Here is a 257,133-nt window from a genome sequence, read left to right on the forward strand (position 1 = left end):
ATATCCTAAAGCTATACTAGCAGGCCCAATGGATTACATCAGGGACCAGCAGAGAGATCTGTACAGTCTATAGAGATGAATGGGGCAGTCGTAGAAACTTCTGCAAGTGATGTCCTGGAAAGAGGATGAGTGGAAATGCCGCCATGATGATGATAGACTGAAACCTGAGCCGCTTCCCATCATTATCCGCCATCTTCCCTTTCAGCAGGTGTCATGTTCCACAATTACAGCATCTGCTGCTTTATGTGAATTGGTAAGCTTTCTCTCCTCCAGAAATAAGGAGAACGTTCTAGATCTCAGAACTATGGAAGTATAAAATCTTACACCGAGTGCGTTGATTCCAGCAGCAGGAGCCGCCTCCTGGACTATAAGCCGTAGTAAGGTTATAAAGAGTCGGGAGGTGACCCCCTCCTGACATCATAGAGTCTCAGTATAATGATGTGTAGTGTGCTGTGGTTTCTGGCATTGATCAGAGTGATGAGGGCATAGGGGCTTAAAGGGGAACACCAAGGACTAAGGAAACCACGTGTAGTTTGGGCCCTACGGATTTCATTAAAGGGACATTAAAAGGGTTCTCCAACCTTCGAAACACTTGGCTCCTGTCTTTCAGAAACAGCGTCACCCTTGTCCTCAGTTTGGGTGGGGTTTTGTAGCTCAGTTCCATTTAAGTGAATGGAACTGCATTGCAGTACCACACACAACCTGAGGACTGAGGTGGCGCTATTTTTGCACGAAAGTAGCTTTTTTTTTTTTTTTTTTCAACTCCTGGATAACCCCTTTAATACTAAGTGGGGGCAGTTTTAAGGATTGGTTCAATGGGCATTAATAATGCGTGAAGGTACTATAGGGGATCCATGACTGAGCGTGGGGCACTAAGTTGTCATCAATACTGGGAGTATTCTATTTTTTGTATAGGGGAATTAAGGTGGGCACAATTACTGTGAGGAGGCACTAGTCCCATGTAGGGCGCAGAGGTGGACACTACTATAGGACACTAATGAGTCACCGTGGAGGACACTATTACCATGTGGTGCATTGAGGTGGCTGCCAAATTCAGTAGAGACTTTTTGGGGCAGAAGCCATCATGGTGGACCGGACCACGTAGAGAAGGTGCCCCCGTAGTGGCTGGATATAACTGCACTGTAATCACATATCAGGTCTATAGCTAGCCAAATTGTTGCTATGTGATCACGGTATGAAAGCTGTATGGTGGTGTTATTAGTTTTATTTAGAGTATGTGATCAGTATAGAGCAGTATACTATGGGGAGGAGTAACTATAATAAGGTAAGTGTATTTTTTTCAGGGTAATCGATCAGTATGGAGCAGTATACTATGAGGACAGGGATAACTATATGAGGGGCTTATGAGAAGATGGTTTTATTGAGGGTATATGGTCAATATAGGGCAGTATACTATAGAGGGAGTAACTATGGGGACTCATAATAAGGTGAGTGTATTTTATTCAGCTATATGATCAGTATAGGGCTGTATACTATGAGGGGGGATAACTATGTGATCAGTACAGGGCAGTATACTATGGGGGATAACTATGTTGGGGCTTATAATAAGGTGAGTGTATTTTATTCAGCTATATGATCAGTATAGGGCTGTACACTATGAGGGGGGTTAACTATATGGGGGCTTACGAGAAGGTGAGTGTGTTTTATTGATGGTATATGGTGAGTATATGAGAGCTTATGAGGTGAGTGTATTTTACTCACAGTATATATGATCTGTATTGGGCGGTATACTATGGGGGGTTACCTATATGGCTTATAATTCTATTCAGAGTATATATGATCAGTATGGGGCAGTATACTATGAGGGGATAGCTATATGGCTTATTATTATATTCACAGTATATATGATCAGTATGGGGCTGTATATACTATGAGGGAATAGCTATATGGCTTATAATTCTATTCACAGTATATATGATCAGTATGGAGCTGTATATACTATGAGAGGAGTGGTAAATATATGGGGAGCTTATGAGAAGGTGATGGGGGGATAATTCTATTCAGAGTATATATGATCAGTATGGGGCAGTATACTATGAGGGGATATCTATATGGCTTATTATTATATTCACAGTATATATGATCAGTATGGGGCGGTATACTATGAGGATATAGCTATATGACTTATAATTCTATTCACAGTATATATGATCAGTATGGGGCTGTATATATTATGAGGATATAGCTATTTGGCTTATTATTCTATTCACAGTATATATGATCAGTATGGGGCAGTATACACTATGAGGGGATAGCTATATGGCTTATTATTCTATTCACTGTATATATGATCAGTATAGGGCAGTATATATTATGAGGGGATAGCTATATGGCTTATAATTCTATTCACAGTATATATGATCAGTATGGGGCAGTATATACTATGAGGGGATAGCTATATGGCTTATTATTATATTCACAGTATATATGATCAGTATGGGACAGTATATATATTATGAGAGGATAGCTATATGGCTTATAATTCTATTCACAGTATATATGATCAGTATGGGGAGGTATACTATGAGGATATAGCTATATGGGTTATTATTCTATTCACAGTATATATGATCAGTATGGGGCAGTATATACTATGAGGGGATAGCTATATGGCTTATTATTATATTCACAGTATATATGATCAGTATGGGACAGTATATATTATGAGAGGATAGCTATATGGCTTATAATTCTATTCACAGTATATATGATCAGTATGGAGCTGTATATACTATGAGAGGAGTGGTAAATATATGGGGAGCTTATGAGAAGGTGATGGGGGGATAATTCTATTCAGAGTATATATGATCAGTATGGGGCAGTATACTATGAGGGGATATCTATATGGCTTATTATTATATTCACAGTATATATGATCAGTATGGGGCGGTATACTATGAGGATATAGCTATATGACTTATAATTCTATTCACAGTATATATGATCAGTATGGGGCTGTATATATTATGAGGATATAGCTATTTGGCTTATTATTCTATTCACAGTATATATGATCAGTATGGGGCAGTATACACTATGAGGGGATAGCTATATGGCTTATTATTCTATTCACTGTATATATGATCAGTATAGGGCAGTATATACTATGAGGGGATAGCTATATGGCTTATTATTATATTCACAGTATATATGATCAGTATGGGACAGTATATATATTATGAGAGGATAGCTATATGGCTTATAATTCTATTCACAGTATATATGATCAGTATGGGGAGGTATACTATGAGGATATAGCTATATGGGTTATTATTCTATTCACAGTATATATGATCAGTATGGGGCAGTATATACTATGAGGGGATAGCTATATGGCTTATTATTATATTCACAGTATATATGATCAGTATGGGACAGTATATATTATGAGAGGATAGCTATATGGCTTATTATTCTATTCACAGTATATATGATCAGTATGGGGCGGTACACTATGAGGATATAGCTATATGACTTATAATTCTATTCACAGTATATATGATCAGTATGGGACAGTATATATTATGAGAGGATAGCTATATGGCTTATAATTCTATTCACAGTATATATGATCAGTATGGGGCAGTATATACTATGAGGATATAGCTATATGGCTTATTATTCTATTCACAGTATATATGATCAGTATGGGGAGGTATACTATGAGGATATAGCTATATGGGTTATTATTCTATTCACAGTATATATGATCAGTATGGGACAGTATATATTATGAGGGGATAGCTATATGGCTTATTATTCTATTCACAGTATATATGATCATTATATACTATGAGAGGCGTGGACAATATGGGGGGCTTATGAGGAGTTGGGTGTATTTTATCCAGGGTATATATACTCCATTATGGAGCTGTATACTCCTCTCTCTGAGGTATTAGGCCACATTATATAAGATTAGAGCAGGACGGCAACATGACACACAGCATCCATCCCCACAGCAGATGATGCAGGCGCGCACTGATCTGGAGCCGCATCACCAAGGTCATCCACCCTGTCCATCCTCACATGACAGGCTCCACTCCCCCTCAAATAATATCCCCGAAACAGACCCCCGAGCTGCCTTAGGTGCCCACGCCACTCTCCATCCCCTCACTCGTCCCTCCTCTCCCCGCCACGCCTGATAGTCCTGGCTCCGGCGCTGCGCGCAGGGACTACTTTGCCGTCGCGGAGGCGCACAGGGCGGTGCTGCCTTGCAGCCATCTTTGGTCCATCTCATTTCGGAGCTGCAGCTTTGCTGAGTTGTGTTGGGCGGAGAGGAGGCTGCGGACCCCGGGCACCTGCACCATGGATGAGGAATACGATGTCATCGTCCTGGGCACCGGCCTGACAGTGAGTATGCCCGGGGGTGCCCGCTGATGTGGCAGCCTCTTCTCATTGTCATTCTCTGCCATAGCGGCTTGTACCATGTAGTGCGACCCCCGGGCACTGCCCCCTGCACTGTAGCATGCTTTGCATTAGCTATGCCCATGACTATGCCATGCATTAGAGATGATGGAGCCTTGCCAGGCAGCCATTGCAGTCTATGGAGGGCTTCTGCATCATTGTACCTGTGTTGCATCCATTGTCATTGAGCCCTGTGGCCTGTAGTGATGCTGGTGCTGAGCTCTCTCCTTGGTGCTGAACAGGTTAAATGCCACCTAAGCAGCACCCACCCTGATATGGTGGCACCCTGAGAGGTGTGATGGCAGGGGCTGGCACATGGAGGGGGTGAGGAGCAGGTGGCAGCAGGGGTGATGGTGCGGGGGGCCGGTGCCGGCTGTGGTGGTTGGGTGGCGCTGCCCGGGTGGGTGACGGCAGAGACGAGGGCTCACGTTTGGGGCGACCCTGCCCCTCGCCCAGCACTCTCACTGATGGCTTCAGGTTTCTCTGTCAGGGAGGATTTCACATCCTGGAATTCCAGCTGTACATCAATCCATGCAAATCTGCCTGACACATTGTTACTCAGCAACCTGACCGAGGCACGACTGCCTGGAATCACACAGACATGGCCATTGTCACTATGGAGAATCACACAGACATGGCCATGGTCACTATGGAGAATCACACAGACATGGCCATGGTCACTATGGAGAATCACACAGACATGGCCATGGTCACTATGGAGAATCACACAGACATGGCCATGGTCACTATGGAGAATCACACAGACATGGCCATGGTCACTATGGAGAATCACACAGACATGGCCATGGTCACTATGGAGAATCACACAGACATGGCCATGGTCACTATGGAGAATCACACAGACATGGCCATGGTCACTATGGAGAATCACACAGACATGGCCATGGTCACTATGGAGAATCACACAGACATGGCCATGGTCACTATGGAGAATCACACAGACATGGCCATGGTCACTATGGAGAATCACACAGACATGGCCATGGTCACTATGGAGAATCACACAGACATGGCCATGGTCACTATGGAGAATCACACAGACATGGCCATGGTCACTATGGAGAATCACACAGACATGGCGATCACTATGGAGAATCACACAGACATGGCAATTACTATGGAAAATCACACAGACATGGTGATCACTATGGAGAATGACACAGACATGGCGATCACTATAGAGAATCACACAGACATGGCCTTCACTATGGAGAATCACACAGACATGTCGATCACTATGGAGAATCACACAGACATGGCGATCACTATGGAGAATCACACAGACATGGCCTTCACTATGGAGAATCACACAGACATGGCGATCACTATAGAGAATCACACAGACATGGCCATGGTCACTATGGAGAATCACACAGACATGGCCATGGTCACTATGGAGAATCACACAGACATGGCCATGGTCACTATGGAGAATCACACAGACATGGCGATCACTATAGAGAATCACACAGACATGGCCATGGTCACTATGGAGAATCACACAGACATGGTCACTATGGAGAATCACACAGACATGGCGATTACTATGGAAAATCACACAGACATGGCGATCACTATGGAGAATCACACAGACATTGCGATCACTATGGAGAATCACACAGACATGGCCTTCACTATGGAGAATCACACAGACATGGCCTTCACTATAGAAAATCACACAGACATGGCGATCACTATAGAGAATCACACAGACATGGCCATGGTCACTATGGAGAATCACACAGACATGGCCATGGTCACTATGGAGAATCACACAGACATGGCGATTACTATGGAAAATCACACAGACATGGCGATCACTATGGAGAATCACACAGACATGGCGATCACTATGGAGAATCACACAGACATGGCCTTCACTATGGAGAATCACACAGACATGGCCATGGTCACTATGGAGAGTCACACAGACAATGGCGATCACTATGGAGAATCACACAGACATGGCGATTACTATGGAAAATCACACAGACATGGCGATCACTATGGAGAATCACACAGACATGGCCTTCACTATGGAGAATCACACAGACATGGCCATGGTCACTATGGAGAATCACACAGACTTGGCGATCACTATGGAGAATCACACAGACATGGCCTTCACTATGGAGAATCACACAGACATGGCCATGGTCACTATGGAGAATCACACAGACATGGCCATGGTCACTATGGAGAATCACACAGACATGGCCATGGTCACTATGGAGAATCACACAGACATGGCCATGGTCACTATGGAGAATCACACAGACATGGCGATCACTATGGAGAATCACACAGACATGGCCTTCACTATGGAGAATCACACAGACATGGCCATGGTCACTATGGAGAGTCACACAGACATGGCGATCACTATGGAGAATCACACAGACATGGCGATTACTATGGAAAATCACACAGACATGGCGATCACTATGGAGAATCACACAGACATGGCGATCACTATGGAGAATCACACAGACATGGCCTTCACTATGGAGAATCACACAGACATGGCCATGGTCACTATGGAGAATCACACAGACATGGCGATCACTATGGAGAATCACACAGACATGGCGATCACTATAGAGAATCACACAGACATGGCCATGGTCACTATGGAGAATCACACAGACATGGCCATGGTCACTATGGAGAATCACACAGACATGGCCATGGTCACTATGGAGAATCACACAGACATGGCCATGGTCACTATGGAGAATCACACAGACATGGCGATCACTATGGAGAATCACACAGACATGGCCATGGTCACTATGGAGAATCACACAGACATGGCCATGGTCACTATGGAGAATCACACAGACATGGCCATGGTCACTATGGAGAATGACACAGACATGGCGATCACTATAGAGAATCACACAGACATGGCGATCACTATGGAGAATCACACAGACATGGCCTTCACTATAGAGAATCACACAGACATGGCGATCACTATGGAGAATCACACAGACATGGCGATCACTATGGAGAATCACACAGACATGGCCTTCACTATGGAGAATCACACAGACATGGCGATCACTATAGAGAATCACACAGACATGGCCATGGTCACTATGGAGAATCACACAGACATGGCCATGGTCACTATGGAGAGTCACACAGACATGGCCATGGTCACTATGGAGAGTCACACAGACATGGCGATCACTATGGAGAATCACACAGACATGGCCATGGTCACGATGGAGAATCACACAGACATGGTGATCACTATGGAGAATCACACAGACATGGCCATGGTCACTATGGAGAATCACACAGACATGGTGATCACTATGGAGAATCACACAGACATGGCGATCACTATGGAGAATCACACAGACATGGTCACTATGGAGAATCACATAGACATGGCCTTCACTATGGAGAATCACACAGACATGGTGTTCACTATGGAGAATCACACAGACATGGTGATCACTATGTAGAATCACACAGACATGGCCATGGTCACTATGGAGAATCACATAGACATGGCCTTCACTATGGAGAATCACACAGACATGGCCATGGTCACTATGGAGAATCACATAGACATGGTGTTCACTATGGAGAATTACACAGACATGGTGATCACTATGGAGAATCACACAGACATGACATTCACTATGGAGAATCACACAGACATGGCCATGGTCACTATGGAGAATCACACAGACATGGCCTTCACTATAGAGAATCACACAGACATGGCGTTCACTATAGAGAATCACACAGACATGGCGTTCACTATAGAGAATCAGACATGGAGTTTACTGTGTAGAATCACACAGACATGGAGTTTACTGTGTAGAATCACACAGACATGGAGTTTACTGTGTAGAATCACACAGACATGGCGTTCACTATAGAGAATTACACAGACATGACGTTAACAGTGGAGAATCACACAGACGTGGTGGATTATGATTATCACGATGGAGAATCACAGACATGGTGTTCACTATGGAGAATCACACAGACATGACATTCACTATAGAAAATGACATAGACATAGCATTCAACTATAGAGAATCACATAGACATGGCGTTCACTATAGAGAATCACACAGACATGACGTTCACTATAGAGAATCACACAGGGACATATCTCTATGAAGAATCACACAGACATGGCGTTCACTATAGAGAATCACACAGACATGGCGTTCACTATAGAGAATCACACAGACATGGCATTCACTATAGAGAATCACACAGACATGGCATTCACTATAGAGAATCACACAGGGACATATCTCTCTCTATGAAGAATCACACTATAGAGAATTACCACCAAACAGACATAGACACAGGCTTCGTAAATGTCCCCCTATCGGTGCGTTCACACGTACAGGATCCGCAGCAGATTTGATATCAATGTAACTAAATAACTGAACACAGAATTAAATCTGCGCCATCAAATCTGCTGCAGATCCTGTACGTGTGAACGCACCGATAGGGGGACATTTACGAAGCCTGTGTCTTTGGCATATGTGAGGCAGAAGGTGCAGATTTGCCCCTTCTCACTGACGTACGCCTGCCGCATCCCCCGTTCACCAGATTGGCTCGCAGACGTAAATCATGGCAGAAATCAGGTGTATCTTTTTCGGTTGCGGCAAGGTGGGCATGGAAAATCCCACCTAATTTACCATGATTTACACCTGCATGGAGACCTAAATCATGGCAGAAGTCTACAACTGCTCTGGAACAACCAATCACGGCTAACGTTACATTTCACCAGAGCTCAGTAAAATGTGAAAGCTGAGCTGTGATTGGCTGAAACAGAAAAACAGAGAGGGTTCGTCCTGAGAATGATAACTCTTAGGGTCCATTAAGGGCCCTATTCCACGGGCCGTGCAACAATTAAAACAGCGCTCGTTTACTGGGCCTATGCCACGGCCCCGATGATCGTGAAACAAGGGCTGCAGGGACATCGTTACCGATGTCCTTACAGCCCTTCTTTCATACACTACCTGTCCGCACTGCAGGTCTTCTTCTCCCGTTCCTGCGCGGCAGCATCGGCTTCGGAGTGGGGCTGTCTGAACTGACAGACCGCTCAGCCAATCACTGGCGGCGGAGTTTCCGGCCGGTGATTGGCTGAGCGGTCTGTAAGTTCAGACAGCCCCGCTCCGAAGCCGATGCTGCCGCACGGGTCCGGGAGAAAACCTGTAGGCCCGGACTGGTAATGTATGGTTCTGCTGAAATCGTCGCCGCCGGGCACCGCTATTGAACCGTAGTGATGCGCTGGTGGCGAATGACGATTTTAGGTCTGAACCTAAATGAACGATCAGCCGATGACACGATCATCGGCTGATCGTTCTCTCTATTCCACCGAGCGAAAATTGGACGAATGGGGCCGATTCGGCCGATTATCGCTCCTGTGGAATAGGGCCCTTACACAGAAAGATTATCTGCCAAAGATTTGAAGCCAAAGCCAGAAACAGACTACAAACAGAGATCAGGTCATAAAGGAAAGCCTTGGATTTCTCCTCTTTTCAAAGGATTTCCTGGCTTTGGCTTCAAATCTATGGCAGATAATCTTTTCTGTGTAAATGGACCCTTAGCCATTGTGTTCACCTTCGAGAATCACTCAGTGACATAATGTTCACTATAAAGAATCACAAAGTAAGATGATGTTCTGTATTAGTGATGAACGAACATCAGGAAAATGTCTGTTTTTGGCTGCGTGGCGCCTTAGAAATCGGCATCCATTTTCTCCAGACACCGGGACTTGAATAGTAAGCGTTTGTGTTCGGCCACGTGGCCAAACACGGACATTTTTCCGATGTTTTTTCATCAGTATTCACTATAGAGAATCGCACAGTTACATGTTGTGCGCTAGAGAATGCTTCTTTACTACGTGATTCTCTATAGTGAACACATTGTTGCGTGATTCTCTATAGTGAACATAATGTAACTGTGTGATTATGCTTCAGAAATGGTGCCCTGCCCCAAGTTAAGGGCTTGTCCTATAGGAGTGTCGCAGGTTCACTTATCGAAGGGGGGGGGGCAACTTCTTATGTCTTCTCCTGAAACAAAGGGTGGCTGTCACTGATGAGGATGACTATGATGATGCACATAGGTTATTATCGGTACGGCTATATCCTAACTGTACACATCTGGTAGGGTACTTAGTTGGCCAAGACCCATAGTACACATCACATCTAGTCAGTGTGTCAGGTCTCCTTACATCCCCTCTATATCACTCAGCCGTGTTGCTCTGTGTATTCAGGTCGGTTCTTATTCATTCAATCCTTTTTTAATCTATTGCTTGTCTTCCGTTTTCCAGGAGTGCATTTTGTCCGGGATCATGTCTGTGAATGGAAAGAAAGTTCTACACATGGACAGGAACCCCTACTATGGCGGAGAGAGTTCCTCTATCACTCCACTGGAAGAGGTACGTTCCTGGTACCATGTCTTGGGGTACAGTAGTGTCCACACCTCATTGTATTTTGTATGATTCAGCTCCTTACTCCTCTGTTGTACGGAGTGATAGGTAACCTGTACATGTGTCAGGGTGCATCTTAACCCATTCTCTGTTATATCTTCAGCTCTACAAAAGGTTTGAGATCCCGGATGGTCCTCCTGAGAGCATGGGGAGGGGACGTGACTGGAACGTGGATCTGATCCCCAAATTTCTTATGGCTAATGGTGAGTGTTCACTGGTGTCATAGTGTTATAAGGGGTCCTACTTCTGCACACTCTGCTTTTCTCATGGTCAGTGCCAGCTGTGTAGTCATCATGTACAAACATGGGTTGTATAGAGGAGCTTCAACAGGGGAGACATTCTCAGAGGTAAGGAGCCCTGCTTCCTCTAGAGAAAGTGCTGAACCTCCAATACAGTACACTGCAATATCAATGTATTGCAGTGTATTGTACTAGATGGGACTGTATGTAGTGTTAGCGTGGCAGATCTGGGGGCCATTAGGAGACCCATTGCTGCCATGTTAATCAATCGACAGTCCTGATCATGTTATCACTGGTGGTTAAATGACAAAGGTTCGCCTCCTAGCTCAGTTCTAGATGCCACAGTTGCTATTGACCACAGCATCCAAGTAGTCAAAGGCCCTGGTTTGGTCTCCAAGCCAGTGAAAATGGGTGTCAGCTGTAATATCTGGCTTCTGGTGTGGGTTCTTCTTCACACTTCTCCCCCCGACATGTATTTCAGGTGTCATACAGGCATTAAAGGGATATTCTGAAATTGGGAAAAAAAAATTGGCTGCAACAGCGCCATATCTGTCCACAGGTTGTATGTGGTATTGCAGCTCAACCCTATTGACTTGATGGGATTCACCTGCAATACCAGACATGGTCTGTGAACAGCAAAGGAAGCAGTTATAGCTTTATAATTGTGAGACCTCAAATCTATTCACACCTTTAGGACTGGGCTTTTTTATACACAAGGCAGCACAGTCACCATAGTGTGCAAATGGTTACATGTTTATTGTGGTGGTGCTGACCTCGAGTTGTGAAACAAGGTGGAGAAATCCTGTAGATTGTATGATTTCCCCATTGAAAAACAGGAAGCGAATGGTAGAGCAAGAAGAGGAAATCCCGAGAGTGCAGCCTTGTGTTTCCGCTCTGCCGAGCTGTACACAGGGATCTCCTCACATGTGTGCAGTCAGGGTGGAGAGCACTTATAAAGATCAGGTGTCTTGTACTGGTTAACCCATGGCGGGGGAGGGGTCTGGGACACTTAGGGTCCATTTACACATAAAGATTATCTGACAGATTATCTGCCAAAGATTTGAAGCCAAAGCCAGGAATGGATTTTAAAGGGGAGAAATCTCAGGTTTTCCTTTATGACCTGATCTCTGTTTATAGTCTGTTCCTGGTTTTGGCTTCAAATCTTTGACAGATAATCTGTCAGATAATCTTTCTGTGTAAATGGACCCTAAGGTCCATTTACACAGAAAGATTATCTGACAGATTATCTGCCAAAGATTTGAAGCTAAAGCCAGGAATGGATTTGAAAAGAGTAGAAATCTCAGGCTTTCCTTTATGACCTGTTCCCTGTTTATAGTCTGTTTCTGGCTTTGGCTTCAAATCTTTGGCAGATAATCTGTCAGATAATCTTTCTGTGTAAATGGACCCATACACGAGGCAATTATTGGCCCGATCGTACAATTAACGATTTCGAAGTAACAATTTTTTTTAATAACGATCAGCGTTTAGATGGAACGATATATTGTACAGAAAATTCGTTTTGCGATCGTGTAAGCCTATCTCACACATAGGTAAAAAAAAAGTGAACGACTGTTTACACGGAACGATCGGCGAATTTTTTTGCGAACAACGATTTAAGAACATGTTAAAAGATCAAAATGAACGGATTTATCGATCGTTCGCCGTGTTTACATGCACAATTATCGTTCGAATTTGATTGTTATTGCGAAAATTCGCCCGATAATCGCTCCGTGTAAACTTAGCATTACCTGTCTATATACCTTCAATACCTTTACATGGTGCCCAGACTCACATCACTGCTGGCTGCAGAATGAACTCTGTCTTCTTTATACGCCCAGATCTGATGAATAAGCTTGTGCCTCTTAGATTTTTTTATAAGGTTCTTGTATGTAGATTCATAGAAGCAAAGAGTTTTCTGTGCATGGTCCAGCTGCTTCCTCCTTATAATTGAGTCTGAGAGAGTGGCATCCTCTCCCTGTCCTGGAATTAGTATGGAAAGGAAATGAATGAGAAAACAGCATAGTTTTGTAGTAGAGAGAGAGAAAAAATATCATTTCAATAAACATATTTAGGAGAAGTCCGGGGTCAGTCTTTTTTTCTTAAAAAAAGGAAGAGCTGGGAAGGAGGTGGTTGAACATAACAACATGTACCTACCTATTTAGCTCCGGCGCAGGGGTCGGCTGTCCTCTGCTCTGGCTGAACGGGCCTGACACATCATAGACTGGGTCCCCGCTCAGACCAAACGAGGGACCGGGAACAGAGGACAGCGGAATGGCCGGTCTTTGAAAACATCATCCCGGACAATACTGCAGTACCGGCCAGATGATCTTTCGGGCTGCAGAGTTCTGATGCCGGCGCATCCGTCCGTGTCCACATCAGAACTCCCCACTGCACACAATGGAGCGTGCGGTCGGAGCTGCTCGCTCTTTTGTGTGAATTGACAGGGTTTTTTCTGTGGCCGCTATTCAGTGAATGTCAGTTTTCTACCACGCCGCTAGGGATCCCGGCTGGAGTGTATACTAAGGGCCACATTAATCATCCGGCGGACGGATGATTTTTGGCGGAAAGTGCCGATTTGCGTATTATTTTATACGCAAATGGCCGATTTGCGAATAAAATAATCGCAAATCGGCACTTTCCGCCGAGTACGCCAGGGGGCGGAAAGTAGGCGGGAAGTGGGCGGAACGGAGGGCGCGGACTCAGAGTCCGCGCGATTTATCATCCGTTCCGCCCAAATGTACGCCGAAAACCTACTCCAGTCCTCAGCTGGCGTAGGTTTTCGGCGGTGCGCACCGGCGCGCACAGGATTTATGTACAGGCAGTCCGCCTCTACATAAATCCCTGTACCGCCGGAGCTGCGGGGGCATTTTTAAGTCCGGCGTAAAAAACGCCGGACTTAATAAATGCCTCCCTAAGTGTATAGACTCCGTCCGGGATTCCCTGAGGCTGCGGCACTACGTAAGTGCCGCAGGAATCACAACCGTTGTAACAACGGCCGTGATTTCCGCAGCAGTTACGTAGTGTGAACATAGCCTAAACCATAAAAATAATAACATTTCCAATGTAGAAGCTAAAAGAATCATCATCTACTCTCCCCACACAGTGATACAACCAATACCTAGTGCGTGCAAACCCATCATCATCCACTCCTCCTCGCAGCCCTAGTCATCACACAGCCCGTTTGTTTGCTCACACTAGTATGTCAACACTACAGAACTGGTGTAACATGTACAGAGCAGGTGGAGCAGCTGTCTGTTCGGTACATAATATGAGGCATAGAACATCTGTGTTACAGCAAAGACCCCCCCACACACACCTGGATTCATGGGGGGAGAAGATGGAGTTTGATCTCTCCGCAGCAGGGTACTGCAGCAGTACTAACCCTGTTCTTTCTGGGTTTTTGCAGGCCAGCTGGTGAAGATGCTGCTGTACACCGAGGTCACTCGCTACCTGGACTTCAAAGTTGTTGAAGGAAGTTTTGTGTACAAAGGAGGGAAGATATACAAAGTCCCATCAACCGAGACTGAGGCCCTGGCCTCCAGTAAGTGACAGTCAGCGCACACAACTAGGGCGGGGGATAGGATGCATTACGCAGCACTTTGGATGGTATAGTCACATGAGCTCTGTCTCTTATAAGTATCTGTCCTGTATGTCACTGTCCTATCCTGTAAGGAGCCTTGCAGAATCATTAGCGATTATTAGCTCAGTCATGCTTTAAGGCTCTTTAAAGGGGTATTCCACTCAAACATAACTTTGGTGAGATTAACTATTGCTTCCATACTTGTTATTATCTATTCAGTCTCCTTCCCCAGTTCTCAGCTGCAGCTTTCTGCTGAAGACACAAAAATCTGTGTGTGAACTTTTCTCTCTGTCTCTCCCTTTTCCCCACTCCCTTCTGAGACAGCTGATGTAAACAAGTTCCTGGTTGGCTTTATCTGCAACATTGTAGCTTCTTTGTAATGCTGGGAGGATTAGTCACAGTGAGTTCATCAGCAACTTGACCTCAGATTAACCCTCCCAGCATTACAAGAAAGCTGCAATGTTGCAGGGACTTGTTTACATCAGCTCAAAAGGGAGGGGGGAGAAGGGGGAGACAGGGAGAAAAGTTAACACAAAGATGTTTGTGTCTTCAGCAGAAAGCAGCAGCTCGGAACTGGGGGAAGGAGACTGAATGGATAATAAGTATGGAAGGAATTGTTAGTCTCACCATGTACAGCAACATATGAAAAGTTGTGTTTGTGTGAAATACCCTTTTAATGGATCAGACATTAACTTATAGCAGCATTGTCCAACCTATGGATACCCAGCTGTTCTAAAATTACAACTGTGGCTGTCAGGGCATGATGGGAGTTGCAGCTGGCAAACCATGGGTATAGGTACACCCGTAGTGGGAAACCTGCAACCCTCTAGTTGTTGCTAAACTACAGTTCCCATCATGCCCCAGACACCTAAAGTTTGGGCTGTTCAGGCATGATGGGAATCATAGCTGGAGGGCTACAAATTCCCCACCACTGAGGTACACCAACTTACAGGATAGCTACCTATTGGTGGCATTAGACAGGCAGAGCTAATTTGCATACTTATTTCCCATGGAGCATTGCCTCCATACCACAGCTGGATCTCCTCAAGGAAAAACCCAATTTATCCTACTTTCAAAAGAAGGTCTCCTTACTCTATGACATACTACGTACAGCCTTAGGGTACAAACACACACACCGTATACGCAGCAAATCTGCAGCAGATTTGTTGGTACAGATTTGATGCTGGGTTCAGTTATTTAGATCTAATCTGCTGCGTATTTGTTGCGTATCGCAGCAGTAAATACGCTACGTATACGGTGTGTGTGTTTATACCCTTACAGTGTCACAGTATTGCCGATTCGGTGTACATTCTACCTTCAGTCTCTCTCTTTTTTTTAGATCTTATGGGGATGTTTGAGAAACGCCGATTTCGCAAGTTTTTGGTCTTTGTAGCCAACTTTGATGAGAACGACTCAAAGACATTCGAAGGGGTGGACCCAAAAAACACCACCATGCGAGATGTGTACAAGAAATTTGACTTAGGGCAGGACGTCATCGATTTCACAGGGCACGCCCTGGCGCTATATAGAACTGATGAGTATGTATACAAGATGGTGTTTATTCTTGAATGCATTACAGAGATGAGTGACAGCGGGGAAGTGAAGCGCAACACTGCACTCATCTCCCTGCTGATCAGCTGCTGAGGCCCTGACTTATCAAAACTTTAGACATGTACCATGTTTGTTTATTAGGACGGGTTCCCTTTAAAGCGACTCTGTATCCACAATCTGACCCCCCAAACCACTTGTACCTTCGGATAGCTGCCTTTAATCCAAGATCTGTCCTGCGGTCCGTTTGGCAGGTGATGCAGTTATTGTCCTAAAAACAACTTTTAAACCTACAACCCCATGCCCTACGGGAGTATCTGTGCCCTAACTTTGCACCACCCCTCTGTCCCTCCTCCCCACCCTCTTCATCATTAGGAATGCCACTGGAACATTCTCTCCATGCTGAACATTGCACAGGTCCTTAACGATCCAGCCCGTGTGCCCGGCTGCCACAGGTGGGGAATAGTAGGCAATCTGCCTGGAGCATTCCTAATGATGAGGAGGGCGGGGAGGAGAGGTTGTGCCAGCCTAATGCATACACAATGTAGGCCACTCCCGTAGGGCACGGGGCTGCCAGTTTAAAAGTTAATTTTTAGCACAATAACTGCATCACCCGCCAAATGGACCGCAGGACAGATCTTGGATTCAAAGCAGCTATCTGAAGGTACAAGTGGTTTGGGGGGGTCAGATTGTGGGTACAGAGTCGCTTTAAGCTTTATTAAGGCATCCTACAGATGTCTGTTGTGTGATCCATGTAACTATAAGGAGCATTGTACTGCCTATCATAGTATGGGTTCAGAGCTCACCTAGAGACATTTCAGAAATGAAGTGTATTATTTGTTGTCTTTCTATGGCCATGATTTCCTTTGAATAATCTATTTTCTGCTTTACTTCCTTTTAGTTATTTAGATCAACCATGTCTGGAAACCATCAATCGTATCAAGCTGTACAGTGAGTCCCTGGCAAGATACGGAAAGAGCCCATATCTGTACCCACTCTATGGCCTGGGGGAGCTGCCTCAAGGATTTGCCAGGTTAGAGAATCCAATTTTCTTATTATTCCTTTAAAGGAGAAGTCCCACGAAAATAAAAGTAAAAGAATCACAGGCAGTGGGCTGCGGGAACATAGTAAAAGAATACTTACCTGTCTCTGTGCCCCCGCAGCGCCACTCACTGCTCTTGGACAGCCACAGGATGTTACTTTTAACCGCCTTCCTAATATGTTATTGCACCTGCTGCTGCAACGTCACTGTCCTGCTGATGGATTGCCCGCTCAGCCAGTCAGTGATTGCAGCAGTGTCCTATCCCAGTCACTGATTGGCTGAGTGGGCAGTCCATCAGCAGGGTCCATGACGTTATAGCAGCAGGGGGCTGACAGCTGTAAGAGATTGGTAAGGTAGCACTACAGGGGGCACAAGGATGGGTAAGCATACTTTCCTTATTATGTTCCCCCCTGTCATGGGAATTCTCTTTTAAAGGGGTACTCCAGCAAAAAAATGTTTTCTTTAAAATCAGCTGGTGTCAGAAGGTTTTATAGATTTATAATGTACTTGTATTTAAAAAATCTCAAGTCATACAGTATCTATCAGCTGCTGTATAGGTGGCAGAAGAGAGCACTGTTTAAGACTGAAAGAAATAAAAGTTTAAAAGTATTAGTGTTTTGATTGGTTGGATTCTGGGTTTTTTCTTCCAAACTCACTACCAGAGGAAGGCTCCATAGACTATAGAATCCATCTTCTGCAGTCTGCAGAAAGAAAGGGAGAGAAGCACACAGCTCGGTGCATTTTTCAGCTTGTTCAGAGGGATTTGAACACTCAGACCCCGAATGATCAGAACTTTCGATTTATCACTGTGTTTTTTCAAATGATTGTAGCACTTTACGTCCATGTTCCCACATAGTAAGACACCGGCCGTTCCATGACCCGACCAGGATTACCTTTACTTCCGCTGAATTAGGATGCAGGCGCACCTGCATCTGAATTCCCCGCTGCACACAATGGAGCATAGAGACAGAGCCGCACGCTCCATTGTGTGCACTGACAGATTTTCTGCGGCCACTCTTCAATGAATAGCGGCCGCAGAAAACTGACATGTCAGTTTCTTGTGGCACCGCTAGGAATCCCGGACGGAGTGTGTATACACTCCAACCGGGATTCCATAGAGGGCAGAACTACGTAAGTTACGAAGTTATCGTGGCCGTTGTTGCTGATTAAGAGGGTACTCGGGGCTACGTCTATTTTCCGTGTATGGCCGGGGAGGGGGTGGATATAGAGGCCGCCGGTCACTTACATACCCAGTTGTAGCGCCTGGTCCCGGATCGCGCTGCCCCATTCTTCCGTCCTGCACCCGCTTCCTGGTCTGAGCTGCGGCTTGAGATGTGACATCTTAAGGCAGCTCAGCCATTCAGCGGTCGTAGCGGAGTCCCGCCTCGGCCACTGAATCACTGAGCCGCCTTCAGACGTCACGTCTCAAGCCGCAGCTCAGACCAGGAAGCGGTTGCAGGACTGGAGAACAGTGCAGGGCGAACCGGGACCAGGCGCTACAACTGGGGAGGTAAGTGACTGGCGGCCTCTATATCCTCTATATCTAGACATAGCCCGGAGTACCCCTTTAATACGTAATCTACGTAGTGTGAACATAGCCTAACAATGCAATGATGAGGAAGAATGGAGGATTAGACGTCTTTGGAGGACATCACATTAGAGAAGCTCTGTACTAGTTAGACATCTCTGTAAAAACTTTGTCTACAGTCGGAGATGTAGATTCTAGTAAAGGAAGGATTGCAGGCAGGTGGGCTGTTTTGAGTATCATTTAGTGCAGTGGTATAACATAGGCATAAAGGGGTCAAAGGCTGGATCACACAAGGGGGAGGAGAGGTGCAGCAATAAGGGCATAGCATGGGGGTCTTGTATCTGCACACCCCATGGATAAGTGAAGCATCTACGTAGAGTTGGTGAGTGCAGAATACATTTCTTATGTACCATGGACTGGCTCTGTATCAGAATTCATTCATCCTTATTATCATTGTGAATTCTGTATGTGAATAAAGCTAATGTAACTCTCTTCCTCCATACAGGCTCAGTGCTATCTATGGCGGGACGTACATGTTAAACAAGAGCGTGGATGAAATTGTGATGGAAAAAGGAAAAGTTGTTGGAGTCAAGTCAGAGGGAGAGGTGAGTTCTTAAGTAGTGAACTGTGAGTAACCAGACATATATAAGATGTGTCCTCATATCCTCTTGTCTAAATAACTGCTCAAATTCAAAGAGGTAAGGGTAGCAATGTAAGGGTAGCATGGTAGGTCACTCAAGTTCCTGGGTTTGATAGTAACTAGGGGAACATCTACATGGAGTTTGTCCCTTATTTTCCCTCTGATAACCCCAGAATTCACTCATATCCGTGCTCTGTGTCTGGGACTGCAGCTTGTTTTGAATCAGGATGCCAATGCACGCGTGCACTTATACACTTTATGTGCTTTATGTTTGCTTTTTAGGTGGCACGCTGCAAACAGCTGATTTGTGACCCTAGCTATGTTTCCGACCGAGTGCGTAAGGCCGGTCAGGTGATCCGCGTCATCTGCATCCTGAGCCATCCCATCAAGAACACCAATGATGCCAACTCTTGCCAAATTATCATTCCACAGAACCAGGTCAACAGGAAATCAGGTAAGCTGGAATAAGAATGTGGATGTTATGTAACGTGCCATCTGTTCTGTGCATGGAAGAGTCTGGGGATGTCAGAGGGTATTACATTGTTGTCATTGATCTTAATCCTGTACAGATATCTACGTCTGCATGATTTCATATGCACACAACGTGGCCGCACAAGGAAAGTACATCGCTATTGTCAGCACCACAGTGGAGACGAATGAGCCCGAGAAGGAGATTGATCCGGCATTGGAGCTCTTGGAGCCCATAGATCAGAAGTAAGGAACACACTATGCTCTCATTTATAGGGATACTAAATGAACACAGGAGCGGATTGTATATTAGATGTAATGGAGTCCTGTGTGTATCCCAAGTAATGTCAACTATATGATAGGCGGTAATTGTGATTTCAGTCAATGGGCGGCATAGGAAAAGCTGTAGAGGAACAGCTAGCCAAAATAATGTGTCTGCCCTCATGCGGAAGGAAATGTGACCGACCTCGGTGTGCTGTGTAGGTTCTAATGATGCATTTGTTGTTGTCATTTGATCACACTGACATCTTCTCATTTCAGGTTTGTCGCTATCAGCGATTTGTATGAACCAACCGAAGATGGTGCAGAAAGTCAAGTAAGTGCCTCCGCCTGCAAAAACATGTTGAATCATCCCTCCTCCTGTAGACTAACAATTCTGCCCAATATTTACTTATTATTTTCTCAGTCTTCTTCCCCTAGTTCCTGGCCTGCTGCTTTTTGCTGACACAGATAACACACAGAAAACTTTGAAAACTGTGTGATCTTTTCTCTCTGTCTCCCCACCCCCGGCCATTTGTTTCTGCACTCTGCAATTCTGGTAGGGTTAATCACAGTGCAGTCACCTGCAACTTGGCCTCAGATTAACCCTCCCAGCATCATAGAGTGCAGAGACAGCTGGCCAGAGACATCTCAGAAGGAAGGTGGGGGTGGGGAGACAGAGAGAACAGCTAACACACAGGTTTCTGTGTCTTCAGCAGAAAACAGCAGCTCAAAACTGTGGGAAGGAGACTGAAAAGATATTAAGTATGGAACAAATTGTCCTGGAGTGTGGGTGATTCAGCATGTATTTTACCCGAAGGGAATACCCCTTGACCCTTGTTTCACACGTAGTAATAGTGCGGCCGTATGTACGGATGTAATAGTGCGCCCGTATATTTGAGGGTTCGTGTGTATGCTGTGAAGTATAGGATATGCGGCTGCACAGTGCACACTATGTATGAATCTACGGCCCTATCGTAAACGGACCCGTAAAAAATGAACAAGACCATTATTTGCGGCTGAATATGCGGCCGAGGATTGACAGGCGGCCCGTACGGAGTACTTCAAAAATAGCCGGGAATGATGCCGAATGCCGATGCCTCTAATAGTTACTATATTAAATTAATCAAAGACATTTTATTTGTAATCAAGACACTTTCGTTGATCAATAATTTATTTCTAACGAATCCATCATTTTGCAATTAAATATACTGTTAAAAAAAATAGATATATAAATAAATGTATATTTATCTATATATTTATTTTTTGACATTATATTTAATTGCACAATGATGGATTCGTTAGAATTAAATTATTGACAAACGAAACTGAATTTATTTCCAAGAAAATGTGTTTTATTCATTAAATATTAATTAGTACAGGAAGCACTATAAGCCGGTAATTCATATTCCCGGTAATAGAGCTTTCTGTACTAATCATCACTTTACTTTAATGAAAACATCAAATGTTTCTTCTAATTATGTTATCACAATAACATTATTAGAAGAAACATTTAGAATTATATGTGCGCTCAGCTGATTGGCTGTTCGGCTGAGCGCACATATAATGAGCCGGTCCGCAGTACAGTCACTTCATTGTGCTGCGGACCAGCGAAGAGGACACATCGGGGTGAGTATAGAGCTCTCCGCACCCCCTCCCCAGCACTGCACCCCTCCCAGCAAGGAAGGGGGGGTCAGTTAACCCCTTCCTTGCTGGGATGGGTGCAGTCTGACATCAGTCTGGCCCCCCGGGGGTTAAGGGGGATGCAGTACATCCTCCCTTAACCCCTTGGGGGTCAGACTGTAAGCAGCGATCTGTAAAGATGCTGCATACTGTAAGGAGCACAACACCGCTCACAATGATGGGTGTTGTGCTCCTGTTTGTGTGTTTTGTGTGTTTCTCCCTTTTTGTTTTTCAGATATCGGTATCCTGGGGATTACGTCGGATTCCATGGACTACGTCGATGACCAGCGGTTGTTCTTTGAATTTTTTTTTAATAAAATGGTCAATGAGGGTTGTGGGGGTGTTTTTATTTGAATAAAAAAATTTGTAAACTTGTGTCTTGTCTTTATTTCTTTACTTTATAGACTTAGTAGTGGAAGCCGTCTAATAGACGGAATCCATTACTAAGTTGGGGCCTAGTGTTAGCCGGTATAAAATGGCTAACACTAACCCCCCATTATTACCCCAGTACCCAATGCCACCAGGGGTACTGGGAAGAGCCGGGTGCCAGTGGTCCCGGAGCGTCAATATTGGCGCTCCTGGACCGGGCGGCAGCAGGCTGGTAAGATTTAGGCTGGGGAGGGCCTAAACCAATGGCTCTTCCCACCCTGGTGTTACCAGGCTGCTGTCGTTTGGTTTTTAACCCGGCTGGTTATAAAAATAGGGGGGACCCTATGCGTTTTTTTTTAAATAAATAAATAATTAAAAAAAAACGCATAGGGTCCCCCCTATTTTTATAACCAGCCGGGTTAAAAACCAAACGACAGCAGCCTGGTAACACCAGGGTGGGAAGAGCCATTGGTTTAGGCCCTCCCCAGCCTAAATCTTACCAGCCTGCTGCCGCCCGGTCCAGGAGCGCCAATATTGACGCTCCGGGACCACTGGCACCCGGCTCTTCCCAGTACCCCTGGTGGCATTGGGTACTGGGGTAATAATGGGGGGTTAGTGTTAGCCATTTTATACCGGCTAACACTAGGCCCCAACTTAGTAATGGATTCCGTCTATTAGACGGCTTCCACTACTAAGTCTATAAAGTAAAGAAATAAAGACAAGACACAAGTTTACAAATTTTTTTATTCAAATAAAAACACCCCCACAACCCTCATTGACCATTTTATTAAAAAAAATTCAAAGAACAACCGCTGGTCATCGACGTAGTCCATGGAATCCGACGTAATCCCCAGGATACCGATATCTGAAAAACAAAAAGGGAGAAACACACAAAACACACAAACAGGAGCACAACACCCATCATTGTGAGCGGTGTTGTGCTCCTTACAGTATGCAGCATCTTTACAGATCGCTGCTTACAGTCTGACCCCCAAGGGGTTAAGGGAGGATGTACTGCATCCCCCTTAACCCCCGGGGGGCCAGACTGATGTCAGACTGCACCCATCCCAGCAAGGAAGGGGTTAAGTGACCCCCCTTCCTTGCTGGGAGGGGTGCAGTGCTGGGGAGGGGGTGGGGAGAGCTCTATACTCACCCCGATGTTGTCTCTTCACTGGTCCGCAGCACAATGAAGTCACTGTACTGCGGACCGGCTCATTATATGTGCGCTGAGCCTATCAGCCAATCAGCTGAGCGCACATATAATTCTAAATGTTTCTTCTAATAATGTTATTGTCATAACATAATTAGAAGAAACATTTGATGTTTTCATTAATGTAAAGTGATGATTAGTACAGAATGCTCTATTGCCGGCATATGAATTACCGGCTTATAGTGCTTCCTGTACTAATTAATATTTAATTAATAAAACACATTTTCGTTTAAATAAATACAGTTTCTTTGTTCAATAATTTAATTCTAACGAATCCATCATTGTGCAATTAAATATACTGTCAAAAAATAAATATATATATAAATATACATTTATTTATATATATATTTATTTTGACAGTATATTTAATTGCAAAATGATGGAATCGTTTACATTTAATTATTGAACAATAAAAGGGACTTTATTAGACAGAAAATGTGTTTTATTAATTCAATATATTAACCATGAGAGACATCGGCTATAGTGCAGAGGATCGCAAACCCCGGTAATAGCGAGTCATGTAAACTGTGTTCCCTGCTTTCCCAGATGCATCCAGAGGTGTTTCCATCACTTTCTTAACATTTTATTTGTTATTTTTAGTTGAACCAGATTTCCAAGTAAATGACCGTATGTTTTGAGCCGCATGTCTATTTTTTCCCACGGCCGTAGTTTCACCCGCACATTTACAGCCGCATAAAAAATACAGCCGCACAGTTACAGCGTGTGAAACCAGCCTTAAGAGGTAATATTTTTGCAGCCTTTTTATATGCCCGGGAATCGGTTTAAAAATAATAGGTGCCTGTGGCGCTGCTGGTATCTTACCAATCCTATTGGTGCAGCAGTGTCACTGATTGCCTGGGCAAGCCTGCAACGTCAAGGACCCAGAAACAGTCAAACAGCGGGATAGGTCGGTAAGATACCGGCAGTGGCACAGGAGCCAGGGAGGTAAGTGCACTTTGCAATTGTCAAACGACCCATTCACAGGCATATATTAAAAAGGCTTCCGTCCGCAGTTCCCCTTTGCTCACATCACATGACCTAGTTGTGTCATGTAGCCTGCGAGGCGTCCTTACTCTATGCCACATATCATCAGCGTCCTCTTCTCTCCACTACAGGTTTTCTGCTCACGTTCTTATGACGCCACCACGCACTTTGAGACAACGTGCAACGACATCAAAGACATCTACAAGAGAATGACTGGAACAGACTTTGATTTCGAGAACATGAAGCGCAAGCAGAATGACGTTTACGGGGAAGAAGACCAGTGAATGGGGGAGACGTCGGATCGGGGGTGGGTGGGGTTAGCAGTAAGGTACAACTGATAAACAACTAGGGTTTTATGTAAAGGAGGGGCAGTCAGAAGGTATAGACAAGCATGTTGGGGGAGTCATGTCTTGATAAAGCTGGAAATGGAGGAGGCATGGTGAGGGGTAGGCTGCGGGAACAAATAGCTAAAGCTTCCATTTTCCCTTTTTTTGTCCTCATGATTCCAGGTTAACTTTTTAAGTCTTGGGATAACACTGTGGTGGAGCTTCAACCTACAAAGTGCCGTGGGGTCCAATATCAGCTACAAATACGGCCATATAGTCCTTGTCGAAACGTTTACATTGCTAGTGCATTTCTGCCTGAACATTCCCTCGCAGTCTCACATCCCGAGCAAAAGAGTATGGTGCCTGACCATTTACTGGTCCCGTATGTCAATTACTCTGACCACTTTGACTGCAAAACCCACCACGAGTATCACAGTGGTGGACATGAGCTTACAGTCTTCTAGCTAGGATCGGGTGCACTATTTCACCTTAAATATATCTTAGGTTGATTGTAGGATATATACAGAATTCTCGGGGATATAAAGTAGTATTTTTGAGCTCCTCCCAGTCACCCTCAGCCCTACTGCCAGGATGCAATTCCTAACAAAAATACTGCAAAGGTGGACTAACACATCTTGTAGCGTGCCTTCAGGAGAGACTCCTACAGAACATTTGGTAGCGTAGTACGTACATAGAGCTCCTTGGTCCATCCTTGGGATGGACCATTTACTAGGCGGAGTCCTGTAGCAAAATTAGTCATTGGTTTTTTGCAATTGTACATTCCAGAGCCCATGTTTGAGCATTCCTCTATAAAATAAGCTTCAGAGCATCATCTAGCCGCCCGTATGGGTGGACCAGATCCAGTGACGCAGGTACAAAGGTTTTCATATCAAGCTAATCCACATGCACAAGTTGTAGATGTCGGAATCCGTCACCGCTCCTTCGTAGCTTCGTTGTCCTCCATCTCGAGTGTTTCTCTAACAAGTGGCTTAAAAAGTTACACTAAATTTATTATCTTTCTAATTCCTAATTTATTTAACTTATTAGCGAAGGGGTCACGAGCCACGTGGATTTAGCAGAGAGCAAAGGAGTTTTGTGGGGATATACACTAAAATAGAAAAAAAAATAGTAAAAGAGAGAGCAGACGGCGTGATTGCTTATAGCAGCCACAGAATGGGTTGCTATGGACACCTTGTTGCTTTTTTTGTTCATAGCAACCAAATGGAAATTTCAGGCTGGTTGCCATGGACACAAAGGCCCTGGTGTAAATAAAAGGTGCACTAATGTTTCTGTCATTTTGGGAAAGAAGAATTCAGCCCCCAGTCGTGATATTGCTTCCCGTGTACTAGAGGCAACTAAAACCCTACACTACACAATACTACACTAAAATATCCGAGGAGACCGTGATTGTGACTTTTTTTTTGTTTCATATGTATTTCCTGTCGCTACTAAGGGCAATTCAGAGAATCGGTCCATTCAAACCGTGGGCCATTTGCTGGTAGGTGAACATCAGCAAGATGGGATCGATCTTTCTGGAGACTGTAGCAACCAGTCAGATGTCCACTTGAGACAAAAAATTTGGTTGCTATTGACAACCACAGTCAGATATCACCTTAAAGTGTAGACTGGTTGCTGTGGAGTGTTCTCGGCATAGCTTCCAAGCATCCCCGACGATCGTCCATGTTTGCAATCCTCTGAATTTTACATAATCGAATACTTGATAATCAGTTATGGAAACATATGGGGTAGATGGTAAGAATAAGTCTAAGAAGAGCCTTCAGTATGGATCTCCTGTCTCATGGTGGTCATCGTAGACTACGGACCTTGTCCCACCGGGGTTTTCAGTATAAACTGTGTCACTTATATTGTGTTCACTGTAGAGTTTGGATCATGTCCCTTGTGGCGGTCGACATAGATTTTGGATCTTGTCCCTTTTTGGTGTAGAGTACGCACCTTGTCTCCTGTGGTGGTCACAGTAGAATATGGTTCTCGTCGCTGGTGGTGGTCACAATACAATATGGATCCTGTGTCTGGTGGTGGCCACTATATCATAGCTCCTCTTGTGTGTGGTGTGGTGGCCGCCATGTAGACTACGGTTCCTTCTCGTGTGGTGGGCTTCTTCCGGATACAGCTTACTCCACTCTGCTGTCTGTACTATTTCATTTGAACCATTGGTTCACTTTTTAATCTCTATTTATCGGCTTCTTTGCATTGTCCGCCCTCCCCCCAACCTATAAAATACAGATCTTCTTACTAGTAGATATTATTAATTTACTGTGTTTGACATAAACAATATCAATTAAAAATGTTGTGGAAATTCTGCATTTTGTGTTTTGCTTTTTGGTTTCGTAACCGTGTATATAAAAAAAACCTGGTGGACATAGACATAGCCTTCAGTTATTGGCCAAAATAATGGATTGCCACTGTAAGGAAGGATTCACCATTGCAGAACCGTATGAATGTGAATTTCAGCATCTCATAGATGGCAGCAGTCCTGAGATGTGGCGTGGGGAAATGTGCAGCTTTGTGTTTCACTCCTCAACTGGGCACCTGATCCGACCCAGTTCAATCTTAACATATGACAAGTCTGAACGAAATGTCAATTGTTACATTCTAAGGCAAAGAGAACTCCCTGCCATGTTCCTAGAAACAGTCCATGACTATAGGACTCTTGTGGATGGTGCATTGTCATGCAGGCAGTCTCCTTCTGACTTAGAGGAAACAGCTGCCCGGAGGAATGAGCTTGGTCACCGCAATGCTTAGATAATCCCTACTGTCCAAACTTCCATCCACAGGTATCAGAGGGGCCAGGGCCCACCAAGAAAACATTCCCCACAACATTACACCTCCTCCACCAGCCTGAGCTGGCAGTAAGACCTCATGGATGCTTGTGTTAAATTCTGGCATGTCCCACCTCTCCCATCAGCATGGGGCCATAGAGATCTAACATAGTAACAAGGTTAATAAGTTTGAAAGAAGACAAGAGTCCATCAGGTTCAACCTAGAGAAACCCTACTGTGTTAATGCAGGGGAAGTCAAAACCCCCTATGAGGCAGATGACAATTGCCCCATCACAGGGAGAAAATTCCTTCCCGACTCCAATGGCCATCAGAATAATCCCTGGATCAACGTATCACCAGAAATCTAATCCCATAACTTGTTATATATATATATATATATATATATATAAATAGTCGAATGAGGCGGCACTCCAGTATAAGTGATAAAATAGTGGTTTTTATTCACCCATTGGTAAGCAACGTTTCAATCTCTCTTTGAGATCTTTTTCAAGCAACAATATCAGAGTGGCAATGCTCAGTATTTAACATAGAAGCCCCTCCCATTACACTTCCCCTTGTTAGTGACATCATCCTCATTAACATATGTAAACAATATAAATAACAGTATAAATACCGTACTCAAACAGTGTAAAACATCAACACGTATAATTACAGTGTGTGCACAGTGTCAAGTGGGTGACCGATACTCCCGATCTATATGCATAAGTCCATAAAGTAAATATAACTAGTCCATGGTATGGTCCAATCATCATTCGGTTATTGGAGAAGGCCGTCACTCACCCCATCACTTAACAATCAGCTGATCGCTCCACAGCAGGTTCATGGCGTCTGTGTTTGGTAAACTTTGAACCACGCATGCGTGGAGTGAGCGCAATGTCCTTCGGGAGGTCCGGATCACGTCATCAGATTCTATCGGCAACAGATGTCCGCGCATGCGCATACTCAAACCAAGCCCCGCGGACGCCATCTTGGGAAAGGGTACAGTTTGCCCTCAATGTGGAAGCAGAATAGAAGCCGCACAAGTGACACTCCGATCCCGCAAGTGTCACGAACATGTTCCACCTGTTACAAAACCGTCACAGGTCTGGATAAAGGAGTGTAACAGTATGTCCTGCTGTATCGCCCAGCACCTACCCGGTGTCTCTCAGGGCACAGCTGGACTGGTTGACCCCTGGTCTGGTAAAATGTCCAAGGACCTTCACCCACTTCACGGGGTCTCCCACAACTGTATTAGACTCCACCATAGCGTGCCAGCCTCAAATTTCGCGACCACTAGTACCAATTCCATAGGATTGTCCGGACATGGGGTTATGCGGTTCCGATGCGATAGTTTTTCTGACGTTCACAGGACCATCCCATTAAAACAAGATCTCCAAAATATATATATTAAGAGGTGAGTACATTCAGCCCCCTTCCATAACCGAAATCTGAAAAGAAAGAAAAATAAATTAATAAACCAGCATATCATAGAAGACAGTCTCCATAGTGTGAGTGACCTATAGTGAACAAACTCTATTTATATATAAATAATATAGGGAATCTAAAGCCTAAACTACAAGAACAAAAGAAGAGCAGAAATCAAAAGTGGCATAAGGCATGGTCTCACATAAATGCTCTCAATGAAAAGTCCATGTTTAATCCATTCGGATGTAGTGAATTTAGTTTAGCTATCCATTGAGCTTCTCTTTTTCTCAACATTTTTTGTCTATCCCCCTATATATATAAAAAGCATCCAGGCCTCCCTTGTACTTATTTAATTAATCAGCCATGACAACCTCATGTGTTCCATAGTCTCACTGCTCGTACAGTAAAGATTCTGCACCTAGCAGTAAAAAGACTACTACAAGGATCTCTGTACTGTCCATTCATATATTTGTACTTTGTAATCAATCGCCCCTAAGACGTCTTTTTTCTAGCGTAAATAACCCCAAGCGTGATAACCTGTCCTGGTACTGTAACCCACCCATTCCCTTAATGAGCTTTGTTGCCCTCCTCTGTACCCGCTCCAGTTCAGCTGTGTCCTTCTTATATACCGGTGACCATGTGTGGTCTGACCAGTGATTTATAAAGAGGCAAAACTATGTTCTCATCTTTAGCATCTCGGCCTCTTTTGATGCATCCCATTATTTTATTAGCCTTGGCAGCTGCTGCCTGGCACTGATCACTAAAGTTGAGTTTACTGTCCACCAATACCCCCAGGTCCTTTTCGGAAGTAGTTTTAACCAATGTTTTATTATTTAGCACATAACTGTACTTATTATTTCTACAGCCCAAATGCATAACCTTACACTTATCCCCGTCTTTGTGACAGATTGCCCTGTCTGTCCCCCTAATAATTGAGTCCCCCACTACCAGTACCTGCCTGGCCTGCCCTGAACTCCTCTTTCCCACCTTACTGGAGCAGACACCCCCCCTGGCTTTCAGAGGCAGTATCCTGCGGCAGCAATGCCACCCCTGAATCAACATCCCCCTCATCCGCCAATTTGGTAAACTTGTTGGGGTGTGCCAGATCAGGACTCGCCTTCCTCACACTCTTCCCTCTACCCCGTTTTCTAACTGTGACCCAACTAACTGCCTCCTGCACCTCCATGCGATCACCCTCTCCCCTATCTACCCCTTTGAGTGCTTGCTCAGTAAGCAGCAGACCCCTTTCCAGTTTGCCAATGCGTCTCAATCTTTGCAGCTGCTCATTTAGATCTAGGATCTGGGCTTCCAAACCAGCAACATGCCTTAGCTGCAGAGTTTGCTTGTTTTTGTCTCCTCTACTGGACCCTTCATGTTTCTCTATAAACATCTAGATCCCTCTGAACCGCCATGTTTCTCCATAGAGCTCTAGACCAATATGACTGTCCTTGAGTGTCCACAGAAATCTGCATCCATCTGACCAGCGATATTTCTCTATAGAGATCTAAATCCACCTGACTGACCATGTTTCTCCATAGAGATCTGGATCCATCTGACTGGGCATGTTTCTTCAAAGAGATCTGGATCCACCACGGTCTGGGCCATGTTTCTCTATAGAGCTCTAGTTCCACCTGACCAGCCTGGTTTCTCGACAGAGATCCTAAACCACCTGACCGGCCATGTTTCCTGGATTCATCTGACCGGCCATGTTTCTTTATAGAGATCTAGATCCACATGACTGGGCATGTTTCTCCATAGAGATTCTGATCCACGTGACTATCCATGTTTCTCCATAGAAATCTGGATCCATCTGACCAGCCATGTTGCTCAACAGAGATCCTAATCCATCTGACCAGCCATGTTTCTCAACAGAGATCCTGATCCACCTGACCGGCCATGTTTTTTTCATAGAAATCTGGATCCATCTGACTGGCCATGTTGCTCAACAGAGATCCTGATCCATCTGACCGGCCATGTTTCTCAACAGAGATCCTGATCCACATGACCGGCCATGTTTCTCAACAGGGATCCTGATCCACCTGACCGGCCATGTTTCTCCATAGAAATCTGGATCCATCTGACCGGCCATGTTACTGAACAGAGATCCTAATCCATCTCACTGGTCATGTTTCTCCACAAAGATATAGATCCATCTGACCGGCCATGTTTCTCCATAGAGATCTGGATTCATCTGACCGGCCATGTTTCTCCATAGAGATCCTGATCCACCTGACCAGCCATGTTTCTCCATTGAAATCTGGATCCATCTGACCAGCCATGTTTCTCAACAGAGATCCTGATCCACCTGACCAGCCATGTTTCTCCATAGAAATCTGGATCCATCTGACTGGCCATGTTTCTCTTTAGAGATCTAGATCCACCTGACCGGCCATGTTTCTCTACAGAGATCCTGATCCACCTGACCAGCCATGTTTTTTCATAGAAATCTGGATCCATCTTTCCGGCAATGTTTCTCTATGGACATCTAGATCCACCTGACTGGCCATGTTTCTCAACAGAGATACTGATCCACCTGACCAGCAATGTTTTTTCATAGAAATCTGAATCCATCTGACCGGCCATGTTGCTCAACAGAGATCCTGATCCATCTGACCGGCCATGTTTCTTAACAGAGATCCTGATCCAAATGACCGGCCATGTTTCTCCATAGAAATCTGGATCCATCTGACCGGCCATGTTGCTGAACAGAGATCCTAATCCATCTGACTGGTCATGTTTCTCCACAAAGATATGGATCCATCTGACCGGCCATGTTTCTCCATAGAGATCTAGATCCACATGACTGGCCATGTTTCTCCATAGAGATCCTGATCCACCTGACCGGCCATGTTTCTCAATAGAGATCCTGATCCACCTGACCAGCCATGCTTCTCCATAGAAATCTGGATCCATCTGACCAGCCATGTTGCTCAACAGAGATCCTAATCCATCTGACCAGCCATGTTGCTCAACAGAGATCCTAATCCATCTGACCAGCCATGTTTCTCAACAGAGATCCTGATCCACCTGACCGACCATGTTTTTTCATAGAAATCTGGATCCATCTGACTGGCCATGTTTCTCCACAGAGATCCTGATCCACCTGACCAGCCATGTTTTTTCATAGAAATCTGGATCCATCTTTCATGCAATGTTTCTCTATAGAGATCTAGATCCACCTGACTGGCCATGTTTCTCAACAGAGATCCTGATCCACCTGACCAGCCATGTTTTTCATAGAAATCTGAATCCATCTGACCGGCCATGTTGCTCAACAGAGATCCTGATCCATCTGACCGGCCATGTTTCTCGACAGGGATCCTGATCCACCTGACCCGCCATGTTTCTCCATAGAAATCTGAATCCATCTGACTGGCCATGTTGCTGAACAGAGATCCTGATCCACCTGACCGCCCATGATTCTCAGAGATCCTGATCCACCTGACCGGCCATGTTTCTCCATAGAAATCTGGATCCATCTGACTGGCCATGTTGCTGAACAGAGATCCTAATCCATCTGACTGGTCATGTTTCTCCACAAAGATATAAATCCACCTGACCGGCCATATTTCTCCATAGAGATCTGGATCCACCTGACCGGCCATGTTTCTCCATAGAGATCTGGATCCATCTGACCGGCAATGTTTCTTCGCAGAGATCTGGATGCATCTGACCGGCCATGTTTCTCCGTAGAGATCTGGATCCATCTGACCAGGCCATGTTTCTCTGTAGAGATCTGGATCCATCTGACCGACCATGTTTCTCCGTAGAGATCTGGATCCATCTGACCGACCATGTTTCTCCGTAGAGATCTGGATCCATCTGACCGGCCATGTTTCTCCATAGAGATCTGGATCCATCTGACCGGCCATGTTTCTCCATAGAGATCTGGATCCATCTGACCGGCCATGTTTCTCCGTAGAGATCTGGATCCATCTGACCGGCCATGTTTCTCCATAGAGATCTGGATCCATCTGACCGGCCATGTTTCTCCATAGAGATCTGGATCCATCTGACCGGCCATGTTTCTCCGTAGAGATCTGGATCCATCTGACCGGCCATGTTTCTCCATAGAGATCTGGATCCATCTGACCGGCCATGTTTCTCCGTAGAGATCTGGATCCATCTGACCGGCCATGTTTCTTCGTAGAGATCTTGATCCATCTAACAGGTCATTTTTGATCTGCCATACTGTGCCCTATGCTGTTAGATGGCATGCATTAGATCGCTACAATCAGACAGAACTATGTTATTGATGTGAGCAACAACATTTTTCCCATTTGCTGGGGAACTACAAGTCCCATCATGCCCATCCAGAAGGGAATGCCATTCGTCTCAATATAGCAATGTTCCAGAACCTGTACCTCTCAAGGTATTGCAAAATTACATCAAAGCGTCTAAAACATTCACCCATAGCAACCAATCACAGCTTAGTTTTCAGTTTACCAACTAGTTGCCTCGCTGTGATTGGTTGCTATGATAATGACCGTAGCGATAGAGGCAGCAGTTGGTCTACAACAAGATGGCGCCGGTGCCGCAGACTTATCAGTAAAGCGTGTCTTTCCTCTTAGTGCTCGCGAGATCGTCGCGGCCTGGTGACGTCAGCAGTCTCTACAAGCTCCGGCTGCGGTTGTTTTTCTCCGGTGGTCGGTGGAGTTCGGTGCTCGGACATGGCGCAGTACAAGGGGGCAGCCAGCGAGGCCGGGAGAGCCATGCAGCTCATGAAAAAGCGGGAGAAACAGCGGGAACAGCTGGAGCAGATGAAACAGAAGATAGCGGAGGTGCTGGATGCTGAGACTTGTAGTGCCGCATATAATCTATAATGCTCTGACGTGTCCATCGGCCGCACTACAGATCCCAGCAGTGTCTGAGGGACCCAATTACATTACAGCAGGGGCTACAGCTGAGGGGTTGTTACAGTAGCAGAAACTTTCCTTATATCGGTGGTCCCTAATGTGACCCTCTCCAGCTGCTGCAGAACTACAACTCCCAGCATGTCCTGACAGCCTATCCAGCTTTAAAAGAGGGACATAGTTTGTCTAACTGCTGGAGAACTACAAGTCCCATCATTACCAGTCAGACTGTATCTATATAGAACTGTTCCCCAACCTGTGGCCCTCCAGCTGTTGCAAAACTACAACTCCCAGCATGCCTGGACAGCCAACGACTGTCCAGGTATGCTGGGAGTTGTAGTTCTGCTATAGCTGTAGAGCCATAGGTCGGGGAACAGTTCTATATAGATACAGTCTGACTGGTAATGATGGGACTTGTAGTTCTCCAGCAGTTAGACAAACTATGTCCCTCTTATAAAGCTGGATAGGCTGTCAGGACATGCTGGGAGTTGTAGTTCTGCAGCAGCTGGAGAGGGTCACATTAGGGACCACCACAGTGTTAATGGAAAAGCTTCATGACCCCTGCCAGGAGCTGAGCTGTGTGGTATAGCAGAGCTGTGTATGTCTTTGTGATGCTGTGCGGTATAGCAGAGCTGTGTATGTCTTTGTGATGCTGTGTGGTATAGCAGAGCTGTGTATGTCTTTGTGATACAGTGTGGTATAGCAGAGCTGTGTATGTCTTTGTGATACAGTGTGGTATAGCAGAGCTGTGTATGTCTTTGTGGTATAGCAGAGCTGTGTATGTCTTTGTGATGCTGTGTGGTATAGCAGAGCTGTGTATGTCTTTGTGGTATAGCAGAGCTGTGTATGTCTTTGTGATGCTGTTGCACAGTGGGGTATAGCAGAGCTGTGTATGTCTTTGTGATGCTGTGTTGTACAGTAGGGTATAGCAGAGCTGTGTATGTCTTTGTGATGCTGTGTTGTACAGTGGGGTATAGCAGAGCTGTGTATGTCTTTGTGATGCTGTGTTGTACAGTGCGGTATAGCAGAGCTGTGTATGTCTTTGTGATGCTGTGTTGTACAGTGGGGTATAGCAGAGCTGTTTATGTCTTTGTGACGCTGTGCGGTATAGCAGAGCTGTCTATGTCTGTGATGCTGTGTGGTATAGCAGGGCTGTGTATGTCACGGTGATACAGTAGCTATAACTCCATTTAATTCTCATTTATTGTTTTCTATTACAGGAGAATGTGGTTAAAGCAAATATTAACAAGAAATTCTCTGCACATTATGACGCGGTGGAGGCCGAGCTGAAGTCCAGCACCGTGGGTGAGTACAGTCAGGTCCCTAGCTGGCGGCTGCAAACAAGTCACAAAGAGCTGGGGGTCCCTGGCATGTGATCCCCATCTATTCGGCATATATGATGCTTTTTGTATATAGAGGTTTCTGTCTTCAGAAAGTCACACATGGGGCAATGTTACACCACAGACATCCATAGCTTGGCACTTATCAGGTCCTATAGATGCCGGATTATAGGGGTTTGGGTGTGGTAGAGCGCCATAAATTTAGTAGTGGCTGTGCCTGGTACTGCAGGTTACTGTTTATTGTATCCTGAAGACAAAGCATCAGCTCTTAGAACACCCCTTTAAATCAGTTTTACTGTAGTTTAAAGAGGTAGCATAGAGATCCTCACGTCTTATACTTGTTCTGTGTTCTTGTTCCGCAGGGTTGGTCACCCTAAATGATATGAAAGCCAAACAGGAGGCGCTGGTGAAGGAGCGGGAGAAGCAGCTGGCCAAGAAGGAGCAGTTTAAGGATCTTCAGCTGTGAGTACAGGGAGAACAGTAACTCAATGTGACCTCGTAGATAGAGGAGAATTCCTTTAATCTGGCGTCTGACAGTCCAGCACTTGCCTGTCCTATCCTCGCCTCACTAGAAGCCTGACTAAAGAGAACCGGTTATAAAATATCTGGAATGCTTCCCGTAATTGTCTGATAATCGGGACCCAATGATACCGGTAATGATATTTATTCTGATGCTTCAGGCGTCACTGCACATTGTTGGTCACTTATATTGACGGAAGTATCCATATAGCGCCAACCTAATCCACAGCGCTGTACATCAGTCTGTAGAATAATCGGTCATCATCCCTGCCATATAGGAAGTTGGAGAAACAAAGGGAACGGGAGAGGAAGAAAGAACAGAAGAGGAAAATAGCCAGCTTGTCATTCAATATTGATGATGATGAGGAAGACGATGAGGAGGAAGAGGAGGAAGAAGAAGAGGAGGAGGAAGAAGAAGATATGGAGGACATGGAGCCTGAAAAGGAAGGTAGGAGCTGTACAATAGGGCGGAGGGGAAGCCATATTCCTTTACTCCAGCATCCTGTTACATTTCTAGCATAATAAATCTGTATAGTTTATTATGTCCGATAATCTGGAGTGTCTGATGATTCTGCATTTATTGGCTCCCATTGAGGCCGGATTAATGGAATGTTCCTGTTTATACTCTCTGTAGAGTTTAGACCTTCATGTAATGATTGTTTCCATTGGTTCCAGAGCTACCCAAGAAGAAGAAGAAGCTGGGCAAGAACCCCGATGTGGACACAAGCTTCCTGCCTGACCGAGATCGAGAGGTAAAGCAGCTTCAGGTCACCACCTCCTTATGGGTGACGAATGACTCTCTCGGCTGCTGTATCCATACAATGTGTTGCAGGGGAGGTTTATAGAGAAACGTTACTATTAGTAACAGGGCAAGGATGAATAGTGCATCTACATGACTTCCAACCTGCCACCATATTACTGTGTCCGGAGGGACATAGAGAAGTGACTGCTATTGTATTATGTTTGTATGTGAGAGAAACATGGCTGCCAGAAACAGCGCTTGTCTTGTCTATGGGCTCAGTTAAGCCAGTAGGACAGGTGTGGAGCTTTTCTGGCAATATCCCTTGTTTTTCTCATCTATAAAACTTTTAAAGCAGTCTGGTTGTATACATGAGCAGTACATGACTGTAACACATTGCAGCCGCATCACCATCCTCATCCGCCTTCCCATATCAGGAAGAAGAGAACCGCCTCAGAGAAGAGCTACGACAGGAGTGGGAGCGCAAGCAAGAAAAGATCAAGAGTAAGTGAGGTCGGAGGTGACGTGGGGGGAGCAGTTTCCATTAGGAGCGTGTATATGGACTGTTCTCATCTCCCTACAGGTGAGGAAATCGAGATCACATTCAGCTACTGGGATGGCTCTGGACACCGCAGAACAGTCAAGGTAAGAGTCGGTCGCCCCTATAAGGGACATTGGTTCAGAGGTTAGAGGTATTCTCCTCTGGGACAGTTATTGCATGTCCACAGGATATGCCATACATGTCCCATAGATGCGGGGCACATCTGTCTCTAGTACAAGGATGGGGTACCTTCAGCTGTTGCAAAACTACAATTTGTCCAGGCATGATGGGAATTGTAGTTTTGTACCAGCTGGGGGGCCAAAGGTTCCCCATCCCTGCTAGAGAACAAGGGCCCCTTAGTCTGCATTGGCTTTGTCTGCTTAGTCTGCATTGGCTTTGTCTGCTTAGTCTGCATTGGCTTTGAAGGGGGTTGTGTAAGTTGCAGAGCCCGGTGATGCTTTATTAACTCTTTACATCTTTTTTAGATGAAGAAAGGAAACACCATCCAGCAGTTCTTACAGAAGGCTCTGGAGATCCTGCGTAAGGACTTCAGCGAGCTCAGGTGAGCTAGTATTCTGTCTATGGAGAAGCAGACATATAAGATTCACTTAGAATAGATTCTAGACCTGAGGCTTTCAGCTGTTGGGGAACCACAACTCTCAGCATGCTCTGCCTTGGAAGCCATTGCTGTAAACCATTGAGTAACATTTTATTTCTGATTGGTAACTCCCACAGATCGGCTGGGGTGGAGCAGCTCATGTACATTAAAGAAGATCTGATCATCCCACATGTGAGTATATCATGTGCATTAAAGGGGTTATCCAGGATTAGAAAAACATGTCCGCCTCGTTCCATAATATGCCACACCTGTCCTTGGTTTGTGTGAAGGATTGCAGCTCGGTTCCATAGACGTAAATGGAGCAAAGTTGTGATGCCACACACAACCTGTTGGGTGTGCTGTTACCAACACATCATTATGCCTATTATTCCTGATGTAACTACAATGACTGTGTGCTATATTCTGGGGACATTCCTATCCCATTTTTCTGTACAGTGTCTTAGCGGTGTTAGTTAACCCTTTCACGTCAGATATACAGAAGCAAAGGAGTTTCTCCCCCAGCCCTTAGAGCTACCTCCTGTTCACCGCTCTCTCTCTCTTCTTTCTCCTCCAGCATCACAGCTTTTATGATTTTATTGTGACGAAGGCAAGAGGGAAAAGTGGTAAGTAACCAATCATCTATTATCAGGGGAACCGACTAACCTCTTCCCTGATGATGAGTGGGGCCACCAGCACCCGGACCACAGTGCCCCTGCACAGCAGTAACTACCACCCCTCGACCAGGCTCTAATCCACAGAGCCACCCCTGCTGTTCTCCTCTTCATCACACCCATATGTAATGCATTTTTATTTGGTCACAGGGCCCCTGTTTAACTTTGACGTTCACGAAGATGTCCGCCTGCTGAGCGACGCCACCGTGGAGAAGGATGAGGTAAGAGTCGGGAGGGCTGGGGAAAATACAATAGTGTACAGATACATTGATGTGACAGACGTAGAATTTTCTAGGCACGGGTAGAGACCTGCGATCTGGGACCACCACAGATTCCTCAAATACAGACTTCATTATCTTAACTGGACTTGTACTTTAACCCTTTGGTGCCATGTGTTTGACGTCAGTGTGCGGCATTACTACCCATCATCCTACTTACATTCACGGGGGTTGATGAGTTTCCATGACAGCCAGGAGCCTGATGGGGGTCTCTAGGTCTGACGTAGGGGGCATGTCTGGCTGGCCCAGAGTAACTAGGTATTCCGTGATCAGAGGATTGCAGGAATCTAAAATAAAAAAAAAATTTGAGTAAAAATTTTAATGGTTAAAAAGCTTAAAAATGTTTGTGCAGTATAATAACTATGGGGTCACATGACCATCAGAACCGATATAACCTAGATATATCTTACCTTTCAGTCTCACGCCGGGAAAGTCGTCCTTCGCAGCTGGTATGAGAAAAACAAGCACATCTTTCCTGCGAGCCGTTGGGAGCCCTATGACCCAGAGAAGAAGTGGGACAAGTACACGGTCAGTGTGGGAACTGTTATAGCGGGGCCCTGCCAGCAGCACCAGCAGGCTCCAGTAACATTGTATTGTTATGATCAACGCTCACATTCTTCTCTCTCCCACAGATCCGATGATCACTCTGGGGACGGCCTGTCCTGTTACTCAGCCCTGCATATACGAAGCATTGTGATTGGACAGAAGTTATTTTATGTTCTTATGGGATCTTGTATATATTGTTGTAATTACTGTGGTGTTTTTTTTTTTTTTTACTATGTGTCTTGGGCACAGAATAAATACATTGCTGTGTTCTCTACCTGACTCCTGTTTTTTGTATTTTTTTCCTACTTGTTTGTCTGCGAAGAGCTTGTGGTGCATTCTAGGTAGTGTAAACTTTTCATCAGGCAACTGTATATTAAAATCACAGGATAAGTACTCCCACCAGCAGAATAGTGAGTGCAGCTCTGGAGTATAATGCAGGATGTCAGTATTAGCACAGGATCAGTAATGTATGTACACAGTGACTCCACCAGCAGAATAGTGAGTGCAGCTCTGGAGTATAATGGGGCTACCTCAGTAATTTCTCCTGAGGAATCTTGCAGTCCTTAGTTAGATTTACTCATATCTCCTATCATTTTACATCCTGCTGCCTCAGAGAGGGAGCGATTGTGTAGTCAAATAGGATAAATGGACATTAAAGTGTCGCTGTCGTTATAACCTTTTAAATCTAAATCAACACTAGATGTGATATAAAGCAAGTTTGCAATATACATTCATTATTATTTTTTTTGTTGTTATCATGCTGTAAAACAAAGCTGAACTTACCAGAAATCCAGGTCCAGTCTCCTGGAGGCAGGTTTTCTGACTTGTGCTGGTTGAAAAAAAACAGACACAGTAATTCCGGCCAGAACAGAGAGTCACGGCTCAATGTGTCTATCAGTCACATGACTGCCTTCTCTCTGTGAGCGCTCAGATGGCCTGGGATACACAAGACTTCCTGTTTCTAAGAAAAAAAAAAGTCAGATAACAGGAAGTGCCGTGTTTTCCATGATAACTTAAAAAACAAAACAAAAATAAGAATGTAAATTGCAAACTTGCTTTATATCACATCTGCTGTTGATTTAGATTTTGAAAGCTATTACGACAGTGACACTTTAAAGTGACAGAGGTGAAGTTTACAGCAACAGTGGCTGCTGCACATTGTACAGTTACCTCTGTTTGGGATGTCTTGTAGAAAACAAGTTTTAAATGTGGTGTCACCAAGGCAAAGCTTCTCTGCTGTCAAGCCACCTCTGCCCACCGCGGTCTGATGCTGTAAGCCATGCCCCCCCCCCCCCCCCCCCTTGTGACATTGGGCAGGGAACGCGGACCCCATTAACAAATCCCCATAGAAAACCTCTTCTACTCCTGTCTTGGATAGATGTGGCAGTAGAGAGCACTGTGTCAGACTGCAAAAAATAAACCACTTATGTGGGACATACAGCAGCTGATAAGTACTGGAAGACTTTAGATTTTTAAATATAACTTTTAAAAATAACTTTCTGAAACCACTTAATTTAAAAGAAAGATTTTCACAGGAGTACCCCTTTAACAGCTAAGTGGAAATAATGCTTTCTGGTAATTGTAGTACTGATACCCAGAAAGCACAGTGACTATCAGATATGCAAACATATGGATTTTGGGTGCAATGCTTTGTGCTACTGCAGAACTCTACTTTTTTTTACTTTATGTCAGAGTCCCCCCTTTAATCTCCCCCCCCCCCCCCCACACACACACACAGCCATGTGTATTCTGAATAGAGAGGGCACCTCTTCACTGACATCGTGGGTTCAGAATTAACATAGTACTAGTAATCATATTGTAGCCCCAATGAATAGCACTGAGGTGCCATATTGCATCTGAAAATAAGACCTTTCTCATGTATATTGGGATCACCTCCAGTCCCTGCTATGTAAGAATAAGCTTTCATCCTCCATCTAACCATTTGCATGTAAATTCTGTGCGTAAAAAATGTTCTCACAAGAATGTGGCAATGGTTCCCGCTACTTCCTCCTTAATATGTTCCAGTCAACGCTGGTAGAAAAGAATGTGGCTTGTAAACGCTGAATCCAACAACGAGCGCCCAAATCCACCGAGGCCAAAGAGAGAGCTGGCAAAGAGCTGGAACATCCCAGTGCCATGCCCAACCTGACCACCAGATGGCGAGCACGCTCCTTGCCGTCGGCTCTGGGGTCCTCAGCGCTCGGTGTTATTGCATTTGTACATCATATATTCATGCTGGGATTATCCTGGGATTTTTTGATGAGTAATAAAGCGATTGTTTTGGCTCAATATGTCTCTATTTTTCCATTTCTCCAGATGCCTGTCTTTACTCCCCGGCAGTTCCTTACACACCCATTTCCCTTCTGCTCTGATTAAACACAGAAAAAAATGCTAATAATAACAGCGAGAGATGGATCCGTCTATGGCGGCCGCTTATCAGGGGCTGAAGAGATCTCCTAGATGGATGTGATTACATGGAAGGGCTTCCCCCTGCACCTCCTGTGCCGCAGCCCATCCCACAGAGTGGCTGATACCAGAGAAGAACCGCTCCCATCCAAGGTATGGATTAGCATCCCTATATAGGAGATTAAGCTTTAGCCATTCACACTAGGGCTGGATGTAACACCAGATCACAACCTACAGCACCCTAGATCTCTGCTGTTACCATGGCAATGCACTCCTTCTATCCATCCATGCTGAGTAGCCTGCCCTGAGCCTATGGTGGCCCATCAGCAGATATTTTCTTAGCACACATTGCTCTTGCCCTTTCCCTATCCACCCCTGCAGGGCGGCGCTCTCAGGCTCCCAGCTTCATATAATGACAGGTATTGAAACCTGCGGCCCTCCAGCTGTTGCAAAACTACATTTCCCATCATGCCCGGACAGCCAAAGCTTTTATGAATGGGGCCACATGGCATTCTCTGCACAGCTGGGTGTCTGGGAGCGCTGCTCTGCAGGAATAAACGGTGAATGTGCCCCCCAGTAGAGGTCCCAGAGATCATACCCCCACCATTTGTACAGTCTCCCCATAACCATGGACACCGCATTGTCAGTGGACCTAACCTAACAAACCTGCCGCCCTCCAGCTGTTGCAGAACTACAACTTCCATCATGCCCAGACAGCCAAAGGCACAGAATGATAGTTTTGCAGGAGCTGGATAGGCACAAGCCCCCCTCCCCCCAACCATGAAGTCTCCATATACCGTGCTCCGCAATCCTCGGCTGAGGAGTCACTTATGGAGGTCAGTGACAGCCGCCCGTGTCCCCTTCCTCACAGTCTTTCAGGTCAGCACCCTTAACCAGTGACCTACTTCTATTCTTCACAAGGGGCCGGTGTTATTGTTTTCTGAACTTAAGCCCCCCCCCCCCCCCCAATTCCATGCCGTAACTCATCTGGGACCAGGTTGGGTCAGAAATCATGGGGCCCCCTATTATATATGAGATATATCCGTGCCGAGACCACACAATGAGCTCACACATGTTAGGTGGGAGCGGAGACGCTGCAAACATCATATTCTTTATCATCATGGCGCCAACATGATCGGTGGGGTGGTACAAATTGCAAACCGCATACACGTCATCTACACACAAGCAGCATTCAGGGTTTACACATTTGCTGTAATTGTCCTCCTTATCCTATTGATACTTATTTAAAAGGATCGTCCACTCATTGTCAAAAACCTTATTGGTGTTATTCAGGACCCTCATATTAGCTGAAGCTCTGACTCCGGAGGAGCCGGAACTACTGTGCATTACATTACTGTGACAACTTATTAATTTCAATAGGAACTGTGTAATACCTATTTTGCCCTGTGGCGGTGCTGCTTTGCAATTATTGTAATCTTTTTTTTGCTTGGGTCCCTCCCGGATAGTACACAGACCCTCCCCTCATACCCATATACACCCATCATCCACATCATCCACATCCATAGGTCTTGCTAATAAATGCGAAAATCTTTCTCTTTCAAATCAACTGGTTTCAGAAAGTTTTATAGATTTGTCATTTACTTCTATTTTAAAATCTCCAGTCTTCCAGTACTTATCAGCTGCTGTATGTCCTGCAGGAAGTGGTGTATTCTTTCCAGTCTGAAACAGTGCTCTCTGTTGCCAGCTCTGTCCATGTCAGGAACTGTCCAGAGCAGCAGCAAATTCCCATAGAAAACCTTTCCTGCTCTGGACAGTTCCTGACATGGACAGAGGTGGCAGCAGAGAGCACTGTGTCAGACTGGAGAGAATACACCACTTCCGGCAGGACATACAGCAGCTGATAAGTACTTGAAGACTGGAGATTTTAAAATAGAAGTAAATTACAGATCTATATAACTTATTGAAACCAGTTGATTTAAAAAAAAGAAAAAGATTTTCATCGGAGCACCCCTTTAATATGGATGTGGATGATGGGTGTGCTCCTACTAAACACCATAGTCGGCTGATAACAGGGAGCAATAGATCACACTCCAGGTTTTTTTTTTTTACTGAAATGATTGTACTTGGAGCTAAAAATCCTACCCGTAATTGGATATTAATAGACCTTGTTAACCCTTTGGGTGCTGCAGCTTCCCCGTCGTCTGGGATGGCAGCAGATGTCGTGAACAGCTTTGTATACCCATAAGGCTGTGTATAATGATCACAGTCCCGGTGCTGGGCCCTCCGGCTCAGCCTGGGCGGCCGCGGCATCCTGAGCACATGACCCGGCACAATGTAGCAGGGAGGGGCCCGGCCTATATGTTTGAACTCTCCATTGTCCAGAATTTCTTCTTTTGCCTGGGGCAGAATATGTGACCCTCCAGTGCTACAGGGCAGCTGTGGCGGAGACAGAGACTCCATTCTCCTGCCGCTCTGGAGAGAATATCCCCCATTTAGCCGGGGTCGCTGATACCTACACACAGTCTGCTGACATGCTACATGGATTACTAGCAGAATCACAAAGCAAGAGGGCTCATAGCAAACACCACAAGATCATGGTCTAAGACTACAACTCCCAGCATGCCTGGACAGCCATGCTGGGCGTTATGGCCTCAAAATATCTGGAAAGCATAAGCTTGTAATGAATTGCACTGAATTCTCCATTACATGATACAGATGGAGATACGCAGCTATCAGATACAGTCGGCGCCGCTTATCTCTCTGGTATTGATCCTGATCAATATGAGATTGCAGCAAATATAATGAAAACTAAAAGCAGGTGCCAATAAATGTGGATGGCAATCAATGGCAACAATCTGGAAGGGAAGCTTATATTCACATAAGAAACACATGCACACTCAGCTCAAGTGAGCATGCACGAGTATGGTGAATGGGAGGGATGTCTGTTGGCACGGGAGGGGAGGTATAGCTGATGATTAAAGGGGTATTCCACTCATAACATAACTTTATTATTATCTATTCTATTCAAACAAATGGAGCATATGCACGGGCTGTCCAAGGGAGTGAGGGGGGAGCTGTATGCATGTGTGTGGGGTAACTGAAGTAAGCGTGCATGCGTATAAGAGGATAGGAGGAAGAGCTGTCAGCTAACCTGAGCGTGCATGTGTATGGGGAGGATAGGAGAAAGAGCTGTCAGCTAACCTGAGCGTGCATGTGTATGGGGAGGATAGGAGGAAGAGCTGTCAGCTAACCTGAGCGTGCATGTGTATGGGGAGGATAGGAGGAAGAGCTGTCAGCTAACCTGAGCGTGCATGTGTATGGGGAGGATAGGAGGAAGAGCTGTCAGCTGACCTGAGCGTGCATGTGTATGAGGAGGATAGGAGGAAGAGCTGTCAGCTGACCTGAGCGTGCATGTGTATGGGGAGGATAGGAGGAAGAGCTGTCAGCTAACCTGAGCGTGCATGTGTATGAGGAGGATAGGAGGAAGAGCTGTCAGCTAACCTGAGCGTGCATGTGTATGGGGAGGATAGGAGGAAGAGCTGTCAGCTAACCTGAGCGTGCATGTGTATGGGGAGGATAGGAGGAAGAGCTGTCAGCTTATCTGAGCGTGCATGTGTATGAGGAGGATAGGAGGAAGAGCTGTCAGCTAACCTGAGCATGCATGTGTATGGGGAGGATAGGAGAAAGAGCTGTCAGCTAACCTGAGCGTGCATGTGTATGAGGAGGATAGGAGGAAGAGCTGTCAGCTAACCTGAGCGTGCATGTGTATAGGGAGGATAGGAGGAAGAGCTGTCAGCTAACCTGAGCGTGCATGTGTATGGGGAGGATAGGAGGAAGAGCTGTCAGCTAACCTGAGCGTGCATGTGTATGGGGAGGATAGGAGGAAGAGCTGTCAGCTGACCTGAGCGTGCATGTGTATGAGGAGGATAGGAGGAAGAGCTGTCAGCTGACCTGAGCGTGCATGTGTATGAGGAGGATAGGAGGAAGAGCTGTCAGCTAACCTGAGCATGCATGTGTATGGGGAGGATAGGAGGAAGAGCTGTCAGCTAACCTGAGCGTGCATGTGTATGGGGAGGATAGGAGGAAGAGCTGTCAGCTAACCTGAGCGTGCATGTGTATGGGGAGGATAGGAGGAAGAGCTGTCAGCTGACCTGAGCGTGCATGTGTATGGGGAGGATAGGAGGAAGAGCTGTCAGCTAACCTAAGCGTGCATGTGTATGGGGAGGATAGGAAGAAGAGCTGTCAGCTAACCTGAGCGTGCATGTGTATGAGGAGGATAGGAGGAAGAGCTGTCAGCTGACCTGAGCGTGCATGTGTATGGGGAGGATAGGAGGAAGAGCTGTCAGCTAACCTGAGCGTGCATGTGTATGGGGAGGATAGGAGGAAGAGCTGTCAGCTAACCTGAGCGTGCATGTGTATGGGGAGGATAGGAGGAAGAGCTGTCAGCTAACCTGAGCGTGCATGTGTATGGGGAGGATAGGAGGAAGAGCTGTCAGCTGACCTGAGCGTGCATGTGTATGGGGAGGATAGGAGGAAGAGCTGTCAGCTAACCTGAGCGTGCATGTGTATGGGGAGGATAGGAGGAAGAGCTGTCAGCTAACCTGAGCATGTATGTGTATGAGGAGGATAGGAGGAAGAGCTGTCAGCTGACCTGAGCGTGCATGTGTATGAGGAGGATAGGAGGAAGAGCTGTCAGCTGACCTGAGCGTGCATGTTTATGGGGAGGATAGAAGGAAGAGCTGTCAGCTGACCTGAGCGTGCATGTGTATGGGGAGGATGGGAGGAAGAGCTGTCAGCTAACCTGAGCGTGCATGTGTATGAGGAGGATAGGAGGAAGAGCTGTCAGCTATCCTGAGTGTGCATGTGTATGGGGAGGATAGGAGAAAGAGCTGTCAGCTATCCTGGGTGTGCATGTGTATGGGGAGGATAGGAGGAAGAGCTGTCAGCTAACCTGAGCATGCATGTGTATGAGGAGGATAGGAGGAAGAGCTGTCAGCTAACCTGAGCATGCATGTATATGAGGAGGATAGGAGGAAGAGCTGTCAGCTGACCTGAGCGTGCATGTGTATGGGGAGGATAGGAGAAAGAGCTGTCAGCTAACCTGAGCGTGCATGTGTATGAGGAGGATAGGAGGAAGAGCTGTCAGCTAACCTGAGCGTGCATGTGTATAGGGAGGATAGGAGGAAGAGCTGTCAGCTAACCTGAGCGTGCATGTGTATGGGTAGGATAGGAGGAAGAGCTGTCAGCTAACCTGAGCGTGCATGTGTATGGGGAGGATAGGAGGAAGAGCTGTCAGCTGACCTGAGCGTGCATGTGTATGGGGAGGATAGGAGGAAGAGCTGTCAGCTGACCTGAGCGTGCATGTGTATGGGGAGGATAGGAGGAAGAGCTGTCAGCTGACCTGAGCGTGCATGTGTATGGGGAGGATAGGAGGAAGAGCTGTCAGCTGACCTGAGCGTGCATGTGTATGGGGAGGATGGGAGGAAGAGCTGTCAGCTAACCTGAGCGTGCATGTGTATGGGTAGGATAGGAGGAAGAGCTGTCAGCTAACCTGAGCGTGTATGTGTATGGGGAGGATAGGAGAAAGAGCTGTCAGCTATCCTGAGTGTGCATGTGTATGGGGATGATAGGAAGAAGAGCTGTCAGCTAACCTGAGCGTGCATGTGTATGGGGAGGATAGAAAGAAGAGCTGTCAGCTAACCTGAGCGTGCATGTGTATGGGGAGGATAGAAAGAAGAGCTGTCAGCTAACCTGAGCGTGCATGTGCATGTGTATGGGGAGGATAGAAAGAAGAGCTGTCAGCTAACCTGAGCGTGCATGTGTATGAGGAGGATAGGAGGAAGAGCTGTCAGCTGACCTGAGCGTGCATGTGTATGGGGAGGATAGGAGGAAGAGCTGTCAGCTGACCTGAGCGTGCATGTGTATGGGGAGGATAGGAGGAAGAGCTGTCAGCTGACCTGAGCGTGCATGTGTATGGGGAGGATAGGAGAAAGAGCTGTCAGCTATCCTGAGTGTGCATGTGTATGGGGAGGATAGGAGGAAGAGCTGTCAGCTAACCTGAGCGTGCATGTGTATGAGGAGGATAGGAGGAAGAGCTGTCAGCTAACCTGAGCGTGCATGTGTATGGGGAGGATAGGAGAAAGAGCTGTCAGCTAACCTGAGCGTGCATGTGTATGAGGAGGATAGGAGGAAGAGCTGTCAGCTAACCTGAGCGTGCATGTGTATAGGGAGGATAGGAGGAAGAGCTGTCAGCTAACCTGAGCGTGCATGTGTATGGGGAGGATAGGAGGAAGAGCTGTCAGCTGACCTGAGCGTGCATGTGTATAGGGAGGATAGGAGGAAGAGCTGTCAGCTGACCTGAGCGTGCATGTGTATAGGGAGGATAGGAGGAAGAGCTGTCAGCTAACCTGAGCGTGCATGTGTATGGGGAGGATAGGAGGAAGAGCTGTCAGCTGACCTAAGCGTGCATGTGTATGGGGAGGATAGGAGGAAGAGCTGTCAGCTGACCTGAGCGTGCATGTGTATGGGAAGGATGGGAGGAAGAGCTGTCAGCTAACCTGAGCGTGCATGTGTATGGGGAGGATAGGAGGAAGAGCTGTCAGCTGACCTGAGCGTGCATGTGTATGGGGAGGATAGGAGGAAGAGCTGTCAGCTGACCTGAGCGTGCATGTGTATGGGGAGGATGGGAGGAAGAGCTGTCAGCTAACCTGAGCGTGCATGTGTATGGGGAGGATAGGAGGAAGAGCTGTCAGCTAACCTGAGCGTGTATGTGTATGGGGAGAATAGGAGAAAGAGCTGTCAGCTATCCTGAGTGTGCATGTGTATGGGGATGATAGGAAGAAGAGCTGTCAGCTAACCTGAGCGTGCATGTGTATGGGGAGGATAGAAAGAAGAGCTGTCAGCTAACCTGAGCGTGCATGTGTATGGGGAGGATAGAAAGAAGAGCTGTCAGCTAACCTGAGCGTACATGTGCATGTGTATGGGGAGGATAGAAAGAAGAGCTGTCAGCTAACCTGAGCGTGCATGTGCATGTGTATGGGGAGGATAGGAGAAAGAGCTGTCAGCTAACCTGAGCGTGCATGTGTATGAGGAGGATAGGAGGAAGAGCTGTCAGCTAACCTGAGCGTGCATGTGTATGGGGAGGATAGGAGGAAGAGCTGTCAGCTAACCTGAGCGTACATGTGTATGAGGAGGATAGGAGGAAGAGCTGTCCGCTAACCTGAGCGTGCATGTGTATAGGGAGGATAGGAGGAAGAGCTGTCAGCTAACCTGAGCGTGCATGTGTATAGGGAGGATAGGAGGAAGAGCTGTCAGCTAACCTGAGCGTGCATGTGTATGGGGAGGATAGGAGGAAGAGCTGTCAGCTAACCTGAGCGTGCATGTGTATGAGGAGGATAGGAGGAAGAGCTGTCAGCTAACCTGAGCGTGCATGTGTATGGGGAGGATAGGAGGAAGAGCTGTCAGCTTATCTGAGCGTGCTGAGAAATAGATATCAGATGAAGTGAGCGTGCATGTGGGGGTATGGTAGTAGCACGCTCTCATATAGTGTCATACATCATGTAAGTGAAAAGTGTTGCATCAAGACACGATAGTCTCAATAAATCCATCTTTGATATTTAGTTATAGGTCACAAGACACACAGGGCTTTACGTGACCCCCACTATATAGGATTACTGTACAGTATAAAGCTATGGCACTATAGGGGATGTAGCACACACACACACACATGGGCCCCTTTGTCCTGAGGGCCTGTTATACCGTATCAGTAGTATCACGAGTATACAGAACTCCACCATCGCTTTTCTATTATGGATCACCGGGGGCCCTTTAACAGTCGAGTTCTGGTTGTCACTTCCAATAGTTTTGCAGTTCCTTTAGTTAACCAGTTGTATGCTGAGTTCCCTGTGAATGCCATGCCACAAGCTGTTATCCCTATACAGCAGCAATAGGGAACCTTCGGCCCTCCGGCTGTTGCAAAACTACAGTTCCCATCATGCCTGGACAGCCAAAGCTTTGCTTGCTATACAGTGTATTCTGCTGCCATGTGCAGTACACCTCCGTCCCACCACGCTGACAGCCATAAACACTTGTGTCATTTATATACTCGGACAATCAACAGGGACAATGGCGGGGGAAGTGGCCGTGTAAATAGAGATGCATTGATATGAAGGGGCCATTGATTCCCGGCGCAGCGTCCGTGATAATCTTGCATTGTTTCATTGACTCCAGCACTGGGAAAGGATATCGAGATTACGTTAGTTTTATACAGCGCAGTATTTTTAGCCATTGCCATTTCCTTTCAATGTGTTTGTGTGTGAAATGAGAAGTAGACGTTGGCTTGTAGCGGGCGGGCGGGCGGCTGGCAGGCAGAGAGCTCCATGTAGTCACAATTCATTCCCGGCTTGTGTCACAATGACAGCGCCACTGTAAATTCAGTAATGTAATTACCTCTCCTCCTCCCCCGGCTCTTATGTCACCTTCCCCCATCCCTCCACCATCCTGACTCCTCTCATCTCTTACACATCACAGGTCGCTCAGACACGATAAAAAGGACGCCCCGTGGTCATCACCCAGCTCCCCACAATCCGCCATGGCAAGTCCCTAGCTCCTGTGTTCATGTATGACTATTAAAGGGATGTTTCACCAAAATCAACTAGTGCCAGAAAGTGCCAGAGATTTGTAATTTAATTCTATTAAAAAAAAATCTTAAGTCTTCAAGTACTTATCAGCTGCTGGATGTCCTACAGGAAGAGGTGTATTCCTTCTAGTCTGACACTGTGCTCTCTGCATCCACCTCTGTCCATGTCAGGAACTGTCCAGAGCAGCAGCAAATCCCCACAGAAAAACTGTCCTCCTCTACAAACTGGAAAGAATACACTACTTCCTGCAGGACATACAGCAGCTGATAAGTACTGGACGACTTGGGATTTTTAATAGAAGTAAATTAAAAATCTATATAACTTTCTGGCACCGGCTGATTTGAAAGAAAAAAGAAATTGTGAACTACCCCTTTAAGGAAAATGGCTGGAAACTGATGAGGACAATATGGTACAGGACAGGGTATGTCTGACAGAAAATCCTTGTGACTTCCCCCATATATTGTCTGCTCAGCTTGGTTCATCATGCATATGAAACAGAGCTATGTTGTTGGAAAAATAGCGCCACCCTTGTCCTCAGGTTGTGTGTGGTAATGCAATTAAGTTCCATTCACTCTAATGGAACTATGCTGCAAAACCCACTCCCAAACTGAGGACAGAGGAGACGCTCTTTCTGGAAGGAAATTGTCATGTTTTTCTAATCATGGACAACCCCCTTTAAATTGATCAAACCCACCAATTTTGAAGGGATTAGCCCATTTTGTAATTTATCTCCTGATTCCCCTGATGGCAGATGCGTGGCTCGTTGGTTTCCAGCATAGATGATCCTTTTGTTCTTGGGGAAATAAGCCTCTCCGGCAGCAACCTTATCCCTTCTTCCTACTGAGAATTGTAGTTTTGCGACAGCTGGAGGGCCGAAGCTTCCCCGTGCCTGCCTTACACATAATGAACAGGGTTGCTTGTCATGTCTACATTTGGAGGGGCCCAAGTAGTCAGCAAGCCTGGTCAGGATGCCCAACAGATTCCTGGCCTGCCATCTTCATTAGCTATATCCTATAGGGGCACAGCCAAGGCAGTAGAAGAGGAGGTGGCGTCTATGGTGCCAGGATCAGGACCCCCAGTTACACAATATTATGGAGTAAAGCGACCCTGTAGCATTGTTATGAGTATTGTTGTTGCCTGAGAGCCGTCAGTTTCCATAGGATCTATCCGGCACGTGCGGTGCTGTAGGCCACGTCTCCTAGCGACAGTCACGTCTCATCCTATGTGGCCCTTGTAGCTCGCCCTAATGTACATAATGCGATGCAATGACATGCGTCTGACAGAAGTCCTAATAAGATTCCTCCTGTCCAGGAACGTGCATGACACAATGTTAAGTGATTGATGCTCCTCTTATAGGATTAGGGCGCTGTAAGGATGCCAGTCACCTTCTGACGCCTCCCTGTCTATCGATTGGCCAATTGTGGTCCCTACTACTAAATTTGCTCCCATTCAGACAGCCGGGAGGATTTATGGGTCGGCGCAGATCTCAAAACTCCATCTAGGTTTATCAAATCTGGGATGATGAAGATCACGAGTCTGGATTACAGAATTTAGGGATATAGCCAGGGGCTTCGTATGTCATCCCACCACTGTGGGGGGCAAAGGCGGCAGAAGGTCCTTGTGCCCGAACATTGTATGGGCACAGAATTTAACCATTTCTTGCCCCCACCTCCACTACACTCCTTCAGTCTGTATGATTTTCCATTTCCTATGTGAATCCTGTTATATTTTCCCCATCAGTTGATTGAATACATTACCCCCCTATACCCAGTATAGGCAATTTGGACAGTAAGCACTTTTCTGTAGGACAAGGGAGCCCCTCCAAGGACAAGGATAGCTCCTCTTAGGCTAATAAAGTCTGGCCATTTTTGAGTTCTGGCAGCCAGCAGGGGGGAATTTGATTAGGAGTAGGAACTTACCTCCCCCCATGCCTGCGGTGAGCCGGGCTCTCACACACCATCACGCATCACGACTTGGCTGATGGACTGGCCCCTCAGCCAGTCAGTGGCTGGGGAGAAACACTGCTTTAGTCACTGACTGCCTGAGCGGCCAGTCCATCAGCTGGGACAGGCATTTTGCCGCAAGTTGTGATGAAAATACCTTCCGGCGGGGGTCCCAAGGCCAGTCCCACTGCTCACCGCAGGCACAGGGAAAGGTAAGTTCCTACTCCTAATCAAATTTTTTAAAATGGTCGAACTTCTCCTTTAATGAACATGAAGACAAGGAAGGGATTAACACAGTAGGGTTATAGGTTGGAATTGATGGACTATGATGGAACTATGTAGCTATGTAGGGAAGTACTACAGAGGACAAGGAAGCCCCTTTGAGGGCAAGTAAACTCCCCAGAGTATAAGGAAGCCTCCTTCAAGACACAGAATCCCCACTGAGGACACCTAAGCCCCTCTGAGGACAAGGAAGCACATATGAGAACATGGAGAAGGAAGCCCTTTTGAGTTCAAGAAATTTATCCCTGAAGGCAAGGAAACCCCTCTAAGACTGGGAATTTCCCATAAAAATAATTGAGCCATCCTGAGGACAAGGAAGACTCGTTCTGGACAAGGAAGAACCCCTGAGTACAGTGAAGCCCCTCAGAAGACAAGGCACCTCCCCTGAGGACAGGGAAGACCAATAAGGGCAAAAAACCTCCCCTGAGGACAGGGAAGACCAATGAGGGCAAAAAACCTCCCCTGAGGAAAAGGAAGACTCATAGAATAAGGAAGCCCCCTAAGGACAAAGAAGACCCCCTGAATACAATGAAGCCCCTCTGAAGACAAGGAACCTTCCCTGAGGATACGGAAGACCAATGAGGGCAAGGAAACCCCCCTGAGGACAATGAAGACTCATAGAATAAGGAAGCCCCTTGAGGACAAGGAAGACCCCCTAAGTACAATGAAACCCTTCTGAAGGCAAGGAACCTTCCCCATAGACAGGAAAGACCAATGAGGGCAAGAAAACCCCTGAGGACATTAAAGACTGAGAGAATATTGAAGCCCCCTGAAAACAAGGTACAATGAAGCCCCTCTGAAGACAAGGGACCTACCCTGAGGACAGGAAAGACCAATGAGGGCAAGGAACCTCCCCTGAGGACAGGGAGGACCAGTGAGGGCAAGGAACCTACCCTGATAACAATGAAGCCTCAGAGAATCTGAAGCCCCCTGAAGACAAGGAAGCCCCTCTACGGACCAGGTCAATCTGGCTGCACAGAGGAACCAATGACAGATAAGCCAAGCAGTAGGCACATTGGAGCACGTTTGGCACTCACACTCCATAGACTGGAGCTGACCTCCGGATCCCAGCACACTGTGAGCTGCGTAATAAAGAGAGTTTTTGTTAAAAGTATAAAGATGCTGCGGAGAAGCAAATTATGAGCCAATAAACATGTTTTTATGAAGGGATTGTGCATAAACGTGTCAGCACATCATATATCTGGGAACAAATGAGCTTCCAGAGTTTTTGTAGTAATTATATAAAATTCAGCATGTCCATAAAAAAGCCTTATATTAATGGACCCGCACAGCACTATGTATCATGGGGGAGAAGTACTGTGCTGGGTCTATACATCTATTAGTAAACAATAAGACGCATTACCAGACACCACCAATGGGCAGGGGTGGCGCTGTTTCATAAAAAAAAAAAATCATTTTACGGATCTCTTCTTATATGATATAGAAGTATTTGGGCACCATGGCCTGGGTAGGATTGCCATGCATGCCCCCCATAGCTACATCCCTATGTCTATTGAAGTGCATTGCACACCGTGTAATGTCTTACATGCTTCCCTGTAACCCCCCTGTGACCCCCTCCCCTGGCCACACATAGGTGAATGTTTTCTTAAAAGGACCATCCATCTCTTGTGTTTGCTGACTGTACGGGCCGGAGGATAAATCAGTGATGCTGGGGGCAGCTATACATTATACAGGGCGATGGCTCAGGCTCCTGTATGTAAACAGCCCGAGCAGCGATGACTTCTCTCCTCTATGATTTTTCTTTTGGTTGTTTCTGGTTTTGGGTTTTTAGAGAAAAAAAATCTGGAATGTAAAGAAAAATCCCTTGTCCATTAATCTCTGACTTATTTTACATATCCCAGGACCCCGTGTGTATCCGTCAGTGTTATAAATAACTTCATTGCAGAAGAGTCATGGAGTCCATCATCCTGTATACTGTAAAAACTGAGAAGACTGTGTCCAAAATGTACATATCCATCCATCTATCTGTCTTACTATATTACATTACTGATCCTGTACTGATCCTGAGTTACATCCTGTATTATACTCCAGAGCTGCACTCACTATTCTGCTGGTGAGGTCACTGTGTACATACATTATGTTACTTATTCTGTACTGATCCTGAGGGCCAAGGGGGGGGGGGGGAGGCAAACAGGGCAATTGCCCAGGGCCCCTGTCTTTACATGTGTTCGTTTTCTTCAGTAACAGTGTGGCGGTAATATTGGTCTGTATATAGTGTGTATAAAGAGTCATTAGGTGATGGTCACTCTATGGCAGTAATAATGGTCTCTATATAGTGTGTATATAGAATCATTAGGTGATGGTCACTCTATGGCAGTAATATTGGTCTCTATATAGTGTGTATATAGAGTCATTAGGTGATGGTCACTCTATGGCAGTAATATTGGTCTCTATATAGTGTGTATATAGAGTCATTAGGTGATGGTCACTCTATAGCAGTAATATTGGTCTCTATATAGTGTGTATATAGAGTCATTAGGTGATGGTCACTCTATGGCAGTAATATTGGTCTCTATATAGTGTGTATATAGAGTCGTTATGTGGTGGTCACTCTATTGGTCTCTATATATAGTGTGTATATAGAGTCGTGGTGGTCATGCAGTGGTGATTTTATTAGTCTTTATATGTCTGTTTTCTTCAGAAACAGTATGGAGATTATATCTGGTCCTGATATAACAATATTTTTTTTCTAAAACAATGCAAATAACATTTTTGTGTGAATCTTTTACAACAGTAGCAAAGTAGTAAGGCCACGGCACTCTTAGATCATGCAAATGTGAACGTTTATTTTACAGTGTAAAGATACGGGTTTTTACTCCGACCGATAACAAGTATATAAGGATATGAGACCATGTAACATAGCAACGTTTTGTCCTGCCAGGACCTTCCTCAGGCTGTGCGGTCTCTGAACGTGGTGAAAAGAAGGAGTCCGGACCCAAATGCTACAATATTTCAGCATTTGGGGCCCCACCTTCAACTTTGCCCAGGGCCACATTTAGTCTAAAACCGGCCCTGCCTGAGTTACATCCTGTATTATACTCCAGAGCTGCACTCACTATTCTGCTCATTGTTATTAGAAGCAGTCAGCAAGCTTTTTGACAGACACGCCCATAGCAGTGTATATATGTGTCTGTGCATATACAACACCTCCAAGAATATAAATCACTGTATCAGTCTCTGAGCAGACACTGAACAAGCAGAGAATCCTAGATGAGCTGACATTAAAGTAATCTGAAAAATCCAATAATTCTGTTTAGGAAAAATCTAAATCTTTTTCTTAAATACTCATTCTGGTTCTTCTCCCCCCTCCAGCCTGTGCAGGTTCCCACCACCCAAGGATCGGGGTGACATAAGGTTGGGCCCCACTCTCTCTCTCTCTCTGTATATGGTTTTCTTCCCATACAATACTCCCCCGTTGCTGCTGCAGGCATCCATCTCACCCACAACAAGCTGCAGACCGTCGCCCCCAGCCGCCTCAGGGATTAAGTTACAGTGAGGTAACCTAAACCTGCAGCCATAGTCAGGGGGAGATAATTTCATATTGTTCACGGAGGGCTGGAGGAGGGGGGTTGTAGTCTGCTTCTCTCCTCTACAACTTTCTTCCCAAATTAGCCAATTTTTTCCAAAATCTTCCAGGCCAAGAAATGGGAGAAGAGCCAAGACAAATATCAGCTGGTTTAAGATTTTAGCCCAATATGGTCATAACAGGTTATTCCTCAGCCATCACAACAGCGGAGGCCGTCACTGAGGAAGAGAAAGGGAATCTCTCCAAAAGTGCCGGCCAGTGGAGAACAAAGGATCCTGATGTGAGACCCATGACCGACGGAGATTATAACTGCAGCGTTATACACAGCCAAGGAGAAATACAGAGCGCCCGATCCCTGGCTCTACACTATAGAACCTGCTACATGTTTCTGGGATGAGGACGGTGGGCAGGAACGGATTCCTGGTGAAAAGTGTAACCACAAGGAATTTTTTTCATTCATTTTACATTCCTACAGGGAATTCAGCAGAAGACTGGATTAGTGCAAATATTTCTAGCATAGGGCCCCGGTGATCGACGGGCAGCGGAAAATAGGGGGAAAAGAAAGCTGAAAGGGCAGGGCCTGGAATATAGAATGTGCAGGAACAGATAGACCTGCCAGAGATACAAGAGCAGCCCCTTGGGTGAGGGGCAATATGGTGACCAGTCTCTTTCTAAATTTTCTGGAGAAATCTATTGTCTATATACCCAGGCAGGAGGATCGATAAGGGGGGGGGGGGAGGCCAAGAGGGCAGGGCCTGCAATATAGAGTCTGCAGGAACAGATAGACCTTTCAGAGATACAAGAACAGCCCCTTGGGTGAGCAGTAATATAGTTACTAGTTTCTTTCTAAACATTCTGGAGAAATACATCATCTATATACTGAGACTCTGCCACAGTAGCGATCTGGCAGAAAACTGGCAAAATCTAGTTTAGGGCTTCAGTGAGCAACGGACAATAGAAAATAGAGTCAGAATTTGGCCTCAGTGGGCAGGGCCTATAATATAGAATGTGAAGTAACAGGTAGACCTGCCATAGATACAAGAACAGCCCCTTGGGTGAGCAGTAATATGATAACTAGTTTCTTTCTAAACATTCTGGAGAAATACATCGTCTATATACCGAGACCACCACAATGATGATTTGGCAGAAAACTGGCAAAATTTAAACTTTTCTTGATTAGGGCCTCAGTGATCGATGGGCCCTGAAAATTAGGGGGGAAAATAAGGCCAAGAGGGCAAGGCCTGGACTATACAGTCTGCAGGAACAGGAAGAGCTGCCAGAGATACCAGAACAGACCCTCAGCTGGTGGGTAATATGGTGACCAGTATCGTTCTAAATGTTCTGGAAAAATATATTGTCTATATACCCAGGCTCAGCCACAATGATGTGATGATCTGACAGAAAATTGGCGAAATCCAAACTTTTCTAGATTAGGGCCTGAAAAATAGGGTCAGAATGAGGGCCGAGAGGGAAGGGCCTATAATATGGAATGTCAAGTAACAGGTAGACCTGCCAGAGATACAAGAACAGCCCCTTGGGTGACCGGTAATATGGTGACCATTTTTTTTCCTAAACATTCTGAAGAAATACATCGTCTATATACCCAGACTCGGCCACAATGGTGATCTGGCTGAAAAATCCAAACTTTTCTAGCTTAAAGCCTCAGTGAGCAACGGGCAATGCAAATATTCTGGAAAAGTACATGTCTATATACCCAGACTCCCATAATCCCCTTATCTCTGACCCAGGCAGAGAAGGGCAAATTCCAATTAATCTAATTATGTTGTTTTTTTTAGCATGGAAGGAAACCAGATTTTCCGGAAGCTGGACAAATTTCATACAGATGTCGTCCTGCCCAAACCCCTTACATGTCACTGATAATGCCACAATAGATACAGGTGGCAGGAAGACTCCCCCAGCAGTAGTGGAGGGTTAGAACCAATTTATGCATAGTACTGGCTTTGGCTGTCAGGGTATGATGGGAGTTGTAGTTTTTAAACAGCTGGAGTGACACAAGTTAGGTAACACTAGCATAGTGGCAGTGCCCTTGACTTTAAGAGGTGCCATAACCCTATGCATGTAGGACTGTCTGTATAACCATATGACTGTATGACTATCTGTATAGGGTTAGGTACTATATGACTGTCTGCTGATTAGAAATATTACAGGGATGACTCTGCTGGCACTTGGCACTGAGGTATAAAGCTAGAGTATCCCAAAATATAGAGGGCACTATAACCGTAATACTAGAGGTGAAGGTTAGGGAGGGACATGGGCTGGGTAGGTGGCTCTCTTATTGATAGAGGGTTTCTTTGACAATAAGTTGATCCCTCTGTTTGGACCCCCAGTGACCAGCTGTAACCTGTGGGGTAACCTGGTAGTAAGGGTCCAGATTCTTCACAGTGCCTCCGCAGGGGAAATGAGGCATTACACTGCATCTAATCATACTAATATATTGTCTGTGTAATGCTGGACAGGATAGAGTGAGAGCTGTTGCCAATACCTGTCTGGGCATGCTGGGAGTTGTAGTGTTGCAACAGCTGGAGAGCCACAGGTTGGAGACTAATGTTTTAGGTAATCTGATCCGGCTCTTCTCCTTCTGGTGTCTCTCCCCATCCGCCCAGAGGCCATTTTACTCCTCTGTGACATGAATGGAGTACCCCCTCTGGACCAGGTCTGTTCTACCTGATGGGTGACAGTGTGGAGTCACACATAGCACAACATGAAGCCCCTACTGGCATGGTGGATCAGCCCCTGAAATATTCTGCTATCCTGCTTGATCAGAACAGTGGAGAATTGTACCTGAATATTTGGGTCAGCACCCGTTATACCCAGTGTGGAAATCTATTGTAATGGGCATCATGTGACACCTTATTATATTGTTCTCCCCCACCCCCCAGTCTTCTTACCTAATGGACAAGCCCTTTAAATCTTTATACGGTTCCGTTTCCGTCGTTTTTCTTCGCTCAGCAGATGGAAGGACAGGAATCTAGTAAAAAGCTTTATTGAAAATTGAATGAAACATTTACTAGCCCGTAAAGGCCTCCTCTCAGCCGCACTGAAGTCAATTTCCCCAGAGAGATAGAGAGAAAATGTCTTCTCATATTTGCGTCCTTGCCTATTCCCACCTAGGCTGTGGCCATATGGTGACATCATCGGTGACATCATCGGAGCTGAGTATGTCATCACATGACTTCTGTACAGTAATTGTTCCACCGCCATCGCAGGCCTGTCCCGTCCCCACACAATATTGCTAGTGTCGAATTTCTCTATACAGGAACAGGGCTGGGATCCAGGAATTAACAGTTGGTAGTAACTGATACGGGTGCAGCGCCTCCTCCCAAAATCAATTTGCTTTACATCTGTTGCTGTGAGAGCCAGCATGCTGCCTGGGGTTATGTATATTGCATTGAGGGTCATTGATGCTGGGGGGGGGTGGAGGGGGGCTATCTCTGTTCTGGCCTCTGACCCCCTGCTGGCACATCCTTACTCACTCCATAAACTTCACAAGCTCAGTCCAGGAACTCGCAGTCTGTCTCATGGAAGGCATGTCAGGGGTGGGCGCAGGTCACATGACTGATGTCATCCCTGCTTCCCATTTATTTATAGTGGTCAATATATGTGGCATCTGTCCCCCTCATTTCCAGATCACCCACCCAGTGCATGGTCCACAAATCACTTGAAGAAACTATCTCTTTAAGAAACTTTTGCCCCCGACTTTTCCTGACTTCTGGATTCCCTTCCTATAGATGTGATGACTTTCTCTGGAAATGCACTTGAATACAGGATCTCCCTCTTCGGTGTATATTTTTACATGGTTTTTGTGGGAATATTTGGGGTCATGTGTAATAATAAGCCCAGGGGCCGGGGGGATGTGGGGCCGTAGTATTGACCTTGGCAAGAAATCAGAAGTTTCAGTCTGTTGCTTGCAAAATGAAATTTGGACTTAGATTTACTGCCTGGGGTAACACCGTCTCCACTGTAATGCGTGACCCCCTGGGTGTCCTGCGGGGGTCATAAATAGAAGATAGTGCCGCAGTCTTTCCCGTAGGAGCTCATCAGAAGGCAGCTGTCACTTTAAAAGAGAACGTTCGCAAAGGAAAGCGTCTGATTGGCTGGGACTAGTTTTATTTGAAATCATTTTTTAAAGGGGTTGTTCACATCTGGTCGCTTCTGTCTTCAAGGCGTGGAGTCCCAGCAGGTCTTGGTTATACAGATGGCAAATACCCCAATGGCCCTAACATTTACGAGCTTTACCCCCCTCTTCTGTTAGGATAAAAAAAATCAGCTAACTACGCCCAGACTATGGAGCATTAGTTCTAGTCACAGTTTGGTGGTTTTATATGGGCAGTCTGTGGTGGCATTATTAATGCATGGCAGAACACACTTATATGGGCTCTGTATACAGCTATGTGGCACTACTACTTGGGTTTTGTATAGCAGTATTAAAGGGGAACTATCAGCAGGTTAGACAAATCTAACCCAAGAAGGAAGGTATGTGTCTTATCTTGTTCCTTGTCGCTGTTTCAGTGCATCACCCTCAGAGCATCACCCTCGATAAAGCAACACGCGAAACGCGCGTCGGGTGTATGGTGAGGTGGACTCGTATACTAAGGACACGTATGGGTAATATTTACTATATGTGGATGGTATTTCTTTCTGTGTACTCACTGTGAGTTATATTTATTTATTGTATGTAGTACCAACCCAGTGCCCAGTATATATGTGTATATATAGGTTCCCCCTTTTTCTACTGTTATCTATTTTGTGATACCATATCTTATGTATAAGAACCTAGTTAATCCACCGTTTTTATGGGGATTTGTATTAGCTCCAGCCCCCCTGTTATGTATTTTTAATTGAAATAATTCCTTTTTGATATTCTAATAACAATAAAAAATAAAGTACTTATATATATATTGGTCTTGCATTCATAGTTTTTTCTTTTGGTTTTTATGTTGGACAGTTTTGGGTGCGCATAGACCGCACTATTCGGGCCTTATATAGGATCCATAGTGACCATCCTAATAATTGAACCTTTTGGATTCAGTGTTGACCGGTCTTCTCAAAGTTTCAGTCTACTCTGATCCTGAAACAGAACTAGAATTTTTCCGCCAGCTATGTGGAAGGAAGTAGCAAAAGATGAACATCCCCTTTAAGAAGCACCTGACTGTGCCACAGAGCCTGCAGGTTATGGCGTATCCCCTCACTATGTGATCCTAGTCGGGCTTCATGGAAAAGTTAAATTTTTCACTTCATTTTTTTTCTTTCTTCAGAACTTGTGAATTATTTGAAGGGATGTTCGCTCCCATTTTTGGACAATCAATCACTTTTTCTGAGAAATTGGCTCTTTGATTCTCGCTGAATCCACATTTTTATTACCGACTCACTTTTCACTGTGTTCCTTCAGAGCAGCGATTGTTTTCCAGTTCCCCTATATGAGTAGAGATCATTTGGCCATCATTAAAGGGGAACTCCACTCATACATCACGGTCTGGGTATTAGATATATTACATTATTTCATGCTAAGAGATATAGTTATTCTAAGAATTTACAAGGTACTTGTTAGGCACATAGGAAAGTAGGCTTATCCTCTTCTTCTCACTAAAACACATGCATGCTCACCTGAAGGGAGCATGCAGTTCTAACTACAATTATATATGGCCCATGGATCCCATATCACTTTATATGGGTTTTGTGCCGAAGTGGACATGCCCTTTAAATACTTTGTAATAGGAATGCTCAGCCAAGATCGCTCCAGTTGAGTTCCAAGTTCGCAGCAGCACTACATAGATCAGTCAGCTCACATTGTAAATCTCCTATTGATTAAGTGTTTTTTAGCTGAAATACTCACACATCTATTCATCAGCCCAGCGATTTTGTGTCCGGGCTGAATATATGTGTAACAGCCAAAGTGACCAGCTCAGTGAAAATCTTCAGAGGCAGCCCCCGGCCCCTGCTCCTGCCTCTTACTATACACTTACCATAATGCTTACAGTGAAATCTGAATCTGCACTTTTCACCGAGTCCTGATGTATATTTATAACGTGGGAAGAATACGGTATTTTGTTGGCCGCCTATAGCACATGTCTGATTTTCAAGCCTAATCCATTCTCTTATAACTGTATATATCTGTATTCACATGGACAGACTTTAAGCTATGCTGGGAAAGAAAAATATATTTAGAACTCTGCTCAATCGCCTCTCCCAGTGCTTCCCTACAATGGCTGCCCACCACATAGGACCCAATCCCATATATTCACTGGGTGTCTGAGATACCAATTATGGGGTTTGCTTTATTCCAGAAGCCTTGACCATAGAACTTGTTTGGTATGGTGCTGGGGTGACCTGGTGTGACTGCTACCTCTGCACCCCTATAGCTAGGCACCCCACTTTAGATATACAGTATACCTTCAACATATAGGATAAACGCAGTGTGAACATAGCCTAACCCTAACATGAACGTCCTTCTTCTGCCAGGCTTATAATCTGGGAAGGGGAATAAGCCATTAAAGGATCAGGCTATGAAATTCAACATGCCTGATCCTTTTTGCACCCAACATACCCCCATACACATGATCTGTGGCTGATTCTGTTCTTGTGCCTTTGGGGGCTGACACCCTATCTACCTGCTAACTTCTTCCCCTGAACTTGTGTTCCTTATATCTGATTTTGTTAACACAATAATATATTCATATCCAAGATCAGCAGAGTAATCCTTTCCTGAAATACTCTGCGCTGCAGGGCTCCTGACTTCTTTTACCTCCTAACCTCTCTAGCTTATCATGATACACCTCTCCTGAAATACTCTGTGCTACAGGGCTCCTGACTTCTCACTCCTCCTGAACTCTTCAACTTATCCACTCAAATACTCTGTGCTGCTGTTTCCCCATTTCATCTCGTCATATCATGACCAGAGAGGTCACCGCCTTCCACGTAATCAGCAACAAACTTAAGCCCTGAAATACTTTGTGCTGCTGTGAATATTGAATTTCTTTACTGTGCCATACTGTATTATTTTTATTCACACAATATTATTTTTACAAGATCATTTATTTTTATGTTATGATATGAATTAGCGGGTAATAAACTCCAGATCTAACAGGCGATAGCGGGAGGAGATGTGATACGCCAGTGAGCGGCAGTGTTGGGATAGGGACACGATGTGAGACAAATGCTGATATGTGTAGAGGAGGCCCTAATGATTGTTCATAACAACCAATCAGATTCCAGCTCACAGTTTTACAAAGCACTTAGAGACTGTATAAAGCAATCTGATTGGTTGCTATGCGTTATATTGGTTGCTATGTCTATAAAATTAGCAGCAGGCACAACTTGCCACCATAAAAATCCTTCTTGTATATTACGTATATATCATGGCCCTAAGGGTGAAATGTGATGTTATAGTCGCAGTTTTCTGCCTCCCTGTCCTGAAATACTCTGCACAGCAGGGAGCTTTGCTTCTTCTACTATCTAGCTGTGGTGTCCAACATATAACGACCTCACCAAGCCTTATTGCACGTGTTAAGAGGCCACATTAGGTCACTCATCTCCTGAAACACTCTGTGCTGCTGCTTCCATCATAGAGAAGGAAATGGTGACATTTATTGACTTTAAGGCTATGTTCACACAACTTAAAAGTACGCCCGTTGTTGCAATCGGCAACAACGGGCGTATTTTGTACGGGTGGACACACCGCATGTTCTTTTATGGGATCCCGGCCGGAGCGTATACACATAGTATAAGCTCCGGCCGGGATCCCAAGCGGCGCCACAAAGAACTGACATGTCAGTTTTTTGCAGCCGCTATTGAGTGAATAGCATCCGTAGAAAACCCTGTCAGTGCACACAATGAAGCGAGCAGCTCCGGCCGCTTGCTTCATTGTGTGCTGTGAAGAGTTCTGATGCGGGTGCGTGCTGATGTGCCCGCATCAGAACACTGCAGCCCGAAAGGTCATCCAGCCGGTACTGCAGTAGCGGCTGGGATGATCTTTTCAGAGACCGGCTGCCGGGTCACGGAATGGCCGGTCATATACGCCATGTGAACATGGCCTAAGGGTGCTTTCACAGCTACAGGATCCGCAACAAATTTAAAGTTGCAGATTAAGGCTATGTTCACACTGCGTATATGTCCGGCCGCATATTTTCGCAAGGATCCGGGCGTAAGTTCGTACGTAGTGTGAACTGTGCAGCCGTACTTTGTATACTTTCCATTATTATACGCAAACTACGTAAGTCTCCGGCCGCTTATTCACGGAACGCGCTACGGCCGGAAACTTACGTAGTGTGAACATAGCCTAAAAGCAAATCAAATGTGGGCCATCAAATCTGCTCTGGATCCTGGACGTGTGAAGCTACCCTAAAGGAGAGGTTCGGCACAGGGCAAAAAAAAATTTCGGGCTGGGGGTGGGAGAACATAAAAAAGAGGTCATATACACCTGACTCGGTGCCCCCGTGAGGACCTTAGGCGGCTGTTTTCTTACACGCAAATCCCCCCCACCCCACCCTCCCCGGCTACGTCATGCCTTGGCTGACGGATGCCCTGCTTAGCGAATCAGTGACTGGGGCGGGGCACTCTTGGAATCCCACCGGCTTGTGTCGTACCCGGAACCCAGGAGTAGATGACAACTGGTGGGATGATCATGCGGCACAACGCGAGCACAGGGACAGGTAGGTTTAGTGTTTTTTATTCTCCCCCTGCCCGTAATGATTTTTGACCCACTACCCCACCACCACCACCACCAGACTTCTCCTTTAATGAGAGCTCATGTAATACTTCATCCCACCTGTGGAGGCACTGCAGAGAAATTGGATAAGGCTTCTCTGCAGTAGAGGTTTTCAACCTGTGGCTCTCCAGCTGTTGCAAAACTACAACTCCCAGCATACTTGGACATATATATATATATATATATATATATATATATATAGCAGCTTTTTTCTTTCCAGAAACAGCGCCACTCAGGTCCTCAGGTTGCACATGGTATTGCAGCTCAAATAACACTCACAACCAGGAAATAGGTATGGCGCTGTTTTTGCAGAAGAAGCAGTGGGTTTTTTTTATTGTTTTTTTTTTTTAATTTTGTATAACATCCCTTTAACACTGGGGCCAATGGGCGACATATGTAACTCTATGACATTGTCAGAACAGGGACTAATATTGTTCAGAGCAGACAACTCCTATTTTCTTCACATTTTTTGCTTTATACTGTGCAAATTTAGCACAATGGGCGACTCTGTAAGAGGCTGCGGACCCGAATGGACATATGATGCTCCACGTAGGTCTTACACAATAATTTATGGGTCACTCGCGCCCGTCCTTTTCGGATATTGCTCCTTACTTCCTCAGTTAGAGCAATTCTCTATTTTACGGCGCGCCAATTATTTTCCTATTTTCAGGATGACTCTGGCACAAGCGGCTTCTTCCAGGGCTTAAGATGGGGATGTGTCTGATCCACAGCAGGAGGGGCGGAATTTGCCTCCTGGGCTGCCCTGATAAGAGGAATGCACAGCAGAAGTGGTGGCTTTTGTTAGCCCATGTAAAGGCCTGGCCTCTACCGGCCTCCCCCCCCCCCCCCCCCCCCCCACAACTAAAAGTATTCATTGCCCCCCAGGAAATGTGAAATGAATGGATGTTTTAACACGTTCACTGATGTATAGAGAACGGTTCTCGCACCAACATCTGTTTCATCCTGTTTACTTAAAATGATCAAGAATATCAATCACACATCATGGCTAAATATAGCGCCGCACATATATATGCATCTATTAACATAACCACCACAGCTCTATATCTGTACATATATATAATGGATTAAAGGACAACTATCAGCATGCCAGCATAGTCACTAGTTGATTACATTGGCCCTTTACACTCAATGGGCCTGTTGGGCGTGCACCATGGTATACCCTGAGTGCATAGTAAAAACACGGTGTGCACACTGTCTTATAATGTGCTGAATTGCCAGTTGATCCTGCCCATAGTCTCCTTGGCACATCCAATTCTTCCTTCTAATCCAGTAAGACGTCATCTCTCCAAATCTAAAAATTTCCTGTGTTCTAAAAATATTAAGACAAGTTTTCTTTCATTTAAATGGAGTTTTCCTCATGTTCCCAAGGAGACAGGAGCTATTGTAGATGCGTCCGGCGGGTAGCCTCATTAGGCAGCGATTACGGTGAAGGACATCTCCAGTGGAGAGGGTCAGCGGATGGCACGCAGGAGGCAGCCAGCTCTTCATGCCCTACGCTTCTTCCGTAGAGTGGTTCTTAGCAAAATCACACAATGCATTGAAAAGAAGAGGACAACATGGCAGCCAACCAGTGTAGAAGCTATGCTCTCTTTTCTGTGTGAACAATCTTCAAGCATTTTGCTGCTTTATATCTAAACCAGCGGTTGTATACAGAATGGGTGGTGACGCCCCAGCTGCGGTGTGGTGGTGCCACATGGAGCCCCTACGGTTTCAGATCACATGGGATGCTTGTGTACAGCACTATGTTCTATTGAAATATTTCTATTCTATAATCTTTGAGGAAAATATGGACCCATAGGTTTGTATGTACATTATATTACGGACTAAGCCCCATGTCCACCCCCCGCCCCCGGCAGCGCGCATTCTTGCCTTGCTTTCTCATAACTCACTCTCTCTAATGGCAGCTCGGTATTGTCACTTTATAAATCCATATTATTCCCCATTGGCGGGCCTGGCGGCCGTGCTGTGGCCCCTCGTATATTGCCCTATTAAGTCTCCCAGCATTGCTTAGACGTTGCTTTCTGTCCTGAAACTCACACAGTGCTAGTTAATCTGCTCCCTCATCACGAGCGGCGTCCACTCCCCCCATCTCGCACTCTCTCATCTTGTTACTATAGTAACAGATACTGGCAGCAGTTTGCTCTCTGTGGGAATGATTTTGTGTATGGCGAGCACGCACATCTACGTGGAGGTAGTCTCTGAAGCCCGCTGCCCTTACCTGAGAACTTGCAGAGTCTAACCACAAAACTCGGGGGGGTTAAGGTCACCTCGGGGGCTCGCCATCATAAAAGAAAAGTGTCAGGGTTTTTCACTCTAACTTTTTGACATCGACTTTACTCAAAAAATGTGCAATATAAGTGTATGAGGCAACCTGTTATTCTGTTGATTAAACCCTAATAAAGTTAAGTGACAATCAATATGGCCGCCATTATGCTCCCATAGAGGCTTTTCCAGAAGCCTCAATAACAATTCTATGTGGTGGAAGTTGCTGTATGGAAGTAGATACCTGATATAAGGACAATGTTTCATCACAGACATTGGCGGTATATCAGCACAACATGTCACCGATGCTTCATCAGCAGGGGTCCGACTACCATGACCTCCATCTATTGCTAGAATGAAGTGGTTGCGATGCTAGGAAAGTGACATTCATCTCCTGTCAGCGTCGCTTCGCTTTCCTTCTACCATTGACTATATGACCCTTTGTTTGCTCATAATGGCTCACCCTACATCAGATGTCTGGGGAGGGGTAGTATTTAAAGGGGTTATCAATAGTTGCTTTCTTCCAGAAATAGCGCCACCCTTGACTTCAGTTTGTGTGTGATATTGCATCTCAGTACCAGTGAAGCAAATGGAGACAAGTTGTGATGCAACACACAACCTGAGGAAAAAAGTGGCACTGTTTTTTTTTTGTTTTTTTTTTTAAGAATGCAGGTGTTTTCTTAATCCTGGCTATTCCCTTAAACATTTGCAGGCTGGCTAAGTGCTCTCCATGATCAGCCATATTAATGTCTGCCGGGGTCTGAGCATCTTCGGAGCTTTTGGGGTCCCTGGTATGTAGTGGTCAGTACTAACCAAAAGAGTCCAAGGAAGGACAACAGGGACAGAGTCATGGGGGCCAAAGGCTCATTTATATACATCATGAGTCTGGTTAGATCCCACAGGAAAGCTGCTGTAGAGCAAATTGCTGCAAAACTTTCTGCTGTCTATGATAGAAAGGAGTCACACAGGATATGGCAGCTCGCTGTGTATGGGGCCCTGAAGACTGGTCAGAGCCCATATGACCCCTGTCCTCCAGCGAGTGTCTACAATGGGCATCAGTACTGGAACATGGGGCCACACTGCAGATATTCAGTCATACAGTTCAGGAATGAGGAGCATGACAAAGAGATTAAGGGGGTGACTCGGCCTCCAGATTCCCCCGATCTCACTCCGATTGGTCATCTGTGGGATGTGCTGGAGAATCATGTCCCATCCATGGAGGCCGCACCTCACACTGCACAGGATCTGCCGCTGATACCACAGGAGACATCAATGGGCTAGGTGGAATTACTGATACATCACAGGATTATGGAGTCTAGGCCTAGATAGATCAGACCCGGGAACATATACAGTATTTATCAGTATGTATATTGTTGGCACATGGATATGGATATGCAGCTTAGTGTTGTTATATGTCAGGGGTGATGAACCTGCAGCCTTCCAGCTGGTGCAAAACTACAATTCCTATCAAGGCTGTCCAGGCATGATGGGAATTGTAGTTTTGTAACAGCTGGTGGGCCGCAGGTTCCTCACCCCTGCAGAAGATGAGACAAATATGCGTCCGTCACACCATATGACAGGCTGTGTTCAGGTAGCAGGGGATGGTGGTGCTGAGCTGGCATGCTGCACCATTGGCACATCAGGGGCAGTTTACTGGGTCGTCTCCATTCATCCATGCTCCAGATGACCTAAGTTAAAGGACAGATGTACTTTATTCTGTTTCTGACACATTTCTCTCACGGTGGAGCCACCCAGCCTGTAAATAATGCTCTAAAGTCCTTGGCGCTGTGTGTGAAGAGCACGGGCTCAGGGATGGGTAATGCTCCTGTAAGTAATGTCTGTGTGTTACTAATTATTCTGACATCACTGGAAGATGGAATAATCTCCCCAGATTTATGTGACATATCACAGACTGCCGCGTCCCCTCGCACTGCTGCTGCATTAACTCTCGCCCGCCCGGGATTAATCGCATCATCCATAGCCAGAGTGTCAGATCGGGTTATTACCGTGGCAGGGCTCCCAGCTGATCCCACATCTATTCTATATAATGGTCACTATCAGAATTCTTCAGGCAAGGCGGGAAAGTGACAAATGTAGGCTGCAACTGCGATAAAACCAATGATGTAGCCCTCCTGTCCGCTAGTGCATATTAGTTATTGGTGGTCTATGTTAACAATGGGTATGGAGGGCTGTCTGTAAAAGCAGAGTACTGACAACTGTAGTGCATGGTCCTCCAAAGCAGTGGTGGATTGTAATGCGGGTGGTTTGGGCAGCTGCTCGGGGCCTGAGGGTCCGGGGGAGCCCAAGACTAAATCTCCTATATCTGATCTCAGTATAGTGGCACATCACTTGGGGGTCCACCGGGAGATTCTCCAGTGATATGCAGCTGCAGAGCCATCCCAGGTAAGGGCATTAAAAACAAAACTCACCTCCCAAATGCCTCCCAGTTGCTGCAGGTCTTCCTGCGCTGCTCTCCCGGCACAGACAGCACCAGAAGTCCCGGCCGCCCGACAGCGTTTGCCCTACTATAGGGGGACCTACACAGGGGACCATAATGCACAGAGGGCACATCTTCTCTGGGCACTTTGCATGCCCTGGTGTAACGCCTGGAGTAGTGGATCCACTGGACCGTCACCAGCGATGGCACTAACCTCACCAGGGAGTGGAGTCTAAGGGGCCGCTGGTCTTCACCAGAGCCCGCCGCAAGGCGGGATGGACTTGCTGCGGCAGGCGACCCCCAGGTCGCTACCCCTGGCTTGGTTGCTAGTGACGGCAGGCGAGGCGTGGCAGGAGCAGTAGGCAGGAAATAGTGCTGGCAGAGGTCTGTAGACGTAACCGCAGGTGACAGGATGAACACAGGAGCAATGGAGTGACAGGGGAGCAGGAACCAGGAACAAGGACTAGGGACCAGGTAGCGGATAGGTATCAGGAACAACAGGGGGTTGGGCCAAACGCTATGGGAAGCATGTAGAGGCTCCAACACAAGGGACAGGGCATGCTGGGATTTATAGGGAGTGATAGGTGCAATTAACCAATTAAGGGCGGACTGGCCCTTTAAATCTGAGACAGCCGGCGCGCGCACGCCCTAGGAGGCGGGGACGCGCGCGCCGGCCGGCACAGACGGAGACAGGAGCGGAGGAGAGGTGAGGCGCCCCCAGGGGCCGAACTAGCAGCAGCGCCGGGTCCCTGCACAAGGACGCCGGCGGCTGCATGGGGCAGGAGGAGGTCGCGGCGGTGGCCCGGAACACGGGACGCCGCCGCGGCCGTGACAGTACCCCCCCCCCCTTTGGCCTCCCCCTCTTTCTTGCCTGCAGAAGGCGGCATCAGGCAAATCTTGGTATTCCGCCGGTAGGCCGGACAAAGGCTTGGCGGGCTCGGGTGACAACATAGAATGCTTAGGCTGAGGTGACCTCAGACACTGGTTGGAACAGTCCTGACCCCAACTGAGAATCTTCCCGGTTCTCCAGTCCAGTTTAGGGGCATGTAATTGCAGCCAAGGGAGTCCCAGGAGGATGGTGGAAGAAGAATGGGGCAGGACGTAGAAGGAGATCTTTTCCAGATGTGAAGTGCCCACCTGGAGGACTAGAGGTGCGGTCTGGTAGTGCACATGGTCGGTAAGAATCTCGCCCGTGACCGAGGAGATAGACAGGGGTCTGGCTAGTGGTGTAGCCGCCATCTCTGGACCAATGTAGCTGCAATAAAATTGCCTGCTGACCCAGAATCGAGAAAGGCAGTAGTTTAGTGAGTTTGTCCTGAGGGTGTCTGGATGGAAACTGGCACAGACAAACTTGGAGAGGTGGCATTCACACTCAGGGAGACCTCTCCCACCGGACCTAGGTGCTGGAGTTTCCCGGACGCTTGAGGACGTTGGGGACATCTCAGCCGGAAGTGATCCGAACCACCGCAGTAGAGGCAGAGATTCAGCTCCAGACGACGAAGTCTTTCATCAGGCGTCAGGTGAGCCCGTTCCACCTGCATAGGAATCTCAGGAGTCGACTGGGACTCCGGAACGTCAGGATACTGGAAGACCGGCGCCAGCTGGTGATGGCGACGGGACAGGCCTAGTCGCCGTTCATGCCAGACCTCCTCCTCCCTCTCAGAAAAACGAGTATCGACCCTGGTGGCCAGTAGGATGAGTTCGTTCAGGGAGGTAGGTAGGTCTCGGGCGGAAAGCACGTCTCTCACCCGACTGGACAGACTCCTCTTGAAGGTGGCTATTAGAGCGGCCTCATTCCAGTCTAATTCTGCCGCAAGGGTGCGGAACTGGATGGCGTAGTCACCAACAGAGGAGCTCCCTTGAGAGAGCTTGAGGAGAGCAGTTTCAGCTGAAGAGGCACGGGCAGGTTCCTCAAAGACAGAGCGGAACTCGGCCAGGAAAATTCGGAGATTAGCAGCCACAGGATCATCACGGTCCCACAGTGGTGTGGCCCAGGCCAGAGCTCTTCCTTCCAATAGGCTGATGATGAAAGCTACTTTAGAGCGCTCGGTGGCAAACTGACTACTTAAAAGTTCAATATGCATGGTGCACTGAGTCAGGAATCCTCTGCACAACTTGGAGTCACCAGAGTATTTGCTTGGGAAAGCCAGTCGAAGTGTAGAAAAAGCAGCAGGAGGTGGTGTGTGCTGGGCTGTAGTATGCTGCTGTAAGGCGGCAGTGAGTTGCTGGATCTGCTGCGACTGTTGCTGGATTTGTTGCGCCTGTAGGGCGACCACTCGGGCTATGTCACGGATATCAGGCACCTCGCCGGGATCCATGGTTGGAGCCTACTGTAACGCCTGGATTAGTGGATCCACTGGACCGTCACCAGCGATGGCACTAACCTCACCAGGGAGCGGAGTCTAAGGGGCCGCTGGTTTTCACCAGAGCCCGCCGCAAGGTGGGATGGACTTGCTGCGGCAGGCGACCCCCAGGTCGCTACCCCTGGCTTGGTTGCTAGTGACGGCAGGCGAGGCGTGGCAGGAGCAGTAGGCAGGAAATAGTGCTGGCAGAGGTCTGTAGACATAACCGCAGGTGACAGGATGAACACAGGAGCAATGGAGTGACAGGGGAGCAGGAACCAGGAACAAGGACTAGGGACCAGGTAGCGGATAGGTATCAGGAACAACAGGGGGCTGGGCCAAACGCTATGGGAAGCATGTAGAGGCTCCAACACAAGGGACAGGGCATGATGGGATTTATAGGGAGTGATAGGTGCAATTAACCAATTAAGGGCGGACTGGCCCTTTAAATCTGAGACAGCCGGCGCGCGCGCGCCCTAGGAGGCGGGGACGCGCGCGCCGGCCGGCACAGACGGAGACAGGAGCGGAGGAGGGGTGAGGCGCCCCCAGGGGCCGAACTTGCAGCAGCGCCGGGTCCCTGCACAAGGACGCCGGCGGCTGCATGGGGCAGGAGGAGGTCGCGGCGGTGGCCCGGAACAAGGGATGCCGCCGCGCCCGTGACACCTGGAAAGATTGGTGCAAATGGATTGTTGGTTGTTCTCTGGGCACAACTAGTCCTTTAAAAAATTTCCTTCAAAATGTATAGCTATGGTAGTGGTCTCCAAACTGTGGCTGTCCAGCTGATGCAAAATGACAACTCCCATCATGCCCTGGGAAGACTGGTGCAAATGGGATGTTACTAGTGTCTGGGTCCTTCACTAAATTTTCTTCAAAATCTGTACCCATGGAAGTGGTCTCCAACCTGTGGCTACCTGGCTGTTCTAAAACTACAACTCCCATCAACAGTGGTTGGGCACCGTGGGATACACCGCCACAGCCGGCTATTATCCTGTATGGAAATTATACGCTTTGCTAATATGTTTTAACCACAATTATGGGAACTAGCAGCATCTGAAACATGTTTCTTTGCTGTACATACATTTCATAGAAATTAGATAAATCATTGAAGTTTTAATGATGGAGCTGGAAGTCCTTGGTGTATTCAACTCCCATCATCCCCTGATGCCAGCCTTTGGATGGGGGGGATTAGTGCACTCCAGCAAATGGTAAATTGGTTGGATTTAGGCCCTTTAGGAAATTTCTTCTAAAAATATTGCATTGTTACCCAACCAATGGTCCTCAAGCTGTTACAAAACTGCAACCCCCATCGTGTCCTAACCGATGGGAGTTGCAGTTTTGCAACAGCTGGAGGGCCACAGGTTGGAAAACATTGCATTATTGGAAGAAATGTGATTGCACATGATGTTTAAAGACGATCCTATTGTTCCTGAGATAAGTGGCGTCAGAAGTGATCTCATAACCTTGGATGAGGGGTTGTGAGCAAACACCCCTCTCCTTGGCCCTCCAGTCACTCATGGGCCCAGAGATCAGCCCTTGGTAAATGGATTGTAACAGCATATCAGATAGTCCAGGCTCCCAATGTGCTCTGTTGTCTACTGATGTCTTACAGGACAGAATTACAGAGCCTGGAATTATTAGGGACCAAATGCGACTACGAAACAATCAAAACTGAACCCTTGAATCTTTTTCCTTGCTGGGATTTTAATGGGTTAGAAAAACATGTCAGCTTTCTTTCAGAAACAGCGCCACTCTTGTCCTCGGTTTGGGTGTGGGTTTGCAGCTTTTTTCCAGGTAAGTAAATGGAGCTGGATGGTGATACCGCACACAACCAGGACATTAGGGAGCTGTTCTTGCAAGAAAGCAGCTGTAATTTGTTATGGGGGGGCTGTCATTTTTCCTGTTTTTAACAGAATTTAGTGATATGCTTCACACAAGCCTAATGGACATAGACAGCAATAGGCAGAAGCTGTCCCACTGATGTGAATGGGAACATTACAGACATACTCTGTGACCTTTAAACAATGTCACTTTACAGGGAGGGGGAGGCTGAGCTGTGAGCTTCACCTATAAGTCTCAGTTTAGTTTTAGTCCTTGTAGTCAAAATTAAAACAAGATTTTGGTCATTTTATCATATAAAGAGAAAAATAGTGAAACAGGAAAAAAAAAGTAAAAAAAAAAACCCATAAAACTTTATTTAAACCATAGGCCATTCTCTGAGAATGCATGCTTTTTAAAGCGAACTTGACCCAGTAAAAACACAGCACAATCTACGAGCATAATGTTATAGAGTGGGAGAAGCTGAGCGGATTGATGTACTTTTAATATAATAATAATTATACTTATTTTTATAGCGCCAACAGATTCCAAAGTGCTGTTTTTTTTTATATACACAGTAAAGCGGTTACAATTAGATATGATAAAATTAAATTAGAATAAGTATTCAGGATAACTATACCTTATTGATTAAAATCTCAAAACATTTTGGGCTTAGGAGTCCGGTGGGCGGTCCTACTTGGTGTATGTTTATACAAGGAAGAATGGCAATCATTGTCTAGGACCGCCCACTGGACTCCTAAGCTCAGAATGCATAAAGTGATACGGAATCCGTTCCTACAGTGTTATATATTAAAACGCTCGGCTTCTCCTGATCTATAACATGGTGCTGGCAGATCACACAGATTTTCTTAAAGTGACAAATGATTGGCGTAATTTGAATAAATAGAAAGGATAGTATTAGGTCAAAGGTCGCGATCATGGGTAGCTTATGGAGCACACCACTGATTCTTTGGACATGTCTATAGATGGTCGGCAAACTGTGAGTGAAGGACATATGGTCATTATAAAAGAGGTGGCCACTACTCAAGACCCCCACTCTATGAGCAAGATACACTAGATAAAGCAGAGCTAACCCTGGCAGACTCTGTATTATACGGTTCCCACTGCGGAGATGATGAGTGGTTACAGACACCCTGGCATTTACAGATGACCACGAGGGGTACAAAAGACCTTGATTTCTCCTTTTCTGGGAAATTATATCTTTAGATAACCAATATGACTACCATTGCATCTTCCTGAATGACAGATCTGCCCCCCCTCCATTCTGCTGGTACGCTCACCATTTGCTACCATCTCGACCATTCGTGACCCAGCTTTCCCCAGGCTTTATATCTTCTTTGGATTTTTTTCCCATCATGTTGTGCCAGTCCCAAGAAATAGTTGACATTGTAATATCATGTGGCCCATGAACGTCCCCACCTGCCGGGCTCCATCCAGATGGCTGCTCCTAATGATGTCTTGTCTATCCCTGAGTTTGTTTGTGCTTAGGAAAAATCTGTCAAGCATTCATCTGCGTTGAGCCATGTTTGGAAGCCATTAGGAACACGTCTGCGCTGGATAACATGTAAATCACCCTGCTGACCTATGACCCCTCTAAAGCCATCACTCGATCCCCCTATTAATCCTGGCTAATGCTCTGCAGTGAAGTGTTACCTGTAACATACACACATCTGTACCTTATACCCATGGATGGAAACTGTCAATCAGGAGGACCTCCGACCCCTGTCACCTGTCTCAGCGGGGGCCAAATTGAGGTCACATGATCTTTATTGACCCCATAGTAGTTATATGGGCTGCTCAGTGATTGTAGTGCTATGTTCCCCTATAGGACCCTATACACTAAAATTTGTATAAAATTACGTTTTGATTCAAATCTTACCCAATGATCACATGACAATACTTCAAGGCAGCTCAGCGATTCAGCAGTCATAGCGGGGTCCCGCCTTGTCCGCTGAATGGCTGAGCTGCCTTGAGACGTCATGTCTTAAGCCGCAGCTCAGACCAGGAAGCGGGACGGGAGAACGGGGCGGCGAGATCCGGGACCCGGCGATGGAAGCGGGGAGGTAAGTGACTGGCGGCCTCTATATCCACCCCCTCCCTGGCCATACAATAAAAATAACCCCAGCCCGGAGTACCCCTTTAATGCTTGCATTATGTATGTTGTTGAGTTTTGTTGGGCGGGCCCTTAGATGAGTAAGATTTCCCAGCTGCAGCAGTACACAGGGGCCTTTACAGGGGCGTGTACGGCTACTGGCCAATCAGCATTCATCTTCACTGAGCCAGTCTTTGCAAAGCAGAGGGACAACTGACATCACTTCCTGCATTTGATCTTTTTTTCCTTTTACTAAAGACCAAATAGCCTTAGGGTGGTATTACACGGGCCGAGCAGGACCCGATAATACCTGTAAACGAGCGCCGATCTGCTAGATCGTTGCTCGTTTACTGGGCCTATTACACGGGCCGATAATCGTTTGACAAGAGCTGCAAGGACATCGTTACCGATGTCCTTGCAGCCCTTGCTAAACTGGCATACATTACCCATCCACGTTCCAGGGCTGCTCCTGCTGTCCGCTTCTCCCGGGGTCCCGTGCGCGCTCTAGCTTCACAGCGGCCTGTCAGCTGGTAGGCCGCTCAGCCAATCACAGGCCGGGACCATCGCGGACTGTGATTGGCTGAGCGGCCTATCAGCTGACAGGCCGCTGTGAAGCTAGAGCGTGCGCGGGACCCCGGGAGAAGCGGACGGCAGGAGCAGCCCTGGAACGTGGATGGGTAATGTATATCGTTAGTCGCCGGCCACGCACCGCTATTACACGTAGCGGTGCGCGGTCGGCGCCCGATAAAAATAGGGTCTAACCTATATCAACAATCAGCCGATGATCGTTGTCATCGGCTGATCGTTGCATTTATTACACGGAGCGATAATCGGCCGAATCGGGCCAATTCGGCCGATTATCGTTCCGTGTAATAGTACCCTTAGTGACGGAGTCTCAACTACAGCTTCCAGTAAGTGAGACACCTAGTGGCCCATTTTATAGCATTGTTTTTTATATAGAAAACAAAAAACGAAGTAAATTGCCGATGTAGTATATTACCTCTCCAGCTGATTTAACATTATTTACTGGTAATGACAGTGCCCCTTTAATTTTTAGTTAATAAATGGCAATCACGTAATCAGAATTTCATTACCCCTTTACATTCCCAATAGAGAAGATCACTGATCTTTCTGCTAGGAGAGGCCGATAACCCCACTGGGTTTCCAGGGTATCCTCCTGCCGTCTCTTACAGAAAGGAGACAACACATCATCCTATCCCAGCATGGTGGTAAGTGATGAGTCAGCACCATTGTGCATTGGGCCCTTCCTGCATATATAGAGCGTCTGACCACAGATCACAGACAATGGCGGGGTCCGGGTGGATCCATCCTGAATTTTCCATTAGCCGGAGCCCTCAGCATACGCCGGGTTAAGTAATGTACTCCTGATATTACAGATCGTCCTTACACAAAATAACATTTCCTCTGTGACCTTAATGCGGTTATGAATATTCTCCCCTGTCACTGGAAATCGAGTTAGTATCGCATCTTCTGAACATTTAGCCTTCAATAAAATGTCACCACAAATGCAGATCGCTTTTTAATTCAATTTACTTGCCAAATGCACAAACACTGTAGCCCTCAGCTGTCTGGCTAGAGTTTCCTTTATGTATAGCGTCTATACCATTATACGCCTCTCACCAATACAGATCAATAACCTAATCACTTAAAGGGGAATCCCCATAACAAATCAATGTCATGTAGAATTAATTCAGATAAGCGAGAAACGGCAAGCGGATTGCTGCATCCGCCCAATACAAACACGCTATTTATTAATGGTAGACGTTCCGGGCCTGTAATAGGCATTGATCACAGCCACACACTCTCCTATACATCGATCACCTGAAACTGATATAACCGTCCCATTATGAACAATGGTCAATGATAAGGGCGCCATCGCCTGCTATATTATACAGTATCTGTCTGCTCTGCTACCCAGATACAATGCATAGGTCTGATATCTGACCCAGCGTTACAGTATAATGGGGGCATCATCGTAGGGGGGAACATAGAAATGATACATATTATACTGTACTGGGTAAAAATTCTCATGCTTTCAATATAGTAAAGATGGCAGCATACACCGCCATAGCAACCATTCACATAGAACATAGTAATGACGTATATTATACTGTACAGGGTAAAACTTCTGATGTTTCTAATATACCTAAGATGGCGGTGCACACTGCCATAGCAACCAATCACAGCCTAGCTCTGACAGGATGGTTTTCACCATATTTGCTACCATCAGGGAAGTGAACCTCAGCAATGAATTACAGTCATCGGATATGATTTCCCTCATCACATCCTAATATAGATACAGACCCCAGACCAGATAACACAGCGAAATCAGCCTAAATATAAACAAACCCTCTAAATGTAGACCCAGACTAGATCCTCTAACCCTAAAAACAGACCCAACACAGATTCCTTAAACTAATAAATACAGAACTAGACTAATGCCCATACATAAGTAAAACCCCCTAATCTAATTCAGGCCTCAGACCAGACTCCCTAAATATATACAGTCCCACCGCCAGAGCCTCTATATAGATACAGAACACTCCTCCTAAATCAGTAAAATCAACTGGATTCCTTAAAGTAATACAAACCACATACTAGACCCCTAAACTAATACACATCCCAGACCCAATAAGTATATACAGTTGGGTCTGTAAGTATATACAGACTCAAGACCAGACTTCCTAAACCAAAAGCCCCTATACACCTTCAATAACTGACGGCCATTAGTCATCTCTCCCGCCGTCTGACCTTCACATACACAGGAACGTTCAACACGGTTAAGCGTTCCTGTGTGCAGAGGGAAGCCACACTCTCGCTATGGAGTCGGGTGGTAATTTTCCCCTTAAGTAAAATCAGCTAGACCCCCTAAATCAATGCAAACCACAGACTAGACCCCTAAACTAATACACATCCCAGACCAGATCCATAAACTAATACACATACCTCCCAAATGTCCTGGATCCGGCGGGACAGTCCCGATTTGGGGGGTGATGACCCGGGATGGCCCCCATGTGTCCCGCTATGCCCCAGCGCACAACCTAGACAGGTACCTTAATACTGCAGCCGCCGCTAGTCAAATTTCACCTAACTCTAATGATTAGTCTATAACAGAACAAATGCTCAGCAGTCCAACTTATCATCAGTAGAAAGACATGTAATGCACTGTGTATATATATATATATATATATATATATATATATATATATATATATATATATATACAGGGGCGTAACTACCACTATAGAAGCCATGGCGGCTGCTATGGGGCCCGCCGCATCAGGGGGCCCCATGGCCTGCTCCTGCAATACACTGGGCCCCCTGAGCCGTCATCATTTGCAGCACCGGGTGGCCCTGCTGGTCTTCTGGGTTTTGCAAATGTCCCTTTAACTACAAGCACTCCTGACCAGAGCTAACAGTTATGTAGGTATGACTTCACTTGACCGTTTAGTGGTCAGTCGGGGGGGGCCCAATCAAAAGTTTGCTATGGGGCCCAGCCATTTCTAGTTACGCCCCTGTATATATATATATATATATATATATATATATATATATATATATATATATATATTTTATATATATATATATATATATATATATATATATGCAGTGCATTACATGTCTTTCTACTAATGATAAGTTGTACTGTTGAGCAGTTGTTCTGTTATAGACTAATCATCATCATTGCCAGGAGAAGTTTTCATACATATTGTTTGGGCCAGATGGAGATAAAAAATGAAAGTGAGCGACTCCGGTCAGAAAAGTCATCACCTGTGAGTCATGGGATGTACCTGCACTGTAATCACTTATATGTGTATTGTATTTGTATCTGCCTCCATATGGGTTAGTGTATAGGGGGATATTAGTATTTGTATAGTGAATGTTATTTAGAAATGTGTGTAGTGAGGTGTAGTGTAGTGGTGGTGTGGTGTAGTGAAGGTATGGTGATAATATTTGTTACTTATAGTTATACTTATAGGAGCGTGTTTATAGACCGCAGTTATGTCCCTCTTTCCCCAAACAAAAGTTGGAAGGTCTGAATACAGACTCCTTGCTAGACCCCCTAAACTAATACAGACCCCAAACTAGCCCCCCTAAACTAAAGCCCCTATTACACAGGGCGACAGAGAGGAACAAACAAGCGCTGTCAGCGCTCGCTTGCTACTCACTATTACATGTGTCGGCGGAGTGTAAGTGCGGCGGGGGGGGAAGCTGCCTGGGTGATCGCTTGATCGTCCAGGCAGCCCATAGAGGATAGTAGCGGTCTGCTGTCGTTGCTATCTTTGCCACTTGTCTTTCAACATGTTGAAAGACAACGATCAGCCGACATCGTTTATTTTGGCTGATCGTTGTCTACCATGACACCAGACGATAATTGGCCGTATTCGTTTTCATATATCGTTTTGTGTAATAGGGCCTTAAGACAGACTCCAAACCAGTGTATAGCAGTAAACCACAGCACACTCTTTATGGGTTAATAGCCCTAGCAGTCATATAATCTAATATTGAGGGGATGCAAAGTTACCAGTCCCAATGTCCAAAATGGGGCAACGAAAATCCAAGTGTGAACAGAGGCAACAGCATTCACAGGCGGTAGATAGACAAAAAGAACTAGGTTTATTCCTTCATGGCATCCATATAAATAAGCAATATATAATATAATAATATGTAATAAGACTCCAAACCAGGGCACTTAAATACAGATCACCAACAAGACCCCTAAACTAATACAGACTACAGACCCCTGAAATAAGTACAACCCCAACCCCAGGCAACAATTATAGCATCTTGACAGATGCTAGAATTAGAGGATGGTAACTTAGCAGTATAGTAACATAGCAAATACACAATCTACAGGGATGACACAAAACAATGCAAACACAGGATTCTAAAGGGGAAGTCTATACAGATCTTACTAAGCTTTGCACTTGGCCAGCTATAAGGAAATATGACAATAAAAGAGTTGTCAAACACAGTGTGATCAGATATGATCTTGCGGTCAGATGGTGCAGATTTGCCAAGTGTGGATTGTGCCACCATGTACAGTGGTACCTAGGTTTAGAAGTAACTTGGTTTAAGAGCGTTTTGCTAGAAGAGCTCACAGTTTTACAAATTTGTAACTTGGTTTAAGAGCATTGCTTTGGTTTAAGAGCCCCCTGTACTGGGTGAGAGGGGGAGGAGCATGGTCTGCATAGCCTGGTCTATAGCACTGTACTCTGACCCAGGAAGTCTCCCTCACCTTCCAAATCATGGCAGATCCACTTCAGGCTGGGGCTTGCATCAGAGGACAGGACTGTGATGGTAATTTCTTCATAGCTGTAAGCCCTCTCTCCCCGAACAGAGAGTGCTATGCTGTGCCCACATATGCCCTGCTCATTCCTTAATGCGCCCTGTAGTCTCTGTCAGCTCTGGTATTTCTTTTCCTCTCAATTCCTTCTATTATGTGCCTGCACTTACACTCAGCTATACACACTGCTACTATAATGTGCCTGCACTTACACTCAGCTATACACACTGATTGGTTCATGCTAAACACCCCCCCTTCCCCATTGTTGTCATGTGACCACACAGACCTCTGACAGCAGCCCTTCTTCTCTATTCTAGCCTACTACACTCCTGCATTATAGGGATCTGTAGCTCCATCCTGTATCTACAACCTGCTGCTGTTTTTTCATTCTTATGCACTTACTATACATCAGCGTTTCCCAACCGGGGTGGCGCGGCACACTGGACTGCCGGGAGAACCCACCAGGGGTGCCGCGGGATCCCGGTGGGAAATGTGCGCTGTCACTTTAAGCATCCCGAGAAGCTGCGGCCGCGCAGCTTCTCGGGATGCACAGATCACTTTGATGTTCCGCCCGAACATTAAAGTGAGCATAATGTGGGAGCAGGAAGTGTCAGCATCCTGCTCCTACATTCACTCCCATAGGCTGCCAACACTTCATACCAGCAGCCTATGGGAGGCCGGGACGTGACCTCTCCGGCAGGCGTGATGATGTGACGTCATCACGCCTGCCGGACGTCCCGTCTCCGCGGCTCGCAAGATGGAGCCAGAAGAGGAGGAGGAGAGCTTCTGCCTGCAGCCACAGCGCGGATTAGGTGAGTAGGATGGGTTTTTTTTAGGGGCAGAGCAGGGGGCATTATTAGTTCATGGGGGGCACCTCTGGGGGCATTATTAGCTCATGGGGGCACCTCTGGGGGCATTATTAGCTCATGGGGGCACCTCTGGGGGCATTATTAGTTCATGGGGGCACCTCTGGGGGCATTAATAGTTCATGGGGGTACCTCTGGGGGCATTATTAGTTCATAAGGGCCACCTCTGGGGGCATTATTAGTATATGGGGGCACCTCTGGGGGCATTATTAGTTCATGGGGGCACCTCTGGGGGCATTATTAGTATATGGGGGCACCTCTGGGGGCATTATTAGTTCATGCAGGCACCTCTGGGGGCATTATTAGTATATGGGGGTACCTCTGGGGGCATTATTAGTTCATGGGGGTCACCTCTGGGGGCATTATTAGTTCATAGGAAGCACCTCTGGGGGCATTATTAGTTCATAGGGGGCACCTCTGGGGGCATTATTAGCTCATGGGGGCACCTCTGGGGGCATTATTAGCTCATGGGGGCACCTCTGGGGGCATTATTAGTATATGGGGGCACCTCTGGGGGCATTATTAGTTCATGGGGGGCACCTCTGGGGGCATTATTAGTTCATGGGGGAACCTCTGGGGGCACTATTAGTTCATGGGGGCACCTCTGGGGGCATTATTAGTTCAGGGGGGCACCTCTGGGGGCATTATTAGTTCATGGGGGCACCTCTGGGGGCATTATTAGTTCAGGGGGGCACCTCTGGGGGCATTATTAGCTCATGGGGGCACAGCAGGGGGCATTATTAGTTCATGGGGGCACCTCTGGCGGCATTATTAGTTCATGGGGGAACCTCTGGGGGCATTATTAGCTCATGGGGGCACAGCAGGGGATCCTACATACAGGGGGCACCCCACATTCCTACTCGCTTTACTGCACATAACACCAAACAGCGCAGTTACTTTGGGAGCCTACAGGAGGGAGAAAGGAAAGGAAGTTGCTAGAAATGTGCGGAGCCTGAATTGTTTGTCTCGCAGGTTCTGAAGAGATGAAACATATCTGGAAGGAATCATCATGGAGATCTGGGCCGGATGGAGAGGAAAAGGGAAAGTGACGCATCAGATCAAAGAAGACGTCACCTGTGAGTCACTGTATGACGGTTTTCTTATTTTGTAGAACATTATTTAGTAGGGGTGCCCCGAGGTAATTTTTTTTTCCAAGGGGTGCCTTGAGGTGGAAAAGGTTGGGAAGCACTACTATACATTATACTTCACATGCTACTTATTTATACTTTACAGTACCTTCAGAGGCAGACTTATGACTTGTGCAACCTGTTCAGCTGCACAGGGGCCCAGGCCAATAGAGGGGCCCACCAGGCTCAGACTAAAGTGTCAGCTCAGCAAGGCACATGTCTGTAGTGGGCCCCCAGGCACTATCAGCACCCGCTGATACTGTGCTGATACTGTCAGCAGCTCTGACAGTGAGTGATTGTCAGTGTGTCTGTCAGGCTGCTGGAAGTTGTAGGATAGAGGGTGGACTGTGTAAGAGAAAGCACAGAGCCCCCACCCTCTAATGCTGATGTTTGATTGTAAGTTCATGCCTTTTTTTTGCCAACAACTGTGTCCCCCCTGCAGCATGGTTGTTTTTCTCTTTCATCTCCGCCCTAAGCAGCCACACACAATACATGTATCCCACCTGTGCAGCCACATACAGTACATGTATCCCACCTGTGCAGCCACATACAGTACATGTATCCCACCTGTGCAGCCACATACAGTACATGTATCCCACCTGTGCAGCTACACACAGTACATGTATCCCACCTGTGCAGCCACACACAATACATGTATCCCACCTGTGCAGCCACATACAGTACATGTATCCCACCTGTGCAGCCACATACAGTACATGTATCCCACCTGTGCAGCCACATACAGTACATGTTTACCACCGGTGCAGCCACATACAGTACATGTATCCCACCTGTGCAGCCACATACAGTACATGTATCCCACCTGTGCAGCCACATACAGTACATGTATCCCACCTGTGAAGCCACATACAGTAAATGTCTCCCACCTGTGCAGCCACATACAGTAAATGTCTCCCACCTCTGCAGCCACATACAGTATGTCTCCCACCTGTGCAGCCACATACAGTATATGTATCCCACCTGTGCCCCAACAGTGATTAAGGGCCCATGTGTTCTATCCCCTATTAGTGCTGTTTTGGGGTCACTTCCACACTCTGAGCTATATACTCTCATTCCCCACAAAGCATCCAGTGTACAATGCACCCAAGACCCTCCAAGTACAACAGCTGCAAAGACTACAACTCCCAGCATTTACTGACAGTCTGCAGCCCTTAGGATATGCTGGGATTTGAAGTACAAATGAGCAGACAACTCAAGTGGTTGTCCTCTGGGGAACTACAACTCCCAGCATTCTTTGAGAGCTTCATAAGTGTAAGGCATTCTGAGAGCTGTAGTTATTGTTATTCCAGGAGTTGTGGTCAAGGATTCATTAGTGCAGGATGGGACCAGGCCAGCATGTCGCTTCTGATTGGTTCTTTATTTGGGTGCCCCCCATGATCAGTTCTATTGGTGGCCACATGTACCCCAGTCCAACACTGGGGCCTGCACAGACTACAGTACAGTCCTCTAATGGGCCCTGGCATCTGTGCTGTAGGGCCCCCCCAAGAAACCAGGACACATGTACCGGATACCCGGGCATAAATATGTGTGCGCCTTTACGGCAGAAAGGTGTAGAAACGAATAGGTTATCGGGGCCCAAACACAATTTTTGTGGCCCTCTGCAGTCTGTGTCCGCCCCGGAGTACCTTATTATATCACAAATCCAGCTTTCTAAATGTTTGTTTTACATGTTATTCAGAATTTAAAAAAAAAAAAAAAAAGTAATTATTTTTAGGGTGTGGAACCATTTGTCTGCATTTCAGTGATTTCTTATGGGAAATTTAGCTTTGGTTTAAGAGTAATTTGAATTACATGCACGGTCCCGAAAGACACCACTGTACGTGACTCGCTTATATATAGACATCATGATAAAGCAGCTAATATATGTATGTATGTTTCACTAGTATGACCTACTATGTTCCTTTCTGTCTGAAAATACCTGGAATCCTGTCCTTCACTTGGGTCACGTGATCTCATGCTGACTCTTTAAAAACTACAGGTGTATCTGTGCTTTTAGTGTGTGTGTGTGTGTGGGGGGGGGGGGGGGGGGGGGTCACCATCTCAGCGAGCAGGGAGTGTAGGAGGAGTTTTGGTAATGATTATACAGCTCCTGTCATACAGTTATAAGATATTTGATGACAGTACAGCCTCCATACACCTGTAGTCTGAGCATTTAGAGATATCTAGAAATTAGTATTATTACACTCTCTCCTCCCAGCGGGCACAGATGGTTCTGGCTGTAGCTGACCATATGATGCTGTGCTTATGCATCATGGGATAGCAGGTTTTAAAGAAGGGGATGAGTCAAGATGGTGGCTGATTAGAGGCACTCTGCTGCAGTAACGTATAGATACAGCAGAGCTTGGATGAAACAGATGACACTGCAAATATAATGGTGGTGACTGCGCTTTATATGGTGGGGGATCCAGGAGTGTTTCATAGGGGAGGTGGGGGGGAGTTACAGGGGCTACAAGGATAGAATCCTGGAGCATGGAGGATTGAAGAAAAGTGATATCACCGATCAGTCACCAGTCTGAGGAGTTGATGTGTCTGGGGTCGTTCTGATGACACATATAAACATGGCACCTGAAGAAAGCAACCACGTTACCCATCATTTATGATATGGGGCTGGATGTCAGGTAAAGGACCAGGGAGATGATCCCAGCAGTCAATGCATATGTTCTCATTCCATCCATAGAAAACAGGTTGATGCTGACGTCATTAATCTGATGGATGATGCTGACATCATTGATCTGATGGATGATGCTGACGTCATTGATCTGATGCATCTGGTCACAGACCAAAGCTAGGCTGATCACCTCAGAGACATGAAGCAAACAGTTCAGATCCTAATCCGATGGAAAATTTATGGTGGAAAGGAAAAATATTTTTTATAATAAAACTTACTTCACCCTGATCCGTCACCAGAGAAGTTGGAAGCAGCTGGATGTAGAATATCATTCATCATCAGTGAAGTCCGAGTCTGAAATAATTCAGGTGTCATGAAAGGATGAGACAAGTTCTGAGAGGGAGTTTAGTTGTGGTTACATCATTTTTCCTTTACTTCAGGGATCTGGAAGAATAGAGTCTTGGTTAACCTTCTGTTTAGCTTACACAGCTCCTCTGCAGACGAATGTGTCACCATGGTAACAGACTACAACTCCTGTGTGTAGTCGGATGCCACAGTCATGTATGAAGGTGTCTATAGTTTATAATTCGATCGCTGGTGCGTTCAACCGGTGTCTGGGGGTCTCAATGACAGATGATGTTAGTAGAGAGAATGGTCGGGCGTGATGGATTTTAAACAGCCTGACCCTTTTGTTGTTAGGGTTCATTTACACATAAAGATTATCTGACAGATTATCCGCCAAAGATTTGAAGCCAAAGCCAAGCACAGACTATAAACAGAGATCAGGTCTCCTCTTTTCAAATCCATTCCTGGCTTTGGCTTCAAATCTTTGGCAGATAATTTTTCTTTGTAAATGGACCCTTAGAGGGATAAACCAGAAGACATAACTGTAGATGTATTAAAGGTATAGGACCACCATAACTTTACACTTTATTGCTTGTTCTTAGGCTAGTAAGAAATCCAGAGCCCTAACCACTTATATACCCCCCCAACAACATGTCTGATCACCCGTTCCGGGCAAGTTAATTGAAAAGATGGGCAACACAGTTCTATACAATCACCAAGTGTAGAGGATAGCAAGATAGCAGGGAAAGAGGAGGATCAGCCATGTCTGGTGCACCGTCAGCCAAAAGAACGCTGTGACCATTGAGCAGTCATCCATTCTCACTTCTCAGCTGGTTTAAAGGGAATGTGTCAGCATAATCTATTGTTTAAAGGGGTTTTCCAGGAAAAAAAAACTATTGATAGCCTATTCACTGGATAGGCTATTAATAGTTGGCTGGCAGGTTGCCAGCACCCTGTACCCCTGCCAGCAGCTGTTTGGCATCCAGCCAGATTACAGCCATTGGCTCTGTACACAGCATAGCGGCAGGACCATGTTACTGCATCCTTTACTTCAATTGAAATAAATAGGAGCAAAGGCTGCAGCGCCCTGGCCTCACCACTACACTAAGTACGGTGATTGGTGGGAATGATGGGTTTCTGCACCTGGCTCATAGGCCATTGATCACCAGGTGTTTGTTTTTTTTTACTTCCCGAATACCCCCTTTAAAATCAAGGTTTTTTTTTTGTTTTCAAGAACTTTTGTTCCTTATTCTTAAAATTTCCGTCATCGCTATTTTTTTAAATACTAGCAATCCTGAGGCCTTATGCACACGTTCAGTGGTTTTTCTCTGGCCCGTATATTCTTTCCGCTATCAACATTCGCAATCTGCTAAAAAATACGGATTGTGCCTCTCTATTGCATCCGCTATCAGTATTTTTTGGCGGATCTGTTAAATCTGTACTGTGCTAGTTTAATAAAGTTGATCAGGTTAAAAAATAAGCGACCAGTTTGCCTATTGGAGATCTGCATTTTTCTTTGCGGATGATATGGATGCCAAAAGGTTACAATCCGTCAAAAATAGCGGATCCCATCAACTTCTGTTGGTGTTGGTGGGGATTTGCTGCTGCTTTGGACAGTTCCTGACATGGACAGAGGTGGTAGCAGAGAGCACAGTGTCAGACTGGAAAGAACACACCACTTCTTGCAGGACATACAGCAGCTGATAAGTACTGTAAAACTGGAGATTACAAATTTCTGGCATTAGTTGATTTTTTTTGTGAACTACCCCTTTAAATAATGGAAAACACATTTCAGAGTGACTGTTGATGCATCATCATTCCTACCCGTGGGAAGACTCATTGACAGTGCTTGGGGTAAGTTAGGGATTTAACAGGGGACAGTCCATGGTTGAATTAGGGGCGCTTCTTTCTGCTTATAGACAGCAGCAGTCTTCGAGGGCAAGTCTGTAATAGACCCTCTGAATGAGACATCTGGATGCCCTACATTTGGAAACATCTGCATCTCTTACTAGAGAGGATACATCCGGATATTGGGGAAATGAGCTTTGAAAACTCATGTGTGAAATGGTGATAGGGCTAACTGATCATAACTGGGACATAACTCATATAGGCTAATGACTACTTTATAATTACCATCACCGAGCATGCCCACAACACTCTCCTATGGAAGATAAAGGGATTTTTCAGAATTAGAAAAACCCCGGTATAGCTAGGTTCACACTGCGTTTTCAGCATCCTTTTAACTGATCCGTTTTTTGCAAAAAAGGGATTGCAAAAAACGGATGCATTTGTGTGCATCCGTTTTTGATCCGTTTTTCCATTGACTTCCATTATAAAAAAAAACGGATCAAAACGGATGCCTTTTTTTGACGCACAATAAAGTACTGTTGACATTACTTTTTTGACCGTTAAAAAAAACGGAACCATTAAACGGGTTGCAAAAACACAGTGTGAACCCAGCCTATCCAGGGGCTTTGCCTTTGTGCTCAACAACTACTGCACAAGAAGCAAATAATACATAGACTGGGCGCTGACCACGCATATCTTCTTCTACCTATAATACTGCCATCCCAGTGCACACTGCCCACTATAATACTGCCATCCCAGCCCACACTACCAATCTATAAAACTGCCATCCCAGCCCACACTGCCAACCATAATACTGGCACATAATACTGCCATCCCAGTACACACTGCCCACCATAAAACTGCCATCCCAGCTCACACGACCTATGCATAACACTGCCATCCTAGTACATACTGCCCCTCTAATGCTGCCATCCCTGTACACATTGGTCACTATTATACTGCCATCCCAACACACGCTGCCCTTCATAATACTGCCATCCCTGGACATATTGGTCACTATTATACAGCCATCCCCATACACATTGGTGACTATTATACTTCCATCCCTGTACACGCTGGTCACTATTATACCACCATCCCTGTACACATTGGTGACTATTATACTTCCATCCCTGTACACACTGGTCACTATTATACCGCCATCCCCGTACACATTGGTCACTATCACACTGCCATCCCCGAACACACTGGTCACTATTATACTTCCATCCCTGTACACATTGGTCAATATCACACTGCCATCCCCGTACACATTGGTGACTATTATACCGCCATCCCTGTACACACTGGTCACTATTATACTGCCATCTCTGTACACATTGGTCACTATTATACCGCCATCCCCATACACATTGGTCACTATTATACTGCCATCCCCGTACACATTGGTCACTATTATACCGCCATCCCTGTACACATTGGTCACTATCACCCTGCCATCCCCGTACACACTGGTCACTATTATACTGCCATCCCTGTACACACCGGTCGCTATTATACCGCCATCCACGTACACATTGGTCACTATTATACCGCCATCCCCATACACACTGGTCACTATTATACCGCCATTCACGTACACACTGGTCACTATTATTAAGGTTTTTTTTTAGAATTAGAAAAACCCCGGTATCCATAAAACTGCAATCCCAGCCCACACTGCCAACCATAATACCGTCTTTCCAGTGTAGAATACTGCCATCCCAGTACACACTGCTGTATGCATATAATACTGCCATCCTGGCACATAATACTGCCATCCCAGTACACACTGCCCACGATAATACTGCCATCCCAGCTCACACTGCCTATGCATAATACTGCCATCCTAGTACACACTGCCCCTTATAATGCTGCCATCCCTGTACACACTGTTCACTATCATACTGCCATCTCTGTACACACTGTTCACTATTATACCGCCATCCCCATACACATTGGTCACTATTACACTGCCATCTCTGTACACACTGTTCACTATTATACCGCCATCCCCATACACATTGGTCATTATTACACTGCCATCTCTGTACACACTGTTCACTATTATACCGCCATCCCCGTACACATTGGTCACTCTTACACTGCTATCCCCGTACACATTGGTGACTATTATACCGCCATCCCCGTACACATTGTTCACTATCACACTACCATCCCCGTACACATTGGTCACTATCACACCGCTATTCCTGTACACATTGGACACTATTATACCGCCATCCCCGTACACATTGGACACTATTACACCGCCATCACCGTACACATTGGTCACTATTATACCACCATGCCCGTACACATTGGTCCCTATTATACCGCTATCCCCGTACACATTGGTCACTATTATACCGCCATCCCCATACACACTGGTCACTATTATACCGCCATCCCCGTACACATTGGTCACTATTATACCGCCATCCCCATACACACTGGTCACTATCACATCCCCGTACACACTGGTCACTATTATACCGCCATCCCCATACACACTGGTCACTATTATACCGCCATCCCCGTACACACTGGTCACTATTATACCGCCATCCCCGTACACATTGGTCACTATTATACCGCCATCCCCGTACACACTGGTCACTATTATACCGCCATCCCCGTACACACTGGTCACTATTATACCGCCATCCCCGTACACACTGGTCACTATTATACCGCCATCCCCGTACACATTGGTCACTATTATACCGCCATCCCCATACACACTGGTCACTATTATACCGCCATCCCCGTACACATTGGTCACTATTATACCGCCATCCCCATACACATTGGTCACTATTATACCGCCATCCCCGTACACACTGGTCACTATTATACCGCCATCCCCGTACACACTGGTCACTATTATACCGCCATCCCCGTACACACTGGTCACTATTATACCGCCATCCAAGTACACACTGGTCACTATTATACCGCCATCCCCGTACACACTGGTCACTATTATACCGCCATCCCCGTACACATTGGTCACTATTATACCGCCATCCCCGTACACACTGGTCACTATTATATCGCCATCCCCGTACACATTGGTCACTATTATACCGCCATCCCCGTACACACTGGTCACTATTATACCGCCATCCCCGTACACACTGGTCACTATTATACCGCCATCCCCGTACACATTGGTCACTATTATACCGCTATCCCCGTACACACTGGTCACTATTATACCGCCATCCCCGTACACATTGGTCACTATTATACCGCTATCCCCGTACACATTGGTCACTATCACACCAGACTCTCCTCACACCGAGCAGTAGCATCTCACAACAAGCGATGTAATAAGTGATGGACTATACCACCTGATACAGGGGGTGCAGGGTCTTGTTGTGGACTACTCCAGTGGCATTATAATACGAGATATGGGCAATGTGAGTCTTTCTAATTGTATACTGAGTTCTCACCTTCTCCGGGTTCATTTATATAGACAAGTGGTTCCTCACAGCGCAGTCCTCGCAGTTTAGAAGTAATCGTTGTCCCCTTTTTCGCAGTGGTAGAGTCCATGTAGAAAAGGGTCTCTGGGGCTCGGAGCGGCTCAGTGTGAGCGGGCGGCGGTGCTGGTGGGAGCGGCTGTCTGTCCGGCTGTCTATTCGGGGGTCTCTGCTGCTCTCCTGTCCCCTGGACCCCCCTCCCCGAAATTCCGAGGTACCCCCCACAATGCACGGTGAGTGGGAGCCCGGGCTGTGTGTGTGGAGCCTGTGTCCAGTGTTATATGGGGGTGCATGCCGGGGGGCCCCTAGAAGGGAGGGGCCCAGAGCTGTGGTTGTGGGGTGCAGGGAGCTGCCAGTCACCCTCATCTCTTCTGGGATGTGGCTGCTTCACCTTGCACGGTTCTGGGGTGTGACCAGGATTTGGGGGGGGGGGGTCTCTTACACAAACACTTTTAGGGTGTCATGGTGTAACCCCTTCCTCTCCTGACTGCACCCCACCCTTCGTCTCCCCTCCGGGGGGCTCCCATGTTTTGCATTGTGTACAGCGAATGACCCCCAGTTATTTAGCACTGTATTGATGTGACAGGTTGTCAGATGGCAGCGGTGTCCTGCAGAGCTTGCACTCTACGTGCGATGATCTGCGCTGTTATTTATTAGTGATTGATGTGTTTTATTTGGATGCTGCAAGCGCTCTTTGGTTTAGGAGCTTGCACTCTAGTGCCGCCTGAGTGACCATGTATTGGGGGAGCAGTATATAGATATATTTGATTGCTATAAGGTCCGCTCTGTGCCATGGAAACCCCAGGAGCTTGCAATCTGTGAGCAGACAGCGGACTATGCTGTTCCCTAGGGAGCCTTATCTCTCGGCCCATCCCCCCCCCTTGTAAAATGCCCTGTAAAGCCAATGGCTATTCCAGCTCCAGGATAGAAGTTTCATAGTGAGATGCCACATTGGATGAGCGCGCTGTGTGCACTGAGTCGAGCGTTCTGGAGGATGCAGCAGATTGGAGCTCTTGTCACAATGGAGAGAACAGATGTGGCGTTCGTGCCGGCGACGCGTCATGGCTGGATGTAAATCGTAAGGAGGTTGGGAGGACGCCCCACGCTTCGTCGCCACTCTGGGCTGAAGAGCTTACACTTTATTGAGAGATTCAGGTAGTTGTCGACTTGTGGCCCAAATATTCTAATTTAGGTCTGTTGGATTGCGATGACATCACGGTGCCTAAACTGTGACATCACTGATCACAGTGACTGATCATTCACACATCACAGGAATGTTATTGTTGCAACAAAGTAACAACAATGGTCATGGTCATGTGACTTTCTTGCAAATTAGGTTCAAATATTTACAAAACAGAGATAGATGAAGCCGCCAGGTCCTAAGGCCGCCATCACGTGATAGAGCTTGGGTCCATTACACCCCTACGTCTGGCATAGGTGCCCTCCAGTTGGATACATCGGAAAGTCACATAGGTCTGTATTTATTATGGTGGCAATGACAGCCAGCGGGGTACTTAGAGATTGTACAAGGCTTCGTTATAGGAGGGTGAATACCCACAACTCCCATCGTGCATTGACAGTCATAAGGCATTGTTGCTCAGCCTGTGGTGTTCTAGATGTTGCAGAACTACAACTCCCACCATGCGCTGACATTCATAGGGAAACGTTCCCTAGATGGTTTCCCTCGGCTATTGTAACACTGCAACTCTCATCAAGCTCTGATAGCCGTAACATAACGTTGTTCTCCAGCTGTTGCACAACTACAACTACCATCATGCTGTGAGTGTTGTCCAAGCTGTTGCTTTCCAGCTGCTGTAAAACGACATATTAACCAAAGGGCAGGGTTTCCCAAGCTGCGGTACTCTAGCTGTTGCAAAACTACAACTCCCATCATGCCCTGACAGCCTTCGGCTGTCAGGGCATGATGGGAATTGTAGTTTTGCTACGTCTGACGGGGCTTGCTGTACAGGAACCACAGTTTCTAAAGCAATTCTACCACCTGATGATACAGAAGTGGTACCCAGGATGACAAGGAGGACTACAGAGGTGTGTGTGGCATCATAGGGCATCATAGGGCAGTTTTGCTACGTCTGACGGGGCTTGCTGTACAGGAACCACAGTTTCTAAAGCAATTCTACCACCTGATGATACAGAAGTGGTACCCAGGATGACAAGGAGGACTACAGAGGTGTGTGTGGCATCATAGGGCAGTGCGGACTGACACAGGTCATTGCAGGACAGCAGAGTGCCATCCGGAGCTGTAACCACTGGTATACCTCTATATGGGAAGATAAGTATAGTATATCCACCAGTGGATGCTAATATGTCTCCCACCCAGCTTTCCCAGACTCCTGAACCACCATTCAGTGATGCATCCCTGGTTCTTACATCAGTGTGCAGCTAGTCTTGTCATGCAGGGGTCTTGTAAAGCTGGGTGGTAGTTATATAGACAGTCCCCCCGCTTTCCTGCCATGTGCAGCCTCTTAGCGTTTGTTCACAGTGACAGGTGCCTCGGTGAGGTTATGCTTCTCATGCACATTAGATGACACCATGCAGTGACTTCTCACTGCTGACATGACAGGTCCACGCTTAAAGGAACATGCACCCCATTTGTAGGTCGATGTTTCTCATTATCGCTCCTCGGGAGACGCAGAGAAATGAATAGGGGGAAATATTGTAAATCATTAGTGCGGCGGCCAGATAAGGTTTATTATGTGCGGAGATGATTCATTCTTTACACATTAACATTTATTGATGTGAGCCTCGCACAAGGCCGGCCAGGAGAGAGTCACCTTCTGGGATCAGTCAGGGAAGCTCCCCCTGCAGGCCCAGAGTGGCACTGCGGAATAATTGCTGCAGCATGAAGCAGTAAGTGATGTGTGATACACCACGGTACTTACTCATCACAAGTCCGACCGGGTCATAAATATTTCACTCACTGGATGACGGCCATAAACAGTGCAATATGTTATTATGTAACAGGCTGCTTGGTTTGCGGACGGGTATATAGACTGGTGCTTGGTGCCCTCATTTGTGTTTCTTGCCAAAATGAGGACTGGATCCTGGCCAGAATATACAATGATCAGCCATAATAGTAAAAGCACTGAGAGGTGAAGGCAATAACACTGATATCTAGTGACAATGGCGCCTCTCAGGGAGGGAATGGGGTCAGGTCCTAAAGTTGGTGTTGGAAGCAGGAGAAGCGGGGAAGTGTAAAAATCTTGGTGACTGTAACAATGGCCGAATAATGATGCGTAGATGCCGGGGTCGGAGCATCTCCAGAGCGGCCGGTGTTGTGTGGTCACCTGCATGTAGTGGTCAGTACTGACCAATAGTGTCCAAGGAAGAACAACGGGGGACTGGGTCATGATATGTATGGGGGTGAAGGCTGTATACGCCAAACCCACCGGAGAGCTGCTGTAGAGCAAACTGCTGTAAAGATCCTGCTGTGTATGATTGAAAGGAGTCAGATCACACAGGATATGGCAGCTCGCTGTGTATGGGGCACCGCAGACCGGTCAGAGCCCATGTGACCACTGTCCACCAGCGATAGTGTCTACAATGGGGATCAAAACTGGAGCTATAGAAGAAAGTGCCTGGTCTGATGGGTCACTGTGGATGTTACTGTGACATTTACCACCTACCTAACCATTATACTCACCAAGTCTCCCCTTCATGGCATGGGACCCCCTAATGCCCTGGGGGACCACACTACAGACATTGTTCAGAAACAAGGAACATGACAAAGAGATGAAGGTGGTGACTCGGCCTCCGGATTCTGCTAAATATCAGTCTGATCGATCATCTGTGGCATGTGCTGGAGAAACAAGTCCTATCCATAGAGGCCGCTCCCCATAACTTAAGATATTAGCGCTCATTTGCTCCTCGTTCGCTGCCGCCACTATTACACGCGGTGGCAGCGGGTGGGGCTGCGGGGAGCTGCCCAGGTGATCACTAGATTGTCCGGGCAGCCCATAGCATACAGAAACGGTCTGCTGCCGCCACTCCTGTTCCGCTGAGCAACGGAAGCATATCGTTGCTGTATGAGTCGTTTTTCTTTTAACGTGTTTAAAAGACAACGCAACGATCGTTGCCTGATCGTTGCCTTCTATTCCACAGGACAATTATCGGCCGAGTACAGCCGATAATCGTTCTGTGGAATAGGACCTTTAGAGAGGAGTATGATAATGGAACAAAAGAATCTGGCACCCGAAATCCAACATGGAAGGATCCTTCACTCCCTCAACATCTGCTGTTGGGGAGGGTCTTGAGGCCCCCTTATGCATTGGATCATGGAAAGGGTAAGCTGGAGCCCTCCAGCTGGTGCAAAACTACAAAGCTTTGGCTGTCCAGGTATGGGTATGTGCACACTGAGTAATTTTGACGAAAACTCCTTTGCGGAATTCTCGGGTGCGCCTCCGCCCGTGTCATAGACTCCATTCTATGCATGGGTGGATTCTTTTATCCGTCCAAAGAATGATCGAGTTCATTCTTTGGACGGAGGGCGGAATCCGCCCGTGCATAGAATGGAGTCTATGACACGGGCGGAGACGGGCCCACCGCAGTCTGCGAACGGAAGTGAGCTGAGAATTCCCCAACTGAGTTTCCGTCAAAATTACTCAGTGTGCACATACCCTATGATGGGATTTGTAGTTTTGCAACAGCTGGAGGGCTGCAGGCTCGCCTTTCTTGCAGTCGGTGGTCACAAGTCTATCTGTCACAGACCTTGAGGGCTTCAGTGGTCACAGACCTTTACAATACTGTTTTTTATGTTATGGCCGATCGGTGTGCACTGTGATCACCCTTACGTTATATGTTCTGCATGGACTTCGCCCTTATGTCATCCTCTTCATTTAGGGGCATAAAGGATCACAGCCTCTATGGCCGCCATATTGTTTTTCGCCCCTCTTACACAGAAACAGATATAACTTAGAAGACACAGATGTGGACATGTTTACTTGGTATATTGTAATAATCTTTGCTTATCCGGGACTGGGCCTTGGCTATATTATTGATTGGTATGTCACATAGATTGCCGCTCACCTTCCCAATACAAACCTGACATGCCGCCTATTGTCTTATAAGTTGACAAGTGTTATTTGTCGCTGTCTCATTATCCGCTTCAGTATATAACATCTGAGCACCTGAAAAGTAGATGTCCCCAGACCCCACTCTCCCTAGCAGGTCCCCCCAGAGACTCTGGTACCTCAGGAGACATTCAGATACTTTTCAATTGTTATTTTAGTGACATTACGATGTTGGATATTTTTAGCCAGTAATGTAAGCTCTTGGGACCAGGGCAATTATTCCTTACTGTAACCTCTGCACGATAAGGCAGTCGGAGCAGTGGTAAAAATGGCGCTGTACCTGGCCAAGAAGTGACTATAGGGTGGAGTATGGTGCCAGCCCTAGAACTATAGTACATTTCCGACCATGGCTTTTGCCTCCAGACATACCCAAAGCCTGTAATCCAGGTCATGTTGTAGGACATCACATCCAGTATCCGCCGCCTGTAGCGTGAAGTTCTTGTGGCTTTGGAATTAATAACGTCTGGTATCTAATAGGAGATTTCTGTGAGCTCAGCATCCCTGCCGGCCCCCTGAGCAGGCGGACGGAAGCGCCAGTAGCCGCCATCCAAGTAAATATTGTGGCTGTGCGTTTGGCCCATAAGTAAATTTGTAGAGATCACGGAGAGTGCGCCGGTGTAGGAGAGAATATATATGTTGCCTTCTGCTGCGTCCATCTGTGCTAAACGTTCGCCAAGTCCCTCCCTTTGTTCTCAGATATCTACCGGCGGGGCGGAGGGACGATCTCTGGTCCATTTGTGCCGACATATGTGACACGACGAGACGAGAGGTGGACGCGACGAAGGTGCTCATTGAAGGTGGGTGTTGCAAAACTATAATCCCCAGCATGCCGTGACAGCCAATGGCTGTCCGGGAATGCTGGGAGTTGTAGTTTTGCAGCTTGCCCTGATGGCGCACTCGGCAATGGACTCTCGGCCAAAGCCGCCGTCTGCTAAATGTTAAGGGTTACAGGGTTTCCTCGTCTCTCGCCAGGTTCCCCCTCCCATATTTATGTTAAGCGTTTTCCCAGGAAACATCCTGAGAGATAAATATATCATGTCCAGGTACATTATGGAATGTGGAACTCTGTCAGAGCATCGGCAGCCGCCCATTAACCCCTTCCATCCTCGCCCCAGGACCACCCCAGGAGCCAACTTTATTGACTCCAGCCTCCCCTGACTTCTCTAGGTGCCTCGTCCTCCCCGGAACGTAATAGAGGGTGACAGCCTGGACCTGTCCTCGGCTCTGAGGGTACCTGCGGAGTGACAACCAGGATCTGTGGAGCGTTCACATCTATTGTTCACGGTTGCGAGGCTCTTGACAGCGAGGCAGGAAATTGCAGCTGATCTCATACTTATCCGCGGTATCTCCACACTTCCCTTCACCCGATCACTTTCATGTCATTGGAATGAGGGAAAGTAGAGATGTTTCCAGTGCTCTCTTTTATCTTTTTTTGCAACATGGAAAGTCTCCATATTTTTTTTCCTGATAAAAGGGGGAGGGGGCGCGTTGATTCCCCTAGAGCAGCCAGTGAAGGAAACTCCCTCCTCCATCCAGCCTTGTGACAGCCCTACCAGTATAAGTTGTCACCCAGCTTTTCCAGTCTCCTCAAGTGCATTCATTTTTGGAGAGTTTCTCTTAAGGTGTTTTCCTGGCATAGAAAAACATAGAAGCTTTCCTCCAGAAACAGCGCCGCTCTTGTCCTCAGTTTGGGTATGGTATTGCAGTTCAGTTCTGTTTAAATGATTGGAACTGAATTGTAATACCACACACAGCCTGAGTACAGAAGTGGCCCTGTGTTTTTTTTTTGTTTTTTTTTTAACAGCTTTAAGTGGTTTGCTTTATTGCAAGCCCAATGGATATAGGCACAATAGACCTATTGATTTCTAGGGGAGAGTTTTCTAGACATGCTTTGTGATCAGTGCAGGCAGGGTGAGCGGGGGGTTGCTTTACAGCAAGCCCAGTAGACATAGACACAATAGACCGGACTCTATTGACTCCTGTAGGAGAGTGTTCTGGACATGCTTTGTGATCAGCGCAGGTGGAGGTGAAGGTTAGACTTTACAGTAGGTCCAATAGACATAGACATCAGGACCAGTCTCATTGAGATCAATGGTAAATATTATTTGGCAACGTTTGAAGAGGTCGGCCCACAGGGAAGGGAGGCTGAGATGTGAACATTATCTTCTCTATTTGCTATAATATTGTACAGATCACTTTACAACAGCCTCCTCCTTATCATCACAGAATAGGAAGACACAGTTCAGTTTTAGCCCTATTGGGGAGAATAAATACTGCAAGATTTCAGGATGATTTTATAACCTAGGATGTGAAATGGAAAATTAAGAAAAAAAAATCACCAAGAATTCTTTGAAGGTGATATAAAAACTATATTAAAATATTAAAACAATGTCATTCTCTGGTGACCCATTCATTGAAAGGGGGCTATGCCAAGATTTTAGGTCGTCCCTTGTCCTCAGGATAGGGGGCAGCAATCGCTGATCCTGAGTCAGTTGTCCCCTGAATCCTCAGCCATGTGCACGCTCGGTAATGTAATATAGTTGTCTCTGTATATGTATATGTAAGTGAGCCAGAAACGGGCACTTTAGGATAAAGCACAAATGATAAATTTCTCCGTTGCTACCACATAATCGTAGATTTAACACTAGGTGACCCGCTTTATTAGCGATGGCAGCTGACCTTTGTAATTATTATATATCAATGGTTCATCGGGGAGGAGGTGAATATTCATGGTGGAATAATAATTTGTAAGCTGTGTTTTAAATAGAACATAAAGAAGCCAAGGAAATCTGAGGGACTGTATTGGAAGACTTCCTTGGTTGTCCTATGTCTGAGGGGGTCGTCTTGAGGAGACCACCCAGTTAATGGGACTTTTATAGGCTATGCCCTATGGGGAAAAAGTATCTGAAATAGCGCTCAACCCAAAGAGCTGCCTCTCTAGTGCCACCTATTGGAGGGAGCTTTCCTGTACTTCAGGGATGGGGAACATTCAGCTACAATTCCCATCAAGGGTGGGCAACCAAAGCATGACAGGAATTATATTATTGCAACAGCTGGAGGGCCTAAGGTTCCCCCTTCTCAGCTGTAAGTCAATGATAGACACCTTAAACAGGGCATTAAAGATGCTCATCTGACCTCTCGGAGGACCTATATCCCCCACTTTAAGGCAGCAGTTGAACATGGGCAATGATGTCCTTTGCAATGGTGGCCCTACATGACTGTGTATTACATGGTCACCTGTTGATTTAGATGTTTTCCATGTAACACATGCGAGTTAGGGTGCGTTTACACAAAGATTTATCTGACAGATTTTGGAAGCCAAAGCCAGAAATGGATTTGAAAAGAGGATAGATCCCAGTCTTTCCTTTATGACCTGATCCCTGTTTATAGTCTGTTCCTGGATTTGGCTTCAAAGATCTGTCAGATAAACCTGTCTGTGGAAACGCACAATTAGGGTCCTATTACACGGAGCAATTTTTAACAATTAATGACTTACGATAAACGATCGCAAACGGGATTGTTTATCGTTAACCTGAAATCGTTCACCATATTACACAGGACATGGTCGTTAGATAGGAACATTACAACGGTCATTATTGCGATGGTTACTATGATCGTTTATTCCTTCTGATCTCAGCAAAACAATGAACAATGTGCAATTACACTGAACGAGTAGTGAAAAAATGTGGAATTTGAGCGAACGAATGTGGAATTACAGTGAACGATTAGTGTACGATTAATGGTAATTTTAGGTTCAGCTCTAAATCATCAATCAACGACATACGAACGATTTTTCGATCGTTACCTGCAATTACACAGAACAATTTAATAGGGCCCTTAGGGTCCATTTACACAAAAAGATTATCTGACAGATTATCTGCCAAAGATTTGAAGCCAAAGCCAGGAATGGATTTGAAAAGAGGTGAAATCTTAGACTTTCCTTTATGACCTGATCTCTGTTTATAGTCTGTTTCTGGCTTTGGCTTCAGATCTTCGGCAAATAATCTGTCAGATAATCTTTCTGTGTAAATGGACCCTTAGGGATATCCATTCTGCCACTTGTCGTTACTGTTACAGCAGTGTTCTACAATCTGTCGCTTTGCAGCTGCTGTAAAACTACAGCGCTATACTACACCTTCTCCTACCTGTTGCTTTTCAACTGCTGCAAAACTACGACTTTCAGTATGTGTTGTAGTTTTGCAGCAGGTTGGAGAAAGTGCAATATGGTCTCAACAGCCTGCTTTACAACATGTTGCAAAATCTCTTTCCATCCATGTCTGATGGTAGATGTGTCCCTAATATGTAGCATTTTTGACCTCTCTGTATATAAGGCGATCGCTCCAGGCCCCACTACATAGATGGTTAAGCATTATTACTTTAGATCAGGATTGAGGAACCTGTTGCCCTCTAGCTGCAGAAAAACTACTACAATCCCCTTTATGGCTGGAGAGCCAAAGCATGATGGGAACTGGAGCTGGAAGGCCACAGGGTCCCCATTCCTGCTATAGATTTCAGCCAGACATACATAGCAGTGGTGGAGTCAGGGGGAAATAAGTTGTCAGCAGCCATCTTTATAGCGTGACCGTACTTGATCGGAGTCCGAGCTGGGACCCTGCTCTGCTTTCTGCTACAATTACCTTGTGAAATATAGAATTAAACTAATATATTACGGCTCGTGAAAAGTACCTGGATCAGGTTTTCTGGGAGTCGGGAGTTTGTCTTGGCCGCAGAGCTGGAGATAGGTCTAATGAAGCCAGACCAGGGTTGGAGCTGGCAAACCGGGAAGGCTGCCAACGTGAGTGCAAGCTCCCTGTTGACTTCCATTTAACTATTACCCCTTGCCGTTACGTCTCTCATTCAGCCGGGGCTTGGAGCATTGCAGACCCCCCCTCCTTTCTACTATGCCAGATGCAATTAGAAGGTGAATGTGGGGGCAGGGTCCAAAGTGAGAGGTCCCAAATGTACCGCTACTTGGGAGGGCAGCTGATGGAGAATAGCCCCTTTCACGACAGCCCTCTGGTTTGTAATGGAGGGGCTGCAGAGAGAAGACAAAGCGATCTATTGTATCGGGGGCAGATCACCATTCTATTCCCCCATTGCAGTACCTCTGCTATCAGTCAGCCTGCTGGCATCAGGGCTGGAGACAGACCCAGCAGCACAATAGGGAGCATGGCTCCAGACGGGATGAAAGGCGTATTTACCAGGGTTCCTTTCTCTTTTTAGCTTTATGGCACAACAAGTGTGTTTTTTACGAGGGACTGATGGGGTCCGGTCTGACCCTGTGGGCCGAGCTGTGCACACAGGGCCTCCAGATCCTTTTTTTTTTCTTGCACCTTGTGTGGGGACAGTCTGCTGGGCAGACATCACTTTTATTGACAAGTCCTGAAAGAGGCTTTTAGAAGGAGCCAGAATTAGCGGCGTGGGTGATGGGGAGGGGGCAAGGCCTGAATAACAACTGGACATCATTACTGGGGACATGTGGTCACTAATACCAATGAAGAGACGCTGAAGGCCAAGTTTAGGTGCTGGAATCTTCCCACACTATACTGAGTCTTTTATTGGTGGTTATATGACTTGGTGCCTTGTGTATTCATCACTGTGAGGCACCGGCTGTCGCAGAACTATAACTCCATGCATGCCATTGTCCGTTTATAGTGAGAGTTGTAGTGTGGGCACAGCTGGAGAGCCATATATTGGAGTCTGTCTATTGTTACATAGACATACTGGCAGCTGTGGGGTCACTGATTGGAAACCACTGTTGTAGGAAGTATGGCTGGAGGGGCATAGCTGGAGAGTAAATGGAGATCATTATAGGTGGTTTCTAAACTGTCACTACAACTTCCAGCATATACCGTTAAAAGATCAATAGCTTTTCAGCTTTTGTAAAAACTAGAGCCCCCAGGCATGTTGGGGGCTGTAATTTTGCAACGGCTTGGTTGTAGGAGAATTGTCTGTTGGGACTTTGGGGGTGTTGTAGGTTGTAGTCAGTTTTGTAGGGATGTCAAAGCATAATAGGAGTTGTAGTTTTTAGTTACATCTGTAGGGCCATATGTTGGAGATCATTGCTATAGGATATTGGTCTTCCAACCACGGACCTCGGGCGATTGCAAAACCGTGAGTTGTTGTTTCGTAACAACTGGAGAGCCTCCATTTTGGAGTCCTTTTCTGTAAGACAGGGATGGGAACCTTTGGCCGCCCAGCTGTTGCGAAACTTCAATTATTATCATGCCTGGACAGGTGAAGCTAAAGCTTTGGCTGTCCAGGCATGATGGGAATTGTAGTTTTGCAACTGCTGGAGGGCCAAAGGTTCCCCATCCCTGCTGGAAGAGATGTGGTTGCCAGGGCATAGTGGCGTAGTTGTTTTGTAACAGCAGGAGAGCCATATAATGGAAATCATTGTTATAGGATAGTGGAGTGGTCTCCAAGCCATTGGCTGCCTGGGCATGTTGGGAGTTGTACTTCTGCAATAATCTCAGACCACTGTTGAAGAACATGTGGCCATTGGGGAGTTATAATTTACAAAATCTATAGAGCCAAAGGTTGGACCCACTACTCTACAGTCTACTACGGGGAACCCATAGCCATCTAGTTGACAGCAATAAAAACTTACAGATTGGGCCAGTATCCACTGTGGAGTGGCCTTTCCAGGTTGAGAAATGTTGGTGGGGTCTCCAACTAGAGTTGAACAAACTTTGATCGCTTTTGGGTTTCGTCCACACCCCAGCTTTTGACAAGCGGTGGCTGCCGAAGTTGGATGCAGCCCTAGGGAGTCCTGGAAATATGGATACAGTCTATGGTCTGTCTGGGGCTACATACAACTTCCGCAGCCACCCAAGTGTGCTTAAAGGGGTTATCCAGCGCTACAAAAACATGGCCACTTTCCCCCTACTGTTGTCTCCAGTTTGGGTGGGGTTTTGAAACTCAGTTCCATTGAAGTAAATGAAGCTTAATTGCAAAACACACCTGAACTGGAGACAACAGTAGGGGAAAAAGTGGCCATGTTTTTGTAGCACTAGATAACCCATTTAACGTTTGCTCAACTCTGTCTCCAACCATTACAACGCTATGACTCCAGTTGGCTTCTCAGCTTTGGCTGGCTTTGGAGGCCACTGGTCTAGACCAATGATGGATCAATGATGAGGCCAAGTATTGGGCAATTGCCGTTTCTGTAGTGATAGAGAAATTGATCTTTTCATTTTGCTTGAAGGCAGGTTGGTGGTGGTGAACTATACTTGTGTGATCCAGAAGGGCCGGTGTTTGCACATATTAGCTGCTCTGAAGTCTAAGGGTACTATTACACGGAACGATAATCGGCCGAATCGGCACTATCCTGCCGATTAGCTGTCAGGCCAGGACCGCAGCTGCCAGTGATTGGCTGAGCGGCCTGTCTTAACTGACAGCTGCAGCGCGCGGGACCTGGGGAGAAGCGGACCTCAAGAGGAGCCCTGGACCATGGATAGGTGATGTATGCCAGTTTAGCAATGGCTGCAAGGGCATCGATAACGATGTCCCTGCAGCCCTTGTTAAACGATTATCGGGCCGTGTCATAGGCCCAGTAAACAGTTATCAGGCCCCCATCAGCCTGTGTAATTCTACCCTAAGAGTATATACTAGAAGTATATACATTCAGATGTGTTTCTTGCTGAAAATTACGTTTCCTGGTGAATCTCCATGAGGAATTTTAGAATGTGGAGATGTGACGGTGATAAAAGACTGGAATAGCAGGTATTATAGGGGTAAAGTATGGGGCCGGCAGTGAAATCCCACAAATGATCTATAATGGGATAATAGCCGTATGCAGGGCCGGGCAGGAATTCTGTGCAGAGAGGGCCACGGAAGGGATTACTATTGTAAATGTATATGAATAGCTCAATGTGTGTACAGGGCTTGTATACAGGGGCACACAATAAAGGGCTGCAGGGCGGACGGGCAGGCCGTGGTGGTCTTTTAATGCACTGTATGAAAAGGTTGCCTTGGGTGGGGGGTCTGTGCTGTAATAGAAGCCTGGATGTGGGGGGTCTGTGCACATAGAGACGTGCAGGGGATTGGAATAGGAGGAATTGTGTGCCGGGGTCTCCACATACAGTGCACAGAGCGAAGTGGATACCCCCCACCCATCCTCCCCGATCCACTGCCAATTAGAGAGAGAAGCTGTACAGCTGAGGATTGAGGTGGGGTTGTCATGGCGACCGCAGAGAGAGTGCAGAACCAGGGTGATGACATCACTGTGCTATTATGGGATGGAGGCAGCGATTTCATCAGTATGAGAGGCCTGCAGTCCATATAATGCACAGGGACGTGCACCTGTCAGAGTAAGGCGCGGATAGGGTGCAGCCATGAGGTGACAGAGACCCTTATATATCCGCTAACATCCAACCAGGAGGTGTCAGAGGACGCCTGCACCAAGATGGCAGAGCTGAAGATCTGCCTGGGCGTGCTTGGCATTGTAGTCTTCTAACCAGCGTAGACCTGCAGTTTGGAGACCGTTGTTGTAGAGCATGTGGTTATCGTGACATATTGAGAGTTGAAGTTCTGCAGCAGCTGAAGAGCCATACATTGGACATCATTAATGTAGGACAGTGGTGCCAGTATGCATGCTGGTAGTTGTAGTTTTACAGCAGCCATGTGTTAGAAACCACTGTTGGGCATAGTTGGAGTTGGAGTTTTACTACAGGTTATCAACCTGCTGCAGGACTACAACCTCCAGCATGCCCTGACAGGAACATGTCCTACAACAATGGCCTCCAATGGGTTGTTCCCCAACTTCTGCAAAACTACAACTCCTAGCATGCCCCAACAGCCATATGTTTCCAACCTGTGGTTCTCCGAACTATTACAAAGTTACAGCCCCCAGCATACCCATTGGCTGCCTGGGCATGCTGAAAATTGTGGTTTTATTTCTTTGGAATACAGACAGAGGATGTATATTGTATAAACTCCTAAGTAGCCAATCTGAGCAAACACCGGCCCTTCTGAAACCATTGACCGCTTGATAAATATAAACAAAAAATGGCCGAAAACTGCTGAATCACTTCATGGCGGTTACTCCACTTCTATCTGCTTATATGGGGGTAGAGTGTACAATACCGATGTGATGTAGCCACTGGCATGTTCTGGGGGGGCACGTCATGTTCTCCAGCCGGCATCAGTCAGAAGTAAGGTCCTGGATGATGGATAAGTAATTACATATTACCGGACAGCTGTCGCCAGGTCGTCGGGGATTATTCCCGGGTAATAACGTCACCGCCATCAGTTCGAGAAACCTGTGACTGATTTAGTCTCTGCCCCGAGGATCGATAGGAGGAGCTGGGAATAAATGTTTTATTATAGAGCATGTCACCCAGGGATATGAGAACAGCATCCTATATCACCCTGCCAGCGCTCCGGTATGATGTACTGCCGAGCCCGCTGCCATTTCCAGCACATCACTGTGCTACACCAATATTTAAAGGGCCAAGGGGGCTAAAGTCAAGTTATTACACCGTCTGGTAATTACATATGGCTACGACGTACAGTACAGATCATAGGGGGCTCAGATTATTGCTGGGTTACCTGTCAGTCATCCCATTCCTATGAAGGTTATGTAAACGATCAGCGGCGACCATCTTTACTCTCACTTGTTTACAACCAGCTGCTCGCCGGAAGCCGTGCCCCGTAGGTGGCATTTTTTGCTTGTTCATCTGCTGGTTTTTCGTGGCATGAATGACCTACAAAGAGAACAGCCATTAAATAATTCAGTGTATTTTCGTTCGCGCCTCACTGATGTCTTTGGGCGCGCTTTTCGTTGCAGTCAAGTGTGTACAGGTTTAGACACAAACCTGGCCGCCTCCTTTGTGTGGAGGTGTGGGGTGGGCACTGAAGGTACCACTCCTTAAAGGGTTATCCAGCGTTACAAAAACAAGGCCACTTTTCCCCCTCTCTTGTTTCTAGATTGGGTGGGGTTTCAAATAGAGATGAGCGGACCGGGTTCGGGTTCGAGTTCGAGTCGATCCGAATCCGAACTTTCGGTATTTGATTAGCTGGGGCTGCTGAACTTGGATAAAGCTCTAAGGTTGTCTGGAAAACATGGGTACAGCCAATGACTATATCCATGATTTCCACATGGCCTTAGGGCTTTATCCAAGTTCAGCAGCCACCGCTAATCAAATGCCGAAAGTTCGGGTTCGGATCGACTCAAGCATGCTCATCTCATCTCGCTCATCTCTAGTTTCAAACTCAGTTCCATTGAAGTAAATGGAGCTTCGTTACAAACCACTGAACTGAACTGGAGACAAGAGAGGGGGAAAAATAGCCATGTTTTTGTACCGCTGGATAAGCCCTTTAAGGGTTGTAATAAACAAGCAGATTTTTTTTGTAATGAGTATCAATCGACCACTTCGCGAAGATTGTGATGGATGCCAGTCACTCTTCATCAGTCAGTCATGACATACTATTAGACCACTTGATCATTGCAAATATTTTCTTGATTCAGTAGTAAAAAACATGGCCACTTTTTCCAGAAACAGCACCTCTCTTCAGTCTTTAGTTCAGGTGTGGGTTTGCAGCTGTGTTCTAATAAATGGAATGGAGCTGAATTGTAATACCACACATGACCTGAGGACAGGGGTGTCGCTGGACAACCCCTTTAATGATATCTGGCACTTGTCTGTGTTTGCATTTTATCTCCCACTGCAGGTAGTAAAATGGTGGTGGCATAATATTAGGGTACTATTACATGGGCCGATGGGGGCCCGATAATAGCTGTAAACGAGCGCCGATCTGCTAGATTGGCGCGCGTTTACTGGGCCTATTACATGGCCCGATAATCGTTTAACAGGGCGTTTAACAGCCGTGCGCGCGCAGCAGAGATGAGTCCGCCTGCATTAATTCTCTATGGACGCTGGACTCCTCTCCACAGCGCGCGCGCCGGCTTCTCACCGGGATATCTCCGTCCCGGGACCGGCTCCGGCAGCGGGACTCGGCGACATGAGGTAAGTATAAGGGGATCTATCTGGGGGTGGGGAGCCTGTTTACATTACCTGTGCATGCTGCAGGGCTCCTCTTGCGCTCCGCTTCTCCCCGGGTCCTGCGCGCTCCAGCTTCAGTGCGGCCTGTCTCAGCTGACAGGCTGCTCAGCCAATCACTGGCTGAGGCGGTCCCGGACAGTGATTGGCTGAGCGTCCTGTCAGCTCATACAGACCGCTCTGAAGCTGGAGCGCATGGGACCCCGGGAGAAGAAGAGGGAAGAAGGAGCCCTGGACCATGGATAGGTAATGTATACGGTTAGGAAATCGTCAGCCGCCGGCCGCGCACCGTTGTTACACGTAGCGGTGCATGGTCGGCGCCCGATAATTATAAGTCCAAACCTATATCAACGATCAGCCGATGATCATTGTCATCGGCTAATTGTTGTGTTTATTACACGGAGCGATAATCGGCCGGATAGGGCCGATTATTGTTCCGTGTAATAGTACCCTTATGGTGCAGAATAAAGATGCCTATACATATGTAGACTTTGGCAGGTTTGGCCGACTCTCTTACAATAAAAGATTGCAGTGGAGAGAAGGGTCGAGCGTGCTGGATTTTTGTGGCCCAAACCTATTGTTCTGGAAGGGATAAGTTGGGGCCATGCCAAAGTTCATGTGATTGAGGAGGTTCGGCTAAATCAACAAAAGTATGACCACCTGTAATCCTATATCTCCTTGTATCATCCTATTTCACAGAGCCATGATTTAATCGAAAAAGCAAACGCTTGTTCATCGGACGATCACTTTGTTTTGACTTGAAAAAAAAAATCCTCATTCGTCGGCCAGACTTTTTCTCGTGTAATAAGGGATGTCAGTCAGTGATCGCTTGTGCGTCAGAATCTGGTGTAAGAGATACAGTGATCGCTACAAGTGTAATAGGGTCCATATTATTGATAGTTTGAGGCCGGAAGGGGGGGGGGGGATTCACTCTTGTCACCGCCAAAATGAAAAAGCAGAAGCGTTAAAGTTGAGCATTGGGTCAGTGTGCGGACAGACATGGAGGAAACCACCTCACACCCTGTTATTATAACGCCAAGATAGAACACCCCAGCTCCACAACGCTGATGGATTTACAGCCTAACTTCTCATCAGTTCAGACGAAGGTTAGCCTCATGGATGTCCCACTCCATTGTACCCTCACAGGTTCCATCCTGGGGGCACCTTCATGTGAGGATCCCACCAAACAGCAGCTCATATCTCCGCTTCCAGTCAAGGTGTTGGTGAAGGACACTTTCCTTCGCTCTTCTCCGGCTCCACAGAGTCTCCACTTTCTCCTTCGTGTCATGTGCCTACCTCATAAAACGCCCCCATTCTCTGATACTGGCAGCACCTGGTGTGTGGAATCCACTATGGTGGAATGTGGTGGTGTCAGCCTCTTCTCCACATTCCTGGGCTTCTTCACAATCCATCTGATGGTATATACAAGATATGGCCCAGGCATTCCTGCACACACCCCAGGGAATTGTAGTTTTGCAATAGGTAGAGAGGCACACATTGCAGAAAGCGGTCATGGCATGCTGAGAGTTGTAGTTTTACAACAGCAAAATTAGTAACGGCTCTATGGCAACCAATATGGCCGCCTTCACAAATACCACTTGAGTTGTCATGGAGCAATATGTTCCTTCTACTCCTGTATTTCTAGATACCTAAAGCAAATTTGCCGCCCCCATTCATTGGGCATACTTGCCAATGCTTAAAGGGGTTATCAGGGTTTAGAAACATTTCTTGCAGAAACAACACCTCTCTCGTTTGTGTGCGGTATTGGCACAATTCACTTCAATGAAACTGAGCTGCTAGTTGTAATTCCACACACACCCTGAGGACAGGAGGAGTGCTGTTCTTCTAATCCAGAGTAAACACCCTTAGGCATAAATTGAGACATGTAAGCCCCACCCCAAACACTTTCTTTGTGGCCTACTTTATGGGGTTAACCTGGTAAACCGGCTTTTAATGGCCGCCGAGATTTTCCTGAAATGCTTGGAAAAAAAATTGACAACGCAAAGAAAAATTAAAGGTAAACTTGTCTGATAAACCTTCTGTTGCCCATAGCAACCTAGCACAGGAGATTTAAAAATGAGCGCTGATTGGTTCCTACGCTAAACTGTAGCTGGTGCTATTCAATACAGACACATCCAGTAAAAATGCGTATTATGCTGTATAGGTGGTATATGGACGCGTAGACCTGTATAACGGCCACGTAGGTTGTAGACCCGTATGATGGCTGCGTAGACCCATATGATGCGTATTATGCCGTATAGGTTGTATATGGCCGCGTAGACCCATGTGATCCGTATTATGCAGTATAGGTGGTATATGGCCACGTAGACCCATGTGACGGACGCATAGACTATAGACCTATATGGTGGCCGTGTAGACCCTCATGACTGCTCTGTAGACCTATGTGATGGCCGTGTTAACCTGTATGACTTCTCTGTAGACCTATATGATGACCGTGTAGCTGTCCAACAGACATTACAAACGCCCTGTGACATGCGTTATCAGCCCAATGCAGATGGCGAGAACCCACCATAACACTCGGACTGTGTGAATTGGCTCTGGATGAGGTGTCTCTGACATTCGTAGCCGACCATGCATGTAGAACCTTTACACAGTCATTCAGCTGGAATCTTCACTGTCCTGTGGTAAATGTAACCAGGAGAATTACAGCCATGATGATTTCCCCAGCTTTGGGATGGCTCGGTGTAAAGCGCGTCGCTCATAGAGATGAGAGCAGATGTGAGCAGGGACTGGCAGTATGGTGTCTACGTTGTAGCAGCTCTCGGCCATTATCTCCATAGCATGTCTTTTTTATGTGTCTTAAAATGTGTCAGCCGTATGTTAATTACATTTCTGAAGGAATGCATTGTGGGAGAAAAATATACAAATTAGTATGTATAAGAATAAGCCCTGTATACAGACAGTTCTCCAGCGTGGTCTCCATCTGTGCTCTGTGGTGTGTAGTCAGTGTAGAGTGCAGATTGTTTCTCATCTTTTTTTTCCCCCATAATCATTGATGCTGTACCGCAGAAGGGGATCCAGCTTGTTAATGTGTGTTTGAGCGCTCTCTCGTCCTCATTGTCTCACTTTCTCTTGCCCTCTCTCTTCCTCCCTTGCTCTTGCTCCCTCTCTCTCTTTCCCTCACTTGCCCCCTCTCTTGCTTGTTCACGTCTCCTTTCTTTCACTTTTTCTTGCCCCCTTTCTTTCTCTCACACTTGTTCTTGCCTCATTTCCCTCTTTCTCTCTCCCTCTCTCGCTTGCTCTTGCCCCCACTAACTCACTTGCTTCTTGCTCTTGCTTGCTTTCTTGCCTTTTTTTGCCCTCTCTCTCGTTCTCTGACCTGCTCTTGCCCTCACTCTTTCTTGCTTACTCTTGCCTTCCCTTTCTCCCGCTTCCTCTTGCCTTCCCTTTCTCCCGCTTCCTCTTCTCCCGCTTCCTCTTGCCTTCCCTTTCTCCCGGTTCCTCTTGCCTTCCCTTTCTCCCGCTTCCTCTTGCCCTCCCTTTCTCTCGCTTCCTCTTGCCCTCCCTTTTTCTCTCTTCCTCTTGCCCTCCCTTTCTCTCGCTTCCTCTTGCCCTCCCTTTCTCTCGCTTCCTCTTGCCCTCCCTTTCTCTCGCTTCCTCTTGCCCTCCCTTTCTCTCGCTTCCTCTTGCCCTCCCTTTCTCTCGCTTCCTCTGGCTCTTGCCCTCCCTTGCTTCCTCTGGCTCTTGCCCTCCCTTTCTCCCGCTTCCTCTTGCCCTCTCTTTCTCCCGCTTCCTCTTGCCCTCTCTTTCTCCCGCTTCCTCTTGCCCTCTCTTTCTCCCGCTTCCTCTTGCCCTCTCTTTCTCCCGCTTCCTCTTGCCCTCTCTTTCTCCCGCTTCCTCTTGCCCTCTCTTTCTCCCGCTTCCTCTTGCCCTCTCTTTCTCCCGCTTCCTCTTGCCCTCTCTTTCTCCCAAATCCTCTTGCTCTCCCTTTCTCCCGCTTCCTCTTGCCTTCCCTTTCTCCCGCTTCCTCTTGCCTTCCCTTTCTCCCGCTTCCTCTTGCCCTCCCTTTCTCCCGCTTCCTCTTGCCTTCCCTTTCTCCCGCTTCCTCTTGCCCTCCCTTTCTCCCGCTTCCTCTTGCCCTCCATTTCTCCCGCTTCCTCTTGCCCTCCCTTTCTCTCGCTTCCTCCAGCTCTTGCCCTCCCTTTCTCCTGCTTCCTCTTGCCCTCCCTTTGTCTCGCTTCCTCTTGCCCTCCCTTTGTCTCGCTTCCTCTTGCCCTCCCTTTCTCCCGCTTCCTCTTGCCCTCCCTTTCTCTCGCTTCCTCTTGCCCTCCCTTTCTCCCGCTTCCTCTGGCTCTTGCCCTCCCTTTCTCCCGCTTCCTCTTGCCCTCCCTTTCTTCCGCTTCCTCTTGCCCTCCCTTTCTCCCGCTTCCTCTGGCTCTTGCCCTCCCTTTCTCCCGCTTCCTCTTGCCCTCCCTTTCTTCCGCTTCCTCTTGCCCTCCCTTTCTCCCGCTTCCTCTTGCCCTCCCTTTCTCTCGCTTCCTCTTGCCCTCCCTTTCTCTCGCTTCCTCTTGCCCTCCCTTTCTCCCGCTTCCTCTGGCTCTTGCCCTCCCTTTCTCCCGCTTCCTCTTGCCCTCCCTTTCTTCCGCTTCCTCTTGCCCTCCCTTTCTCCCGCTTCCTCTTGCCCTCCCTTTCTTCCGCTTCCTCTTGCCCTCCCTTTCTCCCGCTTCCGCTTCCTCTTGCCCTCCCTTTCTCCCGCTTCCGCTTCCTCTTGCCCTCCCTTTCTCCCGCTTCCTCTGGCTCTTGCCCTCCCTTTCTTCCGCTTCCTCTGGCTCTTGCCCTCCCTTTCTTCCGCTTCCTCTGGCTCTTGCCCTCCCTTTCTCCCGCTTCCTCTTGCTCTCCCTTTCTCCCGCTTCCTCTGGCTCTTGCCCTCCTTTTCTCCCGCTTCCTCTGGCTCTTGCCCTCCCTTTCTCCCGCTTCCTCTGGCTCTTGCCCTCCCTTTCTCTTGTTTTCTCTTGCCCTCCCTTTCTCTTGTTTTCTCTTGCCCTCCCTTTCTCCCGCTTGCCTTCTCTCACTTGCTCTTGCTCCTCCTCATCACTTTTTCTCAGCCCTCCATACACTTCATAAACAGCCCATTGACTGACTGTTCAATGCATTATTTCCCTTGTGGTGGCGCTGAAGAGGCGCTTAAAACCTGCCCATTTCCACACTGGACCCCCCTCTATCAGCTTTCATTTACTTTAAGTTGATGTCTCATACTTTAAGTCGTGTTATCAAAACCTAGTTCAGTAAATCACGTGAATGTCTATCCGCATTATGTCACTTCCAGTTACGGCGCTGTGCAGCAGTGACATCATTCAGGGCGTGACTATGAGATGCAACATCTACCTCCGCACTTAGGTGATGTCACTGTGGGTGTGGCCATCGGACATACCGCCCTATCACTGCATTATATTGCTGTTGTCATCCGGGTGAGGTGCAGCCCCTGCGTCATGTGGCCTGCACCTTTAAGATCCTCCTATTCATAATAAGATAATTTGGCAATCACCCCAAAAAAAGAAAGCTTTGTTTTATAAAAACCTTTCTAGTAGATTTTCATCTTCAGCGTTGACCATGAGCAGAAGCCTTCCCGTGGATGTACAAAGCCGTTGATGTGACCAGACGCATTTTACAATCGAATTTGGCTAATAAAATTGTCTGACATCATGTCTGTCTGATGTACGACAGCTGTTCCTCACACCCCCTCCCTTCTATGTATCTATTTGGGGGCACTAAAAATCCCAGCATGCCATGCTAGAGCCCCCTAGTGAACAGATATAAAGCCTCATCTGAACCCATTATCTTCCATCCCTGTCTCATGCTTTTCGCTGCAGCTCGCCTCCTTGAGATCGGCTGCTGGTTGTTGGCAGGAGCTCACCATGTAGTGCTGATCACAATAAGAAAAGAATGATCATTAACCACAATTAACTAATCCCAAGCTGAGCCGCAGTGAAGCCGTGCCGGAGTTTTTTTTATTTTTTTTTAATGTCTCTAGAACGGTTTTGATCGGATTAACTTCCAGGGTTTGGAAACTTTCGCTGTAATATACCTTGGAAACTATGTCGAATAGCACAATTCCTTGTAATAACCGCATCTGTACCGGCATTCAGACTCTGGACTCGTCCCAGAAGCCAAAATTGTCATTGTAAGAGCCAAACTTTTACGGGAACGCTCTTAAGACCTTAATGCCCCGATTCTCTGCTTCTTTAGCCATATAAAATAACAGGATTGTGTATAATTTGTCCGTATCTGTATGGAAGCTCTCCGCACCCTGCCGGCCCAAGCATTTCCTTCCCTGTAATTCACTCCAGCTGTGTGGGTGAAAGAGACACCGCTCTGGGGTCAGGAGTCAGCACCAGCGGGTGGAAGTGTCAAGTTGTCTATAAGACAAGATGGCTCCTCCTGATGTAGAGCCTGTGTGCCGATCGGGTGCTACGCCTTGGATCATCCACACAATAGAGAGGAGGACTAGAGTAAATCTCTATTTCCAGATTTATAGGGCTAGAAAGCTGCTTATAGTAACCCAAGGCTTAGGAACATTCGATACGGTGTTGAGATGATGACATTATGGAATATGTAAAAGGTTTAACCCCCTTGTCTTCAGGAGTGCGGTCCGCAAGTATAGTTATACGACTATATAAAATATGACCTATGACCCCTACATTAGTGTGGAAGCAAAAGATGTCACTGAATAACTAGGCACATTGGCTCTTTGGGAACTTGTGAAGGTTGGTTAACCTCTAACACGGAATCTAATACAGCAGCCATGTCTGTTACCATTTGGCTTTGACACATATACCCAAAAAGCATTCTTGACGGAAAAGATGAGAATAAGGATATGTTTTCTAACCAATGACGTTGCTCACCGTAGCCTTCGGGGGGGGGGGGGTGCAGCAATGTGCCCATCATACAATACATAGGTCTCAATGGACATATCCCACATGTGTTGACTACAGTATGTAAATACACCGTTCCCTCCTTCAGGTCAGGGGGCGCCGAGTCTCAGGATCTGGGGACCTTGTGGTAACAGAAGAGATTATTACTCAGTTATAGCAGACCACATGTTATGGAAGTTCTTAGTCATGTGTATTTATAACATATAGACCACCATTTTAGTTTGGTGAAGCTCTAATCCGCACATATTTCTAGCGATATTATCATTGTAGCCTTGTTAAGGAGTGTTTTCCAATTTGCACATTTATGACACATCCATAAAATATGCCGTAAGTATATGATCATTGCTGGTGCTGAATCACCAGGTGAGTTGGGGGACTACAACTGGGGTCCTCCAGTGTGCTTGGTGAGGAGGCTGCTGCATCCAAGTAGAGAATGGAGACACGGGAGGCCAAGTACACAGCTCTCTATAGCAGTCTATAGGAGCCATAGAAACAGCCCTGAAGGCGGGTCAGGGGACCCTTGTTCTCCTTATAGACATCTAGCAGACATAAATATGCAAGGTGGGAATGAATGTCTCTGGTTTAGGAGGACCATGTTATGTATTACTCGATACATCCATTTTAGTGTGCACCATGTAATACCCACAGATGATCATTGGGGGCCAAACATTCAATGTACAATCTGTACCCAGTATGTGATCTTCCATCTGTTGTGCTGGTTACAGTTGATATGTAATGTATGATCTTTGTATGATTACGACATGCCCCGGCCATAGGTAAGAAATGTGTGTCATCCTGTACAGGAAATTGCTGCCAAAATTTGGGCTTTAAGACAAGCATTATGGGTAGAGTACGCTGCACTTTGTACTGTGCAGTGAACTGTGTAATGTTCTCGCTGTGTAGTAAACTCCTTTATCTTTGCTTTTCAGCCCCAGAAATGATCTACTGAATGTGGACCTGGATAAACCACCTAGGATATCGGCATTGTCGCCTCCCCGTCCAAGAAGCTGACCTCCGAGATAAGGATACGCCATGGGGCGATTCGGTGACTTTCATCTTTCTTTCCTACTTATTGTCTTTTCTTCTGTCGGAAGATCGGCCCCCTCTCCGTTCCCAAGCTTTACAGTGTCAGATACATCTCTGACCCACCTGGCTGTGCACAAGCACACAGGTGACGTCTACATCGGTGCGGTCAACAGAATTTACAAGCTCTCCGAGAACCTGACCGAGTTGCGCTCCCACTTGACTGGTCCTATCGAAGACAACTCCCGCTGCTACCCCCCACCCTCCGTGCGTCAATGCGCTCACAAGCTGTCCCCCTCGGACAATGTCAATAGACTTTTGTTGATCGACTACACGGGTAATCGGGTGGTGGCCTGCGGGAGCGTATGGCAAGGGATATGTCAGTTTTTGCGGCTGGACAATCTCTTTAAGTTAGGCGAGCCCCACCACCGCAAGGAGCACTATTTGTCGGGGGCAAGAGAGCCCGATTCCATGACTGGAGTCATTGTAGAACAAGACGCCGAGCAGAGTAAACTTTTTATTGGCACATCTATTGATGGTAAATCAGAGTATTTTCCCACCCTTTCCAGTCGAAAACTTTTGAAGAACGAGGAGAGTGAGGAGATGTTCCGCCTGGTCTACCAGGACGAGTTTGTCTCTTCTCAGATCAAGGTCCCCTCGGATACGCTGTCCCTGCACCCTTCCTTCGACATTTACTATGTGTATGGGTTTGTCAGCGGTGGGTTTGTGTATTTCTTGACCCTGCAACTGGACACACAGCAAACATTACTAGATGCCACCGGAGAAAAATTCTTCACATCTAAGATTGTTCGAATGTGTTCCGGAGACCCTGAGTTTTACTCCTACGTAGAGTTTCCTATTGGATGCACAAAGGACGGGGTAGAGTATAGACTAATCCAGAGTGCGTATCTAAGTCGGCCTGGCCAGAAACTGGCCCAAGAGCTGGGGATACCAGAAGACGAGGATGTCCTATACACAGTCTTTTCACAAGGTCAGAAGAACAGATCCAACCCTCCCCGCGAATCCGTCCTTTGCCTCTTCACCCTCAGCCAAATCAACAAGAGCATTAAGGAGAGGATCCAGTCTTGCTACCGTGGAGAGGGGAAGCTGTCACTGCCATGGTTACTCAATAAAGAGCTACACTGCATTAACACGGTAAGAAGTCCACAGAATGTCGTATCTATGTGTCTGGCATCCCCGTAAATCTGAGCTGAAGGTTTCAGCCTCTTAGGAGGGGCTGGGCCCATGCCCATCTCTTAGTTGTGTCTTCCGACAAGCAAAGCATCGGGGAGTGTTAAAGGCACAGGCGAAGATTTGTTGCCTAATGTCTAACATTATTAAAAATTGATTTTTTCATGGCGGAACTTGCTCCGTTAGGTGCTCCGCGAGCTAATTAAATTCCTTTGTATGGTTTTGGCTTGTCACGGACTCGATGCTCGGAACTGAGAAAGGCAAATAGTGCTGCATCCACTTAAACAAGATTAATAGGATTGGAGCCAGCGTCTCCTGCCTAACTCGCTCAGTGCCAGCGAGACAGTGTCACGCACATGTATCGGCCTAGGAGACACACACAGAGTCCTGGGGGTTAGTAGAGCACTCACACATTGCCCGGTAACCATCTTGGCTCTGCCGGTCACTTGTTTAAGTGCGTTTCATGTAGGCATCTTTCTCCAATTACAATGTTAAATCCCTGCTCTTTTCATGCTTAGGAGTCCTGTGGGCGGTCCTATCATTGTGCACCGCACTCCAAAGCATAGAGTGAGCAAAGATTTAAATTTATGCAAGGTATTCTAAATCTTTTCCCACAAATCTATCTTTCCTACATATCAGTCTGCTCAACTTTTCCTGCCCTGTAATATGATGGTGATAGGTTCCAGTCAATAAAAATGTCCTTTATCTCATGGGTATAGCTTTACAGATTAAAGGCTATAGGCATATCTAAAGTTTAATATTATAGGTGAGCGGATCTCAAGCATGCTCAAGTTCGTCCGGGCCCGAATGCTCTGCACATCCCGGAGGCTAAAGAAGCTGGATTTAGCCCTAAGGCTGCCTGGAAAACATGGATACAGTCATAGTCAATGTTTTCCAGGACTCCCTGTGGCTGCATCCAACTTCTTCATCCACCAGTAATCAAATGCAAAGCAGTCGGATTTGGGCGAACTAGAGCATGCTCGAGATTCACTCATCTCTATTGGCCGTACATTTAAAGTAGCTGTCAGCCAAGCGCACAAACACACATGCTTGCTCAGCCGGGCCACGGATGCATGGCTTTCAAATAGGGAGAGGGGAGAAAGTAAATGTCAGATTTCTTTGTTGGCATCTTATCTTCCAAATTAGACATGGTAAAATCCAATATGCCGACCCTAACATTGGCCATCGAGAGAAAGTTGGAATTCTCCCCCTATACATAAAATTGTCGGTTAGTCCTGACAAAATGAGAAAAAGTGCCTTGAAGGTGTTTCCCAGAAACAGCCCTTGCCTGCCAAGACATGCTGGGAATTGTAGTTTAACAAGATGTTTTCTCCGGTCCCTCCTTTGTGCCCCTCTCGTAAGTGGCAGCTTAATATCCAGACGCTGTCAGCCCACAGTATAGCAGGCGTCTGCGCCCGGGATCCAGAGAGCGCACATTATGTAAATGTAATTAAGCCGCAGCTATTTCCGTGTCGTCGAGCTTCAGTCTGATTCCTGGATTTGTTCATTCCCAATTTTCTTTTCCATTTGATCTGTAATCTTTGCTCACGTGCTGCTCATTCCTGCTTTTATCCGCTCCTGGATCTGGCAGAGAAATCTTGGAGGGCACCAGGCCCTGTAATTGTCCGAGGTTTCTTCGAATACCACTTCAAAGGCTGCGCATCTCCGACACCCTGTCATTTGTGTGCGAGTGGCTGCAAATGTGACATTCCTATACGTGTCCGCGAGGAGAGTTACCGTCTACGTGGCAGGGCTGCTCCAGAATAGCTAGCCGCACCCAGGAAGTCTTACATTTATACTGGGATTTCTCTTGTATTCCTCAACCTGTGGTTCTCCAGTCATAAAAAACTACAACTTCCAGCATGCACTGACAACCAGTCCACCCCTTGTACAGTTATGAATTTTCATGCTGTCTCTCCTGGCATGATGGGAATTGTAGTTTTGCAACAGGTGAAGAACCCCAGGTTCCCCTTCTCTGCTGTAGAGCATACCTAGACACCTATTTTAAAGGGATTTTCCAGGGAAAAACATTGACTGGCCTTCAGTTGTCCCCAGAACCCCCTTTCAAAACACTTGCATGCCCTTGGGAGGATCAGGAATGAGAACTTGTTTGGTCAACAGCCAGCTCTACAATAAGACCATCAGCTCTTAAAGGTGTTATCCCAAGATTAGCCAGCTAGTTGATGGGTGGGGGTCTGAGATCACAAAAACATTGGGCATTTGTCTCCCAGGTTAATGGAATGGTAAGGCGTATTGTTGGCGAAGCACATCCCATAGACGTGCATAGAGCGATGACTGAGCATACATGTTAACACTCTATTTATGTGGGTGACAAATGACCTCCATTTTCTTGATTGGGGGGGTTGCCAGTAGTCAGATCCACACTAATCTAGCTATCTCAGATCCTGTGGATAAGGGATAACATTAGATCTGAAATAACCCCCTTAAAGGGTCAATGAAGTCATGACTCCCCATTACAGATACTGGCATTCATGATGACTAGAAACGCCCCATAATATCCGTAGGGGATATTCTCTCTGGTGACATGGATGGAGTTACGGACACGGTCCTTCCACATGCCCGTGGCGCCCAACAACCTTGGGCTCAGTAATTGGATAATCCGCCCTTCATGTTTAGCCCTTATATAGTAAAGAATTCTGAAAACAAGGCTAAAAGAACATTTCTCAGCGACATTGTAACTGTATCTGTGATTGCGATACGGGAATAGCAAAGCCAATGCATTCGTCAGAAGTCTCCACCGCTTGGCGCCATGCCCATTCAGACGTGCCAATCCCACATCCCAAGTTCTGTATTCATGAAAGGCTTTGAGGCAAGAAGAAGACACATGCCCTGTATTGTGAACTTGTGGGGGCAGGAGGAAGCTTGTGGGGTCATTATGTGGTAAGATGTCTTGTACCTTTTAAGTGTTTACCAGTGTTCATCTCCTGCCATCGTTTTCTTCTGTGATGGCTCCCGACCTGTTCTCTGTCCCTACATGGAAATTTCATCATACTCTTTGCTTTGTTTCGGCAAACTAGTTAATAATCCCATAGGAAGAATAGTTTTAGACCAACAAGCCATAACAATCCAGGCAATATTGTGTAGGTCCCCCATGTGCTCCAACCCTTCGAGGCCTTGAACTCCATTAGACCTTCAAAGGTGACTTTTTTTTCAGCAGTTTGCTTTACAGCAGCTCTGTTGGATTACACCAGATGGGGAAATCTGCTGTCCTGGACTGTATTGAATCAGGATGACAATCGGCCATATTGATCGCCTCACGGCTTTCCCATAAAACTAGGAAGCTGCCGAGTAGAATTTTTATCATCCTAGCGGCAGAGGACGACTCAAGGATATTTATAGGTGATGTTTTTTTAGTTTTCGGTGGAAATGCACTATAAACCTGAAGAAGTATTACCTATAAAACCATGGCATTCATTAGGAAAATGTGTGTCTTAATGGGAATGACGCACGCGGAGCTGTAAATCATTGTGGATACAAGTCACCTTGGCTCACGGCGGCCTTTATAGGAAATGATCTGTGACTGCTACTATAACAAACGCTTCCTTTGCTTTTCATTTTCTTTTATTTTTTAACTTATTTATTATTGACTTACAGTCTTTAAAACTACAACTCCCAGCATGCTTTCTGTCTTGCTATCTCTATGCGCTCTGGCCAGGGAACATGTTGGTTGGGCACCGATGGGTGTAGGTGATGGCGCTTCTTTAATGGATGTCGTTTAACATCTCTATTTCATTTCTTTTCCAGCCTATGCCTATTCACGACGGCTTCTGTGGCCTCGCCTTAAATCAACCCATCGGTGGTCTGAAGGTGATCGAGGGGCTCCCACTCTTTGAGGATAAAACGGATGGCATGGCTAGTGTCGCTGCTTATAGCTACAATGGACATTCTGTGGTTTTTGTGGGCACCCGAGCCGGAACTCTGAAAAAGGTGAGTGCTCCTGGTAATGTGAGGGGGGGCGACATGGTACTGATATTAAAAAAAACAAAAGTCCAACAGCACCTTGGAAATTCTCCGATTATGGCCAAAAATAGAAATAAGGATGCACGCAGGTGGGCTCACAATCCTAGGTATGAGCACTACGAACTTCAGAAGAAAGGATTTCCCACAGCATCCACAATGAAATAGGTGTGTTTATTCACACATCAGGGTACACAAGAAAAATGAAACGTTTCGGCCTGCTGGCCTTTGTCAAGCAAAGGCCAGCAGGCCGAAACATTGCATTCTTGTGTACCCTGATGTGTGAATAAAAACTCCTATTTCATTGTGGATGCTGTGGGAAATCCTTTCTTCTGAAGTATGGTACTGATATTAGTAAGTGTTTGGGTGGAGTATCTCATGGTGGCCATACGTCTTCAGTAGCTGTCAGCAGAACATTCAGTCAACAGCAATCTCCCTATAAACATCAGCCTTTGGCACAGACCAATTGCTATGCTTCCTGTGTACACAATAGCTGCCCCCAGTCAATCTTTAAAGAGGACTCTAACCTGCTCATACCATAACCGATACTATACTGTAAATCTCTTCAGACATACATATCACTTGGAACAGTACAATGTGTTGTGGAAGCTTGGGTCTGCTATTCTCTGCTACTGCCCGTACAAGGAGCAGCAGGGAGTAGCAGAGCCATGCCTGCAGAGTGCACTCTGCTGTTTCCAGTGCTTTGTATTCCGAATTAGCTTTACTGGATGCTATATGTCTCTGGCGTTGGAAATGACATAGTTACATAGTACGATTGAAAAAAGACATATCCGTCAAGTTCAACTAAAGGAAGAGCCAAGCTCTTTAGTGATTCTCCTCACCATGGAAGGGGCGGGGGATAGCATGGGTAGCACAGTGATAGTGGTCATCTTGGTAGGTTGTGGTGCATCCTGGTGATGATAGATTGTATCATATGCAAAGATATCAGCGGTGTTGGAGCAGTACACCCCTCTTACCTTTTCTCCTTTATCCTCCTAGAATAGCCCTGGTATCTTTCTGTAGTAATGCGGTAATTTCCCATCTTCCCCAGGACATCAGTGATATTTGCCGACAGTCGCCTTCTCCTTTATTTGTTTCAGTAATTTTATAACCGTCGGGTTTTCTCATAATGTACCGAAGAATTAGATAAAGCTTTAGGGCATATTCTCACATGGCAGATTTGTTGTAGAAATTTCTGTGACCGAAAATCTATTCCGCACATCTTAAGAGTTGTTTCCGCTGCCGGCACCCCAACGGGGCAGTCACTGAAATGTCTGCAACAAATCTGCCGTATGTGAATATACCCCGTGCCATATAATAAAGTGATGGTAAATCACCCAGAGGGAGAATATAGGGGATGCTGCATCATGTGTAGTGCGGTGCACCTGTCTGATGTTTTCCCTGCAGAGCAGCGCTCCCAGCTACCCAGGGTCGGCCGCCATGCATTTTTACACACAGCATCCATTCTGTTTATATAATTATTGGTGGTGGAAGTCGGACCCTCGCTGATCATAAAGTGATGGGATATCCCAGCTATAAAAGGGGATTATAAAGTTCTGAACAACTTAATAGTTGGACTGTTAAGATAGTTGTCTTGGTCAACAATGATATAGGTTAGGCCGTTTCTCATCACGTTTGGGGGCTGTAGATCACCAATGTCAAGGTATGCCGTCATATGCTGTGACACTTCCATAGCTGGCCCGTTCACTAGTCTATTTCCTGAATCGGGGAAGGGGGACCTTTAGCCCTCCAGCTGTTGCAAAACTACAATTCTCGTCATGCCAGGCATGATGGGAATTGTAGTTTTGCAACAGCTGGAGGGCCGAAAGTGCCCCATCCCTGTCTTAAACATATACTTTACCATTAACATGAATGGACCGCCATTGGTCTGCCCTGGCTTATGGTTTTCCTCATATCCCGATTTTGTTGAACAGAGCCAAAGATACTTGGTGTAAGAAATGGGAAGTCATTGCTAAAGTGGAGGGAGAAGGTTATTGAGAAAAACATAGTCCCATTGGAATACAGAAGAGATGGACGCCAGCAAGGCCCCAGTATAGAGCGGAGAGGGGAAGGAGGAAGACGTCTGGTCCACAGCGGGAGAGCGAGCACTCAGGGTTTTGGCACATAATATAAGTGACGGCTTTTATAGATCGGCCTTCACCTCGACTGGGGGAAAGGACAGAGAATTCATCACGTAGCGCCATAAATCCTGACCGCCATACAGATGATTAGTCGAGAGGTTTCTGTGCCCAGATCGCGCCACTTCTTATTGTTCTTGTAATCAGCTCTGAGTCTCGGCTATTGTCTCATAGACAGACGTATGTATAATGCTGTGTACACAGCGTCCCTCTATCCCCGGGCACTTATACGGTAATATAATTCACACACTTGATCCATTCATTGGATACAGTCTTCTGCTCTTACAGCTCCTCATTGTATCGTCATACACTGTCCACACCCCAGTCTGTGGTAGCGCTGTACTTAGACCTCTTATGTATTGGAACCGCTATAAATAATACGGAGGAAGGTGAATATTGGGTTAAAGTCCTGAGAGTTTAATGGTCTTGGCCTTGGGGATCTATAAATTAAAGCCGAGCATCGGCAGCAGTAACTGCATTCACATCGATGGATTAGTATTACATACCTATGCCGATTATATGTGTGTTTGTCTTTTCTTGGCTCCTACTGAGGGTTGTACTTCAAGCCGCTTGACAACTTCCTGTCCGGTGACCACCTTTCCCCTAATGTATGGTCAGAGGAAGTTGAACGCGTCATGTCTCTTCCATTCATTGAAATCTATGGCAAGAATTTATCAATTGTTTTTCATAATTTTTTACACAAGCCTAATTTTGCTCAAAAATTTGCATCTTTTCTGTATTTTAGTCACTTTTGGCAACTGAACGTGTCTTCAGTATTAAAGCATCATGGTTTAAGCCTACTTTTTAGACACATTTACACTTTTGCGCAACTCCACTCAAAGAAAAGAAAACAACACAGAAAAAAATTGTGCAAATTGATCTTACTTTGTGCGACAATATAATACATTCAACTGGCTTAAAAAGTGGAAAAAGTTACGAATTGTTAATTCCCCCATGTGTCTTGCGTTCACCGTCTGGCATAGTGTTTTGATCTCCTGGAACAGGGACAGGTATTCTTCTTCTTCTGTCTCATAATCCTTAGTTTTATGATGTTATGTCTTCGTCTTTGGTGTCCTGAGTGCCAAAGAGTCTGGAAGTTTTTATCTTCAGAATTCAGTCTGTGCCATAAGCGATAGCCGTTCCCATCACTGGAGAATCGTCTTCTGTATAAAGTTGGATTATTCTTTCTTGACCTATTGGATGTCTATTTTAGTATAAATCCCTTGTACTTTCACATTGTGCTGTTCCTCCGTTATTCTCTTGGCTATTTCTGAATAAATTGTCGGCTAGGTGGTGTTATTCATTTTACTCAAAAGGACGTGTCCCTACTCAGTATGATGATGTCATCTTTAGGGCCCTATTATACAAGGTGAATATTGGCTGATATCTCCAGTGTCATGAGAATAGGGATGAAGCCCTTCTGCCCTGCTAAAAATCACCGGCCACTGTCTGCACATCTTTCCATGTAAAGGGCTTCTTACACAGGCTGATTATAGGCCAGGAGAGTTGCTAGAAACGCTACAGCAGCCAATAATTGGCCCATGTAGTAGCGATCAGCTGAGGACAAGGAAAACGCTGCCTTCGAAATTTATCTGCCGCACATCCTTCTGTGGAAACATGTGCGGCCGATAGCAATAAAGGGAAACTGACAGCACAGATGTACATACATCCCTGCTGTCAGTTTCCAGATCAAAAGCAGTCTATACTCACCACCCTCGCCGCTTGTGATCTGGCATCCAACCCTCTCGTCCAGCCCCAGCCGAATACTATATAATGGCACTGCAAACAAGCACCGATCTAGCTGGTCGGGACTCATTTGAGGCCGCTTGCGGTGGCACTCACGGCATGTAAAAGGACCATAATTGCAGGAAAAGACTGCCCAGTCAACCCAACGGTCCTTTATGTGGCCAGCAGCACAACCGATCGTGCCTTGTGTTGGTTCTGTAAAGAAGAGCTGATCACAAAGATCAGCTTTTGTTTACAGATGGACTTGGGGTGTCTAATACAGCCCTTAAAGGGCTTGTCCAGGAGGCAGAACAGGTGTTACCTGAAAGTGAGAACCCTTTAACTAGAAAGCCCTTTGGACAGTGTCAGAGTGTAAGGACGCCCCCCCCCCCCCCCCCCCCCCAAAAAAAAAATAAAAATCTGGTAAGACCCAGTTGTCAGTTCTTCTCATATATTTTTAAGAAAAGTAACTGAGGAACAGCAAAATGCAGCGTTCTCATATAAGTAAAAAGTCCAGATTTGTTATTTCCTGAAGAATACAAGTTTTTAGTTAAATAAGCTTGTTGGTAGTAGTGACAACTTTTAAAAGTATAGACTTTGCCACCAATAATCAAAGTTACCCCGCCCCCCGGAATTCCTATCCAAACACTCCACAGTACACTCTGCATTATCCCGCCAGCCATTGGCTCGTCGGCTCCAGGTCGCGCTTGATCAGTAGGTTTCATTGAACCTTGCTGTAGACATATGTTTTCTATACTCCTCTCCAAGCTTTGTCCCTGCGATGCTCAGTCCCTGATCCGCACTAAATCAAGTACATTTTTTTCTTGGGTTTGATAGACGAGAATGTGGTTATGGAGCTTAGCTCCAAGGGCAGCCGGCCCAAGGGATAGGCGGAACATTAAACTTTTCATAAAACGGTGTGAAATCTGAGTCCGCGGCACACAATCCTTCGCAGCTGGAATCCATTAGCACACTCCTGTTTTACACATTTCTTTTTGGTCCCGCTCATATTTATGTCTCTGGCACGTCAACATTTCTCTTTGGCTTTCAGTCACCCCCTCCTTCCCGCTCACCCTAAATTTAGTAGTTCTGTCCGATTGTGCGGTGACCATTATAATCTTCATTGGTTTCTAACCTGTTAATTACGAATATGGCTATGATCCGACCAAGGATGCCATGATAATGTCTAGGTCTGACTGGCCCATACATGATAGATCAATGTTGGCTTCGGCCGCACTCTTCATTGTGAGCAGCAGGGAATTCGGATGCGCTCATGCACTAATGCACCCGCAAAGATCACCTCTGAGACAGTCCGGATGCGCCCGCAGAAGATCTTTTCTGAGACCGGCCATTTTGTGACCCGGCCAGGTCACGGACCGGCTGGTCTCTTACAACGTGTGAACATAGCCTGAGGGTGCAAGTACTAGCAGCATGTTTGTGGTGTTCCTATAAGCTGACCATAGACATAGTCTGGTATATAAATGATTTTTAGCCAACAATTTGGCAAAATGTTTATTTCTGCATCGGAAAATCCGTCTTGAAATAGGTCGTTGATTGGAGAAGTGACGATTCTGACGATGAGGAGGCAAAACTTTATCTGTTTACTTAGTTTTTATTGGGGGAAGTTTGACAAGTCCACAGGGAAAAGGAGGAAGAGGAGGAAGTAAAAAATGGGAGGAAATAAGCAATCCGGGTCCATGTGAGTACAAACAAGCACAATGGTGATTTTGCTAAGCCGCAACAAAGCAACGATAACAATATGAAGCTTAAGCACGTAAAATGCCAAAAATGAAGATGCTTGCCAAACCGAACAAAGGGACATATTACATCTGAGGATGGGAAACATAATAGAGCATAAGAATTCCAACAATGGGAAATATTGCCATAAAAAATAACACCCAGCCCTGAAAGCAGCGGATGGCAGTGTAGGAAGCGGATAGAAAATAGAGAGAGAGGAGCATGAACGGGTCTGGCTCAGTGGTTACCAATCGAAGCTACAACTCCCAGCATGCCCTGACAGCCAAGTGGGTGGAGATTGGAGGCAACGCCAAGTGGACAATATGATCCAGATCGGTGAGAATCGAGGAAGCGCTTCCGAGGACACAACTATTCTGATAGTAGTGAAATATATTGGAGACCCGATTACACTACATCAGATGACCTATAATGGCCCACTTTGGCGTCAGGGTGGTGTTGGCTCAGTGTCCGGAGCCTGACCAACATCAGATGCTTGTGGTCAGCCTTAGCCAATGACTAACAGTGGAGCAGTGAGGTTAGTGGTGGTCATCACCGCCGCTCCTCCATCCGGTTAATTCTTCCCATGTGTGATTTACAGCATCTCCGGCTGCATTCATCACTGGCTTCTTTACATAGCTCGCCTGTGGAGTACGCCGTGTTTGCTTTGGGATATCATTTACATTTGCTGTGCCGATTGCATTGGATATAATTATCATTAACCAGCGATTAGTATAGTGGTGTATCCCAGGGCAACAGATCACAGCTGCTTCCTAGGAAGCCGATAGAAAAGAGGAAAGAATAAATTACTATTATGCACTATAAAACCGCGCCACCCTAGTCCCATGGCAGTGTCTGGTACTGCAGTGACAATACCAGACAAGCATTGCCAATTGACCAGTCTCATATCCAGGCATTAAGGGATGAGGAGATACAAGGGTTATCCAGTCTGCCCCATAGATGTGACACAAGGGTTATCCAGTCTGCCCCAAAGATGTGACACAAGGGTTATCCAGTCTGCCCCAAAGATGTGACACAAGGGTTATCCAGTCTGCCCCATAGATGTGACACAAGGGTTATCCAGTCTGCCCCATAGATGTGATACAAGGGTTATCCAGTCTGCCCCAAAGATGTGATACAAGGGTTATCCAGTCCGCCCCATAAATGTGAGCCCGCTCAGGTGTGAACCTGCAGTCCCCAGTGCTGCGCTTGTGGTGCCGGCCCTACGACTAGAATTCTCCCTCTCCTTCATGTGAACGTCAGGCCCATACATAATGAATGAGTGATATGAAGGTAATTAACTACAAGTGCATTAGACAATGTATTATTGAAGACCCGCTGCATCAGAGAAATACAGAAATGGAGGATTTAAAGGGGATCAGGGATTATTTACTTATCCGGTAATCCCCTTTATGTTAGGCCATCAATAGGCCAGGTAAGTGGGTGCAAATGCTAAATAGCCCCTTCAAGTGCCGATCGTTGAAACATAGTAGAGGGCCTGAGTGCTGTGAGGGCAGTGTAACATGCAGATCTCGTCGCACCCCTGCTTACATCATAGTGGTGGAATAAGCACGTTGTCGATTCTTCCCGCTCTGGAGGACTGCAGAAAGTGGACGTTCTGTAATACCTTATTTTCCCTGTAGAGGTGCTGCAGTGAAATTGAGCATTTGAAAAAAAAAAAAAAACCTACTGAGACAGTGTGAGAAATGTCCAATGCCGGTGTAAGAGCCCCATTTTGTGTCTGTTTCCGTCCTGTCTGATTGTGACTGTAGATCATAGAAGCCGCAGGAATCCTAATCTCCACAGAGAAATGAATATTTATGGGCTGAAATAAGGAAATCACAAGGCAGGATTTTCACTTCCCTGCCCCAGATACCACTAAGAAGTAATGAAGGTTAGCGCCCTGCCGCGTTTGGATATTGTCGTATTGCTGCCTCTTTATTGCTTGTAATAATCACTATTAAGTCTTAGGGCCGTAATTGTTTCGGAGGACGGGGCCCCGAGGGTTTAATGTTTCTAATCTTACACATGTATCTTAAGCTCGGTGGCGTAGTCTACACCTAGTACTATAAATAGGATTAATGATGGTGTTTGTGAACAGTGTTTTTACCCCCGCAAGGTGTTTGTATAAGGAGACGGAGAACTTTAATTACATCTTGTGGAGGATGTATACAGGTCTGCCTCCCTATACAAGATAACAGGTCCTATGGGGGGTAAATACCCATCAGCCATAACTTTAAAACCACTGACAGGTGTCATTGATAACTGGTGACAATAGGATCTATAGGGTGAGGTACTACCATCCTGTTCTTGTTGGGCGGCTGCGGGCCTGTGTGTCACTTACCTGGGGAAGGGATGGCACTAGGATGCCCAGTAGGAAGGAGACGAGATAGCGGGGGCAGTGTGATGGGCAATGTTCTGCTCGAGAACTTGTGGCAATGGGACATGACAGCGATGCGGGTCTGAACCTCAATGGGGATCCGGGCCTTGATTGGTCAGAACTGGGGTATACTCATTATAAGGCCAGGGGTTTTAATGTTATGGCTGATCACCAGGTACCCAGTGAAGATGAGCTGACTAGTCGACCACTTGACCATGTGGCGGTCTCCCTTTTCAGGCTGTAGAGTAGCCATTGTCCTATTTAGGTCACCATTTGCTGGGCGGCCTCCTGTTTTGTTATAATTGAGCTTTTTCTCGTGGTTTTCACCAGTCTTTTCAATTACTGTCTGCAATAAAAATAAATCCTTCCCGGGCGCTGAGGATCCGCTGCCTAGATATTAATTATTTTTCAGAGGTGGCTTTTAAGGCGGTGCGGTTACATAGTGGTGAGGAGCGCTGCTCCTGGCGTCACTAATTCATCGACCCGTCTCCTCCCAGGCGGAGGAACCACCATCTTTCCCCAGGATCTCTTTATTAACCCTTAGGGGACACAGCCAGTTTTTATTTTTGCATTTTTGTTTTTCCCTCCTCGTGTATATAAGGCCATAGCGCCTGCATTTTTCCACCTAGAGACCCAAGTGAGCCCTTATTTTTTGCGCAACTAATTGTACTTTGCTATGGCAGATGTAATTTTTGCCTAAAATGTGCCGGGAAACCAGAAAAAAATTCAAAGTGTGGTGAAATTGAAAAAAAAAACGCATTTCTTTTATTTGGGGGAAATGTGTTTTTACGCCATTCACCCTGGGGTAAAACTGACTTGTTATGCATGTTCCTCAAGTTGTTACGATTAAAACGATATGTAACATGTATAACTTATATTGTATCTGATGGCCTGTAAAAAATTCAAACCGTTGTTAACAAATATACGTCACTTAAAATGGCTCCATTCCCAGGCTTATAGCGCTTTTATCCTTTGGTCTATGGGGCTGTGTCAGGTGTCAGTTTTTGCGCCATGATGTGATCTTTCTATCGGTACCTTGATTGCGCATATATGACTTTTTGATCGCTTTTTATTACAATTATTCTGGATTTGATGCGACCAAAAATGCGCAATTTTGCACTTTGGGATTTTTTTGCGCTGACGCCGTTTACCGTGTGAGATCAGGAATGTGATTAATTAATAGTTCGGGCGATTACGCACGCGGCGATAGCAAACATGTTTATTTATTAATTAATTAATTTATTTTTATTTATAAAATGGGGAAAGGGGGGTGATTCAGACTTTTATTAGGGGAGGGGGTTTTGTGTTATTAAAAATACATTTTTCTTTTACTTTACACATATACTAGAAGCCCCCCTGGGGGACTTCTAGTATATGTACTCTGATCTCTCATAGAGATCCATGCAGTATAGTTATACTGCATGAATCCATGAGATCGGTGTTCTATTGCTTTTGGCTGCTGCAGCCAAATGCAATAGAATGCCGAGCCGGGATCAGCGCCATTACGGAGCAGACCCCGGCCCGGTATGGATGCGGGGATCGCCCCCCCGCAATCGCGCCGCAGGGGGGCGATCCCCCCACTAGACCACCAGGTATGCGTTTGAAGAAGTATTTAGAAGCAGCTGTCAACTTTGACAGCTGCTTCTAAGTACTTAATTAGCGGGCACGGCGATCGGACCGTGCCCGCTAATAGCCGCGAGCCCGGGCTACACGCGGCACCCGGGATCGCGGCAGTTCAGAGGGTGGTCGCCGCGCGACCCCCCTCTGAACTCCCATAGCGGCACGAGGACGTTCAATAACGTCCTGGTGCAGCTATGGGTTAAAGGCTCCCGCTGACTCCTCTGCTGTCAGGATAGATGTCGTTCCCCACAGCCACCCTTTTTTTCTTATCATTCCCGCTTCATCTATTTTACGTGTTGGAAAAATTCAGAAGACCTGTCCATTCCAATCTCAGGGGAATCCATCACCAGAACAGCCTTTGCTTCAGTTAGGGCAGCCATAGAATACGTCACCATGGAGCAGCAGTTCCAGACGCGGCCTACAGATAGAGGAGGCGCTGTTTTAAGGGGATGTAATAGAGCCTGACCCTGGACATGGTTCATCCCTCTGTCATCCTTATTTTATGGTGTCTTGTCTGTCCTCCCCGCAGACCACCATGGTTCTCTCTCTCCATCTCTGGTGCCAGGCTTAATATTTCATGCTGATGGATAATACATTACTGGCACGTTGTTATGGATGAAGTGATTGCTTGAGAACAAAACTCTGCACTTAACACTGAGCCTTCAGACAGGAGGATGAGCAGAGACGAGGCAGTGCTGTACGCTGTGCGAAGTAATGTCATGTGCAACAGATGGGCATGGCTCCGGGCATGGGTAGATGCTATAGGTTACACATAGCTTAGGCACTAAGGGCCAGGGCTGCTGAGGACACTCTATATGTCCTGGACACCACAAAGGGCTGGGGCTATTCCTCCTGGCACTGCATGGCGCTGGGGCTATTCCTCCTGGCACTGCATGGCGCTGGGGCTATTCCTCCTGGCACTGCATGGGGCTGGGGCTATTCCTCCTGGCACTGCATGGCGCTGGGGCTATTCCTCCTGGCACTGCATGGGGCTGGGGCTATTCCTCCTGGCACTGCATGGCGCTGGGGCTATTCCTCCTGGCACTGCATGGCGCTGGGGCTATTCCTCCTGGCACTGCATGGCGCTAGGGCTATTCCTCCTGGCACTGCATGGCGCTGGGGCTATTCCTCCTGGCACTGCATGGCGCTGGGGCTATTCCTCCTGGCACTGCATGGCGCTGGGGCTATTCCTCCTGGCACTGCATGGCGCTGGGGCTATTCCTCCTGGCACTGCATGGCGCTGGGGCTATTCCTCCTGGCACTGCATGGCGCTGGGGCTATTCCTCCTGGCACTGCATGGCGCTGGGGCTATTCCTCCTGGCACTGCATGGCGCTGGGGCTATTCCTCCTGGCACTGCATGGCGCTGGAGCTATTCCTCCTGGCACTGCATGGCGCTGGGGCTATTCCTCCTGGCACTGCATGGCGCTGGGGCTATTCCTCCTGGCACTGCATGGCGCTGGGGCTATTCCTCCTGGCACTGCATGGCGCTGGGGCTATTCCTCCTGGCACTGCATGGCGTTGGGGCTATTCCTCCTGGCACTGCATGGCGCTGGGGCTATTCCTCCTGGCACTGCATGGCGCTGGGGCTATTCCTCCTGGCACTGCATGGCGCTGGGGCTATTCCTCCTGGCACTGCATGGCGCTGGGGCTATTGCTCCTGGCACTGCATGGGGCTGGGGCTATTCCTCCTGGCACTGCATGGCGCTGGGGCTATTCCTCCTGGCACTGCATGGGGCTGGGGCTATTCCTCCTGGCACTGCATGAAGCTGGGGCTATTGCTCCTGGCACTGCATGAAGCTGGGGCTATTGCTCCTGGCACTGCATGGGGCTGGGGCTATTCCTCCTGGCACTGCATGGCGCTGGGGCTATTCCTCCTGGCACTGCATGGCGCTGGGGCTATTCCTCCTGGCACTGCATGGCGCTGGAGCTATTCCTCCTGGCACTGCATGGCGCTGGGGCTATTCCTCCTGGCACTGCATGGCGCTGGGGCTATTGCTCCTGGCACTGCATGGGGCTGGGGCTATTCCTCCTGGCACTGCATGGCACTGGGGCTATTCCTCCTGGCACTGCATGGGGCTGGGGCTATTCCTCCTGGCACTGCATGAAGCTGGGGCTATTGCTCCTGGCACTGCATGAAGCTGGGGCTATTGCTCCTGGCACTGCATGGGGCTGGGGCTATTCCTCCTGGCACTGCATGGCGCTGGGGCTATTCCTCCTGGCACTGCATGGCGCTGGGGCTATTCCTCCTGGCACTGCATGGCGCTGGGGCTATTCCTCCTGCCACTGCATGGGGTTTAGATTACTCTGGGAACAGCATGATCCACTACACATTAGCATTGAATGAATGGCCTTGAATTACTCCACCATGCACTGAATGATAATGGGATAACTCTGCCTGGGTACTACATTGTACTGGGATTACTCCACCTGGATATTTCATGACACTGGGATTACTCTATCCCTAGGTATTGCATGGAACTGTGACTGCTCTGCCTGGGTACTTTGTGGGACTAGAGTTACTATACCTGGGTACTGTATAACACTAGGGACAATGTTTTTAAAGTGGTACTGCCCCCTCCTCACTCTTTGTGCTCCACAAGCTTAGATACTGTACAATCCGTATAAACCTTTATGGCCGCACAGTCATCTGGACAAGGAGTGACCAGCCAGGGCTCATTCCATGGTCCATATATACATGGAGTACATGCAGCTGTGAGGGTCCGGCCTGTGTCCGCTTCCCCTCGTGCAGGCGTTGCGAGCAGCTGGACCAGTGCCCTCCGGCTGGGTTTTTTTAGCGAGCACATTCTGAGAATTAGGCTCTAATTGTTTTATAGCAGATGTTGTCGGAGCAGATTTGGAAGGAAGCGGCTCCAACTTGAGTCCCTGACCATGTGATTACAGTGCGCCGCTGATCCTGACACTACAAGCCGCCACACACTCGCATACACTAAGGGTGGTATTACAAGGGCCGAATGGGGCCCGATAATACCTGTAAACGAGCAGCGATCTGCTAGATCGTCGCTCGTTTACTGGACCTATTACACGGCCCGATAATTGTTAAACGAGGGCTGCAGGGACATCGTTACAGATGTCCTTGCAGCCCTTGCTTAACTATATACAATACCTGTCCACGTACCAGGGCTGCTGCTGCGGTCTTCTTCTCCACGGGTCCCACGCCCTCTAACTTCAGAGTGGCCACTCAGCTGACAGGCCGCTCTGAAGCTAGAGCGCGCAGGACCCGGGGAGAAGAAGACCGCAGCAGCAGCCCTGGAACTTGGATAGGTAATGTATATCGTCAGTCGCCGGCCACGCACCGCTATTACACGTAGCGTTGCGCGGTCGGCGCCCAACGAAAATAGGTCCAAACCTATATTAACGATCAGCCGATGATCGTTGTATTTATTACATGGAGCTATAATTGGCCGAATTGGCCCGATTTGGCCGATTTATCGTTCCGTGTAATAGTACCCTAAGGGCCCTATTACACCAACAGATTTTATCTGACAGATTTTTTTTAAGCCAAAGCCAGGATTGTATTTGAAAAGAGGAGAAATCTCAGTCTTTTTCTTTATGACCTGTTCACTGTTTATAGTCTGTTCCTGGTCAGATAGTCTGTGGGTTTATTAGGGCCCTAACATATCGGATGTTCTCAGGAAGGACGCTATGCGTGTATGTTTATCTTCCCTCCCCCCTCGTGTTTGCTCCCCTTCACTTGACTGCAGTCCCATGTAAATCCCCTGTACGTTGTGTTGTGTTTCCGTCTGATTACAATAATCACAAGTCACCCTGAGATCTGGTGTCCACCACTGCCCCTCCCCCATATTGCTGTGTGTGCGCACCCCTGGATCTGTCACAATCTGTTTGCCAGTGATAGAGACTAATGATGTTTGTCTGAGGATTGTAAGGAACGAGGAGACAAACATTTGTAGAAACATTGGGGGGGGGTGTTCGGATACAATGCCCGGTCACACAGAGACTCCAGTGTCCTGCGGCCGCTCACCACAAGTGTTTCTTGCCTTGACAGATTCGCGTAGACAGCCCCGCAGATGCCATCTTGTACGACACAGCCGCCGTGGTGCCAGGAAAACCCATCCTGAGGGACATGGTGTTCAGCCCTGACTGGCAGTCTGTGTACATCCTGAGCGAGAAGCAGGTGAGAGGACCGGGGGGACACCAGAATGGTAACGCTGTGTGACGTCCAATAATAATGGGCCACAATTTCTGTGAGAATTGCTGACTTTGCACCATGACTTATATGCTCTTACAGTAGGGGGCATTCACACGTTCTGTAAACACGGGCGGTGTGCGATCAGAATTCGGAACTCCCAGCAGTATCAATAGTAATTATACCGGGAGCTCCGAAATTGTTTAAAGAGGTACTCTGGCAAAAATATTTTTCTTTCAGATCTGGTTTAAGAAAGGATTTATATAGATTTGTAATTTATGTCTATTTAAAAATCCAGTCTTCCAGTACTTATGAGCTGTTGTATGTCCTGGAGGAAGTGGTGTATTCTCTCCAGTCTGACACAGTGCTCTCTGCTGCCACCTCTGTCCATGTCAGGAACTGTCCAGAGCAGGAGAGGTTTTCTATGGGGATTTGCTGCTGCTCTGGCCAGTTTCTGACATTATTAGAGGTGGCAGCAGAGAGCACTGTGTCAGACTGAAAATAATACACCACTTCCTGCAGGACTTACAGCAGCAGATAAGTACTGGAAGACTGGAGATTTTAAAATGACAAATCTATATCACTTTCTGCAACCAGATCATTTGAAAGAAAAAGATTTTCACCGGAGTACTCCTTTAAATCTTCTCGCTGTGTTGCGCAAAGATTTAAACAGTTTCGTAAATCCCAGCATCATTATGAATGATGATGCCAGGAGCTCCAAACACTGTCTGTAGCACATCACCCGTATTTACGAACCATGCAGGGAACCTCTCAATGCTCAGTCAGCCTACATTAGTCTCCCCTATCCCCACATGCAAATGCACACTCGGCTTGACTGAGGACTGGGGAAACAAGAGGACTGGGCATGCTGAAATCCAATGTGCCCAATTATTCTCCCCTTTGCCGGGAGGGGGAGGGGGGGATCAACTGGCTTACTAACTAGGACAGAATTATATAATAAGTTTATGCTGCCAGAATGATCCTCCTGTAAACGGCTCCGCCAATGCATGCCGTGCTTATAGAGTATAGTGCCAAAAACTGGGACTGTCTGAGCGGAGCATGTGCAGAACAGATGCACCACGCAGGGCTATGCAGGGATCAGAGGTGACAGATGAAGCCATCTGCACGTGTGCGACCACCTACTGTAAGAAACGGTGGACGTTACTGCCGGTAACGGAATTCTAAACTAATAAGCGGCATGTAACTTATGATAGAGACATTTCCTAAAGTTGAAATTAATGAGATAATTTATCCTATGATATCATGTCTGGAACATTGACGGCTGTCAAAGCTAGAAGAAAACCTGCCATAGACTGCAATTCTGATTATTACTAAGGACAGTATAATGGATGCTCTCTTCTTAAAGTGACTGTACCACCAGGCCAAGGCTGAAGCACTGTAAGCGGGCTGACCCACCCCCAGTGGGAAGAAACCCCAGCCCCTTCATGACGGTACTCCATTAGAATCAATGGAACCCTATCATAGAGGGGCTAGGGTTGCCTCCCACTAAGGGTGGGTCGGACCGCCTCCAGTGCTTTTTTTATTTTATTTTTTTCAAGTAAACTGGTTTCAATAAGTTGTATAGATTTGTAATTTATTTCTATTTAAAAATCTCCAGTCTTCCAGTACTTATCATCTGCTGTATGTCCTGCAGGAAGTGGTGTAGTCTTTTCAGTCTGACACAATGCTCTCTGCTGCCACCACTGTCCATGTCAGGAACTGTCCAGACTGTCCATAAGTTTTCAATAGGGATTTGCTACTGCTCTGGATAGTTGGCAGCAGAGAGCACTGTGTCAGACTGGAAAGAATACACCACTTCCTGCAGGACATACAGCAGCTGATAAGTACTGGAAGACTGGAGATTTTTAAATAGAAGTAGATTACAAATCTGTGTAACTTTTTTGTTGCTGGAGTACCCCTTTAGGAGTCTTGTAGTTGGTCCTATTTTTGATCCCAGAGCGAGCGGGTTCTTCTTAATCTTTTTCACAAAACTAGATATCCATTTAGTCAGCTCCTCCTGCTTTATATCATGCTGCTTGCATGTTCAATGTAATGGGTTCCCTTTAAATAGTACCGGGCGTAGATTGGGCTCTAGTTTACAGGCTGGTAATACCAAAAGTTACCATGTGATATCTTTAGACCAATGGTCTACAACGTGCAGCCCTCTAGCTGTCTAGGCATGATGGGAATTGTAGTTTTGCAACAGCTGGAGGGCCGCAGGGAGTGGTATAATTTAGGCTAATGACCATTTGGCCTTATTACAGGTCAGCCGCGTTCCTGTGGAAAGCTGCCAGAGGTATAACACCTGTGGAGAGTGTCTGGGCTCCGGAGACCCTCATTGTGGCTGGTGTGTACTACATAGCAGGTAAGACCATCTGTATACCATTCATGATGTATTTGGTGTCTCCATAACAACACAAGCCCTGTTATCCTATCAGTAGTGCAGCCTCAGGCTTTGGGGCCTATAACTGTAAGATCTATAAATCCGGTCACGCCTCCCGCAGACCACTTAGAATATGAATGAGTAAAGAATAAATGATTTCCCGGTGAAGTATTCGGCGTATTCGCTGCCACCGCCGTCTCTGTAGATTTGTTTTCCTCTCTGCTTATGCACATTCACAGATAATAGTTTACAAGAGATCCGCTAATGCACGACTTAATTTATGAAAATATGTTGTCTTGGCTCCGCCGGCTGACTTTACCAGAGAGCCAAGACTCCACATTTTCATAAACGGAACGCCATCCTAGACAATATGTTGTCTTTTTCCCTTCCCCTAAGTAACACATTCTGTTAATGGATTGTCGCTTCTGTAAAAAAAAAAAAAAATTTCCCCCTCCAACTTCTGCCGTGAAAGAAGATGATTGTTCAGTTGCTTGGCAATCTGGATGATTAGTTGTGACATAGAAATTCAGAAGGGGGGAAAAAGTAAACAAGCCGGTTTTGTGCGCAGCGTGATTGCGTTCGAGGGCTCCTACATTTCACGTTTGGAAGATTGCTGTTTATTTAAATGAGACACATTTCATTACACGCTTCGCTTTGTCACGCCACTTTTTTGGGGGGGGCGTTAATCAATCCATTTGAATAGGTGGATTTGTGATCTTATATATGATATTGGAAACTTTTTATGTTGTTTTTACGTGCGTATGGTAAAAAAAACTGTTTGTAAAACAAAAAAAACTGCCCATTTAAGAAAAACATCATAAGGGTTAAAGCAAATGTATTACCAGGTAGATCGTATTGTGTTTTTTACACGAACAGTCTATTACCAAGCATCGGCCTGGCATGAAGCACTGGGGTTGCCCGCCGGCCGCCAGTGTGACCAGACCCCCTTCCCTATATTAGAATGAATGGAGCTGTGTCACAGAGGGGAGATCGTCACACTGGGGGCCAGCAGTGGGCCCGTCCCAGTGCTTCATGCCAGGCCGATGCTAGGAAACCGGGCAGCAGTTAAAAAAAAAAAAAAAAAAAAAAAGGACTGTGGCACCGGCATCGAGGCACCAGCCTGTCCATGTAAAAAACACAAAGCTAGTACTAGTTTGCACAAAAAAAACCCTCCCCTTTAAAGGGGTTATCCAGTGCTGCAAAAACATAGTCACTTTCTTCCAGAGACAGCACCACTCTTGTCTCCAATATGGGTGCAGGTTTTGCAACTGTTCCATTGAAGTGAATAGAGCTTAATTGCAAACCACATCTGAACTGAAGACAAGAGTGTTGCTGTCTCTAGAAGAAAGTGGCTGCGTTTTTGGAGCACTGGATAACCCCATTAAAGGGAGTTTTTAGTCCAAACTAGTATCTGGGTTAAAAATTCAGTGCTGCTCTGGTTTACATTGATCATGCGATCCTGCAGCCAGTCACATGAAATGTCCCATACATAAGGGACTAACGGGAAGCAAGAGCTGATCTCTGTGATCGGTGTTTGTTTGCTGATCCTTTTTAAGGGTAAATCAGTTGTGTGGCTGGGTTGTTGATGTGGCACATTTAATGCCGGTGTGGTGCTGCTGTTCACCACTTCCTGGTCCACTCTTGATACATTGGTTAAGACGGGTCACTGTCGCTGTGATTGGTTGAGCAGGCATTTCCTGTTTGACAAGGTTGGACCAGGAAATCGAGATCAGTGGAGACCTGGAACAGCAGAGTATCAGGGAGGAAAGGAGTAAGACTATGTTCAGTGTGAACAGTCCAATTAATATCCATGGGCACTAAATTTGTCTCTAGTTGTCAATCCGCAATGACAGACAGAACTACAGAACGTGTGAATGTAGCCTAACACGCTTCATTTTTTTTCATTCATTTTACCCCTTTAACAGATTTATCATCACTTTAGGCAGAAAATTGCGCAATTCTTTAGATGTCGCCTTTACATTCAGGACGGGGTTAGTTGGAAGGAAAGATCTGTCAGGGTTCCTGGATGGTAAAAATGTTGGAATTGCTGTGTTACCGAACCGAGGAATTATGGGACTGATCAACACGATTAATAGTTAATGGGGTGAGAAATGTCCATATGCTCCGGCAGGCGGCTGCTTCGCAGCTGTTGTGCAGGGCCTGCTGAGACTTCTAGTTCTCCAGCAGTCAGAAAGTTGCATAAAGAAACTGTTTTAAAAAATAAAATGTTAAAACCCCTGTTCTCCGGGTGTGTGGCAGAGTCGGTCGCAGAGATAGCACTGCCGGGAGAGGAGCAGGATTGATGTGCGTGTCTGCTTCTCTCCTTCCTGGCTGGGATTTAACAAGGAGGAAGTATTGTGTTCCCCCTCCCCCCACCCCCGATGGATTTAGCAGTTGTGTGTTCCCAGGTGAGGAGAGAGATTCTCCAGACCAGTCCGGCACACATCCCACATAGCACAGCTCAACCTTAACCCTATGTGGCCCTGGATAATGGCAGCTCAGGTGTACGCAGCAACACGGGCGGTCTGCTCTCCCTCCATAATAAGATGATTTTCTCAGCACCCATGAGTTCCCCTCCCCCTGACCACACAATCCCCTCTCACTTTACAGCCATCATTATTACCTCATTAACCAGACTGGAATGCCCCCCACCCATTCAGACCTTCCCCCCCACTACCCCATCGGCCCCTGGTATCTAGATTATAGCTGGCCTGGAATGCTCATGCGGGCTGTAAATCTGCAGCTGTTGCAGTGTGACTGGCAGCGCCTGATGAGATTTGTAGTCCTCCGGCACTCGTATAGTGCACATATTTATGTAGGCTTTACGGGAGCAGCCTGGCATTGAGCACTGATTCACTGTCTGCAACCCCCACGCCTAATTCCCTACTTCCTCCATTCCCTCCATGGTAAGCATGGCACAGATATTGAACATATCTTTCCCCCCAGTCGTTTTTCTTTTATGTGCAAGCCCAAAACACGCAAACAATATCCCACCCACCAAGCGGCAGCCCCCACCCCATCCTGTCATATACTTGGCCCCAATCCCCCACATCTGCCCTAGGCAATGCCAGGGATTCTTGTAGTGGCGTAAACAAGTACAAGGGCCTGGCGGGGTCATTACACCTGCTCTCTGCGCCAGGCCATTTCATCAAGAGCTTGTCAATGCCACGCAGCCTTCTCTCATGTCACTCGCATCTCGAAGAGGTGGGGAAGAGACCGCTGTTTGATGTCTTTTTACGAGACACTCGGGCTGTCTGCTCTGGGCCAAGTCTGATTTTCAAAGAATGCTTTTAAAAAGAGGACAGCTGGCGAAGAGAGCGGGGGTCCCAGGGAAATGGCTGGGGCGGCAGTCTCTGGGGGACGGTAGATTTAATGCACCAGAATGTAGGGTCTGTATGAGCTCGCTCCCCCCGGGGATGGTCTTCTGAATCCTGTAGACAATGTCATGGATACAGAATACATCCAGATGAGGAGGATTCTGCCAAACACAATTTGTAGTAGCCATATATACAATCCTTTATGGCGCAGTACCCCCCACACCGTATACTGTGTGCTGAGGAGATCTCACAATATGCCAGGAAATCCTCCTGCTATGTCCATTATGAATCAGTGTTTGGCACCTGTTTGTTGGGAGATGTTGGTTTCCATTGGCATTATTTTCTGATATACTGTACCATATACCATGATGGTGAGGTCACTGTACCCTCCGTCTCCTATCCCGCTAATGCTGCAGATCTGTCAGTGTCTCTTCCCCCCCCCCCCCCCCCCCCCTCACTTTTCCATCCCTCAGATGTGCCGCTGTGACGAGGGTCTGGATTATCAGCCAGCTCCACACTTCTAATCCTATTAGGAGGGGCACAAATCCTGTTTGGAGAAGCCTGATCCAGGGGATGTGCTCAGTATGTGACCGGGGAGGGTCTGCACACACAGCTGTGCCACAATCTCCCCTGAAGGCTATCCTCACCATCCTCGCCACGCGTCCTCCTGCTTCACTTTCTGCTGCCGAGTAATCCCACATTTCTCACCGCACCCTGCTCCTTGTGGAGGCCATTGCCTTGTATCGCACACCAGATCATGGTCCAGGCTCCCCATACAACAATGCTTCCTTTGTAGGGCATAGGGGTGACCTGGGGGCCTGCATAGATGTGAGGGGGGTCTCTGCCCACTGCACTTGTATTGTGTATAGTGCATTGTGTACAGCACAAGCCTCTCTCTCCCATGTTTGCCTCACACAGCAAAATGTAGATTTTTCTTGCAAATGTAATTTTTTTTCATCCCTTTATGCTATTCATGTTCTCCCATGGTACATCTCTCAGCAGTTCATTGTTCAGGATTATTATCCACTTCCATATAGACACGAGTCCCAGCCCAACCGCGGGTCTAGAGACCCAAACTGCAACCATCATAGTAATCTGTGCCGTCAGTCCGGGTCATCTACACAATGGTCAGTGGGGGACTGGTCAAGTGGAAAGCTGTGGGAGCCTATCAGTCATACCCAGCTATCCAACACTAGTGCATCTATCAACTCTAATTGGGTTTTGGTTGTATGACAGTTTACTATATGACGGCACAACCCACATGAAAGCCATTTGGTGGTTGTATTAACACCTCTATTTTTTGGAGGGTTCGCATACTGTATATGTCAGCTTAGGCTCCCATTGTGATGTTTAAGTTGGTAGCTCTTTTGTCTCATCATCATTCCCTCATTAGGACACCCCCTCGGCTTCTTCCTGCCACTTCCCTTGTGTGCCCTCTGTCATCAGCGCCATTCTTCCCGGGCACATGACAGGTTCCTGTGTGTGGGGCCAGAGTGATTGTGCGCTCACAAGTGATGATGTCCCTGTCACCTCCTGGAAGAGCTGGATGTGTGTTTGTGAGCCGTACAGTGGCAGGCAGCGGTGTGACAGCCTCTCTGCATCCAGCCTGGCGCTGCCGGGCACTTTTTCGACATCTCCTGATTTTTTTTTTTCTGCTGAAATGTCAAAGCTTTCTGTGACTGCGGCTCCGACTCTAATGAGCCCCCCCCCCCCATAGCCCTGGCTCTCAGTAGTACTCCCATCTTCAAACAGCGGCTTCCGAGTCTGACATTAACTCCTTGTACACAGGATTGTGAGTCCTATATGAGAACTATACCATCTAATATGAACTCTGAGAATAGACCATAATACATCTACTATGCAGTGGCGTCCTTATCATCAGCGCTATAGTTGTTGCGTACAAAAAAGACCAATTTAGATGGTTTTCTGGCCCCTTGACGTAACATGACCGAGTGTGACAGATCCTGACTGAAGGCAGATATCTGTCAGATTTTTTTTATATTGTCCATACATAGAAGCCCAGAACTATAGATTGTGGCACGTATCTATCGCCATTTTGTCATTGTGGCTTGCGGCACTGCCATCCAAGATGACGACCTTCATTAGGCATCCGAAATCCATAATGTACACAACTTCTCCCTAGAATCGGCCAAACATGCTGCTGTTTCACAAGGTTTGTGTAAGATAAGAAGCTGCCAGCACCTCAGGCGCTGTTTGTTTCGTCATAAACAAAGAGTTAATATCCAAGTCACACAAGAGGGCCAAACATTGCTTGTTTGTTTTTTTTTAATTTTTACAGCATGCCCAGCATTTTAGTTCTGTGTTGTTGTCTAGTTTTCTGCTTGTTAGATGGGTTCTGTGACAACTGGAGTCTCAGGACCCCCAGCGATCAGCCTGGCAATAAGTGTTCAATGTTCCTGCAGTGCCACCACTGGAGATATTACGTATTACACAATTCAGTGGGATGTGTGTGTAAGGCCGGACAGGAGAGGTCCTCCAAAGCCAAACGCTCTTTGTAGTTGATCTCCACAGATCCAGATGAGGGGGCTTTTTTTATCCATAAATCATTCGCATATGTCAGGAACGCTTTAAGTAAATCTCACTTTGGTGCCAATTCTGGAACCGTTTGTCGGCATTTCAATGATTCCTTATGGGAAAATTTGCTTTGGTTTAAGAGTGGTTTTGGATTACAAGCACGGTCCCTGAACGAATTATGCTCGTACCACTGTCTGTGTGTGTGTGTGTGTGTGTGTGTATATGTATATAATATACATATATACACACACACACACATACAGTGTAGGAGATTTAGAAGGGTTATTGTTTTGTCACCTCCTTGAACCAAAGATTTATGGATTTCTTCAGATTTTTGTTCTTTTCCTGGGCAGCCATGTGTTTTCTCTCTCCTGACCGAGGGGGCCACGTATAACATCCAGGGCGAATAGAAACAGTGAGATGCTGGGTCGTAGCCGTCATCACACCCCCTTTTTTGGCATCTCTCATCCTTATAACAGGTGTTCCTAGTCGTCCAGCCGCTGCTCTCAACACTACAGCTGTCGAGTTTGGAGATTCCAGCTTCTCCTGCCATCACTGGACACACGGCCATGGCGGAAATATGCAAAAACCTCTCCTGATTGCCTGTCATCTGGAGAACATCACGCTCTGGGGTTTGGCCAAGTGGTTGGGGTTGTTGACTATATATTCAGAATATGGGGGCGCCCCAACACGTGTCTCTGCTTTACACAGTGCTTCACAGTTTGGTTGCTTTGCCAGTACTTAGCTGTAAGTTTTATTGAGTTCTTTTCGGCTTTTTTCCCATCCGGAGCTGCTTGGAACAGACTAAAGTTCATATACACCCCACCAGCTCACCCCACCATGTGGCTCTACAGTTGAGATCCAGCACGTGATGGGAACATGATGGGAATTGTAGTTTTGCAACATCTGGAGGGCCACAGGTTCTCCATCCCTGCTTTATATCATTGTTCCCTAACCTGTGGCTTTAGAGCTAAACTACAACTCCCATAATAGCTTTGCAGCCAAAATATAGCTCTACAGTGCTTTTCCTCAACCTGTACCTCTCCAGCTGTTACAAACTACAACCCCCATTATGTCTTGACAATCATAATGTTGCTATGTGTGATTGATCCCCAGCCTGTCACTCTTTAGATGTTGCAAAACTACAACGCCTATCATGCCATGACAGTTATCGTATTGCTCAATGGCACTGTTCCTTAAACTGTGGCTTTAGCTGTGCAATTATAATTCCCATCATGCATTGACAGCTATAATTTTACTCTATGGCACTTCTCCTCAACCTGTGGCACATCAGATGTTGCAAAACTACAACTCCCATCATACCCTGTTAGTCATAATATTGCTTTATGGCTTCCCAGAGCCACAGGTTGATCAACAGTGCCGTAATACCATATTAAGACTATCAAGGCATGATGGGAGTTGTAGTGTTGCAACAACTGGAAAGCCTCAGGTTGGGGAACAAAGCCGAAAAAGCAATATTATGGCTATTAACATTGGAATTGTAGTATTGCAACAGTTGGGGATCACTGCTCCAAACGCTCAGTCCCTCTATACATATGTCATCTCTGCTGCCAGCTCCAGCAGCGGCATGGTGGGCAGCTGTTACCCCACCCACGAAACAATCCGCCTGGTATCAACGCCAACCACAAGAGCAGTCAAGCCTCGCCTTTGATGTTCTCGCCACTAAGCTTCGAATTTTCTTAATCTTTGGCGTGAAACCTGATCCTGGAGCTGGAGGAATCTCCATCACATCCCTATTATTTTATATATATATTTTTTTCCCTCTGGCTGTCGGTATAATTCACAGTAAGATGAAGTGTATCCCACTCCAGAGGTCAAATCTCTTAATGGCCGGGCTGCCTATCCTGATAATTATATTGTGTCCTCATCTCTTGTATTAAACAGCCAGGCTCTTAATATAATAGTAAATCTTCTGCCCCCTCCTTTCACACCCAGGCACGCTGCCCACAAGACAACCCCGCCTGTCAGCACCCTCCTTCCCTCCTCCCTGTCAGCACTTTGGCCTTATTGCCCTGGTGCCCCCCCTTATGCTGGTGATTAAAGCAGTTGCGTAGACTAGCCATGACCCCGCACAGTCCGCCTGTAATATATGACTATGGCTTTTTTTTTTTTTTTTTCTTGCATCCATTCTTCCTCCAGGGAGCAGGAAATGCACTGAACAATAGGGCTATGTGGGAGATCATTGAGTCTGGACAGATCCAGGGGTCGCACAATGCCATCCTATTAGAATATGTAGGATGCGGCACACTAATAAACTACTTTATACACAGAGCCCTTCCGGTCATTGGCACTGAGGACAATAAATTGCGAACATCGGGGGCCCCTGAGATTAGAGATTGGCCTATTATGCTGGAACGGAGGCCGGCTGTTCACGGAGCCCTCTGCACCGCCACCCGCCATGACTGTGCCCTTGTCTTTTGTTCGCTGTGAACCGTGCCAGGGCGAAGTTTAATAGCCGGTCAATGCACAGGGGACTCATGGAGGAGTCTTTGTACAATAAGACCATAAAACGGCATTTATAACGTTTAATGGTACCCCAAACGTTCTATAAGCCGCTGGACCTTTGGGAAAACTGGCCATAAATAGGTCACATGACTCCAGTAACCACACCCCTTCTTTTACATCAGTCTCTAATTTATAGGAGGTGCTATATAAATACCAGAACTAGGCCTCATGGACAAAGTACGTCTCCATGGCAACCATTTAATTTAGATCTGGTTTCCATAAAAGGTCCCAGGCCCCAGTGTGAAAGTTTTAACAGGGGCCACATCCTCTCTGTGCTGTGTATCATACAGATGGCACCTAAAGTACCAGGGCAAAGAGGGTCCATACTTTTAAAGGAGCAAATAAAGGGACATTTTGTACCTTATACTGGTGCATGGCCTCCCTCCTAATATTGTGTACCTCCCCATGATGCTCTTACCTGTCCTACAAGATAGCAACCTAGATGGTGCTTGTGGTCGTCGTTGATGGTGACTGGATTGATACATAGGGTGAGAGCTGCCCACCATACCACTGTTGTAGCTGGCATCAGAGATTAAATATCTATAAAGGCACTGAGCGGTTTGAGCAGTGTTCTCAAACCTCCATCGGAAAACTGCGATACTCATACAGGGAGTTGTACGTCTGCAACTGCTGGGGAGCCACAGGTTGTAAAATAGGGCCATAGAGCGGTATAGCTGTCCAGGTATGATGGGAGTTGTAGTTTACCCTCTTTGTTGAGCGTACACTGCTCTCAACGCTCAGTCCATTCCTGTTCTATAGCTGTGGGGTGCTGCCTCCATTGATCACACTTGTTTTCCAGCACATCCTGGTTTAAATAGGGGATACGTGTCACAGTAACATGCACATGATGATAGGGGGTACATCCGCTGCCATCGGGGCGGGGGTCCCTTGGTGTGTACAATGGTCAGTTATAGCCCTATTCCACGGAACGATTATCGTTCATAAACTCGCTCCAACGACTGCTCGTTAACGATCACTAAACGATTTTTTTTTTAGCGAACCATAACACATAACGTGAACGATATATGTAGTGTAACGATTATTTTGCGGTAGTTACATGGTCGTTTAAAACGTTCGCCGGGGTGATCATGACCATACGACACACCTACTTTTTTTTAAACCTTTTTACGAACGACTGAAAGATTTCTAATTTTACGAACCGATTAGCCAATTATCTTTCAAAGACCAACGACTTTTTTTCGACATGCTGAAAAACAATTTTGAACAACAGTATAACGATTTCGCCTTTGTCGTTCGCTTGTTTACACCAATTTCACAAAGCGATTATCGTTAACGAGCGGTCGTTGGAGCGAGTTTATGAACGATAATCGTTCCGTGGAATAGGGCTATTAGGTAAATGGTACGTGTCACAGTAACATCCACTGTACATCCACTGCCATCAGGGGTTTCGGGGGATGGGAGAGGACACTTGGTGTGTACAATGGTCAGATAGGTGGTGGGTGTCACAGTAACATCAACATGATGCCAGGACACAAGCTCTCCAGCAGGAAATTGCCCATCACACTGACCCCGCCATCTTGTCTTCCTCACATAGTGCAGCCTGGTGCCATCTCTTCCCCACTGCACCTGGTCGTCCACATGATTGAGAATGTGATCCATCAGACCAGGCCTATTAGAGCTGCCGAACAATCAGATGCTGGATTACAGGAGTCCTATTGTGTGGGGGAAGGGAGATGCATCTGGCAGTAACATATTAATTTTAGGAGAGATGATTTACAATAGGATATTAGGAGCAGTCTTGTCTGTGCAGGTGTCTCTGAGGGTTGCGCCTAACCGTTGCGTTGCCTAAGGCTCCAAACCGAAACAGTAACATCGGTATCAGGGCAGCGCTGATTATAAGAGAGAAATGTTCACAGATGATGAAAGCGACTCCCGGGAAGGTACACAGCACCTGCAGTGAGAGACGTTGGCTGCGAGAACACGTACACTACAAACCGGCGATACCCAACCCCCAACCTGATGGGTGTTTACTCCATTATTACCACCATACGGGCTAGGAACGATGGCAACTGCAGTAATAGTGAGTGCAGCTCTGGAGTATAATACAGAATGCAACTCAGGATCAGTACAGGACAAGTAATGTATGTACACAGTGACCCCGCCAGCAGAATAGTGAGTGCTGCTCTGGAGTAAAATACAGGATGTAACTCAGGATCAGTAATGTAATGTATGTACACAGTGACATCACCAGCAGAATAGTGAGTGCAGCTCTGGAGTATAATACAGGGGGTAACTCAGGATCAGTACAGGATCAGTAATGTATTGTATGTACACAGTGACCGCACCAGCAGAATAGTGAGTGCAGCTCTGGAGTATAATACAGAATGTAACTCAAGATCAGTACAGGATGCTATACCCCCTGGGAGGAGATCTTTACCTGCCCAGCTTTCTCAGATAATGCTGGTTGTGTAAAGCTCCTGTGATTTCCATTATGCAGTATTGGCGCAGTCACATGTTGTGTGTTACATTCACATGTTCCTCGCTCCGCAGTGCCGTTACATGTTTATTTGAAGACATAATTAGTTTTCTTTTCTCGGCGCGGACTTGTTACTTGAAGGTGTGATATCTGGTGGGATTCTCACGCGGCTGTGTCACATGCAGGTGTGAAGATTGCGTGTTCTCATACAGGTGTGTTTATACGAACACATGACAGGTTAAGTGCGCACAGCAAGAACACTGCAAGATATCTACACCTGACTACAGCGCCATGTGGAGGGGGCACCCCGATTCACCACTTTCTGCAGCACACGTGTTCTAATGAATTAGTATGTTCACCAGTTGCGTTTCAGTATCGCTATTATCACCAGTTCACCATTTATCACCATTGGCGAGAGCCCTGCTTGTGTCAGTGGATTAGAAACCGCACTTCTCACAGTGGTATCCAATCTTGCAGTATCTCAGCTAGTCCTATTGTGGCTATGCCTCTATCATTACAGCTGGATTTTCTTACACAGGTGCTGCCGAGAGAGCGAATGTGAACGAGCGTCTGAGTCACACCGATTCACCAGCGACCTGAGTCAATGTGTCCGCCTGGAGGTCACACCCAATAACGCCTCCGTCAGTGTCCCAGAGCTGCTGGTAAGATGGGATCAGATGCGGCAGAGCTGAGTTTGCTATGTGTGGTAGCGTTTAATCTGATAACTGTGTCTCCTCTCTTCAGCTAAATCTGTCCGTGCAGAACGCCCCGGATCTGTCAGCCGGTGTCACCTGTATGTTTGGTGACTTGGCGGAGACTGAGGCCGCACTGGGAGAAGGAACCATCCAGTGCTCGTCACCTTCACTGCGAGACATTCCTGGGATTACTGGAGGACAAGGTGAGCACCAGATACTAAGCTAGCGCTGCAGACAGAGTACACCTTAAGGCTAGAGATAGATGGCGCGGCACCAGAACATGTATGATTTGTGTCGCACAGCTACTTGAGGGTGCAGCCTGGCAGCCTCGCACAAGTCACATTACAGAAATCAGACACATTGCGAGCAAGAGGCAGTAACACAAGGACTGTGCCGTCAAAGGTGCCCACAACTATTCAGCCAATATCCAGCTGGTTTGGAGTTTTTGTGGTCGCCGTGATGTAGTGTGATAATGCGATATTCAGGTTGTGTGACCAAATTTGCAAATTAAAGGGGTACTCCAGCAAAAATATTTTTCTTTCAAATTAACATGTTTCAGAAAAGTATACAGATTTGTAATTTACTTCTATTTAAAAATCTCGATTCTTCCTGTACTTATCAGCTGCTTTATGTCCTGCAGGAAGTGGTGTGTTCTCTCCAGTCTGACACAGTGCTCTCTGCTGCCACCTCTGTCCATATCAGGAACTGTCCAGAGCAGCAGCAAATCCCCATAGGAAACCTCTCCTGTTCTAGACAGTTCCTGACATGGACAAAGGTGGCAGCAGAGAGCACTGTGTCAGACTGGAGAGAATACACCACTTCCTGCAGGACATACAGCATGGGAAGACTTTTTAAATAGAATTAAATTGCAAATCTATATAACTTTTATAAATTTGTTGATTTGAAAGTAAAGAAAATAGTTTTTCGCCAGAGTACTCCTTTAACTGTAGCCCAAACATAAATCTCGCTCTCCCTAAGGGGCCTATTCTTACACCGACTACCGACGTTTTGAGAAGCAGCATACATTACCTAGCAGGGCTTCTCCTACGCTCCATCTTCCTCCCCGGGTCCCGCGGCGCAACATCAACTCCGGAGCGGTCTGACAGCTCAGTCAGGCCACACCGAAACTGATGCTGCGTCGCGGGACCCGGGGAGGAAGACTGAGCGGAGGAGAAGCCCTGCTAGGTAATGTATGCTGCAAGGGCTGCAAGGACATCAGTAATGATGTCCCTGCAGCCATCGCTCAACAATCATCGGACCGTGAAATAGGCCCTGTAAACGAGCGCCGATCTAGCAGATCGGCGCTCATTTACACTGTTGATCGGGCCCGTGGAATAGGACCTTAAGTGTCTCCCCTCAGTAACTGGAGAGTTCAGCAATAGTTTACCTCAGTCCTTTACCCTTTTCGGCATCTTTGCTTACTGTTAGGGACTGAAAAAAAAATAATTAACCACTATAAAGAGGATAAGTTCATTCGCTGACATTAAGCAGAGATAGAGGAAATCACAAGAATTAAAAGACAAATTATATTAGAAACTTATTATCCAGTGACAAATCATTGAGAATAATGGAGTCTTTGTGGCACTGGCCGGGTCACCCGGTCACCGCCCCAGCCGTACACTTTCCCGTATGGCGCTGTGCGGTTGAGCAGTGCTGAATCATACTCTGCTATTTTATACCAGCTTCACACATTATGCAGTCACTCCGCATTCATCCTGTACTAAACCTCACCCCGCTGTTCCCAAAATAATCTCACACACGTCTTCTCTTCCTCCGTCAATGATGCCGCCGCCCCGCCTTCTCAGTCTGTCCTCATTCACCCTGAAGTTGCCCGCTTTGTCCGGATCTCTTTATGGATCTGCTATGTGTTCTGTATTGTGTCCTCCTCTGTTACGATCAGTTACTGCGGGGTCTCCCCCATAGTGACCGGTCTGGTACATGTACCTAGTGCAGGGCCTGATGGGGCGTCACAGTTGTATCCCTACGTCATACCCTGCCCCCTCAGGCCAGATTCCATTTATTTACTGGGGTGTTCCCATCCTGCTTTCTTATTTTATATATTGCTGGGATTTGTTAACAATTTATGATTGATGGGGGTCCGACCTCCTGAAAAATAAATGTCAGCAGCAGTGGTTCAGAACTGCGACCCCTTTACCGTCTTTCCTTGCACTTGCTGTGCTGGGATGCTAAAAACTGTGAACAGACCGCAGCTCTGAATCATCACTGGGACCCCTTCATTCTCAGGATCAGAGGGGACCCCCACCATCGATTGTCCAGCGATTGACTCTCTTAGCATCGCGATGTGAAACCTTCAGCCCTCCAGCTATTGCACAATTACAATTCCCATCATCCCTGGCTTTGGCTGTCCAAGCATGATGGGAATAATTGTAATTTGAGGGCTAAAGGTTCCCCCATCTCTGTCCTAGTCATACAGCATCACTTTGCTATAGGAGAACCCCTTTAAGTAATATGCACTCCCCAGATTCTCTCTATCCTCTCATCACCATATTCCTCATAGTAATGAATTGTGTCTGTATTACAGGAGCTCTGCACACCGTCCAGCTACACCTGAAGTCTAAGGAGACCGGCCTGAGGTTCGCCAGCACCGACTTTGTCTTCTTCAACTGCAGTGTCCTCCAGTCGTAAGTAATAATAAGTCTGGAGATATCAGGGCCTTTGGTATAGGAAGCATTAGATGTCACACACAGGCTGTCCAGGTCATTGGTATATATCTCATACTAAACGTTTAACGGTAAGGAATTGTATTATATTGCTGGGGTTCTGATCTCCAGTCACCCGATTGAAGGGAATGCTGCCGCCTCATCATAGATTACCAGGCTTAGTGCCATAAATGTCATAGTGGCTGTGCCAGCTCAGTCTTATGTAAGCTAGCTGCAGTACCAGGTACGGCCACTACAAGTTGTAAGGCGCTGTGTCTGGTATACAATGTAGAGGCCGCAGCACCCACCTAAGTGTCGCTGCCCCTTTAATCAGATGATCAGCAGGGGTGCGAGGAGTCAGCCCTCCACCAGTCTGCTATTAGTGGCCTGTCCTGAGACTAGCCTGCTAGATATCACAATCCCGGAAAGCCTCTGTAATCCTCTGTAAGCCGTCTGTCTAATATACTTTGGCTTCTTATTCCTTTTCATTTTCAAGATCTCTACTTGCAGTCAAGGAATGCAGATGTTTCTCACAGCTAAGAGTTTGTTACAGTTGTGTCCATTCTCTGTGACCTGTATAAAGTGTTATTCACACTGCCGTCATGCTTTCTGGTTTTCTACTTGACTGCGTGCTGGGTCATATGATTGACAGCCATGGCACTTGATAGACCCTCTTCGACTTAAAGGGGTTCTCAGGAAATAGCCTCTAATCCTGGGTTACCACAGTCCTATTATGGTGTCCATTATTATAGACACAGTTACTGACCACATACGGTGTATCAGACCAGCGCCCTGACTGCCTCCCCGTGTTTGGGGACTGTCTTGACTCATCCAGATTGCCTGCGCCCGGCGGTGTGGAGTCATGCCGCATCATCAGACGAGAAGCAGGAAAATTTAATTAGGAACAATCTGTGTGCAAAGCAAGTTGTTTTTTTTTCATTTTCTCTTCCTCTCCTCATTCTGTTGCTGAATTGCAAATGGCGCTAAAATCGTATGAAGGTGCTGAAAATAGACTCAGGCGATTAGCATTTTAGATGCTGCAAATGCCAATGCAGTTGAATTCGGAACGAGGGGGATGGGTGGGTCTGGGGTCTTGTTGCAGTTTTCTCATGTTTTTGTCATTGGAGAGTCCATCATACACCTTATACCAGGGAATGGGGAACCTGCAGCCCTCCAGGTGTGGCAAAACTACATTTCCCATCATGCCAGGACAGACAAAGATAAAGTTTTGGCTGTCCAGGCATGATGGGAACTGTAGTTTTGTAACAGCTGGATTGCTGCAGGTTCTCCACCCCTGCCCTATACAGCGGGTTCGGTAAGGTACATGGGCACCTTTAAGAGGCTAAAGGGACCTAGATATTTCTACCAAACCTTATCACATGATCAGGATGCTGCTCTGTCCCCCTCGCTTTACACTGCAGCCCTGCTTGTTATAATTCCTTAATGGGGTTGACCGGCCAGCATGAAAAGGTGGGGGGAACGTAATAAGGAAGTTCTACTTACCTGCCTGGGGCGGGACAATGCTTCGGTCACTGACTGGCTAACTGGGCAATCCATTAGCCAGGTAGGGCACTGTCCCCCAGGTTGTGACAACAATGGACTGGGGGGGGGGGGAGGCGATTAGTTCCAGCAGCGATATAGGTGCCTGTGATGGAACGCTGCGGATTCATGGTAAGTATAGCCTGCAGCCAAATTTTCATTTTGGCAGAAGTACCTCTTTAAGGATATAGTGGTAGAATATAGTGCAGACTTATTCATGGATTCCCCATCTCTTGCAGGTGCCTGTCTTGTGTGAGCAGCCCGTACCCCTGTCACTGGTGCAAATACCGCCACATCTGTACTCACAATGCGGATGAATGCTTCTTCTTGGAAGGAAGAGTCAACAGCACCGAGGTACGTACCAGTGTGGATGCCAGGTCTCTGGGTTGGGGTTGTGCTCTGTATATAGTAAGGCGCACACAGTCCCCTCCCATCCTCCATATAGCATAATGGATATAACAGCCTGCAATTCTCAGATTGTTATTAGTGATAAAGACTCTTACTCCCCCTTTCCCCCGTTCCCCCCACCCTGGTATACCTTGTCAGCAATTTCCAGTGCCAAGCTCTGGTGTTAGTGAGCGAGCGCGAGATTCACACAGTGCAAAGTGTCAGGGGCGGAGGGGCGATGTGTCTAATCAGGAGCGCCTGACTCCCCGCTTCCTCACACCTCAGGAAGGGTGTCAATCGCTCCTGAACAATGCTATATACAGTGCATACCATGTATATATAGAAGCCAGCACAAGAAATCCACGTTCTGCCAACTCTCTCTCCGGTATGCCGGCAAATGTAGAGGGAGGAGGAGGGGTGTGAGGAGAGGAGCGCAGAGAAGGGTTTAACACTGCACTTCATTTACAGACTATATCAGAAAGCTGGGTGACAACCAGGGTTACAGTACAGCTCACTTTCGTATTGTCACCTAGCTTTCCTAGGACCCTGCAGTTTGCTAGTTATATCCCATTCAGGGAAAGTATTTTACTGGTGTTCTCTTGGGCGCCCAGGGAAAGATGCGAGTGATGTAGCCACCTAACTTTCCTAGACTTCCGCATTGCCGCAATCCTTAAATCTTGCAGTCTTACTCTATTACATTACAGCTTCAATTGATGTTGTCACCCAGCTTTCCTATACTCCTGCATTCCTCATTACATATCATTGAGGGAAAGCTGGGCAGCCATCAGGATAACACTACAGTGCTCACTCTTGTCACATAGCTTTCCTAGGCTCCTGCATGGCAGCATATTCTTTTTATGGAGAGTTGGGTGACAACCAGCATTACATTATAGCTCCCATTGGTGTTGTCACTTAGCTTTCCTTGCTCCCTGCAAGGTTGGGTTTTCTAGTTATATCCCATTCAGGGAAGGTTGGGTGACAACCAGCTTACACAACCTATCCTTCCGAGGCTTCTAGATTCATATAGATGTTCTAGTCTAGTAAAGCTGGGTGTATTACATTGCAGCCATGGGTGTTGTCACCTAGCTTTCTTAGGCCCCTGCATGGTAGGATTGTCTGATAAAATTCCTTGGGTGACAACCAGTAATACAATACACTAAGTTTCCAATGCCAGGAAAGCTGGGTGCCGTTCAGTATTAAATGACTCCCATGGCTGTTGCTGCCTTACCTTCCTAGACTCCTGCACACTCTTGCACTCTGTTCTGGAGTATGGGAAAGCTGGGTGATACAACCCCCAATAGGACGATAATGTTAGCCATCTTTCCCAATAACAAATTTAGTTAAAATAACGATTAAAAAAAGTTCACATAAGTGATTCAGAGCCGATAACGGAGAACAATAAGTGATGTCAAGTAAAGACGCACAGCGGGGGACTCCTTTATATCAAACGTGCGTGCACTAGAGGGTTAATCTGGCAGGATGCACACAGACGCACATCTGATCCATGTTTGTGTACATCCCTTCCCCATAGTGAGAGATAGATTTGCATATACACAGCCCTAGCCTAGATCTAACCCATGTAGATTGGCTCGGAGTAGCAGAAGAGAGGACGTGTTTCCATGGTAACAGGATCCTTCCTGAGCATCTAGCCGTAAGTAGGTAGGAGGCACGCGGCCCCTCATCATTCTCTGCCTATCTCCTGGGGGCTTCAGGAGGGGGGGGGAGGAAGCATCTGAAATCACTTACATGTATGAATGCAACAATGTAGCCGTAATATGGTTATTACAACGTGTGATGGGAGATCGTTGCTCCGATATGTCCGGAGGCCTGCTAGTCGGGGGAGGGGGGGGCTCTGGCTCATCCGCTGCTCTGCGGGGGGCCACCGCTGCTGACCGTACATTTTCACTGTAAATGGAGGTCAGGCTGCACTAAGAATAAAGAGATCTCAGCGTGTCGGGGGTTAATGGAGCGTGCGTAAAATGGAGAAATTAATGTGATGATTATACTGTTGTGTTGAAAGCGCGCTCGGCTGTATCTCACGTGTACTGTGCATGGATGGCCGCCTCTGTGTCACAGCGGACGGGAGGTGTTGTGTCTGGGTCACAACTACTTCTTCACTAAATTCTTTACAAAATATGTATCAATGGCGGTGTGCCTGACCTGTGACCCTTCAGCTTCTGCAAAACTACAACTCCCTTCATGTCCTGGTAGCCTTTATCTAAAGCTCAGATTCCTTGAAGTCAGTGGTCTCCAGCTTGTAGCCCTCCAGCTGTTGTAAAACCACAATTGCCCAGGCATGCTGGAAGTTGTAGTTTTGCAACAGCTGGAGGGCTACAAGTTGGAGACTAGCACCTTAGGGGATCAGATGTTGCAAAGCTGCAACTCCCATCATGCAGGGACAGCCATAATATTGCTACATGGCTCAACAGCTTTTACAACACTACAACTCCCATCATGCAGGGACAGCCATAATATTGCTACACGGCTCCCCAGCTTTTACAACACTTATTATTATTATTATTTATTTATAAAGCGCACTTAATTCCAGAGCGCTATACAGGCGACAAGGGTAACAAACAAGAACATTACAAGATCAAAACACATTACATGAAGGTAGATGGCAGACTGATACATGGGGAAGAGGACCCTGCCCGCGAGGGCTTAACACTACAACTCCCATCATGCAGGGACAGCCATAATATTGCTACACGGCTCCCCAGCTTTTACAACACTACAACTCCCCATCATGCAGGGACAGCCATAATATTGCTACACGGCTCCCCAGCTTTTACAACACTACAACTCCCATCGTGCAGGGACAGCCATAATATTGCTACATGGCTCCCCAGCTTTTACAACACTACAACTCCCATCATGCAGGGACAGCAGTAATATTTCTACATGGCTCCCCAGCTTTTACAACACTACAAATCCCATCATGCAGGGACAGCCATAATATTGCTACACGGCTCCCCAGCTTTTACAACACTACAACTCCCCATCATGCAGGGACAGCCATAATATTGCTACACGGCTCCCCAGCTTTTACAACACTACAACTCCCCATCATGCAGGGACAGCCATAATATTGCTACACGGCTCCCCAGCTTTTACAACACTACAACTCCCATCGTGCAGGGACAGCCATAATATTGCTACACGGCTCCCCAGCTTTTACAACACTACAACTCCCATCGTGCAGGGACAGCCATAATATTGCCACACGGCTCCCCAGCTTCTACAACACTACAACTCCCATCGTGCAGGGACAGCCATAATATTGCTACATGGCTCCACAGCTTTTACAACACTACAACTCCCATCGTGCAGGGACAGCAGTAATATTTCTACATGGCTCCCCAGCTTTTACAACACTACAACTCCTATCATGCAGGGACAGCCATAATATTGCTACATGGCTTCCCAGCTTTTACAACACTACAACTCCCATCATGCAGGGACAGCTATAATATTGCTACGTGACTTCCCATGTGTTACAACACTACAACTCCCATCATGCAGTTTGTTGGCATTGCTTCCCAACCAGCAGCTCTCCATCTGTTGCAAAACTACAACTCAAGTCGAGCCCTGAAACATTTTGGCTGTCATAGCATGGTTGGAGTTGGAGTTCAGCCACAGCTGGAGAAGCTGACCCTTGGTGAAATCCTTGAGCAGGTAAATGATGGGGGATGGGATCTTCCTCCTGAAGCCTCCTCTTCCCTCCCCCACCTTTATACTAAGTGGGGGGGGGGCTTCAATCAGGAAGAGAATGTCTCCTACTTTTTGCCATATTGATTGTAATTCCGCTCATTCTGAATCTCCGCCATAAATATGCCCTTCACGTTTATGTGCTGCCATGATAAGTGGCAACAACCTCAGATTTACACGGAAACCCTTTTTTCAGCCCATAAAACCTAAAAGCAGGGAGCGGCAGATATGCTCCATTTTTGTGATTTATTCCAGTGACATCATAGCTGTCCTCTCCATGTCCTCCCTGAGACCAGAGCCAGATCTGACCCTTACTTTATGGGATATATGTCCTCATTTACTATAAGGGGAGGACAATGGGGCCTTTGACACTTGGAGTGCACCTAGGTCACCTATCCATCTGGTGCCCTGCTGTCTTCAGCTTCTAGAACAGGGATAGGGAACCTTCGGCTCTCCAGCTGGTGCCAAACCGCAATTCCCATCATGCCTGGACAGCCAAAGCTAAAGCTTTGACTGTCCAGGCATGATGGAAATTGTAGTTATGTAACAGCTAGAGGGCTAAAGGTTCCCCATCCCAGGTATAGAACAACATTATAAGAGAAGCAAACACATGAGCCTCTTCCCAGCCTGACGCCAGGTAGCAATAGAGTGCTTTCACCCAAACTGCATATTGAGACTGGAGATGATATCATGTTATTGTTGTTCTTACCTTTATCCGTCTTGCAGGGGTGTCCAGAGATCATCCCCACCGGCGAGATCCTGATACCAGTCGGCGTGGTGCAGCCAATCACTCTGAAAGCCAAGAATCTCCCGCAGCCGCAGTCCGGCCAGAAGAACTATGAGTGCATCTTCAACATCGAGGGCAAGGTTCAGCGCGTTCCTGCTGTCCGCTTCAACAGCAGCAGCGTGCAGTGTCAGAACACCTCCGTAAGTACACACTACATAGCTGCTGTTCAGGACTCTGGGAAGGCTGGCTGTAATGGTGGTTTTCACACAGCTTTCTCAGAGTCAGACACAACATAGTAAGGCCTGATTAGAATTTTAAGGAATTTACAATGAGTAAAGTAAAGAGCACCTAGAGTTGGGTTCATGTATGTCCAGTGATCTGGCATAGAATCATTGCATATAGCTGGGTCATCCATAGCTCTGGTGCTGTGTCATGTTACGGTCAGATTCACATAAGCATTATACAGGTTCATCTTCAGCCCATATTATTGCTGCAAGCCCCCAAACATGGGTCTGCAGACTGAAACTGACAACTTTAGATCATTAGACCTGTAGTGAGGCCAGGAGGTAATAATACAGGCACATAAAGCTAACCTTATAGGGTGTCAGATGGGGACACTGGGTGCAGTGCATCGCAGGTTGTTGCATTCAGATAACGGGACCTGTCTGAATCCAAGTGGACACTGCACAATAATTGAAGGGGTATTCCCACTTTATCCCCTACCTATCTCTATTAGAATGGAGTGGTCCGCACTGCCGAGTGCCTCCTGGCTTCTCTTGTGGCCCTGGGGGCTCCATCTCCAGTGCCAGAGTAAACCCCTTTCTGCAGAATGGCCCGGCTCTGCTGTGACCCATTCATTCCAAAGGTTGGAAACAAATCCCCCATCCTACAAAAAAAAATAATAGTGGTTCATGCTCCTCACACTCTCTATGGGGTCCCAGCAGTTAAACACCCTACAATCAATTAGCTATCCCTTATCACTATATCCCTTTAATGCCTAAATAAAATTTGACCCCAAACAATGTATCACCTTAGGTAATGGTTTCCAACCTGCAGCGCTCCAGCTGTTGTAAAACTAGAACACTCAGCATGCTGGGAATTCTTGCTTTGCTACAACTGAAGAGCGAAATGTTGGAGACCACTGGCCTAAAGCAATCTACACCGCATACTTTAGCAAGTGGACGTCTGAGGATGTGTTCAGACGTGGCAGAATTTGGCACAAAATTTTACTGCACGGGACAAATAAGTGCATCTTCATAATAATTAATAATAATATTTATTTGTATAGCGCCAACAGATTCCGCAGCACTTAATTCCCGCAGCACCTTGAATTTTAAGGTTCAAAGCTTGTTTATTCTGCTGCGCAGAAGTGTGGATTTCACCCCATCAGTGTATAGGGGTATAATACAACCCACAGATCTCTGAAGAAAAACCTCTGAACATGTCCACTATTTGTTTTATTGGAGTCACTGCTTGCCTTCCTCCACCGCTCCACTGCTGGAAGTACTCCAGGCAAAGGCGCTATATGACTTCATTGTACTATAATAATTGCATTCAGTGACACCAGATACTCCATAACTGTGACTACAGCTATGCACATGTTGCTTTTCCTGACCCCAGTGCCCTTATGAATGGTTGACAGCCATAGGATGTCTTGTTCTGCAGCTCCACCCATTTGCAAAGCATGGGGTGGCATGTATGTATCTATGTAACTATAGCCTGAATGACACCGGGAAGGAGCCGGGTCTGAGCATTTCCCTTCCCCCTCCACAGATTAATTGACTTTTCATTCTTACGTGTGACCAGTTAATACTAAACCGCAGCCAAGCATCCTCTTTAGCTGTCCATTATGCAGCGTACGAGGGGTTAATCCCGCCATCCCCAGCTTGATGGCAAATGGGGTGTGGTTATATTTTGAATGAGGAAGGAGATGCTGAAGGTTGCTAGGGGACAGAGCTCTTCTGTTACTATAGAAACAGGAGGGGACCGTAAGAGCCTTTCATCTCTCCACCTCGTCCTGCATCCTCCTTTGTTACGCTGAGCCCCTGCCACCCTGCGTGACCCCCAGCACCTTATATATCATGCCTGCATCCTGCACGGGTGCCATCGATTCACCAGACCATGTACACATTTACTATCCCCTTCCACATGTTTGACATCTCTCTCTAAAGTGCAGAATATTTGCTTACAGTCACACCATAAGCGACATCACAGAAAATTTTACATTACCCTTAGATATCAGAACCATTCAGCGTCCCTGGTGACAACCATGATTCAGATGATTATATATATATATATATATATATATATATATATATATATGACATTGGTCCTCTGTATGGGGATATACATAGTCATGTTTGCACATTCACATATTATCCAGAGTCCTAACCCCACATTCTCTCCGGCAGTATACATATGAAGGGAATGAATTCGGGGACCTGTCCATTGACTTTTCCATCGTGTGGGATGGACATTTTTACATTGACAAACCAGCATCCTTCAAAGGTAAAAGAAGTAGTCACCATTCCCTCTATACTACATATCAGCTGTCATATATTTAGCCTCCTAAAAGTGTGTTTTCATTACCCCCCACAGCTCTGCTTTACAAGTGTCCGGCTCAGCGGGATAGCTGCGGCCTATGTCTGAAGGCAGATCCACGATTCGAGTGCGGCTGGTGCGTGTCGGAAGGAAAGTGCCTGCTGCGACAGTATTGCTCCAACCTCAAGACCAACTGGATGCATCTCAGCCTCAAAGGTCAAAGGACGCGCTGTACAAACCCCCAGATCTATGAGGTAAGGCCCCTGGTGAAATCAAGCTGACCATAAATAATATTGTTCAAGCTGTGGCTCACCAGCTGTTGCAAAATTACAACTCCCATCATGTCCTGACAGCCACAGAGCAATGTTCTTCAATCTGTGGCCCTCAAACTGTTGCAAAACTACAGCTCCCATGCCTGGACCCACGTCCAGACTGGGGCAGGAACTCAGCTCTGGCATTTCAGAGCACACAGGCCCACTTGCTTTAGGGCGCTCGCCCGGGCCTTCGGGACAGTTGTCCTGGATTCCTGGAACGTTGAACAGTCCAACACTGGCCCTCCGAAGGCCAATCCCGCATTCCTCCTGGCCTTGTGACTCCTCCCTACTGTAGGGGGAGGGAGTCACTATGCCAGGGTAAAGATGTGTCCGGCCCAAAATGCCAGATGGCCAGTCTGGCCCTGTCTGGACCAAATGTTGGAAATTGTAGTTTTCTATCAGCTTGAGAGCCACAAATTGGAGAATACTGTTTAGATTGTTATTATGCTCTGTTGGATGGATCTGTTTTCTCTCAGGATGTGTGGCAAGGGCTGTGATCATAGTGTTTATCGCTATCTGGACAGTACATATGAACAACATTCCCAGAAGGGAAATTGTTCCTGGGAGAAATATCCATTTGTGATTGGAGCCTTCATTGGCTCTTACTCTGTCCGCCTTGGTGCATGTATTTTGTACTCTTTTATTATTGAGTTCATCTAACTCTTGTCTTACATATTAGATGGTTGTTGATTGTACAACTGTTTGGCGGACCCCAGATTGTACGCATTAAAGGGGAATTCCAGCTAAATTTATATATATATATTTAAAATTATATATATATAATTTTCTTTTTCTCCCAAATCAACTAATCAAAACAAAACTCCAGTCCTCCAGTATTATGAAGTGGTGTATTCTTTCCAGTTTGGCATAGTGCTTTCTGCTGCCACCTCTGTCCATGAGCAGGAGAAGTTTTCTATGGGGGTTTGCTGCTGCTCTGGACAGTTCCTGATATGGACAGAGGTAGCAACAGAGAGCGCTGTGTCACACTGGAAAAAGTACACCACTTCCGACATACAGGTCAAATATTATAAATATATATATATTTTATATACAGTGGTGCCTTGGATTACAAGCATAATTGGTTCCGGGACTGCGCTTGTAATCCAAATCCACTCTTAAACCAGCCTGAAGTGGATCTTCCATGATTTGGAAGGTGAGGGAGACTTCCATGGTCGGAGTATAGTGCTGTAGACCACCTTGTGCAGTCCATGCCCCTCCTCCACTCGTGCTCCCACCTAGTACAGGGAGCTCCTAAACCAAGTCACAATTTTTAAAAACTGTGAGCTCTTAAACCAAAATGCTCTTAAACCAATGTACCACTGTATATATAATTTTTTTTTTCTTCTGCGTGAGTTCCCCTTTAATGCGTACGATTTAGGGTCGGACACCAGTTGATTTGAAAGGGGGGGGGAAATCTCACCGGAGTTCCCCTTTAAGCTCCCTGTTATAGATTAGACTCTTACCAGATACTTTTCTGCTTCCATATTCTTCCTCCTGTTAATTGAAAAATCTTCTCATATAGATCTATCCAATTACTGGTCCCAGAGAAGGAGGGACAAGAGTGACCATCACTGGGGCCAACCTCGGCCTATCTTCCAGAGAGGTGTGGGTGCAAGTAGCCGGGGTTCAGTGCTCATCCGTCCCCTCACAGTACATCAGTGCTGAAAGGTATGTCTTGCTGACTATATCCAAAATGACCTTTTTTTTTCCCCCTTCTCCCCCTCCAGTATTAGTGCATGGGTAACCATAAGAGTCTGCAGCCAAAACCTCTCCCCATTATTCTGTATACAGTAGCCCTCCTTTAGATGAATATGGATAGTCATAGAGAACACGGATCCTCTTTTTTCTGCTATATTTCAGTCTCTTCTTAGCCCAAATTCTACAGATGGTAAATGTCCATGTTCTCCTGTATATTGTCTGGATAATACCACATACTACTAGATCTGCGTTGTAATCCCGCTGCTTGAGGAATACCATCTCCCAGATGCAGCGGGAGACATCGCATTAATAGAGGTCTGGATGGAGTCTCCAATATTTAATAGAAATGAAAAAGTCATAGACTCCTAGGCTGCCCCATGATTGACCTTCATATCGCCATCGCCTGTACGCCGCCAGCACCTGACGATGTGACACCAGGGTCTCCTCTAATCCATTTGCTCCCCCTCCCCGGGAGGAGGAGGAGGGAGGACAGGCCTGTGTTTAATGAACGCCATGAACGATCTCGCTCTCCCAAACTCAGTAAGAAGCAATTAAGAGGTAATGCACTCGCCATGAATCACCCGCGCGCTCTCCACCCTCAGCTGCGCCAGGAAGTTCCAGCACAAATTGCGACTCGATGAATAGTTACAGGATGATGGATGGCCAATATCCCGGTCGCTTTCCTAATTAAATTGCCATCCAGAGTGGCTGTGTACACCTGGTGTGACTCCCCCACATTACTTATCGGGAAGGATCCCCGCACGTGCCGACGCTCTCTATGCAGCCCTTCACATTGGGGACTTATTGAATAACACTTTCCAGAGCAGACAGGGTAATGAGCCACTTCCCTTTCCTTTGTTTATTGTACGGCACACACTTCCTCCATAGTCAGGTTACCAGAAGTATCTATAGCAAGTAGTATAGATTGATCAGCCATAACATTAATACCTAATATAGCGTAGATTCACCCAAACTCCGTATCCATGTGATGTCCTCCCACAATCTCCCAACTCCATAGCCCTGTTAACGCCCCATGTGGTATCAGCAGCAGATCCATCCTGCCTCCATGGATGGGACTTCACAGATGATCAATCACATTGAGACATGGGAAATTTGGATCACTTTGTCTTGAACAATGTCTGCAGTGTGGTTCCTGGGGCAGTACCCCCTGGCATTAGGGGTCCGGCTGCCATCAAGGGGGGCCTTGGTGTGTCCAATGGTAAGATAGGTGGTAGATGTCACAGTAACATCCACATGATGCCAGGACACAAGCTCTCCAGCAGGACATTACCCATCACACTGACTCCGCCATCTTGTCTTCTTCCCATAGTGCCTTCTGGTGACATCTCTGCAGGTATGTTAGGCACACGCACCCGTCCGTCCACACGATGGAGAATGTGATCCATCAGACTATGCTACCTTAGTCCATCGCTCCATGCTTTATAGCTTATTGTAGACATATTTGGAGGTGGACAGGGGCCACATGGACGCTCTGGTCTGCAGCTACACAGAGGGTGGAAACTTGTTTCCCACCTGTCGTGTCGCACCCTGCGATAGAGACCTGGAGTTTGTACACTACCAGCGACACGCTGCGTGCGGCTGCACAATGCACATCCTGCTGCCTTTTCTGGGCCTTACACCTGTATCCTGCTCTCATTCTGACGATGCTATATGTATTCTATGTACAGCTTCTGATAGATGTGTTGTGACCATACCTTCCTGCATGATCCCACTTGTTACCAGATCTAAAGTGATGTTCTTTCTCCCTTTAACAGGATAGTGTGTGAGATGGAGGAGTTGCTTGTTCCTAAACCTCCCCCTGGTGTGGTTGAGTTGTGTATCGGAGACTGCAGCTCTGAGTACAGGACCCACTCCGAGCAGCGCTATACCTTTGTGGTAAGGTCTCAGTACCTCTCATAGCCATTGTAAACATTCCCTGCAGCCATGCCTGGATCCATAGATGTCTGTCTTGTAAACAGCTGTCACATGCTATCGGCCGACCTGTCTTTTTACTTTTCATGTTTTCTTCTTAGACTCCAACTTTTCATGGCGTGAGCCCCAAGCGCGGCCCAGCCTCCGGGGGAACTCGGCTCACTATCAGTGGTGTAAATCTGGATGCCGGGAGCTACGTGTCCGTTCTCATCAAAGACTCTGAGTGCAGATTTGTCAAGTAGGTTTTTATTAAATTTTATAGTAAAAAAAGTATTTGCCTTTTTTAGAAAATTTTTTTAGTTCTGTCCTACAACACATTAACATCTGCTTTGTTTAACAGGAGGAATGTGCATGAAATTGTCTGCATCTCACCAGCATCATCTCAGGGCCCCAGCCCGGCAGCCATCACACTGAGGATAGATAAGGCCAGCATATGGAACAGCGATGTGATATACACGTACACCGAGGATCCCAGCATCACTCGCCTGGAACCTGCATGGAGTATTTTTAAGTACGTTCCTCATAGCTTTGCCTTATTGTGCCAGCAGGGTGGGTGTCCACATTTGGCAAAGCCAAATGGATGCCAGGGCCCACTGATATTCGCTTAGTACATAGGCAGCCATGCTCCCCCTCCTTAATCTATTACCACACCTCCATCTAAAGCAGGGATGGGGAACCTTCAACCCTCAAGCTGTTGCAAAACTACAATTCTCATCATGCCTGGAAAGCTTTTGGCCTTTGGCTGTCCAGGCATGATGGGAATTATAGTTTTGCAACAGCTTTAGAGCCTGAGGTTCCCCATCGCTGATCTAAAGTGACTGGGGGATCATTTGCCATTCACAACTGCAATACACACATCATGCCCTTTCTAATTCTTCAGTAAAAGATTAGAAGAATTTTAAAAAAGTGGCAACTTTCTTGTAGGCTGCCAGCTTCAAAGGCCGTTCCTTATCTTGGCTCATCCCATCCTCCTTGAGTCAGTAAGAATAGGAGGACAATGGTTTATATGTCAGTAAATTGTGAAGAGATTATCAGTGCAATTCCTTATCAGACATGGCTGCCTGCTATCTCTCCCTGGATGTTACCGCATTATATCTGGTGTTGCGCTGGCTTCTGTTTATCTACGTCGCACACTTCCTTTGTCTGATTAAAGCTCCTGACTTTTCACGTTCTTGTTTTTCCTGGACAGCGGCAGCACCGCCATCACCGTCACCGGGACGCATCTACTGACCATTCAGGAGCCGAAAGTTCGTGCCAAATATTCCGGCATTGAGACCGTCAATGTGAGTACCACCCATCTTAACCGCAACTCTTTCCATTGCACCATGGAGAAATCCATGGCTTTACTATTTCTTTAAGACTGCTAAAGCTACTCCTATATATTAGATAAATGTCGACCATATCCAGCGAACTCGGCCACAATCTTACACCATCAGAATGGTGACAGCTCATTGTCATTTTTCATTTTTTTTTTAGACCTGCCAGATAATGAACGACTCTCTGATGGTCTGTAAGGCCCCTGGTATATACCCCACCAGTGGTGAAATAGTTCCCGATGACGGGATGCCACCGGATGAGTTTGGTTTCGTCTTGGACAACGTCACAAGTCTGCGAACCTTGAACTTCACCCCGTTCACCTATTACCCCAACCCTGTGGTGGAGACATTTGGATCTGGAGGTGTTTTGGAGATCAAGCCAGGGTCACATGTCATCCTAAAGGTGGGTGGTTTAAGAAATCGCTATAAGAATGATGAGGAGAAATATATGAAAGACCAACCTTGCACTGCATTATCTGGCCTTTTTGATTTAGGGATTGTTGATTGTATTGAATTTCCCTTTATTGGATTATTTTGGCCTAATATCAGGTATTCACTTAAAAGGCTATGTCCACTTTTGCAGCTATTTTGCAATAGGTCATTATTAGAGATGAGTGCAGCTGGAGCATGCTCTAGTTCAATCGTTCAGCATTTAAATACTGGTGGCTAAAGAAGTTGGATGCCGCCCTAGAGTGTCCTGTAAAACATGGATACATCCTATGGCTAATGTTTGTATCAGTGTTTTCTAGGACTCCCTAGGGCGGCATCCAACTTCTTGAGCCACCGATATTAAAATGCTGAATGATCGTACTCGAGCTGCACTCCTCTCTATTCCTCCTCTTTATTAAAATATGTTGACGTCTGTAGCATTGGTAGATGGTTATATGGAGGGGTCTGTATTTGACAGTGCATCGAAAATGCTGCACTTATATATTTGTTGCTTTCACAAATTAACCCCTTGTTTTTACACGTAAAATCTTTAGCTAATTCCATGTTCATATGTGAATGACAATCTCCCCCTTTATCTGTTTAGGGAAGAAATTTGCAGCCTGCTGCCCCTGGAGGAGCCAAGCTGAACTACACTGTCCTGATTGGTGATGAGCCGTGTGCACTTACTGTGTCTGATACCCAGCTGCTATGTGATTCCCCCAGCCAGACCGGAGAACATCGGGTCACTGTGAGTACAACTTAGGTTATGCCTTATAGTCAGGGATACAACAGGGTCACCATTCCAGGTTATTGCATTTCTCCATTTGTACACGCAGTACATCGGTTCCTTGTATTCCACACTTTCTTTTTCCACTTCATTGTTGCCACTTTGCAAAACATTCTCAATGCTGTCACAATACTTTATAGATTCTGGTTGGTGGAATGGAGTTCTCCCCCGGAAGTCTTAGGATCTACTCGGACAGTTCACTAACTCTTCCGGCCATCGTGGGGATCGGTGCCGGAGGAGGGCTGCTGCTTTTGGCCATTATCGCCGTCCTCATTGCCTACAAGAGGAAAACAAGAGATGCAGACCGGACACTGAAGAGGCTCCAGATGCAGATGGATAACCTGGAGTCCCGAGTGGCGCTAGAGTGCAAAGAAGGTGAGTGTGAGCGCTAGGGTTTTGTGCATCCTATTGGGATAAGTATTCTGAGAAAGCTGGGTGACAACCGGAATGGTCACTGTCAGGTCATATAGATGATCTTACCTGGACTTCCAAGACTTTTAAACACTAAATCTGTCCAGTTATGTATCTCTGTGTGACTAAGCAGATTTGCCTTTCATGTATCTGGGAAAGCTGGGTATTATAACATTAATATATATATATAATATATTTTTTTTTTCCTTAGTTCTATATGCACACACGCCTTTTCTTGGAATGTAGGGTTGGGGTGTGAGACTGACGGCAGCCGTATTTGCTGTCACCCAGTAGGTATTATGTGCTGTCATCTTAAGGGTTAACCGAGCAGGCATGACCTCATACAAGAGAAGGCCTTGTGTCTCTGCACGTTCTTCTCTGGATCAATAAGAGCTTTGCAGTGGGTTACGGCAATAGTGGAGGGGGGCAGGGAATACAATTCAGAGAAAGCGCAAGATAAACTAATGGTGGTGTGATGAATTATCCACATGGGTGGTGGCGCTGTGTAGTCACTCTGCGGTGATCGATGGGCTGATCAAGCACGTTGTTATCCAATCATGAGGTATAGAGGTGTGCAGGGTGCGGTATTCAATAAGCCTCAGTTCACACCATGGACAGTGAGAATCTGCAGGACTGGCACATTCTGGCCTGTTACTAGAAGCCATGGAGGCATGTTCTTTATTTCCTGTTGCTGGCTCCTGCCTCGCACACACTTGCAAATATTAAGTCATATTTTCTGCTGTTTTGAGCTGCAAATGCTCCAGATTTTGGATCCGGTTCCTTCCCTCTGGCATGAAAATTTTCATCACTGACATTGTCGCCTCTTGGGACTTCATTAGCAGCAAGGAGTCAGATTGGATACAATAACAGAGCGCTCCCCGCAGACACTAACAGCTGTCCGTTCCGCCATCCCAAGGGCATGCAAGGCGCCTGGAGTGGCGCTGAGAGACTGTACCCTACAGGTGCAGGGAGATAAAAACATAGGGCTCTAGGACATGTATAACAACACCCCTCCTTACTATCCCCACCATCTGCACGTGCCACCAGAGCATCATGCTCTTCTCACATAAAAAGCTGCTTCTCTTATGCTAGTGACATTCCTTTTACGTCAAAACTACATCTCCAGTCTTGCAAAACTAGGTTGTCAGGGCATGCTGGGAGATGTAGTTTTGCAGCAGCAGAACTGGCACAGATTGCAGATCACTGGTTTATGGGATAAGGATGAAGACGTTTGGCTCCATATTAAACAAATATATTCTCGTTCTTCTTGTCATGTTTGTAACCGGCCGCCATGTTTTTATTTTTTACAGCGTTTGCCGAGCTCCAGACAGACATCAATGAACTGACAAATAACATGGATGGAGTGAAGATCCCGTTTTTGGAGTATAAGACTTATGCCATGCGGGTCCTGTTTCCTGGCATAGAAGACCACCCAGTGCTTAAGGAGCTGGATGTGAGTCCTTCGCATAACCGGATTGCCCTATGTCAGGGCTGAATAGAAACTAAGGCCTTATTCTCATGCTCTGTAATCTACTGACCCTAGGGAGCATGAAGCTGCGCAGTGGACTCGGCACCTCCCAGCACCATATATCAATATGATGCTGGGAGCACCATAAGTGTTTAAATATTTACGGCACTGTAGTGATACAGGCCTGTGGGAGATGCCGAGTTCACTGTGCAGCTTCGAGATCCGTAGGGCCCGTGGATTACAGAGCGTGAGAATAAGGCCTAGGAAGGAGATTTATCTTCACCTAATTTTATATTTGTATATTGTTATTCTGTGACATGTCACACAATCATTTTTACATTGTTTAGATCCCCCCAAATGTGGAAAAAGCGCTGAGGCTCTTTGGCCAGCTCCTGAACAACAAGACCTTCCTGTTGACCTTCATTCACACCCTAGAAAACCAGCGAAGCTTCTCCATGCGGGATCGGGGCAATGTGGCCTCGCTGGTCATGGTGTCCCTCCAGGGCCGCATGGAATACGCCACCGTCCTCCTTAAGCAGCTTCTGAGCGACCTGATAGAGAAGAACCTGGAAAGCAAAAACCACCCCAAACTACTGCTGCGCAGGTGAGAAGCGCGTGTTATAATGTATACGATGCTAACATTCTAGAACCCCAATGACCTCTGTATGCTTAGTTACACCACTGGGAAACCCACACAGTTTAAGAAAATAAATAATAATAATTAAGAAAATGCCAGGACATCCCCTAATTTCTATAATCATCTAAATACAAACACGTAGTAGCATCTTGGTGTTACCAGGGTGGGAGGAGCCTGCTATCACCCCAGACTTGGAATGTCATTTTGTTGACGATCTAAGTCTGATGGTACCCAGCTCTTCCCATTATTCTTGGGTACCCGGCTCTTCTTAAAGTGGGTACTAAGATAATGAAGTGGGAGGTAATGTTAGCCATTGTAGCCGCTTAGTAACGAATGCCGTCTATCAGCTGGGATCCAATACCAAGCCACATGTAAGTCATTCAACTAAAAAAAAAACCTTTATTGAAATAAAACCCCAACAATGCCTTTTATTCACTATTTTATTTAAGATTAAAAAAAAATAATCATCTCCTGTTTCTTGATGTAAAGTAGCCCCTCCTTCTTCCTGCCACCTTCTTATTGCCACAGGGTTTTCCGGACAGAAGCAGAAAGTTTTTGGCACACTGTGCACCAATATCTTTCTGCTTCTACCCAGGAAACCCTGTGGCAATAAGAAGGTGGCAGGAAGCCAGTGCTGTATACAGTAACATTGGCACGCTGTAGTGGGGCCTGGGGATTGTTGTTATGGGGAATTTCTTTGGGAAGTTAATTCACCTTGTTACTTACCTTTTCTTTAGAGAAAATTAGATGCCCCAGTCGGGATGTCAGCAATATGCACCGCTTCTCCCTAGCCTTCAGGCACATGCAGCACTCCCCTGTGGGCAGTACAAGCTAGGTGCACACACATCACAGAGATAGGGCACATTACTTCTGCCAGTCCATCTAGTATTGCAGTTACTATAGACATACATAACTACCAGGGATCTAATCTATGTCAGTCTAACAGCTGGCACTGCAACTGCTCATGAGACCAGGGATCAGGAGTTCCTGGTTGAATGGAGTAGTGGATTCATGAACATGACAAAAATAGTAGAGTACTCTAGACCTCTGTTTTTGTGATACTTGAGGGTCCCAATGGTCAGACCCCCCATTGATTTAGACACTTATCACCTTTTCTACAGACATGGGTGTCCATCATAGGAAAGCCCCTTTAAGCAGATGGTAGCCATTCACTGCATTTGGGTTCTATCTCCTTGTATCCTTTCAGGACAGAGTCGGTAGCAGAGAAGATGTTGACGAATTGGTTCACGTTCCTGCTATATAAATTCCTGAAGGTGAGACACTAAGGATATTACGAGGGTGACAACAGATTACAGCACCTGCTCCCTTTGCACCAGTGACGTTGTATAGAAACCATTAGTAATGGTTCATGCTGCCTTCCTTACTAGGAATGTGCCGGAGAGCCTCTCTTCATGCTTTTCTGTGCCATCAAGCAACAGATGGAGAAGGGCCCTATAGACGCCATCACTGGGGAGGCCCGCTACTCACTGAGCGAAGACAAACTCATCCGGCAGCAGATTGACTACAAAGTCCTGGTTAGTCTACCCTCCGCCCCAGGACTCTCATTATGACTGCTTTTACCTGATCCCTCCTGGCTGATGTGTTCTCTCTTGTAGACGCTGAGCTGCATCTGTCCGGACAGTGAGAATGGTACAGAGATCCCTGTGAAGGTCCTAAACTGCGACACCGTCACCCAGGTCAAAGACAAGCTGCTAGACGCTGTTTACAAGGGGATCCCCTACACTCAGAGGCCAAAGGCTGAAGACATGGACCTCGGTGAGCATGTTGGGCACATCCCTTGCACATGGTGTAGATCGGTGTTTCCCATCCTCTATAGTTCTGATTGTCAGTGCATGATGGGAATTGTATTTTTAGATAGTAAACTTGGCACTGGCGACCTCTCTTGTTGCTTGATTTAACCCTTCTGGTCCGTTTTCAGAGTGGCGCCAGGGGCGTATCACCCGCATTGTCCTTCAGGATGAGGACGTCACCACCAAAATCGAATGCGACTGGAAGAGGCTGAACACACTGGCACATTATCAGGTAAGAGCTTCTTGTCTTTAATACCCCCTTCTTCACCAGTTCCTGCCTTAGGATTCTTATTTGCAGTCATACCCTGTACTTCTCTCCCGTCTTAGGTCACAGATGGTTCTACGGTAGCGCTAATTCCCAAGCAGGTGTCCGCATACAACATCACCAACTCCTTCACCTTTACACGTTCCCTCAGTCGGTACGGTAGGTATCAGAACAGTCGGATGTGTCTGAGGGGTGTAACCAGAATTCATAGTGCCTCATAGCATGAGATAGGCCCCACCACAGTTATGAGTAATAAGTGTTATTTATGAGAACCCATATAGTAGTGACAGAGAGCAAAAATCCGCCGATATGTTGGTAAAGTTTCATGTTGTTCTTGCATCAGAGCGTTTCCCGCAGCCATAGGGCACCATAGAAGCTGGTATGGCTATGGCCATGTATGTATTATAGTCTTTGCTGGTGTTTTATGTAGTTAATTGTCCTTCTTTTTCCAGAGAGTCTTCTTAGAACCTCCAGCAGCCCGGACAGCCTTCGCTCCCGAGCCCCAATGATCACGCCCGACCAGGAAACTGGCACCAAACTTTGGCATCTGGTAAAAAATCACGACCACACAGACCACAAAGAGGGTGACCGAGGAAGCAAAATGGTGTCAGAGATCTACCTGACCCGCTTATTGGCCACTAAGGTGAGAGCTACATTGGGTTTTTGGGTGTGATAGTGCCACAGTATGCATGCCTGACGGACGAGGCTGAATAAGCGGTGCTCTGCTGCCCCCTGCAGGGAACCTTGCAGAAGTTCGTGGACGACTTGTTTGAGACGGTGTTCAGCACAGCGCACCGGGGCAGTGCCCTCCCTCTCGCCATCAAGTACATGTTTGACTTTTTAGACGAACAAGCGGATCGAAGACAGATTACAGACCCAGATGTGCGGCACACGTGGAAGAGCAACTGGTGAGGAGCAAAGCGCCCAAGAGTCACATGTTACCCAACATCTAATGCGATTAGGCGCATATTACTGGGAATAACCGTTCACCATGACCCCCAGGATCTTGTATTTAACCCTTTTTGTGCCTGTACCTCTTTCAGCTTGCCGCTCCGCTTCTGGGTGAATGTAATAAAGAATCCGCAGTTTGTCTTTGACATCCACAAGAACAGCATTACAGACGCCTGCCTGTCGGTGGTGGCCCAAACCTTCATGGATTCCTGTTCCACCTCCGAACATCGACTTGGTAAAGACTCGCCGAGTAACAAACTATTGTACGCCAAGGATATCCCGAATTACAAGACTTGGGTGGAACGGTGAGTGCAGGGATGGTATCTGATTTTTTTTTCCCCCCCAGAGACAGCACCCCTCTAGGCTGTGTGGGGTGTTGCAGCCCAATTGCATTACCCTAAGACTGTTTTCAACTTTTTATGCAGATATTACAGAGATATCAACAAGATGCCCACCATCAGTGACCAGGATATGGACGCCTATCTAGTGGAGCAATCCCGTCTGCACGCAAGTGAATTTAACTCACTCAGCGCCCTCAGCGAGCTCTTCTTCTATGTGAACAAATACCGGGAAGAGGTGAGAGGTTGTGCAGTCATTAAGGCAGTCATATATGTGTATATGCCCTTCCCGCAGCGATATCTATGGGTATATACCCTTCCTGCAGCGATATCTATGGGTATATACCCTTCCTGCAGTGATATCTATGGGTATATACCCTTCCTGCAGTGATATCTATGGGTATATACCCTTCCTGCAGTGGTAACTATGGATATATACCCTTCCTGCAGTGGTAACTATGGATATATACCCTTCCTGCAGTGGTAACTATGGATATATACCCTTCCTGCAGTGGTAACTATGGATATATACCATTCCTGCAGTGGTAACTATGGATATATACCCTTCCTGCAGTGGTAACTGTGGGTATATACCCTTCCTGCAGTGGTAACTGTGGGTATATGCCCTTACCTTAGTGGTATCTATGGGTATATAGGTTTATACTCTAACGCAGTGGTATCTATAGGTATATGCCCTTACCACAGTGGTATCTGTGGGTAATATACCCTTACTGCAGTGGTATTTGTGGGTATATATCCTTATTCCAAAGGTATCTATGGGTATATACTTTTATTGCAAAGGTATCTATAGGTAAATAACCTTACTGCAGTGATATCTATAGGTAAATAACCTTACTGCACTGGTATCTGTGGGTATATACCCTTACTGCAGTGGTATCTATGGGTATATGCCGTTACCACAGTGGTATCCATGGGTATGTACCCTTATCATAAGGTATCTATGGGTATATACCCTCACTGCAGTGGTATCTATAGTATAATACCCTTACGATAGTCGTATCTATGGTAGAGATGAGCGAACCTCAAGCAAGCTCGAGTTCATCCGAACCTGAGCTTTCGACATTTGATTAGCGGGGGCTTCTAAAGTTGGATAAAGCTCTAGGGTTGTCTGGAAAACATGGATACAGCCAATAACTATATCCATGTTTTTCACATAGCCTTAGGGCTTTATCCAACTTTAGCAGCCACTGCTAATCAAATGCTGAACAATCGGGTTCGGATGAACTCGAGCATGCTTCAGGTTCGCTCATCTCTAATCTATGGGTATATACCCTCACTGCAGTGTTATCTATGGGTATGTACCCTTATCATAAGGTATCTATGGGTATATACCCTTACTGCAGTGGTATCTATGGGTATATTATACCCTTACCACAGTGGTATCCATGTATGGTAATAATTGTTTCTTCTTTTCAGATCCTCACCGCCCTGGATCGCGATTCTTACTGCCGGAAACACAAGCTGCGACAGAAGCTGGAACAAGTTATTAACATGGTGTCCAGTAACAGCTGAATCATGTGAAACTCCCCTCTCTGTCCCTTCTATCCCCCAACCTTAACTCCCCAGGACCCCAAGATGAATCAGAAACTGATAGGTAGGGGCCCGATTGGAGGCCAACATTACCACAAGGTGACTTGAAGGGGTGACGGGCAAATGTGCAAAGCTATGGCACTGCCGCAGAGACTCAACAAGAGCCACCGATGGGACCTGTGTGACCAGCGCCTGAATCCTTTACCCAGGTTAACAGCAGATCTTCACCAGCCATGGCACAGCGCGTCCCATGGCAATGCCCATTCCTCATCTTTCTCTCTACGTCCGTGTGACAAGGTGCCCGTCTTTCAGTGCCTTGTGCTTGGGAGAGCAGTGACTGCACAGTGAACTCCTGGAAGGGACCACGTCCTCACCGACCACCACCCCTCTTGTCCCTGGACTCTCTCGCCAATCAGGAGCTATATACACAGTGAGGACTGGTAAAGTGAAGCCATATGACTCAGAGGGACACCTGCCCCCCCCCCCCCCCGGCCCTCCCACCCCCCCGTGTTTGTGATGATCCACTAATAATCTCAGTGCACTATTGTACCCCTCCCAGTTTATTGCTGCTCCTCATATGTGTTTTCGGTGCATCCCCCTCCCCCCACCCCAGACTTTTGTGGAGAGCAGGTGGAGCTACTACATATCTGTGACGTGAAATGAGGGGATCCCCAGATTAGGTTTCATAGGTAGGAGGGGACCCCGTTATGTTATGAGATTTTGTGCCATGCGATATCAGTGCTGTTTTGTTTGCAGAAGGTGGATGTGAGCAGGCGGGCGTTTTACCCACATCTCATCCTCCTCCTCCTCCTCCTCCTCCGTCCTATGCTCCCTTTGTAAATCACGTCCTTTGGAAAGACTGGATTCAGGAAACGCGTTGTGTAGGGTTACAGAGATGGTTTGGCACCATGCAATATACTTTTTTTTTTTTTTGGGGCGTCCTGATTTAACCCTTCAGTTTCCACTGGCCGGGAGCACAGAGCCTCACTGCCCCGTCCCCCCCTCATCCCTTTGTGTTGTGTATAGCTGTCTGTATCGGGGCACGCCGGGCACCCGCCGGGTGAGGCGTCCATTCCAGGCTCTGGTATCTAGACCTTGGGTTTTTTTATATTTAATTTTATTTATTTAATTTATTCCTGTCTCCTCCTCGGCTGCAGAGTGTGAGCAGTGTTTTATACAGATCCCGTCCTCGGCGGAGAGGTGCGAGTGCAATGTGCGTGCAATTGTGATTGTGTAAATCAGAGGTTTCTTTCTTCAGGGTGTATAGAGGTGACCCTGATAAATGCCCCTTTAACCCCCCTACCCTGCCTGGCATCCTGGCCTGTAGACCCCCCCGTAGTGTGAGGTGTTACATGGTAGATTGCTGTCACTGCCATGTTCTTGTTTGTACGTGATTCCCCCCCATATACCCTGGCTCGGGGGTCAGACAGGAGCCGTGCTGCCAGCTGATTGGTCACACAGCCCCAGCTGGAGAGAAGCTCCTCACTTTTTTATGTTTTATTGGGGACACAAACCAAAGCATATACTAGAGAGCAATAACAATCCGCCACGCTGGCTTCTCATTGCTTCTTGTCATTGCCCCCATTCTGGACAGCCGCTTACTCACCCATTTCCATAGGCCCTGATCCTGCCCTGTTACTGCCCGCTGCTGCTGCTTATCAGATACGTGTGTGAGCTTCTGCGCGGTGCCAGGCTATCCCCCTGCTTCTCCTGGCATATACCCCGCTTTTATCTTTCTACCACCCATCTCTGCCAGTTATCAGGCTCCTTCCATGCATAGGCCGGGTACCTGAATGACCCCCCCCCCCCAGGTGATGGGTATGTGACTGCCAATGTTCTTTTTTGCCAAACTGGAAACATTCCATAGTAAGTGTCGGTGTGTGTGCATGTTGTATGTGTGTGTGTGCGCACCAATCTGACCATACCTCACACGTGCAGGGTTCCCACAGTGTGACAGTGTGTAAATATGAAGAAGCATATATATATATTTTGTAAATCTGTGCCACTGTCCTGTATCCCCCCTCCCTCCCCCCCCCCCCCCCCGTCCTCCCTCCTCACCCTACATATCCCCTTCACTATATCCGTACCATTTCTGCTGGAAGGAATGGTGACCTGTTGAGATGTGTTCTTGTCCAGCATCCAAGGGGTTAAAATCTCCACCACGAATGAAGGGATTTAGGTGCCTTAGTAACATACTCCACCCCATGGGATCTGATACAGAGGTGACACCATGACACGTGCAGGGTCCACAGTATTTATCAGCACTTTATGTCTACGGTGGCAGCGGATCCGATACTGTGAGCATGGCGGTTTTATTTAAGGATGGGTTTTAGTTCTTTTTATTTTTTCTTTCTTGTTTGTTTGTTTTTTTTCTTTTTCAAAATAAATGAATTCAAACTGAGTTTCCTTATCTCATGTGTTCTATAGAGCGTGAGTCATGTGACGCCATGTATGGTATATAGGGGGCAGAATTATAGTAGTTCTACCCCAACCCAATCTACTACATAAACCAAGCTTCCTCTTTCCTACCATCCAGCCCCACTCAAATCTGCTATGCAAACTGTTACCTCCCTTCTCTGATTTAGTGACATCACTGCTAACTAGAGATGAGCAAACCGGGTTCCGGTTCGAGGCGATCCGAACCCGATCGTTCGTCATTTGATTAGTGGCGGCTGCAGAACTTGTGAAAAGGCTCTAAGGTTGTCTGGAAAACATGGATACAGCCAATGACTATATCCATGTTTTCCACATATCCTTAGGGCTTTATCCAACTTCAGCAGCCACCGCAAATCAAATGCCGAAAATTTGGGTTCAGATGGAATCGAGGTTCGCTCATCTCTACTGCTAGCCATCCCTGTTCTGCTATATAAAGAGTGTGATCTCATCATTCAGTGACATCACCGCCAACCCTAATCTAATCTGCTATGTCACTATTACCATACACTATCTCCAATCCATTCTGCTATATAGAGTATGTGATCGCATCACCACCACACCCAATCCAGTGACCTCACTGCACCAATTAGGTGACCTCACCACCAACCACAATCCAGTGACCTCACTGCACCAACTAGGTGACCTCACCACCAACCCCAATCTAGTGACCTCACTGCACCAACTAGGTGACCTCACCACCAACCTCAATCCAGTGACCTCACTGCATTAACTAGGTGACCTCACCACCAACCCCAATCTAGTGACCTCACTGCACCAACCCCAATCCAGTGATCTCACTGCACCAACTAGATGACCTCACCACCAACCCCAATCCAGTGACCTCACTGCACCAACTAGGTGATCTCACCACCAACCCCAATCTAGTGATCTCACTGCACCAACTAGGTGACCTCACCACCAACCCCAATCCAGTGATCTCACTGCACCAACTAGGTGACCTCACCACCAACCCCAATCTAGTGACCTCACTGCACCAACCCCAATCCAGTGATCTCACTGCACCAACTAGGTGACCTCACCACCAACCCCAATCTAGTGACCTCACTGCACCAACTAGGTGACCTCACCACCAACCCCAATCTAGTGACCTCACTGCACCAATCCAGTGACCTTACTGCACCAACTAGGTGACCTCACCACCAGACCCAATCCAGTGACCTCACTGCACCAACTAGGTGACCTCACCACTATCCCCAATCCATTGATCTCACTGCACCAACTAGGTGACCTCACCACCAACCCCAATTTAGTGACCTCACTGCACCAACCCCAATCCAGTGATCTCACTGCACCAACTAGGTGACCTCACCACCAACCCCAATCCATTGATCTCACTGCACCAACTAGGTGACCTCACTGCACCAACCCCAATCCAGTGACCTCACTGCACCAACTAGGTGACCTCACCACCAGACCCAATCCAGTGACCTCACTGCACCAACTAGGTGACCTCACCACCAACCCCAATCTAGTGACCTCACTGCACCAACTAGGTGACCTCACCACCAACCCCAATCTAGTGACCTCACTGCACCAACTAGGTAACCTCACCACCAACCCCAATCTAGTGACCTCACTGCACCAACTAGGTGACCTCACCACCAACCCCAATCCAGTGACCTCACTGCACCAACTAGGTGACCTCACCACCAGACCCATTCCTGGCTGGTAGAGTAAAGGCTGCACAATGAGAGATAAACGAGTACCGACCTATCAGTCTAACGCTCTCTTCCCCCGCTTGCTGCCTGTGCTATTACATGTACAAACAGGGAGCTGCGGGAGGGGCTGCCCATTGAAGTCAGTGGATGTCAGCTACTGCCACTCCTATTGCACAGAGAGCCGAGCAGCAGACCGTCGACGACATGATCAGGATGTTTCTACGTTGTGCATGTCGGCTGATTGTGGCCTTTTAACGTCCTATTACGTGATTAGATTATTGGACAGAATGTCGGTAATCGGCTAAGCGAGGCCGCTAATCATTTAGTGTAATAGGGCCCATACTCTTAGATCAGTGCTCCTGCTTCCAATCTGCTGTATAAGGATTGTGATCTCATCACATCCTTTCAGTAGCAGATTAGAGTGATGAGGTCAGTCTATAGATCAGGGTTGGTGATGTTGTCAGTGTGAGTACTGCTGTTGGTGAGGTCATCGTGTGATCACACCTGTTGACTTTACAACCAATTTTGCTAAAAAGACTGTGACCTCATTACTCCCACTCAAGAACTCCACCTATATACTGTATGCCAGTGCTTCCCATTCCAGTCCTTATGGCCGCCAACAGGTCACCTTTTGAGGAATACCTTAGTATGTCGCAGGTGACAGAATTATACTCAGTACATCAGGTATTATCACAGGTGATAGAATAAAACTGAGTGCATCAGGTATTATCACAGGTGATAGAATTATACTGAGTGCATCAGGTATTATCACAGGTGATAGAATTATACTGAGTGCATCAGGTATTATCACAGGTGATAGAATTATACTGAGTGCTTCAGGTATTGTCACAGGTGATAGAATTATACTGAGTGCTTCAGGTATTGTCACAGGTGATAGAATTATACTGAGTGCTTCAGGTATTGTCACAGGTGATAGAATTATACTGAGTGCATCAGGTATTATCACAGGTGATAGAATTATACTGAGTGCTTCAGGTATTGTCACAGGTGATAGAATTATACTGAGTGCTTCAGGTATTGTCACAGGTGATAGAATTCTACTGAGTGCTTCAGGTATTGTCACAGGTGATAGAATTATACTGAGTGCTTCAGGTATTGTCACAGGTGATAGAATTATACTGAGTGCTTCAGGTATTGTCACAGGTGTCCTTTGTATGGGATATCTTTAAAACATGACCTGTCGGTGAGGCCTGAGGACTAGGATTATGAAGCACTGCTGTATACAATGACTATACTTACTGTATGACTCATGTTTCCTACTCTATGACATCCTAGTGTCTTGTGCTATCAGTCCTGGTACATAATGACTATGTCCGCTATATAGGCAGTGTGACCTCAATAAAGGCTGTATTACACGGTACGATATAAGGGGGTCAGTGAGCACCTGTCAGTCCGGGCAGCTCATTGAAGTCAGTGGCTGTCTGATGTGATTATGATTTTGATGTGATGTCAAAAGGCCATGATGAGCCGACATTGTGTGTAATTAAAGCAAGTGATTATCGTCCGGATCAGTCGTTAATCAACCGAGTATGGCCAATAATCGTTTGGTATATAGGCCCTCAACACCATTCAGTGACATCACCACCATAGTTACACTTATCTCACAGACTGGATTAACTTGATGATATCATCACCAGTTAATACCGGCCCGGTTCACTCTTTATATGACATATAGGAATAAAGCCGATGTGTGGTCAGTCTGGCCGAGGGTCACTTGGGGCTACTCGGTATTGTACACTTTTTTGGCCCAGATTAGACATTACACACAATATCAATAAATTGTCTGGTCCTTCCTCAGGGCCTGGCGGGCGACCAATACATAAACCACCATGAGATTCCTGAGTGCAGGACGGAGCTGGATTATGTTATCAGAGGAGCAGACGCATTCCAGTAACATGTCTCCCCTTCCAGCATCCATCACCAGTATTCCCAGTACAGCCCCTGATTTATGCCCCTGTCTGCTGGGAGACTAAAGTAGGAAAAAAGCTGTGAAGCTGAGTATTACTGAGCCGAGGATGACATAGTGACTGTGTGCAGACATGTCAATCTGCAGGCCCCAAGATTTACATAGTGATCCTACTGATGCTCCACAGATGTCTCCTGGAACTCCCCCCCCCCCCCCCCCTGTACTGTATAATGGATCAGACACCCGCTGCTGGGTCCTGAGACTACTTGCACATTGTTTACCCATACAACACCCCAATTATACTGCACACAGTTCGTCCATCTGGGCCTGTCTAAAATATAGCGGTGACTTTGTTTGTACATGATCCCCCCAATATCCTGGTGTGGGGGTCAGTAGTTGTGCTGCCAGCTGATTGGTTCCACAGCCCCAGACGGAGAGAAGCTCCAAAGCATATACTAGAGTGCAGCAACAATCCACCATCGTATTGCTGTCCAGGCATGATGGGAATTGTAGTTTTACAACAGTTGGAAGTCATGTTCCCCTTTCCTGTATAAGGGGCCTTTTACAGGGGCCGAATATCATCCAGGAGTGTCGCTAGAAACATGTAAAAGTGACAGTGGTCAGCCGAAAATAGAGAAAACGCCCGATTATTGCTTGATCATCTGTTTAGAACATGGGTGTCCAAACTGCGGCCCTCCAGCAATTGCAAAACCACAATTCCCATCATGCCCGGACAGCTAAAGCTTTGGATTTGGCTGTCCAGGCATGATGGGAAATGTAGTATTGCAACAGCTGGAGGGCCGCAGTTTGGAGGCCCATGGTTTAGAACCTGCTTTGAAATTTATTTTGATCGGCCACACGTCTTCCTGTGTAAACGAGTTTGTGCAACAGATAGACTGACAACGAGGATATCTATATAGGTTTCTCCGGTCCTCCGACCACTGCTATAATTTTGGGCTGCCACCTCCTCCAAAATAATTGACAGCTGGAGAAGACGGGGCCTGAAAATACAGCTGGTGGCCAGAAGAAGCCAGACGCCGGATCACAAGCAGCATGTTAAGTGTAGATTGCTAGTGATCTGGAAACTGACTTCACAGACATATAAATATCCTATATGTACAGTATATCCTAAATACATATCCATACTGTCCGTTTCCCGGACTGCACAAAGGATACAAGGATTGTTCGTGCAGCCCGGCCCCCTCGATTTGCTGTACCATGTAAAGGCACTGCAAATGAGCACCAATCTTGCTGATCGGCGTTCATTTACAGCCCCTCCCCCGGCCGACAAATCTTCACATCTAAAAGGACTGAGTGATGCAATTGCTACATTACTGAACCACTTAAAAATAACGCTCCTTTAAAGCCAATAAAAAGTACTGAATGGAAAATGAGGCCTCTGGTGCCTTCCCTCCAATATGTCTGATATATTGTTATCCATGGTACTGGAAAACAGCAGCCAATAGGTAAGGCAACCTACAGGTGTGCCACAGTGGTCACCCATCTCTCCTGTTCTCTCTATATACCGGGGTGTCACACTCGCAGCCCTCCAGCTGTTGCAAAACTACAATTCCCATCATGCCTGGGCAGCCAAAGGCTGTTGTGCTCTTTTAGAGCCAAGTGTGCCTTATTGTAGCCGAAGGCTGTTGTGCTCTTTTAGACCCACCCAGGCCATGCCTACAGTGTCCAGAGAGAACCTTCCTATGCCTGAATCATACCTACTATTTAGAATGTATCATATATTACTCATATACTTAAAGGGATGGTTGACCAAAAAATGTTTTCTTTCAAATCAGCTGGTGCCAGAAAGAGATTTGTAATTTATTTCTATAAAAAAAATCTCAAGTCTTCCAGTACTTATCCGCTGCTGTATGTCCTGCAGGAAGAGGTGCATTGTCTCCAGACTAACACAGTGCTCTCTGCTGCCAACTCTGTCCATGTCAGGAACTGTCCAGAGCAGTAGTAAATCTCCATAAAAAAAAACTCTCCTGCTCTTCAAACTACAAAGAATACTACTTCTGGCAGGGCACACAGCAGCTAATAAGTACTAAAAGACTTGAGAATTTTTTAACAAAAGTAAATTACATTTTTTTTTTTTTTTTTTTTTTGTGTGTGAACAACCCTTTTAATAGATACCATTTCTATGCAGAGCCTACAGTTCAGTGACCCTATAACTAACACAGGGTTGTCCCTGAAATATCACTTCCAGACCAGTGATTGCCAACCAGGGGGGCCTCTAGCTGTTGCCAAGCAACAACTCCCAGCACACCTGAGCATCCTGGGAGTTGTAGTTTTGCAACAGCTCGTGAGTACTGAGCTCTGTGATATTAAACGTTTTCACGCTTGACGTTATATCACACTGCCATCTGGTGGCGAGGATGATAATTGCAGAATATAGAGCGCCATGTTTTCTGGATTGTGCTCTGATGTACAGTGTATGTATAGGCTGTATTTGTGCTATATACCTCTAGGAGTCATTGTCCTCACACCTGGTGACATCATAATGGAATGTGATGTCATAAGGTGGCATACCATAAGGTATGGTTGTAAACAACTGTCATCATAACCTGTGAAATGGAGTTTAGTCAACACAAACCTGAAGATCCAGAAGAGGACACAAAGGAGAGAAGAGGTAAGGCTGCCAGAACCACTCTCCTTATATCTGTCCAGTAATCTGGAATTGATGCTGGAGTAGCGGAATTTAGCTGTAGATACGTTAACAAGGCTCGCTATTGACCTGTTTGTTTTTGGTTATTTTTAGGGGTCTTCTCCTCCCCTCCTGGCCTAGGTACCCCTGCAGTTGTGTCCATCTTTGTACCAACCTCAGCCGCTGTGCATCCATCTCCACCACAGTCACTAACCTCACTACAACCCCAAGCAGAGGCCGAGGCACGTGAAGGATCATTGCTGAGCAACACAGCGGGTAAGTTGTCTCTATCACTTGTCCCCCCTGTGGATCCTTTGCCCCTTGTCCTCTCCCATCATCCTGATGACTCAGCTGACCTTCTGTCACGAGTCATGTTGGCGGCTGAGTTACCCACCATGGTTGGTGGTGGTCTGGTTTTTCCAGTCACACCTCACAGTGTGACAATCTCCCAAGACATTGATGGTACTCTTCTAAAGATGTCTCTTCCCTACATTCTAGATCACAAAGTATTGGTTCCAATATCTGTGGAGAACCCAAAATGGGGGAGTTCATTGGAAGACGTGGAGATGGGCTCTAACACGGAAACCAGTGATGATGATGCTGAGGAGAATGGAGGTGATCCATTCAGGTGGCTGGAAGGAAATGAGTCAGAAAGTCTCAGTGAGGAGACTGAGAAAGTTGAGGATGAGAAGGACGACGACAACGACAATGAGGAGGAAGGACAAAGCGAAGGAATCAGCGATGAAGACGACGAGTTCTATGATGATGAACGGGGAGAAGAAGCCGATGATGAGTGGATGAGTGATGATTCTGGACCGGACTGTAAGCCCATCCAGCCCTCCCAACCAGGTGTCACCAGCCAAACCCCTCCTGACCAGCGAATGAGCCTAATGAGGAGCCAAAGAAAGTCTATGAAGATCTGATGGTGTCCACGAGCCGTCACCCCCTCCCCCAATCCTATAGAAAATGAATAAATATATAAAACCTAAAGTAAGATGAGAGCTTTTTATTAGAAGCGTTATATATTGGTTCAATCCCCGGGTCATGTAGCTTCCCAGACACTCCCCTTCCCCTCACAGCCGGCTTCTCCTTCACATCCTGAGACCCGAGGGGCTTCTTCCTGATACAATTCGGTGTAACACAGGGGCAGTCTGCTGTACAGCGCATAGAACCTCATGGTGGATCTACAATTGTGGCTTAGGAAAGATGGCAAGCAGTTGCTAGGCAACCAGAGGGGGTCTGTATCTCTGACCATACTGCGCAGGCCCTGCTCCATATATACATGGCGGCCATTACTGGAGGATGTTTTCCCACTCAGGTTGTCACCCCCCAGGTGCCGGCCATACTCTGGGGTATATATTATTAGTAACAGAACCATAAGTCCATTGGATCCTATGTACAGTCATGGTGCGGCCCGCTCACGTCCTTCTCATGAGCCTTTTTGCTTGGAAACGATCCTGAAAGATAAAGGAAATGTTCATTGTAGATTAAGGTGTCTATAACGTTATAACAAACACCAGGCGGTGGTGCTTCCAGTATAACAGAGGGCGACCATGATACATGTAGGGGGGGCTCTGATCCTCTGCTTTTAGCAGACAGGTATGGAACGAATTATGGAAATTATAGCGCTGTGCCATACACAGGAGGAGGTGTGATGTCACACACATTACATCCCTCATGACATGTGATTACTGGGTGAATGCAGCAGGGGGCAGTGTTACAGCCTTGCTCCTTACATACACGTTTGGCCATGGCTTCATTCACTCTCTATGGGACATCTCATAGAGAGTAAATGCAGCGTGTGATAAACTTGTATATGTACCCGGGGCTCTCCAGCTATTGTAAAACTACAACTCCCAGCCTGCCATGATAATACAAGCTGGGGGTTATAGTACTGTAACAGCTGATGACTTCTGATGTTAGGATATTGCAAAGTTTGTGCACTAAATATAAGCTGCATGGGCCTGTATAGTATATATGAAGCCCCCTCCTGCCCGTTTTCTCTTTTAAAGGGACTGTCATGGAATAGAGAAACATGGCTGACACTGTGTTAGCAGATCAGCTGTATTACAATAACTGGACTGCAATACCAGACACAAGCTGAGGACAGGTGTGGTGCTGTTTTGTTAAGAAAGCAGACATGTTTTTTTCTGGAGATCCTCTTTCTCAGTTGCACTCCATGTGATAGATTTACTATGTTTTCATGAGTTTTAGGTTTCCTCTTGAAGGGGTCATCCGATTTAAAAATACCTGTCCTCTATCCACAGGATAGGGGACAAGTATGAGATTGCGGGGGTCTGACCTCCCAGCCCCCTGGGAATCTCTGTATCAGCACCCCGAATGCTTTGTTTTGAATAGAGCCACAGGTGTATTGATTCTCTATGGAGCCGCCGTAGAGAGCAGAGTACAGAACTCGACTCTTTCCAGCGGCTCCATAGGGAATGAATAGGACCACGGGTGATTTTAGGTCAGGGCCAAAAGAAACGATCAGCAGATGAGCATTTCATTGGCCGATCATTCTCTCTATTATGGTGCATTTACACAGAACAATTACCGTTCGAATTTTCGCAAAAACGATCGCATGATCGATAATCGGCACGTGTAAACACAGCAAATGATGAAGCGACAAGCGAGAAATCGTTTATCGTGATCTTTCAACATGTTTTCAAATCGTCGTTGGTCATTCGCTATAAAATTGCAGATCGCTTCGTCTAAACAGTCTTTCACAGATTCACCCTGTGTGAGAGATTGGCTTAAGCGATCATGTAATGTTCGCAATAGCAATATTTTTTCAAACGATATATCAATATTATCGCTGTGTAAACGGACCATAATATGGAGCAATAATTGGCCGATTATCGCTCCGTGTAATAGGACCCTAAGTCTATGGGCTTCTTTTATCCTATGTTACTCATAGCAACCAATCAGAGCTCAGCTTTCACTTCTCTGGTAACCTAAAAGCTGCACTGTGATTGGTTCCTATGGGCAACAGTTTTGTCAGATTTTGGGTTCTCTGGGATAAATGGCTTCAATGGGATTATCCATGAATGTTCTAGGCAGAAGGATGTGCCAATAAATACTGTACTACATATAACTGGTTGCTATGGGCAACAGGTTGTTTTACCTATGACTGTCCTTATGTACCTTACACCTGCTATACGCCGTCAGCCATTTATGTAATTATTGACGCGGGTCTGACTTCTACCACCCCCAGTGATCGGCTCATGCGTCAGCTGCTGGAGGCCGGACCCCCGCCAGTCTGATATTGATGAATCAATGTAGTTTTTCCATGACTAAAATATCCATGTTCCTTGTGTTTTGCAGCCTTGAGCTCCATGTCAGCGCTGAGGAGGTGAATCTCCTCCTGTGCATCTGGCTACCGTGTCTGGAGGCTTGTAGGGTATGTCCACTGTTTCTACCACCTGGATCATGTGTGTCTGTGATGGGGACATAGAGCCCTCAGATGTGACCCCCAACTATGTGTCAGGATGTGTAAGCACTAAGACAACCTTCTTGTATTTCTCAGTTTAGATCTGACAACACCGGATCCTGTCACGGACAACGGCCGCCTCATCCTTACCATCTCGTACTTACAGCAACATAGCAGTCAGGTTGTGCCAGCGACTAACCATGGGGGGCGCTGGACTGTGTAGTGTCAGATGTCAGGGCAGGGGAGGTTTTTGCATGTTGGATTTTCTTTCTAAGAGCAAAATGATTGTGCAGCTGAAATCCACCTCCCGGAGTGTCTGGCAGCGTCCTATCACCTCTCCACCTTAAAGGGGTTGTTCAACTAAAGCTTTTTCTTTAAAATCAACTGGTGCCCGAGATTTGTAATTTACTTCTATTAAAAGAATCTCCAGTCTTCCAGTACTTATCAGCTGCTGTATGTGCCCTGCAGGAAGCGGTGTATTCTTTCTAGTCTGCAGGAGAGGTTTTCTATGGGGATTTGCTGCTGCTCTGGACAGTTCCTGACATACACAGAGATGGCAGCAGAGAGTGCCGTGTCAGACTAGAAAGAATAAACCACTTACTGCAGGACATACAGAAGCCAATAAGTACTGGAAGACTGGAGATTTTTTTTTATTTTTTTTTTAATAGAAGTAAATTAGAAATCTGTCACTTACTGGGACCAGTTGATTTGAAAGAACAAACCCCTAACTACCCCTTTAAGTGCACATGCATGGGTATGGGAGATCATCTTACATGTATTGATAACCCTCTCCCTTTCTGTCCTGGCATTCTCACTTACATGCTCTCCCTCTACTGTAAAACTCCCAGACAGCCAGGGGCATCAGTCATGCTTCACCCCCCACATTACACATAATAACATCAGGAGTCTTGTCTATAAGGACAAATATCAGGCAAGTCAACAAGGGCTAGTGACTACAGGGTCCCAGCATAGGATTTGTAGGACTTCAGATACCCTGCATTGTTCTTATGACACTCGATACTGAAGTCACTTACCTAGCGCATTCATTGGCATTACAACACTGTGTATTGGCCGCCATTCCCCCTCCACATATGAATAATCTGGTTCCAGTCAGGTTAACACAGAATACACAGAGATTGGTTATACACAGGCGAGTCCCATGCTGCGGTCACCCTAAAGCTTTAAGGGGTACTCCGGCAAATCAACTGGTTTCAGAAAGTTATACAGATTTGCAATTTACTTCTATTTAAAAATCTCCAGTGTTCCAGTACTTATCAGCTGCTGTATGTCCTGCAGGAAGTGGTGTATTCCTTCCAGTATGACACAGTGCTCTCTGCTGCCACCTTTGTCCATGTCAGGAACTGTCCAGGGCAGGAGAGGTTTTCCAGGGGGATTTGCTACTGCTCTGGTGACAGGTGGCAGCAGAGAGCACTGTGTCAGGCTGGAGACACTACATCATTTCCTGCAGGACATACAGCAGTTGATAAGGATTGGAAGACACATTAATTAAACCAGTTGATGTGAAAGAATTTTTTTTTTTTTTTTTGCCAAAGTACCCCTTTAAGCTGCTGGCTGATACCTACATCCACTCCAGATACCTTTGATTCACAAGGGACCTGGTGTGTAAGAATCTTTCCGCTGACCCTACTCCTCCCCCAGTACCTGTTAGTGGGGGAGAGTAAGGACACCTAGCACACATTAGGAGGCAGCTAGTTCTGCCAATCTACGTGTGATAGATATGGCCACCCGAAAGGGGTTATCCAGGATTAGAAAAATCCAGCTACTCTCTTGTAATACCACACACAACCTGAGGACATGGGTGGTGCTGTTTTTGCAATTCAGCTCCATTCACTTCAATGTCAATGGAACCAAGCTGCAAACCTACATCCAAACAGAGGAAAGGAGAGGTCCTGTTTCTGGAAGAAAGCAGACATGTTTTTCTAAGCCTGGATAACCCCAAAAAGTTATGGTTTCTGTTTTGATTGGTTGACTCCCATATCCCTCAATGAGTTTACCAATGAAAAAAAGGAAATCTGCACCAAAAACAACATCCCCCCCCCCCCCCCCCCCCCCAAAATTGGACTCTATGACAGACGTGTAGGGCAGGGGTCACGGGTCACATTAGTCAGCGGTGTCAGTATTAATATGCACAAAGAAAAGAAGAGATAAATACAAATTATTTTATTTTACAGGAGGACAATGAATGTTTAGTGCAAGAAGGAGAAACGGATGACGGAACATGCAGAAGAAGCCGTAACACGGGGACAGGAGGAGGACTGTTACATAGGGGGGCGCTCATCACACTGTGTGCAGGGTTAGTGAAGGCAACCGAGAGCAAGGTGCAAACTATAGAGAAGAAACTCATCCTAAACATGGCACCGGTCAGAGCCCCCACCCACCATCATAACAACCCCTCATAGCATCCCAATATCATAGGTTCTATCAGAGGGGTCTTCTCCATCATTTATCACATGTCCACAGGATATGCCACACTAAAGATGGAAAAGACCCTCTGAATACTCCAACATTCAAATAAAAAGATTTAAAAGGGGTATCCAACCTGAAGCATCTATCCCACATATGCAGAATAGGTGATAAACACTAGAACAGCGAGGGTCCAACCTACTGCCTGAAGGGGGGACCCAGTCCCTTATCTGCTCCAGCCGCCAGGACGAGTGTAAATGACGCTGTGGTCATCATGCATCCTGATGGCAAATAAAGTACCAGATCAGTGGGGATCTTACTGACCTAGCGCCTTCAGGATGGGATACCCCTTTAATATGCACTGGTCACTACCCAAGTGGACATCGATAAAATACCCATAAAGGTTTAACCCGGGCAGGCAGAGTGACCCCCGACTACTTGGTATTTTATAGGCCCCTGCTGTGAAGCGCTCTCACATCATGACTTTAAATAAATGATTCAGCATATATAAAAATATCTATATTTACAGGAGGTACCTAGATCTGACCGATACTTCAAGACCCCCAGCCCTGCTCCGAACCAGGCTCCCACCATGGCGTCACATGCACACATCACCGGATAGTGCCCACCGGGCAGCAATAATTCCAATCACTCAGCAGATGCAGCCCTCCCCCACCCATACATATTATATATAATCACACATAGAAGCTCTCACCATCACTGACCGCAGGATCACAGCTCCTATATACCGTGCAGAGGCAATGCGGCATCTGGAGATATCTAGACAACAGGCTGCAGCAGCCACATGTAATGACACATCATCACCAGAGATTGATGGGGGCGCCAATGGAGGGAAGAATAGCGTTTTTTTCTTTTTTTTAATTTTCGGCTTATTTTGGTTTAGATTTGCAGCAATTCCACTTTGTGGTAAAATGCTCATAAGGAGCTGTAATGGCCGCCGGCTCCTAGTGAATTATTGGCAGGGGAGGGAAGGGGGCGACTCCATCAGCTGTGTACATATATACTGCTTACTGGACAAAATACAGATATTTTTGAGGTAACAGTAAACCAATTGTTTAGCACAACGCACCCCCCCCCACGAGGCACGAGGAACACGTACCTGTCTGTACACAGGGAACAGATCTATATACATTCACAGACATGTCACTCTTCATACACGCGCACTCGGCATCTTCTGTACAAATACAGCAATAGGGGCGTACGGGAGCGTTCACACTGCAGAGTACACCGATCCTGGTGAGCGGGTCACTAGGGGTTACGCAGGGGGTTAGGTGCTCTCGTCCTGTGTGTAGTTAGTTCTCCCAGCCACATGTTAATACCAGGAGGGGGCAGAAGTGGTTACCATAAGGAAATATATTAAATAAAAATGGAAGTAATACACTGTGACCTCCCCTCAGAGAGAGTATGTGACAACAGCCCAGAGACCGCTCTCCAACGTCAACAAATTGTAAGGGGCGAGAGGGGTAAACCATCCCTTCATTTGGTGAGCACTGACTTTGGCAAGAAAGGTTCCTTGTGTGCCGGAGTCTGGCTGGTGGTGGTGACGGCGGGGTCGGGTGTCCGGGGGAGGCTGTATAAGTACACGGCCCCTATGACCAGTCCAGCACCCAAGGCAAATGGCAGGTCCACATGGAATCCAAAGAGGTGAACAGAAGCGGCTGTGGACACCACGATGGACAGGGAGGTGGCAAAGCCTTTCAGGATGTTGTCTGCGTATTTCACCACCACAGCTACCAGAAGGCCACCGAAAGCCTGGTTAAAGATGACACACCACACCAGAGGAGTGTAGCCATAGAAGAAGCCACGCTCGGCCACTGCTGCTCCATCTTGTTGCCACATGGCCAGGAGTCCCAATGCTGTACCAAAGATGCCAAGCTGAACGTTACGCAGCCAGACCGATGCGGAGCTGCCCTTCAGGATACGCTCAAAGTACACCCCAGCGAAGCCAGAGGAGAGACAGGACACGGCCACCGCAATCAGGCCCACAATGTAATTCTGACCGCTTACAGCCACGCTTTCCTTCCCGCCAGACTGCTCAGACTGTACGACGGCCACGCCGATAAAGAGGATGACCAGGGAGCCCCACTGCAGCCGCGACAGGCTCTTCCTGAGAAGGAGAACGGAGAACAGCGCGGTGGTCAGGATCTTCAGCTGGTACGTCACCTGGAAGACAAGAGGAGCAGAGATGTCACTTAGACAGGAATACCCCTTTAATTAAATATTTAGATCAATATGAGCTGAAGAAAGAAAGCTCCCCCTAGTGGTAAATCAAGGGAACAGGGCAGCCAGAGGTTTACAGATATCTCACTTGAACCTGCACCCCATCCCAGCTGCTTAGGGAGAGTCCTGCCTCATCGGTGTTGTTGCCGCTGCTCTCATGGAAGAATCCATAGTGAAGATGAACAGGACTCAATGTGTGAGAAAAGAAGGAATCAGCTGTACTTACCTGGAAGGTGGCTGCCGGGAGGTTAGAGATGGCCACATACTGTAGATTATTCTGTAAGGTGTAAATCAGAGAGGGTACCGCCAGCTTCAGGGTGTCCATGTACTGTATAATGATGGCGTCATACAGGTATACAACCAGCTCCTTCACGTTACCTGCAAACACAGAACTAATGTTATATATAATGTATACAAACTGCAAGGAAGTAACCAGAGGAGGAAATATGATCACTGCTGAATCTACAGCAGTGACCCCAAGCTGTGACTCTCCCATCTGTTGCAAAACTACAACTCCCAGCATGCCCTGACAGCCGAAGGCTGCAACAGATGGAAGAACCACAGCTTGGGGGTCACTGCTCTACAGACATCTTTCCTATGTAAAGCCTAGTTCACATAGGGGATAATGAATCCAGCAATGGTGTCAGCAAGATGAGGTCAGGGCAAGTTTTTAACTCTGGAAGTAAATTGATGAATTTTGCCATTTATCAACAGCAAACGGGAGATCTTCAGTTCTAAGGTGGAGATAGTGAAGTGGGAGATAATGAAAACTAAACATGCTGCCTGTGCCGGTACAGAACGTGCCCTAGATGAGACCATGACACCACAGGAGACAATTATGCAAATGTAGAAGATAAAAGCTGCAGAGTGTCCGCCCGGGGAGGACATGACATGAATATGAGAGATAGGCTGAGATCCTGCTGTGATATGGAGACGCATAGATAACAGCGGCAGCGGCCATGTCCCCATCTACAGACACACCTGACCTCTTCTATGTTCCCTTCTGTGTGAAAAGATCCTTAGCCGCATATACAGCAGAGCCGCCTCTGTGCTGTCACTACTCCTGCCCCCCACACACCCATCAATGAACGCACAGTAGCAGCAAGGCAAAGAGGTTCAGTAACAATAGATGGAGATGGAAGTCATCTGTATATGCCAAACCCTTGCCTCCATGCGCTCACCAATAGCTACACAATAGCCATTGCATCATAGCGGTAAGCAGCCACCAGAGGTGCCTGGCAGCGGCTTAGCCCGTCTCCATACAATACAGATGAACTGAATGGTCATGTAAATGAGGAGATTGGGCAATAATAGCCGTCTTGAATCTTATGTGACCATATATCTCTATGTCTCCCTAAGTACTACGTGGCCATGACCTGGATCTTGTGCACAAACATGGCTGTATTGAGCTACATGGCAGCTATTAAAGTTTACAGGGCCACACTACAAGTGGTTGCAGCCACCTGTAAGCTGTGATGTGAATCCCACCATTCACTTTCACATCAAGTACAACAAGGTCATCGCTGGCCATGTGACCTGTGTTGCAGCCAAAGTCACTGCATGGTCCTAGCCCAGTAGGGAAGAAGGGGATGTGTGTAGTTTACAGACATAAAAGTGACCCAGTAGATCCCTCCCCTCCCTGTTACCTCTCTTCTGGGCCAGCATGAGCAGCAAGCAGGTGATGCCCTTGAGAATCTCTGCCATGACCACAGCGGTGGTAGAGAAGAAGCGGTCCCCGGGCAGGGTGCGGGCATATCGGATGCTGAGGATGAGGGAGGCGTTCTGGACCACCAGCACGGCTAAGCTCAGATACTTGAGACGACGATTGGTTCCTGCAGAAAGAAAAAGAAGACGACATTAAACATCCTGTTCATAGGAATCACTGGATTAACTGGTCAAGATCATCTGCAGCTCCACCCGCTACAGCTTCACACCCTCCTATATACCTATATATACACCTAGGCCTCATGTAAGGAAGTATCAGGAACTACCAGACCTCCCTGCCGACCTGCATAACCAGACAAACTGGTTGCTATGGACAGATGGCCATGACGCTTGTAGCTTGAGTATGCATAGCAACCAGTCTATGACTGACTACTGCTGCAAATCTATGACTCGGTTTACAACAGCAACAATCACAGATTCATAGTAATGTCCCCCAACAACACATCAGCCGTCGCCTACAGATCTCCCTGCAGATGGATGGAGCAGAGATCAAGAGTCTGGGACGAATGTTTCCTACTGATCCCTCTGGCAAACATGTAACTTGGGCCGTATTCACACACGCAGTATGTATACTATACAGAATCCACCATCATCCTGCAGCCAGTACAAGAAGCAGGAGATAGATATATATATATATATGTGTGTGTATATATATATATATATATATCTTACCCTCTTTACAATCCATCACCCCAACCTCCTGGCCATGGATAACAGCAACAATCACAGATTCATAGTAATGTTCCCCAACAACACATCAGCCGTCGCCTACAGAGATCAAGAGTCTGGGACGACTGTTTCCTACTGATCCCTATGGCAGACATGTAACTTGGGCCGTATTCACACACGCAGTATCCAGTCAGTATATGCCACTAAAAACTATACAGAATCCACCATCATCCTGCAGGCAGTACAAGCAGCGAGTTATATATATTTATATATATCTCTTACCCTCTTTACAATCCATCACCCCATCCTCCCGGCCATGGATAACACGGTGAGGCCAACTCCCCGGAACATGCATGGCAATAATCCGGCTCTCAGTCTTGGATTTCAGCCACAGACTCCTGGCAGGATCCTCAGTCATCCTGGATGTGTGAACAGTGATGGGGCAGAATGTGGGGTCCGGGGCTTTATAGGACGTGCAGCCCCTCCAGCCCGGGGGTGTAAGAGGAGGAGAGCTGTGGATCTGCCCACTGTACTCTATATACACATAATGGGGGTCTCGCTGTGTATACACACACGGCTCCGGGTCACCGTCTACAAGACCCATAGACCCCATTGTTCTCTGCGGGGGTCCAGACATTCCTGGAGAGCGGCAGCCCCTATCAGTGTGTAGAATGAGATATGGGATGTGAGGAAACAATAGGCGGTGAATGCTCACGCCCTGCACAGGTATTCCTGCATCTCTCATCACTGCTCCCAGCTGACACTGTATACAATGTACAAAGGTGGCCAGTGTATGAGCCGGACCCCCGCCCCTCCCCCCGGTGGGCTCTGGACAACTAACACAGACGGCATTGATGTGACAGGAGAGGCTGGCGGCACGTACCACCACATGTAACCCCCCTGCCCCCCAATACTCCCCTGAGACCCCTCATCATCTTCCCGGCACCAGACATCTTCTACAGAACAGGAACCAGCAAGAATAGCGATGAAAACGCCATAACACACAACATATCTGATGGCTGAGGAAGACGAGGGTCCGGCCATCACCATCTCACTGACTCCTAAACACCAAAGCTACTGCTCCCTGTTATCAGCCATGTCACACCTTGTATAGGAGAGCAGAGCAGTCCTCTTCCTGTGTACTGATCACACACCCTCAGAGCCCCCGGGATCCTTATACTGATCACAGACCCTCAGAGCCCCCGGGATCCGTATACTGATCACAGACCCTCAGAGCCCCAGGGATCCTTATACTGATCACAGACCCTCAGAGCCCCCGGGATCCGTATACTGATCACAGACCCTCAGAGCCCCCGGGATCCGTATACTGATCACAGAGCCCCCGGGATCCTTATACTGATCACAGACCCTCAGAGCCCCCCGGGATCCTTATACTGATCACAGACCCTCAGAGCCCCCGGGATCCTTATACTGATCACAGAGCCCCCGGGATCCTTATACTGATCACAGACCCTCAGAGCCCCCGGGATCCGTATACTGATCACAGACCCTCAGAGCCCCCGGGATCCGTATACTGATCACAGACCCTCAGAGCCCCCGGGATCCATATACTGATCACAGACCCTCAGAGCCCCCGGGATCCATATACTGATCACAGACCCTCAGAGCCCCCGGGATCCATATACTGATCACAGACCCTCAGAGCCCCTGGGATCCTTATACTGATCACAGATCCTCAGAGCCCCCGGGATCCTTATACTGATCACAGACCCTCAGAGCCCCCGGGATCCTTATACTGATCACAGACCCTCAGAGCCCCCCGGGATCCTTATACTGATCACAGAGCCCCCGGGATCCTTATACTGATCACAGACCCTCAGAGCCCCCGGGATCCGTATACTGATCACAGACCCTCAGAGCCCCCGGGATCCGTATACTGATCACAGACCCTCAGAGCCCCCGGGATCCGTATACTGATCACAGACCCTCAGAGCCCCCGGGATCCATATACTGATCACAGACCCTCAGAGCCCCTGGGATCCTTATACTGATCACAGATCCTCAGAGCCCCCGGGATCCTTATACTGATCACAGACCCTCAGAGCCCCAGGGATCCTTATACTGATCACAGACCCTCAGAGCCCCCCGGGATCCTTATACTGATCACAGAGCCCCCGGGATCCTTATACTGATCACAGACCCTCAGAGCCCCCCGGGATCCTCATACTGATCACAGACCCTCAGAGCCCCCGGGATCCTTATACTGATCACAGACCCTCAGAGCCCCAGGGATCCGTATACTGATCACAGACCCTCAGAGCCCCCGGGATCCATATACTGATCACAGAGCCCCCGGGATCCTTATACTGATCACAGACCCTCAGAGCCCCCGGGATCCGTATACTGATCACAGACCCTCAGAGCCCCCGGGATCCTTATACTGATCACAGACCCTCAGAGCCCCCGGGATCCTTATACTGATCACAGACCCTCAGAGCCCCCGGGATCCTTATACTGATCACAGACCCTCAGAGCCCCCGGGATCCTTATACTGATCACAGACCCTCAGAGCCCCCGGGATCCTCATACTGATCACAGACCCTCAGAGCCCCGGGGATCCTTATACTGATCACAGACCCTCAGAGCCCCCGGGATCCGTATACTGATCACAGACCCTCAGAGCCCCAGGGATCCGTATACTGATCACAGAGCCCCCGGGATCCTTATACTGATCACAGACCCTCAGAGCCCCAGGGATCCGTATACTGATCACAGACCCTCAGAGCCCCCGGGATCCATATACTGATCACAGAGCCCCCGGGATCCTTATACTGATCACAGACCCTCAGAGCCCCCGGGATCCGTATACTGATCACAGACCCTCAGAGCCCCCAGGGATCCGTATACTGATCACAGAGCCCCCGGGATCCTTATACTGATCACAGACCCTCAGAGCCCCCGGGATCCTTATACTGATCACAGACCGTCAGAGCCCCCGGGATCCTTATACTGATCACAGACCCTCAGAGCCCCCCGGGATCCTTATACTGATCACAGACCCTCAGAGCCCCCGGGATCCTTATACTGATCACAGACCCTCAGAGCCTCTGGGATCCTTATACTGATCACAGACCCTCAGAGCCCCAGGGATCCATATACTGATCACAGACCCTCAGAGCCCCCGGGATCCTTATACTGATCACAGACCCTCAGAGCCCCCGGGATCCTTATACTGATCACAGAGCCCCCGGGATCCATATACTGATCACAGACCCTCAGAGATCCATATACTGATCACAGACCCTCAGAGCCCCCGGGATCCTTATACTGATCACAGACCCTCAGAGCCTCCGGGATCCTTATACTGATCACAGACCCTCAGAGCCCCAGGGATCCGTATACTGATCACAGACCCTCAGAGCCCCAGGGATCCGTATACTGATCACAGACCCTCAGAGCCCCCAGGATCCTTATACTGATCACAGACCCTCAGAGCCCCCGGGATCCTTATACTGATCACAGACCCTCAGAGCCCCCGGGATCCTTATACTGATCACAGACCCTCAGAGCCTCCGGGATCCTTATACTGATCACAGAGCCCCCGGGATCCTTATACTGATCACAGACCCTCAGAGCCTCCGGGATCCTTATACTGATCACAGACCCTCAGAGCCCCCGGGATCCTTATACTGATCACAGACCCTCAGAGCCTCCGGGATCCTTATACTGATCACAGACCCTCAGAGCCCCCGGGATCCGTATACTGATCACAGACCCTCAGAGCCTCCGGGATCCTTATACTGATCACAGAGCCCCCGGGATCCTTATACTGATCACAGACCCTCAGAGCCCCCGGGATCCTTATACTGATCACAGACCCTCAGAGCCCCGGGGATCCTTATACTGATCACAGACCCTCAGAGCCCCCGGGATCCTTATACTGATCACAGACCCTCAGAGCCCCGGGGATCCTTATACTGATCACAGACCCTCAGAGCCCCCGGGATCCGTATACTGATCACAGACCCTCAGAGCCCCCGGGATCCGTATACTGATCACAGACCCTCAGAGCCTCCGGGATCCTTATACTGATCACAGAGCCCCCGGGATCCTTATACTGATCACAGACCCTCAGAGCCCCCGGGATCCTTATACTGATCACAGACCCTCAGAGCCCCGGGGATCCTTATACTGATCACAGACCCTCAGAGCCCCCGGGATCCTTATACTGATCACAGACCCTCAGAGCCCCGGGGATCCTTATACTGATCACAGACCCTCAGAGCCCCCGGGATCCTTATACTGACCACAGAGCCCCCGGGATCCTTATACTGATCACAGACCCTCAGAGCCCCCAGGATCCTTATACTGATCACAGACCCTCAGAGCCCCAGGGATCCGTATACTGATCACAGACCCTCAGAGCCCCCGGGATCCGTATACTGATCACAGACCCTCAGAGCCCCCGGGATCCTTATACTGACCACAGAGCCCCCGGGATCCTTATACTGATCACAGACCCTCAGAGCCCCCAGGATCCTTATACTGATCACAGACCCTCAGAGCCCCCAGGATCCTTATACTGATCACAGACCCTCAGAGCCCCCGGGATCCTTATACTGATCACAGACCCTCAGAGCCCCCGGGATCCATATACTGATCACAGACCCCCGGGATCCATATACTGATCACAGACCCTCAGAGCCCCCGGGATCCTTATACTGATCACAGACCCTCAGAGCCCCCGGGATCCATATACTGATCACAGACCCTCAGAGCCCCCGGGATCCATATACTGATCACAGAGCCCCCAGGGATCCTTATACTGATCACAGACCCTCAGAGCCCCAGGGATCCTTATACTGATCACAGACCCTCAGAGCCCCCGGGATCCATATACTGATCACAGAGCCCCCGGGATCCTTATACTGATCACAGACCCTCAGAGCCCCCGGGATCCTTATACTGATCACAGACCCTCAGAGCCCCCGGGATCCTTATACTGATCACAGACCCTCAGAGCCCCAGGGATCCATATACTGATCACAGACCCTCAGAGCCCCCCGGGATCCTTATACTGATCACAGACCCTCAGAGCCCCCGGGATCCTTATACTGATCACAGACCCTCAGAGCCCCCGGGATCCTTATACTGATCACAGACCCTCAGAGCCCCCGGGATATATATATATATATATATATATATATATATATATATATATATATATATATCCCATATGTATCACATCCTTCTGTCCCCTTTAAGGACATGTTCACACCTGGCAGACCCGCTGAAGATTTTGACTGTCCTATTAAATTGGGGAAATCTGCAGCGTGTGCACCAGGTGTGAACAAGCGCTTGAAGTGCTGATACACACAGATGCTACAATGCTGCAGTATAGCAGTATAATAGTGGGGTCATCTGAACACATCATATAACTATGAGTGGGACTACAAGTGCCAGCACCTTCACTAGTCATAAAGACCGACAGAGAATGCTGGGAGTTGTAGTCCAGACATAAGAAAAAAACTCCATAGCACTAAACAGCAGCTGGGCTGGAAACTCTTGTGGCACTACAAGTCCCAGCATGCTCCCAGTTGTTGGTGGCCCCGCCCCGTACTCACTGTCTGCCGCGCTCCTCCCGGGCGGACTCCCCGGATCCCTCATCTCCGACTGCAGCTGCTTCATGTCCCTCTCCTCGTCCGCAGCTCCGGCAGCCGCCGCCATTTCTCCGGCTCAGCCGCACTTCCGGGTCCGCCACTCCACGGCTGCACCGCCAGCTCACTTCCGAGCCAACGTCATCTGCCAGAGTGACGGGAACCCTAGTAACTAGGAACTTTTCCTCCATACAACCGTTTCCGGGTTACGCCATCACTTTACGCGTGTAGCGTCATTACGTTCGCCGAGAGGCGGCCACTAGAATGTGTCACCTGCGTGGAGTTAGACGCCATTTTGTGGGTTATCAACCTCCACTTATTGCCCAATAATAAGAAAGCTTATAATATACTCAGAGTCCTCTCCCCTCACACTGTTACTATTCTATGAGACCACCTCATAAACTATGGGGAAATCTGGAAACAACCAACCAATATAGCCACCTGCTGTTGTCACCCAGCTTTCCCAGACTGGGATGTATTATCACACAGGGATGACCACACCTGAAGGAGACACAACGGCGGCCATATTGGTTGTCACTCAGATCCACAAATGACCGCCATCCCAAAATCACCATTAATTTTTTTTCCATTCAAATGTGTAATTTACTTCTATTAAAAAAACCTGAAGTCTTCCAGTACTTATCAGCTGCTGTATGTTCTACAGGAAGTGGTATTTTTCCCCAGTCTGGAGATGGAGATTTGCTACTGCTGTGGACATTTCCTGACAGGTGGCAGCAGAGAACACTATGTCAGACTAGTGAGAATACACCATTTCCTGCAGGACATACAGCAGCTGATAAGTACTGGAAGACTTAAGATTTTTTTACTAGAAGTAAATTACAAATTTATATAACTTTGTGGCACCAGCTGATCTGAAAGAAAAACATTTTGGGTGAACTATTCCCTTTAAAGGTTTATAGACTAGTAGAAGAATGCCTGGTACTTTCTCTGAAAACAGTGCCACATGTGATCACAGGATGTGGTTGGTATTACAGTTCAGCTTCATTTACTTAAATGGAGCCAAACTGTGATACTAAACAACCTACAGACTGGTGCACTGCTGTTTTTACCTACTTCTGGATGACAACTTTAACTGTAGCTCACTGCGTTATCCTCCTTTGTAAAGCGGTCGATTGCTGTTTCCTCATAGAAATATATAGAGGGATAATGGGGGGGGGGGGGGGGGGGGGGGGGGGGGGGGGGGGGTTGTACCCCCATTAGTGGCGCAGTCACACTTGGGCTCCCTACTAGTCTCAGCGTCACATGTATGCAGCACAGTCTGAGGGTGCAATAGTGATGAAAGAGCGGGTGGGTGACACAATGAGGGTAGTAGTCCTCGCTAGTCACTCTATGTCTCTTTCTTTCTCGCCTCATAGTAGTCAGCTATCTATTTGGTGCAGGAAAGTAACTGATTGGTTCACAGCTTTCTTTCATTTCTTGTCTTTATCCCTTTGGTAATGCAATTCCCAGCTGCGGGGTGCAGACCTGTAATATATACATGGGATAGCCACAACTACACTAGGCCTGGCCAGAAGCCTGAGGGTCCTCGTTCAGAGCTGTGAAGTCCTTGTGCCACTTATCCTCACAGGCTGACCCTCTCCTCACTCCTCTCTCTCCTGCACTCATAGTTACCCTGACTCTCTCTTCCTCCTGTACCAGGATACAGTGAGGCTCCACTTTCCTTAGGCCAGTTTCACACTAGTTGGGTTTTTGCATCCGTATTATGCAAGTTTCGGCCTAATGGAAGAATTTCATGCAGTAATGGAAGCTGTAACACTTTATGATCGTGTGTATTTTCACCCTGGTGACCAGTAAGGCCCGGACTTATGGCCGTAATACAGACAGCGTGAATTTCAACCGATCTGCACGAGGATCATCTTAGTGATCCCCAACCGATGGCTTCCTAGCTGCTGCACAGATACCACTCCCATAATGCATCTCACAGCTGGAAAAGCTCAGGTTGGAGTATACTGTCCTACAACTACAAGGGCATGATGGGAGTTGTAGTTTTACACCGGATTGGGAGAGCCACAGGTTGGGAACACTGATCTAGATCAGACTATGTGACTATGTATCTACTTATGGACAGCGTAGTTTGTGCCCTGCTAGCTGTCACAGTGTAATTCTGTCCTTCTCCATTAGATGGCGGTAATGTTACAGGTATCCATTATCCTGAAGTTCGCAGCTACACTACAAGAGTGACATATAAGGCTGGGTTTACAACTTTGTTGCTTTCTCCATTCATCTGCTTTATCGTTGGACCAATTGAATGGAAAAATGCAGCATTTTATCTTCTTCATGCAAGACACCAATGGCGTCCAATAGAATGCCATTGACTTTAATGGGGACCAATGGACTTTTATAAAGTCTACTGGTAATCTGTGTCGGAGGCAACAAACTGAGCCTCCAATCCAGATGTGGCCTCAGCCAGTAGGCACTATAGCACCCCCTGGGGGCAATAGAAGAAGTGCGCACTGTATGCAGCATCTACGAGGATGATCGCCTCCGTCTCCAGCCCCGTCACTCATGTCCTGTTCTGCTTATCTTTCTTCTGACATGGCTGGTGATGCACATGTAAGAGTCATTATCGCCCCATCCTGGAAAATACACGGAAGCAGATCTGCAGAGATCACACATCGATTTCCTTACTTCATCTGTCACCTGTGCCTGTGACGTACCTCTCTGTTTACCTGGTTATCACCTTCCCTGCCCCTCCCACACCTGCTAGTTAACCCTTAGGCCCCGTTCACACTTTTGGTAAGTCTGTCCGCATTTGCAAACCTGCAAATAACAACATGCAAATCCATTTATTTCTATGGCCTTATGTGTTCAGTGTATGGTGGTATGTGTGCAGTATGTGATCAGTGTATGGTGGTATGTGTGCAGTATGTGATCAGTGTATGGTGGTATGTGTGCAGTATGTGTTCAGTGTATGGTGGTATGTGTGCAGTATGTGATCAGTGTATGGTGGTATATGTGCAGTATGTGTTCAGTGTATGGTGGTATATGTGCAGTATGTGTCCAGTGTATGGTGGTATGTGTGCAGTATGTGATCAGTGTATGGTGGTATGTGTGCAGTATGTGATCAGTGTATGGTGGTATGTGTGCAGTATGTGATCAGTGTATGGTGGTATGGGTGCATAGTATGTGATCAGTGTATGGTGGTATGTGTGCAGTATGTGATCAGTGTATGGTGGTATGTGTGCAGTATGTGATCAGTGTATGGTGGTATGTGTGCGGTATATGATTAGTGTATGGTGGTATGTGTGCAGTATGTGATCAGAGTATGGTGGTATGTTTGCGGTATATGATTAGTGTATGGTGGTATGTGTGCAGTATGTGTTCAGTGTATGGTGGTATGTGTGCAGTATGTGATCAGTGTATGGTGGTATATGTGCAGTATGTGTTCAGTGTATGGTGGTATATGTGCAGTATGTGTCCAGTGTATGGTGGTATGTGTGCAGTATGTGATCAGTGTATGGTGGTATGTGTGCAGTATGTGATCAGTGTATGGTGGTATGTGTGCAGTATGTGATCAGTGTATGGTGGTATGTGTGCAGTATGTGATCAGAGTATGGTGGTATGTGTGCAGTATGTGATCAGTGTATGGTGGTATGTGTGCAGTATATGATTAGTGTATGGTGGTATGTGTGCAGTATGTGATCAGTGTATGGTGGTATGTGTGCAGTATGTGATCAGTGTATGGTGGTATATGTGCAGTATGTGATCAGTGTATGGTGGTATGGGTGCATAGTATGTGATCAGTGTATGGTGGTATGTGTGCAGTATGTGTTCAGTGTATGGTGGTATGTGTGCAGTATGTGATCAGTGTATGGTGGTATGTGTGCAGTATGTGATCAGTGTATGGTGGTATGTGTGCAGTATGTGATCAGTGTATGGTGGTATATGTGCAGTATGTGTTCAGTGTATGGTGGTATGTGTGCAGTATGTGTTCAGTGTATGGTGGTATATGTGCAGTATGTGATCAGTGTATGGTGGTATGTGTGCAGTATGTGATCAGTGTATGGTGGTATGTGTGCAGTATGTGATCAGTGTATGGTGGTATGTGTGCAGTATGTGATCAGTGTATGGTGGTGTATGTGCAGTATGTGTTCAGTGTATGGTGGTATGTGTGCAGTATGTGTTCAGTGTATGGTGGTATATGTGCAGTATGTGATCAGTGTATGGTGGTATGTGTGTAGCATGTGACCAGTGTATGGTGGTATGTGTGCAGCATGTGATCAGTGTATGGTGGTATGTGTGCAGTATGTGTTCAGTGTATGGTGGTATGTGTGTAGTATGTGATCAGTGTATGGTGGTATGTGTGCAGTATGTGATCAGTGTATGGTGGTATGTGTGCAGTATGTGATCAGTGTATGGTGGTATGTGTGCAGTATGTGATCAGTGTATGGTGGTATGGGTGCAGTATGTGATCAGTGTATGGTGGTATGTGTGCGTTATGTGTTCAGTGTATGGTGGTATCTGTGCAGTATGTGATCAGAGTATGGTGGTATGGGTGCATAGTATGTGATCAGTGTATGGTGGTATGTGTGCAGTATGTGTTCAGTGTGTGGTGGTATATGTGCAGTATGTGATCAGTGTATGGTGGTATGTGTGCAGTATGTGATCAGTGTATGGTGGTATGTGTGCGTTATGTGTGCAGTATGTGATCAGTGTATGTTGGTATGTGTGCAGTATGTGATCAGTGTATGGTGGTATATGTGCAGTATGTGATCAGTGTATGGTGGTATGTGTGCAGTATGTGATCAGTGTATGGTGGTATGTGTGCGTTATGTGTGCAGTATGTGATCAGTGTATGTTGGTATGTGTGCAGTATGTGATCAGTGTATGGTGGTATATGTGTAGTATGTGATCAGTGTATGGTGGTATGTGTGCAGTATGTGATCAGTGTATGGTGGTATGTGTGCAGTATGTGATCACTGTATGGTGGTATGTGTGCAGTATGTGTTCAGTGTATGGTGGTATATGTGCAGTATGTGATCAGTGTATGGTGGTATGTGTGTAGTATGTGACCAGTGTATGGTGGTATGTGTGCAGTATGTGATCAGTGTATGGTGGTATGTGTACGTTATGTGTGCAGTATGTGATCAGTGTATGGTGGTATGTGTGCAGTATGTGATCAGTGTATGGTGGTATGTGTGCGTTATGGGTTTAGGATATAGTGGTATGTGTGCAGTATGTGATCAGTGTATGGTGGTATATGTGCAGTATGTGTTCAGTGTATGGTGGTATGTGTGCAGTATGTGATCAGTGTATGGTGGTATGTGTGCAGTATGTGATCAGTGTATGGTGGTATGTGTGCAGTATGTGATCAGTGTATGGTGGTATATGTGCAGTATGTGATCAGTGTATGGTGGTATGGGTGCATAGTATGTGATCAGTGTATGGTGGTATGTGTGCAGTATGTGTTCAGTGTATGGTGGTATGGGTGCATAGTATGTGATCAGTGTATGGTGGTATGTGTGCAGTATGTGTTCAGTGTATGGTGGTATGTGTGCAGTATGTGATCAGTGTATGGTGGTATGTGTGCAGTATGTGATCAGTGTATGGTGGTATGTGTGCAGTATGTGATCAGTGTATGGTGGTATGTGTGCGTTATGTGTTCAGTGTATGGTGGTATGTGTGCAGTATGTGATCAGTGTATGGTGGTATGTGTGCGTTATGTGTTCAGTGTATGGTGTTATGTTTGCGGTATATGATTATGTATGTATGTGTGTGCAGTATGTGATCAGTGTATGGTGGTATGTGTGCAGTATATGTTCAGTGTATGTATGTGTGTGCAATATGTTTTCAGTGTATAGTGGTATGTGTGCAGTATGTGTTCAGTGTATGCTGGTATGTGTGCAGTATGGGTTCAGTTTATGTATGTGTGCAGTATGTGCTCTGTGTATGTATGTGTTTGCAGTATCGGTTCAGTGTATGATGGCATGTGTGCAGTATGTGTTCGTTGTATGTATGTGTTTGCAATATGTTTTCAGTGTATGGTGGCATGTGTGCAGTATGTGTTCGTTGCATGTATGTGTTTGCAATATGTTTTCAGTGTATGGTGGCATGTGTGCAGTATGTGTTCGTTGCATGTATGTGTTTGCAATATGTTTTCAGTGTATAGTAACATAGTAACATAGTAAATAAGGTTGAAAGAAGACAAGAGTCCATCAGGTTCAACCTAGGAAAATCCTACTGTGTTGATCCAGGAAGGCGAAAAACCCCCATGAGGCAGAAGACAAACGCCCCACCACAGGGAGAAACTCCCCCCCCCCTCCCCCCCTCCCCCCTCCCCCGACTGCAATGGCAACCAGAACAATCCCCGGATCAACGTATCACCAGAAATCTAATGCCCATAACTTGTAATATTATATTTTTCAAGAAAAGCATCCAGGCCTCCCTTGAACTTATTTACTGAATCAGCCATGACAACATCATGTGGCAGAGAGTTCCACAGTCTTACCGCTCGTACAGTAAAGAACCCGCGTCGATGCTGATGATGAAATCTTCTTTCCTCTAGACGTAGAGGATGCCCCCTTGTCATTGTTACAGACCTAGGAGTAAAAAGACCACTACAAAAATCTCTGTACTGTCCATTCATATATTTGTACATTGTGATCAGATCGCCCCTAAGACGTCTTTTTTCTAGCGTAAATAACCCCAAGCGTGATAACCTGTCCTGGTACTGTAACCCACCCATTCCCTTAATGACCTTTGTTGCCCTCCTCTGCACCCGCTCTAGGTCAGCTGTGTCCTTCTTATATACCGGTGCCCAAAACTGTACACAGTATTCCAAGTGTGGTCTGACCAGTGATTTATAAAGAGGCAAAACTATGTTCTCATCTTTAGCATCTATACCTCTTTTGATGCATCCCATTATTTTATTAGCCTTGGCAGCTGCTGCCTGGCACTGATCACTAAAGTTGAGTTTACTGTCCACCAATACCCCCAGGTCCTTTTCGGAAGTAGTTTTACCCAGTGTTTTATTATTTAGCACATAACTGTACTTCTTATTTCTATGGCCCAAATGCATAACCTTACATTTATCCACATTAAACTTCATTTGCCATTTCTCCGCCCAAGCCTCTAGCTTCTCCAAATCCCTCTGTAATATGATATTATCCTCCTCTGTACTGATTACTTTACCCAGTTTAGTATCATCTGCAAAAATGGAGATTCTGCTCTGTAGCCCCTCTACAAGATCATTAATAAAAATATTAAAAAGAAGTGGACCCAACACTGACCCCTGTGGTACCCCACTAGTAACTAAAACCCAATCTGAATATGTTCCATCAATGACCACCCTCTGTTTTCTATCACACAACCAGTTACTTACCCATTTGCATACGTTTTCCCCGAGTCCCAGCATCCTCATTTTGTAGACCAACCTTTCATGCGGCACAGTATCAAATGCCTTTGAAAAGTCCAGATACACAACATCCACAGCCTCCCCCAGGTCCAGTCTATAACTTACCTCTTCATAGAAGCCGATCAGATTAGTCTGACAGGACCGATCCCTCATAAATCCATGCTGGTGCTGAGTCATAAGATTATTTTCATTAAGATACTCCAGTATAGCATCTCTTACAATCCCCTCAAATACTTTACCTACTATAGATGTTAGACTTACGGGCCTGTAGTTTCCAGGATCACTCCTTGACCCCTTCTTGAATATTGGTACCACATTAGCTATGCGCCAGTCCTGTGGAAGAATCCCTGTCGTAATAGAATCTTTAAATAATAGGAATAACGGTCTGTCTAACACAGTATTTAATTCTTGCAAAACTCTAGGATGGATACCTTCTGGGCCCAGTGACTTATGGATTTTAATATTTTTAAGGCGTTTCCCCACTTCTTGTTGTGTTAGGCAGGTGAGATTTATGGGAGGATTAACATTATCCCTAGTCATATCGTCTGTTATGGGATTCTCCTCTGTGAATACAGTAGAGAAGAATGTATTTTGTAGATTGGCCTTTTCCTCTTCCCCCTCCACCATTACACCCAGATTATTTTTGAGGGGACCAACATTTTCGGTTTTAAGTCTTTTGTTATTTATATAGGTGAAGAACATTTTGGGATTTGTTTTACTTTCTTTGGCTATCCTTCTTTCTGTTGCTATTTTTGCTTCTTTTATTTGCGTTTTACACATTCTATTCTTCTGTCTATAGTTGCTCAATGCTTCCCCACTACCTTCTTGTTTTAGTTGTCTGAATGCTTGTTTCTTATCATTTATTGCACCCCTTACAGCTGTAGTTAACCACATTGGATTTCTCTTATTTCTACTACGTTTATTCCCATATGGTATGTGTCGTTCACACGATTTACCCAGGATGCTCTTAAATATGTCCCATTTCTCTTGTGTACTTTTATTTCTGAAGGCATTGTCCCAGTCTATGTTCCCAAGGTCCTCTCTTAGTTTTTGGAAATTAGCCTTCCTGAAATTTAATGTTTTTGTAGCCCCTCTGCTAATCATTTTATTGAAGGATAATTGAAAACTTACTATGTTATGGTCACTATTACCTAGGTGACCCCCCACCTCTATTTTTGATATTCTGTCTGGCCTATTGGTTAAGATCAGGTCCAGAAGGGCCCCCCCTCTTGTTGGTTCCTCTACTAGTTGGGAAAGGTAATTATCTTTTACTATTTCCAAAAACACGCTTCCCTTCCTGGAGCTGCAGGTTTCTGCTTTCCAGTTGATATTTGGGTAGTTAAAGTCCCCCATAATAATGACTTCCCCCTGCTTCGCTGCCGCATCTATTTGTCTTATAAGAAGATTTTCTGATTCTTCCACTATACTTGGCGGTTTATAAATCACTCCTATAAGAATTTTATTATTCTTCGTCCCTCTCCTTATTTCTACCCAAAGAGACTCCACATTATCATCACATATATCCTCCCGCAGAATAGGCTTAAGGCATGATTTAACATATAGACAGACCCCTCCCCCTTTCTTATTTTTACGGTCATTTCTGAATAGACTATAACCCTGGATATTAACGTGGATAGTATGGTGGCATGTGTGCAGTATATGTTCAGTGTATATATGTGTGTGCCATATGTGTTCAGTTTATGTATGGGTGTGCAGTATGTGTTCAGTGTATGTATGTGGGTGCAGTATGTGATCAGTGTATGGCGACATGTGTGCAGTATGGGTTCAGTGTATGTATGTATGTGTGCAGTATGTGCTCTGTGTATGTATGTGTTTGCAGTATCGGTTCAGTTTATGGTGGTATGTGTGCAGTACGTGCTCAGTGTTATGTGTGTGTGTGCAGTATGTGCGTAATGTATGTGTGTGTGCAGTATGTGCGTAATGTATGTGTGTGTGTGCAGTATGTGCGTAATGTATGTGTGTGTGCAGTATGTGCGTAATGTATGTGTGTGTGTGCAGTATGTGTTGAAGGGATGACTTCGGTGTCCTTTGCTGCGGCTCATCTTGGCTCATGGGATTTTCAGATGCATAAAACCTGTATGAGACGTTGTGTACAAAAAAGCTTCATAGCCATTTATTAAATAACATCAACTCATAATATACAATAACAAGATGTTATATACAATTATGACACACCCCAAACCTATATATTTTGGATGGAAATGACCCGGACTCTTCATGTAATACACAAGTATTTACTCTTTTAATAAAAGATGTTGCGGCTCCTCACTGAGTCACAAAATGGCTGTAATCCAGACAAGAGAATGGAGGCCCTCTAAGTGTTGCCCATAGCAACCACAGGTTCTGAGCTCTTGTTTCTATTGAGGATTGGAAAATAAAAAGTGGGATCTGATTGGTTGCTACGGGCAGCTCCCCCATGTTTGTCTGCACTACAAGGGGTCCATAGCAACCAATCAGAATTCAGCACCTTTTTTGGGAAAATGAAACCATTGATCTGATTGGTTGTTAGGGACCATTCCGCCATTTTGTCTCTAATAAACCTAATAAAGAGCCAGAAACGCGTCTTTTATTTATATACGCGGACAGGAATATTCTGTAAAAGCGCACGTACCAGAATGAAAACTACATAAGAAATATTGCACCAATTTTCAGTTTCTACCACATTGTGCGACTGACAATGGGTGCAGTGATTTTTTTTTAACTATTTTATTAGGCTGTGTTCACACACACTGCAACAAAGCGTGAAACTGCAGCGTGTGTGAACATGGCCTAAAACTGGAGATATCAATAAATATGTGTATCCTCAACTGCGGTTTACAGCGCTATTGCTTGTGCCTAGGTAGCCATGTTACATAGAAACATGTCATCTTGTCTTCATTAAAAGGGTGCGCGCTGCAATTTAGGGCGATAACAGGAAATATGGAGCTGCCCTTCTAGAGAATATCCCCCACGGAGTGGTTATTATTTACAATCTATTACATCCTAGCAAGACTGTCCTGTAAAACCAGGTACTTCAATAAACTTTTTTCCTGTTTGCACAAACCATGAGTCACGGCAGGGTGTAACCAGCGGCACGGCGCTGGCAGCGTACATGGGACATCCTGCAAATGTCACAATAGTTTATCCAATTAATTTTATTGTCCTTCACAGCTGCAGTTCCTCTCCTCAGGACTCGGAACGCAGCATCTGCTGTCCAGGACATCGGAGGTAGCCATTTAGTGCTTGACCTTAAACAGTATACAGGGCCCTACAGGCGGCCACACAGGGCGACTCCTGGCGTCCAACAAGGGCCATAAGCGTCTTTACGTGCGAACATCTTTCATCCAGGGATGCTGAAGAATCTGCTCTAGAGATGGCCGCTCGGTGTGGCAGGTGGATAAGCACCAATTCACTAGGTTTTCACATTCTGGAAAGGCAGATATGGAGATATAATGGGTATGAGCTGGCACAAGGCGGGACAGAAAGGAAGCAGAAAAATGCATATGGCGATTACTAGGATGTATACAGAAATGAGGGGTGTAGGCATGGCAGGAACAGGGAGGAGAGAGCTCCCCGCCCATTTAAACACTGAAGCAGGAAGAAGGGTACAGTGCCAACAAGGAAGGCGTAAAAGCAACGTGGCAGCATATTGGCAAGGTGTCGCTTCTTACCTGTAGAGACGCTGGTCCTGAAGATGACCTGAGCTTGGAGGATTTCCTGATCCCTTTCAAAGGGGATGTCCCCGCACACCATGTCGTAGAGCAGGATGCCCAGAGACCACACGGTGGCTGGCACCGCCTTGTACCTCTGAAACTCAATCCATTCTGGGGGGCTGTACACTCTTGTTCCTGCACAACAGAACATATACATCAGTATACAATTAGGTTTCTATAGACATTTCTATATGTGTTCTCTGATCGGTAGAAAAACTACATTCCCATCATGTTTTGCAACTCTCATCCCATCTAGTTGTGCATAATGGGAACTGTGGCCCTTCAACAGCTTTGTTACAATGTAACAGTGCAGGAAAATTGGATGTATTTCCATACAGTTTACTCACCATCAAAGTTACTGTAGGTGGAATCATGGAGCAAAGCCCCGGAGCCAAAGTCAATGAGTTTGACCTGTCCCGTCTGGGTGTTGAGTAAGAGGTTTTCATCTTTGATGTCTCGGTGGGTGACCCCCTGGGCGTGACAGTGCATGATGGCGTCCACCACCTGGCGGAACAGGCTGCGTGCCACATCTTCTTCCAGAGGACCTTGCTCGGTGATGACATCAAACAGGTCCCGGCAGTGCTCCGGCATCTCCATCACAAGCAGGAAGCTATCGGAGGTCTCGAACCAGTCTAGGAGTTCAATGACACCGGGGTGACCTTTCACCTTCAGCATTAGATAGACCTCCATGGGTACACGGTAAAATTTACCCTTCAAGCAGGAAAGATGAGATAAAATTAGGGAATTCCAGGTACAGGTTAAAACTCCTTCATGGCATATTTTTGTCTCTAGGGGGCAGTATGGTGCAGAGAAGAAATATATCCCACCAAATACGTGGTTGTTTATCATAATAACAAAATGGAATTTTATTTAGTTTTTCAATTCTGAACAGTTTTTTTATGGAATTAAAGTGATTAAAGGGAAAAAAATGACACTCACCACCTGAGCCCATTCCGTGACACGGCTCTTTCTGATATGCTTCACGGCCACCTAGGGGAGCAAGAGATCAGTCAATATCTAGATGCATCAAGATCGCGGCTTCCCAGCTGTTGCAAAACTACAACTCCTTCGGCTGTCAGGGCATGCTGGGAGTTGGAGTTTTGCAACTACTGCAGTAAGTTATAGACATAGATCCTAGAAGCAGAGTCTTAGAAAACTCACCTGCGTGTGGTCTGTCAGTCTCCAAGCCCCGTACACCGTACCGAAACCGCCATGTCCCAGCTCAGCTCCCAATTTGTACAGCTTTTCGAAACACGCTCTGTCCTTCCCTATAATGACAACACCAAAAATACACGTCAAAGGGGTCCCCCATGTTAGAGAAGGGGGCTTGTTTACATATGTGCCCCCCCCTGTACTCATCAATATTCACAATCTCCATCTGCTGGACAACTACAACTCCCAGCATGCCAGGAGAAAACAAACACACACCATAACATCCATCTCCCGTAATTTTTTTTTCTCTCGCCCAGACACAAGCGACACTGCCCAGTTTTACCTGGAATGACAAGTCGGCACACGTGTGTGACTACATCCCTGCACACTCACACCCACGCACCAACACCCAAACCTGCACCAGGTGACTGACACATGGACGGCTCACAGCAGCACAGAGAAACAGCAGCAACGTGATAGAAAAACTCCTGAATATCGTATATATTAGTTATATCCAGGTGCAGCAGAACTACAACTACCTCTGGGACTTGTAGTTCTTATAAGTACCGGTAGTGACGCTATATAGTAAGGGGTTATAGAGGAGGTGGGATATTTCCTTACCTGTCTTGGAGGTCACGCAGTCAATGATGGTGGTTATCATCTCCAATCCGAGAGGGTTAAGCTGAGCTGTCACTACACTGCGCTGTCTCAGCTCTGCACTGCTGTCACCTGCTCTTACACACTGTAACCAGTGAATGAAGACCATGTCAGTTGAGTTTCCAAATACTTGCTGAGGAAATGGGCGTGGTATTGTGGTAGCAGCCAATCAGGGATCACTGTTTGTATATATTATTCAAATACAACAAATGAAATGACCAATAGGGTGCAGGCGTGGAGAGCGGGAGAGTCAGTGCATCATAATAAAGTGTGTTTACTAGGAATTGTAGAGCGTGTGATAGAGAAGCAGCCGCCTGGCCGTGTGCCAGACATATACACAGATGTGTAACCGATATACCGCCCGCCACCACATACAAATCACATACATGTATCATACACCCCTATACATACACATACAGGGCTGCACATTAGAGCAGTGCAAATTCATAACCAATCTAAAAAGAAGGCGTGCTATGCGTCACCCTGCAACCTTTCCACAATCGGAATTATTTACATGTCATACACAGGGGTTTTACCGAGATGATGTAAAGTCCCCCATACTGAATAACAAAAACTTTCTAGTATAATACTGACGTTTAGGATTCTACTCCGGTTATCCCCCCAGTTTTTCTTTTAGCTGTTGTGAAACTACAACTCCCAGCCAAAGGCTGTCAAGGCATGCTGGGAGTTGTAATGCCCCCCCCCCCCCCATTTCCTGCCTTAAAAAAATAAACAGTTTTTCCCTCCATTTTCCCATATATTTTTATTGCCCTGTATCAGGGGATATATAATACACTCAAAAACCTTTAAGAGCCTTCCGGCGGGTAATCCATTTTTATCTTTTTTATCACTTTTTGCGGGTTCTTACAGCATTCACGGCACAGTCTATGCATGATGTTGTATAGTATTGTTACTTGTGCAAAAAAAAAAAAAAAAAGTATTCTGAGAGCCTTAACTTCTTATGTATCCATTTACATTCTAAGCATTTTTAACTATGAAAAAAAGTTTTTTATGTTTTAAAGTTAAAACATTTTTTAAACTTTTTATTTTTTTTTTATTTTTACAGAGCCTTATAGGTGTTCCAAGATGGCAGACCTCGAGACTCTTTATAATCAGCTGTCAGCACCCCACAATCCTGGGTTTGGGCTTTGGGAGGAGAGAGGGCACCATTCCTGTCTAACCACTTAGATGTGACGGCTAGTATTCGGGTTCGGCAACGTTCTCCGAACCAGAACCCTCTGCATTTGACTCCTCGTGTCGGAAGAAGTTAGATATGTTTTTTCTTCAGATGCCAGAAGTCAAATGCAGAAGGTTCGGGTTCAGAGATCGGATTGTTCTGTGCCGTGCTGGATTATCAGATGCCGGATTACAAGAGCTCAGTGGTAGTTTATGTGTAACAGATGGTGGAGTCGGAAGCTGTCGGTTTGCTGATAACACATTTCCTGTATTCTTCTGAAGTCTAAATATATTTCCAGCTGATAGGGATCTGATGATCCGCATACAGATTAAAGGGGCAGCAACAATTATTCTTCTTATTTTACAATTTTTTTCATGGCAGAAATCAATAACACAAAGCTATCAACAGGTTTCTATTCTGTGTCCCCCATCATGAGTGATGTGAAATGAAAGTGATGGTCTTAGTCACTGAAGCCTGGCAGGTGTCAAGGCATACAGCACCACATCAGACCTGACAGCCGCCCCCATCATGGTTCCCAAGCACAATTGTAGACAAGTGCCACCACTTACCAGAGGACACCGTAGTGGTCAGGGCCCCCACTAAGTCAAGGGTTGTAATAACTTCAGAACAATTGACCGTCTTAAAGGCACATTGCCCAATTTATGTATAGAAGATTGCGACCATAGACAATAGGTCTAGGCCCTATATATTTGAGTGCTGTTGAGTTTAGGGAAAACTCATATATAACTGGTATTGCTAAAACTTGAAAATATATTAAATGTACTTAAAAATAAACCCACAAAAAAAGAAAGTATTGCTTGACTATGCCTCCTGTTATCCAAGTGACTACTGATCAGGTCAATTAATACTTTCTCTTTTGCGGATTTATCTTTGCGCTGAGTACATTAAATACATTCCCCGATTTTTTAATGCATTTTTGCCTATATAACATCCTGATCACCGCCATCCCTGCAGTGTCAACTGATTCATCCCAGCTCTGATGTATCCAAACATTCATTACTGTATCTGGGTCATGTGATCTCTGATCAGCCACCAGATTTTATACTGCATTTTCTTCCTCCTCTCAATCCCATGATGCTTCAGCACAGCATCACATGAACAGCTACAGCCAGTACCATCTCTGCCTGATGGGAGGGCAGTGTAATCCTCATCACTTCATAAACTAAGAGGCTATGTATATACTATACAGGCAGGGAAACTGACCTGTCATCAAGTTCATTACAAGTGTATGACGTCTTAGGGGCAATCTCATCACAATGTACAATTATATGAATGGACAGTACAGAGATCTGTCTTTTTACTCCTAGGTCTGTAACCATGACAAGGGGGCATCCTCTACATCTAGAGGAAAGAAGGTTTCACCATCAGCACACTCACGGATTCTTTACTGTGAGAGCAGTGAGACTATGGAACTCTCTGCCACATGATGCTGTCATGGCTGACTCGCTGAATAAGATTAAGAGAGTCCTGGATACTTTTCTTGAAAAATATAATAGATTACATGCTGATCCAGGGATTATTCTGATTTCCATTGGAGTCGGGAAGGAATCTTCTCCCTGTTATGGGACAATTGGCATCTGCCGCATAAGGGTTTTCGCCTTCCTTTGGATCAACACAGTAGGGTTCCTGTAGGTTTAACCTTCTTAACTATATTACAAGTGGTTTATAATTGTCAGAAATTAATAATTCCATGCAGTTTCATCATACAGGAGGTTCTGCTCGCTGAGATGCTGACCCCCATTCAGAACACAGAAACACATGTAATGTCCAGGGGGTCACTGTGGGATCACATGATCCAAATGAAGGAAAGGATTCCAGGAATTTTTAAACACAAAGGAACAACCAAATAAGATAATAGCCAAACTATGTATGTTGGCCGACAAGCTGCATAATTAATAAAACAAATCGGGAAGTGCTTTTTTTAATGGAACACTTTACCTAGAAGAGGATAATAAAACTATGAAAGGATGAAGCCTAGCCAAGTGGAAGGGCTGGATCATTGTCCTGCTGCAGCAAATTGTCTTTAGATGGCTGTGGTGTACCACTGTGATGATGATGTGCTGGTGGTTGTGGTATAGCTTAACCAGTGATGGTACTGTCGTGGCGCCAGTGCTATCTCTGCACACAGGGTGGGCGTTACACCTGCTTTGTTTAGTGACTGGCTATACTGGCCCTCTGAAATGGTCAGCAATCTGCCGGGTTGTGATGGGACCCTTAGGCTCTTATCACAGCAGTCCGGAGTGGGAAGATGACGCACCCGGACTGTTGGTACCACCACCGTGTTTTGCTAAACCACCTTCTGCCCTGTAGTGTCGGGGTACCCAACCTATGAGTGTGACACAAGCCCCAGACTATGTTACCTGGGCAAAGCTAAGTGTCCAAGGGTGTCCCAGTTTCACCTGCGCTGTGAGATTTTAACTGAGACTTTAATTGTAATAGGAGGCAAAAAGAGCTCAATGTCTTCACAGTATGCAGGAAGCTCCCCCTAGTGGTGGTTGCAGGCAGCTTGGAGTTTGAAGCTATATTAAGAAATTATCAGTAAAGAATGCGATCTAGTGAGGACTACTATATGAATCATAAGGCCTCTGTTATCTTAACCCTTTAACGGAAGGAACAAGACCATAGTTCCCCATCATGTTTGCATACACACAATGCTAGATTCCCTGGAATGAGAGAAACATAATGAGTTTCCTCAGAAATGTTTATTTGCTCTTTTCCTTATCACCCAGATGGTAAAGCCTGGAACGCCCGAGGCCTCAGTGTCAGGATGGCTGCCGGTAAAGCATCTGTAATGATGAATTCCAGATAAGTGACCCGATCATGAGCTCCGAGTGTGGAAGGTTTTGCATACAGAGCTGATACAGTCACTCCTCACGGTAGATCTGGTTTATGTCCGCATTTCCGACACGCAGCAGGTTCTATAATTATCGGCCCCTACTGGAAGCGATATGGAAGGAAGCTCAACCACTTCCACATTGAAGAATCACATATAAATAAAAGGTATTTTCCAGAGTCGCAGTTAAGGAAGCAGAACAGAGAAATGTTCCTATACCCAGCACCAGCAGCCAAGAGCACAGGATGAAAGGTGAATGAGAAGTGCCCGGGGAGATGTTCCCATGTGTCGGTGGAGGTAACTGTACAGACAGTTCTTGGAAGTGATTCATTGGCAAAATATCCTAAGGTATCGGAGTTATAACACTTTGAGGAATGCTGGGCCTGTATACTGATCAGGAACGTCTCATATACAGGGGGAACCTCTGCTCTTAAATTCAATTGGTTCTGGAGAGCAGTCTGCGAACCGAGCAGTGTTTTCCCATAGGAAATAATGTAAATGTGTTTAACCTCTTAAAGGACGCATGACGTACCAGTACGTCATGCGTCCGCAAGAGGTGTTCAGAGCGGGGCCTCGATTCATACCGCGATCCCGGGTGCCGAGTGTAGCCCGGGACCGCGGTTATTAGCGGGCACGGTTCGATCGCCATGCACGCTAATTAAGTAATCGGAGGCAGCTGCATCCGATCACTTGTATGCAGCCGTCCCTGGTGTCTAGTGGCGGAGATCGCCAACCCCCCCCCCCCCCGGGACGTTATCCCAGAGGAGCGATCTCCGTGTCAGTTACCTGCCGGGGTCTCCGCCAAGATGGCGCTGATCCCGGCTTGGCACTTGGTTGTTTTCGGTTGCAGCAGCCGAAAGCAGTCAAGTGCCTATCTCATCGATCTATGCTGTATAACTATATACAGCATAGATCAATGAGACATCAGCGTACATATACTAGAAGTCCCCCAGGGGGGGGATAACCCTAAACCCAGGGGGAAAATAGCCCGAAACCCCAGGGGGAAAATAGCCCGAAACCCCAGGGGGAAAATAGCCCGAAACCCCAGGGGGAAAATAGCCCGAAACCCCAGGGGGAAAATAGCCCGAACCCCAGGGGGGCTTCTAGTATAAGTGTAAAAAAAAAAAAAGTGTTATTAGTAAAAAGCCCCCTCCCCTAATAAAAGTCTGAATCACCCCCCTTTCCCCATGTTATAAATAAAAATAAATAAATAAACAAACATGTTTGATATCGCCGCGTGCGTAATTGCCCATACTATTAATTTATCACATTCCTGATCTCGCATGGTAAATGGCGTAAGCGCCAAAAAATCCCAAAGTGCAAAATTGTGCATTTTTGGTCACATCAAATCCAGAAAAAATGTAATAAATAGTGATCAAAAAGTCGCATATGCGCAATCAAGGTACCGATAGAAAGTAAACATCATGGCGCAAAAAAATTACACATCACACAGCCCCATAGACCAAAGGATAAAAGCGCTATAAGCCTGGGAATGGAGCGATTTTAAGGAACATATATTTGTTAACAATGGTTTGAATTTTTTACAGGCCATCAGATAAAAGAAAAGTTACACGTTATATATCGTTGTAATCGTAACGACTGAGGAACATATATAACAAGTCAGTTTTACCCCAGGGCGAATGGCGTAAAAACAAATACCCCCCAAACAAACAAAATGCGTCTTTTTTGTTCAATTTCACCGCACATTGAATTTTTTTTTGTGGTTTCGCAGTGTACTTTATGCAAAAATTCAGCCTGTAATTGCAAAGTACAATTAGTGACACAAAAAATAAGGGCTCATGTAGGTTTCTAGGTGAAAAAAGTGCTATGGCCTTTTAAACACAAGGAGGAAAAAACGAAAACGCAAAAATGAAATTTGGCTCCGTCCTTAAGAGGTTAATTGGTTCCAGCACCCACCAATTATTACCTACAGTACCCATATATTACATTGTACATTGCCCAGTTAAATCCAGTACTGTACAATATAGCACAGAACTATACTGTACAGGACATTTTCAACAAGAATTGTAAAACAGAACCAGCAATTATAGGACAGTGGTCACTAACTCCTCACTCCCACCCCAGCACTGTAATGGATAGGAGATGGTGGTGCACTGACTACATACCTCCCCAGTGTTTGGAGGGACGGTCCCTACTTTTGACCCACGTCCCTCTTTTTGACCTAGGAATTAGATTTGCATTAATAAACCTTCAATGTTGCTCTAGAAAGTGTCTGGTTTCTTACTGTATAATAGACCCAAACGTGCATATTATTCTATCATGTGGTGCAAGCTGGATCCTAAACATTGTTATATTCCCATGAATCGTGTGAAATTATGGCTGCTGTCACACATGCAGACCCAATCTTATACAGTACAGGATGGGAGATGGTGGTGCACTGTCTGTACTACTACTGTGCTGTATATGCACTCCAGCAATCTTATACAGTACAGGATGGGAGATGGTGGTGCACTGACTGTACTACTACTGTGCTGTATATGCACTCCAGCAATCTTATACAGTACAGGATGGGAGATGGTGGTGCACTGCCTGTACTACTACTGTGCTGTATATGCACTCCAGCAATCTTATACAGTACAGGATGGGAGATGGTGGTGCACTGACTGTACTACTACTGTGCTGTATATGCACTCCAGCAATCTTATACAGTACAGGATGGGAGATGGCGGTGCACTGCCTGTACTACTACTGTGCTGTATATGCACTCCAGCAATCTTATACAGTACAGGATGGAAGATGGTGCACTGACTGTACTATATATGCACTCCAGCAGTCTTATACAGTACAGGATGGGAGATGGTGGTGCACTGCCTGTACTACTACTGTGCTGTATATGTACTCCAGCAATCTTATACAGTACAGGATGGGAGATGGTGGTGCACTGCCTGTACTACTACTGTGCTGTATATGCACTCTAGCAATCTTATACAGTACAGGATGGGAGATGGTGGTGCACTGCCTGTACTACTACTGTGCTGTATATGTACTCCAGCAATCTTATACAGTACTGTACAGAATGGGAGATGGAGGTGCACTGACTGTACTACTACTGTACTGCATATGCACTCCAGCAGTCTTATACAGTACTGTACAGCATGGGAGATGGCGGCGCACTGACTGTACTACTACTGTGCGGTATGTGCACTCCAGCAATCTTATACAGTACAGGATGGGAGGTGGTGCACTGACTGTACTACTACTGTACTCTAATGCACTCCAGCAGCCTTATACAGTACTAGGCTATGTTCACACTACGTAAAACTACGGCCGTAGTTTTGTGGGGTCGGACATAGCTTTATTTTTAATGGAATCGCGGCCGGAGCGTACACACATCGTATACGCTCCGGCCGGGATCCCGTTCGGCGCCGGAAAAAACTGACATGTCAGTTTTCTGCGGCCAGAATTCAGTGAATTCCGGCCGCAGAAAGACCTGTCAGCGGCTCCGGCCGCTTGCTTCACTGTTGGCTATGGGAAGCTCTGATGCGCCCGCATCAGAGCTCCGTGGCCGGAAAGATCACCTGGCCGGTACTTAAGTACCGGCCGAGATGATCCGGCCAGAGAACGGCCGGTCTCTTACGTAGTGTGAACATAGCCTTATACTGTATGTGAAGCCTCACCAGTGCTAAACTCACCAGGTACAACCCATGATCCACACTCGCAAAAACATTCGGATACCGAGCAAAATTCAAACTACTAATGTTACTTCCAGGTAAATTTTCATTCAAATACTGAAGTATTACTGTCGTTTGTTTTTAGGATCAGTGGAGGTCTCAACACCCGGGATTAGAGATAAGGAAACCAAACTTCTGAACCGAGATTCATTCCAAACTTGGAAAAAGGTTCGGTTTATGATCTAACTGAACTTTTTGAAAAGTTCAGAACAAATAAAATGGTTTTCTCTTGTTTGTGCTCCCTCGCTGTCTTCCTCCGGGTCTCCAGCAGGTTCATCCAATCACTGCCTTAGAAGGGATCAGGCCACAGCCTGTGATTGGCTGAGTAGGCAGCTGCGATGTCCCATCTCAGTCAGTGATTGGCTGAAAAGGATTTTGGAGGCTGTGGGGAAAACCAGACAGCCGAGGACACTGGGGAATCACGGGCAGGTAAGTAAAGATGAGCTAAGCACTTAAGTTCAGCCAACCTGCTGAACCAAACTATTAAAAAGTTCGCTCAGCTCTACCTGGGACCCCACTGAACAAAACTTCTGACGTCCTGTAAAGCAGTGCTCTCCAGCTGTTGCAAAACGACATCTCCCATCCCACCCTGACAGGAGCTATAGTTTTGCAATGCAGATTAAGATCTGACAAATGGAAGTCTGGACGCCTCCTATTACACCAAATGTTAATCACTCAGTGCTCCGTGTCATGAGGCTCTTAGGGTGAATTCACACACGGCAGAGAATCCCAACATCCTCCGTCCCATGTGAAGTTCATGCGTCACACTAGTGCACACAAGACTAGAATAAACACAGACGGGCTAAATAAACTAAGAGGTGGCGGCCGTGTAAATACAGATCTGTATGATTGTGTTTGCTTCCGTCATACACACACGGTTCACCAGAGAGCACCGCTGCTTTACATGGCTGGGAAAATATGGGTTCCAGGGGGAATGGACATTGTCCTGTGGCTTATTTTCCTTCCTGTCAGTTCAGAATAGAGACAATGGTGGATGATGTCCCATAGGTGAAGTAATCTAAAAAGTCACCATGACTACTCCAAGATGGCAGCTCTTTCCTTCTAGTGCGATGAAAGATGACAAACTCTCTAACCAGGTATCAGTCCGTTAATCCAGAACTGATGCCTCCATTACCTAAGATCACCTTAGGCCCTGACCGCTGGACCCGTCACTGTCCTCCCTTTACCAGAATGAGATAGTGCAAGCACAATTATTCTAGTAATCCCCCCACCCCCACCATAACAGAGCGTCTTCTCAAAAGTCACATGGCCCCTAACCACACGACCTAACACTATGACTCAGTGACACTGAGGCTATTTTCTCGGAGCTCCTGCCAGCGGCCACAAGTGAGATGTTCACACTACACGGTGTGAGGTGTGTGGTTAACGTGTGGCGAGAATTACAGAAAATCCTTGTGAGGAAGGGAGTGAGGCCTATGGAGATAAACAGACATCAGCTGCTGCGAATTAAAGGAGAAGTCCGGCGAAAATTTTTATTTAAGTATTGTATGTCCCCCTAATTAAAAGTTATACAATTCACCGATATACACTTATTACGGGAAATGCTTATAAGGTGATATTTTCCCTGTACTTACTACTGCATCAAGGCTTCACTTCCTGGATAACATGGTGATGTCACTTCCTGGATACAATGGTGATGTCACGCCCCGACTCCAAGGGCTGTGGCTGCTGGAGAGGATGATGGCTCAGTGTCCCTCCAGTTCCCTGTGTCCCCCTGCCGTCATCCTCTCCAGCAGCCACAGCCCTTGGAGTCGGGGCGTGACATCACCATTGTATCCAGGAAGTGACATCACCATTGTATCCAGGAAGTGAAGCCTTGATGCAGTAGTAAGTGCAGAGGAAAAAAAAAGCACTTTTTAAATAATTCCCGTAATAAGTGTATATTGGTGATTTGTATAACCTTTGGGGGGGGGGGGGGGGCAAGACAATACTTTAATAAAAATTTTCACCGGACTTCTCCTTTAAGGGGTGTATGGTTGGCAATAAAGTTTATTGAAACAAGCACATCCATGGACTAGTACATGCACAGGCCCCACCTATGGGCATGGTAAATGTAAATAAATGGTACAGGCTGTATAGCTGCGGTGAACGTGGGAAGAGTGCGCTCAATAAACTATTTCTCCGACAAATCACAAGAATGGTTGCGATGTGCATCATCTCCCTTGGTATCAAACTGTCAGCACTAAATCTAAGGAAATAGTGAACTGCATATTTACACTAACCAATAATGGGATCCCACATGGTGGTCGCATCATGCAGCATGTTCACCCATGACTGGCCTCTCCTACAGACGGAAGGCAACATCTGCCAGTCATGGGTGAAATGGTGGCTCCAAGAGGTTATCCAGGATTAGGGGAAAAAAAAAACAAAAAAACACTGCTACTTCCATGCAAAAACAGCGCCACCCGTCTTCATGTTATATGTCGTATTACAGTTATGCTCCAAGAACTAAAAACCCAAACAGCTGCCCGTGTCCACTTCTGGCATAAACTGTATGACTATGCATACAATGGGTGTACCATTAGGGTTCGCCAGGCTAGCGGTGTCATGTCCTAGGACTGTAGGTCCTCATACCACCATCCATTAATAGTGAACACTATAGGGACCTGTTAGGTCACCATTAGAGATGAGTGGAACTTGAGCTTGCTCGGATCCATCCAAACCTGAGCGTGCAGCATTTGATTCGCTTTGGCTGCAGCCCTAAGGACGCCTAAAAACATGGATAGAGTTATAGGCCATATCCATCTTGTGGATCTGTTCCCTGACTCCTGCAAGACCAGACTGCCCAAATAAGTGAAGCAACCCTTTATTCAGTGGGCATTCCTAATGCGGTAATAAATACGTGGTGATCTATCCATTTCCCCACCATAAGCACTACCGGCACCATCTGTCATAGCATCATGGGAAGCTCAGGTCTCTCTTACTAATCAGCTACATAAATGTGGAGTCAGAAAACAGCCAGAATAATTGTCGGCCATACTCACTGCTCACGGCAGGATTAAGTATATGGAGCTCTCCCAACACTCCGACAGATAAAAAAAATCACCCCGACCCCTTTGTTCCCAGAGAGATAAGCCGTAGCCTGAGTAGTCTGCCCTTTGCTATATGAAACACTGAACTGCTTGAGTATGGGAAGGAGAGTATAAGAGGTGTATAGTCACCCTAATACAACTCCTAGGGGCGGGAAGCCATAGATTCTGTAGGTGCATCTATCAACACTTGACCAGACAGGACACCACTTCCTGGGTTTTTATCTGGTACGTTCCGCAGCCTCCTGACACTGAGCACTAAGAAAATGTTTCAGAGTTACAGAGAACTCTGACCCGCACAAATAGAGATTAACACTTTAAGGCCCTGTTACATACTATTACTAGGTAGTTAACATGAACGGCCATACTGATACTGGCTAATGGATTATATAGCAAAGGTTGAGATAAAAAAACAAACACTAATCCTGTCCTGAACCATCTGCATTGTATTATGCTTGTGTGAAACTAGCAGACATGGCACCTAAGTGGTTTTCCCTAAGGAATCCTAGAGACATCTCAATATGAGGAAAATGGCGGCTCAGACAATCACTGACTAAGCTCCGCCAAGAGATTGGCTGTGTCCTGCATGTCGACATGTCACGAGGAATCGATGAGCAGCTGGGATCCGGGCACCACTGGCATGGCCCAGTATAATAGGGCCCTGACCCCCCTAGACTTACATTGGGAAAGCGCTGTAGGAATTGGCACTGCAGCAGGAAGCAGAGCCAGCAACATAATGGGGGGAACAGCACAAAGGGGGGAGTTGGGGAGCCCTTTACCCATAACTAGCTGCTTCTGCTGTGTCTCCTTAGGCATACTCACCCCTTTTTAAAAAAATTGCCAGTCAGCAATGTACTGGGCTCCATAGACTTCATATTACAGGTTCCATGATTGCAGGCGGCACATAGTGCAGACCGTGCATGGCGGAGCAGTATACAGCAGCGTAAGGAGAACCGTGCATGGCGGAGCAGTATACAGCAACATCTCACATCACCCTCACATCTTATACACACGATGCACCACCTCTTATAGATACATAAGTACTTTACCAGTAGTCATATTAGAAATATTACTGAGGAACGCTCATGTTACTGCACAACAATTGTCTTTAATGGGCATAAAAGTCTGATTCGTGGCAGTCCTCCTGCCGGAGAAGTGATATGTTATACTAATCGTACATAGTGCGGTACAGCATCCCTTACCTGTACACGGGATCCTCCGCTGCTCCTGACATATACATCGCTAGAGCCTCTCATCTATAAGTATATCAGTAAGTTATATATACACTGGAGGAGAGATACAGGGCCCACTAAGAGGTTATCAACCTACAACTCACTGTGACTCCTAAGTGGTGGGATCTTCAGAGCTCTACAAGGTTCCCGCACCCACTGAAGAGCTCCACATGATACCTGCATCCCCTCCATAGCTCTACATGGTATCAGCAACCCCTCCAGAGCTCCGCACGGTGCCCCCAACCCCTCCAGAGCTCAGCACGGTGCCCCCAACCCCTCCAGAGCTCAGCACGGTGCCCCCAACCCCTCCAGAGCTCTGCACGGTGCCCCCAAACCCCTCCAGAGCTCTGCACGGTGCCCCCAACCCCTCCAGAGCTCAGCACGGTGCCCCCAACCCCTCCAGAGCTCCGCACGGTGCCCCCAACCCCTCCAGAGCTCCGCGTGGTGCCCCCCCCAACCCCTCCAGAGCTCCGCACGGTACCCCCAACCCCTCCAGAGCTCCGCACGGTACCCCCAACCCCTCCAGAGCTCCGCACGGTGCCCCCAACCCCTCCAGAGCTCCGCGTGGTGCCCCCCCCCAACCCCTCCAGAGCTCCGCACGGTACCCCCAACCCCTCCAGAGCTCAGCACGGTGCCCCCAAACCCCTCCAGAGCTCTGCACGGTGCCCCCAACCCCTCCAGAGCTCTGCACGGTGCCCCCAACCCCTCCAGAGCTCTGCACGGTGCCCCCAACCCCTCCAGAGCTCTGCACGGTGCCCCCAAACCCCTCCAGAGCTCAGCACGGTGCCCCCAACCCCTCCAGAGCTCCGCACGGTACCCCCAACCCCTCCAGAGCTCAGCACGGTGCCCCCAAACCCCTCCAGAGCTCTGCACGGTGCCCCAAAACCCCTCCAGAGCTCCGCACGGTGCCCCCAACCCCTCCAGAGCTCCGCACGGTGCCCCCAACCCCTCCAGAACTCTATGTGGTACCCATAACCCTCATAACTCCCCATAGTACCCAAAGCCCTCAGAGCTCCACATGGTACCACAGCATTATCCCCTCACTGACAAATCATTGGTATGACCAGTACTGCAGCTCTGCCGCTTTCACATAAAGGAATTATTCTCACTTGCAAAAACATGGCTGCCTTCACTCAGAAACAGCACCACTCCTGCCCTCAGGTTGCACGCAGTATTGCAGCTCCGTTCTAGTAAAGTGAACAGAGCCGAACTGTAATACCCCACACAACCTGGGGACAGGGGTGGCACTTTTTTTTTTTTTTTTTTTAAATTCTGGCTAACCTCTTTAATCAGCTGAGCTGTGATGCCACACACAGTCCACATGTCAGATTATCCAGCATTAGAAAAACATGGCCACTTTCTTCTAATGACAACGCAACTCTTGTCTCCAGTTCAGAAGCGGCTTACCATTAAGCTCCGTTCACTTCAATGGAACCGAGGTACAAAACCTGCACCCTGACTGGAGACAAGAACGGTGCTGTGTCTGGAAGAAAGTGGCCGTATTTTTCTAATGCTGGATAATCTCTTTAAGATTGCTTATAGTGTTACACTATGCAAACTTTAGTATCACAAATTCCAGTGTTTTTTTACTACTTCTGGGAGACAATGATGGAATCTAGAAGGACCCATTGCTTCTCCTGACAGATCTAGAGGGGGCGGAGCATTGCAGGGATTCTTATAAAGCCTGAGTCATGCTCCGCCCCCTACAAGATAACACAACGGCTTAGATTTATTGAAGGGAACCAATCATCGTCAAATCGGCCCTGCAGTGTTACATACAGCTGTGTGGAACGCTGCAGGGCTGTTTTACAGCCGAATTCTAAGAGACTTATGGTACTTTTACACGGAGCGATAATTCGCCCGATCGCACGATTAACGATTTTGAATGAACTATGTTTTTTTTATAACGATCAGCGTTTAGATGGAACGATACATCGTACAGAAAATTCGCTATGCGATCGCTTAAGCCTATCTCACACATAGGTGAAATCGTTGAAAGACTGTTTACACTGAACGATCTGCAAATTTTTTGCGAACGACCAACGACGATTTGAGAACTTGTTGAAAGATCAAAATGAACGATTTTTTGCTCGTCATTTGATCGTTCGCTGCATTTACACGTACGATTATCGTTCGAATTCGATCGTTATCGTTTAAATTTGAACGATAAATCGTTCCGTGTAAAAGGACCATTAGAGAGACTTCAAGTGACATGACTGATGGAGACTAAGGGTCCATTTACACAGAAAGATTATCTGACAGATTATCTGCCAAAGATTTGAAGCCAAAGCCAGGAATGGATTTGAAGAGGAGAAATCTCAGGCTTTCCTTTATGACCTCTCTGTTTATAGTCCGTTTCTGGCTTTGGTGTCTTAGGGTCTATTTACACAGAAAGATTATCTGACAGATTATCTGCCAAAGATTTGAAGCCAAAGCCAGAAACGGACTATAAACAGAGAGGTCATAAAGGAAAGCCTGAGATTTCTCCTCTTCAAATCCATTCCTGGCTTTGGCTTCAAATCTTTGGCAGATAATCTGTCAGATAATCTTTCTGTGTAAATGGACCCTAAGACACCACACACTCGCTGAATGTTCAGTCACATTTTAAATAAAGACGTTTCAAGGTTTAAACCCCAAAGACCATAGTTCAGTGCATTATTTTTGTAGTCTTTAAGTGCTCCAGATTTCACCAAAGAAATTTTTTACTGGAAAAAATACACCACTTCCTGCAGGGCATACAGCAGCAGATGTATGAAAAACTTGAGATTTTAAAATAGAAGTATATTACTAATCTCTGGCACTTTCTGACACAAATTGATCGGAAGGAACAAAACATTTTTTGGTGAACTACCCCTTTAAAGGGGCTGTCCAGGAGCAGAAAAGAAATTACCATCCATCACTCCCCGACACTTGAGCATTGCACGCAAGTGAAACCACACCAGACAGCTGTACCATGGTGCTTGCACTGAAGGTGTAGTTTACCCAGACGTAAACATTGCTGTATGGTACCTGCCCCCTTCTCCAAGACAAGGCTAAGCTGGAGGTGGATTGCTGGGGAGGGTAAGACCTGTTCTGTTCTCTTGACACCCCTTTAACAAAGTATATAAGACATCGGCCAGCGCCTGTCCGGTAACTTTGACACCTTTGTAGACTACATTTGCACTTCTGTTAAAGGGATTATCCCACACTACAAAAACATGGCCACTTTTCCCCTCTCTTGTCTCCGGATTGGGTGGGGTTTGAAACTCAGTTCCATTAAAGTAAATGGAGCTTACTTGCAAACCACACCTGCTCTGGAGACAAGAGTGGGGCAAAAGCGGCCATGTTTTTGTAGCGCTGAATAACCCCTTTAAAGGTATTCTTTTGCATCAATATATTCTTTGCTTAAGACCACAATCTGTGTACACTTCTGGTGGTCTGACATTGCCCCCACCCATCCCCAATGTCGGCTGTCTTTGTTCTTCTTAGTGCATGTTGCTGAGAATTTTCTATACACTACAATGATGGCGCACAGACCCCGGGCCGGTGGACCATTTTCACACTGACATTTTTGCCCATAATCATCATGGAGGATCAGAGAGAAGAGACCACATGCAGCGCTCTAGTTACCATAGAATCCCCATTGGAGCGCGTCTACACGTTGCAGCCATGATGCATATCAATGCAATTTTAAAGCTGAATGTTAATGGTAACACAGCAAGTTACTGTAATAATGTGCGGCCATTAACCATCGACCTGCTGATAGCGGCCATCAGGCTGAAAACCACGCCAACAGGCAACGTAACATGGCCAAACTTAGCAGAGACATTATAAAGGGTTAACGCTGGCAGGAAAGAAAAAAAATCTTTCAGATCAACTGTTTTCAGAAGGTTAAACAGATTTGTAAATTACTGCTAAAAAAAATCTCTCTGCTGTCACCTCTATCCATGTCCAGAGGAGGAGAGGTTTTCTATAGGGATTTGCTACTGCTCTGGCCAGTTCCTGACATGGACAGAGGTGGCAGCAGAGAGCACTGTGTCAGACTTGAGAGAATACACCACTTCCTGCAGGACATACAGCAGCTGATAAGTATTGGAATGTTTCAGGTTTTTAAACAGAAGTAATTTACAAACTTTATTTTCTGAAAACAGCTGATTTGAAAGAATTTACCCTTTGAAGCAGGTAAGAAGTTTTATTTGTTCATATTGTGGCCACAAAGAAGTCTCAGTAGTCGTCTTCCTGCTCCCTCGGAAAATGGAACGATTGCCGTAGGCTAGAAGACCTGTCATGTGTTAAAATGGCAGGGGGAGGGAATCACACATGGCATTTACACCCAACCCTATACCTGTAGCTCTACAGCTGTTGCATGATGGGAGTTGTAGTTTTGCACAAGTTGAGGAACCCTTGGATAGATAAGTGTTAGGTTGTTAGGGGTCTCATTATCGGGGTACAGGGCAGTGTCTGGCAGAAGCTTTCCTCCCCATCTACAGAGTGTACATGTATGTGGAGAATCAGCTGCTGCGTATATGTATGTGGTGCACTATGAGCAGCCGGCACTTCATAGACCTCAGGCCAGAGAGAGATATATATGGCCCCTATGTCCGTACTTGTACAACCAGTCATGGCTACACAAACAACATGACACTGCACTTGTTCTGTATAAGATTTTTTTTCCATTGTTTCTTTTTTTTTTTATCTTTCTTAATAAGAAAAAAGTTATTCCTAGGTGATTGGAACGTCCTCTTGATAAGATACAAACCAAAAAAAAAAAAAAAAAAAAAAATCTCAGGAAGATACAAAAGTGGATAGCTCCACCGGCTGAGTCATTCTCTCCTCTGCACACCCATCCAAATCTATCTAAAAGATGTCAACACAGGGCGCCTCCCGCAGGAGCCAGGCAGCAACTCCGTCATCCCGCTGCAGGCCTTCAGAGCCAAAAAAAAGAAGTCTGGAAGGTTTTTTGGGGAGGGGGTTTCAAGGAAGGGGGGGGGGCAATGGGCTGTCAATATTTGCTGTAACATGCAGCTATACAGGTCCTCCATAGGCTAGTAGGAAAGGTACGCTTACAGAAAAGAGCATCATTCATGTGGAGATCACAACGTGAGCATGATAAAAACTCGTTGGAGAAAGAATGGGGTCGGGAGTGAAAGGAAAGGCAAGCAGAAACAGGATGGAGACGGGAGGATTGGATGAGCCCGAGCTGGATATCAGCTGTGGTCAGGGGAAGGATCCCTACGCAGGGCGCTCTTCTTCACAGTGTCTAGATATTCCTGCTGTGACACTGCTAAAACGGAGGCCAGGATCTCATCGTCGTCCCAGTCGTTTAGACCTGAGGATGAGAAGGGAAAAGGTTAAGAGACGGTACGGGAATCTTTGAGACACTCGATGAGGCGGCACACTCACCAAATGCTGTGGGAGACATGTGTTGCATGAGTGCTCTACACTCCAGGGCTGGGTACAAAGACACAAGGGGTGAGGTGGCGCGATCAGCCCCAGAACATGGCTGGTTGCTTGGGCCTAGGCGAAGAACAGACTGTGTGAGTGCATGCGCCAGACAACCAGCAAACCAAACCCTAACAAGTGACAGATACAAGCCCTGTGCTAGCCAGTGCCGTATAGGCAGCGCTCTCTAATCTCTGCTCCTGGCCGGATATAGCTATTACATCACCGGGATGTGGATAGGGCTCTACACCAAAGCACGCAACCGGGTGAAGGAGCTTTAATTACTGAAACTCTGTCAGAACTTGTGTCCGGTGTATACGTGCCTGCATGTGACACACAAAGGAGAGGATTAACCTGATTTGTTAGTATAGAGGATTGCCAGGGGCTATATGCCACCATTCACCACCCAACCTCTGGATCAGGAACCCGATTAGTAACATTTATAGAGACTATGTTATTGCTGCACTGCTTAAGATATACACAAATGAGCCATAATAACACTACCACCACCCGCCTAATAGCGTGCAACACACATACACACTTGGGCCCAGACTACATTCTGCAGATCCATGGATGGGATCTGTTTCCCCAGCACATCCTACAGATGATCGATCAGATTGAGACCAGGGGCGTGTAGCTCTGGGGCATTATCCACTGCCATTGGGGGGGGACTTGGAGTGTACAATGATCAGGTAGGTGGTCGGTGTCACAGTAACATCCACATGATGTCAGAAACACAAGGTCTCCAGCAGAACATTGTCCATCACACTGCTCCTGCCTTCTTGTCTTCTTCCCATCTAGGTGCCATCTCTTCCCCAGGTAAGTGACGCACATGCATCCAGCTGTCCACATGACGGAGAACGTGACCCATCAGACCAGACGCCTTTTTCCTTTGCTCAAGTGCTGATGCCAAATGTGGACACTATCAGGGGTGGAGAGAAGTCTGCCGGACCCCATCCACAGCAAGCTGCCATGTCTTCTTCCTATTATATATAGTGGGAAGCTTTGCAGCAGTTTGCTCTACGGCAGCTCTTTTGAAGGACTGAACCCATAACCAGGAACACCCTCTGACTGCGACTCATCTAGACATAACAATTTGGTCCCAGCTGCATTTGCTTCTTATCATCTCCCACCTACTGACATAAGAATGAATGTAACTCGCTTCACTTGTTTTAATGTTATGGCTGGTCAGTGTATTAGTGGAGAGTGAAGCAGTGGATCTTTACACTGCGATTCTCAAGCTGTAATAAAACTACAACTCTTCCAAGCAATGGCCACCAGTGAGCTGCTGGTGTAATCGGGGCTGTATAGAACATGGGAAGTCCCATAATAACAGAAACCTAGAGAACCTATTTACGTATCTGAATACTCATCATCATCGGGCTGGAAGTTACCTGGCGCGCACGGGGAAGGGGGCTTAGCTAAAACTAGAGTGGTCCCTGGGGAAGACGGCTTTGCGGTTTGCTCTCCGTGAACGTCGGGGTGCTCGGGAGACCCTGCAGTGCTGCGCTGTCTCGGTGAACGGCTGCTCCATTCTTCAGGTCCACTTGAGGCGGCGGCTGTGGCTGAACTACAGGTTGCACTAGCCTTCCGGGGCTGCAAGAAAGCAAGCAAGGTGAGGAGCTTTAGCTCAGGGAACCATGAAGTGAAGACATTATAAGATGCCAAGAGCAAGAAGGAAACAGGGAAAAGATGACAACAAATCAGAAGAGGAAGGAAAGGAAAGGTTACAGCAGAAGATGATGGGAAGACGTGGCTCCTTCTGAGCTCATACGTAAGGCTATCTGCCATATCTCCTGATAATCTCCCCCACCTGCTCATGACCGGTCATAATCTATTGGGAAGAAATATGTGCAGGACTCTATTGTCTATGGGACTGGCAGAGACAGCAGAGCACAGTGCACGATGCATAACCATCTTGATATCGCTGGGAGTCCTGTTCTACATATAGGGAATAAGTACTGTTGGAAAGACAACTTCTTTAAAGGAGAAGTCCAACATCAGGCATTTTTTTCCTGGCCGCTTCCTGGTCTGAGTGGGGAGCCGGGTTATGACGTGTCAGCCGTGCTCAGCCAGTCAGCTGCCGTAGCGGGGCCGACACGTCACAAGCCGGGTCTCCGCTCAAGCCAGGAAGCGGCCGAGGAACTGGGAACCAGAGCAGAGGGCAGCAGACCCAGGGAGGTAGGTGCATGTTGCTCTGTTCTGGTTGATGTTGAGCTTCTCCTTTAAGTAGCAAATGACATAACTTTAGTGACTAACGTCAGCTGCTTCTGCGCCGTCTGCTGGAAGCTGAGCAGTCTTAAATGGAAACTCAGGTTATGGAAAATGAATGACCATTGAAGCGTACATGAAAAGTTCTATAGATGTGTTTATATTATATATAACCTTCTCTGCGCCATTTCACCTTACTTGTAGTTCATTGCTGACCAGGAAGTGCTATCAAATCCACCATGTCCTGGTCCCCAGCAACTTGTGGGAGACAAGGATCATGTGACCTCCGTCTCGCTGTGTGGGCCTAGCTTGGTGTAAAGGATGCCTCCTTACATGCCTCACTGATGTAAGCCGGACCCCTTCCTAGATGTCAGCGAAATGTCACAACTGTCACATAAATAGCTCAAGCCAATAGCGGGACGGAAGGGGCGGAGTGATTCCAGGGAGGGGGCGGGGTTACACGATGGGTAAAAGACAACGTCAAGGTACATTGTCAGAGAAGCAAGAGGGGAAATGGAGCGGTCAGCAAAGTGCATCAGAGGAGAAGAACAACATGTACAGTGTCGGGAGACAACATGGCTAAGAACCTGGGGTGTCTACAAAGTTTCGTTGTTTTTTTTTTTAAGCCAAGGCTATCCGGAGTTCCTTTTTAAGGCCCTCATACACATTAGAGATGAGTCAATCACTTTAAGCAGGATCAGCTGTTCATCTAATGTGTATGGTCACCTCCCAACAGATGGCATCAATGGAGAGAAGGATCAGGCATGGTGAATGTTAACAGGCTGACTCTTTTGTTCTTGGGGAGGTAAGTTTCCACCAGAGTAGTCTGGCCGGGCATACGCTCCTCTCTCTATTCAGAACACATACATGTTTGGCTTAGTGGAGAGTTCATGTGAATGGCAGGGCCAGGAGCAGTCAGGTGACAGCTCTCTCATGGCTACCTATACATGGATGGGGAACCACTGGCGGTTCAGGCATGATGGGTAGTTTTTGCAACAGCTGGAAGACCACAGGTTTGCCATCCATACTGCCGCCTCATACTCCCCATTAGCGACACCATTTGGCAGGTGTAATAGTAACAGCAGGGGCACAATACTAGAAGAGGTCACAGATGCTCTTTATTTTAGAGGTCGGTCTGATGACAGATTCTAATTCCAGATTAAGTTAGTAAGAAATCTGATGAGGAAGAGAAGCAGAGACCCAGAAATACAGTGAACACTAATAATATGCAGCAAGACCACAGGAAGTACAGACAGGATACAGATAGGAGCCCGCAGGGCAGCAGTCTTACCTGTCTGGCTTGCTTCTCTTGGTCCCGTAACCACTGCAGGTAGGATTCCCGCGCTACTTGTTCCTCTATCGCCTCGTTCGTGGCCTCCCAGTCTGTGGCCCTCTTTTTGTCTTCTAACATCTGTTGCTCGATCCAGGATTCCTCTGAGGTCCGGATGGCGTTCTTCATCAGGGACTGCTCTGCATACTAAACACAAATCCACATTGATATACACACACGTTCATAGTGCTGTCAGGCGGGACAGCTTAAGATGGCCGTACATGAACCTGCTGTGTACAGGGACCTCCTGACTACCCCTATGGCTGATACTGGTCAGAAGAACTCTCTGGCATGTTGTAACTTAGGTGAGCGTGCATTAGGATACAGGGAGTGACACCTAGATGAACGGCAGCCATCATATGTGCATGGGCGACTTTAGTCAGTAAGGAACCCAAAAAGCCTTTATGTTCTATAAGCACCATAGAGGTAGCATGGATGTTCAGCCCTGCCGAGCATTCATATGTATATATATTTTGGGGGGGGACACATTCATTAACCAATCAGACTACACGTCAATGAAACTGCACTGTGTACTCCCTACATTAGGGATGCCGAACGTTTGGCCCTTCAGCTATTGCAACACTTCAATTCCCATCATGAATGGATAGCCATATGTATAGGAGATTTAGCTTTGGCATGATGGGAAGTGTAGTTCTGCATGAGCTGGAGAGCTGCAGACTTCACATTCCTGCCCTATATGAAAGCCATGTTGTGCTATTACTCTGACTACCATGTGACGATGACCCAGCACGTATATATTCCCTTACCCCGGGTTTGAAGGATGGTAACCCCAGACCTACTCCTATTGTGGCCTTGTTGGGGTTTACCACAGAGTTGTAGTGGATGTTTCGATGGTAGCTCACTCTGATCGGCTCATCTTCGTTCTGTTGGATCCCGTGGAATGTATTAATTGGTTCTGGAACACAGAAAGTGACAAGATGAAGAGAACAGGAAAGAACTAGTGTATAGCCTGAAAGAAGTGACCGCTCCCCCCCCCCAGATTTGTACAGCTACAACTTCCATCATGCCTTTGACTCTCAGGGCATGATGGGAGTTGTATCTGTGCAACATCTGAAGAGACACTGGTGTGTAACCTGCAACGCTAGAGTAGTTCTCTGACTCCATAAGTGGCCGGCCCATACCCCCGAGTACCTAGGCCAGCGATCAGCAGACCCCCCCTTAGACCTCACCTGTTCCATACTGATACACTTCTACGGGCCGGTTGTACATCTCCGCCATGGCTTGCATCTCTATGTGGTTGCCATGACAGTTGTTTTTCCGTTTCCGGTTAATGTAAGTGGTAAAGTCTTCTGTCACGTAGTTGGAAAAGTAGTCGGCGTTCTTCATCTGTTCACAAAAACAAGATGGCAGCATAAATAAAAAGTGCTCCCCAGTTCCCTGCACAGAGCCCAGGACGCCCAGACCTTCTTACCAGGTAATCCATGCAGTGTTTCCGGACCACCTCGTGCATGTCCTGGTCACCGTATACCTGGTCAGCTGGAGGGAGAGGGGGAGGCGGTCAGTATCACATGACAGGGAAAATAATAACAATGGGGTACACAGCCTCTAACACATCTACAGTCAGGCAGGTGGCGGCAGAGTGTCCCTGCAGTTTTATAGTTCTTGGAGCTGACAATCTAATTTCCCTGTGACGAGCCGGCACACGCTCCCACAGGATCAATTTCATCATAACCCGGTTCTCCAGCTTAGGAACATGGTAGGAAACCCTAAGGCGATGCAGAGGGAATGACACCCATGATGTATCGGGGAGGAGGAAACAATGACAGGGAAAATACCAATCTGTGGCAGAGAAGGGAAAAACACCATCAAGGGCAGCTTACTTCTGCAGAACTACAACTCCCATCATGCCCTGACAGCAACCATACCAATGCATTTATCTACACTTGTGACTAGATGGCGCTGGCAATGACCCCTCACAAGTGATCAATCCACCTGCAGCGCCACCACAGGAATAATGAAGTATTACACCATTCCCGCAGTGTGTTAGTCCGGGGCTGTCAGCATTGTGCTCAGTCATGACACGCTGCTTGTCTTATTTTTCTACACTGGAGGCCAGACCTGCGTCACATCACAGAGCAGTGTTATTTTCCGTCCTTCCCACCCGGCAGAGCGTGCAGCGGGGAAACAGGTTCATGTTATGCAAATCTTTGGGAACAGGAGATTCTATGCTGAATCCCCACATTTGCATACAGGGTATATACCGTCTCTAGTCAGGCGTTAAATAAATGCTGTAACATTACCACCACTGAGGGCATAAGAGGATGTGGATGTTATGGCATTTCAAAGGTCAGGGGTCAAACATTTTTGCTGCAAATTGTTGAGACTTTGCTGAATATTCGGACTAAGAGAACACTCCTGACCTTCAAAATGCAAAGGACTAAAAAGATTCCTAGAGCAGAATATACCCCCCCCCCACGTGTCTATAGGCTCCTGTGAGGCTCCTGTGATGCATTCTCCCCTCCCCCCCCCCCCCCGCTGACACTTCACTAGAGCCTGTCCTGGACCGGTCACATTGAGGTTAGATGGGCGGCTCACTGGTCCTGAATTGTCGACTGATCGCATATTTGGACTGTGGTAAAATTTATCGCCATGGAGCGCACATCTCCCTGTGTATGAAGCTGCGCCAGATTCTGGGGTTTTGCACGGATCTTCACTCCAATCTGTTTGCAGTGTTTGTAAAGACGACTTGTGTTGCGGTTTCCTGTTATAAATTTATTCTGCACGGAGGACCAAGCCTTGAGGCGATTGGTCAGCAGTGGCCCCCTATCTAACCAACCCTCCACAAACTTCTAAGAAAGTGTGGTCATGTGACGAGAGGGAAGGATCACCATGTAGAGCTGGATAGTTTACATCCATGGTTCTGGAATTGGAGAAGGGTGACTGATGGGCCTTTTACACAGGTGGATTTTCAGCCAGCAGTGTTGCTAGAAAGCTTCTTCTACCAATAATCGGCCCATGGAAAATGCCCAACGCTTGACTGACTACATATTTTGGACTACTGTAAAATTTATCGCTATCGACGGCACATCTGCCTGTGTACACAGGTGACGGGATGTGCAGCTGATTGACATATATCCATGCTGTCAGTTTCCAGATCACACATGCAGTGCATACTTACTTTCTGCTGCCGCTGTATTTTCAGGCTGTCACCTCCTTCAGTAGGACTGACAGTTGGAGGAGGCAGATGGTGGGCTGAAGACAAAGCAGCTGCCAGAGAGCAGGGGTCAGATCACACAGCAGCACAGAAGGTAAGTATGCACTGCAAGTGTGATCTGAAAATGACAGCACTGATACATATCTATGCTGTCAGTCTCCATGGCCGAACAAACGATACAAGGACCATTCATGCTACCTGGTCACATGATTTATTGTGCCTTGTAAAGAAACTGCAAACGAGAGCAAATCTTGCTGATCTCAACGATCGGTGCTGCTTTTTTTTTTAATCAGATATTTATTAAAGATTTTTTTTCCCCTATAACAAAAATGTACAGTTTTACATTCTCATTAACCACCGCCCACCCTTCAGCAACAAACAGTCAATTTTCCTGAACAAGGCCCCTTACTATATGGCAGGGTGCAACATCTAAAGGCTCTATAGTCTACCCTTCAGAGTGGTTATGTCCAAGGCACAAACATTAGAGAGAGAACATGTTGCTTGGTCGTGAAGGACAGGAGAGCTGAGTGTTTCCACACACGTTAGCCCTTCCACCTCTAGCAGTCCTGATCGGTGCTCATTTGCATCCATGCACGGTCCAATGTCAGGCCTTGTAAAAGGACCCTCGATGTCCTATTATTATTACATGAGCCGATGCACAATATAAATCTGCGCCGATCTTATAGACTGGTGGTCATTTACTCAGCCTATAACATGGCTCGATCATCACACGGGGACAATCCATCCTTCTGCTTCCATCGTTCCTCTGCCGCTCATCCCAGGCAATGGAGCAACGGATGATCTTTGTTTTTACCAGATCATTAGAAAGTGATTGGTCAGCTGGCCGCCAATTCGTAGGCCGACATGGCTCACAGGGCCTTCACACTGTGACTGGCAGAGACACCCAGCCTGGAGGACTAAGGGACCAAGCAAGCATTTGGTATGACAAAGACATCTTATACGTAAACTACACTCTTAGTTTCACTACATCCATGGCGTGTCCTAGAGGCCCCATAACCAGACAACACATATCTGAGGAGGAAAACTCCTGCAACCATCATGGCCGCCACTTACACTTTACTGGCTCTCATAGTGACCTGATACCACACATCCTATCCACCATAAGCTTCATGAGGCCATATATAACATATTTCTCTATACACTTTACTCTGCATGTGGCACCGCCCCGGCTCTGGTTACAGTTGGGCATATGGGGGGCACTGACCCACTTTGCTCCCCCCGCTGCGCACTATTCTGGGGTTTTGCACGTATCTTCACTCCAGCGTTTGTAAACACGACTTGTGTTGTGGTTTCCTGCTATAAATTCACTCTGCGCGGGAGAACCGAGCCTCAAGACGATTGGTCGGGAGCATCCCCCTCTCTAACCCCCCCGAACTTCTAAGAAAGTTGGTCATGTGATGAGCGGGAAGAATCGCCATGTATAGCGCTCATTAGCATATTGTTTACATCCAGTGTGGTTTCACCAAGCGGCTTATCGCTACATCTGCGGTTTTTCAGATTTTTTTTTTATATATTTTTTTTTTTATTCTTTACCACTGTATACATATATTACTAGTTGCTGTGTGTTGCTGTGTGTATAGAGCATTTATATTGTTTTTGCATCTTATTACCTAATATAACCTCACACACAAACATTAACACCTCCTAAAAGTGCAGCAAGCTGCTCACATACAGACATCAACACCTCCCAGCTGGACATGGCTGATAACAGAGAACAATAGATTGTAGCAGCATTGGTGCTTATTGCTGGGATATTCTGATAAATGGGGGTCCCATCATGAAGGCTGCCGTTTTCTAACAGCTGGAGAGGTACAGGTTGGGGAACATTACCCTATGGCATGATAGGACCCCGCACTGACTGCAATGGAACAAGATTTCATCTTCTCTATAATTATCTCTCATGGTTGTCAGAGGCTGTGCCCATTCGATGAAATGAATGGAAGATCGTCTCAAAGCGGGATCAACTCCCCACCCCCACAGCTTATGGTCGTGTCTAGCTCTGTCGCCTCCCTTCATGGTAGTCTCTAGCTCTGTCGCCTCCCGTCACGGTAGTCTCGTTCTGTCACCTTCCCTCGTGGTCGCCTTTTGCTCTGTCGCCTCCCCTTGTGGTCGCCTCTTGCTCTGTCGCCTCCCCTTGTTGTCGTCTCTTGCACTGTCGCCTCCCCCTATGGTCGTCCCTTGCTCGGTCACCTCCCCTTGTGGTCATCCCTTGCTCGGTCACTCCCCCCCCCCCTCGTGGTCGTCTCTTGCTCTGTCACCTCCCTTTGTGGTCCCCTCTTGCTCTGTCGCCTCCCCCCATGGTCGTCCCTTGCTCGGTCACCTCCCCTTGTGGTCGTTTCTTGCTCAGTCGCCTCCCCTCATTGTCGTCTCTTGCTCTGTCGCCTCCTCTTGTTGTAGTCTCTTGCTCTGTCGCCTCCCCCCATGGTCGTCCCTTGCTCGGTCACCTCCCCTTGTGGCCCCCTCTTGCTCGGTCACCCCCCCCCCCTTCGTGGTCGTCTCTTGCTCGGTCACCCCCCCCCCCTCGTGGTCCCCTCTTGCTTTGTCACCTCCCTTTGTGGTCCCCTCTTGCTCTGTCACCTCCCCTTGTGGTTGTTTCTTGCTCAGTCGCCTCCCCTCGTGGTCGTCCCTTGCTCGGTCACCTCCCCTTGTGGTCCCCCCTTGCTCGGTCACCTCCCCTTGTGGTCCCCTCTTGCTCGGTCACCCCCCCCCCCCTCGTGGTCTTCTCTTGCTCTGTCACCTCCCTTTGTGGTCCCCTCTTGCTCTGTCACCTCCCCTTGTGGTTGTTTCTTGCTCAGTCGCCACCCCTCGTGGTCGTCTCTTGCTCAGTCGCCTCCTGCTCTGTCACCTCCCTTCGTGGTCGTCTCTTGCTCTGTCGCCTCCCCTCGTGGTCGTCTCTTGCTCTGTCGCCTCCCCTCGTGGTCGTCTCTTGCTCTGTCGCCTCCCCTCGTGGTCGTCTCTTGCTCTGTCGCCTCCCCTCGTGGTCGTCTCTTGCTCTGTCGCCTCCCCTCCTGGTTGCCTCTTGCTCTCTACACGTTCCACTTGAGCAGATTCTCAGAACTGTCTCTAATTTCAAAAGAAAGGTCACAAAAATCCGGGGGATTCACAGAAAATGTTTTCATTGAAACTGAAACCGCACAGTGGCTGCACCAATGAGGCGACACGTTACCGCTATATGACTATTCAAAATGCTGAATCCCCAGATCTGACACATGCCTTAGTAAATAGAGGAGGGTGCCCGGCAGCTGGGGGTCTGCCCGGGCACATGGCATCCACATACACTACAGTAATCCCCTCATCCAAGTGGCTGATGTGCCATCGTATCTGCTCACATCTTCCAGCATCACATAAACTTTTCACCTTCAATGTTCTTCATAGATCTATGAATCAATGTTCACCTGGTTGTCAGGACTATGGCAGACCACAACCTGTACAGCGACCCTGACACTATATATAATATATAACATACTATACATGGCCACGGCGGTGCACAGGGCTCTGGGCTGATAATATTATCACAGGCTACAGTGAGAGGGAGCGGCCACTGTCATCGTCAAGAAGCCAAAACTTCCTAGAAAGGCGACTCATCTCAAGACAAGCAAAGCTATAAACCAAGATGTGATACCCAAAGATCTACAGAGAAAATCTCCCACCTCTGCCTGATCCTATACCGGCAGTAATCTCCCACCTCTGCCTGATCCTATACCGGCAGTAATCTCCCACCTCTGCCTGATCCTATACCGGCAGTAATCTCCCACCTCTGCCTGATCCTATACCGGCAGTAATCTCCCACCTCTGCCTGATCCTATACCGGCAGTAATCTCCCACCTCTGCCTGATCCTATACCGGCAGTAATCTCCCACCTCTGCCTGATCCTATACCGGCAGTAATCTCCCACCTCTGCCTGCTCCTATACCGGCCAGTGATATCCCACCTTCCTTTAATTCTATGCTGGCAGTGATATCCCGGCTCCCCCCCAATACTATACCGGCAGTAATATCCTTACTAGCCCGATGCTATACCAACAGTATTATTCCACCTCCCTAAACCCTTTACCATCATCTATATCCCTACTCCCCAACTTTAGCTCATCAGGGACATCACTCTATTCTCCAGTATTAGGTCAGCAGTGACATCACTCTCCTCCCCGATTATTAGGTCAGCAGTGACATCACTCTCCTCCCCGATTATTAGGTCAGCAGTGACATCACTCTACTCTTCTGTATTAGGTCAGCAGTGACACTTTCCTCCCCGATTAATAGGTCAGCAGTGACATCACTCTCCTCCCCGGTATTAGGTCAGCAGTGACATCACTCTCCTCACCAGTATTAGGTCAGCAGTGACATCACTCTCCTCCCCGATTATTAGGTTAGCAGTGACATCACTCTCCTCCCCCAGTATTAGGTCAGCAGTGACATCACTCTCCTCCCTGATATTATGTCAGCAGTGACATCCCTCTCCTCCCTGGTATTAGGTCAGCAGTGACATCACTCTTCTCCCTGGTATTAGGTCAGCAGTGACATCACTCTCCTCACCGATATTATGTCAGCAGTGACATCACTCTCCTCCCCGATTATTAGGTTAGCAGTGACATCACTCTCCTCCCCCAGTATTAGGTCAGCAGTGACATCACTCTCCTCCCTGATATTATGTCAGCAGTGACATCACTCTTCTGCCTGATATTATGTCAGCAGTGACATCCCTCTCCTCCCCAGGATTCCTCCCTGATATTATGTCAGCAGTGACATCCCTCTCCTCCCCAGGATTCCTCCCTGATATTATGTCAGCAGTGACATCCCTCTCCTCCCCAGTGTTAGGTCAGCAGTGACATCACTCTCCTCACCGATATTATGTCAGCAGTGACATCCCTCTCCTCCCCCGTGTTAGGTCAGCAGTGACATCACTCTCCTCACCGATATTATGTCAGCAGTGACATCACTCTCCTCCCCGATTATTAGGTTAGCAGTGACATCACTCTCCTCCCCCAGTATTAGGTCAGCAGTGACATCACTCTCCTCCCTGATATTATGTCAGCAGTGACATCCCTCTCCTCCCCAGGATTCCTCCCTGATATTATGTCAGCAGTGACATCCCTCTCCTCCCCCGTGTTAGGTCAGCAGTGACATCCCTCTCCTCCCTGGTATTAGGTCAGCAGTGACATCCCTCTCCTCCCCAGTATTAGGTCAGCAGTGACATCCCTCTCCTCCCTGGTATTAGGTCAGCAGTGACATCACTCTTCTCCCTGGTATTAAGTTAGCAGTGACATCACTCTTCTCCCCAGTATTAGGTCAGCAGTGACATCACTCTCCTCCCCAGTATTAGGTCAGCAGTGACATCACTCTCCTCCCCGATTATTAGGTTAGCAGTGACATCACTCTCCTCCCCCAGTATTAGGTCAGCAGTGACATCACTCTCCTCCCTGATATTATGTCAGCAGTGACATCACTCTTCGGCTTGATATTATGTCAGCAGTGACATCCCTCTCCTCCCCAGTATTAGGTCAGCAGTGACATCCTTCTCCCTGGTATTAGGTCAGCAGTGACATCACTCTCCTCCCTGGTATTAGGTCAGCAGTGACATCCCTCTTCTCCCTGGTATTAGGTCAGCAGTGACATCACTCTCCTCCCCCAGTATTAGGTCAGCAGTGACATCCTTCTCCTCCCTGGTATTAGGTCAGCAGTGACATCACTCTTCTCCCTGGTATTAGGTCAGCAGTGACATCACTCCTCACCGATATTATGTCAGCAGTGACATCACTCTACTCTTCTGTATTAGGTCAGCAGTGACATCACTCTCCTCCCCAGTATTAGGTCAGCAGTGACATCACTCTCCTCCCCAGTATTAGGTCAGCAGTGACATCACTCTCCTTCCCGATTATTAGGTCAGCAGTGACATCCCTCTCCTCCCTGGTATTAGGTCAGCAGTGACATCACTCTTCTCCCCAGTATTATGTCAGCAGTGACATCACTCTACTCTTCTGTATTAGGTCAGCAGTGACATCACTCTCCTCCCCGATTATTAGGTCAGCAGTGACATCACTCTCCTTCCCGGTATTATGTCAGCAGTGACATCACTCTCCTCCCCAGTATTAGGTCAGCAGTGACATCACTCTCCTCCCCAGTACTAGATCAGCAGTGACATCACCAAACTCTCTTCATCATGAAGTAATACCCTACATCTAACCAATGAAACATTCTGGACATACAGACACAATGCCACCGCACCATCATACTCACATGGTGTTTTTGATGCTACACCCACAGATGTGCTTGGGTCACGTGACCTTTCTGTAGTCAGTCAGTTGTAAAGGGAAAACCATGATGTCACGTTTACTTCCTGTATCTTATCTGAGTAATGAAGGATTATAATAACAATAACTGCGGCTGGAAATTATTAGATCAGGTGGAAAATTCCCCTCCCCCGGGTCAGGACCCAACATCAATAACAGGAAGAGGACGGCAGGTATGAGAATAACCTGGGAAAATCTACTCAATAACAGATTCTTAAAGGGACAGTCCACTATTGTCATGGAAAGATCCATGATTCCTGTATACTCCCTCATCAGGCACATTGTTGTATCAGTGTGGGTCAGGGATGGGCAACCTTCCATGCTCCACCTGATGGAAAACTACAATTCCCTTTGGCTGTCAGGCATGGCGGGAATTGTAGTTTTCTAACAGCTGGAGGGCCAAATGCTCACCATACCTAGTGTAGGTGGGCACCAGTAGCCTGGGGTCAGGACAGTGAAGATCTGTACTCCAGCTATGACTTTATGGTTGTTGGGGTCTGCTCAGGCCATGATGGGAGTAAAACTTTTGCAACTTTGCTGTATATGTTCTTGCTTTCCCCACCATGACACATTCGGGGATCCCTTGCACTAAGCGTTACCCAACATATAATGCCGACTATAAATAAGGCTTGCGGAGGCGTCTGTTTGCTGGGTCTGTAATCTGCCGCCACACAGCTGACTGTAGTGACATCCAGCACCTGTTATGTAAGATTAACTCTCATACGAGGGAAGACTAGCGCCCTCCTCAGTACACAGGCCGCCCCATCCAGAGATTCCACAAAGCTGAGTCACTATTCCACGATCCGGCTGCTGAGTCACAGGAAACGCCCAGCCGAGCCTGCCAGTATCTCTGGTCGCCACACCCCCACTCACAGCGTAATAACCTACTGCTAAGCGACAGACTACAACTCTCAGCCTCCTGTGGTAGATGACAACATGGCATACATATCCCCCATTCCTACCTGACACTCTCTAACTGCTGTGAAGCATGCTGGGAGTCGTAGTTTCACAACTGGGGAGTCACAGGTTGAACACTACTGCCTGTCTGTGCTCCCCTTAAAGGGGTACTCCGATGAAAATCTTTTTCTTTAAAATCAACTGGTTTCAGAAAGTTATATAGATGTGTAATTTACTTCTATTTAAAAATCTCCAGTCTTCCGGTACTTATCAACTACTGTATGTCCTGCAGGAAAGCGAGTATTCTCTCCAGACTGACACACTGCTCTCTGCTGCCACCTCTGTCCATGTCAGGAACTCTCCAGAGCAGTAGCAGTAAATCCCCATTGAAAAACCTCTCCTGCTCTGGACAGTTCCTGAGATGGACAGAGGTGGCAGCAGAGAGCACTGTGTCAGACATGAGAGAATACACCACTTCCTGCAGCTCATACAGCAGCTAATTAGTACTGGAAGACTGGAGATTCTTAAATAAAAAGTAAATAACAAATCTATATACCTTTCTGAAACCAGTTCCTTTAAAAGAAAAGCAAGCTTTATATCTGTGCAATATGTTGTAATCGCAGCCTCTGCACCATTCCTGATGCTAAAAACCTGCTGGTCGGATCCCTCTCCGTCTCGCTCCTTCCATTCGAGGCGTGAATCACGTGTCCCTGTCTCTGCTGTTGTACAGGTTGTAAGCGCTAACCCAGCCCACTGCAGAGATGGAGAACATCTGATCCACGTCCCTGATGGGAGGGGGGACAGAGGAAGGAGCACCATTCCCTGACCCTGGGGTTGTAGTTTCTGTGCCGCTCAGGAGCTGTACCCATAGACATCTTCCCCCTACTGACTGCGAGTTAGCCATGGTGAGCTAGGAGAGACAGGTGCTAGGCGGACAGCAGCTGCAGAGGGCCCCAATACTGGAGTTGCCAAAGCTCTAGGCCCAGGGGTATCTGCATAAAGTTCACTGTGCTCTGTGGGGGAGGTGACCGCCAGGGACCTGGTGGAGACCATTTTAAACATGACGAGTGCTGTGTGATGTGCACGGATAGGTGGTGGTGGTGGGGGCGGGAGGGGGGGGGGGTGTAAGACCAGGGGGCTTTTTAACAATTTGTTTGGGGCAGGTCATGGGCAGAATACTCCTTTAAGTTGTATTGCACTGTAGGTAGATAGAGCACTAGCAGAGTACTCACCAACCGCTCTGAACAGGCAGGCGCCATCTTCCTTCATCTGCTTTATGATAAACCCCTTCTTCTCCTGCAGCGCCTTCTCAAACCAGTTCTCCTGCTAAAACCAAAGAAAAGCCATTAAAAATGGTGACGTGACCCAACTGCTGACTGCCTCTAGGTGGCACTAGAGACAGGTTTCTTCCATTTGCAGGGCTTATTTGCATACATATATATATATATACACACACACACACACACACACAGCCCCCCACTGGGTCTCTTCATTGAGAACAGATATCCTCCACCTTCCCAACTACTGTAACCGCGCCTCTGTAGGTTCCAATCACTGACAGCAGGCGGAGATCCTATAAACAGGTAAGAGTACACAAATGCTGCAGGGATTAAAGGGCCAGCACATTATTATTACTACTGCAGGAGCTAAATAAGGCCAGACAACCCTTGGGGCGTTCCTAAAAGACATGAATCATGAGACATATATAGAAAGATTGGGAGGACACCGGGTCAGTGATGATTGTCGCCTCTGATCTTCCAGGCTGAAAACCCCTGAAACATCAGACACAGACATATGGTACCGCCACTATGACACCGCGCCGCACAACACAATCAGAATAAGTAAGGGTTTTTAGGTTTTGGTTTTTTTACCTGAACACTGTCCCCAAGAGACAGAACAACCCCCAGACCAGGCATGGATCGGAAGAGTAACCAACAGTAGCTGGTGGTTTGGAGGCGATCTCCACCACCTTCCATCAGCTGATCGGCGAGCACTGAGGGAATGTCCCCATAACATGACATATAACCCCCGCTGTACCTCCCGATCCCACAGAGGTCTATAACCCTCGCTGTACCTCCCGATCCCACAGTGGTATATAGGCCCCCGCTGTACCTCCCGATCCCACAGAGGTCTATAGGCCCCGCTGTACCTCCCGATCCCACAGTGGTATATAGGCCCCCGCTGTACCTCCCGATCCCACAGAGGTCTATAACCCTCGCTGTACCTCCCAATCCCACAGAGGTCGATAGGTCCCGCTGTACCTCCCGATCCCACAGAGGTCTATAGGTCCCGCTGTACCTCCCGATCCCACAGAGGTCTATAGGCCCCGCTGTACCTCCCGATCCCACAGAGGTCTATAGGCCCCGCTGTACCTCCCGATCCCACAGAGGTCTATAGGTCCCGCTGTACCTCCCGATCCCACAGAGGTCTATAGGCCCCCGCTGTACCTCCCGATCCCACAGAGGTCTATAGGCCCCCGCTGTACCTCTCGATCCCACAGAGGTCTATAGGCCCCGCTGTACCTCCCGATCCCACAGAGGTCTATAGGCCCCGCTGTACCTCCCGATCCCACAGAGGTCTATAGGCCCCGCTGTACCTCCCGATCCCACAGAGGTCTATAGGCCCCCCTGTACCTCCCGATCCCACACTGGTTTATGACCCCCGCTGTACCTCCCGATCCCACAGAGGTCTATAGGCCCCCCTGTACCTCCCGATCCCACAGTGGTTTATAACCCCCGCTGTACCTCCCGATCCCACAGTGGTCTATAGGCCCTCTGTACCTCCCGATCCCACAGTGGTCTATAGGCCCCCGCTGTACCTCCCGATCCCACACTGGTCTATAGGCCCCCCTGTACCTCCCGATCCCACACTGGTCTATAGGCCCCGCTGTACCTCCCGATCCCACACTGGTCTATAGGCCCCCCTGTACCTCCCGATCCCACACTGGTCTATAGGCCCCCGCTGTACCTCCCGATCCCACACTGGTTTAAACCCCGGCTGTACCTCCCGATCCCACAGAGGTCTATAGGCCCCGCTGTACCTCCCGATCCCACAGAGGTCTATAGGCCCCGTGGTACCTCCCGATCCCACAGTGGTCTATAGGCCCCCCTGTACCTCCCGATCCCACACTGGTCTATAGGCCCCCGCTGTACCTCCCGATCCCACAGTGGTCTATAGGCCCCGCTGTACCTCCCGATCCCACAGAGGTCTATAACCCTTGCTGTACCTCCCAATCCCACAGAGGTCGATAGGTCCCGCTGTACCTCCCGATCCCACAGAGGTCTATAGGTCCCGCTGTACCTCCCGATCCCACAGAGGTCTATAGGCCCCGCTGTACCTCCCGATCCCACAGAGGTCTATAGGCCCCGCTGTACCTCCCGATCCCACAGAGGTCTATAGGCCCCGCTGTACCTCCCGATCCCACAGAGGTCTATAGGCCCCGCTGTACCTCCCGATCCCACAGAGGTCTATAGGCCCCCGCTGTACCTCCCGATCCCACAGAGGTCTATAGGCCCCGCTGTACCTCCCGATCCCACACTGGTCTATAGGCCCCCGCTGTACCTCCCGATCCCACAGTGGTCTATAGGTCCCGCTGTACCTCCCGATCCCACACTGGTCTATAGGCCCCCGCTGTACCTCCCGATCCCACACTGGTCTATAGGCCCTCTGTAACTCCACCAGCCTAAGATTCTATACAGAGACACAGATTTAATTCAACATGTTAAAAAAAAAATGTTGGCACTTCCCACAGCACTGCATTGAGGGGAGGACAAAGTGTTTGTTTCATCACATGACTGCTGACCCTATTGCTTTTAAGGCCCTGGCAGTGTGTATGGGGGCAGCCCAGCGGACCCCTGATGCTGCCGGAGAACAAGAATGTGGACCTTCAGACTATTAAGTGATAACACTGCCCCCTGGTGGTGAAACCAAGTCAGTGCCCCCTCAAGGTAACAATCTCCCTGCAGTTACATTGTGTGGTAAAGCAGCCTGCCTCTCCAAGGCATGCTGGGTGTTGTAGTTCTGCAACAGCTGGATCTGTGAGGATCTGCAAGGTAAAGCCTTGGTTTGACTGTACAAGGAAAAAGGCTATACCTCTGCAACAGTGAAAAAGTAAAAAGCTAAAAGGTTCAGATTATGTTACAAAATCCAGAGACAAAAAAAAAAAAAAAAAAATAATAATTAATATGTTGCTGGTGGGGACTAAAAAAAAAAAAAAAAAAAAACACATAGAAAAAAAATCCCATAGTTGCAGTATGGCTGCGGATCTGCAACGGACAGCGACTCTGACATCTGCAGAGCCTTCATTTATGTTGCAGATTTAGAATATAGAAATTTTTAGTTTTTTAAATGTTCAAATTCTGCACTAAAATCTATCGTAATATCCGCACAACACCGGCGCCATTCCCACTGTGTGCAGCCACATCCTCAGGGTACTGTCATTAGAGTCCAGAGCTGTGTGTGACTATAGAGGGGATCACGTGTCTCCACCTCCTGCCTGCTGTATTATCCTGGAGGACAGCGCCACCTGCAGGTAAGAACAATGCACTGCAGCCTACTGTATGTAAACAAAGCACAATATGACCCCGGCCCCCAGGGGACATGAGGACACAGATTACACAGAAGTGTAAAGGTTTTCTGATGGCAGCCGCTGTGAGAGAAGAGTAACATAATAGACATGGATCATCGGCTGAGATCCTGTGCGTCCGTCATGTCCCGCTAACAGGCAGCCTTCCATCTGTTACAAAAACCACAACTCCCAGCATGCCCTGACAGCAGAGACTAATGTAACCCACACCACAAGCCCCTCCGCCAGTCCATTAACCCCCTGCCCCCTTTGTAGGTGCCCTTAGCTGTGTGATGCCAGTCTATATAGCCCCCAGGTTCTGCATATATGCAGGAACTCTCCTCCAGAAGCAATAAAACATAGCATGGTGTCTCTGGGTGACTCCATTCACTTCTATGGGATCCTAAATACACAAAAGGAACCATAATATAGAACACAGATCTGCCCGCCGTTACCTATCACAGGTGAGGGTGACTGAGCCCGCCCGTTACCTATCACAGGTGAGGGTGACTGAGCCCGCCCGTTACCTATCACAGGTGAGGGTGACTGAGCCCGTCGTTACCTATCACAGGTGAGTGTGACTGAGCCCGCCCGTTACCTATCACAGGTGAGTGTGAGTGAGCACGCCCGTTACCTATCACAGGTGAGTGTGAGTGAGCACGCCCGTTACCTATCACAGGTGAGTGTGAGTGAGCACGCCCGTTACCTATCACAGGTGAGTGTGAGTGAGCACGCCCGTTACCTATCACAGGTGAGTGTGACTGAGCCCGCCCGTTACCCATCACAGGTGAGTGTGACTGAGCACGCCCGTTACCTATCACAGGTGAGTGTGACTGAGCCCGCCCGTTACCCATCACAGGTGAGTGTGACTGAGCACGCCCATTACCTATCACAGGTGAGGGTGACTGAGCCCGCCCGTTACCTATCACAGGTGAGGGTGACTGAGCCCGCCGTTACCTATCACAGGTGAGGGTGACTGAGCCCGCCGTTACCTATCACAGGTGAGGGTGACTGAGCCCGCCGTTACCTATCACAGGTGAGGGTGACTGAGCACGCCCGTTACCTATCACAGGTGAGGGTGACTGAGCCCGCCCGTTACCTATCACAGGTGAGGGTGACTGAGCCCGCCCGTTACCTATCACAGGTGAGGGTGACTGAGCCCGCCCGTTACCTATCACAGGTGAGTGTGACTGAGCACGCCGTTACCTATCACAGGTGAGGGTGACTGAGCACGCCCGTTACCTATCACAGGTGAGGGTGACTGAGCACGCCCGTTACCTATCACAGGTGAGGGTGACTGAGCCCGCCCGTTACCTATCACAGGTGAGGGTGACTGAGCCCGCCCGTTACCTATCACAGGTGAGGGTGACTGAGCCCGCCCGTTACCTATCACAGGTGAGGGTGACTGAGCCCGCCCGTTACCTATCACAGGTGAGGGTGACTGAGCCCGCCCGTTACCTATCACAGGTGAGTGTGACTGAGCACGCCCGTTACCTATCACAGGTGAGTGTGACTGAGCACGCCGTTACCTATCACAGGTGAGGGTGACTGAGCCCGCCCGTTACCTATCACAGGTGAGGGTGACTGAGCCCGCCCGTTACCTATCACAGGTGAGGGTGACTGAGCCCGCCCGTTACCTATCACAGGTGAGGGTGACTGAGCCCGCCTGTTACCTATCACAGGTGAGGGTGACTGAGCCCGCCCGTTACCTATCACAGGTGAGGGTGACTGAGCCTGCCCGTTACCTATCACAGGTGAGGGTGACTGAGCCCGCCGTTACCTATCACAGGTGAGGGTGACTGAGCCCGCCCGTTACCTATCACAGGTGAGGGTGACTGAGCACGCCCGTTACCTATCACAGGTGAGTGTGACTGAGCCCGCCCGTTACCTATCACAGGTGAGGGTGACTGAGCCCGCCCGTTACCTATCACAGGTGAGGGTGACTGAGCCTGCCCGTTACCTATCACAGGTGAGGGTGACTGAGCCCGCCGTTACCTATCACAGGTGAGGGTGACTGAGCCCGCCCGTTACTATCACAGGTGAGGGTGACTGAGCACGCCCGTTACCTATCACAGGTGAGTGTGACTGAGCACGCCCGTTACCTATCACAGGTGAGTGTGGCTGAGCACGCTCGTTACCTATCACAGGCGAGTGTGACTGAGCCCGCCCGTTACCTATCACAGGTGAGGGTGATTAAGCCCGCCCGTTACCCATCACAGGTGAGTGTGGCTGAGCCCGCCCGTTACCTATCACAGGGGAGTGTGGCTGAGCACGCCCGTTACCTATCACAGGTGAGTGTGGCTGAGCCCGCCCGTTACCTATCACAGGTGAGTGTGGCTAAGCCCGCCCGTTACCTATCACAGGTGAGTGTGGCTAAGCCCGCCCGTTACCTATCACAGGGAAGTGTGGCTGAGCACGCCCGTTACCTATCACAGGGGAGTGTGGCTGAGCATCACATGCTTGAACCAAAGTTATTTACGCTCATTTCTAAAAAGGTGCCAATAATTTTGTCCGGCCCATTTTTGTTTAAAATATGTTACATTTGCCTTTTTTCCCCCCTCTGTTTTTTGTGTTGTTCCAATACACACAAAGGAAATAAACATGTGTAATTGCAATAATTTTTTGAGAGGAATACTTCATTTTCTGGAAAAAATTCAGGGGTACCAACACCTTCGGCCATGACTGTACATATAGCCCAAACAGAGGAGCGTCCGCCGGGCCCATACATACATATAGCCCATATAGAGGAGCATCCGCCGGGCCCATACATACACACATATAGCCCATACAGAGGAGCGTCCGCCGGGCCCATACATACATATAGCCCATACAGAGGAGCGTCCGCCGGGCCCATACATACATATAGCCCATATAGAGGAGCATCCGCCGGGCCCATACATACATACATACACACATATAGCCCATACAGAGGAGCGTCCGCCGGGCCCATACATACATATAGCCCATATAGAGGAGCATCCGCCGGGCCCATACATACATACATACATACATATAGCCCATACAGAGGAGCATCCCCCGGGCCCATACATACATATAGCCTATACAGAGGAGCGTCCCCCGGGCCCATACATACATATAGCCCATACAGAGGAGCATCCCCCGGGCCCATACATACATACATACATACATATAGCCCATACAGAGGAGCATCCCCCGGGCCCATACATACATATAGCCCATACAGAGGAGCATCCCCCGGGCCCATACATACATATAGCCCATACAGAGGAGCATCCCCCGGGCCCATACATACATATAGCCCATACAGAGGAGCATCCCCCGGGCCCATACATACATATAGCCCATACAGAGGAGCATCCCCCGGGCCCATACATACATATAGCCCATACAGAGGAGCATCCCCCGGGCCCATACATACATATAGCCCATACAGAGGAGCATCCCCCGGGCCCATACATACATATAGCCCATACAGAGGAGCATCCCCCGGGCCCATACATACATATAGCCCATACAGAGGAGCATCCCCCGGGCCCATACATACATATAGCCCATACAGAGGAGCATCCCCCGGGCCCATACATACATACACACATATAGCCCATACAGAGGAGCTTTCGCCAGTCCCATACATACATATAGCCCATACAGAGGAGCATCCGCCGGGCCCATACACACACATATAGCCCATACAGAGGAGCCTCCGCTGGGCCCATACACACACATATAGCCCATACAGAGGAGCGTCTGCCGGGCCCATAAACACATATAGCCCATACAGAGGAGCATCCGCCGGGCCCATACATACATATAGCCCATACAGAGGAGCGTCCGCCGGGCCCATAAACACATATAGCCCATACAGAGGAGCATCCGCCGGGCCCATAAACACATATAGCCCATACAGAGGAGCATCCGCCGGGCCCATAAACACATATAGCCCATACAGAGGAGCGTCCGCTGGGCTCATACATACATTTAGCCCATACAGAGGAGCGTCCGCTGGGCTCATACATACATATAGCCCATACATACATTTAGCCCATACAGAGGAGCGTCCGCTGGGCTCATACATACATATAGCCCATACATACATATAGCCCATACAGAGGAGCGTCCCCGGGCCCATACATACATATAGCCCATACAGAGGAGCGTCCGCCAGTCCCATACATACATATAGCCCATACAGAGGAGCATCCGCTGGGCTCATACATACATATAGCCCATACAGAGGAGCTTCCGCCAGTCCCATACATACATATAAGCCATACAGAGGAGCATCCGCCAGTCCCATACATACATATAGCCCATACAGAGGAGAGTCCCCGGGCCCATACATACATACATATAGCCCATACAGAGGAGCATCCGCTGGGCCCATACATACATATAGCCCATACAGAGGAGCATCCGCCAGTCCCATACATACATATAGCCCATACAGAGGAGAGTCCCTGGGCCCATACATACATATAGCCCATACAGAGGAGCGGCCACTGGGGGGCAGTACAAAGGTCACTTATTTACGCAAAAACACGTCCAGATCTGCGAGCACAAAGGAAACATCAGGTGTCGGTCACATGAGCAGTGACTCCGCCCAGCACATTCCTGGCATCGCCCGGCAGTGACAGGTGGCATCAAAGTGACCCACCGGGCGACATGCCTAATGACTGAACAACAACAAAGTCACTGGAAATATGTGCCCCCATCCATCACCCACAGCAGCACAGAGGATACAGCGATCAGTGTGTGACATCAATGTAACTAAAGAGGAGCATAGAGGTGATTTCCCCCCCGATGTGGTGACATCTCCCCCCTCCCCACCCCGATGTGGTGACATCTGCCCTCCCCCTCATCCCCCCCGATGTGCCACCTCCCCCTCATCCCCCCTGATGATGTGACACCCCCCCTCACGCCCCTGATGTTGTGACACCCCCCCCATCCCCCTGATGTTGTGACACCCCCCCCATCCCCCTGATGACGTGACACCCCCCCCATCCCCCTGATGACGTGACACCCCCCCCATCCCCCTGATGACGTGACACCCCCCCCATCCCCCTGATGACGTGACACCCCCCCCATCCCCCTGATGACGTGACACCCCCTCCCCCCCCCATCCCCCTGATGACGTGACACCCCCTCCCCCCCCCATCCCCCTGATGACGTGACACCCCCTCCCCCCCCCATCCCCCTGATGACGTGACACCCCCTCCCCCCCCATCCCCCTGATGACATGACACCCCCTCCCCCCCCCCACCCCCCTGATGACATGACACCCCCTCCCCCCCCCCCATCCCCCTGATGACATGACACCCCCCCCCCCCCCCCCCATCCCCCTGATGACATGACACCCCCTCCCCTCCCCCCATCCCCCTGATGACATGACACCCCCTCCCCCCCCATCCCCCTGATGACATGACACCCCCTCCCCCCCCATCCCCCTGATGACATGACTCCTCCCCTCCCCCCCCATCCCCCTGATGACATGACTCCTCCCCTCCCCCCCCATCCCCTGATGACATGACTCCTCCCCTCCCGGTCTCACCTGCTCCGCCATGTCCGGGTCTATGGACTGGATTTGGGCCGCCGTCTCGTACTCGTCCTCGCTGTTGTTCCCGGCTCCATCCTCCCGGTCGGGGGTGTTCCCGGCCACCGGCAGCCCCAGTCCTCTCTCGGCGGCTCCCCCGGGTCCGCTCACCCCCTGCCGCCTCCTCTTGCTGTGTCCGGGCCCAGAGCAGCAGCCCCCGGGTCCTATCCCCGCCCCGTTACAGCAACAACAACAGCCGAGGCCTCCCAGCCCGTCTGGCCCCGAGCCTGCCCCCCCCGGACCCCCGGCACCGGGCGGAGGCGAGGCCTGGGCCCAGCGCGGAGGGGGGGAGGAGCGAGGCCGAGCCCCGGAGCGCGAGTGGGAATGGGAGTCCCCGCCGCCGGCGCCGCTCCGGTCCCCGTCCTCCGGGTCAGAGGGGGGAGGCGGCTTCTTCTTGGGAAGGATGGTCATCGGTCACCTTCACCGGACACCGAGCCTGCGTCACACCGAGCGCCGGACCGGGCACAACGTCAATACGCAACACGTCCTCCTACACCACGTGATGGGGCGGGTCCCTGCCGCTGATTGGTCTGGAAACAAAGAGGAGGAACCAACGTCAAAACGTCCGTGCTTGCGTTCCAGGCCTCTATTGAGATGGGAGGTTACCATGGAAACCGCTCCTGCTGCTGCAGGACCATGACGTAAGTTGGATGGATGGAGATCCAAGAGCTGTTCTATAACTGGATTGTTATAGATGTGCTAATCTAATTAACATCATATACTGTGGGGAATCTGCTGTTATATCTCAGCAGTAGAGTGCTCACTGACTGTATAATACAGGATCTACTCATATCTCAGCAGTAGAGTGCTCACTGACTATATAATACAGGATCTGCTCATATCTCAGCAGTAGAGTGCTCACTGACTATATAATACAGGATCTTATGTTATATCTCAGCAGTAGAGTGCTCACTGACTATATAATACAGGATCTTATGTTATATCTCAGCAGTAGAGTGCTCACTGACTATATAATACAGGATCTTATGTTATATCTCAGCAGTAGAGTGCTCACTGACTGTATAATACAGGATCTACTCATATCTCAGCAGTAGAGTGCTCACTGACTATATAATACAGGATCTGCTCATATCTCAGCAGTAGAGTGCTCACTGACTATATAATACAGGATCTTATGTTATATCTCAGCAGTAGAGTGCTCACTGACTATATAATACAGGATCTTATGTTATATCTCAGCAGTAGAGTGCTCACTGACTATATAATACAGGATCTGCTCATATCTCAGCAGTAGAGTGCTCACTGACTATATAATACAGGATCTGCTGTGATATCTCAGCAGTAGAGTGCTCACTGACTATATAATACAGGATCTGCTGTTATATCTCAGCAGTAGAGTGCTCACTGACTATATAATACAGGATCTGCTCATATCTCAGCAGCAGAGTGCTCACTGACTATATAATACAGGATCTGCTGTTATATCTCAACAGTAGAGTGCTCACTGACCATATAATACAGGATCTGCTGTTATATCTCAGCAGTAGAGTGCTCACTGACTATATAATACAGGATCTGCTGTGATATCTCAGCAGTAGAGTGCTCACTGACTATATAATACATGATCTGATGTTATATCTCAGCAGTAGAGTGCTCACTGACTATATAATACAGGATCTGCTGTTATATCTCAGCAGTAGAGTGCTCACTGACCATATAATACAGGATCTGCTCATATCTCAGCAGTAGAGTGCTCACTGACTATATAATACAGGATCTGCTGTTATATCTCAGCAATAGAGTGCTCACTGACTATATAATACAGGATCTGCTCATATCTCAGCAGTAGAGTGCTCACTGACTATATAATACATGATCTGATGTTATATCTCAGCAGTAGAGTGCTCACTGACTATATAATACAGGATCTGCTGTTATATCTCAGCAGTAGAGTGCTCACTGACCATATAATACAGGATCTGCTCATATCTCAGCAGTAGAGTGCTCACTGACTATATAATACAGGATCTGCTGTTATATCTCAGCAATAGAGTGCTCACTGACTATATAATACAGGATCTGCTCATATCTCAGCAGTAGAGTGCTCACTGACTATATAATACAGGATCTGCTGTTATATCTCAGCAGTAGAGTGCTCACTGACTATATAATAGAGGATCTGCTGTTATATCTCAGCAGTAGAGTGCTCACTGACTATATAATACAGGATCTGCTCATATATCAGCAGTAGAGTGCTCACTGACTATATAATAAGGGATCTGCTCATATCTCAGCAGTAGAGTGCTCACTGACTATATAATACAGGATCTGCTGTTATATCTCAGCAATAGAGTGCTCACTGACTATATAATACAGGATCTGCTCATATCTCAGCAGTAGAGTGCTCACTGACTATATAATACAGGATCTGCTGTTATATCTCAGCAGTAGAGTGCTCACTGACTATATAATACAGGATCTGCTCATATCTCAGCAGTAGAGTGCTCACTGACTATATAATACAGGATCTGCTCTTATATCTCAGCAGTAGAGTGCTCACTGACCATATAATACAGGATCTGCTGTTATATCTCAGCAGTAGAGTGCTCACTGACTGTATAATACAGGATCTGCTGTGATATCTCAGCAGTAGAGTGCTCACTGACTGTATAATACAGGATCTGCTCATATAGCTCAGCAGTAGAGTGCTCACTGACTGTATAATACAGGATCTGCTCATATAGCTCAGCAGTAGAGTGCTCACTGATTATATAATATAGGATTTGCTCATATCTCAGCAGGAGAGTACTCACTGACTATATAATACAGGATCTGCTCATATCTCAGCAGTAGAGTGCTCACTGACTATATAATACAGGATCTGCTCATATCTCAGCAGTAGAGTGCTCACTGACTATATAATACAGGATCTGCTGTTATATTTCAGCAGTAGAGTGCTCACTGACCATATAATACAGGATCTGCTCATATCTGAGCAGTAGAGTGCTCACTGACTATATAATAAGGGATTTGCTCATATCTCAGCAGTAGAGTGCTCACTGACTATATAGTAAGGGATCTGCTGATATCTAATCATATGCTATGGGATCTGTACTTATATCTCAGCAGTAGAGTGCTCTCTAATCATATGCTATGGGATCTGTCCTTATACTGAACGTATATATCTGTATGTTGTGCTCTCTGGTCATATAATATGGGATCTGCTCATATATCTCAGCAGTAGAGTGCTCTCTGGTCATATAACATGGGATCTGCTGTTATATCTCAGCAGTAGAGTGCTCTCTGATTCAGGGGGGCAACTAGAAATGGGTGGGCTTTATTGACTGACCACAGTCCCGTCAAATTTAGTCATAACATTTACCTGCAAGTGCTTGTCAGGCGTGCTTGCAGTTCAAGGGACATTTACAGCACATTTGCTGCAAATGATGACAGCTCAGGGGGCCCAGTGTATTGCAAGGGTGAGCCACCACCAGGCCCCCTGATGTGGCGAGCACCATAGCATTCGCTATGGCTGCTATTGCGGTAGTTATTCCCTTCCTTTGATTATATATTATAGGATCTGCTCTTATATCTCAACAGTAGAGTTCTCTGTGATTGTATAATATGGGATCCACTTTTAAATATCAACAGTAGAGTGCTCTGATTATATAATATGGGATCTGCTGTTATATATCAGCAGTAGAGCGCTCTATGATTGTATAATATGGGATCTGCTGTTATATCTCAGCAGTAGAGTGCTCTGTGATTATATACTATGGGATCTGCTCTTATATCTCAGCTGTAGAGTGCTCACTGATAAATTCTATGGGATCTGTGTTATATCTCAGCAGTAGAGTGCTCTGTGATTGTATAATATAGAATCTGCTCTTATTGGTAGCAGTGGAGAGCTCTCTGGTCATATAATGTGGAATCTATTGTTATATCTCAGCAATGGAGTGCTCTGTGATTGTATAGTAAGGGATCTGCTGTTATATGTCAGCAGTAGAGTGCTCTGTGATTATATAATATAGGATCTGCTGTTATGTATTAGTAGTAGAGTGTTCACTGATCATGTACTATGGCAGTGCTTCTCAAATTTTCCTGCTGGAGCCTCACCCAACAGACCAAGGCAATGCCTGGGCCTCACCAGACTGACCAAGAGGGTGCATGGGCCTCACTATATGTGATGAAAGTCTATTTAAAAGTTGAAAATACTGCTAGGGCTACCCATCACCCATCTCCCAATGTTGCTAAAATAGAGATTTCTGCAAAAAGCAAAAGGACTGTGCAGATCATAGTTAATTTGTGAAAACTGGCTACCGAGGTGGGCCTCACCAACAACTAGGGGGCGCCTCACAGTTTAAGAAGGACTGTACTATGGCATCTTCTGTTATATCTCAGCAGTAGAGTGCTCATTTATTAAATAATAAGGGATCTGTTGTTATATATCAGCTGTAGAGTGCTCTGTGATTATATACTATGTGATCTGCTCTTATATCTCAGCTG

General features: G+C 47.0%; 8 protein-coding genes, 1 long non-coding RNA gene and 1 other non-coding gene across 16 annotated transcripts; 6 read left to right on the forward strand and 4 right to left on the reverse strand.

Moving 5' to 3' along the window:
* The first annotated feature begins 4,195 nt into the window (after positions 1-4,195).
* GDI1 (GDP dissociation inhibitor 1) lies at positions 4,196-27,123 on the forward strand. The gene is made up of 11 exons (XM_069943585.1): positions 4,196-4,371; positions 10,766-10,873; positions 11,028-11,127; positions 14,570-14,704; positions 16,083-16,281; positions 17,193-17,324; positions 19,367-19,466; positions 19,784-19,955; positions 20,071-20,215; positions 20,510-20,564; positions 24,605-27,123. The coding sequence occupies exons 1-11, from the start codon at positions 4,327-4,329 to the stop codon at positions 24,755-24,757; spliced, it is 1,344 nt and encodes a 447-aa protein (XP_069799686.1). The 5' UTR covers positions 4,196-4,326; the 3' UTR covers positions 24,758-27,123.
* Positions 27,124-33,593: 6,470 nt separating this feature from the next.
* FAM50A (family with sequence similarity 50 member A) lies at positions 33,594-39,337 on the forward strand. The gene is made up of 13 exons (XM_069943586.1): positions 33,594-33,785; positions 35,078-35,162; positions 35,560-35,659; positions 35,995-36,164; positions 36,392-36,468; positions 36,893-36,959; positions 37,039-37,100; positions 37,482-37,558; positions 37,732-37,786; positions 38,169-38,217; positions 38,416-38,486; positions 38,961-39,071; positions 39,176-39,337. The coding sequence occupies exons 1-13, from the start codon at positions 33,675-33,677 to the stop codon at positions 39,182-39,184; spliced, it is 1,044 nt and encodes a 347-aa protein (XP_069799687.1). The 5' UTR covers positions 33,594-33,674; the 3' UTR covers positions 39,185-39,337.
* Positions 39,338-91,315: 51,978 nt separating this feature from the next.
* On the forward strand, positions 91,316-175,838 carry PLXNA3 (plexin A3). 5 transcript variants are annotated; one of them, XM_069942727.1, is made up of 32 exons: positions 91,316-91,423; positions 115,103-115,218; positions 120,153-120,335; positions 133,988-134,116; positions 136,393-136,493; positions 147,865-147,988; positions 148,071-148,224; positions 150,564-150,663; positions 152,460-152,574; positions 157,042-157,242; positions 159,454-159,550; positions 159,641-159,837; positions 161,420-161,565; positions 163,371-163,491; positions 163,629-163,765; positions 163,868-164,038; positions 164,717-164,810; positions 165,004-165,246; positions 165,877-166,020; positions 166,200-166,434; positions 167,781-167,923; positions 168,286-168,542; positions 169,783-169,849; positions 169,964-170,110; positions 170,192-170,351; positions 170,515-170,618; positions 170,714-170,810; positions 171,104-171,294; positions 171,390-171,559; positions 171,695-171,907; positions 172,028-172,178; positions 173,378-175,838. In XM_069942727.1, the coding sequence occupies exons 2-32, from the start codon at positions 115,123-115,125 to the stop codon at positions 173,471-173,473; spliced, it is 4,584 nt and encodes a 1,527-aa protein (XP_069798828.1). In that variant the 5' UTR covers positions 91,316-91,423; positions 115,103-115,122; the 3' UTR covers positions 173,474-175,838. The 5 variants fall into 5 exon arrangements, with proteins under 5 accessions (XP_069798828.1, XP_069798829.1, XP_069798827.1 ...); XM_069942728.1 differs by lacking the exon at positions 91,316-91,423 and adding an exon at positions 104,543-104,618; XM_069942726.1 differs by lacking the exon at positions 91,316-91,423 and having other exon boundaries at positions 115,133-116,351.
* LOC138766372 (cylicin-2-like) lies at positions 92,844-112,663 on the reverse strand. Its single transcript, XM_069943948.1, has 4 exons — positions 112,627-112,663; positions 110,562-112,357; positions 105,895-105,984; positions 92,844-93,002 (listed from the first exon to the last, which is right to left on the reverse strand). The coding sequence occupies exons 1-4, from the start codon at positions 112,661-112,663 to the stop codon at positions 92,844-92,846; spliced, it is 2,082 nt and encodes a 693-aa protein (XP_069800049.1).
* LOC138766724 (small nucleolar RNA SNORA35) lies at positions 157,790-157,920 on the forward strand. Its single transcript, XR_011358762.1, has one exon. It is a non-coding gene; the product is annotated as a small nucleolar RNA SNORA35 (small nucleolar RNA).
* Positions 175,839-181,885: 6,047 nt separating the features above from the next.
* LOC138802897 (RNA polymerase II-associated factor 1 homolog) lies at positions 181,886-183,170 on the forward strand. The gene is made up of 3 exons (XM_069986625.1): positions 181,886-182,165; positions 182,295-182,456; positions 182,679-183,170. Exons 1-3 carry the CDS (start codon positions 182,108-182,110, stop codon positions 183,101-183,103), a joined length of 645 nt encoding a protein of 214 aa, XP_069842726.1. The 5' UTR covers positions 181,886-182,107; the 3' UTR covers positions 183,104-183,170.
* A 31-nt stretch (positions 183,171-183,201) lies between these two features.
* On the reverse strand, positions 183,202-198,482 carry SLC35A2 (solute carrier family 35 member A2). The gene is made up of 5 exons (XM_069985972.1): positions 198,255-198,482; positions 191,922-192,107; positions 190,502-190,653; positions 189,551-190,218; positions 183,202-183,637 (listed from the first exon to the last, which is right to left on the reverse strand). Exons 1-5 carry the CDS (start codon positions 198,355-198,357, stop codon positions 183,610-183,612), a joined length of 1,137 nt encoding a protein of 378 aa, XP_069842073.1. The 5' UTR covers positions 198,358-198,482; the 3' UTR covers positions 183,202-183,609.
* On the forward strand, positions 183,444-185,792 carry LOC138802545 (uncharacterized). Its single transcript, XR_011364776.1, has 3 exons — positions 183,444-183,532; positions 185,505-185,580; positions 185,707-185,792. It is a non-coding gene; the product is annotated as an uncharacterized lncRNA (long non-coding RNA).
* Positions 198,483-207,769: 9,287 nt separating the features above from the next.
* Positions 207,770-211,267, reverse strand: PIM2 (Pim-2 proto-oncogene, serine/threonine kinase). Its single transcript, XM_069943862.1, has 6 exons — positions 211,149-211,267; positions 210,537-210,643; positions 210,315-210,365; positions 209,723-210,086; positions 209,334-209,510; positions 207,770-209,089 (listed from the first exon to the last, which is right to left on the reverse strand). Exons 1-6 carry the CDS (start codon positions 211,186-211,188, stop codon positions 208,986-208,988), a joined length of 843 nt encoding a protein of 280 aa, XP_069799963.1. The 5' UTR covers positions 211,189-211,267; the 3' UTR covers positions 207,770-208,985.
* A 16,551-nt stretch (positions 211,268-227,818) lies between these two features.
* On the reverse strand, positions 227,819-253,178 carry OTUD5 (OTU deubiquitinase 5). 3 transcript variants are annotated; one of them, XM_069943334.1, is made up of 9 exons: positions 252,625-253,178; positions 243,763-243,853; positions 233,584-233,648; positions 233,342-233,498; positions 232,919-233,067; positions 232,113-232,298; positions 230,005-230,206; positions 228,572-228,685; positions 227,819-228,497 (listed from the first exon to the last, which is right to left on the reverse strand). In XM_069943334.1, the coding sequence occupies exons 1-9, from the start codon at positions 253,075-253,077 to the stop codon at positions 228,376-228,378; spliced, it is 1,539 nt and encodes a 512-aa protein (XP_069799435.1). In that variant the 5' UTR covers positions 253,078-253,178; the 3' UTR covers positions 227,819-228,375. The 3 variants fall into 3 exon arrangements, with proteins under 3 accessions (XP_069799435.1, XP_069799434.1, XP_069799436.1); XM_069943333.1 differs by having other exon boundaries at positions 243,763-243,856; XM_069943335.1 differs by lacking the exon at positions 228,572-228,685 and having other exon boundaries at positions 243,763-243,856.
* Between the last annotated feature and the right edge of the window lie 3,955 nt (positions 253,179-257,133).

Source organism: Dendropsophus ebraccatus, chromosome 10 (assembly GCF_027789765.1).
Source record: "Dendropsophus ebraccatus isolate aDenEbr1 chromosome 10, aDenEbr1.pat, whole genome shotgun sequence".
Lineage (NCBI taxonomy): Eukaryota > Metazoa > Chordata > Amphibia > Anura > Hylidae > Dendropsophus > Dendropsophus ebraccatus.

Excerpts from the sequence above, each read along its gene's own strand:
- LOC138802897 (XM_069986625.1), top strand. The coding sequence starts at position 182,108 with ATGGAGTTTAGTCAACACAAACCTGAAGATCCAGAAGAGGACACAAAG. Across the intron at positions 182,166-182,294 it reads GGACACAAAGGAGAGAAGAG|GGGTCTTCTCCTCCCCTCCT; the intron begins GTAAGGCTGCCA and ends GGTTATTTTTAG. Across the intron at positions 182,457-182,678 it reads ATTGCTGAGCAACACAGCGG|ATCACAAAGTATTGGTTCCA; the intron begins GTAAGTTGTCTC and ends CCTACATTCTAG.
- LOC138766372 (XM_069943948.1), bottom strand. The coding sequence starts at position 112,663 with ATGGCCACACCCACAGTGACATCACCTAAGTGCGGAG. Across the intron at positions 105,985-110,561 it reads CAAGCAAGAGCAAGAAGCAA|GTCATTCATGCCACGAAAAA; the intron begins GTGAGTTAGTGG and ends TTCTCTTTGTAG. Across the intron at positions 93,003-105,894 it reads GAGCAGCTGGTTGTAAACAA|CAGCTGGAAAGCAACAGCTT; the intron begins GTGAGAGTAAAG and ends GTCGTTTTACAG.
- GDI1 (XM_069943585.1), top strand. The coding sequence starts at position 4,327 with ATGGATGAGGAATACGATGTCATCGTCCTGGGCACCGGCCTGACA. Across the intron at positions 16,282-17,192 it reads GCGCTATATAGAACTGATGA|TTATTTAGATCAACCATGTC; the intron begins GTATGTATACAA and ends ACTTCCTTTTAG. Across the intron at positions 20,565-24,604 it reads AAGATGGTGCAGAAAGTCAA|GTTTTCTGCTCACGTTCTTA; the intron begins GTAAGTGCCTCC and ends TCTCCACTACAG.
- FAM50A (XM_069943586.1), top strand. The coding sequence starts at position 33,675 with ATGGCGCAGTACAAGGGGGCAGCCAGCGAGGCCGGGAGAGCCATGCAG. Across the intron at positions 35,163-35,559 it reads GCTGAAGTCCAGCACCGTGG|GGTTGGTCACCCTAAATGAT; the intron begins GTGAGTACAGTC and ends CTTGTTCCGCAG. Across the intron at positions 37,101-37,481 it reads GACACCGCAGAACAGTCAAG|ATGAAGAAAGGAAACACCAT; the intron begins GTAAGAGTCGGT and ends CATCTTTTTTAG.
- PIM2 (XM_069943862.1), bottom strand. The coding sequence starts at position 211,188 with ATGATAACCACCATCATTGACTGCGTGACCTCCAAGACAG. Across the intron at positions 210,644-211,148 it reads CTGCGTGACCTCCAAGACAG|GGAAGGACAGAGCGTGTTTC; the intron begins GTAAGGAAATAT and ends TTGTCATTATAG. Across the intron at positions 209,511-209,722 it reads CACCTACAGTAACTTTGATG|GAACAAGAGTGTACAGCCCC; the intron begins GTGAGTAAACTG and ends TCTGTTGTGCAG.
- SLC35A2 (XM_069985972.1), bottom strand. The coding sequence starts at position 198,357 with ATGGCGGCGGCTGCCGGAGCTGCGGACGAGGAGAGGGACATGAAGCAG. Across the intron at positions 190,654-191,921 it reads CATGCTGGCCCAGAAGAGAG|GTAACGTGAAGGAGCTGGTT; the intron begins GTAACAGGGAGG and ends CTGTGTTTGCAG. Across the intron at positions 183,638-189,550 it reads AAGGAACCTTTCTTGCCAAA|GATCGTTTCCAAGCAAAAAG; the intron begins GTCAGTGCTCAC and ends TTTATCTTTCAG.
- PLXNA3 (XM_069942726.1), top strand. The coding sequence starts at position 115,206 with ATGGGGCGATTCGGTGACTTTCATCTTTCTTTCCTACTTATTGTCTTT. Across the intron at positions 159,838-161,419 it reads CAAACCCCCAGATCTATGAG|ATCTATCCAATTACTGGTCC; the intron begins GTAAGGCCCCTG and ends CTTCTCATATAG. Across the intron at positions 170,111-170,191 it reads AGATTGACTACAAAGTCCTG|ACGCTGAGCTGCATCTGTCC; the intron begins GTTAGTCTACCC and ends TCTCTCTTGTAG.
- OTUD5 (XM_069943333.1), bottom strand. The coding sequence starts at position 253,077 with ATGACCATCCTTCCCAAGAAGAAGCCGCCTCCCCCCTCTGACCCGGAG. Across the intron at positions 233,649-243,762 it reads CTGCCTGTTCAGAGCGGTTG|CTGACCAGGTATACGGTGAC; the intron begins GTGAGTACTCTG and ends CTCTCCCTCCAG. Across the intron at positions 230,207-232,112 it reads AAGAGAAGCAAGCCAGACAG|CCCCGGAAGGCTAGTGCAAC; the intron begins GTAAGACTGCTG and ends GCTTTCTTGCAG.